At 48.6% G+C, this 288,358-nt stretch overlaps 2 protein-coding genes across 10 annotated transcripts; one reads left to right on the top strand and one right to left on the bottom strand.

The window, feature by feature from the left end:
• The first annotated feature begins 47,889 nt into the window (after positions 1 to 47,889).
• Positions 47,890 to 135,474, top strand: Sulf2 (sulfatase 2). Of its 5 annotated transcripts, none has more exons than XM_028868540.2 (21): positions 47,890 to 48,066; positions 70,292 to 70,558; positions 90,413 to 90,652; positions 113,764 to 113,915; positions 115,037 to 115,206; positions 119,364 to 119,514; positions 121,350 to 121,525; positions 122,637 to 122,765; positions 123,452 to 123,508; positions 124,112 to 124,241; positions 125,286 to 125,499; positions 126,387 to 126,615; positions 126,699 to 126,795; positions 127,215 to 127,309; positions 128,312 to 128,371; positions 128,737 to 128,906; positions 129,657 to 129,799; positions 130,838 to 130,961; positions 133,360 to 133,393; positions 133,546 to 133,599; positions 134,598 to 135,474. In XM_028868540.2, exons 2-21 carry the CDS (start codon positions 70,384 to 70,386, stop codon positions 134,626 to 134,628), a joined length of 2,631 nt encoding a protein of 876 aa, XP_028724373.1. In that variant the 5' UTR covers positions 47,890 to 48,066; positions 70,292 to 70,383; the 3' UTR covers positions 134,629 to 135,474. The 5 variants fall into 5 exon arrangements, with proteins under 5 accessions (XP_028724373.1, XP_028724374.1, XP_028724372.1 ...); XM_028868541.2 differs by lacking the exon at positions 47,890 to 48,066 and adding an exon at positions 48,173 to 48,489; XM_028868539.2 differs by lacking the exon at positions 47,890 to 48,066 and adding an exon at positions 48,284 to 48,620.
• A 456-nt stretch (positions 135,475 to 135,930) lies between these two features.
• On the bottom strand, positions 135,931 to 228,872 carry Ncoa3 (nuclear receptor coactivator 3). Of its 5 annotated transcripts, none has more exons than XM_028868533.2 (23): positions 228,790 to 228,872; positions 180,432 to 180,511; positions 164,227 to 164,331; positions 163,634 to 163,806; positions 163,167 to 163,267; positions 161,373 to 161,547; positions 159,962 to 160,147; positions 159,748 to 159,849; positions 159,385 to 159,525; positions 158,983 to 159,130; positions 157,741 to 158,120; positions 156,733 to 157,610; positions 155,174 to 155,309; positions 153,351 to 153,545; positions 152,743 to 153,003; positions 152,520 to 152,646; positions 151,585 to 151,756; positions 143,820 to 144,113; positions 141,749 to 141,838; positions 140,850 to 141,084; positions 139,966 to 140,140; positions 139,363 to 139,507; positions 135,931 to 139,098 (listed from the first exon to the last, which is right to left on the bottom strand). In XM_028868533.2, exons 3-23 carry the CDS (start codon positions 164,310 to 164,312, stop codon positions 139,087 to 139,089), a joined length of 4,212 nt encoding a protein of 1,403 aa, XP_028724366.1. In that variant the 5' UTR covers positions 164,313 to 164,331; positions 180,432 to 180,511; positions 228,790 to 228,872; the 3' UTR covers positions 135,931 to 139,086. The 5 variants fall into 5 exon arrangements, with proteins under 5 accessions (XP_028724366.1, XP_028724367.1, XP_028724368.1 ...); XM_028868534.2 differs by having other exon boundaries at positions 140,850 to 141,081; XM_028868535.2 differs by having other exon boundaries at positions 152,743 to 153,000.
• Positions 228,873 to 288,358: the final 59,486 nt, after the last annotated feature.

Raw genomic sequence — 288,358 nt, 5'->3', positions numbered from 1 at the left:
AGCACAGGGAATCTCAGAGCCAAGCTTGGCCCCTGACCAGAAGGAAGGTCAAGGGACCGTTCTGAAAGGTTTGCTTGTATTTGTTCACACTTCTTACATGACCCGCTGCCTGGAGATGAGATGTGAGGCAGACTACAGTGTCCACCCTCTGTCTTCTCAGATCACCTGCTCTGCGTTAGGGTACACACCCTCTAGCTACCCAGACATCAGACCACACACACTGTCTCTTCCACCGTCCCCTGTCCCTGAAGCCCTCTCTGGACAGAGCCTGCTGTAGCCTTGCGGTAGTCTCCTTTCCATTTGAGACTGCAATCCTGGCTCCTTCCCACCCCATCCTCACCTCCATACCCCGGCCTAAGACAGTCTTGAATTACATTTTTCTGGTGCTTTCCTGCTTTGTGACCCCTGCCATGAAGGCTAAGTCACATGGTGTGAGACTAACTTCCTAAATAAATAAATAAGCAAGCGATTTCTTCTTCTCTGAGCTGACAGCAGGATTCCCATCATGCTATCTGTGTTGGCTACCACTCCTAATGAGGCTCATTTCCAGACCTAAAGTTTCACTCTCCCTCTTCAGGGCCCCATCGTGACCGTCTGTGGCCATGATGCCCTAAACTCCCCTAATGAAGTCCTTCTGGGGCTGATTTGTATCTGCTTCCTTTCTACTGAATCATTGTGTGCTGTTTATCTCTCTCATAACTGCAGCAGCTTTTATTATTTATAACACTTTGTAAATAAAGCTCAACTTACAGATTCAATCCTGGCATTGATGGTGACAGCCAAGGCGGGCTCCCGTATCCCAGTTACAAAACTCTTGGGGCTGTAGAGCGGCTTCCCCAGTTTCCAGTCCGAAAGGACTGTGCAAAGGACCTGAGGTTCACTCCGCTTCACTGAGGCCAGGCTCCCTGACTACCCAAGCTGATGACAGTTGGGAGTTTATCTGCCTGTGTAAGGTAATTTAACATATTGCTCACTTAAAACTAAAAACTAAAAATGGATGTGCAGGTTGCTTAAAACCAAAAGAGGTGAAGGACTTCACACTCTTGAGAGCTTTGTGCCAAGTGAAAGAGGCCAGACACAGAAGGCATGCAGGTGTGCACTTCTGTGCCTGTGACCCCTCCCAAATAGCCAAGTCCACAGGAACAGGAAATAAGTTGGTGATGGTGCAGGACAGCTGTGTGAAGGTAAACAGTCCTGGTGGGCACAGGGCGACACTTGTTCTGGAATTAGAAAAGTGGTGATGAACTTCCAGCCTTGTAAATGTTAAAGAGCACGCAGTGCCGGGTGTGGTGCTGCACACCTACAATCCCAGCACTCAAGAGGCATTGGCAAGCGGATCTCTGTGAGTTCAAGGCCAGCCTGGTCTACAGAGTGAGTCTAAGACAGCCAGGACTACATGGTGAGACCCTATCTCAAAAAAAATCAATGACTTCAATTATATTCCTTTATAGAGTGGATTTTATATTAATTTTATCTCAATACATTTTTAAATGTTTTCTAATTCTTTTATTTTTATATATGTATTGGCATTTTGCCTGCAGGTATGTCTGTGTACCACATGCTTGCCTGATGCTGGAGGAGATCAGAAGAGGGAGTCAGATCCCCTACAAGTGGAATTACAGACAGTTGTGAGTGATCGTGTGCATGCTGGGAATCAAACTCCAGTCCTCTGGAAGGGCAGCAAGTGCTCTTAACCACTAAGCCATCTCTTGTAGCTAGAGTTTTCCTGCCTTGCCCACAGTCAGGACAAATCTCTGTCACCCACCAGTCCCACAGCCGCTCAGACCCAACCAAGTAAACACAGAGACTTATCTTGCTTACAAACTGTATGGCTGTGGCAGGCTTCTTGCTAACTGTTCTTATAGCTTAAATTAATCCATTCCCATAAATCTATACCTTGCCACATGGCTCGTGGCTTACCAGCATCTTCACATGCTGCTTGTCATGGTAGCGGCTGGCAGTGACTCTTTCTGCCTTCCTGTTCTTTCTTTTCTCCTTTCTGTTAATCCCGCCTATACTTCCTGCCTAGCCACTGGCCAATCAGTGTTTTATTTATTGGCCAATCAGAGTAATTTGACATACAGACCATCCCACAGCAATCTCTCCAGTGGCTAGAGTCATGATTTTAAAGTTTTAAAGAGACTAAGAAAATTAAAGATTTGGTCTGGTCTAGAAAAGTCAGGCTAGTTAGTGGGCCCTTTTTATCTGTATCTCCTGCCCTGCCTCAGCAGCAAGAATCCAGGGCTCACACACTCTAGGCTGGGGTTCCACCACTCAGCCACGGCAGGCTCTGTGGGTCCTCTTTCTCTATGTTATACTGTTCACACATTCTACAATTGTCCAAAAGAGTGTAAAGTGCCCAGGGACATGTCACTGGCCAACAGATGGGCTGAGGTTGCAGTCAAGGTCCTCAGTCACCTAGACAATGTGTGAGAGTAGGCTCTTCTCAAAGCAGTTGAATGTGGGGATACCATGTTGGAAACACAAGAGCCATGGTGGCCAGGGTGCAGCACTTCCCATCCTAAGCTGGGATCCTGGGATGGGATGCATCCCCTGGAGGACTGCCACCCTCTTGTATGCCCTCCTTTTCTTCGTTCACTCAAAGACTCAGGGTTCCAGGAAAGAGCATGTGACAGACCAGTTCTACACCAATGCTCTTGCCTTAGGAAGCCAGGGGGTCAGTGCCACTGGGGACCACTCCCGAGACTCCTGCACTTGGAGGGAGAAACACAAAAGACATCTTCAGTGTCATAGAGGAGAAGTGGATCGTGGCAGAGGGGATCCGTCTCTGCCCCACAGTGAGCTTTGAATGCCAGGCTCAGTTTCCCTCTAGTGTGACTGAGGCAGGACACAGAAGGACCTTTGTACAGAAGAGGCAGGTCCCCCAGGCCATCTCTAAGACTAAATTCCAGCGGAAAGCTCATAAGGTGATACGTTGGAATTCTTGGGTTTCGTAACTGATAACTAGCTCTTTCATGATGAAATCTCTTTTACTAGAAAATTAAAAAACTACGGGTTCTGAGAGCCACTAACTGGAGACACGGTTGAAGAGCACACACCACTACTGTCATCAGATCACCTTTGGTCCTCACTGCGTCTCCAGCATGGGGCTCCACGACCAGAACAACGGGTCCCATGGAAACAGCTGCTCCAGTGCCCACCAGGGCTCTCGTTCCGCTGCAGCCACCCTGAAACCGCTGCAAGGTAAAAAGAAGTCAAGCCCAGGCCACCGGCAGGCAGCCTTTGCTTGTGTGGACACCAAGAGGAGCGAGAATGAGTGTGCAGAGGTGGGAACAGAAGCACTGGGACGTCCTGAGCCTCCTCACTGGTGCAAGAGCCAGGCCAGGGCCACAGGCGCCATCAAGAGAGCCTGTCCAGGCTCATCAGCCCGTCAGGTGAATTCGGAACCCAGTGTGAACTGACCAAGGTGTCCTCGCAGGAGGCAGGACCAGCCCAGAGTCTGTTCGGGGTCTTCTCTGCTCCATCCTCCTCACAGCTCTGTCAGGAACCAACCTCCCTCCCTCTCTTCAAAAGATAGCATTGATTAGCATGCTGTATGTACACACATACACACATGCACGCACGCACGCGCACACACAAGCATGCTCATGCAGTCATCTTACCACCCACCTGGTTTGGGGAAATGGTCTCACTCTTCAGATTTCTGTTCTCTCTGCTGGGTCCTCTCCCCTCCAGGCCTGTGGGGCCCTGGGCTAGGCAAGGCTTCTTCAACTTCATTCACACCCTTCCTTGACCCAGGAAGTACTCTGCGACTCACTGCCCATACCCCTCCCCCGGCAGGAAGCCCCGGGTGGGCATGAGTAGAGGCTCTGGGAGACATGCTGGGGCCTTTCCCAACCAGAGAAACATTCTTGGGTTCCAGAATAGTAGATGGAGAGGGGGAGGTAGTTCCAGGAGCTCTTGGCTCTGTTTCACCTGAAGAACTTTCTAGATGGTCTGCTCATGCTCCAGGGCTTTTTGTGTCTTAAGCTACCCTGTTGTCTGTGCTAAGGACCCCAACTTCCTGGTCCTGGCCAGAGCCCATAGAGGCAGACGGAAAGGATCGTGGGGCCTGTCAGCCCCCAGCTGTCTTACTTGCTTTCATAGTTGCTGGCCAAAGGCCAACAGAGATCCTGCGTGTCACATCTGGGACGGAGTTGACTAGACAGTATCTCACTGTTTTCTGTTCTGCAAAGAGAGAAAACATGTGGACAGTTCAATTGGAAGGGTGGGGTATGAATTCCTGGCACCTGACAAAGTGCCCAGATGTTACAACCTGGAGGCCAGGGGAAATGACTCTGGGAAGTGACCAAGCCAGTGAGGGACAGGAGACCAGAGAGCCTAGTAACAGTGGCCTCCCCTGGCCATCCTCCTGTGCAGTATCCTGTGTGGTGTGTCCCATGAAGCCTGGATGTCCACACTCACTTCTCATGCTGAGTCTCCGTTCTCCCAGGGTGAGTCTCAGATGCACCAGGATCCTACTTCTCCCACAAGGGCCACGACATCATGAGGTGTCACCAGGACTGTGAAGTTAACATTAAGGGTCAGACCAGTTCTCAGAGCAGGTGTAGGCCACAAAAAGAACAGGAGACAGACACACCACTCCCACACTGACCTGAGACCCATTCCCTGGGGACAGAATGGGTGGTGTGGGGGCAGAATCTGTAGGCTGTGCCTGGATGACCTTCATCTTCTGACAGAAGTCTCGGACCCAAATTCCCAGGCCCCTCACCCAGCTCTCTTGGCCAACACTGGTCTTGTGGGTCCCTGGGCAGGACTCCTACTGGCAACACAGAATGCCCTGTTGGGAAGGAGGGACCGGACCTTTGACACCATTCTGCACTCTGCCTCTGTGGTGCTGATCTGGTGACATGGGCTCTGCCATGTCACAGCCCCAAAGTTCCACAGAAGCCCAGTCAAAGTTAAACACAGAGGAGGGGCAGCCCTGCTTGCCTGACACTCTCAAGTGGCTCCTTATTCACAGGGACACAGATCAGAACCTGGCACCTGCAGACAGGCTCATACATCACCCGCTCCTTCCCGAGCGGCACCAAGCTCCGATTTTCCTGATGGGCAGGAGGGAGAGGATGTCTGTGAATGTGAAATTGTGCTGCTTACCTGCCAGGGACCTTGAACTTGAGAGCGTCCTTCCCCGCAGTGGGGCAGGTGGCCAGCATGACAGGGACACAGTCAAGTTACACTCATGGGCATCGGGAGAGCGAGCTGGGGAAGGCGAGGAGACGACGCCAGGCCAAGAGGCCTCTCAGGACTTCAGGGTCACCGGGAGAGAAGACGTCAACAGTACAGCTCCAGAGGAGACAGACAGGAAGGGCCACACCGGGGACAGAGGTCGTTAGCACAGGCAATGGGCTGGCTCTAGACTCTGCAGGAGGGAAGCCCGTCCTGGCAGGAAACAGCATGTTTTGTTCTGTCTCAGGAGCCATGATTTTCAGATGATGCCCCAGGATGGATCCTTCAAGGACGATGGATGACCTGAGGAGGCTCAGGTGACAGTTCCCCCTCGGGGAGAAGAGGGAAGGCGGTGACGATGATCCAACTCTTCTGCGCAGAAAAGCATTGTTCGGAGACGGTATCACCCAGTTCGTGAGAAGGAAGGCCGAGGAAACAGACATAAACTTTAATTAAGGGAATCTTCAGCAGGGCTTGCCGTGCAGCCCAGGGAAGGTGACAGGCTGAGGAATGAGCCTCCTTGAAATGCGGCCACCACTTGTCACCCCTTAATTATTCAGTGTCCCTGTTGCTGATTTTCCTACTTTTTGTAATCCTCCCGAGTGTACACACACACACACACACACACACACACACACACACACACACACGCATGCACGCACGCGCGCATGCACGCACGCGCGCATGCACGCACGCGCGCACACACACGTTTGGACACCTGTGTGACTTGTGTTATGTAAGGAAATAGTTAACTCTCCTCTTCACACAGCTGTGGCCAGGAAGACTGTTTGTCCCACACACACACACACACACACACACAACAACTTTAATAATTTCAGCACCATGCAGGGACACAATCATGGCCAGGAAGTCACTTGCAGGGACAGGCTAAGAATCTCTGGGTCCGTCCCCACAGAAACATACAACTGGAAATCCCTAGGCCAGGAACCTCCTTGTCACCCTGGGGGCCCCTTCAGCAGCCCTGTGTCCCCTCACATCCTGGTGGCCTGCATCCAAGCCCTAGAACAAGACCCACTTCCTGTCACTACTCCATCACGGCACTTCCAGAGTCCCCTCTGCTTGGACAGAGCAGGCTCTACAACACCCAGGACCTTTGCACATGCTGTTCCCTCCCCAACCTGACCTTTCCCTCAGGTTCCTCCAGGAATCTGGTTTCCTGTCAGGTCTCAGGTGAGTTTTGCCTCCTCAGAGATCTGTCCTTTTCCCCCATACTCCTCAAACTCCAGGCCCTGGGTCGGGTCAGGTTCACCCAGTGCTCCTCCTATGACAAGCTGCCTTTCCATTCCAGCAAACACCCCTTCATGTAATGACCCAGCAAAGGTCACTGGGGGAGTAAACACAATGAAATCAGGGGCAGGGTCCCCAACAAAAGCCTCTGGCCTTGGCAAGGGCAGAAAGCAACCTTAATTACTGAGGCGTCTCTGCAGCCACAGACCATCAGCAGGCTTTTGACATTTGGGGAGGGGGAGTAGCTGGAGATTTCTCCAGTCCCCGTGGGGCCCACAGTCAAGACAAATCTCTCTCACCCGCCAGTCCTGCAGTCGCTCAGACCCAAATAAACACACATAGGCTAGTATTATTTAAAACTGCTCGGTCATTAGCTCAGGCCTACCACTGACTAGCTCTTACACTTAAACTCAGACCATTTCTGTTATGTCTTTCTGTATGCTGTGAATGTGTTGCTCTGATAGATTGATAAATAATATGCTGATTGGCCAGTAGCCAGGTAGGAAGTATAGTATAGGCAGGATAAGAGACAAGGAGAATTCTGGAAAGTGGAAGGCTGAGTCAGGAGACGCTGCCAGACGCTGCCGCCATGAGAAGTAAGATGTACAGATACTGGTAAGCCATGAGCCACATGGCAAGGTATAGATTTATAGATATGGGTTAATTTAAGATATAAGAACTAGATAGCAAGAAGCCTGCCATGGCCATACAGTTATAAGTAATATAAGTCTCTGTGTGTTTACTTGGGTCCAAGTGGTCGCAGGACTGGCGGGTGAGAGAGATTTGTCCTGACCACAGGCCAGGTGGGACACAGGAAAACCTCAGCTACAGGGGGGTTGGTTAAGGTTTGAAGGTTGTCCCTCAGCTATGGGCAGTTTCAAAAGACACTTTTCTTGAGTGCAAATACCCCACCCATACCTTTAATCTGTCTGCTGACAGGGAGCAGGTTTAACCCCGTCCGGAGCAACCAAGTGACCCTCAAATCTGTCACTATCAGCTTGGGGCCTCATAGTCAGATCTGGGCTTTGTGGTGAGGCTGAGGGCCTGTGGGTGCTGGAGCTGTGGAGAAAAAAATGAGGATGGAGTTGATACATAAAAATATAAACCATCTCTCTGCTCTGGCAGGAGGCAGACCTAAACAAAATGTTTCCCTAAGTAGAACTGGGCAGGGTCTGGTTCAAAGGTTCAAGCACCAGAGGCAGTCAACACAGCATAAAGACAGAGGTGCTCAGCCTTTTGTCCCATTTCAGCTGCCCATCAGATCTTACAGCTATGGTGCTTCAAGCAAAATTAACCTTCAGCTGTCTGTAAAGTAACCAGGCAACTATTACCAGTCAGAGACACCATCTGTAAGGCAGCTGCTGAGGGTCATGACATGCTGCTCTATGTATCCTCTACAATGGGTGAGACTTAGGTTAGCTAAGCACAGGCAAAATAAGGGCTTTTGTAGGTTTTGCTCAGTAGCAGTCCCCCAATCCTTGCTGGTCATGTGCATAGCATATTGACACTTAGCAATTGAGCTTGCATTAGTTAGTTAGAAAAGACTTACAGAAAGCATTCTGGCCCGTGATGCTCTCCAGTTGGTTTTGTTTTAGGTTGGTTTTTCATGACAGGATTCCTCTGTGTAGCAGCCCTAACTGTCCTGGAACTCACTTTGTAGACCAGGTTGGCCTTGAACTCACAGAGATCTGCCTGCCTCTGCCTCCTAAGTGCTGGTATTAAAGGCTTGTGCCACCATAAACCAGCCTCTCTCCTGTTTTTTGACAATGCTATTGAAAGCATGCTTTAGCAGGCAACAGGTAAAGGACCCAGAGTTTATTTATCTCTTGTCCACTTAAAGTGGTCCCCAACTGTCTCAGGGTGAAGAACTTCCACAGGACAAAGAGTCAAAGGCTTGTCCTTTGTCACAATATCTGTTCCCCGTCTGAGTTATCTGATTTGATTTCCCCCCACAGCTTTTAGTATGAAAGAATGTCAAAGCTACAGAAAACATTAAAGAATGCTAGAGTGGGCTAGAGAGATGGCTCAGAGGTTAAGAGCACTGGCTGCTCTTCCAGAGGTTCTGAGTTCAATTCCCAGCAACTGCATGGTGGCTCACAACCATCTATAATGAGATCTAGTGTCCTCTTCTGGTGTGCAGGCAGAACACTGTATACATAATAAATAAGTCTTAAAAAAGAATGCTAGAGTAGGGGCTAGAGAGATGGCCCAGCAGTTAGGAGCATACCCTACCCTTGCAGAAGACCCAAGTTTAGTTCCCAGCACACATATCAGGCAGTTCACAACTGCCTGGAATTCCAGCTTCAGGGGAATCTAATGCCCTCTTCTGGCCTCTTTGGCAACTGCACACATACTCACACATAGACACACAGTAATGCACATTAAAAATAAGAAATTAAATAAATAATATATTTATATAAATAAAAATAATTAATTAAAAATAAGAAATACTAAACTGAGAAGAACAGATACTATACTTCATCTTAGCCAAAAGGGTGAGTGCTAGCATGAACATCCATTGCATGAAAGAAAGAGAGATTCCCTTGTTGTGGGATATTTGAACACATGTGTGAAGATATGTTGCTGTCATTGGTTTACTAGAGAGCTGAATGGCCAATCACTAGGCAGGACATATAGACAGGACTTCTAGGTGGAGAGAGGAGGAGAAATTTGGGGTCAGGGGAAGAAAGAAAAAGAGATTCAGGGAGACATCAATGGGCCAGCCAGATGGACATGGAGGAATCAGGAGAGCAGGACATACAGAATAGAAGAAAGATAAAAAGCCCCAAGGCAAGCATAGATGAATAGAGACAGGTCAAATTAAGTTAAAAGGGCTAGTGGGACAAGCCTAAGCTAAGGCCGAGCATTCATAATTAATAATAAGTCTCCATGTCTTTATTTGGGAGCTGGTTGGCGGCCCAAAGAAAATTCCAATTACATTCCCTTTCTTGCTAATCCACTTGACAATATGGTACAATGTCATGTGACAGGAAGAAGGTCTCAGGATCATGTCATTGTTGATTTCATCTGTGAACCAATACTACAGTATGCACATGCACAGATCTCAGAGATACAGTCTGCTACACAGGCTGAAGTCCCATAACAACAGGAGACAGTACCCTTGCCCAGGTCCAGCTGGCACCCAGGGACAGCATGAATGGGTGTTCCGAGCCTCTACCTGCAGCCACCCTGACAACAATCCCAGGCCTGAATCTAATCAGGGATACTGTGGCCATCCTGCAGGCCAGAGAGCCTGGCTCCCTCCTTCCCTCTCTAGGCAACTGGCAGCTAATATCTTGCCCACAGCAGAGCTCTGTTGAAAGCCAGCTGCCCTGTAGGCTCTGGAGACAGGGACCTGGAAGGAACTCTTGCCTTCAGGGATGGAGAGAGTGCTCAGGGGCCCCAGTCCTTGGGGCCTCAGACATTCAGGTAATTTTCAAAACCTCTCCAGCAGAGGAAGGAACAAAGATACAGGTGTCTGTCGGTTTCCTTCTCCTGATCGGCAGGCTGAGCCAGCGATATGCAATGCCTGCTTGTGGTCGGTGGGCTTCCCATGTTTGTAGGATTATGTGACTACAGTAGAGAAAGAGAGGGAGAGGAAAGAGCCCAGAAGGTATCTTCAGAGTGAACAACTTCCACATGACTCCCTGTTTTCAAATATACAGCCATGTCTGGACAAGAGGGGACTCATTCCTGAGACCACTCGGCCTCCCATACCGGGGAAGGGAGACTCTGACGTCATCAGTCTGAGACTGAGACAGGAAGCAAGTCATGAGTGACAGGGGCCTCTGAGCCAGTCTCAGAGGGTAACATGACAAGGATGGCAGCAATTGAGGATGGCATGAAGTCCCGGTGCAGGAGGCCGGCTGAGCAGAGGACGGCATGCAGGAAACTTTTACAGGGCCTTGTCCATCCTAAGAGAAGATTGAAAGCCGGAGTGACGGGCTGCACTCTACAGAGGACCCTAAGACTTCTCCCCCTCCTATGGAGGTGGGACTTGTGCCTAGAGTAGGATTTAAATCCCATGATTTGATCACGTGATGGGGCAAAGGTAAAGGGATTTTTGAGGATGTAATTAAGGTTCTTCAAACAGTTGGCCCTGAGTTAATTAATGGGGAGATTAAGTTGTGTGTACTTAGCCTAATCAGGTGGATCCTTAAAAGAGAATCCAAGACTTCACCTGAAGGGTGTCTTGAAGCCAGAGATTTCTTCCCCACACCCACTCCTACACACCCCCACATATCTACCCATCCCCCAAACACACACACACACACACACACACACAGTGGCTGCTAAGAGTTCTGCAGTTGCAGGAGAGAAATCCTTCAACAGCTCCGGCAGTGTGGAAAAGGACCACACCACATCTTGCCTGCAATCTTTGCACATGGTTTGTGCAAGTGTGTGCACATGTGAGCGGGTGTGTTCACCTACACATGTACACATGAAGGCCAGAGGTCTGAGCGTCTTCCTCTATCACTACCCATCTTATTGAGACAGGGTCTCTTCGCTGAACCTGAGGTTACTGCTTTGGTAGATGATCCTGTCAGTGAGGCCCCGGGATCTGTCTATCTCTGCCTCCCCAGCACCGGGGTCACAGGTTCATATTGTCAAGTCCGGCTTTTACCAAGCTCAGGTCCACACGCTCACACAGCACACACTTTACCCCTGAGCCACCTCCCCAGCCTCTGACTGAAGCCCTTGAGACTCTGATCGAGGCCCTAGCTAAGTCAGACCTTGGGTTCTGATCCACATGCCAAGTTCAGGGTAATTTATTGTGCAGCCAAGGAAAACTGAAGCAGCTTGCCAGGTGACAGGTCCTTCTGTGGGTTCTGGGGAAACCGCACCAGGCAGTCTGTCTGGACCTGTCTGCCGCTAGCCTGCTGGGGCCTCCGATCAGTCGGAGAGAGGGGACAGGAGCACACAGGAAGTTCTCTTAGCTACCAAACTACTTATTCAAATGCCTTGAGAAGAATGAGCTGCTGCTGAGTCCAAGGGCAGCTGCACTACAAAATGGGGGGGGGGGTTGACCCCGAAGGGTAAGGAGGCATTGGCCAAGCAAATATCTGAAGGAAAAGCAATCCCAGCCAGGGGAACAGTATGTGGAACATCCTGGAGACACAAAGCACTCATCAGCCTTTGCGTGGACCACAGATGAGATCACGTCTTGCTAAATACAGCCCTGGTTGTCAGCGGGCATAGGCTAGCATGCTCACATCGCCACAGCTTCCCCACACCAGACTGATGCTACACTGACTCAAAATGTCTTCCTCCCTATGGTCGCCAGCAGCTCGGGTGGTCTATGGCGCAGTGGGAAGGCTCTGCAGATGTGACCCCCAGCTGGAATCTGAGTGCTCACAAAGACAGACTCGACTAGGGGGCACAGGCATGCACAACAGCTGGGCTGTCTGTTTTCTTTTCTGACCCTTTTAAAATGTATGTATTTGTTTTCACAGTTGTGGGCTGTTTTGGCAGTGAGCAGTGATTTGCCATTAATGTTAGTGACATAAAGCTGCTTTTAAAAATAAGCTTTATGGGAGTTTAATTGCAGACAGTGAAAGTCAGCGACTTTAAGTGAATGTTTTTGATGAGTTTTGACAAGTGTAGGAACCTCATAACCACCATGACTGTCACCATCTAAAAGACACCGTCACCCGGGAAAACACAATCCCCTCCTGCCCTCTTCCTAGCCCCTGGAAACCACTATCTGTTGTCACTTTAGTCTTGAATGTTCTAGAATTGCATTCAAGTGAAATGGTACGTGGTACCTGGCCTCTTCCTTTAGCATAATACTCTTGGGATCCGTCCACACTGATTTCGTCAGCAGCCTTTTCTTTCTGTTACAGTTGGCAGCCTCGTCTTTCACTGTGTTTACCCACTCTCGGGTTGATGGGCATTGTTGTGGGTCGAGTTGAGCCTATTGTGAAGGAAGATGTTCTGTTCTTCTGAAAGTCACTGGGTCAAACAGTAGGTTTGGGTTAGCTGTCTCCCATCCAAGTACTGACCAGGTCGACCCTGCTTAGCTTTTGAGCTCACGTGCAAGCTGGAGCGTCTGGGGTGGTGTAGCTATAGACTAAGGGATGAGCTTTCTGAGACACTGTGAAACTTTGCTCATTGTGACAGTACCTCCTGACGTACCACCATGATGCGAGGTGTCATCAGATGTCCTGAAGACCTCTGATAGTTGCCCCTGTCGTCTGCTTTCATAGGTACGCTGTCACGTGGTGGTCCTACTTGAGCCTCTGTGCCTGTGCTTTGTGGCCACACAGATCTCCAGAATTTCTATTCCGATCTCTCAACCTTTACCGGTTGAGTTATCTCCTCACCGTTGTACAGGTCCCTTGAAGCTCTGCCACCCGATGTGATTCCCATGATTACTCAACCTGGGACAAGGGGCTTCACAGATGTAACTGAGATTGCCAAGCAGCTAGCTCTCACACGGCGTCCGTCAGTCCCGCCATCCCACAAGCCCTTGCGAGCATAAGGAGGAATGCAGAGAGACTTGAAGTGTGAGGAGAGCCACACACGTGGAAAGCTAGAAGACAGAGAACACACGGGAAGCATGGGGAGGCGGGTTCTGCCCTCAGTCAGGGAAGTCAGAGATAGCTGGAGTAAGCTGCACACTCCCTGTCTCAAAACAAGACAGTAAGGGCGTTTTTTAAACTATCAGTCAATAAGACATATACAAGTCCAGTCAAGAGCTGGAGAGACGGCTCAACAGTTAAGAGCGCCTACTGCTCTATCAGGAGACAGGAGTCCAGGTTTCCAGCACCCACATCAAGTGGCTCACCAAAGCATATAACTCCAGCTTCAAGGGCTCTGACACTCACTTCTGACCTCACATGTGCGCACACACACACACACACACACACACACACTAAAATAAACAGTTCATTCAAGAGTTCCATAGAGTGTGGGAGCTCTCGGTAGGTGGCTCAACATTTAAAAGTGATTGCATGTCAAGAACCAAGACCAGAGTCCTGATCCCCAGAAACCCAGGTAAATGTCTGGTGGGAAAGGCAGCCTTCCATAATTGCAGCCTCTGAAGGCAGAGAAGGGGGATCCCCAGAGCAAGCAAACTAGCAAGAAACAGCTGTATCAGTGAGTTCTGGGTTTGATTGAGGGTCCCTGCCTCACTGAACAAAGTAGGAGAGCCATGGGAGTGGATTCCCAGCCTCAGGCCTCCAAATCCATGTGCATCTGTACACATACATGTATGTGTACATGCACGCACACACATATACATGCACATGAGATAAAAATAGAAAAAGAAAGTGACAAGTTCCTTAAGTTCCAAGGACAGTTGGCAACATGCCAACTCCTCAGAGTGATGAAATACTTATCTGAGCATAACTGTGAGATAAAAATGCACTTGGATCGAGAAGCACAATGGCCTCCTTCACTTGCATGCGTCTCCCACCTGGACCCAGAGCCATTGAACTGGTCATTCTAGTTTCCAAAAATTCTGGGAATCCCTGAACACTCCTCCAAGTCCCCCACAGCGAGAGCAGGAGTCTCTGGCCTCCATTCACAGGACTTCCTGCTCACATTTTTCCAGTGACATCATCCCAGCCGTGGCCAAGTCTCTATTTGGAGGTGTTTTCTTCCATCCTTTGTGTTTTCTTTTTAATTTCCTTAGAGCCAGGAACCAATCCAAGCAATGTTTGCTTCCCGCCATGTTAACACCGAGCGGCCCCTTTCCGAGCAGAGACGCACGCGCTGCCTTAATTACGCGGTTGCTATTGAAACACAGAGTGAGAGACAAAGCCCTTCATTTGGGAGGAAAATTAATTGTACACAAACAAGAACACATTTCATCGTGAATTAGATTCTTCAGCACTCCCCTGGCGGAGAACTTTCTGGCTGCTTCTTTTCTGTCAGGCGTTCAGCTTTCTCCCCATCTTCTCTGGGAGATTTTCTTGGCAAATGGACCAGGTGTGGAGGTCCCTAAGGGCTGCGCTGACCGATTCCCTTTACAGCCCCTTCCCTTACACCGAAGCTGCCATTGCTCCAGCCCACCTCGGGCTGTGACCCTGCCGGCAGACAGTCCCTTCTCCTCAGCCTCTGAGGAGTGACAGCCCTTCAGTCCCCAGGCCTCTGCTCCCCCGCAGCCCCCAGCTTCAGAGGTAAAGGAAAGATTAAGCGTGATGAATCACAGGACAGGGGAGCTAGCATGGGGAAAGAGGCTGCTTCCACCGCAACTGTGAGATTTATTGCCGAGTGCCGCCAGTAATGAAACCATCCATCTCCCACGGGCTGGAAAAGGAACCGGCGGCGCAAGTCTGAAAAGGGCAGTGAGGAAGTCGGCCTTGTTGGAACAGTAGGTGGCCAGGATGCTCTGTGATCTCGCTGCCCCAGGGACGTGCCGCAAGCAGCCTGACTGGCCCCTTGCGACTGTCCTGACAGGAGAGAAGATATTTTAGAAAGAGACACTGTGGCCCTCTCTCTGGCTATTGGATATTGAGATGACAGACCCCCATGAAATTGAAACCTCCCCAGGAGGTGAAGGGTGAAGGAAAAGACTTCAGCCCGATCCTGGCCAGAGGAACTTGCCTTTGAGAAAGATTCCAAACCCTGCTGACGGCTCAGGACGGACCTGAGGGCCAGGAGCTGAGACACTGGTGGGCAGCGATGGGCAGGATCATGCTTTGACCAGGACTGCTGAGCTGTGCAGACCTCTTGTCCTCTGTTTAAACCCAAAGGTGGAGTTGGGGTGTCACTGTACCTCCTTATTTGCTCATCTTCCTGATGTGGCCACACTGAACACATCTCGTTTCTCCGCTTTTCAATGTGACCTGCCCCCATTGACTGGCATATTAGGGATGTATGGCCAAGTCTAGTGTGACAGGGCTGTCAGGGCCCAGGCTCAGACCCAACAACCCTGGTTACACCCTAATATCTGCTCTGAGGGAAGAGGGCATCATTATCACCTGACCTGCCAGCTGAGGGGCTGTCCTTGACCCCAAAACTCACTTATAACTCAGGTGCTCATAGAATGTTCTGGTTTGTGGGTCGTCACAAGAGCCCTGCCCCTGGCCCTGGGCCATAGTACATTTCAAAGCTCCCGAGTTCTGAACATATGTTCCCCCTGTCCCATTGTTCTCAACCTTAGCACACACGTCAACCTTATCCCAACAGGAAGCAGAGTACCAGTTTACTCAGTTCACCCGGGTAAACTGAGGGTCATTTAATAAAGAAACAGCTGGAAGGGGCTGGCCAACAAGGGAACATAAACAGAATGGGGATGTCACTGAGCCTTGGCCTGCGAGTTCACTATGACAAGACAGTGAGGTCCTGGACACAGCCAAGCTGTCCTGCTTGGCCCAAGCAGCCAGGCGACCTCTTAGGGGATATCTGTGACTTGGCCATTGACCGGACAAAGCTGAGTCAGAGGGCAAAGGGCCTGGATGGTGGCACCTAGGAGCCAGCTCCTTGGGTGTGGAGCAGAGAACAAAAGGTAGCTGTGTTGGACTCCTGCTGCTGCTGTGCTAATGTATTTAAACAGCATGATCTTAGCTCAGAGAATTCTGATGTTCAGGACTGATTTATGGGGCTCTATTTATGGGAGTTACCAAGGAGAGTCCAGCTGCTGACCTCTTGAAACCTCTGGGGGTCATCCCCATGCCACAGGAATATGTATATCTCTATTGGACCTCTCTCTCTCTCTCTCTCTCTCTCTCTCTCTCTCTCTCTCTCTCTCTCTCTCTCTCTCCCTGTCTTAAGTCTTAGTGTCTTTCCTGTTGCTGTGATGAAATACCCAGACAAGAGGAACTGAAGGGAGACATGGTTTCCGCTCACAGTTCAAGGGACAGTCCATCACGATGGGGAAGTCATGGCAGTAGGCGCTTGGACAAGAACCAGAGAGCAGTGAATGTTTGCACTCAGATCTCTCCTTTTCATCCAACCCAGAGCCCGGTCTATGAAATGGTGCTGCCCACACACAGGGCAGGTCTTCCTACCACAGTTAACTCCAAGAAAACCTCTCACCAATCACGCCCAATCTAATCGAGACAATTTCCTGCTGAGATGCTCTTCTCAGGTAATTCCAGATCCTGCCAAGTGAATGATTGAAATCAAACTGCCACAGTCTCTCTTTCTAGTGCTATCTCCCCCTGCCTCCCCCGCCCCCTGCCCTAGCCCTCACCCTCACTCTGCCCCCTCCTCTGTCCTAACCCAAGCCTCTGTTCCCATCAGGTGGCTCCTCTCGCTTTGAGACACTGTGACCCTCTGAGGACCCTGTGATGTCGTGGACTCGTCTGATAAGCCAGGGTCACCACTCATCTCCAGATCCATGATTAACTATGGCCACAAAGCCACAGACTCACAGCCTTTGGGAACTCTGCTGTGGACGTCCTAGGGACTGTCTCTCCGCTAGCGACAGGAGCCGAGGAAGGACTCGCTGGCAGGAACTGTCATACCCAAGCATACTGCATGCATTTAGAGACAAGATTCCTATCAGGCAGGAGGCACTGGGGGCAGGTCCAGCTGTACTAGAGTTCTCTCCAAATGCTGGAGAGAGACATTTAATTCGTCTAGACCTCGGTATGACTAGTCCACTGAGTGGGCAGCCTTCTGCGGCCTCAGCCAGCCCCAGGGACATCCCTCCCTCTGACTCCCACTTCTTTGTCCAGACTTCTCCCCACCTCCAACTGGAGCCAGAAGCCCTGACAGTCCATCCTCCTGCCCACCTGTGCTCCAGGCTGCAAGGCCAAGCAAGGTAACCGCCTCAGTCTGGAAGACACCCGGCCAGAACCAGTTCTCTCCACCCAGGGATAGCCATCCCTTCTCCTTCTCCTCTGTTCTCCAGCCTCTTAGGAAAGCCCAAGCCCCACAGCGGCCACCAAGTCCCCACCTCGGCCTCATCTCCTCTCTGATCGCCCCTCCAGTCTAGCTCCCCCACCCCTATTCGCCATCTCAGCCATCAGGACCTGGGGCAGAGGTCAGGCTGCAAACCCACCGTGTCGGAGGGCTACCCCCAAGTCTACTCCTTGTCTTCTGATTAATCCTTAAACTTTTTAAGAAGGTCTTCCTCAACCACAGTTCCTGTCCTAACCCCCAAAGCCAGCCATATACCCTGCCTCATCCCCGTGTGTGTGTGTGTGTGTGTGTGTGTGTGTGTGTGTGTCCCTATTGCTACCTGTCTGTTAAAACTGCAAGTCTAAGGACACAGCCCAGAGGTAGAGTAATTGCCCAGCATGCACAAGGCCCTGGGTTCTTTCCCCAGTACTACAGAAAAGAAATAAGTTGCTCTTTGCTGTATTCTGTGTCTAGAATGTGCTTGACACCCAATATTTGCTGAAGGAGCCAAGAGCATAATAGTACCTAACTTCAATTCCAGCACTTGGGAGGCAGAGCTGGGTAGCCATCTGCTCACCAATCTTGTCTCCATCTCTCCCCCTACAGGCCACTTTCCAAAAGGCAGACACAGGCTCCTGTTAAAGCCTCCTGACTTCCTACCTGTATGGCATGGCGTCTCACTTCCCACTTGCCCAGCCTGACTTCCTGCCTGTATGGCATGGCGTCTCACTTCCCACTTGCCCAGACTGTTTTGCAAAACTTCTGCACACTACACAGGCTCACACTCAAGGTCCACCCTGGAAGGAAAACTGTCCCCTTGATGTCCTTACAGCTTACTCAGCCATGACCTCAACGAATGACCTTTCCTGACCATTATCACTGTGAGCACAATGTGCCAGTTGTCATTGAATAACAATACATTCACAAGGTTTAGCCATTTCAAGGGCAGCAGTTTGTCGTATAATCCACCTACCTTGGTAACCTGGTGAGGCAAATGTAGATTCCTTTGTTCTGGTTTTAATGACTAACATTACCTCTCATATTACACAGGATGAGGCACATAAGAGATATGTCTGTGTCTATCTGCATCTTTACAAAAAGAATCCAGTTAAAGAGGCTATAGCAGAGTTCAAAACACTTTAGAAGTGGCCTGAGAGTTTATATTGATAAGATACCACGGGCTGGAGAGATAACTCAGCAGTTAAGAGCACTAGCTGCTTTTTCAGAGTTCAATTCCCAGCACCCACATGGTGGCTCACAACCACCTATAATGGAATCCAATGCCCTCTTCTGGGCATGCCCATTTATATGCAGGTAGATCATAAATAGGTAGGTAGATAGATGGATGGATGGATAGATGATAGATAGATAGATAGATAGATAGATAGATAGATAGATAGATAGATAGATGATAGATGGATAAATGATAGATAGATGATAGATAGATAGATAGATAGATAGATAGATAGATAGATGATAGATGGATAGATGATAGATAGATAGATAGATGATAGATAGATAGATAGATAATAGATGGATAGATGATAGATAGATAGATAGATAGATAGATAGATAGATAGATAGATAGATGATAGATAGATAGATAGATAGATAGATAGATAGATAGATAGATAGATAGATATCACACCACACCAGTGCTGGGACAGGGCTGTCACCGCCACTGCTGAAGTCAGGGTTTGAGAGTGAAGCTGTCCAGCTGTGAGATGAAAGAGCAGACCTAGATCCAGAGAAGGAAATGTCAAGTTCAGGTCCAGATGGGAGACAGGTGGACAGGCAGGCGGTCAGTGGGCTGCATCAGGATCAGGGGACCAATCAGGGAGTCCTCTACTTGTTGGTCCTTGAGGCACACACCAGGTATGGACGATAGATTGGGATGGGGCCACATCATTGCACTGTAAAGTAACAGCACTATGGCATCCAGAGGAGCCATATTTCCCTTGGTCTGGTGTGTCTGATGAGCTCTCAGGCTTCCCTGATAGGATCTCAATACACCCTACGCCCATGTGCCCCCTACAGTCTCAATTCACCCTAACAAACTTGTAACATGGAATAAGTCATTTATCAGTCTGTGCTGGAAGGATGGTACCTAGCAGATGGCGCAGCTCCAGGGTCCACCCAGAAGCCTCGTCATCCACCCTCCTCAAGATGGAGTCCAAAGCTGTGTGTAGAATGGAGTCTCCTAGGGCAAGGCCCACTGTGTTATACAATATGTAGTAACAGCACAGGGCACAGCCCACTCAACAGACATCCTCCTTGTCCAGGAAGGTGAGCCCTGGAGACTTCCTCCCTCAGCCCCCAGGGACCTCGACAGGCTCTCCAATCATGGGAACCCGACTGAAGAGTCACTTCACCTGTCCCTTGGTGCTGGGCCACAGGGTGGAGGCAGCAGCAGTCCCCAGCACTCAGAGCGGCTGCCGGGTGCCTCCTCTACTGAAGTTCGGCCAGGTCGCCATATGCCGCTGGCCTCTCTAAGCCTCACTGCTGGGGTGGCGACTCCACCCTGTTTGGCTGCAAACACAGCCTCCCCAGTGATCTAAGGTCTCTTTTCTGCTTCGCTGCATCATGTTAATGAGGCTTTGTCTCCTACCCTGAAGAGAGGAAAATGAAAAACAACAGCAAATGCATGTCAGGGGGCGCCAACCCAAGCTCGCAGGGACGTTCAAGACCGGGAAACATACATCTCAAAACCACTTCTTCATGTCCTCTGTCCCATCTCCTTAGACATCAGCCTCGGAAATGCAGTCCACCTCCTTTGAGACAGGGTCTCTCATTGGAGCTCACCAGTTAGACGAGACTGGCTGACCAGTGAGCTTTGGGGATCCTCCTGTTTCCACATCCCGGCACTGGGGTTACAAATGTGTGCCACCAGACCCACTTCTTTATGTGGGTTCTGGAACTCAAGTCCTCAGGTTTTACTGATGATCTTCTCAGGCCCTCTAAATACCTTTTTAATAAAAGAAAGATACCAGGCCAGCTGTTGGCAGCTGGCCTCCAGGGATCCCCTGCCTTGGACTCCATATCCCTTCCCATACAATGTAAATTTGATGTGCATGGGGTGGGGAGGCACATGTGGTGACGAAGAGAATGTGGGACCAGTAGCCATACGAGCAAGTCCAGAGTCCGCCCTTCTCCACCCTTGTAAGGACACCCTCAAGGCCTGCAGCTGTACCCCACTGCCAGCCTGCCATGGATCTGGAGCCTGAGCCATCCAACACGTGCCCAGAAGTCCAACCTTCAGACACTGGAGACAGCAAAGGCATGTTTAAGCCACTAACTTTTGAACGGTAGGGAACTTTGCTACACAGCAGAAGCTGACTGGCACAGAGCCCATGCCCAGTGAACACTCCTACGTCTTAGAACCATACCCCTGGCATGACCCATGGTCCAGCCCCACCACCTTCCAGTAGCATCGCTACCCTGAGACACGCACGACCGAACGTCTCTGCCCACAACGATCCTTCAGAACAGCCCCCATCTTCTCCCCAGCCTGGGCACCAGCCAGAAGAAGAAGGCTTTCTAAAGGTTGACCCCATGATTCCGTGAGCTCCACCTGCCTATCACCCCAGCAGGCCGACTCTCCCACAGACCCAGATACGCTGGGGTCATGAACTCAGGAGGCAAGGGATGTATGTCCATGGAGTGCTTAGTAGCAGTCTAAGATGCAACAAGATCCAGCCTGTGGAGTGTTTTTTTTTTTTAATAGAGATTTTCTTTTTTTCAACCTGAGAGGCTAGCTTCTGTCTTTGTTTAAATTTCCCGACTGCTAAGGGGATATGAAAGTCTCACGGCTGCCCACTTCCTCGTGGGGGCCAGGATGGAGAGGTGAAAGGGCTTTTCAGGACTCTTTCTTGCTTGTTCTTTTAGGGGGACAAGTGTTTGTGCCCTTTATTCAGACTGCATAGGCACAGAACGCCACCTCTCCCTGCAACCAGCCCAGCCTATCCCAGCAAACACCAACTATTGACAGGGACGAGAGGAACCCATCTCCATGTCGTCTGTAAAAATCCGAACAGCCTGGCCTGGTACAGTCCCTTTCGGTAGGAACAGAAACCATGGAAACGGAGTGAGCACACCCCACAGGGCATCAGAAAGGGGTGCAGAAGAGGGGCTTTCTGGCTAGAGCAGGGGTGGGGCTGGCGAGGGAGGAGTTTGGAGCTCGGCACCACCAAATGGAAACTGAAAAGCTGCCAACAGAACTGTAGTAGAGAGAGCCAGAAGGCACACGGGACGTTTGCTGAGGAATGGAAGGACTGAGGCATCATTAAACTAACTTGCCTGGGCTTCCAAGAGACAATGGGATTCATTTAATGAGTGAGGCCCCAACACTGCAAAAACCTAAATTAATTCTTTGCTCGGCAGTTCATGGGGGGGAGGGGGGAGCGGTGGATGAGAAAGAAGTTGTCTTCAGAAATCAAAACACTTCTTTTTTTCCCCCCCTCCAAGACAAAAATCAGAGGGAAAAGAGGAAGGGGTAGAAAGAAGAAGAAACCAGAGTGACGGGAAATGGTGTTTTTATTATGGTGTGGGAGTGAGAATTTCTCAGGCACAAACAAACTTTCAAAATCAGTCCAGCCCTGTGCTTCGAGCCCTGGCTGGCTGCTCCCCCAGGATTCGTCCAGAGGTCTCTGGGGAAAGCTGCTCCTGGGACCCCTGAGACTTCTATCGCCTGTGGCTGGCCTCATCCCCCAAACTCAGTTCAGCTGGCCAACTCCCTGGCTGGGTTTTCTCCTGGTGATTGAAAACACACACATCAATCTTTTCCAGATGCCTGCTGTTGCTGTCCTGTGATTTGGGGCTTCTGTTACCAGGCAGAATAGAATCAAGATGAAATTGAGGCCTGCCAGCACAGGCAGGTCCCCTTTCAAAGAGCCCGACTCATAAAAAAACGGGTGCAAGAAATACTCAAGACAGCTGGCACGGGCTTCTGGGGGTGTCGGTTCCTGGGTGTTAGAGAAGAGGGTGGGCCTGTCCTGCGGGGATCCTGATGGTCTCTGTTTGCCATGATGTGCCTCCTCAGAGGGGTGGGTTCTGGTGCACACACCTAGGGATGGCTCCAGCACACCCATGAGCTGCGTGCTTCTATTAAGTGGGTTTGTACACAACCCTTGCTACCCACAGTGCAATTTTGACTGAAGACAGGAAAGACATTTTCCAAAAGCGAGCCACCAGTCCGCAAGGGTACTGACGCCAGTCCTCCATCTCCTGGCTTCCTGCCTGGCCCTGGCCTATCCGGAGCTTCCAAAGACAGCGGCTAGGCTGGTCCCTCCCACTCCCACTCCCTCCTCTCCCCTCCCCCCTCCCCCAAATTGTTGCTCTGGGCAACATCTTCCCAGGCAGGCCTGCCTCTCTTGACCTCTGTACTCTTCATCCCCCCAGATGGCCTCCAAGGGAACGCAGAGCTCAGATTTCTTCAGTTACAATAGGACTTCAGACATAAATCCACTCTTCTGAAATTTCATTTCGGCTCTGCATAACCTAGAGGCAAAGCGGCTACACATAACCACTAAGAAATACATGTGTAGCTCAGCTGGTAAAGCATTTGCCTGGCATTTACAAAACCTCCTTCAGCATAACCCAGGCACGGTGGCACACGCCTGTCACTCAGCACTGGAGAGGTGCACGCAGCAGCATCAGGAGTTCAAGGTCATCCTCAGCAACTTGGCAAGCTTGAATCCAGCCTTTAGAGACCTAAGAATCTGTGTCAAAAGAAAGAAAGAGGGGAAAAAAGGAATGAGGGAGGAGAAAGGGAGGGAGGGAGAGGAAGAGGAGGGAGGGGAGGGGAGGAGGGAGAGGAGAGATTTAAAGTTCAGGAAGGGTGGGAACAGCGGTAGATTCTAACTCCTCGGGAAGTGTCTACGGTCTGCTGCCTCAGGCCGCCTTCCACCTGCCTCCTGAGCTGCCCCCAGCCCTGCTCCACCTCTGTCTGACTCCCCTGCTCCCATACCTTCCAGCTCCAGAAATAGAAAGCCTCACTTCTGAAGAGATCACGAAATCCCTATTGGTTGCGGACACTGAGCGCGCACCGGGCGGGGCTCTTACCTTTATGCACCCCATCATCTCTCTGGTTTCATCGCTCCACTTCTGGTTTTGGGCTGCTCACCTTCGCCATTGTCCTTTTCAACCTCTGGAGTCGTTTAAAACCCTAAAAGTTCTTCTGAATTCACTGTGGCTTTGGCCACAGCCCCTGGGCTTGTTCTCCCATGTGTGGCTCTCTAGAAACTTCCTTCTTTTAGCTATGCCGTCCAGGACTGACCATCGACCCTTTGGATGACCCAACCCTTAGATCAAAAGTGAGAAAATGACTTCTGGCCAGGGATGGTGACATGTGCCCGAAGATCCTGCCCTTGGCAAAGTCAAGGTAGTCAAGAGGATGATGAGTTTGAAGCATGGCTAGGAGTGGTGGCTCCTACCTGTCATCCCAACATGAGGAAGTTGAGGCAGAAGAGTTGCCATGAGTTCAAAGTCACCCTGAGCTACAGAGTAAGAGAGACTCTATCTTTAAAAAAAAAAAAAAAAAAAAAAAAAAAAAAAAGCAGGCTGAGAATGGGGCTCACTTGGTAGACAATTACCTAGCATGCACAAGGCCCTGGGTTCAGTTCCTAGCACTACATAGAACTAGGTGTTTGGTGTACTCCCATAATCCCGGCTGAAGGCAGGAGGACCAGAAGTTCAAGGTCGTTGTCATCTTACATAGCAAGTTTGAGGCTAGGTTGGGCTCCATGAGACCTGGACTGTTCAGAGAAACAAATAACAACAAAACCAAAACCACAGCAGACGCTGTCTCCGAACAAGCCTGTCTCTGCACTGAACACACGGAGACTTTGTCCTCTATGTGACAGCCACCACGTTGGGTCAGGGGTCATAACGGAGGGGAGCTGGAGTGCAGGGGAGGACGTGCGGGTCACACGCAAGCACGACACCGTGCACACAGCAGCAGACTTGAGCACTGGGTCTACAACCCATTCCCCAGGCACACCAAGGCTCTGCCTGGGACCCTTCCAATAAAACCAGGGCCCGGCTCACTGAGTTGTTACAAATGTGTCCACCTGGACACAACCACGCCTCTGGAGACACAGAGCCCTTCCTGGGGGGCCGCTTTTCATTGCTCATCTTTAAGCTAAGTGATTATGATCAGCACACAGCCTGCACACATAATTTTAAAGTCGTGAAGGTTTCCTTTGAACTCAAAAGAATACCCACCCAAAAGAACTCTGTTTGTCTTTTGTTTGGTTGGTTTGGTTTTTAAGGAAGAAGGGGTTGGGTTGGCCAGCTGGCTCAGTGGGCAAAGGTACTTGCAGTCAATCCAGATAACCCAAGTTCAACCCCCAGGACCTACATGGTAGAAAGAGGAAATCAACTCCCAAAAGTTATCCTCTGGTCTCCACACATGTGTCATAGTGTGCATGTTTGAGGGGGGAATACACACACACAAACACACACACACAAGCACATACACACACAATTAAATAATAAAGAAAGAAACTTACCCCCCCAGGGGGAGGGGTGCTGGGGAGATGGCTCATCATATCTGAGTTTGGGTCCCCAGGGCTCATAAGAAGCTAGCATGTAGTATAGGCAGAGTTTCTCTGTCCCACCAGTTGCTCCCCAAATAACCATACAGAAACTTATTATTAATTATAAATGCTCAGCCAATAGCTTAGGCTCATTTTTTAGCTAGTTCTTATAACTTAAATTAACCCATTTCTATTCATCTATGTGCTTCCCATCCTGCTTGCTCTGTCTCATGGTGTCTCCTCGGACTCCACCCTTCTTCTTCCCAGCATCCTCCTAGTCTGGCTCTCCCTCCCAGTCTCTTCCTGCCCAGCTATGGGCCTGTCAGCTCTTCATTAGCCAATGAGAGTAACATATATTTACAGTGTACAAAGATTTTTTCCACAGCATGGTAGCATATGCCAGTAATCCCAGTACCAGAGAGCCGGAGAGAAGAGGACCCCTGGGGCCTGCTCGCTAGCTAGTCTAAAGGAATCTATGAACCCCAGGTTCAGTGAGAGACCCTGCCTCAAAATCTAAGTTGAAGAGCAAAAGGAACACACCTCATTTTAAGCTCCGATCTCCACATATGCATGTATCCCAACACACATGTGCATATACACGTGAACACGCATCCCACAGACACACATACACACACACACACACACACACACACACACACAGCACCCCAGGTGACTTTCTTTAACCCACCACTGACCACACCTCCAACTCTGATTGGGCTGCCATGTTGTCAGGTATTTCTGTGCCTGCCCCCAACACACGGTCAGTTTGTGGCAGAGAGGGCCATCCTCTTGTTCTCGGCGTCCTGGGGTGGACAGTCCTCAATGTGGTAACACTGCCCTTTTCTTCTTGCTGACTCCAGGCAAATGGTGGGCTCTCCCTCCTTGGGCCCTAGGAGCCCACAGGGATGGACGCATGATTTAAGGTCCTTTGTCCTCAGGCTCCTCTCTGCAGGGGTGCAGTTCAAAGAAAGATGTGTTAAGTTGTCCTTCAAGCCCCCCCCCTCCTCCCAACACCTATTGACCTTTCTGTTGTGGGCTTGAAATATGCAAATTGCTGTCACCAGGAAAGGAGAGGAGAGACAGGAAGTCGATGGGTCCAGTCAGGGCAGCAGGCATGGATGTAAGGAGACCTGGGGCAGAGTGGCGCTGCACTTCTTCGGGCTGACAAGGGCTCTGAAATCCAATCAGGGCCCTTCCCAGGGGACAGAGGCTGCAGTCACAGTCACGTTGCCTCTTTGTCACTGAGCTGGCCAGCAGTCCCTGCTGAGGGGTGGACAGGTAGGTGTAACACACAGATAGATACTCTGAGCCTCCTCATATCCCGTAAGCTCGGCCTTGGAGGATGCACAAGGCACCTGCTAGGAAGGAGGACCAGATGCTGCAGCACGGTCCACGGGAGAAAACCCTGTCCTGCCCAGCTGGGTGCCGCCACGCTTTCTCCAGCACTGGAGGGCCGTTCTTCCAGGGCCCCTTGCGATAGGACTGGGTGTGACTGGGCCCTGCAGGAGACAGTCCCTCTCGGCCACCTCCACCACCCTTCCTCCCAGGACGCTGGCTTCTCTCTGCTTGTGTGGGCCAGGCCTTCCCCGCCCCTCTCCTCCCCCCATGTGCTCCTGCTCCCCCGTTCTCCGGCCCCTCCCCCCACCTTGCTCCAGTCACTGGGAATAACATCAAACTTGAGAAGACCTGATAGAGCCCATGAGCACCACGTAACTCTCCTCTAATTCTTCCTTTTGCCTCAAAGGAAACGCCTCAGTTTGATACTAAAGTACATTTCATACCCGTCAAGCCAAGCTCCTCACCCTCTTAAAGAGGGCAGGACAGGCCCCGGCTTCTTGCAGGCGCAGCCCCTCTGTTCAGGCCAACTGTTTTCATTTCTATGGTTACCTCAGAGCTACAGGCCGCTGGCTTCCTATTTGCCCTGGTGATGGGGTTTTCCTTTCAATTGGAATGGCTTGGCGAGGGCAAACACAAGCTTATTTAAAGAAAAAAAAAATAGCCAACAAACCATCATCCGAGGGGTGAGTAAATACAGGGGAAGAAGAGATGAGGCCAGGGAGTATGTTCAATTGGCAAACGGTGAGCTGTGCTCGGAAGTGTGGACCCCAGGTGCGACCCAAAGGCTGCCAGGCCCCCTCTGACCACCAGGCCCTGTCTCCTGACTGAGCCCCAGCTGTCTTGGCTATGAAGTGAGAAGGCGAACCCCTCTCGTGGGCTCCCAGGCAGATTGATGAGGTGGTGTGTGCAAGGCTCGGCATAGAACCACCAGCCAAGAAGTGTCCTCAGGACCACCACGGAGCAGGTAGGAAGAACGCCCCCTTAGACAACGGGATGGGGGCGGCGGCGGCGGCGGCGGCGGCGGCGGCGGCGGGGACAGGACTGCTCACAGTCTAGGGACGTGAGCCTATGAAGCACTGGGCTTGGAACACGTGGTCTTAGGTTGAAATAAGCCGGGGTGCTTTGAGAGCTGGGAGGAGGAGGTGAGGTTTACAGAGGGAGGGAAGACGGGATGGGGTTGCTAAGCAACACATCCAGAAGCTGGAGTTGGCAGACCGGTCTGGGAACCAGGACATCTGTAAAATCACACCCCCTGTGTTGCTCCATTATCACCAGTAAGGGAGCCGCTCTGGGCCCCTGGGACTTGGAATTTGGGAAGGTTGAAAAAGCAGCGAAGGGAGCTGGCTTGGGTGGATGAATCTTGCCAGGAAAGGACCATGCAGCGTGCAGGAGGAAGTTCGGAACCGCCTTCCTTCAGACTAGCACCTCGCTTGGTCTTGACTATGGGCCAGGCTTTCTTACACACATATTTCCAGTTCTCAGAGCCAGTAATTCTACCTCCGCCTTAGACCACTGGTTTTGAATTTTCTACACTTTAGCACACAAAAGAATCCCAGCTTCCTGAAACCAGAGCATGTGGGCCTAATTATGCTCCTGTTTAAGATAGGGAAACCGGGGTCCCAACTCCGGCTATTTTGTACTCTGAGTTTTGATGCTGTTGCCTTCTTTCTCCCAGATACCGAGTCCTTGCTCCCTCCCAGCCAATGAAAACGTAAAAAGAGACCATGCTTGTACTCAATTGGCTACATTTCAACTACCAGGCCGACTGGGAAATGTAGTCTAATAATGTAACCTAGTAGAGGCTTCTGGGCTCCCCGCCACTATAACACATGAATGAGGGACACCGAGGGCACCTAGAAGTGCTAAGAACCTCAGCCACACCAATGTGCCAAGACGTGCCTACCACACTGACCCGGCTGGCCAGGTCCTTCCTTAGGAGGGCAGAGCCTGGCTCTGGTGGGATCAAGCGCTCTGCAATGTCCAGGTGAAATGGGTTTGGGCCACAAGTAGCCGTGGGGTCAACATCTACTGGAGCCCCTTTCTGGGACATCCAGGGAAACTGAGGTCTTCCTCGGTGCAGCTGGCCCCTGCCGTCCTGGGCACCTGAGGGTAGTGCTGACCTGAGGAGACACTGGGCATCCACCCTGGGTGTGACTGGAGGCTCCAACCTCTGCACACCATGCCATTGGCCACCTGCTAAAAATACACCTCTCCTCCATCCACGGGTGCAGCCATCAGGGCCCCGGGCTGGTTTGAGCACTGGGCAAGCAGGAGACAACTGACTTGTAGATTCACAACCTGTCTGACTACGCGGGAACTTGTTTCCAGGAGGGCCACACATGGACAGCAGCAGGTCTATCAGAGGAGGTGCTATAGCCCACGGGCTGAAAGGGGCCCTTGCCAGATGGCCCAAGATGCTCAGAGACATTTGTCATGCAGGCAGAAGGGGCTGTGACAGCAGCCGTGGGGAAGGCATGAGACAAATCCACCTGAGGGGCCAAGAAACAGATGAGAGGAAGAAGAAGGGATGGCGGGTCCTGGAGACAGCGGGGAGGCACTCACGAGCCCTCAGAGATTTCATTTGTTCATTCATTCATTCAGCATATATTTACTGAGCCCTACTATGTGCCAAGGCGGGGTGTCAAAGGCAAGCACAATCTGCCCTCGTCCACATGTCGGCAGGAAATTCAGGAAACACGCTGAGCTAGCACCTGCCTTGGGCACAGGACACCACAGGAGCGTCCCTCCTTCCTTTCTGGAGCTGAGACTGGAATGAGGGGCCTCAATAACACTCTCCAAGAGCAGGTGGGCAAAGAAATAAGGCAGGAGTTGAGGGAATGGAGACCTCCCTCTCCCTCAGGCTCCAAGCCTGCCTTTAGGGCAGGAGAAGCGGCCTGGTGCTAAGCTGCGGGGACCAAGATGCCGAGACTGAACAGGCAGTTCTGAGGTGGCACCAACTAGAGTGTCGAGCAGTCGAGGAGAGACAAGTGGTCAGAGCAGGTGGCGGGGAAGTGGCTCAAGAGAAGAATCTGGTGTTTGGAACTGAATGCGGTGCGTGGCAGAAGCCAGCAGAAACAAATGATGCACACCTTAGGAGTCAAATCAGCAGCTTGGTTCTATTAGGAAAGGCCTGGCCCCCTGGAATTGGGTCCGTTTGTGCCCCTGGATTTTGGCACCAGATGTATTCGAGGGGGCATGGTAAGGAAACTGCCAGCATGACTGCTCCATGGCATGGTTAAGGGAGAGGTTTTATTGTGCCTAAGAGAAAATATCCAGAGGCATCTGGAAGAGTCCAGACCAGAGAGAAAAGAACGCAAACTGGCCAGGCCTTGGTGGCTCACGCCTTTAATCCCAGCACTTGGGAGGCAGAGGCAGGAGGATCTCTATGAATTTGAGGCCAACCTGGTCTACAGAGCGAGTTCCAGGACAGCCAAAGCTGTACAGAGAAACCCTGTCTTGGGAAAAAGAAAAAAGAAAAAAAGAAAGAAAGAGAGAGAGAGAGAGAGAGAGAGAGAGAGAGAGAGAGAGAAAGAAAGAAAGAAAGAAAGAAAGAAAGAAAGAAAGAAAGAAAGAAAGAAAGAAAGAAAGAAAGAAAGAAAGAAAGAAAGAAAGAAAGAAAGAGAAAGCAAATTGGACACAGCCAGGGCTATCTGCAAGGGAGGGAGGTAGCAGAAGGGAGAGAGAGAGAGGACATTGTAGAGAGCTAGAAGATAAAAGGAAGGGAAAAGATTAGCAGGGCAAGCTTTGCCTTTATAAGGAGAACAAATGGTACCTGAAGGAGGGAAGCCTGGGGAGGCTAGCGTGGACTTTGAAATGTACACCGAGGACTTGTGAGTAGGGACAGAGGGAGCCTGGAGGGCCGCGTGGGCTTTGATCTGCAACCACAGGTATATGTGAATGGAGCCATATGTCCCTTCTGTCAGAGATAAGGGAAGTGACTCATTTGCAGATGGGAACTGGTTCCAACATTCCTGAGGCATGCTGCCTTTTATCTGACACAGAAATCCTCCTGTAGTCCAGTCGGAGCCCATCTCTAGACATGGACAGCCTGTGAGACCTAAAGTGACTTTCTTATGTGGCAACGTTTTCCTGCCCCCTCAAAGCTTAGGACAAACACGGTTATTTGTGTAGCTGCAGCCTTGTTGTAAGCTTGAAAACAGGGAAGCGTGGGGCCTTCAGCTTTGTTCTTCTTTTTAAGGTTGGTTGGGGGGGCGGGGTTCATGAGATTCTGTATGAATTTTGTTTTTCATTTCTGGAAAATGCATTGTGGGTTTTTGGTGGGGCATGTGCTGAATCTGTCACCTAATTTGGGAAGTGTGACCTTTGTCAGGCTATGTCCTCCCACACCAGAGAGACCGTGACTGTCCTTGTGTTTGGTGTGTCCTCTTTAGCCTCTCTTGGGACATTTTTTGTTTTTAGTGCATAAGCCTGTCCCTCCTTAGAAATTTTCCGTCAGTGTTTTATTCTTGTGGGCGGTTTTATAAACAGAATTATTTTCTTCATTTCCTTTGTGAGCTGTTAATGCTTGGTTATAAAATTCGGTGTGTGTGTGTGTGTGTGTGTGTTGATTCTGTGTTCTGCAGTTTTACTGAATTTGTTTCTTAGCTATAATGGGTTTGTTTGTTTTAATAAATGGAATAAAGGTTTTCTGTCAATAAGATCCTATCATCTAAGAACAGACAATACCTCACTTCTTCCTCCAATTTGCATGCCATTTATTCTTTTTTCTTGCCTAATTGCTTAGGCGAGGGTGTCCAGGATTGTACTGAATAAAAGTAGATTCGCACTAGTTTCTTTCTTGGTAGATTCCTTCTCTTCACTCAAATCTCAAATAAAACACGGTCTCTGCAGAAGGCCACCTCTCCAACCCCAATCTGTCTCCCTTCGCTGGTCCATCACTGCGCTTCATTTCACACTTCAGATGAGCTGACTTTTGTCGTTTATGTAATTGCTCACTTCCTGACTCTGCCTCCTGAAAGTGGACTCCACGCACACATCATCTGTTGTTCTTCCAGGCTCAGTTCCTTGATACATGCTAATTGAATAAATTGGCCAAGAGTGAGACTGAGCACTGGCAGATGGAGGCTCCCAGGCCCCTGGCAATACTTCCTGCTCTCTAGACTTGCTTTTCTGCTCACAAAAGGCCTTCTCCAACCAAGCTGGTCCCTCACCATGTCTTGCAATAGTGCAGCATGATGAAGTTAGCCATCTGAGGACTGTGGCACTGCGGCTGGGACACATCAGAATAGTGTTGTCATTGTCCTGTCTGCCACCTGCCTCGCAGGAATGAAATAGCATTGGCCCCAAAGAGGGAGATAAACAGCAGGATGGGAGAGAAGGGGGAAGGAGAGATTGCAGAGGAATGAGGGCTAGCCTCTGCCAACAGAGCAAGGGCTGGTGCTGCTTCTGGGCCTGGGGATCAAAGAGAAGACACTGCACAAATATGGCAGTCTGTCCCCAGACACACTGCCCACAGCAGTGTCAGGAAGCAGTAGGCTACACTCTTGATGAAAATCCAGTGGGAAGAGAAGGATTGGCAGGTCTGACCTGGGATTTGCAGCAGTCATCCTCTGAGGCTGGCCACTGGCAGTACCGTCAAATGGACACATCACAGGGGAGGTGGGGAATGCCCTTGCCCCACAGCACTCTCCACTCCCTTTAGGGATAACTGGCGTTTGGCAGCCTGTCTCTTGAGAGCGATTAGAAGAAGCAAAGCTACTGAGCACAAAGCCACATCTCCAAGGACCTGCAGAATCTCTCTTCCTTAGGCTCAAGGGTGACTCCGCAGCTGCCTGTTGGTGGGCCCCTGACACTTGCCGTGTGCTGGGACTGCAGCCCCAAGGCTCCAGGCATGCTGACTCTCCCCCTCCTCATTCAGATGAGGACAGATGGACTGCTGGGAACCCCAGCTCCCAGGTGAGCTGGGTTGGACTGAGTAGGATTAGCTTATTGGAACAACAACTTCAGGACAGCGAGCTGGGGCCCCAGGCCGCCAGTGGTAGGCTGTTGATCACTGACTGTGCTCTGTCCTTCGGTGGTTGGAAGAGGAACACAGCAACATCTCAGACAAGAAGACGGGACACTGCTCCTCTCAGCTAATGGATGCAGGGACAGTGAACCAGACTGGTCCAGGGAGCTCAGGGTTTTATCTGAAACACCACAGCAGGGGGAGCAAAACCTTTGTATTCAGTATGGAAACAAACAGGGACTGGAGAGATTGCCCAGTGGTTAGGAACACTGCACTTCCAGAGGACCCAGAGTCGAATCCCAGAATCCACATGGCAGCTCACAACCAGTTCTAAGCGGTCTGATACCTTCTTCTGGCCTCCATGGGCACCGGGCATGCATGAATTTGGTACCCAGACACATCAGGCAACACCCCCTGTGTGGAAATAGCACTACCCAGTAAAAAGGCAATGCCAACCAAGCTCATGCACCTTTACATTTCTTAACAGCACTCAGGCACAATGATGCATGCCTTTCACCCTAGCACTGGGGAAGCAGAGGCAGGCGGGATCTCTGTGAGTTAGAGGCCCTAACTACTATACAGCTAGTACCAGGCCAGCCAAGGCTACATAGTGAAACCCTGTCTTAAAAAGAAAATCAATTTGCCAATAAACACAATGTGGGCATTTTATTTTTTAACCCAAGACACCTCTAAAATATCACTTCCACATTTAGTAAATATAAAAGTTAGGGTGTCTTGCTTTTTAAAAGGTCTCCAATACTTAGTGAGAAGTTTGTAGCCCTCGCCTGTCTCTGTGATCACCAGATGTGATCTGACTCCTCGCTGCTGTGGTTACTGGTGCTGAAGGTAGAACCCAGGTCTAGCCCATGCTCTACCTCTAGGCAAGCGCTCCACCGATCACACGCTCTGCATTCAGACCTCAGAAATTGCCAGGTGAAAATGTAGACCCACACAAAGAATGGGTCAGACTCATCTGAAAGTTCTCCGGTGGCTGAACCATGTGCCCCCTTTTGATCACTCCATGAAAACTGAGCAAATCTGAAAGTCACTCTCCACCAACAGCTGCACCTGACGCGCCATCACTGCCTGTGCCCTGTGGTGACAATATTGGACTGTGTTGTTCCAGATGTTTATGCCCTGTCAAATCTTTCTCAATGATCTGGCTTGTCATAAACGCAGCCGCTTCTCTGTCATCAAGCTGTAGTCATCCCCAGGCTCGCTCCTTTGTGAGGTGGTTGCCATTCTGAGCACAACTGGAACAGACAGGTTTGGCAGAAAACTGACTCAGGAGCAGGCCACGCCCTGCTGAGCTCAGAGGCAAGCCCCGCTGCCCTACCCGGCAAGCTGTGGCTCCTGGTGGCTATGTGCTCCCAGGATGGCTTAGTCTCATGCTCAGGACCTGAGTTCAGAGGAGGGGGTTTGCCCTGGACACCCACTCTGCACCAGATCTCTCGGGGCAGAGTACTCCAGGCACAACGGCTCTCTCTGTCTCCTCTGTTTGTCTAAAGACATACTGGCACCTCACAGCCCTGCCCAAGAGACTGCCTGCTGTGTGCCTTCTGGCTCAACAGAAGCCTAACCAGGTCCTTGTCCCCACGTCTGTGCAGCCCCGTGGTTCAGGGGACACCATCAAGGTCCCCAGCCCCAAGCCATCTTGACGACTTTGTCATTCATGTCTAGATATCCCCTGGCTGTTGTAAGTGGTCCGGGCATGGACACAGGACCTAAGGAAACTAACCGTCCCAAAGAGAAAGCTGCATGTTGCTTCCATTGCGGCAGGCAGTCATGTGACTGAGAGGGAAAGGGACTTAAGAATGAGGCCTCAGCAGCTGACGCAGGGATGGCAAAACAGGCAGCTGGGCTGTGGAGCGCGGAGTTAAGTCACCCTCAAGCCCCCTCCCCCCTGGTCTGTCCCGGGAAAAACAAAGTCTCTTTCCCTGTGAACCACACTCTCTGGGGACTTATTATATCCTAAAGCAAACTAGTTCACACAGGAACCATCCCAGGAGCCCTCTCTACCACATGCCCTGGAACCCCTCCCTCGACCCCCAGGGCTAATGTCTGTGTGTTCCTCCCCAACAGCCACAGGCCTCCTGAGAGAGGAGTCTCACCCATCCTTCTCCTGCTTGTCAAATATCACGGGGGTGCGGATGGGGGCAGGGATGGCTCAGCAGAGGGCCTGTTGTGGGACCCAAGACTGCCTTTCTCATGAGCTGCATGGGGATCCTGAAGCTGCAGGTCCAGGGGCAGCATTTAGAAACACAAACAGCCAGGAGCCACCCACCCTGAGCTGGCCACAGACACCCGAAAAAAACTCAGGTTTCACCCAGCAAGCAGGGGAGGAGAAAATGAGTGAGGGTTCCCATCACCGACTCTCAGCATCTTTTTACCTACTAGACTTTGGGCCTATGAGCAGGGGTTGGGAAAGTCACCCTTTCAAGCTCCGGAGTCTGAAGCCTACCCTGGGACTCCATACTCACTCACGAGAGATCTGTCAAACGAATAAATGTCTTATCAAAGCTGTCGTCCACAGCTGCTGCCTGCCCTGGCCACCTGATCAAAGCCCTTTCCAAAAGCTCCACAGGCAGGCAGCCTCTGGGCACTGGACAGCCCCTCCCTTCCTGACTTCCGGCTCTAAAGTAACACTGGGGGATCAGCGCAGTCTGTGGGTCACCCAGGAACAATGCTTGCTTAGAGGTCTTTGCTGCTGTCTCCACGCTGGTTGAAGCAGACAGTCTGTGGCCACTGATCTTCACAGTATCTGCTAATGGCCCGCCACAGGTGGCCTCTGTTGAAGGCCAGAGCCAGCTCTCAATCCACTAACTGCCTAAAGAGTCGGCGCCAACTGGGAAAGCCAGAGCCGGAGCTTCGGCATCCTTATGAACCCTACAGGCATGCAGCTGCCAGCAAATCGCATGCATTCTCTCTTCCTTTGCCACGGGGAACCTTTAGAAAGCTGCCGATGTGGAATCTGATGGATGAAGGGGAGGCCACCCCTGCCAGCATGGCTGATCCTTCTGTGGTATGCGACAGGCCTATTTGGTCTGCTGGACAATCAGTCCCAGAGGTAACCAAGGAAGGGGTGATGTTGGTAGCCATGGAGCAATGGAGGAGAAACAACGGAGGGCCAAAGTCACAAAGCTGGAAGATGGAGCAGAACCACCCGTGGATCCCCCAGCCATGGATGGCACAGATCAGCTTCACTAGCTGGGCACGCTGCTCCCTGCTTCAGTGGGAAGGTCAGCATGGGACTTGATCTTGCAGGCACAAAGCCGGCACAGGCTATGGCAATACACCACTGCCGCCATGTTTGTGAGGGTGAGCTTGGATGTTAGTTAGGGCTCACTCTGCTGCCCTGGCCATGTGAGTTCACTTGAGATTGAAGCCCAGCCCCGCATTAGGGCCCCCAGGGGGCAGAGACTGGGGAGGGAGGTCTGTGCCACTTTCTACGCAGTACTACTGCCTTTGGAAGGTCAAAAACTATTCTAGCACCTCCAGCAAGTCCCTTGCCCACTCTATTCTTCAGTTCCCTAAACATAAACAGGCCCAGGGATAGGGGTGCAGTGAGTGTTCCGTCCAGGACTTACGCAGTTGTGGGGGGTTTGAAAGCAGTCGTTATTTTTTCTTGTGACCACCCATTACCCTCATTATACATTGTTCTTCTCTCCAGGACAGTCCCTACCTTCCCAGGCCAATTGCCGAAGTTCAAATTCCCAGAATTCCTCTGTGGATGGTTGTGGTCACCTGCCCTAGATCCTTCCATAGAAGATGGGAATGTGGAACCTTGAGGTGGTGGCTGAGCAAAGGCTTGGGTTCCTCCAGGGCAGCAGAGTGACATGGTGGACACGGTGGCCCTGGTGTATTGTCAGGGGTCCTCAAAATGTAGCTGCAGGCTTTGCATCTACACAGCTAAGCCAGACCCTGATCCTCTCACAGATGGGAACTGCTCAGGGTCTCTGAACAAAGCCCCATCCTGCTTTAACCAGCCATGGCCAGTTTACTGTTGGCAGCGACTTCCTCAGCACCTGCAGTGACTGAGCGGCATCATTCTCACCCTCGCACCGCTTTCTCCGAGGTGACGAGGACTGAGTGGGCTGAGTCTGGCTTGTCCCAGGGGCCTCTGATTCAATCTTGGTTGGCTGCCCAGCCCTTGTGGGCACCAGTGCCAGACAGAGCCACTGCCAACCAAAAGTAAGCCCAAATGATGAGTCATCATTGATACTCACAGGGCCAGGGTGGACGTGAGTACAAGGTACCCTCACAGGCCAGACCCATGTGGTGAGGTCCTGCTCCAAGGAGGACAAAGGAAGAAAGTGGGGGATCCTGTCAGGTCAGCCCTAGGTGGTGAGTGGATCTCTGGGGCTGTAGCCTTGGTCCACAGCATCCAGAGCTTAGGGACTGCACGGCTCCAAAAGAGCCGGCCACGGGGTCTGCTCAGCCCTGCTCAACACTCTCAGAGTTCCTGCTCTAGCAAGGGACCTCTATGTGTTGGTTCTGGACCTACACAGGCCTCATGCTGAGTCCCCTCAACAGCCTCTGATACCCCAGCACTAACCCCAGTCACCCTCCGGGGCAGAAAGGCTACATACATACTCACACAGACTTCCCTTGCAGAAGGGAGTGTGAATCATGTCCCACCCCACCCTCACTCCAGTCCCTCAGACTCATCCACAGCCAGAAGGGTCAGGAGTGAACTTAGACTTCCAGCAGCCAGCTCCTGATCCCAGAAGCCAGCCCCCTGCCTCACCTCCCACGGCGGACAGAGACAAGCCACACCACTGCTGCAGCGATTTTAAGTGACCCGGGAGAGCTGCTCAGCTCCAGACCCTGACGTCCTTCTCCTTTCTTAGAGCAGTCAGAGCGTGGCAGACTCAGCCCAAGTTCCAATACCATCTGCGTCCATAAGTGCGAGCGAGCTCACCTGGGCAATGACAAGTCCTAAGTACCAGAATCTATGGCTTTGAGTTCTGGTTAAGATCTTTGCTCAGATATTAAGTGGAGAGGAGAGGAGGTGGGGTGGGAGTTGGGGGGCGGTGCTGAACACAACCATGGCAATGGGAAGGGTTCTTTCCACATCACCATTTGCCAGAAGGGAAGAGACTAGGCCCCACTGTGGGCCTGTCTAGTTCCTGGAGAGGAGAGGTGTGGCCACTGGGAGCTTGTCTGTTTCCTAGGACTTCAGAAACGATGACCACAAGCAGCTGGCTTGTCTATCTCCTCTCACTGTTTTAGGGACCAGAGTCCCCAGAGAAGCTGTGCTGTGGTCAGCACCAGGCCCTCTGAGGGCTTCAGGAAGGAGCCTTCCTACCTCTTCCCACCCCCGAGGTCTGCAGGAGTCCTGGGCTCCTTGGTTGTAACTGCATGGCTCTACCATCTATCTTCATCTTCACACAGCCTTTTTCCTGGTCTCTCCAGGCCCCCGCTTCCTCCTCCTATGAGAACACCGGTAATGGGATCAGGGCCTACACTAACTCCAAGCTCACTTTAATTATTTACATCAAAGATGATTCCCAAGTAAGAAGGCATTGCCAGGTTCTGGGCTGGCATAAACCTGGGGCTGTGCAGTCCTGCCAGCACAGTGGGATGGGGGATGGAGCTGAGCCCATCTTGCCTCACTGTGCTCTGTCGGCTCCCAGGTGAGATCCCATCTCCTTCATGGTGCCACTATGAGGGACCAAGGACTCTGCAGGGGTGAGTGACAGGAAGCCCTGCTCCATTGTCTGCATTAGGTGTCAGCTGCCACAAGAGCCATTCTAGAGCCAGAGGTTTGGAGAAGCCCAGAGATCCGGTGCTATGATGCCACCCAGCAGACGCAGGAGACTGTCTCTCCTGGCTGTGAGTCTGCAAGGTGGGAAGGAGACTGTTTAATGACCACACCAAGAGCAACTGGAAGCCTCGTCTCTGGCCAAACATGCCCACAACATTGCAAGTCAGTTCATTTGCTCTCATAATTGCCTCGAGGAACCCCCTTTCCACATAGGAAATGTACCCGAAGTCCTTGCTCAGAATCTCAGATGATCAGGGCCAGAGCTGAGGTTCAAGAACAAGAATTTGCCTCCAGTCTGTGTTCCAAGACAGAGTGAGCCACCTGCAGCCCACGGGCCGGATCTAGCTTCCTGTGGCGCAGAAACCAAGAATGGCATCGCTATTTTTAAGTAGGTATAGAACAGAAAAGGGGGGTATACAAAGGCCCTCTACGGCTTGCAACACGTAACTATTTACACTTAGTCCTTTGTGGGAAATGGGTGTCAGTCTACCTCCCGTAACCACACACTCTAGCCACTCGGGCCCTGAAGCCCCCAAGAGAGGTTCTGGAAAGAGCCCAGAGGCAGTAGACAGACTGTGGCCGTAGACAGGCTGCTGTGTAGGACGTCTGACTTATGAGTCACACTACACACAGCTCACAGCTCAGTCCTGGGACAGAGAGGATCTTAGGCTCAGTGAGTAACTGCATAGATCAGCCATGGGAAATAGGTCCATCCATGGATGCAGTCCTGGAATCTGCCAAGAAACAAGGCTTAAAAGGGGTCTGTGGGTAAAAGCCCTCGGGAACAAGTCTGATGGTCTGAGTTCAAATCCAAGATCACAAGGTAGAAGGAGAGAATGCCTTCTGCTGTGGAATATTCCTTCACACTGTGTGAAGATGTGTCACTGTGATTGGTTTACCAAAAAGCTGAATGGCCAATAACTAGGCAGGATTTCTGGGCAGAGAGAGAACTCTGGGAAGAAGAAGCAGAGTCTCCAGCCAGACATGGGATAACCAGGACGGGCATAATGGAGATGAGGTAATGAGCGGGTGGGAGAATGTAGACTAAAAATACGGGTTAATGTAAATTATAAGAGCTAGTGGGACAAGCCTAAGCTATAGGCTGAGCTTTTGTAATTAATTATAAGTTTCCGTGTTGTTCTTGTGAGCTGGAGGCCCAAGTAAAAGTCCAACTACAGCCTACAAACTGTCCTCTGGCCTCCATGTACCTAGCACCCTATGTACACCGCACACACAATAATAATAATTAATTAATTAATACATTTTAAAGGAAACATGGTTAAAAGAGAAGAAGAAAAGGAAGAAGAGAGTTTTAAAGGCTGAAATAACTGAAAGTCCACGTGTGACAAGACTCGCCTCAGGTGCAGCTGAGTGAGCCAGGTGCTCACACCCACATTCACTCCCTAGCACTCATGAGCTACCACACTCCGTATAAACCAACGCCATTTGTTTCTCCACGGTTTCCAGGGGCCAGGAGTCTGGCTATGGGCTTCCTGGCCCTCTGCTCAGTGTCACAGCATCTCAGTGTCACAGGGGGTCTGGGGTGACGGTGGACAAGGCTCAGATGGTAGCTCCTCAGAACTCGTCTCCTTGTGGCTGCAGGCCTTCGATTTCTAGGAGGGCTTTCCTTTTTGAGAGAGTCTCATCTACCTCATGCTAACTCCAAACAATCTTGAACTCTGGATTCTCCTGCCTTCTCCTCCCCAATGCCAGAATTACGGGTGCGCACCGTAACTCCTGACTGTACTGTGCTGGGATCGAAGCCCGGGGTTTCATGCACCCGAGGCAACCACTCCACCAACCAGGCCACAGCCCAGCACAGGATTCTGGGATTTTGTTGTCAGGCAGGGCAATCTGCACCATGTGGCCTCCAGAAGATGACAATTTACCCCTCCCTTTAAGGCCAGCTAGAGAACATTATTCTAGAAAGAACCCAACCCCCTTGAGGCTTTTGCCGGATTAACAGGGCCCAAGCAGGGCAATCTCCTTTCCATTAAATTCTATTAACTGACTTGGGAGATTAATCCCATCTGCAAAATCCCTTTGCCTCAGCGTCATCCTGGGGTGGAACTGTTATGCTCACAGTCCTGCCCACACTCAGGGGGACAGTGGGATTAGGAATCTTGGGGACCACCTTGGAATCCTACCTCCCCATCCACAGGGGCCTGTTTCCATTCCCTGCCCATCGTGGCCTCCAGCAGCTCCCTAGTCATCAGTAGAAGCTGCCCTCCCTCAAGAGAGCAAAAGAAAATCCCTGAACTGTTCCCATTGGTCCACCAAAGGATCATGTGCTCATATCTGACCAATCACTGGTCAGGACGCAGACCTCGTGAATCAGCCAGCCCTGAGTCAGATGTGGGAAACTGGAGCATGGGGTCCCAGTTGGCGGTTCATGACTGTGACAAAAGAGCAGAGAGCTCAGCTTTAGAGAGTCGGGTTTCTTTGGGGTCACTGTTCCAGAAAGGGGACTCCATCGTCAGACAAGGTCTGCTCACCTCATGGCAGCCAGGGAGGAGGAGAGCGGGAGAGATGAGGGAGAGGGAGAGGGAGAATGTGCCTGTGGCTCTAAGCTCCACCCCAACGCCCCACCCCACCAGTGGCAAAGAGTTTATTTCAACTCACAGTTCATCAAGGCAGGGATGTCAAGGACACAGGAGCTGCCCGCGTCCCATGCACCGTCGGGACACAGAGAGGGACAGACAACCAAGTCCTTTCCCATCTCACTCTATCCAGGTCTGCAGACTATGGGACGGAGCCACAGCGGGCCGGGGACTCCCTCCCTCCCTAGCTGCTCATCTCCGGGAAGGTCCTCAGGACACACCGAGGGTGCTTCGCTAACCGCAACACCACCGTTCGGCATGTCAAAGCTATCCATCCCACCTGAGGCGCCAGGCTTGGAAGTCAGAGAGAGACCCCCAAAGAAAAGTGGGGGGCTTTCTCCACCACTGGTTAAGTGGCCCCTGGAAAGACCCCTCTCCTCTTCAGACCCCGCAAACAAACACCCACCTCACACATGTATCTCCCAGCTATTTTCATGTCTGAACTTCCAAAGCTGTTCTTGCCTCTACTAATTCGTTTTCCTTGTTCTATGTGTGTGTGTATGTGGTGTACATGCAGGGGTGTGTGTGTGTGTGTGTGTGTGTGTGTGTGTGTGATATGTATGGTGTGTGCAGATGTGTGCTGATGATGTACATGCAGGTGTGTGTGTGTGTGTGTGTGATATGTATGGTGTGTGCAGATGTGTGCTGATGGTGTACATGCAAGTCTGTGTGTGTGTGTGTGTGTGTTATGTATGGTGTGTGCAGATGTGTGCTGATGGTGTACATGCAAGTCTGTGTGTGTGTGTGTGTGTGTGTGTGTGTGTGTGTTATGTATGGTGTGTGCAGATGTGTGCTGATGGTGTACATGCAGGTGTGTGTGTGAGTGTGTGTTATGTATGGTGTGTGCAGATGTGTGCTGATGCACACACCCAGGCGCACACAGAGGCCAGAGGAGGATGTCGGATGTCCTGAACCATCACTGCACTTTATTCCCTTGAGAATGGATCTGTTTGTCACTGAACCAGGAGCTCGGCTGGCAGCCAGCAAGCCCAGCATCCTCCAGTCTCCACCCTCACAGCCCTGGGGTTACAGCCACACCCAGCTTCCTGCAGGGGTGCTGAGGTCCTTGTGCTTGCACAGTAAGGGGTCTCACCCACAGAGCCACCACCCCCCCAACTTCCGGGGAAACCTAAGTTCCTGACAACGGAAGCCGAAACCCCTCTATGTTCCTGCCTAGGAGCAGCCTGTGTCAAACACCCGTTGTTTAGCGGCCAGGCAAAATTCATGCCAGATCTATGGGACAGCTGAGTCCCACTGCTGGGTTCCCCTGTCCCCCTGGGAGAGAGGTCTCTGTCCCCTCCTTGGCAGGCTGCCAGGTCTCAGCTCTGTGGGAACCTCCAAACTATAGCCTCAAGGCTGAGAATCAAAATACTTAACCACAGGCTCTGGCCCATGGCTCTAGATGCCAGTTGTAAGCCAGCGAAGCCTTCTCTGGGCCAGAGGTGAAGCTGGCTGGCTGGTCACTTGGCAGCATGTAACCAGCAGTGTGGCATCATCCATGCCGTCAAGTTTTCCCCGGAGGGTGCCGCCGGGAGGCAAGTCAGTGTGAGCCAGTGAGCAGCCAGGTGGGCTTCGTATCAGGGGCCCTGACTAACCCATTACATGTTCACCGAAAGAGCTGGGGGCCAGGGACATGGGTCTCCCAGATCAAGGCACTTGCCGCCAACCCTGACAATCCGAGTTTGATCCCTGAGACCCACATGGGGGGAGGAGAAAACAGGCTTTTGAAAGTTGCCCTCTGACCACACACAAATAAACAAGTAAATAATGTTTTAAGTCGGAGGGAGGCCGCCAGACACCACTCAGTGTACAGACACCATTCAGTGTACAGACACCATTCAGTGTACAGACACCATTCAGTGCATGGTGGTGACAGACACCATCCTCGTTAGCAGGAAAGTGGGGTCCATGGTGACTCACAGCTGCTGAGTGGCAGCTGTGGTACTGGAGCTTTGGGTACTGTCCCTAGATCCAGGGATCTAGATCATTTTTACCACCTCTTCTGTTGGAAGTGTGAGCTACAGGATAGTCATTCATTTTCTGAGCATCTAGGGGTGTTGCTGTGTGGTAGCTGATAGTCTGGACACTAAACTATGATGCTGACAGACACAGCCTCTGCCTTGCACTGCTGGTGTCAGGTGGGACTTGGGGAAGGGCACAAAATAAAAATGGAATCTCAGCCAGGTGTGGTAGCATGTGCCTTTAAATCCCAGCACTCATGAGGCAGAGGCAAGCGGAGCTCTGTGAGTTCAAGGCCAGCCTGGTCTATGTAGAGAGTTTCAGGCCAGCCAAGGGAGAAGAAAAAGAATATCAGATGGCAGCATTTTATAGGAAGATGATAACGTGGGGAGGTGGGTGAAGAGTGGCCAGGAAGCGTCTTTAGGTAAAATGTACAGGGAAGAGTCTTGGGGAAGTGACATCCGAGCTGAAGCCTGTGACGACACAGAACTGGTAGACTGAAACTTGCTGAGTCTTCTAGGGAGAGGGCAGAGCAAGTGTAAAGGCCCTGAGGCAGGAAAGGGCTTGGGAAACAAAGAAAAAAAACTTCTGTGGCTCTGTTAATGGGAGCAAGCTGGGAGCGATTACAGAATTACTGTTAATTTCCTTAGATGCCATAATGATGGGAAGGCCATCTGGGAAAGCAGCGTACTCCTCGGAGATGCCCGCTCCAGTCCTGAGGGGTAATGGCGTCACCATGTCTGCAGCCTCCTGCCAAGGGACCCAGCAACATATCAAGCCCACGTGATCAACATCATCTACTGTGGCCTCAGGTGGAGGGTTCAAATGCCTCCACGTATTGTCCTTCCAGTGTTTGTATCTGACTGAGCGGCATTGGGGAGACAGCTCCGCTGCTGAAGAATTCACCACACAGCACGTGTACCTGAGTTCAGATCCCCGGCCGACCTTGCAAAATCAGTGATTTCGGGGTTCAGTGAGAGACTCTGTCTCAAAAAATTAAGTGGCCAATACTAGATGAAGACAGAGGCCAGAGATTAATGCCAAGTGTCCTCCCTGATCACCCTCCCCCTCTCCCCACCCACATCTAAGCACTGGAATTACAGGTATGCAGCCACACCTGGCCTTCCACATAGATTCTGGGGGTTGCACTCAGGTCCCCATGCTTCCAAAGAAGGCATTTTCCCAACCAAGCCACCCCCATAGCCCCATAGTCTCTATTCTTAAATGAGAAAACTGAGTAGCGGGTGGAGGGGATCAGTCAGCAAAGGAACCACCTGCTAGTCAGTGGCAGGTTGTTAGGATCTTGGACTGGAAAAGCATGGAGTCATTAGCCCACCATCCATAATCACAATCTACAAACTATAATCAAAGCTCAGAAGTGATTTTTCTGGAACTCAATCATAAAACTAGATATACTGTCCTAGAGAAAGCCCTAGATCGAATAGCACTTATGAAGAAATGGATTGTGCATTTCCCCTCAAGAAAACAAAGATCCCAGGGCTGGAGAGATGACCCAGAAATTAAGAACACATGCTACCTTTGCAGAAGATCAAAGCTGGGTTCCCAGCACCCATGTCAGGTTGCTTATAACTGCTTAGAACTCCAGCTCTAGGAGACCTGATGCCCTGTTCAGGGGGATCTGACGCCCTCTTCAGGCTGCTGATGGCATTGCACACACATGCACATACCCACACACAGACACACTTGTAGATAATTAAAACTTGAAAAGAAAAACCCCTTTGTTCCACCTTGTCTGCAGAGAGGCCTCTCTCTGCCCAGGGCCTCATGGCTGTTCTTATTATCAGCTCCACCTGTCCTCACACTGTTGGTTCACCCTCGTTTACCAGGGCCACACAGGGGACACAGAGGCATGCATTTAAACTTTTTGGCCTGTTTCTCCGAAAACGACCAATGGTATAACATCAAACAATGAGTCCATTGTTTGTCTCCATGACCTGTGGCCTTTGAAGAGTGTCTTAACTGGGGACTGTCCCACGCTTCCCTGGTAAGAACTCACAGTAAACACCATCACTCTTCGAGACTGCTCGCGGCAATTATAGTGGTTTATAATTCTCCTCCCTCTCAAACTAGCCCTTGATTCCTAAATGTGCACTTTTAGGCGTCAGGCGTTAGAATAAATTAGACTCTACAATTACATGTAATTAAAGGGGGAAACGGCTGTGGCGATGCAAAGATAGCTGTGTTTTGCTGAAGTAAAGCCTGTCTGTGACCGTGCGCTGCCCAGGGAGACCACATGAAATACAATTAGTGTTCTGTTTTAATGGGGACTTGTGGAGCTGCTCTCACTATCACCATATCTGAAGATATATATAAACAGATTCACGCTAATACCAGGGTATTTCTCCTGACAAGACAACTTGCGTTCTAACTAAGATTTCAGCAGAACTAACCACAAATTCATGCTGTTTTGCAAGACACTCAAATTCGTATTTTAAAAGCCCTGCAAAGCCCATCTCCACTCAGGAGCTGGGGAGATTGATCTCTACCCTGGGAGGGGACTCAGGCTTCTCTTGGAGGGGCGAGTCCCAGTCAAACTTGCATGCATTATTAAAGCCACCTGTGCCCCAGAGCATGGGGCCTCAGCCGGGGCCTCCAGTCTGCAGCCATGTTCCTCCGTTAGTGTTTCTCCTTTACACGCCAATTTGTTTCAGACATGTTAAAAGGTTGTCTTTTATAACCCTCGTAAACTACCATCGACTCTGGCCCAGATGGCCAGAAAAGTTTAAACAATCTGACTGGGTTTCAACCTGTGTGCTGGGATGCAGAGAGGTTCAGAAAGAGGCATGTGGGTTCCCACCGTCGCCAGAGTCAAGGAAGTAAGACCAGGAAGGACCCGTAGGGTGGGTAGGACCCACAATGTCCTGTATAGCAAGGGAGTCCCAGAGGGGGAAAGCAAGGCTCGGGGCATCAGAACAAAGTTTGTCAAAGTTAAGCCAGCAATGGAGTGGGGGCAGCCTGAGGAACTTACAAGGCTCCACAGTTGTCCAGCTGGGGCATTTGTAGTGATGACCGTCATCAGGGGCACAGGGAACACAATAGAAAACTGGCCTTAGACCACACGCTTAGAAAGGCAGGGACAGGAGACTCAGGACACCCTGAAGGTCCTGAGGACTCTGTTTAGCCCACCCTGGCCAGAGTCAATCGTGGAAGAGACCACGACTCCCCAGGCTGGGGGACATCTGACACTGAAGCCCCTCACGTCTTCAGACAGACACAGGAATTCTTGAGTGGCGCCAGAAGTCCTCAGCCACCTGGAAGGCGCGGGCCACGTGCTGAGGCCCAGACCAGGGTTAGGAGTTCACTAAGAATTAGGAGAAGACATGTGACCGGAGAGACTTTGCAGACCCTCTGGGTGTCTTAGCTGATGAGAGTCCCATGCATACAGGCTTGTCCTTAAACTCTGTCCTCTCCTCAGTAAAGAATGAGCTGGGGTCAGGTGCTGATGTCGCCGTCACTGGCTTAGATCTTTCAATTGCAACAGCAGAAAGAAAACAGAAGAGAAATCATGTGATATCATCTTCCTCCAGTGCCCAGTCCCAACTGGGTGCCTTCAAGCCTCCTTCTTTCCTGGAATTTTTGGTGGACACACCCATCTGCAGAGAGAACCACTGTCTGAAGGACAAGGGTGTGGTCATTCTTGAACTGTTTTGTGGTGTAAATCACCAACTTCTAGAACATTCTCCAGAACCTCACAGCAAATGGGACACAGGTTTCAGCCCTGACCCTTTCCTTTCCTGCCCTGATGGGACACTGGGGTCTGGCTAGAAAACCACTGCTGCAGTGAGGTACCTGGTTCAAAGCCAGGCACAGCCTCGGCAGTAGGGCAGAAGGGGACAGGGAGCTGAAAGTCACCTGCCCATCCACTGTGAGCAAGTGGACTGTGGCCAAGACCCTAACCTCGCTGAGCATCCACGTTCTCCAAAGTTTGGGAGTGAAAATGTGATGACCAGGTGCAAATGCTCTTCAGATGGCCACAGAACCTGCTGGAACGGTGGTGCTTCCTGGGAGGAGGAGCCCACGGCACGTGGGGCCCAAAGTGAGCAGTGCTGTAAATATAAAATTACGTTACAGAGAAAGAAAAGAATACAAAAAGATCGCATTTATACTTGTCTGTTGTTCTTCTGAGTGCCTCTGACACGGTCTCACTATATAACCTGGTTTGACTTTGGGCAATCCTCCTGCCTCAGCCTGCCTAGTGCTGGGATCACAGGTGTGAGCCACAATAATACTGTTTCAGTTGGCTGTACAAAGACATGACGTCAAAACTAATTACACCTGCTTTGCTACCTGTTTGCTTATTTATTTTTGTTTTCTAAGATTTTTCTTCTTTTTTTTTTAAAAAAAAAAATGGGTCTCCTGGATCTCCAGCTGGTCTCAGACTCACTAGTAGAAGAAGGTGACCTTGAATTTCTGATCCTCCTGCCTCAGCCTTCCTAGTGCTGGGATAGCAGGCATTCACCACCACACTTTCTAGTGCCAGTTCTCAGCAGCTCTCAGTCACAGGAGTGGCCTGACACGTGCATTCTCTGAACAGTGGTACAGGGAGTGTAGTGTGGCCCTTCCGGACATGAACATCCACTGAACGGTGCTCCAGGGAATGTGGCCCTTCCTGACATGAGCATCAACTGAACGGTGCTCCAGGGAATGTGGCCCTTCCTGACATGAGCATCCAGTGAACGGTGGTACAGGGAGTGTAGTGTGGCCCTTCTGGACATGAGCATCCACTGAACGGTGCTCCAGAGAACAGGACCCTTCTTATGCAGCAATGAGGTTCGAAGAAATGGGGGGGGGGATGCCAATTTTTTTAGTTCATGAAAGCAAATACTTGGACCTTCTGTATCCAGCCACAACTGTACAACTGACTGGCCAAAGGTGGAACCCACCCCTGGCTTAGAAAGGCAAGTTCAAGATTAGTACAAAGAGGAGTCTAGAGCCCTCCACCCAGTCAAAACAATGCATTTGAACTTTAGCTAAACAGCAAAGATTTTTTTTCTAATCTCCTTGGGTGCCTTGTTATTTTTACTTATTAAACTTGACAACACTATCCATCAGGAAACTAGAAAAATCCCACCAGGGAACGGAGGATTTGGAAAATAAGTACAGCCTGGGGTTTCAGATACAACGCCAGAGCTCAGCTTCTTGGGTTCAGATCCTGATCCATTGCTTGTAACTGTCTGACCTTGGGCCAATAACTTGGAACTGCTCTGGGTCTTGGTTTCAGTGTCTATAAATGGATAGAACACCATGGAGGATTTTCAGGGTTACATTTCCACTCGAGGCCAGCGCTCTTCCCCCGAAGGGTCAGTTCCCCCCAGCTCGTCAGCTTTGCTTTCGGCAGCCCTGGTGGACTCTGTGGCCTCTCTCCACCCACCCCAGGCAGCCAGTGCCCCTCAGGCCTCTGTGGCTGGGGGACGGCAGAAACCGCGCAGACAGCACCACCTGGAGTCGAGTTTTCCCTTTACCGAGGGAGCCTGCCTCCCCCTTTCTTTCCTACTCCCGGCCCATGTCTGGGCAACGCTTCTGCTTTCGCTTGAGCTCAAGTTAATTTCTCAGAGAGCTTCGGAGGCGCGTGGGAAGGTCCCGGGCGCGTGGGCAGTTCCTCCCGCGATCTAGCTTGGGGATCAGCCCGAGCCGGCGTCTCCAATGGCAAGTGTGTGCGTGTGTGTTTAGAGGCGAGCGCTGGGCTTTCAGCAAAGGCAGCCGGGTGTTTGCAAACCAGGGCGAGCTCCTGTGAAAGCGGATAAAAGAAAACATTTATTAACGTGTCATTACGAGGGGCAGCGCCGGGCCGGGGCTGTCGCACGCCTCAGGGAACACTTGGCTCCTCGCGGCTAGGAGGGAGGAGGACGAGAAAGCGGAAAGAGGCTGGATTCTCTGCGCGCCAGCCCCGGGGCCTGATCCATGGCCCTCGCGACTTCGCGCCAGTGTCTGGTGGACTAAGATGCGCCCCCGGTCCGAGTGGCACACACGCGCGCACACACGCACGCGCGGTCCCGGCTCGCCGGCAGCTTGCTGCTCAGCGCACATCGGCTTCAACTCCGCGCCCAGGGCGAGCGGGAGCGGGTGCGGGTGAGTGCGCCCGGGGCCCGCGAGGGTGCGCGCTCGGCGGCGGGAGCGCGGCCGGCCACCGGCTCGGCAGGCAGCAGGCCGGGAGCCGCTGGGACATCGGGCCGGGGCGCGGGGCGACCGCGGAGCCGGAGGTGAGGCGCGATGGCTGGGTCGCAGGGTCCCCGGCGGGCGGGAGGCGGCCGGGTCTCGGGTCCTGGCGCGCGCGGAACCCGGGGAGGGCGGGCGGGCGGGGCGGAGCAGAAGCCGGGATGCGGCGGCGGCGGCCGGAGCAGCGGCAGCGCGGAGTCCCCTACGCCCCGCGGCCCGGCCCGGCTGCGGCAGAGGCGCGGTGAGGCCGCGGGAGCCGCGCGGTGAGTGGGGCGCGGGACCTGGGTCGGGCCCGGATCACGGATTCCGGGGCGAGCACGGCTCAGGTGAGCCCACCGGGTCCCCGCCGCCCGGCTCCGGGAGGGTGGCACCAGGAGGCTTCGGCGCCGGCTGGCCACAGGGGGCTGACCGGTTTGACCCCGTCTGTGAGGCTGGGCGGCTGGGGGAGGACTTCTCGCCGCGCCCCGGTGATCCCCAGGGTAGGGCGCCTGGACCCGAGGGCTGCAGGAGCATGGTCGGGTTGACCCCTTGGGGTTTAAGACTCAGAAGGCCAGCTAGATGCCAGGCCACGTGCAGCTTGTCTGGGCAGGACCGGAGCAAGCAGGGACTAGGAACTCGCGGAACCGAGGACAAATGAAATCGAAAAACTTCTCCCGCGCCAGGTCAGACCCATCGCCCTGCAGACCTGCGTCCGCCGCGAGCTCCAGAAGCCCAAAGGGGACGCTGCAGCGGGGACTGCGAGTTCATTTAGAGTAGTTCATTCATTCATTCGACAAGCATTTATGGAGCTTTGAGCGTGCCAGGCACGAGGTGTTACCCAGGGAAGTGTGGATGGCAGTGTTAGTCCCTGCGAGGGCGGCTGGTGGCGAGCGGAGAGACTCAAAGTGGGCAGATGAAGGGAGCCACCCGCGGTTGGTGGCCTCTGACTGGCGGGGCTCCTGAGAGCCTGTCTCCCCACACAGTAGGAATGGTCTGCAGAGTGTGGTTATGGTGACCCCCACCTCTCCCCACTTCCTGAAAGTTCTGAGCGGCCCCACCCCTTCTGAATTGGCTCTCTTGCAGCTTGTTTTAATCACTTTTTGAGTTAAAAGTCAATATTTAATTAACCAAGTAATTACATTCAGCTTACGTTTGATTCTAGATATTTGCTGTGTCTGTGGGGACGGCTGCCCTCTCCATCTGTCCCTGCCTCTTTCCCACGGTACACCCCCAGGCTACTCTGGAGGTGAGTGACAGAGAGCAGGTGACACCGGCTTTCCCTAGGGACACCTCGGATTTTCTCTCTCTCCGAAATTGTTCATCTTGCAGCTTGTGGTGACCCGTGACAGGGTCCAGCCCGTTGCCCAAAGGTGATCAACTAAGATACAACCATTGATTAAAAGGGGGTGGGAGACCTGGAGACCCCTCCCCCTAAGATGCTCCACCCAGCCTGGCTAGTCCTCAGGGAAATCAAAACAACCTGTTTCTACTTGGTTTAGTGTTGAAATCAGCAGTTTGTTGATGACGGTGTTGGCTTGGCCGATGGCATGCTGGACCCGCCGTCCCTGCCCTGGCTGAGAGGCAGTGTGGCTTTGGACTTTGTGCAACCCTCTTGAGGTTTTTGTTTTATTTGAATTTATGGCTTTTTCTGAAACCTTAATAGCATGTTAGGTTTTCAGAGTTAAGGGTGGAAGGGTAAGTAGGTTTGCTGAGACAAGGCTGGCCCGAAGAAGGAGCTGAGTGCACCCATGTGCAGTCTGTGTGCCCCTGAGTGCCTCTCTGCCCCCCTGGCCCACTCGGGCATCATTCAAGGACCCCAACCCATGTGCAATTTCACACTGGATGTTCGAAATGCCTTTTGACTGGGGAATTGAGTATCTCTCCTGTGTCTGGCCTCCGTGGCTTCTGGCCCCTGGGTCAGCGGGAGATTATCACTCAGCCGTTATCTTTTCTTAGACTCTGCCCTCTCTGAAGACCTGAGGCCCTTCCTGCCTACTTTCTGACCAGTTCAAAGAAGTTTCCCTTTCACCCTAAAGATAGCAGACAGGAAGTGTTTAGGCCCTCAGCCATAGGTCACGCATCCACACATAGTCCTCCGAGAGCTGGGACTTGAATGTGGTGCTCATTGGTACATTCCTCAGGCTCCAGGTCCGCTTTGATCCACTAGGGGCTTAGGTATTTTCTAAATGCAGGGGGCAAGAAAAGACCTGACCAGTGAAACAGTAAAGCTGAGGAAGTTAGAAACCCTTCCAAATCCTTTCTCTTCTCTAAGAACCTCCAACGTTTTGGAAGCGGGGAGCAGGGAGGTGTCCTGGTTTGTATTTTTGTTGTGGTTTTCCTTAGGTTGTTTTTTTTTTGCCTCTTTTCTTCCCCAGCTTGTCTCCCTCCCCTGATCTAGATGCAAAGGCTCTCGCAAATGTGGCCAATGAGAAGCACGCTGCGATGAGGCTTTTCAGCTCTTGGGCAGCACAGGGAAAGAGGCAGGACACTGTAGGAGTGGGACCCTCTTGTGGCTGCTGGCGGAGTGGCCTCAGAGGGGGTCCCAGGCACTTGGTTTCAGTCTGGGCTCTGTGTGTCAGTGGATAAGGAAGTGGGTCTCTCCATGGTGACCTGCAGGCCACGACAGTCAGGCTATGGCCAGCCCCCTGGGCTGGCCTAGTGAGGACCCCGGCAGATGCCCATGATCCAGCCGGCTTCAAGGCGCTATCTAATTGGGAGATCATTAAGATCATTATAATTAATTGGCATCCTGATAAATGGCGTGATTGCCTAATTGGGGCGGTTGCTAGGGAACTAGACCTCACTTGGAGCCTAGAGGGGAAGAGGCAGTGGCTGGCTGCAATTGGGCACTGGGGTTACAGACCCTGCAGTTCATGGGCGGGAAGCCAGAACCGTATCACCCCCATCGGCTGGCAGCTGCTGAGTGTGGTTGCAGATGTAATGGGGGCCGCAATCAGGACCCTTTCTCTTGCACGCCATTGAAAGGGGGGCTCTGAAATCACTTGGAGGCAAAAGACAAACGTCTGATGCCTCTCGCGGGCCCCCGAATCCTAAAGCAGCCCTGGCCTCAGGCACTGCTGAATCGGGGCTCGGCATTTGCCATAGACGCCGCCGTTCTTCCATCTCCGCTCTGCCCTCTGCCTCGCTCTGTGCCTTCTTCGGCACTGACACTGCAGTCTCTGGCCGCCCCAGGCTGGGTGTTTAAGACAGCCAGTCTGTCTGGCCACCTGCCCAGCCATGACATGGGGGCGTGTGACTCAGTCGTTCTGTGCCTCCGTGTTCTTATCCAACAAGTGAGTAAGTCCTCACACCCTTCCCTGAGTCTGTGGACCAGGGTGAGGTCATCCACACCGAGTGCTTAGCGTCTGTCCCAGGTAAACCTTGACCGTCACCATACTGGAGATGCCCGGATGATGCCACTGACTGTCCTCTCACCTCTGTCGTCACCGCCCAGTAGAAGCAAGTCTCTTTGCAGCGACAGTCCCCTGGGCCCCCAGATACCCTCCCATGAGACCGTTAACGTGTGCACTGGCTGAGATAGTAAGTTACCTGTGCCTCAGACCACAGTCTGGACGGGAGGTGTGGGGGAGGTGGCTGCTGGATCTCACAAACTGGGGGGTCCCCTGGAAAAGGGAAGTCTGGCCATTTGGGAAGCTAGGAGCCCCCTGTATGGGCAGCCATGGTCAGAGGAGCCTGTCTGTCAGCATCCTGGCTAAAGTGAGAACCACAGGGACATGACCACCCTTCCCTGTCCACAGGGTGCTCGGGAACCTAGTTTAGCGGCTTCAGTAGAGACAGCTGCAGCCTGGCTTTGATCCAGGGCTTTCTGGGGGCTGAGTTTGCCTGGCCCTCCTCCGTGAAAATCATCTTGAAGTGTTTGTTTAAAAGATGTGAAGTCCTAGGAGGGAACAGGACACCCTGCATACGTTCGAGTCGGCAAAGGCTTGGAAGAGGGCCTGGTCGACCTGTGGGGGTAGCAGTGTACGTGGAGTGCTCTGGATGAGAACAGGGAGATAGAGGTGTCCAAATGCACGCCTGCCTTGAACGTGACAACCTTCTTCGTATTGTACAGGTCCTATTACTACATGATCCCACTACCACACAGGCCCCAGTACCACAAGGGCTCAAGTATCCCATGGTTCCCAGTACCTTATGAGTCCCAGTACCACAGGTCCAGTACCTCATGGGGCTCAGTACCTCATAGGTCTCAGGACCTTATGGGTCCCACTACATCATGAGTTCTATAGTACTTCATGGGTCCCAGTACATCATGGGTCTTAGTACCTTATGAGTCCCAGTACCTCATGGGTCCCAGTACCTCATGGGTCTCAGGACCTTATGGGTCCCACTACACCATGGGTTCTGTAGTGCCTCATGGGTCCCAGTCCCGCGTGAATCCCACTACCTCATGGGTTGCAGTACCTTATAAGTCCCAATAGCTCATGGATCTCAGTATCTCATGGGTCCCAGTACCACAGGTCAGATAAACTCCTGTCACTAGTAAGCACCTGACAAGAGCTGGGTGCTGCCTGAAGACCTAGCCCAGCAAGAGAGAACCCAGTCCTCCAGAGGGGAAGGCCCCAAGAGCAAGCAGGAAAAAAGGCCACTGTCAGGGCCGTTCGTAACAGGCTCCAAAAACCAGCAATGAAATCCAAGGCAGCCTCACAAGCATGGAGCACAATGAGGCAACTTCAGGAGATGATCCAGAGAGGCCTTCCTAAAGAGGAGACCTCTGAGCCGTGGCCTGAAGTGTAGGAAGAGCATTTGAGGTGGTAGGGACAGCCTGTGCGAAGGCCCTCAGGTAGAGAGGACGCGGACACCCAGCGGAGTAGGGAGCCATGAGTGAGTTGTGGAGGGGAGGGCAAAAGTATGACATCCAGACTTTATTTTAAACAACATGGAAAACCATAGGAAGTTTTCCCATGGGAGCCAACCTGTGTTTCAAAAAGCTTTGGCTAACATAAGCGGCAGGCTTGATTCTAAGAAGTGGGGACGCGGGCCAGGCGGTGGTGGCACACGCCTTTAATCCCATCACTCGGGAGGCAGAGCCAGGTGGATCTCTGTGAGTTCGAGGCCAGCCTGAGCTACCAAGTGAGTCCCAGGAAAGGTGCAAAGCTACACAGAAACCCTGTCTCGAAAAACCAAAAAAAAAAAAAAAAAAAAGAAGTGGGGACGCAAGGCCCAGGGCCATCAGCAGCTATGGGGGAACCAAGAGTGGCCACAGGACAGAATCACGGTGATGGTTTGGGTTGGTGCAGTGGAGAGAGATTTGGGGTGTGGAGCCAGCAGGACTTGAGTGGGTCCAGGGTCCAGAATGAGGAAGAGCCATTGGTTTCCAATCAAGGGTGCTCTTGCTGGCCAGGGAACATACAGTGATTGGTGGAGACAGTTGTGAGTGTCACAAATATGACGTCTAGTGGATGCTTCTCAGCATCTTCCCCTGCTCCAGAGGTCCCCACCGCGAAGAGTGACCACAGCGCTGAGTGTGGTGACCCTAGTGCAGTGACCAGGTGGCCTGGGACAGGGTGGTCCCTAAGCAGTGTGAGGAGGGGCAGGAGGGAAGGTTCCCTCTCCAGTCCCTGCACACGTCTCAAGTCTTGGACATGCGGGACTGTAGTCTGCTGAGGTTGGCGACCTGAATTTTGGGGCCACTGTGCTTTCCAGGTATTTTCAGCCGCGTGGCTAGACAGGCTTACGAGGGAGAAGTCCTATTTGATTCCCTGGTGTGGCCCCCTGTCCCCAGGGCCTGTCACACACCTATTTGGTGAATATTTCTGGGCACCCCACTGGCTCCCCTCTGACATTCCTGGGAGAGCTAAAAAGCGCTGGCTGAGCTTCACATGACTAATTCCTCACTGCTGGGTGATTGGCAGAGGCCTTCTGGGAATGGCCTGGCGTGGCGGGGCATCTCCACCCTGGCGGGTGGCACAATGCCTCCTGAATAGAGTCTCCAGTCTCAAGAGGATTGCCAAACGCACATGGGCTCAGTGGCAGGGGGCCCCAGACTCATAGCTCCATGTTATGAAAAACGTGGCCCCCTGCTTTCCACACTGGGCCCCACTGGAGACAGCCCTCCATTCCAGCCCAGACTAAAATCCTCAAGCTAAGCAGTCTGTGGGGCCAGGGGGTGGGGAAGGCTGAGGCCATACGCTGGGGACCTCAAGCAGGGACATAAGATGTGTTTGGCCAGGTGGATGCCAGATGTGGCTGCAAAGTGTGTTGCTGACAGCTCTTCTTATTGGCTCACAGCCCAGACCCCAGCAGGAGTCTGACCTACCTTGGTAGCCAGAGAGGTGGGGATCTGAGCGGATAGCCTAGGGAAATTCAGGAGTCTGTGCTTGGTGAACACTGCCTATCGCCACTCTGGAGACCCATGCTGTCTGCAGACTTCTGAAGGCCAGCCACTAAGTTGGATGTCTCAGAGAACAGGGAAGCCGACCAAGATCGTTATGATAGCTCAGAGTCTAATTGAACGTGGGCTCATGATGCTTTACAGTAAAATGGGATTCCTGGCTTAGTGTTCTGGGCAATTGAAGTTTCTATTTCTCACATAACAAAAAGTTTCAAGCAGGGGAGAGTCCAAGTCTTGTCTTTTTGATAATATCTTCGTAATGTCTGTCCTTAGTATGTCTTTCACCTTCTCGCCTCTTGGTTTCACTGTGGCTGCCACAGCTCCAGTCATCAAATCTCCCTTCAAAGTAGGGATATAAGACAGTACTACTTGCTCTTTTTTTTCCCAAAGAGCAAAATCCTTCTGAAAACACCCTGCAGCAGGCTTCGCTCTGTGTCTCTTCGGCCCCTGCCCGCCTGTTGTACTGGATTTGAAACCAAACACCGCGAAGGATAAATGGGACTCTGCTGATGGTCTTAGCTCAATGCTTCCCAAACCAGCAGATCAAACAACTTCTGTTTTCAGCAAGTGCTTTGAGGCTAGGGTTATGTGGAAGGAATTCACAGATAACATATCTACACAGTCATCAGTGAAATACCCTGATTGCAAGGGAAAGGAAAAACAAAGGCAGGGTGGCTGATAATTAAACCTGGTGAACACACACACGCAGCCCGGACACCTGAGCAGGACACCGGGGTGGAACACCAGGGCGGGACACCAGGGGCAGGTTACAGCCAGGGAGGCAGAATCAGGAGGATCCCTGAAGCTTGCTGGCCAGCTAGTCTAGCCAAGTTGTTGAGCTCCAGGTTCCATGAGAGGCCCCGTCCCCAAAAGTAAGATTAAAGGAGACAACTGATGTCACACATAGCCACATACCCATAAAACCATGCAACTTTATAAAATGGTGGACAGTTGGCCAAATTTCCCAAGTGAAATAGATTTTGGTCTTCCCTTGGTTTATTTGGGTGTAGGGTAAGAAGCATGCTGAAGTAGTCTTGTTTGTGGGCAACAGTTCTTTTCTTGGCTCTGGCAGCTGCCAGGGGCTTCTTTTCTTTTATTCTCCTCCTTTTTTTTTTTTTTTTTTTTTTTTTTTTTCCTTTTTGGTTTTTTGAGACAGGATTTCTTTGTATAGCCTTGGCTTTCCTAGAACTCACTTGGTAGCCCAGGCTGGCCTGGAACTCACGGAGATCTATCTGCCTCCCGAGTGCTGGGGTTAAAGGTGTGCGCCACCACCGCCCAGCACCAGCGGCTTTCTCGTCTGCAACACTGTCAGGCAGAAGTTAGGAAGTTATACTGGAACTTGGGTCTCTCGGTGCATGCTTGTAATCCGAGCACTCCAAAAGCTGAGGCAGGAGGATCATACATAGGGAGTTCAAGGCCAAGTCCAAGATACATGAGATTCTATCCCCCCAAATCAAAACACCCTTCCCTTAAAGTTGTGTTAAAATGAGTGGCAGCCGTTCCTGGGTGTGTGTCATAAACAGCCCAATAGTCCTGCACCTCGTCAGCACCCCAGTCAGTCATGTGGTGACTCAGATGTCCTCACACATTCCCCGGGTGCCCTCTCGGACAAAGGGAACCCCCCCCCCGCCCCGCCCTGTGAACATGGGCTTACAGCAGTGCCCATTTGGAGGGGGTCTTCGAGCCAAAGGCATCTACCCCAAAAATGCCTGTAGCCCCTCTTCCCACACCACCCTTCTGTGACAGTGCAGCCAGCAAGACAAGTCCAGCCTTTGCCAGACAGGGCCACATGATCTACAGTTGGTCTTGGGATCATTGGCTCCTCCCCAGGATGAGCTGGAGCAGGGTAGAAGAGACTCCGTCCCAAGTGGTCACAGTGTCAATGAAAGACAACAGCTCTAATCAGAATGCCTTGCCCAGCTGGGCCTCTCAAGAGCTGTATGCAGATGGGCGAGTCACTCTGCCTCACTGAGTCTCTGTCACCAGTCCTGGAAACTGGAACTGTTGTAGCAACCTGTTCCCCAAGTAGCTGTAGGGACCTCGATCAAGGCCTGGGCTTGGCGGCCTCGGGACAGAAAAGCTGGCTTCCATTGATCGCTGCCTATTCCTGCTCTTCTCTGAGAATCCTTCCTCAGCTTTTGGAGTAAGGTTGGCTGTGTCTTTGGGGCACTGGCTCTAGGGAAGGCCATTTGCCTCCTGGTGACAGGTGAGCACAGTTCAGTGGGTCCCCCAAAAAAGGCATCATGGGACGGACTGCTCCTCTATGCCATGTCTGCTGGAGCCCCACCTGCCTCTTCCAGGCCCCATGGACACCAGCCCAGGGAAAAAAAACTGAGCTCAGGGCCTGGAGCCCAACCTGAGAACTCGGGGGGGGGGGCACCTCTCACCGTGAGCACAGGCAGATGGTTGGGAAAGGGAGGTCCTCACTGTCTCCAGAGGACCCAGAATCTCCCAGGGCCCTGGCCACACCCTGAATGGTTAAGCAAGCGCTGTTAGAATCACAGTCCAGGCCTCGAGGTGCTTAGCAGCTGCCCAGGAAATGCCAGTGTTCTGTACCGTTGAGAACCACAAGAGCAGGAGAGAAGGCTCAGGTGTGCTGCCCTCTGCCACGTCCCAAAGGGGCTCCTGGAGGTGGCATGTATCCTGAAGCAGCCTATGCCAGGGCCTGCCATTCCTGTAATAAAATAAAATCCAAGCTCGGTCCACCCTGCCCTGTCTGCCTCCGCCCCAATTACCTCTAAGCCTGTTACCTGCCTCTTTGCATCCCCATATACTGGCCACCTCTCTGTCCTCAGATGCTGGAAGCTGTCTCCAGCCCTAGGGCCTTGGCACTTGGGCAGTCCCCACTCTGACCTGCTTTTCCTCCATAACTTCACTTCAGGCTCCTTCGGGCTCAGCTGCGATGTTACTCTAGAACGATAGTATTTCCTTTGAAATTCTCCGCACTTATTTGTCGTCGTCCGTCCCGTGTGTGTGTGTGTGTGTGTGTCTGTGTGTGTGTGTGTGTGTGTGTGTGTGTCCCACCCATTCACCCCCAGCTAAAAGTAAGCCCCGAGTAGTTAGCACTTGTTAGAGCTAGGCCCAGCCCTGCAGGTGCCCAGGAAGACCTGTGGGTCATGGCTGAAAGGAATGCAGCCTTCGTCCTTGCTGCAAGGTGACTGACTTGCTCCTGGTCTGGAAGTCCAAACCTGTTTGTCACCGGCAGAGAGCAAGCTTGAGGCGGAGCTGGTTGGACATGCCCACGGGGCCGGTGGAAGAGAGCTTATTCCCCTGGTGCCCCAGCAGGGACAGTAGGTCCCACACAAGAGCTGGTCATTCTTGGGCCGCTGGCAAGTGAAAGTTCACCTTTAAGGCAGGTGGTGTGGCCGTGAAGGTCACATTACCTCCCCTCCTAGCATCTAAGCCCATCCCAGGATGAGCTCTGGCTGGGCTTCTGTGGACCCAGGATGTTTCAGGACTGGAGCAGTGTCCTGCTTCATGTATGGGGGCTTGTGCCTGCAGACCCAGCATTCGGGAGGACTGAGAGTTCCGGGCCCTGTCTAAAAGTACAAGAAGTGGGGTGAGTGGGGAGGGGGGCATCCCAGGCTGCCTATCAGGGCCTGTGTTTGGCTCATGGACACTTTGGCTTTTATTTTCTTCATCTGTGTGTCACTTTGAACCTTTTTGAAAAATCAGTTAATAGATTGTTGCAGGGTGGAGGTGGAGCATGACAAGGTCTTGCTATGTAGCCCAGGCTGACCCAGGACTCAGAATCCTCCTGCCTCTGTCAGCCTTCCAAGTGCTAGAATTACATGCATATTTTTAAAGTTAGAGTTTTCGGCTTCTTCTGAAACTTGAGGGCTGGGGGACAGTGTGGGCCCTCTCAGGCCACCTGAGTGCCTCTGGTTGGTTTTCCCAGTGGGGCAGGCCTTGGTTCTCACACCCACCGGAAACAAAGCTTGAGGGGGGACCAGGAGCGGTGGCCCGTGTCAGACCCCCTCCTCCCAATTATAAGGCCTGCACAGATGTTAGCACCTGCTGCAACACACTTCCAGGGGCAACACACAAGTGTGTTTGTGGTGGCATTAAATCTTACACCTAGCAGGTAGCACACACCTGTAATCCCAGCACCCAGGATGTGGAGGCAGTAGGATCAGGAGTTCAAGGTCATCCTTGGCTAAATATCAAGCTCAAAACTTAGTCTGGGCTACATGAGACCTACTCTCAAAAAAAAAAAAAAAAAGAAATTAATTAAATTAAATCAAATCTGCCCTCTACTTATTGCTTGACACTTAGTCATCCCACAAATCTTCATAAGCAGGAAGTTGATCGTCTCTCTCTAGTAAGGGGGGAAACTGAGGCACTATATGGACAGCTGGTGCATGGGTAGTTCACTGAGCTTGGTCATCTTTCCATCTCCATTGCTGGGCTTCGAAGCATTTGCGTGGACATGGTAGCAGCTCTCTTGTGTTCTGGGGGTGCTATGGGTTGCCAGTGGTCTGCTTTGGGTGACCCTAGCTGGGAAGTCCAAACTGGCTGTGCCCAGCTGGCCCACACCCAGTGCTGGTCATAGCATGCATTCCTCAGCCATGCTGAATCCCACATGTCTGTGTGGCCTGGGCAGCCTCATGGCGTGGTGTTCTCTGTGAAGTCTGGCTTCAGAAGGTGCAGAAATGAGAGCTTCGGAGTCCTAAGCCTTACACTGGTCCTGCGTCACATTGTCCATTTTCTCTAGGTCAGAACAGGGTGAAGAGCCACACGGTTTCCTGGGGTGGAGACTGTACAAGGGTGTGGCTGCTGGGCAGAGTCTGCGGAAGTAACAGCTCTCCCGCCCCAGTGCCTGCCTCAGAAACCGGATTCATCAGAGGGAACTGGAAGTCTCAGGGGTTCGTAGGAGGGCTGGGCTTAGGAGAGGGCAGGACACGGTCTGGAAGACTCTGAGGGAAAAGCAGGAGTTGCTAGCCTTCTGGAGTGGGGGAATTCAGGAGGACCACTCACACACACACACACACCCCGGGGGGGGGGGGGGGTCCTTGCCCTAAGCACTATCTGGGAGGCCTGAGCTCAGGAAGAGTCTCATTGGCTGGCCCTGGCCACAGGGCCACCCTTGGTCGGGGAGTATATCCTCTAGAGAAAATTGGGGTACTGTTTTCCAAAGACGGAAGGGGAGCAGATGCTTCTTATACAGAAAAAAAACGAAGTCTTCGTGGCCCTTGCCAAGGTGGAGCAGCTCTGTCTCAAAGGATGGGATTTTTTTTTTTTTAAAGGCCAACAGGTCCACAGCAACCTTTCTTGTTCCCAGGGCCTCTGCTGAGGTACCATTGAGGTCTGGAAGCCCCTCTCCATAGCGCAAAGTCAACTCCCCTCATCCTGCTGCACCTCAGTGTTCTTGTCTGGAAAATGAAGATGTTGGTCGTGGGCCCTCCCAGCACCCTGGATGCTAGACACGCCCCAGTCCCCCTTTGGACCTGGGATGCTCACCTGTCTTTCTTCCAATCCCAGAATGGACCTACTTGCAGACACCCCAGTTGATGCCTCCCAGTCCATGGGCAACTGCCCCAGCTCATGGGACCCACAGCCTCCTGCCTGATGGCCCTCCTCTCACATAGCCATTAGTCCACGAGGCACCCGGGGCAGGACGTGGGGCCCACATGTTCTCTATCCATCCCACCCCTAGCTGGTTATTTGGTCAAAGGGACTTCAGGCGGCTGTCCCACCTGTGTGTCCCAGCCTCTGGAATGACCAGGAGCACTGGGCTGTTTATATTGGCTCAGGATGGGATGCTCAGCCAGGCGTCAGGCAGAAGGAAAGAAATGACTGGGCGATTAATCCCGGCAGTCAGAACGCCCCACCGTTGCTGGATGGTCTTCCTGAAGACCACAGCGGCACCCACAGCCAGAACCCCCTGTGCTGTGTGTAGGGCATGCACGGGCCAGGGGAAGAGTGGGACTGAGATGGGGCGAGAGGCCGGGACGGTCAGTCCCACTGAACGCCAGCCCGCAATTAGGCGTGAATAACGACTCTGTTCTTGGGCTTTATTGCTTTTGGCTCGGGGCCTTTTTCAGAAATAACTGTAACTCCTGCCAAGGAAGCTTTTGTCCTCAGCTGAGAGGCGAGAACAAAGAACAGAGGTGGGAATGTCCTATCTGATTCTAGTTCCCCGAAACACCCAGGAAGGACAGCAGGCGTGGCCGCCACAGGCACGGGCTAGGGTACAGCTGTGTCCACCCTCAGCCGTGGCAGCCAGCCACTCTCCTGCATGCTTCTGCCACGCAAGATTTTTGTGCTTAATCCAATCACGAGGCCTTTGCCTTTATTAGCGTTCTTGTGCTTGGTGTGGCTCGGGAACGGGTACCACAGGGCGCGTGCCAAAGTCGGGTGACAGCTTTGTGGAGCTGGGTCGCCTACCTCCGTGTGGGTTCCAGGATCGGAACCCAGGTTAACCAGCTTTTGTACTCAGTGTCTTTGCCACTGAGCCGCCCCACCGGCTCTTTCACGTACCTTTCCTTTGCTTAGGAGGTATTTCAAGAGCATCGCCTGGGACATCCAAGGCCCGAGGGTCCATTAATCCCCAGCACATAGAGGAAGGGAAGGAGGGAGGGCAACATTTCAGCTATAACCAGCTTCTCCACGCCTTCGAGTCTCAGCTCAATGGCACCTCCTCCCAGAGGCCTCCTCGGATTGACTCTCCAGCATCACCCTGACAGCTTCCTTCAGAGCTCTCGGGAGACTCTGAAGTTCCTCTTCATTGGTTCATCCTCTGTTGCCCTCACTGGAACACCAGCCCCGCCTCGTATACCCTGCAGTACCCATGTGTGATGGCTAGCACGTACATGCAGGTGCTTAGGAAACAACCAATGGCCTTGAAGATTCACTCGCAGCTGCCCAGCCAGCTGCAGAGGGGCCTCGTGGTCTGTGGGTTTAGAACCAACCAGCTATTCCCTGTGCCCCGTCTCCTAAATCTAGGTCCTTTGTCTTTTTTTTTTTTTTTAATATTTATTTAACTTTTAGTTATGTGTATGTGTGTAGGGGTTGTGTATGTGAATGCAGTACCTGCAGAGGCCTAAGGCATAAGAGCCTTTATGAGCAGCTAAATGTAGGTGCTGGGAACCGAACTCAGGTCCTCTGGAAGAGTAGTATGTGCTCTAAACCACAGAGCCATCTCTCCAGCCCCTAGGTCTTTCACTCCACTCCAGTTTCCACGTTGCCCCTGGGGCATCTGTGCCCATGTCCTCAACTGTAGACAAAGGCCACTGCATACAGGTGTCCCCTAGACTCTTTTTGCAAGGCAGCCCCCACCCCAGGGTCACATCCCACCCTGTGGGAGGTTGTCTCGTCTCTTACAAATGAGAAGGAGTTTAGAACCAAAGCCGTGGAAAGAAATCGATGTTTTCTTGAACTTTAGATAGGGAAGATAGTTCCATCTTTCCCAGATGTCACTAGGAGGGTGTGTCAGGAGAGCCCGGCAAGACAGCCTGTCACCGTAGCAGACCTGTGACGGAGGCAGGCAGGTCACACAGTGAGATCTCTCTCCCTCTGAAAACCAGAAGCAAGGTCTGGGGATGCAGCTTGGTTGGTGGAGTCCTGTCCGACATGCACGGAGCCCTGGGGTCCAGCGCTGCACACACAGAGTGTGGTGCGTGTGTCTGTAACCCTAGCACCCGGGAGGTGGGAACAGGATGGTCAGAAACATCAGGGTTACCGTTGGCTACTTGGTGACTTCCAGTGAGACTTTACCCTTAAAAACACGAAGTAAACAGGTTGTCAGGGTCACTCACACCTGGTGTCGGCCTTTCCTGCCCTCTGGACCCTGGCATCACGGCGTTCACCCTACTGGGTCATACAAAAGAGAGAGAGCTGGGGGCCTCCTGGTCACCCAGACTTCCTGAGGCTCTGAGGAATCTATAGGATGGGCATGGGACAAATTTTATGCCCATGACAGGCAGCTCACTGTAGGGGAGGGACACTGAGGTATGGCCTGTGGGCCCTTGTGTTATGTGTTTTTGAGAAGGACCACAGAGCCTTCTCTATAGTGTTCGTCTATACTGTGACCGCTAGACTCTTCCATGGAGAGGCCTGAGATCAGGCCAGCTACATCACACACGTCAAGAGAATGAATGCATGTCAAGAGAATGAATGACTGAAGTGCAGAGCCATGGAAGGGAACAGGCAGCTCCCCCGGGTGCTCGATACCGGCTGTGGAGCCCTCACTCGGCCCCTCCCAGAACCCACCAGGCCAGACACTGGCCACATGCAGGCTTGCTCAGCAGCCAACACATAACCCAGGCACCGCTCTGGAGCCTGGCCAACCATGACCACCAACAGAGCAGAGAGCAGCCATTCTTCACGAGTCTCTGAAAATAAGTGAATTTGACTCATGTCCAGAACCGTTGGGAGGAAGCTGACCTTAAAAAAAAAGAGAAAGCGGCCCACGGCTGAAGGAGCGGGGAATCTATTGACCCTGAGAGACCTAGAAGCCAGCCTTCTTCCCTCAGCCTTAGCTGGAGCCAGGCTTCTAATGTCACCGAGTTCATACCACTTCCCAGAACTGGCCTCTTCCTGTGGTAGCTTCCTTCTTCACGCTGCAGGTATCAAGATGGTGACAGGATCCCCCCCCCCCCCCATTTTTGTAGATCCCAAAGCGCCTACATTCTGATTAGCGGGTCACTGAGGCAGGGGGATTGAAAAGCTTTACTTGGCTCAGGTCTTAATCTCATGGTCTAACCTTAGACCTCTGTGGCTGGGCCTAAACATTATGGACCAAATGCAGGGAGGAAATGATGCTCAAATGAAAACTGGGTGCTGTTGCTGGGTGGCCCGAAGCCAGCAAATGAGACTTGCCAACATTGATTGGGCACTTGCTGAATACCGATCTACTTCTAAAGGCCATTAGCCATTCTGTCCTCTCAGCTCTGTGTAGTGAATGCACTTGTTCCTCCCACTTTATAGATAAAGACACTGAGGCCGTAAGAAATTACATACCGCCCAGCATCCAGTGGGCAGCAGAGCTGGTCCAAAGCTGGGCAGCCAGTTCTGGATCACAGTCCACCGCACTCGGTCCCCCCTGCTGCCTCCTCCCACCAGCGTGGACTGCCCTGTTTGCCAACTGTCCTCTGCCTGCTCGGTGGGAGCAGAGATTTGGGGTACAGTTGTTTTCACTGGGCAGGGAACGGTCCTGGCACACAGCAGATGTGCGGGTGTGTGAGTGCTGGGTCCCGAGGCCTGTCAGCCATCCGCTTTTTTAGTATGTGGACGATCTGGACACTCTGCTCCTGGGACATAGCACGTGCTGCTTCTAACCTCTCTCTGAGCGCCAGCTGGGACCACGGTCTCGACACCACCCCATCCTGTCAGTTGCTCTTTTCACCCTCCTGGAGACTCGCCGGCTCATTAGAATGTCCGTGGCATGAGGACAGGGACTCTGTTTCCCTGTAGTTCATAGTACCAAGATCTGTGCCCGGCACACAAGCCTTCCCGAATGTTCTGTGGCCTCGATGGCGTTGCACCTGGCTGCCATCCCGCTGGAGCTTCTGGCCCACTTTGTCCTGTTTTCTTCACCCCTTAGTAACCTGTCCATATCGCTGAGCCTTGGATGAAGATGGGGTCCTCAAACCCCAACTCCTCAGAAGGGTCTTTTTGTCCCTGTCCTGTTTGAGGGCTGGCTTGGTTCTCATTTCATTATCACCAAAAATACACCACACACACACACACACACACACACACTCACACACATTCACACACACACACACTCACACACATTCACACACACACACACACACACACTCACACTCACACACATTCACACACACACACACACACACACACTCACACTCACACACATTCACACACACACACACACACACACACACACACACACTCACACACACCATTCAGAGCAGGGCTTCTGCAGGCTCCCAGGCTCCCACTCTCTCATTGGTCAGTCCTGTGTCACATGACCACCTCTGGGCCAGTCACTGGAGCCAGAGAGAGGAGATGCTCACTGGCTCCACCCAGGTCAGCGGCCCTTGCTGCAGCAGCCACACTGAGCCACAGTGGCCTCAGGGCACAGTGGAGGGGTTACCAGGAGGCAGGTGGGAGGACATTCTGTGCTGTCAGGAAACAACAACATGAGCACTTCTGGTGTTGGGGACACAGAAATGGATGACTATGACTGACAGAGATCTGTGCCGTCTGGGAGGTGACATTCTGTAGGGAGATTGGCTTAGTGGCCGAAGTGGCCAGTGCTTGGATTTCAGTATGCGAAGGCGGAATGCGAGCAAAGAGCAGGAGGAAGGAAGGAAGGGACCGGGGAGATGCCTGAATGAACAGCCAGTGCAAAGGTCCTGGGGTGGAGACATGGCAGATATGCACAGAGCCCGTGTGGCTGGAGCCACATGTAGGAGGGAGAAAAGATAGAAAGATAGAAAGAAAGAACGGCAGGGGCAAAGGTCAGATTGTGTAGGGGCTTGGTGGCCTTTGGGGACTTTAGGGTTTTACCTGGGTGGGGTAGAGCCCTTGGAGGCTCTTCAGAAAGAATAGGCTCTGGGTTTTGTTTAGTGGAATTCTGACCGCTTGGTGAGGAAAGCAAGGAGTAGAACCCGCCACTGAGAGATTGAGTCGCTGTCTTGGTGGGGCTCCTCTGCCGTGGAACACCCGACTTCATATCCAGGAGGTCCCAGGTTTGTGGCAGGGCTCTGCTCAGGGCTGTGTCTCTGTGTACCCCGCACTTCCTTTCTTCTGCTTCCTGGGGGCGTGTCCCGCAGACTGGTCCCTCCCCCACCCCGACCCTTCCTCTCCCACCCATCAGCTGTGTGGTCCTTCCTGCGTGTCTCTACCTTTCTTGTAGGACTTGGAGACCCACCGAGGAAAACAGCCCATCTAGACCTTTCTAGGTCTCCTGAGTGAGCCTTGGGGATTCCCCACAGCTGTCCCCGGTGGGCCAGGCGCCTGCAGCCACACCGAGAGAGATCTGCTCCCGTGTAGAACGGCACGCGGATCTGGAAGTGTCGTGGTGTCTCCACTCTCTTGGGACCCTAGGTGCCTCCAGAGATATTTGGCTGAGCTGGGGAGCCTTTGCCAAGGACGTCAAGAAGACCCAGGGAGGAGAGACAGGGCTGGGCAGGCTTGGCATGAGCTGATGGGCGAGATGATGCTCAGTGACAGGAGGGATCTCTGAGGAGACAGAACGGGATTCAGAGGCGTTCTGGGCCCCTCTGTTGAATCTCCTTACCAAGGAGGGGGAGGCGGAATCTCTTGTGTCATTGTTAATTGATTTCTTCTGTGTCCAGAGAGAGCTGGCCCAGGGCCAGGAGAAGCCATCGGGATGGGGGTGGGGAGGATTCATCAAAAATCGACCCGCAGATGGCTCGGCTGATAGATAATTAGCCCCTCTCATGCCACAGCTCTGGGTTGCGGAACTCAAGACTCCATCCGGAGGGAGGAAGGGCTCCTTGAGGCCAGCATGCAGAGCCCGAGCTGGGACTGGAGCCCAGCGGATGACATCTGCCTCCACCCCCCACCACACCGAGAGCTTTCAAAGGCCCTGGGAGGATACCTGCCCACCCTTCGGGCAGAAGATACTAAGGTTGGGAGTCGCTTAGGACCCCGCTTATAAACCTGCTTCCAGGAGGTTCCATCACACTGACCAAGTCCAGCCTGGGTGTGAACACTTGTTCGTCCGGAACCTGCAGTCTGGGGAAAGTGATTTTAGCATTCTGTGTTTTCCTTTCCTCATCCGCGGAGTGGGTATGACGTCACGGGGCAGTTCTGCACGGTAGATGGGCTGGCAGCTGTGATGTGCTCAGAGTGGAGGTGCCCCAGGCATGACAAGCGGGGAATCTCAGGGGTGTTTGCTCATGTGAGTCCTGGCTGGAAAGCTGCCACTGGAGGCAGGCAACCCGTGGGGATTCCCTCGGGACAGTCTCACTTCCTGGTGACCAGGTAGCTGTAGAAGCATGCAGGTATATTTCTGGAACTTTCTGTGTACCTACAAGGCAGTAGTTCGGGAGCCAGCACCATGATGAGGAGTCCTCTTCTGTTCATGTGCAGCCTCCTGTTCCCTCCAGACGGGGTGGCGAAGTGTGTTGGCTTCTTCCGGCACCAGCTGGTATCCTCACGCAGGAGAACAGAGTGTTCGAGGGGGCCCTGGTGGGGAAGCAGGGCCCTGGGCCACCGTCAGCTTTCTTCAGCTCCCCGTGGGCCGCTCCGCGGGGAAGGGATGGCTGCTTTCAATCACACTTGGAGAAAGAGCTTTCCGTTTCAGAAATGTGTGTTTGTTTATTTTTTGTGATGGCAGAAACTGTGGCTCAAACAGGCCCCAAGCTGTGATCCTCCTGCCTCAGCCTCCTGAGTGCTGAGGTGACAGGCATGCAGCACCTCACCTGTCTTGTAGGTGTCTTTTAAAATGAGGCTGTTTGAAGATGTCGTGGATTGGGGGGCAGCCCAGTTTTGAGCTTGTGTAGTACATGCGCACCTGGGTTTGATCCCCGCCCGGCACAGCATAAACCAGGGTGGTACAACCCTGGAATCCCAGCACTCAGGAAATTGAGTCAGGAACTTTAGGAGTTCAAGGTCATTCTCAGCTACATGGCAAGTTCAAGGTCATACTGAGACCCTGTCTCCAGAACACCAGAAAACCAGCAGCTGATTAGCAAGAACTAGTTGGACGGCAACAGGAATGGGACTGTGGCACTGGATGGAAGAAGTTGTGGGGTGACAGCTTTGGGGTGAGGTGGGGTACCAGGCAGTCAGAGGGCAAGGTTCAGGTGTCCTCTGCTGTCCATTCTGGGTACCTGTGGGGACAGTGAGTCTGTCATCTTGAATGTTGTTGGGGGTCGTGGAAGGGCTGAGAACCCCCTGCAGGGTGGTGACCACTGCCCGGAGATGGCTCACACTGCAGTGTGAGCGCTCTGCTTCTGCCTCTGGGTGACCTGCTGCTTCTCTCACTCCCAGTTGTCTGATAGGGAAACTGAGGCACAGCAGTGTTAAGTGACTAGAGAGGGAACTAGAAAGTCCGTGCTCTTAACTGTCACTGAGGGTGGCGCAGAGAGGCCACTGCATTGGCTTTCTCTGGTGGCAGATGAGGTTTTAGCGTGGCAGGGAGACAGGGTAGCCAGTGTCTGCCCTCTGGGGTGCCACCCTCGGTGACCTTGCCAGGCTCCCTTCATACAGTGTCCTCGGTGGCCTGGTGCCGTGACGCTCTCTCCCCAGCTCTCTGTGGCACTTGTTTTACAGCCAGCCCAGGGCTTGGGGCAGGTAGTATGAGCCCCTCACAGTCCTGTCCTGCCCACCTCCCTACCCCATCCTTCACCCCCCACCCCGCCACTACCACCGAGGGGGGAGGCAAATGCTCAAGGAGACATTGTCCCTGCCAGCCTATGGAGGCACCTGGGCTGGAACCAGGTACTCAGAGCACAGGGGGAGGGGTGACCACAGATGGTTGTTGAGAGGTCAGGAGGGCTCCCCCAGCAGCCCATGGGGCTCTCAGCAGGGAGGGCCCATAGCTACCCTGGACCGAGAGACAGGAGGGAGTACCTCATGGGACCCCAGCAGAACTGTGGTCACAGATGGGGAGCCACTGCGCTGGAGGCGGGGAGTGGGGACAGAAAGAGGAAGAGTAACTAAGCTCCCAGCTGGTGCTCCCAGAGGTGGAAGCAGGCATGGCTCCTTGTGGAGAGATGGGAAGGCTGAACAGCATCCACCGGGCTCCCTCCCTGGGGCCTCTCCAGTGATGGCACCATCCAGAGAACCAGCATGGCAGGTTCCTCCTTGGGGAGCTCGGGAGTGTCTGGAGAAGCATGTGGGTGCCCTAGGCTTCTGAGTTGGATAGACCCAGGCTGTGGCATGGCCCTCTAGAGCCTGGCATCCCTCACTCTGCAGAATTCAGTTTCTCAGAATCTCCACTCTCGTAGTCACCAGACACTGCCTAAGGTACAGGGGACCCAGGCGTAACCAACAGACGCCCCATCTCTGCCCTCATGGGGCCGTCCCTCCTGTGGGGGGGCGGGGACGAGATGTGAGTGGATGGGTTCAGGGAATAAGATCATTTCAAGATGTGGTGGTGATTGATTGACAGAAATCAAACAGGTGATAAAACGGGGGCCAGGGTGGGCCTGTCTGAGGAGGTGGCATTGGTTAGTGCCTAGACTGGACGGAGCAGAAGGAGCCTGTCAGGCAGAGACAAAACTCTTACAGTGAGCACAAAAAAGTCATGGGGTAGAAATGACCCCGTCTTGTCTGCCTACAGAAGGAAGCCAGCAAGGGTGGAGAGTGTTGGGGTTGGAGAGAGGTGAGGGAGAGTTGGTGCGGAAGGAGGACATTTGGGCGAGGGCTGAGACCGGCCAGGGCCTGGAGCTGGCATGACCAGAGCGGGTGCCCCCTCCCCCACTTCAGGTCCTACATCTGAGTCGCTGTCCCCACACGCAGGGCGCTGCTGAGTCAGGGGATCTGCTGGCCATTTTAGGAAGTTCCCTCCAGCTGCCCTGACGCGTGGAACACCCCTGGGCGCTCCTTCAGCCCTAGGCAGGCGAGACGATGGTGATGTAGACAGCACAACCCTGTGGGGCCAGAGGACCCACTGAGGGCCCTGGCTAGGACTCTGGGGTGGTTGCTGGGTCCCCCTTCCCCTGCCTCCACGGCCAACAGGACAGACTCCTCCAAGGTCACAGCTGTGGTGACTGTCCTGACTTCAGGTCTTCCCTTCTCTTCCCCTCGGCAGAGTGGGTGCTCAGGCCGCTCTGTGGGGCTGCCGTTCCGATCTCCCTCACCCACCTTTGCCGGAGATACCGTCCGCCTGAGGTTACGGATGACTTGAGACTTGGGGGGGGGGGGGGGAAGCGCTAATTCCTCTCCTTCAGCTCTGTCTGGAGTCATTGCGTTTACCGGGCAAGTTCAACCCGGGAGGAACACTTTCAACCTTGCACGCATGGTCCTGTCGGGTTGAGTACTCAGCTTGGCCATGAGGAAGCTGGAGTTTCTCTGTGTGTGGGACAGCCCCAGAGAGGTGGGTCCGATACAGGAACCTATGACCACACAGCCCAAAGCATCCCAGTGACCCAAGCCACCTGCTGCTGGGACCTGAAGGGATGTGCCTTCAGGCGGAGGTGTTAGTGGCCTGTCCCCTTCTGTGCCTGAGTAGGAAGGTGAGCCAGAGCCAGGCTCTTTTCTGTGACAGGTTCTTCACTACCCACCAGGGGAGTCCCTGTGGACAGTCCTGCTGCTGATCTGTCCCCGAGCCAACTGTAAGCACTTCTCTGGCTTAGCCGGCACCGCATTCACACTGGTCTAGAACGTGGACGAGTCTGTCCTGGCCCACACCGGCCCTTCCTTGCGCGAGGCAGCATGCAAGCCCAGCCCGGGCCCCTGTGATGCCGGCACTGACTCCCGTCTATCCCTCTCATCCTTCAGATCCTGAGGGAAGAGGGGAAGGAACCCCATCCACAAGACGCCACCTCGGCCTCTGCATCCAGGAGGAAGCAACGGACCAGCAAGCCACGCCAATGGCACCCCCTGGCCTGCCGCTATGGCTGCTCTCCACGGCTCTCCTGTCCCTGCTGGCCGGGAGCTCAGCCTTCCTGTCCCATCCCCGCCTGAAAGGCCGCTTCCAGAGGGACCGCAGGAACATCCGGCCCAACATCATCTTGGTGCTCACGGACGACCAGGACGTGGAGCTGGGTAAGTGGCCGAACGGGCCAGGACACCTGGGGCTCTGGAGGTGCCATGTCCCACAGCCCCACGGAAGCCCCAGATGCCAGGCAGTTGTATAGCGTTCGCTTCTGAGCGGGTGTGAGCCAGCTCTTGCTTGGGTGCCTTGAGAATGTGGGTTCTTAGTGACCCTCAGGAATGGGGATCCCCAACTTCTAATACAGAGTGACTCCCCACTTCCTACAACATAAGGAGTAGAGCGACTGAGATAATTTCGCTCTTGTCGACAGCCTTGCTCTGCCAAGCTACTGGGCCATGGCCTTGGCTGACAGCTAAGGCACCCCAGTCCCCTCCCTTCTGAGCAGCATGACAGACTTTTTTTTTTGTTAGCACCAGTAGGAGACCCCAAAACTGAGGCCACCAGAAGAGCTCTCCAGAGTCAATCTAGATCTGTTCTCGCTCATCCGTGGGGCATCTCCCAGAGGACCCCACTTCTCCCTCCCTGGGTCTTCTCACCTTGAAGTCACTGTATGGGTTCCTCCCCAGCTGAACCCAAGTCCATGCTCTCCCGTAGGCACACTCAGCCCTCTGTATCCTCAGTTCTGCATTTACAGATTCACCCAAACACAGATCAAAAAACACTGGAAAATGTACTAACATTTTCCCCCCTCATTATTCCCTGAGCGGTATGATACAACAGCGGTACCCAGCACCCAGTGTCGCAGGTCATCCAGGTGAAGAAAGGGGGTACAGGTTATTAGCAAAGAGCACAGCAGTTAACACAAGGGCCTGAGTACCATCAGAGCCTGGTCCCCAGCACTAAGAAACAACTGTATAACATGAGCCACAAATGCAAGTGGCTGGGGATGTGGCTCAGCCCGAAGAGTGCTTGCCTGACGTGTGCAGAGTCCTGGTTCCGTCACCAGCACTGCATACAGCAGGTGTGGTGACACTGAATTGTAATCCCAACACTAGGGAGGTGGAGACAAAATGACGAAAAGTTCAAGGTCATTATTGAATATATATAGCTAGTGGGAGGCTAGCCTGAGACTCAGAAACTAAAAGGATAGGTGGATGGATGGATGGATGGATGGATGGATGGATGGATGGATGGATGGATGGATGGATGGATGGATGATGGATGGAAACTAGTGAAATCAATTGCAGTAACATTTTGTTTAACCCAATATGCAAACTGTCACCTGAAGTGTGATCAATGGAGCTTTGTGTTCCTTTACCTTGCCCTCAACGCCTGGCATGTGTGTGTGTATCTTGGTTAGCACTGGCCACCTCTCAGGCGCTCCACAGCCACATGTAGCTTGCAACCTTCATATGCACAGCATGTGCACTCAAATGTGATCCCCTTCCCCTGCGCGTTCGGTGCCCCTCTTCATCATCTGTAGTACGGAGCATTGTGGAAATCCAAAGGCAAGTGTCCTAGGTAGGGGAAACAGCATGTCCAAAGGCCCTGGGGCACGATCAAGGAAGTAGATATGGCCAGAACCTGGAAAGGGAGGTAACACGGGAGACTGGCAGAGGCTAGGGTCGTGGTAAGGACTGCCTGTTGTTGACCAGGTGAAGGGTGGGTCCTTTCTTCTGTCTGCTGTCCAAGGACAACAGAATATAGTTGGTGGCAGTGAAGGGAATGACTTACAGGGTGGCTCTTCACAACCCACACTTGTGTTTCAACTACCTGAAAAGGCCACTTGCATAAACCCGAGCCAGCCTTGGCACAGTGGGTGCTGAGGACCCCAAGCATGGTGTCGTGTCTGGGAGTTACCAGTGCAGAACAGCCCGGAAGCAGTCCAGAGTTCAGAGCTTTATCGACAGCTTGACACACGGGGCACTGGTCACTGGGAAGGAGCTCTGCAGCATGAGGCCGTGGATGGGAGACGATTTGCATGCCGTGGCACGTGGGCTTCTTCCTGTGGCCCTCCAGCTGTTGGCACTAATGTCAGGGCACCTGAGGCACCCCACATGGCCACCCAGTCAGGCAGTGTTGCTGGAGGGCTTCTCTCCAGGTTCCCCAAGCCCCGCAGTCCTACAATCCACTTATAAAATAATCACTCAGACGCTTATATCACTTATAAACTGTATGGCCGTGGCAGGCTTCTCGCTAACTGTTCTTTTATCTTAAATTAACCCATTTTTATAAATCTATACCTTGCCACGTGGCTGGTGGCTTACCAGAGTCTCTACATGTTGCTTGTCCTGGCCGTGGCTGCAGTGTCTCTCTTCCTTCTTCCTGTTTCCCCAATTCTCCTCTCTCTTTGTCCCGCCTATACTTCCTGCCTGGTCACTGGCCATCAGTGTTTTATTTATATAGAGTGATATCCACAGCACTTCCCCTTTCTTCTTTTTTTAAAAAGGAAGGTTTTAACTTTAACATGGTAAAATTACATATAACATAACAATTACCGAGCAAGAATTATAGTTACAATATTAAAGAAGATGTCCTATCTATCTTATATTTGTGAGTTTAAGGTTTTATAGCTAACTTATCTTTTATCATAACTGAGGAAATTATGACTATCTAGTCTTCAACCACATCAAAGACCTGAGAAGGAACATAATGGTACCTGAGAAATGGTAGACGGATGCAAGCAACTTTCGGGAATCTTGCAAGAGTAGACCAAGACAGCTGGCAGCCTGGACAGTCACCTAATAATGTTTCTCAGCATTGTTGATGCATTCAAATTGGCTACAGGCCTAGAGTATATGACAGACCATTTTTAGAAGCAGGATTTCTGAAAGACCATCTTACCCTGTCTTGGCAGAGTACAGTGGTCGCCTTCCTTGTATCCCGCTTGTCCAGAAAGGACAGCATTGCATTTGTACTGTCAGCCATCAAGGCAAGGGCAGTTCTTTGCCCAGTAGGCCATTTTGTGCCAAAAGACAAACTTCCAAATGGAAATGTCTTAGAAGCCCAACATTCTCTCGGGATCAATTGGTGCAGCCAGGAGCAATTGTGTCTCATGTCAACAGAATTCTAAGTTATTTAAATGCCATATTCTCTAGGTCTATGAAGTGTTTGAAGATTACCTATCTATCTGAAATATATCTATGTATACCTAGAAGACTTAACTAACATGGCTACAAATATGATTATCATAGATGACTAATTATTAATCTATTTTTAATTATCCATTACAATTTTAAATGAGTTATATAAACATAATACCTCAAACAAGAATAGAAATATATATATATATATACAGTATAACAAAATTAACTTCAAGTTTGTATCAATAAACTAAAATTTATACCAATGTAAAACATTTTAAACATAAACTAAAATCTATACCAATGTAAAACATTTTAAACAAGTTGTTCTTTAAAAGTAGGTTCATTAATCTACCCTTTATCTTATCATCTCCATATCCTCTTATATATCTATATAATATCCCATTTTCTTTTTTAGAAAGAGATCATATTTATAATTAACCTGTTTTAAATAAAAATATTGGTTTTTCTCTGTCCCACACCAGAGGGCTCTTCTGATTTGGGACACAAGAATCTCTTAACCATTTTTTTTTTTTAAAGCAATATGTCTGGGTTTAGAGGGGGAGTGAGCCAATTCCACCTCTAAAGCCAGCTTGGTGTATTTGGGAATTTGGGCATAGCATCTCTTACTACTTCCTGCTGGAGGGGGGCGCTGTATCTTATGGGGATGCAAAGAAAATTTTAGGCCTATGGGGTAGTCCGTGAGGCTGTATTGTGGGAGACAGTTGCCTTGAAGCCGTTCTGGATGTTGGATCATCTGGGCCATGGTGTCATCGGAGACCTTTCAGGGGGTCTTGGCTGGTGAAACCTGATGTATCTTAATCTGGAACAAATCCACAGCCTCTGGATTTCTGTGAAAACAAAAGCAGAACCTCTTTTCCAAAGCAACATAACCTTAAATCCAAATTTTGAAGTCAAGGTACCTTTAAAATATACATTTTGGCGTAAATCAACAGCTTTTGCAATCAAATGTTTTTCTTCAGTTACAAATATCAAAGACAACATAATCCAGATTCTCTGTGTGGTAGCCATCTTTACGTGGCTTATTTTTTATATTACCTTGAGCGTATTGCTTTAAACTGCACCATTCTAAGACTGAAAAGGTGCTGTGGCTGCTGGCTTTGCCCACTTCAGCTTCCCAACATGGCAGTGGTACGTTTTCTGCCAGCTCTGGGAGTCATCAAGTCTCAGAAATAGTGGGTCTAAGCTTTTACCAAAGCAGCGTGTAGCCCAGAAACCTCTTTTTTTTTTTTTTTTTAAATACTAGTAAAGACTAAATCTACCACACAGCGTACTGTGCCGCTGGCAGACGCCTCATTTCCGCCATACTGCCGGTCAAACGCACCCGCCAGGAACCCGCCAGTGTTCAAACCTGCGTTTTGTGGCGTCTAGCTGCCCGTATGAGACAAGAAGCAGGAACCTGGTTTTGGCTCTGTTTAGAATTGGTTATTAAATATTCTCAGGTTTAAGGTGGAAACTCGAGCCGTTGGGCGCCATTTGTTGCTGGAGGGCTTCTCTCCAGGTTCCCCAAGCCCCGCAGTCCCACAATCCACTTATAAAATAATCACTCAGACGCTTATATCACTTATAAACTGTATGGCCGTGGCAGGCTTCTTGCTAACTGTTCTTTTATCTTAAATTAACCCATTTTTATAAATCTATACCTTGCCACGTGGCTGGTGGCTTACCAGAGTCTCTACATGTTGCTTGTCCTGGCCATGGCTGCAGTGTCCCTCCTCCTTCTTCCTGTTTCCCCAATTCTCCTCTCTCTTTGTCCCGCCTATACTTCCTGCCTGGTCACTGGCCATCAGTGTTTTATTTATATAGAGTGATATCCACAGCAAGGCAGCATGGGTTTAACAAAAGGAGCAGGTGTGTTGTTCTGAGAGGTGCTGGGGGCTGGAGGAGGGGGGCTGTGCAACAGGACATATTGAGGCAAAGCAGGGTGGGGCCACTGGGACCAGACCCATGGAGCATGTGACCACGTGACCACAGTGAGGGAACAGAGGGATACTGGGTATTCTTTTGAGACAAAGCCTAGCTATGGAGCCCAGGTTGGCCTGGAGCTCAGATCCTCGAGGTTGCCTCAGCCTCCGGAGTGTTGGGACAGGCATGAGCCACCACACCAGCTTGAGTGTCATTCTTAGGGAAACAGGTGGGAGGGACTGTGACCTCACATGCGTTCCCACAGGAATCCTCTGCTCTTCTGATGACATCGGGGGCCAGAGCAGGGCCAAGGGCTCCTACAGGCCCTCCAGGAGCGAGCTGGGTGAGCGTGAAGGCTCAGAGTCGGGTGGGCCTGAGCTAGCAGCGACTGAAAGATGACTGTCGGGACAATACCCTTGTTCCCAGCTGGGTGACCCGCTAAGCCAGAATCACATCACAACCTTGAATCTGACTCTTATCAAACCAATATAAACAAACAAGTCAGAGGTCCATGGATGAGATGAAGTGGAGAGAAAACTGAGCCATGGCTGACTAGAAATAGATACCCATCCCCCTCCATCTTACCAGTGGAGAAAGGGAAGCTCAGAGACAGCAAGCCACATGTCTGGGTTGCACAGCTAAAATGTGGTGGAACAGGATTTTGAACCTAGGACCCGTGGCATTTGTTTGTTCATCCAGTTTCCGGAATGGGTGATGGGCTGTCTAGATAGAGAGTGTCCGTGTTGATGCTCAACTGTGGCAAGCACCTTCCTGGGCAGAATCATCTGCAGATCTGCATCTTTGCTCACCAGATGAGTGTTCTGAAAGGGAAACACAGGGCCTCACGCATTCTGTGCTGTGACAGCTCCCACTGGCAGCCCTAGATGACAGAGATTGGTGCCCCCCGACCGTCACCTCCCCACACACAGTGTCCCGAGCAAACCAAACTGAGTCTCTGTGAGGAATGTGAGGCGGGAAGTAGGTAGTTGGGGGGCCGATGGGCTTTTTATAAACCAGACAGACCCAGATCAATAATGCATGCTCCCCAAAAGCCCAGCACATTATCTCACAGTTGGCCACCACTGGCAAAGCCGAAGGTGGTCCTGAAAAATTCATCAGCTGCTATTTTCTGCTTGTCTGTGAGGCCGCTCCAGAGGGCTTCTGGCTGGAGGCCTCTCGGCAGCACTGATCTCGGGTGGGGACAGCTGTCCAGTCTCATCAGGACCCAGTGAGAAGAAGGGCTCATTCTGTCTCGTGGTTGCTGTTTGTGCTTACCCTGCTTTTCTGTCATGCCCCCGTCCCCCGGTTGTCACCTGGGAGTGCTGGGTGCTGGGGACCCAGAGCATTAGTGAGCGAGAGCCTGGGTTGTCTGCGTGTCTGCAGAGCACTGAGGACGTGGGGACATCAGCAGGACAGGGGGTTGGAGTTTTACGTGACAGCACAGTCCTGTCACGGGCTGTGCTGTGCCCAGGGAGGCCATGGAAATGCTGGCTTCTGCCAGCACGGGCCAGGTGAATCGGATGCAGGCCAATTTCAGGACAGCTCCAGGGGGAGTCACACATAGCCTGGACCCAAGCTGTTAGACACAGTTGCCATCGTCGGTGGCAAAGGTCAGCCGCATGGTGCTGTTAGAGGGGTCCCTAAGGGGCTGTAAGGACGGGTGTCTCATCAGATATGGCAGCTCATGAAGGAAGCCAGGTGTGGTAGTATACGCCTGTCACCCCAACACTCAGGGGGTGGTGGCAGGAGGATCCCAAGTTCTAGGCCAACCTGGGCTACATAGTGAGACTGTGTCCCAAACACAAAACAAACTCAGACAGGCACAGCCCCAGCCCATTGGTCTTGACTCTTCCAGTTACAAGTGACTTCCTGGGACTCAACCCACCAGTGTTGGGAAAGCCGGAACCAGCAACTTACTTTGGTAGGGAAGTAAAAAGTTCAAGCGTACTTGGAGCTTCTGGTGCATTCAGATCCAGGCGTGTCCCTCCAGATGTCACCAATCTCTCTGTGACATCCTACTTTCCTCCAAGCTGCGTCTGTCCAGACCAGCTCACTGAGCAGACATTAGCATTTCCCATAATGCCCAGCGTGGCTAGCAGCTGGACTGGGATCGAGAGGAGCTGGGGAGGTTTTCCTAAAGGGAACGTGGGCATTGGCTCTGGAGGAGGTGAGCAAATCAGGCTTCCCCCATCCATGTCTCTGCAGCAGGATGAGCCATGTGGACCACACGCCCTCCTTGTATCATCATTGACTGAGCATCCTTAGTAGACAAAGAGTGTCGAGCAACAAACAAAATAGACAGAATCTTGACTGACCCAGGGCACAGCACGGATGCGTGTCAATAACCAAGACACGACACACAGCATAGGACATGGGACAGTGGTGAGACGCAAGCAAGAGAGAAGCCGAGCGAAGAGGGAAAGAGGACCCTCCACCTCCATCCAGGGTGATCTCCTCGATGATGGGGACATTGGATCAAGAAAGGTCAGGGAACCTGTCAAGGTGACTCCTAGGAAGAGCATCCAAGCGGCAGTAACAGTTGGTGCGAGGGCCCTGAGGCAGAGGCATTCACAGCAGGCAGGCAGAGTGGCAGAGCAGCCTGAACCAGGGCACAGGAAGTGAGAAGTCTGAGGGTGGGGATGGTGGCATGGGTCATGCTAGGGCATGAGGCTCTGAACCAGGGAGAGGACTTGGGCTTCAGAGTAGGTGGACACCAGTGGACGACGCTGAGCAGGGAAGAGAAGCAGTCTGATTTGCATTTCAATCTGTGGAGAAGAGACGGGAAAATATAACGAGGCAGGTGTCCAGCAAGGAGTCTGCTGCTGTCCAGACACAGGAGGAGCCCAGCGACGCCTCTGCTGCAGTGGTGGGGGGTGCTGGGCTCAGACACAAAGCTAATGGGTCATGAGCGAGACCAGTGGAGAGCGACCCCCGGATCTGGGACTGCAAAGCGGTCAGGATAAGTTGATGGGGACACTCAGTGACCATGAAAAGTAGCAAGAAAGCAGCCATTCCATGAACACAGCCATGGTGCAGTCTGAAGTTGAAGGCAAGGCTTGGTTTCTGGGGTTCAGGCGTGGGAGTGGGGAGGATGAGACACAGTATAACTTCTAGGCTTGTTTGCGCCTCAGTGAGATGCTGAGCCCTTCAGGTCTCCAGCTCTGGCATCCACTTTGTGTGCAAAGCAAGCCTGGTAAAGAAAGGGCCTGGCCGCCCTATTCCATCTGGAGAATGAGGAAAATACACCACATGCTGCTGACTGATAACCAAGAGATGGATTGGGAACCCTGGGTTCTCACGGGGGCCAGATGGCAGGCAGCCCAGGACAACGCACCCAGATTCCAGGCAGCAGTTCAGGGCAACTTTATCCACCACCGACATCCATTCCCAACATTCCCGCTGCCTCTCACCGGAGGAAGGAAGGCATGTGGGTGCAGGTTATCTCAGGAATGGCCCGCCCTGAGTTCAAACTGCCAAGTGCATTCCTGTGAGATTTTTTTAGTTCTGCTCGTCAACATGGGGTGTTGAGGGGCATGAGATGGGACTGGTTCACTTGCACTCTAGAAAGAAAGCATATGAGAATTGGGCTTGCCTGCTTGGAGAAGAAAATGAAACTTAGCAGCGTCTCTTCATCGCATAAAAATGTCTGGAGGTTGGTGGTCCAGAACTGGTGTGGTGACATCAAGGATGTCTCATAACCTCTAGCTTCCCACTCTACTGTCCCTACTGTATAACATCTGTCTTCAAGGCCACCTGGGCTTCAGAACAGCTGCTGGCGCTCCAGCTGTCCCAGGCACGCGCCTGGCAACAGGAAGCCAAGGGCAGAAAGGATAAAACTGAGAGCTAAGTCCCGTCTTTGGGGGCCACACCCAGCACAAGGGGTGTCTCATGGGACATGGACATTCTTACATAGTCACGTGGGCGCTGTTTGAATTCAGGTGTGAGGAAAGCTCCAGGGTCGGTGCTGTGCCCTCAGGGTAGTTACTGGAATCCAGAGGCAGAGCCCCCCAACACTGCCATACCCACACAACCCTGCCCACACCACAGGGAGGAAGGAGGAGGAATCCAGATTCCAAGCCTCGATTTCCTTCTCTGATCTCCTGCCAAGACCTCCCGTGAGTTAAAAACCAGTGGGTTTGGGAGTTCATTGGTGCTGGCCACTCTCTGAGGACAAAGGATGCCGGGGTCAAAGGTGATTTCTAACTGCAGACTGGTCACAAGCGAGACCATTGTGGACTCGGCGCACTGTGAGACAGAGGTGGACCCACTGAGAAGGAAAAAGAGGAAGCAGGTGGTGACGGGCCACTAGGGTCTGAGCCACAACAGGACAAAGGCGGGGTCCAGTGGGGACAGCACCTCCAGCTGTGAGTGGTGAGCTGCGGTCTGTACAGTGCGGAGTGGTTGCCCAAACACACAGCTCCAGCAAGAGCACTGTGGGCAGGGTGGCAGGCGCAGAGCCCGTGGCAGGCACAGCCTCACCAGGGTCTTGGAGACTGCTGCCCAGGCTGGGGAGTGAAGGCAGAGGAGATGTGTGGCCCCAGGCGAGCTGTGCATGAGGGTCAAGATCTTGGCCTGAGGCTGATGGAAGATGGAGAACATGCCCTGAGCAGGTCAGATACCAGGGGTCCTGTTCGCAGAGGTTCTGACTGTGGGTAGGGAGGGGCCGGCTTGAGGATGAGAATGTGAAGGAGGGAGGCCGGCCAGGGGTGGGGTGGTCAGTTAGGGTGCTGGGGGAGGACAGCAGTGGACCCCGGTTCTGCTTCCAGGTAGGCAGTGCACTGTGCTAGGCAGGGGTGTTGCGGCAGGCAGGTGGTACAGAGGGGAGGGTTTCTAAGAGTGCCTGAATCAGGCCAATCATGGCGCCTTATGCAGACACAGGGCTTCTCTTGCCGTGCTAATAAAACACTGTGACCAAAATCAACTTGGGGAGGAAAGAGTTTATTTCATCTTACAGGTCGTAGTCCACCACCCCAGGAAGTCAGGGCAGGAACTCAGGCAGGGACTGAAGCAGAAGTCATAGAGGAATGCCGCTTACTGGCTTGTTCCCATGGCTTGTTCCTGTGGCTCACTCAGCCTGCAGCCCTATAGGAACCAGGACCACTACCTAGGGATGGCACCACCCACAGTGGGCTGGGTCCTCCCACATCATTCACCAACCAATAAAATGCTCCATGGGCTTGCCCATAGGCCAGTCTGGTGGGAGCATTTTCTCAATTGATGTTTCCTCTTCCCAAATGGCTCTAGCCTGTGTTAAGTTGACAGAAAACTAGCCAGCCACAGATAGAATGAAGGCTTCCCACAGACAAACTGCTTTGCAGGTGTTGCTTTCAGTGACTGAGTAACTGGCTCTGTGACACACACACACACCCGCAAACTTGGGGCACAGCTCCAAGCATGCACTGTGTCCTTAAGTACTTACCTGGTGTGGCAAGCTTCCTGTGCCTGAACGTTTCCGGGTGAGCAGGCTCTCTGCAGAGTTTCTGCATTCACACCCTGCCACATTCCTCGTGGGGGTCTCTCACTCCTCCTCCTCCCCTGAGAGACCCCCATTGGGGTTTTCTCCTTGAAGCCCCCATAGCAGAGCTGCAGAGGATGAAGGGGAAATTGCCAGCATGACTCTGGAATTTCATCGCAGCCGAGTTCAGTGTGGCTTCCTCGGCATCTGACTGATTGATTTGGGGATTTGGAGCACCAGCTTGATTTTACAGTTCCCCAGAGTCCAGGATTCCCCTTGACACTGTCACCCAGGAAACCATGTCTAAGATACCGTTCCTGGGATCCTGTGCCATCCCTGTGGCTCCTGACCGAGAGCCTGGAGCTGACGGCATCTGGTGCACCGTGAGCCTCCGCGCCCCTCTGCCCAGATGTTGCCTCTGGGTGAAGTGGCTCTTAAACAGGTGTTTCTGGGGCCAGGTGGCCGAAAAGGAGTCTCTCAGCAATATAGACATTCCAGAGACACTTAAAGCTAGGTGAGGGCTGTCACATGAGCTCTGTGACCTCAGGATGGGCCAGGACACAGGTGCTCCGTGGCCCTTGGCCTGCACTAGAGCCTTTTGCCACCATCTGCGCTCTGGGGTCTGGGAGAGCAACAGGATGGTCCCTTCCACATCTGCTTAGTGGCACCTCCAACAGGAATGAGCCAGTCAGGTAGTGGGTGCAAGCTGTGGTATTTGTAGCCACAGCCAGCCCATTCCAGGCCATCGCTAAATAGGAAATGTCAGGGGGGGGGGTGGTCCTGAAGGGGTCCATCAAGTAGGGTAGCCATCAACTCAATTCTCTCAGTATTCCAGTGGTGTCTCCCAGTTCGTGTGATGCTGGAGTTTGAACCTGGGACTCTGTGTGTGCTGGCGCAGTGCTCTACCCCTGACCCACATCCCAGCTCTGCTTTGTTTGGTTAGTTTAGAAACAGGGGCTCTCACATAACCCAGGCAGGCCTCCAACTTGCCATGCAGCTAAGGATGACTTGGAACTCCTGATCCTCCAACCTCCACCACCACAACCACCACAACCACCACACACACACACACACACACACACACACACACACACCACTCACATACACACCACTCACACACACACACACACATACACACATACACACACACATACACACCACTCACACACACACACACATAGACACACACACACATACACACATACACACACATACACACACATACACACTCACACACACACACATACACACACATACACACCACACACACACACACACACACACACACACACACACACACACACAACTGCTGGGATTACAGGCACATACGGCCAATATGGCTTTTTTTATGTGGTGGTGGGACTGGAACTCAGGTCCTCCTTGTGCTTGCATGGCTGGCACTTTACCACCTTACCCACAGCGGCCCCTGGGACCATGACCATGATTTCACTGTAGTAAAAGGTCCTTGTGGTCAGAAGGAAGTGTTTGGACTGAGAATATTAGCATCTTCACCTTCATTCCAACATGGCCTCCAAGCCACAGTGTTTAGTTTTTGTTACAGAGGAAAGAGCTCACAGTGTGAGAAAGTCAAGTACCCTAGAAGCCTCCATGATATCCCAGAAAAACATCCTGGCTTTCGAAATGCAGATGGGGAGCCACGGTCTGCCGATACTGAGATGTGACCAAGTACTCCCGCAGTGTGGCTGTGGCCTTCAACTGGGACTGCTTCAGTGTTAGTCACAGGCACAGTGGTCTCCACAGAGAGGGGGATCCTTGCCTGAAGGCTCCTACTGGAACATTCTGTGCTGGGGTTATCTACGGCTAAGATTAAAAGCAGAGTAGAAAGGCATGGGCATAGACGCTCAGCCACTGTCAGCCTGTGTGCTCAGTCCCTGATCTAGCCCTTGGAAACTTTGAAACCACTCAGAACAAAGGTAACTCTTCCTCCCGAGTCAGCGGAGGATGCAGCCATCTGAGGCCCACCCGGCAGGAGCCTCTAAAGAGGCTCCATTTGAAGAAACTTGAATATAATGGGGCTTGGATCTGTGGCAGCACAGGTCCTGAGACACGTGCTTCCTACTGTGACAAGAAGGGCAAAGTAGCCGGCCTGAGGAGAAGGTGGGCTTATCAGGACAGTGACTTCCCAGGTCCTTTGTGGTTCTGTCGGCCAAAGGTGGACTTTGCCCTTTACTGTGACTGAGGCAGGTATCTGCGGGAGAGTGCCTGAAGGAACGCGATGATATTGCTTAATCTGTTAGCAATTGCTCTCCCGCTGCTGAGGGGAGAACACAGTGCAGATGACTTAAGCGTCTCCTGCAATAGTCCAGACATGAGCTCCTTTGCTCACATGCAGATTAGCGTCAAGACTCTGTGGTTGCGGACTCCAGTTGTGTTTTTCCCCCATCCCAGTCTGCCTCCCACCACTTTCCCAAGGAGACCCCGCCCTCCAAGACTCTGTTTACCCACGAGGTAAAACAAGCAAGCATAGGTCGGCATCATCTCCTTAAATACCATCCAAAGAGCCTCAGGAGGTTATCGCATGGGGTGGTATGCACTCCACCCCACCCCAGGATGGTAGTTCTCTGTCAAAGGGACGGACGGGAACCTCTTCAGCGCCAGGAATGGCAGAAGTTGACTCGTGTTTTCAATCCTGAAAGTCCCTGGCTCAGTCATTAAAAGTGCTTGTCACACAAGCATGAAGTCCCAAGTTCCATCCCCAGCATCACATAAAAGCCAGGCAGCGCTGGAGAGGCAGAGACAGAGAATCCTTGAGGTTCACTGACCTGCTAGTCTACCACATTGGCAAGCGCCAGGTTCAAAAACACCCTGTCTCAAAAACAGCTGATGGCACTCAGTGTTGACCTCTGACCTCCACATACAGGTATGTCCACTGCACACATGTCCACACACATACAAAGGGGAAGGAAGAAGTTCTTGGTACCTGCTAAATCCCCATGGATAACCCTTGCTCTGACTCAAGTCTTTACAAGAGGTAATGAGGCTGGGGCTCGGTGCAGATGTCTTGTCTAGAACCTTCAAAGGCCTGGGTTCCATCATCAGCACTAACAATAAATACAAGCTGATTCAGCATGCTCTGACACTGGTGGCGCCAGATATGACCAATTTCATGTGCTAGATCAACAAACACTGACGTGTGTGTGTGCGCGTGCGTGCGTGCGTGCGTGCGTGCGTGTGTGTGTGTGTGTGTGTGTGTGTAGGCGAACTTGCTTCGTACTGAGGGTGGCCTCTGATCCTCCTGCCTCCACCTCTCAAATGCTGAAGTTACAGGTAGATGCCACCGTGCCTGGAGATGGAACAGGACTTAGTGATCCACCAACTGACCTCCAGCCCAGTAACCCTTGACTCCGCTGCTTGTAAACGCATACAGTGCATCCAAAATAGGCAGCTAGGGTGTTCGTCCGTAAGTTCAGTTCTGTGGATCAGAGGTTGAAGGGTTTCATCAAATAAAGAGCCAGACAGAGAGCCGGGGGATGGCTGTTGGTAAAGTGTCTGCCGCACAAGCATGTAACCCCCCAGAACCCATGTGAAAAAGGCCAGTGTGGCACACGTAGGCCCATCTGTGACCCCGGTGCAGGAAGAGGGAGATGGGGTGGGTGGTGGAGTAGAGACAGGAGACTCATTGCTTGATGGCCATCAATTTTAGCCAGTGAGCTTTGGGTTCAGTGAGAGGCCCTGTCTGAAAAGATAAGGTGGGGAGCAATTGAGGGAGACCCCAGTCATTCACCTCGGGCTTCCACGTGCCTAAGTGCCCGTGTGTGCATACACACACACACACACACACACACACACACACACACACGATACGCTAGGCACCCCTACACAACATCCCCAAGAAGGTTGCACAGTTGTGGTTCTGGGGATATCTGGCAGTTAGGGTTTAGGGGCCCCCTAAGTTTTAAGTCCTGCTGTGGGAGAGGGGAGACTCACACCAAGAGATGTTAGGATAACCTCGCCCTGGCCCTGTGTGGTGGGAAGGTTTGATCACAGAAAGAAACGATTGCCTGTTTTCATCTGTATGTCCCCAGGTTTACATTGGACAGACTGAGTTTGGGTTGGCTGGCCGCTTCCCATGAAGCATGAAAGTCACCCCCTTTTCCTGTATGTGGCTGCGTTTTCCCAGCCAAGGACTGTCAGCCCTCTCAGCCATTAGGTCACGTGTTTTCCCATTTCAGAAGTGGGTTTTATAGCTCGACACTGGGGCGCTTTCAATAAAGCAGGTCACTGTCTGCAGGGAGGCATGGTGTGTGTGCTTTTCTGCACAGACCCCTGTGTCATTTTGGCCCCAAGAATTCCACTCTTGTCACTAACTGCCCCAGCTCTTCCCCGACGGCAGCTGCCAGGTAGGGTGAGGGCATGCTGCTCCCAAGGGACGGAGGGAAGCCAAGCCTGGGCCTTCAGCTCTAAAACGTAAGAGGTGGCCCCAAAGCCTGCTGGCTTCATGTTAATACAGCTTTTGGGGTACTTTCCTGAGTCTCCAGAGGGGATCTGATGGGTTGAGAAGCCAGCTTGGGTCCCCAAAGGCTGAGACGCTGAGTGCCTGCCGTCAGAGGTTCTGTTCTCTCTTGGGAGGTCTGTGAACCAGGGAGGGTCCATTCCACCCACAGCACAGGGATTCGTGGAAGAGAAATAATGCAGGAGCGACTGTGAGGCGGGACAGCCTGGGCCCCGGGCCAGTGGAACTGTGGACCAGATGCAGGTGGATGGATGAAAGAAGGAAGGGGACAGACAGCAGCATGGGGCCGTGAGCCCAAACCAAGGGGAGGTGTGAAACAGTGGGCCAGGGAAGAGAGAGCACACAGCCAGGGTGCTGCCACTGGGAACCTTGAGGAAGCTGGTGTCTCTGTGTGTGTGTGTGTGTGTGTGTGTGTCTGTCTGTCTGTCTGTCTGTCTCTCATCTCTCTAGCTCTCTCTGTGTATGTGTCTGTGTGTGTCTGTGCCTGTCTGTCTGTCTGTGTCTGTCTCTCTCATCTCTCTAGCTCTGTGTATGTGTGCACACATGCAAACGTCTGTATATGTGTGTGTCTCTCTGTCTCTCTCTCTGTGTATGTGTGTGTGTCTGTCATGTCTCTATGTATGTTTGCATGTGTGTGCTTGTCTGTGTGTGTGTATGTCTGTCTCTGTGTATGTGTCAGTGTCTATCTCTCTCGTCTGTCTGTCTCTGTGTCTGTGTGTGTGTGTGTGTACATGCATGTGTGTGTATGTGTGTGTCTCCGTCTCTGTCTATGTGTATGTGTCTGTCTGTCTGTCTTGTCTCTCTGTCTCGTCTCTGTGTGTGTGTGTGTGTGCGTGTGCGTGTGCGTGTGCGTGTGCGTGTGCGTGCGTGTGTGCGTGTGTATCTATGTGTCTACGTACAACTGCATGGGTGTTGGGAACCGTAGTCTACACCGAGGACAGAGCAGGGGTCCTGTGGCTGCAGACCGGTGAGAAGGGGTTAAAGTGGAAGGGTGCTGGCTCCGCCCTGGGGGCTCCCCCAGGTGGGAAACAGTGGTCCTAGTCCTGGGGAAAGGGGCTCTGCCTGGCGAGTCCAGGGGTGGGTATAAGCTCCAGACAGCAGAGGGCTGGCTCGCCAGATGATACGGCATTCAAATGCTGGCCCCGGGAGCAGCCGGATGTCACCTGAGTAGCTGGAGGCAGGGGGGGGCTTGCAGAGCTTGACCGGATGTGGCCCACCGGGTGTCAGTGGACAAGCAGGTGACATCAGGAGTGGAAGTGGCTGACTTGTACCATGATGTTTGCCAGACTCTAGGCTCTGTCCCCTCCCCAGTTCTAATCAGAACTGCACCACTGACAGCACCGGGCAGAACCATGTTATCAAGAACAGGCTCTTGCTGCCCCAGGAGAAGTTGACACTTGCTTCAAGTAGAAGAAGCCAGTTAGGGCAGCCTGCCTGTCACAGCTCCACTCCCTGTCCCTGCGTGTGAACAACACATTACCCTGGAGCCACCCCAAGTGTATCTCTGGGGGTTGGGGATAAGCCTTGTGGCATCCCCATCAATGCCATGAAAAGAGACCACTTCTGTCCCCAAGAGTCAGTCAAAAGTGCGAGGACTCTGCACTTCCCCAGAACACCATCACCAGGCCTTGGAGAAGGTGACATTCACCCCTGCTTCTGCCATGGACAAGCCTGGATCTGAGCTGTCATCTCCCACCTTGCCCACTGTGTGGCCCCACCGGTCACCAAGGGCCCCAGCTTCACTTCCTGTTCAGAAAAGGACACTTTGAAAAATAACTTTGCATATCATGTGTGCAGAGCAATAGACACCCAGCCCAAGACAGCGCCCCATGTGTTAGGAATTACAATCATGGACACTGCTCTCCACCCCAGGGACAGGCCAGCAGGGACAAAGCTCAGATCAATTAGCAAGCTGTTACAGAGACTTCCAGGGCCTGTTGGATACAAGTGATCTAGGAAATGAGGCTGACGTCCATTGCAGAGTGTGCTCTGGAGTGTGGCAAACCCCAGAGCTCCTGATGTGTTCAAGCTAAAAGTCAGCTTTTAAAACCCCACTGCACCTGGCATAGTGGCGCACGCCTTTGATCCCGGCACTTAGGAGGCAGAGGCAGGGGGATCTCTGAGTTCGAGGCCAGCCTGGTCTACAGAGCGAGATCCAGGACAGCCAGAGCCACACAGGTGGGGTTGTAACTCAGGTGGCAACGTTTACCTAGAGTAACAAGACTGGGTTTCATCCACAGTGCAGTATAAATTAGGCATAGTGATGGAGGCCTGTAATCCTAGCACTCAGGACATAGAGGCAAGAGGATCAAAATCATCCTTGGCCATAGCAGGTTTGAACCTGGGCTTTGTGGTGTGAGCTGGTTAGTAATACAGCCCAGAACAGTGAGACCCTCTTGTCACTGAGTCCATGTGCCCTCCTGGAGATCCTCCAGGGTCCTTACTGTAACAAGGCTTCCGCTGGAGTGAAGGCTTCCTCTGCAGGGACTGCCCTAGCCAGCTGGTGCCAGCCTGGCAGACCAGTAAAGGGAGGTGCCGGGTCAGGGTCAGAGCCAGGCACACCTCACCAGCCTCCCTCAGCTCTGCTGGGTGTCAAAGGAGCTCATGTCACAAGGCCGCAGAGAGACCTCCTACAGGTACCAACCCTGTGACTGCCTACAGCCGGCATCCCCAGAACACAGACATTCCAGAAGAGCTGAATGGTGGGGTAAGAACTGAGCCTGGTGAGGCCTCCATGAGCTCAGAAGGTCAGCCAGGCGTGCTGAGGAAGGACCCATGACAGGCTTTGCCCACAAAGCAGTCTCAGAGAGCCCTGGAAAAGGTAGTGGCGTGTGCAAGGGTCCTGGGGCAGGAATGAGCTTGGAGTATTTACAAAACCACAAGGAAGCCTGGGAAGATGGCTCTGTTAATAAAGCATTTGCCCCAAAAGTATAAAAACCAGAGCACAGACCCCTAGAACCCATGTGAAAAGCCAGCACAATCATACATTGTCATCCCAGCGGTGACGGGACGGGAAGCAGAGACAGACAGACCCCTGTAGGCTCGGGCCAGCTCTCCTACCCCATGTGTAAAGTTCCAGGCCAATGAGAGACCCTGTCTCAAACAAAAGGTGTGTATGTGTACCCACACTCACACACACATACACACACAAAAGAAACTGAAGAGGCCACTGCGAGGAAAGGAGAGAAAGGAAGAGGAGAGGAGAGGAGAGGAGAGGAGAGGAGAGGAGAGGAGAGGAGAGGAGAAAGAAGAGGAGAGATGGCTGGAGGGGGATGGGCAGGGAAATGGATGGACATAGGAGGGTTCCAGGTCTCAGTAAGGAAAAGGACCTAACTGCCGGTGCAGGACAAAGTCGCTGTCAGTTTGGGAAAGCAGAGCCATGATCTGTGCCCCGGGAGCTCTGGAGTCTCCTTCCGTGTGGCAGAGACCCAGTAGACAGAATGGACAGACAGCAAATACATCCTTCTGCGCTCAGCCCTGCAGGGCTCATTGGGCTGTCCTGTCTCTAGTGAGTTGCTGGGTGACAAGGTCAGCTCTGAGGTGGGACTCTTCACCTGCATGGCCAACCCTGTGTGGGCTTCTGCCCAGGTCCCTGACGTTTCTGTAAACCCCTGAAACAACAGAATGTTCTTTCAAGGTTCCCCAGCCCAGAAATCCAAACTGAAGGGGTCAGTGGGACGGTGCCTGTGTCCTTGTGGTTTCTTCTGTCTTCCATGTGGACATTCGTGGATTTAGAACTCACCTGGGTAAGCCATTTAAGTGTAGGAGGTGAGGCAGGAGAAGAACCATGGTGATGGTGAATTTGAGGCCAGCCTGGGCTACAGTGAAACCCTGTTTCAAAAGGGATATGAGGGGTGGCAGCAAGATGGCTCCTTGGGTGCTTATTGCCAAGCCTGACAACTTGAGTTTGATTCCCACGACCCGCTTGGTGGAAGGAGAGAACCAGCCCCTTCAAGTTACCTTTTGATCTCCACATACATGCCATGGCATGCAGGAATTCACATACACACGCACGTACATGCATGCACACATCCATGCACACCTGCATGATAAATAAATAAATGTAAAAAAAAATTAGCTGGACATGGTGGTACTTGGGAGACAAAGGCAGGTGGTTCTCTGTGAGTTCCAGGCCATCCTGGGCTACAGAGTGAGATCCTGCACAAAAGAATTCCAAGGAAGAGGGGAAACTGAGGCTGGTCGTAGAAGGAAGAGGGCAAGTCATGCCTGGAACTCCACCAGATCTCAGCGTTTAGCTTCCGACCTCAGTGTGCAGATTGGCATCCGTTCCCCACACTGGCATAGCGTGCTTGCTGTGTGCTACCAGCAGGGGCCCAGCCCTGCACAGCGGGCCTCCACACATGCTCACCTCCTCGCCTCCTGAGTGTCCTCCTCTGCTCTCACCTTTGCTGAGCAACAAGAACAGCCAGGGATGAACCCTAGCTGCCTGGCGGGTCATCAAGGGCCAGTCACACTTGTTTAGGGGGATCAGAGACCGAGAAGCTGGAGGGAGGCCCCAGGAACTCTCCAGAAATGATGAGGCTAGACAGATAGGTTAGCTTCGAGGGGAGGCGGGGAATGGGCTCCACATGGACTACGGAGGCAGCGCAGCTGAGGCCACACATGTCAGGGAGACTGGCTGGGGGTTGGCTGGGGACGAGACTTCAGTACGAGTGGATCCTTCTTGGGAAACCTCCAGACAAAACAAAGCCTAATCCTGTGTACATTTGTGGCCGCTTAAAAAAAAATTCTGTGTATATTAGCACGCTACAGAAAGACACTCTATTTATGTACAAAACAGGGTTTGCATCTAGAATCAAGGTACTTAAAACCAGGTTTTTACCCAGCGTGAGTGTCCAGTGGGACTGAGGCCAGGGCCTTCCTGGTTGGGTTGGGGGGGTGGAGGATCTGGCCCATGCAGCCCATGGATTTCCTAAGCCTGCCTGCAGCTCTGCTCAGGCTTGGGGGCCCCCTACGTTGGTTCCCCCAGCAGGCCACGTGACTCACCAGTGCCCTTTGCTCACAGGCTCCATGCAAGTGATGAACAAGACGAGGCGCATCATGGAGCAAGGCGGGGCACACTTCATCAACGCCTTCGTGACCACACCCATGTGCTGCCCTTCTCGATCCTCCATCCTCACCGGCAAGTACGTCCACAACCACAACACCTACACCAACAACGAGAATTGCTCCTCCCCCTCCTGGCAGGCCCAGCACGAGAGCCGCACCTTCGCCGTGTACCTCAACAGCACAGGCTACCGGACAGGTAAGGACGGGGCAGGGAGGGCCTCCTCAAGGGACAGGTGGCCTCTTGTGCCCTCAGGGAGCTTCTCTGGGTGCGATGCCCATACTGCACTGGTACCCAAGATAAGTCTGGGTCATGCGCCCATTCATCTCCCATTGAAGGTCCGAGTCCATCTCCATGCACACAAAGTAGATGTGTCTCCAGTAGGTTCAGAAAGCGACCTTTTCAAAGAAACTGGAGTTTTGAAAAATGAAGAGTCCAGGGAGACTGTGAATTCTCTGGCAGGGAGGCCACAAGATAATCCCTGCATGAGTTTGAGGTTTGTTTCTAAAGCTGTTCAGAACCGTTTTCTTGACTGAGACCATCTGCGTGAAAGAAGGTTCCAGAATACTGAGGTTGGAGTTAGAGAGAAGGAGACTTGGGGACTCACTGACCCGTTGTGGGAGTAACCAGGATGATGACGGGGTTGCCATGGTGAGAGACCTTTGACCACACTGATATGTCTGTCAGAGGTGGGATGACCTGTATGCCTACTTGACGGAGTTACTGTGGCGAGTTCGAAAGGCCATTCACTAGGACAGTGCCTGAGGTCACGCTGTACTCCCAGCCCAGCCACCTCACCCTTGCCAAATTCTCCAGACTCAACTCACTGAACTTGCTTGAATTTAAAAAAACCAAACAAACACTCCCCCACCTTGGCCAGCAGCCTAGGCAGTTGTGAAACCAGATAATGTGGCTCAGATGTTGCAAGCCCCGGGAATTGCCTCCGAGTGACGTGACATTGTTTTGAGTGGGAGTGAGGAGGGGCCAGGCACCTCCTGTAGCTGACCTGCAGCCCCTCGGATGTCCAGTGGGAGTGGGTGGGGCTGTTTACTCCCTACAGGCCACGCCCCTCCCACCATCAGAACCAGCAGGGTCAGCTGTAGGAACTGGCTTCTCCACATGGGCGAGTCAGCACACACGTGGGCATAGGGCGCAGCCTGTGATGGTTTGGGGTCTCTACAGAGAGCATGTGTTAGAGGTCACTGTGGGCCAGTGCTTTAGATGGTTGGGAGGCGGGAACATAGCAGGGCGGCGCCTTCCATTGGAGGGTGCACCTGCCATTCAGGACTAGAAATGATAACCCACACTAGCCCCAAGTTAAAACCCTCAAATATCTCTACATTTGAATTTTTTTGATTGTAATCTCTCAATGTTTAGAAACTCATTTTTTTTTTAACAACTGAATGCTGTGAGCCAGAGAAGGTGTATCTGTGGACTCACACACCCTGAACAGCTCTGGCTGAAATGTAAATATGGAAAACATATGAATAGTAAGGCCCCCAAAAGTGTTCATCAGCCTGGTCACCTGGTAGGCAGCAAGACCACACCCCCGACAAAGGGTTCTGGGAGAGTCGTGAAATGAGAAGTTTGTGGCATAGTTAAAACAGAAACGGAACGGAGGCCATGGGATACTCAGAGGTGTGGGACAGCCTGACAAACAGAACGGGAAGCACTAGGGGGATTTATGATGGAAACAGAGAAAAGGAATCTGCTGCTTATGGCTCTCAGTCTAAATCCTTTGCTGCCGTGGTGGCCTTGATCCATGATCTGGTCCACAGATCAAGCCCTTATTTCTCCTTACTTCCATTGATGAGAAACAAGATACGTGGGCTCACGTGCCTACAAAGGAGCCTGGGAAATGTAGTCTTTACTCTAGGTAGGTCTTTGCGCTGCTGAAAACAGATCCTGAGTGGGGAGGGACTCTCAATCACAGCCACAGTCCTTAATCATTTGTGTTAGTGACGCCCTTGAATCCAGAAGGTCAGCTGAGCGGAGGAAGACAGATGCCAGTGTTCACAGTGCAGAGGGCTGCTAATGGAGCCGACCGAAAAGAAGCTACAGTTGGGCTTGGTGATGCAAGCCTGTAATCCCAGCACCCAGATGGATGTCAGAGGATCGGGAGTTCTAGGGCAGCCTCTGCTGCATATTGAGTTTGAGGCTAGCCAGGAAGAGATAAGGAAGGGAGGGATGGGCGAGGAGGCAGGAGGGGAAAGAAGAGAAAGCAAGCTGTCTATACTGCATACCTGCAACCTCCCAACACTAAGGGGTTCAAGGACAGCCTGGCTGTAGCAGAATCTATTTTAAAAAACCCAAAACTGGGGACTGGAGAGATGGCTCACCAGGTAGGAGCAGTGGCTGTTCTAGAAGACCAAGGTTCAGTTCCCAGCACCCACATAATGGCTCACCACCATTTGTAACCCCAGTTCCAAGGCATCTAATACGCTCTTCTGACCTCCATGAGCACCAGGCATACCGATGGGACACGTGCATGCATGCAAGCAAAACCCTCATGTACATAAAATAAAATTAGTTACTTTTAAAAGAAAAAGACACTTTTTGAAAATAACTTATTTTCTGAGACAGAGTCTTGCACGGCCTCCCCCAAATCATTGTTTCCAGGACTGACCTTGAACTTTTGATCTCTCTGCCTCCACCTCCCAAACGCTGGGGTGACAGGTGTGAGCCCCCACCCCCGGCTGATGCAGTGCCTTGTGCGTGCAGGACAGGCTTCCTGCACGCAAGGCGAGCACGCTCTAGCTGAGCCGCCCCAGCCCGCCGTGTGTAGCAAAGGTTTGGTCCTAACTGCAACGGCTGAGGTTTGAAGCACACAATGTGTCTCTGTCGGGAAAAGGGTCATTTGTGCCACAAGGACAGGTGTCGTGACATGAGGTCCTCACCTCCTCGCCTCAACAAGTTTTTCCGGGGATCTGGGGACCCCCGGGTCTTTCTGAGAAGCCCTCCGGCCCCGGTTGACAGTGGAGTCTCCCCCAGGCTGTGTGTGCTACCGTGAGGTTCTCTGAGACAGACGTGGCTCACTGAGCCCAGACACCAGCCTATTGTCTGTCACTGGCCTGGTGGTCTTCTGGCGCCGCTTCAATTAACTTCACATCCCGCCTCTCGTAAAAAGATCAGCAGGCTCACCGTCCAGTCCTCTCACCCTGCGTCTGCGTCGCCCATGCTTGTGAGAGACAGACAAGGGTTGACGCCAGAGGTGCTGGATTTCAGCAGAATAAATATCCACTAGTTAATGGAAGTTTCTGGATATGGCTCCCATTGAATCAGAGACTTGGATAACCCGTAAGCACCCGCAGCCTGTTCATTGTTTTCCCGTGTTGCTGGCCCCCTTGACCCAGGTGACCACCAGCAGCCCTGGTTGTGCCGATGGACATAAGCACAAGCATGTCCCCAGCATGAGTCCCTGACAAGACCCCGTGGGCTGTGGGGGAGGTGGCGAGATTGCAATGCCGATCTCAGATTTCCAGACACTGCTGTGGGGGATAAAGAGCCTTTTCCAGCACTTTCTACCAGCCAGGTGCCAGCTAAGGCCTTCTCTCTGCATACAGCCATCCGAGTCCAGCAGCTCCCACGTGGTTCCATGCCTGCTAGACTTCAGTGCACGCTCTGCACCCCTCCACACATGTTCTAGAATGTTCCTGGGGAGCCTGGAGTGGGCCATTCATTAGAAGCTTGGGCTCGGTCGGGCTCCCCTTGGGGTGCTGTCTCAGTTAGGGTTTCTATTGCTGTGAAGAGACACCATGACCACGGCAACTCTTATAAAGGAAAACGTTCAATTGAGCTGGCAGCTTATAGTTCAGAGGTTCAGTCCATTATCATCATGGTGGGGAGCATGGAGGCATGCAGGTAGATGTGATGCTGGCTACATCATGATCAGAAGGCAACAGGTAGTCAACTGTGACCCTGGGAGTATCTCGAGCATAGAACTCAAAGCCCACCCCCACAGTGACACACTTCCTCCATCAACACCACACCTCCTAATAGTGCCGCTCCCTGTGATCTTACGGGGGCCAATTTCATTCAGACGACCCGGGTGCTGTTTTCAGATTGTGCTGTGCCCCCCAGTTCTCTCCACTCCTCTCACACAGCATTGGGGAAGGACTCTGGCTGAGAACTTAGATTCCATCACTCACTGTGGGTGGCCTTGGTGCCCTGATACCTGCCGAGGTCCTCACATGGGCGCCCTGGCACCCGAGCATCCCGACAGCCACCGCTATGTGAAGGCAGGCATGTGTGTGTGCACGTGTGCACATGGCCCTGAAGGGGCTTCGAGTCAGGACACCCACTGTTACTTTCCCGCTGTGACTGCCCCTCTCTCCTACCCCCTCGTCCTGCTGTGAGGCCGTCAGACTGGGTCCGGCTGCCCGCTGACATCTCTCTTAGGGTCCCCATGTGACAAACCTGCCATGCCCAGCATGACCCCCCGTTCGCTGCTCCCCTCCCAGGGGCTGCTCACAGGCTCTCCCCGGGCACCTCAAACCTCCGTTCGCTCAGGCCAAGTCCTCAGAGCCGTGCTTGATTTCCCGTCCTTCCTATCACAGTCGCCCCCCCCCCACTCTTCCTAAAATGTACCCCGAGTCCCTCCACTGTCTTCCCACCCCCTCTTCTCAGGCTGCTCTGTTCCGGTCCTTGTCCGCAAGGTCTGTCTTTCCTGGCTGCTCACCATCCTCTGCCCAGCAAGCAGGGCAGTCCATCAGGACCCTGTGGCTCCTCTGCACAGACCCCCACCTGCTAAGGATGGAGACCCCTACAGCTGCCCCGGGGTCCCTAGGAACTGCCCTCCTGGCCAGCTTCTCTTGGCCTCCCCCCTCCCTGTCAGTAAAGAGCTCCACGGGAGTTCTTTCCTGCTGCTCGGTCACGGATTGGCACACCTCGGGGCCTTTATACTTCTGTTCCTCCACAACAGTGGTTGTGACCCCTTTGGGAGTCAAATGACCCTTTCACAGGGGTCGCCCAAGACCATCAGAAAATGCAGATATTTACATTACAGTTCATAACAGTAGCAAAATTACAGTTATGAAGTAGCAACAAAAATAATTTTGTGGTTGGGGGTCACCACTACATGAGGAACTGTAGGAAGGTTGAGACACTAGAGAATCTTCGAAACTCTCTCATGGTTGAGTTTATTTCCCTTGGATCTGTGGTCCAATGTTCTCTCCTCAGAGGACCCTTCTGTGAACACCCCAGTCCCTATCTCCTTACTCAGTTCCTTCTCCTTCGGAGGCCAGACACCGCCCAGCAGGGATCTGCTAATGCTGCCTTCCCCGGTGTTCACACACACACACACCACCCCTGTGCTCCCTGCCCTGGTTCTTGCTTCCTCTAACCCTGGTCCCGGCCCTTTCTCCCACATGGCTTGCTGACTGTATGGTGAGCTCCCTCCTGTCTCCCGGGCCACAGTGGGTGCGCAGATGGGTTCCCGTGCCCCTTCTGTAACCACAGCCCACCCCATCACTTCCTCTCCTCCCGTCTAGACCGCGTCTCCTCTCTCATCTTCCTGCACACACAGGGGAGACTGCTGCTGCCCTGGACGCCTCTCTGGGCCCTGCTGCAGCTGTTTTACCCTTCACAATGGCAGCCTTTTCTGCCGTTGGCCCTCCTCCTGCCTGTCTGCGGCTGGCTTCCTCTCCCGGGCGCGACGAGCACACAGGGACACACTCAAGGGCGCGTGTGCACACACACAACGCCCTTCTTCCCTCGTCCAGCTGCATATCACCCTTGTGCCTGTCCTGTGACAGCGGAGTCCCCATCTGCCCCCTGGAGTCTGGGCTCTTCCAGCAGTAGAGACCTCCCCGAGGGACTTGCCTCTCAGCATGGGGGTCTGGGCCTTGTCTGGGTCCAGACTGTCCCAACTTCCTCAAGAGACATGAGGCTGCCCCTGGCACGTCTGCCTCTTGTATTGAGCTCAATGTCTTTAACGAGTTACGCGTGGTGGTACACCTGTAACCTCAGCCCATAGGAGGTGGAGGCAGGAGGATCAGGAGTTCAAGCGCTTCCTTGTCTATGTCGTAAGTCTGAGGCTAGCCTGGGCTATGTGAGACCATCTAAAACAACAGAAACGGGCTGGAGAGACGGCTCAGCAGTTAAGAGCACTTATTACTCTTGCAGAAGACCCAGATTTGGTTCCCAGCACTCACATGGCAGCTCGCAACCATCTGTACCTCCAGTTCCAGGGGATCTGACGCCCTCTTCTGGCCTCCATTTGCACCAGGCATATATGCAGTGCACATACACACATGCAGATATTCACACATACACATAAAACCAATCTTTTTAATCCCCAAATTCCCTTAAACCCCAAGTGTCTGGTCCTTTCTTCAACACCTTTAAGATCTATATAAGTGAGGCACCAGGCCCCAGCTCTAACATTACTTGTGACTAAGCTTCCCCGGAGCCTCAGTTTCCCCTTCTGTACAGCAGTGTTGTGACATGGGTAAGTCACCCAGTGCCCATGATGTGCACCACCCCAAGGATGGTGTGACCAGGTCCCACAAACTCAGGAGAAAGTTCGTGGGAGGGGGAAGACATGGGGCCTGGGGTGTGGTTGTTCTTTAGGAAAGCGCTTGCCACTGAAGCCTGAGGACCTGAGTTTCATCCCTGGGTCCCATCTAAAAAGCCAGGCGTGGAGCATGTGCCTCTCATGAGCCCTGGAGAGGCGGATGGGAGAATCCTTGGGGCTCACTGGCCAGCTGGCCTAGCCATTGGGGGCTTCAGGCTCTGTGAGGGAGGTGAGCGAGGTGCCTCAGTCAGTGAAGGTGCTTGCTGCCAAGCTGGCTGTGGTGACCCGAGTTTGATCCCCAGGACCCACCCCGGGGGAGAGAACCAACTCCCATAAGTTGTCCTCTGGTCTTCACGCATATGTGTGTGCCATGGCACTCACGGATAAATAAATATTAAAAAAAAAAAAATGTTACCAACAGTTGGAGGGGAAAGCTGGATGATTGAGGGAAAAGTAGAGGATGCAGGTGTGACTGTCCTCAGTTCCCTGAGCGCTAGGTGTGTGGTGGAGGTGGTCGAGGTAGTGGAGGTGGTTGAGGTGTCCGCCTGAGCCCTGACCGGGTCCCTCAGCCATGCCAAGGTGTCCTAGCATTGTAGAGAAGAAGTGTCACAGCCCAGGAGATTAAAACAAGAGATGTTTCTCCTCTGATTGTTCTGGAAGCCAGATGTCCCAGATCAAGTGTCCCCAGGATCAGGCTCTGACGCTCCAAGGGATTTCTGTTCGCACCTCCTCTGCTCTCCATATCCCAGAGCTTTGGGGCTGGTGAGAACATCTCTCCAGTCTCTGTCCCTGTCTTCTCATGGCTCTCAGCTTCAGGTGTCCGTGTCCGGATTCCCCAGTTGAAGGGCACTCACCTGGAGTGTGGGGTTCAGATAAGGTCACTGTGCAGGTACTGGGGTTAAGAGTGGGTACCAGGGATGAGAGCAGGTACCAGGGATGAGAGCGGGTACCAGGGATGAGAACAGGTATCAGGGATGAGAGCGGGTACCAGTGATAAAAAGGGGTACCAGGGATGAGAGGGGATATTAGGGATGAAAGTGGGTACCAGGGTGAGAGCAGGTATCTGGAGAGACAGTATGGCTCACATGCAGGCTGCTGGCCTCCCTTCCGGAGCCACCCTCAGGCCTGACTTCAGTAGAGGTGGGACAGAAGAAGAAAGGCTTCAGTGCCCAACGCCGACTCCCTCTACATTTTGTTTGGTGTTTGAGACAAGGTCTTACGTAGCCTTGAACTTGCAATGTGCCTACTACTACCTCCCAGTACTGGGATCATAGCTGTGTGTCTCCATGCCTGCCCACTGGGTTTTAACTCTGCAAACACAAGGCTAACTTAAACCAAGCACACCCGGGGGAGAGATTAGGCCACAGGCCATCTATTTGCGAGTCTTTTTCTCAAGGAAGCACAGCACCCCCTATGGGTCAAATGCATAAAAGCGTTTCTGGCAGTGATGAAGGACGCTGGCTTTGTCCTGCAGGGGAATTTAACAGCTGTTCTGCAGTCCACATGGCTCCTACACTTCTCAACAAGTCATTCATCTGCATGGATTATTTTATGCTTATTGTTCTGATTCTTGAACCTGAGTCTATTTTGTACATGAATAAGAAAGAGTTGATTTTTTTTTTTGGCAGCTTTTTAATATGCTCCAGGTTTCCCAGTGTTAGATGTGACAGGATAGGATGTTATAATTGAATGCAAAACTTTTCCAAGAGTTATTCCTTATTTCTGAAAATCCTGTCCCTGATGGCAGTGGCAGCCAGTATTTGAATTGCAAATGCCACGCACCCACCAGCCTGCACTGGGAATCTGTCTCTACGGTGGCACCTGACTGCCGCCCTGTGTCTCCTTGACGGATGTGCTGGAGAAGTTCCTTATTGAAACCTCCCTTTGTTATCAATCTCCCAGCTTTATTTTTCTCGAAGATTGCTGTTGTCGTGTTCTTTCAGTCTTGGGAGGTGACTGGCATAGGAAATTTTTCAGCTGTGCATTCTTTGGGGGAGCTTACAAACTGGTTATTACAGGAAAGGACCATTGGTGAGATGCCCCTGAGGGCAGCTTTGAGGGGTCCAGTTAGTGTCACAGTCCTGAGGCGATGTGAATTGCCTGGAGTTGACGGACCCTCCAGTCTTGCTCTAAAGGCTCCTGTGGATTCTCTACCCTCCTCTGTCCCATCCTTCTGCACAAATCTGCACGTGAGAGGGCAGAGGCTGAGGAAGACCTGGTGGTGAAAGCATCTGCTTTGCAAACAGGACAAGGGTCAGATCCCCAACACCTTGGTAAAAGTCAGGAATCGGGAGCCACCTGTAGATGAGATATCAAGAGGAGAAAATGAGATCTGTGGGGCGAGCTGGTAGAATTGGTGAATTCTGGGTCCATGTGAGAGACACTACCTCGGTATGTAAGGTGAAGAGTGATCAAGGAAGACGTTTGACATCACCTATGCTCACACACACATACATCCCACGGGAATGCACACACACACACACACACACACACACACACACACGCGCGCATACACACACACACACACACACACACACACACACACACCACACAGGCATGCATACACACACACACACACACACCACAGGAATGCATACACACACACACACACACACACACACACACGCATACACACACACACACACACACCACACAGGCACGCATACACACATTAAAAGGAAAGGAACTGAAAAGGACTGACAACTCCTTTGGGAAAGTACTCACCTTGCATGCAGGAAGCCCTGGGTTCGATCCCCAGCACTGCATAAAGCTGTGGTGGTACACACCATCACCCCCACACTGTGTAAAGCTGTGGTACACACCATCACCCCCCCGCACTGTGTAAAGCTGAGGTGGTACACATCATCCCCGCACTTAGAAAGCTGAGGCGGGATTGAGAGGTCAAGGCCAGTTTCTCCTGATCATGACTCAGCAGGCCAGAGCCTCTCCCCGATGCTAGGAACCTCCCTCCCAGCTAACTGGGTTTGTGGGCAATGAATGGGCCCTGTCATTTGCTCCAGCTGCCTGAGTCCTGCACGGGAAGCTGAAGCCTGCATTCAGTCAGAAACAAGCAACCCCCTTTAGGTCCCACACCTCAGTCCAGCCTTGGCCTGATGCCCCGGGGTCATCCACAACCCACCCTGTCTCCATAGCAACAGCCCCAAACTAGGCAGAAGCAGGTAGGAAAAAAGGAGCCCAGGAGGTGAGCTCAGCCCTGGTAAACTGCCTGGCCCCTCTTTCCCCTGGTGATTAGCCAAGTACCCCTGCTCCCCAAAGAGGGCAACAGAGGATGCCTTGAAAAATGGCATGCTGATTAAACCCTCCCCCGGCTGTTCTGACTTCTTCAGATAAACTCCCAGCTCCTTCTCTGGTGGGCCTGCCTGTTCACCTCTCCTGCCTCTCACTCTAAAATCCTGATCATGCTTAGCTCCCCACCCCACTCCCACCCTAGCCCTCTCGGCTGGTTTTCAAGCATGCTAGGGTCATCCCTGCCCTGGGACCTTTGCCCCTGAGCCCCTGTCTAAAGCACAGTTCACACACCTGGCCGTTGAGAACTTTCCAGATCCACCCACTCTCCTCAGGGGAGTCGTCAGCACTCGCTGCCCAGTCCCAGTGTACGAAGATGAATGCTTGAATGCGTGCCGGGCAGGGAAAGAAAACAGACGTCCACCACAGAAACCTAGCGATGGTCTGGGCTTGAGGATGGGGCTCAGTCAGGAGCTGTGTAGAAGGCTCTGGATTCAGCCCTCAGCACCACATAAACCAGGCATGCTGGCACATGCCTATAATCCCAGCATTCAGAAGGTAGGGGTGGGAGGATCAGGAGTTCCAGGTCATTCTTATGTACATAGCTATTTCCACGCCAGACTGGCTTACCAGGGACCCCGTGTCAAAAGGAGGCGGGGAGGGAGGCAGCAGAGGCCTCTCTTAAAGCGGGGAGTGATTTCTGCATCCTCCACCCTCACTCCCGTACCCACTGCTCCTTGGAACAGAATCGTCCCCCATCTTTCTTGGCCTCCACTCATCTCTCATTTCGGAATGCTCCCGTGTTGGCATCCGGAACGTAACCAAGTTGATTTAAGTTGATTTACCCTGCACTCTGGCAGCTCACCATCCAAACACAGAGGGAGCCACACAGTAACCTTAGAGCAGCAGCCTTGAGTGAAGGAAAGCGGGTTGTGATTCTCAGACAAGCTGGGCCCAGCCTGAGACTGTGGGGCTGGGGTTTATTTAACATACTTCCATCTCTGCCTTCGCAGCCCAGATAGTTTGTTTGCCAAAAACCTGAAGACTTCAGGCCTGTGGCAAGTCACGTGTGATAGTTACAGCAGCCTGGACTTTGTCAAAGGCCGCCTTCTCTTTTAGCTGTTCCCAGGGACCCCAGGGACCCCAGCTCCCCCAGCTTGGTGGGATTGTCTCTGCTGCTCAGACCAGAAGCCCCACCCCCCCAAAACCCAGTGACAGCAGGTCAAAATTGCCCACCTCAGGTGCCAGGGGTGAGACCCGAACTCCTGGACCTGCTCACCTTATTTTGAGAGAAAAGAAACCCTCCACCTGCCTGCGATGTCACTCACTGGTAACCTCTTGGGAGGCTAAAAGAGGAGTATTTGAGTTTGGAGTTCACCTGGGCTGTATAGTAAGTCTTGTCTCACAGAAAAGAACTCTCCTTAGAATAATATCAAACCCATGGCCAACACATGCCACTAGACTGCTTAGCGGCTGCAGACCCCCCTCCACCCCTTTCTTTCCCCTGAACCCGGTCCCTGTGTCGCGCCCGCCTCATGTCCAGGATGACCAGCACCTCTGCATTGCCATGCCTGGCCTCCTTACGTGCCCCTGCCCAGGCCTGCTCCTGCCACAGTGCCCCGTTAGATTCAGCGACCACACCACACGATCAAGGCAAAAGGCAGGCCAGAAGCCCCCGCAGGCCTCCAGGCTGGCGTCTATGGAGTCTCTCGCTGACTCTGCTGCCCAGGCCCACACCCAGAGGTTTGTTGAGGGCTTGCTCACAGGGTTGTCGTCTAGACACAGGATGCAGAAGAGAAAACAAGAGCCTGACTCTTGAGCTGACTCTGAGATCAGTCACAAAAACAAAAACAAAAAGATTTGTCAATTGCTGCTGACAATACTGTAGCCTTAAGTTTTCTCAGGTCCCGCCCAGCCCTGAGGTCCCGAGTTCTTCCGGTCCGTAGTCCCTCAGCCGCTTGTAAAATAATCAGTCAGAGGCTTATATTAATTACCAATTGTATAGCCTGTGGCAGGCTTCTTGCTAGCTAGCTCTTACAACAACCCATTTCTATTCATCTGTAAGTTGCCACGTGGCTGTGGTGTTACCGGTCTGCTGGCATCTTGGTGCTCCTTCTGCAGCAGCTGGTGGCTCCTCTTACACAATACCATAGAGGAACTGAGTCGGGAAGGAGAGGCCACTCGGGCATGGCCAGCAAACTTCTGGCAAAGATGAAGAAGCGTCCCAAAGTATCTACGGTAGAGAAGGTCTTCCCGAGGGAAACGCCAGGGCGAAGGTCCTGGGGCAGGATAGGGCACTGCTAGGCTGGAGCATGCCTGTCTGAGGGAAGAACTGGGGAGACGAGATGGGTAGCAGGTAGGGGACAGCCACATGGGGATTTGCAGGGCTGTCAAGGTTTTCACAGCGTGGTGGAACTGGGTTGGTGGCTCTGTGGCCACCATGGAGGAGAGACTGTGGGTTGGAGGGAGGAGGGCTAAGGAGGGGACACCAGCCACCTCCAGACAGAGAAGCTGATGATGGGGTGGCAAGGAGGGTTCCAGCCTGGACCTGTGCCGTAGACAGAGCTGCCAGGCTTCGGGGACATGGGGACATTGAGCTCCAAGGTCTGGCCCTTCTGACCACAGCGCTGGGTGAGTGACTGGATGGGGACAGATGGGAAGCCGTACTGAGACACCTGCTTAGTGTCAAATGAGCAGATTTGGAGGGAAGTGAGTGTGCATCAGGCCAGAGGGTCTGTAAAACCAGCGAGGCATGCGCAGAGGCGGTGACAGCTGGAGCCAGAAGCTGCTGTGTGGGGTGACAGCCACATTCTGCTCCCCAGGGTCCTTGCGTGCGAGCAGTTTGGTTTGGGCAGGCTGGACTTTTCCTTGTTCCACCTCATCTGTCGCTGACCTTCCCAATTCCCCAGGGGAGTGTTGTTTATTGTCATTGGCCGGGCTCCTCCATCACCGGTCTCTGCTCACAGATGTGTGTCTCTCTCTGGGCAGGCGGCCCAACAGTCCTTCCCTGTCCCGGCTGTCTCTAGGCAGAGACCAGTCACATCTAGTTTCAGACAAACGTTTTCAGTCATTCGGAGGGAAGTGTTCAGGCCCTCCTTACAGAAGAGTTGGGACCCTGATTTCCCCGGTGCCCTTCCCACGAGCTGACTGGTCACACTGGTGACTGTCCCATTGTGTAGGTGCCGTTGCCAAGGCTGACCGGAGAGCTCTTGCCTGAGGCTAGCTGGGCCTCCACGCTCTGAGTGGAGACTGCGCCCTCCAGACTCTCGGGCCACACCACTCTTGACTGTGGGTCGGAGGATGGATGTGTTTGTTGTCCCCTAGCCTCTGGTACCAATGCCAGGAGCATGTGTGACAAACAAAACGTCAGCGGTGTCCCCAGAGAGGTCGAGTCCCCCCTACTAGCCCTCCATACTCTACACACAGACTGCACTGGACGGACGGGTCCACCCACCCCACCCCGGCTCTCTGCACCCAACCCTGTCCTGTAGCACTCTTACAGATGTTAGTGTCCATTTTAATTACACTGGGTTGTGTGTGTCACAGCATGTGGGTGGAGGCCAGGGGACCCGTCAGTTCCCTCCTTCTGGAGGTTGAACTCAGGTCATCAGCGTTGAGCCATCCTGCCAGCCCACAGAAGGAGGAGTAAGACATGCCGGTGGCTGCCCTTGCCCAGGGGGGATGTGCAGCGTGGCCACCTCAGTCAGGTCCATCTTGTCAGCTGCTGGCTCATCACGTACACAGTCTTGGCAGGTGCTGGACTGGGGGCCACAGGGTCCAGACAGGCTTGTGCCCTCTGGGCCCTCCATCCTTGGTGGCGGGGAGAGACAAAACGGAAAGCTAGTGTTTCCACAGGTGGTCTGAGAACACTCTGAGAGGAAGTGACCAGGGAGGGCAGAGGGGAAGGGACAGGCAGGGGCATCTCAGATGTCACACTGAGAAGGGGCTGGTCCATGAGAGGACAGAGGAGGTGAGTGGCCAAGCAGAGAGAGGAGCATTGCAAATGTCTTAGGGTGTTTAGGGAGCTAGAGGCCTGGGGCGTCTGAACCCCATGAGCCAAGCACAAGTCAGTGAAATGGAGTTGACGGTCCTGAGTTTAGAGGCTCCTCCTGGCTGTCTGCGGACAGACGATTCTAAGAGGAGACAGAAATAGAGGGTGAAGTCGGGATGGGCAGGTGAAGGGGGTAAGTGTTATGTGTTCTCTGTCTCCCTCCCCCTCCCCCTCCTCCCTCCCTGCCTCTCCTCCCCCCACTCCCTGTCGGGGTCCCCCATGCATTTGAAACAAGTGCTCCAGCAGTGAGCTCCATCCCTAGTCCCTAAACTTCTCCCCTTTTTTGTTCTTTCTTGGCCAGCGCGCTCACCCACTTTGTGGGCTCTGGACATAGGCTCCAAAGAGCCACCAGCAGGGCTCTGGGCACTTGGGTACAGCTCTTGAACGACGGTCTCCCGGCGGGTTCTTAGGACCTCACACCCTCTTCTGCCTTTATGTCTCTGACCTCAAGGTGTGGGCCCTGGGGCACATGTGTGTCCCTGGGGCACGGGAGACTCACTGACTGACAATAGGAACCTTGGTGGCCGAGGGGCTGAAGTTGGTGGCTGTGGCTCTCCCAGGGTCTTAGAAGGGAGGGAAGAAACGGGAAAGAGTGTGGGAATGTGGGTGTGTATTGGCCTCACATTACGGAAGGGAACTGCCACACGAAAATAAGTAGTTAATGAAATGTCAGCCGTGCATGGTGTGATTCAGCGGGTCGGCTCCAGAACATTTCAGCTCCTCGGTGGTTATTTATCAGTTCTGTTGATGTTCAGTGTGGGTGGAGGTGGTGTAGGATGAGCCTGTGCCAAAATTGCTGCCGTCCTTGAAACAGCCCTGTTGACGGCTCTACCCAGATGGCCAGGGACCAGGGAGGGAGGAACGGGCTGTACGCGGCGGTGGCGGTGGCGGGCTGAGCGAGCCCTCCAGCCAGCCCTGCAGCAGACCGCGGCATGGACCAGCACCTTTCACACGTGCTGGCCTCCTGCACAGCAGTGAACCCTAGCGTTGAGCCCCCCCCCCCACCAAACAAAACAGAGGGGTGATACCCTCCGCGTGGTGTTCCACCAGGAGCTGGCAGGTCCAAGGTGCAGATGTAGTCACTCTGCAGGCTTGCGCTCACCCACGTGTGCCCTGGGCTGAAGAGATGCTCAGAAGGGAAAGTGCTTGCTCTCTGAACATGAGGACCTGGGTTCGAATCCCTAGCACCCACAGAAAAAGCGAGGTGGGATAGCACACACTGGTAATCCTAGCACTTGGAAGCAGGGGCAGGAGGATCCTGGGAGCATGGTGGCCAGCTGGGCTAACCAGTGGTGATCACAGTGAGCCAGTCTAGGTCCACTGAAAACCCTGTCTCAAAGGATAAGAAGGAGAGAGCTAGGGGAATAAACTCCATGTCAGCCCCTGACATCCATGTGCACACACACCCCTACACATACATGTGCACATCCATCCATACACCACACACAACAACAGCAACAAAACGTGTCCTCTGAGAGTCCCGTTTGTTTCCTCCATTACCCGAATACCCACAGCAATGCCTCCTGTGCCCTCCAGTGCCAGGCTTCCAGCCAGCTCGTCTCGATCCCTGGTCGCTGCAAGACACAGCTTTTCCAGACCACAAATGCATTGTTAGGAGGCAATTTGAGTTTGTTTCAGGGCTGGGAGAGATAACAGAAGGGCTTGTGCCTCCCATCAGTCGGGGAATGGCTCCCCAGCAACCCTTAACTCAGACAAGTGGAGCGAGGCAGCCAGGCGGGGAGGCACATGCCAGCTGAGCTGCCTGCTCCAAATGGTGAGCACTGGGCAGGGCAGGGCAGAGCAGGGAAGGACTCGGGGGCTGATCCCTCACATAGGAAGGTGAGCACACCCGTGATTTCCCACATCTGGCATCAATTAGACAAGGTACTAACAGGCAAGAAGCCGGTAGGCTGAGGACCAGATGTTTGCTGTGATGAACGATTTTAGTGGCTCTTTAGGAACTTGTGTCGTGTGGATTTTAATCAATATCCATGAACAGTCAGCCCCCACCACCACCACCACCACCATGCCATCTCTGCAGATTCTACCTCTGTGCGCTCAACCACCAAGGATCAGAAGTGTTCGGCACCAAGTGTGTCTCTGCTGGGCATGCCTAGAATTGTTTTCTTGTCGTTATATCCCAGACTAGAGAGTGTAACAACCGTCCATGTAGCATTATGTCAAATTAAGTGGTATAAGGAACCCGGGGACAGGCTGAAGTGTCCTGGACTCTGTGTGGGTCTGTGGTCTGGAAAAGCTGTGTCTCGTATCCACAGGGGCCTGGAACCACCCGAAGTCCTGAGGAACCCAGATAACCACTTATCTCCATTATAGACGGAGAGGCTGAGGTGTCCAGAGAAAGAGCCAGGCACACTGGCCCAGACCTGTAATCCTAGCACTCAGGAGGCTGAGACAGGAGGATCAAGTGTTCTAAGCCAGCCTAGGCTACGTAGCAAGACCCTATTTCAGGAAATAAGAAAGAATAAAAAATTTGCCAAGGGCACACCGTCTTCAATGCTGTGGGATTTCTTCGGAGTTCCTTTCATGTGAGGATTTGGGAGGTGATGGGTTTGAAGTCACTGCATTTTTGTTTAACATTAGTGTGTGTGTGGGGGGGGGGGGGGTGTCAGAGGACAACTTTCAAGAGTCTTTTCTCTCCTACCACATGGGTCCCAAAGATTGGTCTCAGGTTGTCTGACTTGGGGACTAGGGCTCTTCCTCTTCCCCACTGAGATATCTCACCTGTCCTGTTTAGAGTAGGTAACGCCACTTCCTTCGGGAAGAGGTACAGTGTTTGCGCCCCCGCCCCCCGCCGACCCCTATAATCTGTAAGCTCCCCTGGGCTCCTGTGTCCCGCAGGTTCGTTCGTTATTTTTGTCACGCCCACTTTTCTTCACTGATGGCCTTCAGCTAAGTTCCTCCAGCTACCAGTGGCATCTCAGGGACAGTGGCACTGCCCGTGTGTCTCTTGTGTGGGACTGCTCTGTCACCAGGTGTGGGAAACACCACCACTGCTCACCCTGCTGTCCACTCAGGAACGGAATGGCTTTGGTGGCAATGTGTCAGCTGCAGACCACGCAGGAAGGGACGCACTTGACCCTTGACCCTGATGTCCTGGCCACACAGTTTATCCTTTGCACAATCAGTTTATGCATTGTGGTGACAGGCTGCACCGTGTAGCAGAGGGCATTTGTACATAAACCATGGCAGCTGAAGCCTGTGCTCTGTCTCCAGGACTTCTAGACCACAGTCAGGACAGGGCACGCAAATCACTTCTCCACTGTAGGCGTAGAACCTGGACCTGGCTCACAGGACCAGTCGGCTACACATCCTATCGGGGGATGTCAATCCAGCCCTGCTTCCTGGGGACTAGCATTGGCTTGTACATTGTCTCTGGCCTTTCTTGACCTGCCATAGTCTTAATCTGCTGCCACATTGTTGTGTCCCAGCCCCAGCCCCCAGCCCCCAGCCCCCTCCCTCGGGTACCATCCCAGCCACTACCACTCTGAGAGTACAAGTTTCCCGGCCCCAGCTCCGATCTGGGCTGCAATCCTCCTCTTGGCTCGCGCTCCAGCTCTCTCTCTTGGCTGCGACTCCCAGCCCCCGGCCCACGCTAATCTGCTTCTCCCACCTCTACTGGTGCCGGAATAACCATTTTAAAAACGGCCCTGGGGAAATCTAATCAAATGAGAGCGAAATCTAATTTGGCACTAAAAGCCTCCGACTGAAGCCCTGATTTCTGGAGCTTCATGGAGCCTGGATAATAAGGTCTTTCTGGGTTTCGCAAGGGTCCAGGACTGGAAAGAAGGAAGGGTGAGAGGATAATGATAGGAACTGTGATGTTCCTGGTACAGAGGATGGACAGGGAAGAGCACGGCCCCCTCATCCCACTCGCCTGGCCAAGCCCCGGTGGCTGTGAGCATTTGGAGCACACCAGCATCACAAAGACCTTGGCCTTCATCTTTGGGGATCCCCAAGCCGGGAGAGCTGGGGGGAAAGCAGTGCCGCTGTGGGATTCAGCCACCTTTCTCTGGTTCTCACTCATCTGCCCAGTCAGGAGCTGTTTCCTACTTCCTGAGCAAGCCGTGGTCCTGAGGTCTTTGGGGGGCATGGCAATGCTGTCAATGTGTCCCAGGACACCATCCATGAAATACAACATCTGGCAGGTATGGATGCTGGAAGGCTCTGGCCACTTTGCTGGTCACTGTAGCTTCCAGGAGCCAGCAAATCGAGCCCCTTTTCCCTCCCACTCTTCTACCTTGGGTTCCCCAAATGTCCCGAGCTTGCTCCTATCACAGGACTTTGTACCTTGCAGTTCCCCCTGCCTGGCACAGTGTCTCTTAGCTTGCCACACTGCAAGTGGATAATCCTGTCAAGCCTCCACACACACACACACACCCGTGGTCCGCTTGCCTAGCTAGGCTACACGACCCTATAGTTACACAACTTTCCAAAACAGCGACACCTGCTGGGAGTGTTCAAACACATGAGCCTGCGGGGCACATTTTAGACTCTAACCATACCACCACCTCAGGAAGCGCAGGCTGTAGGTGACCAACCAGTCCTTTACATGACAAAAGGTTGTTGAATGAATCTGAAGCCATACGTGCCCTGGGGCTGTTACCCCAAATTCACCAATTCTGTTTGCTGTCATTGTGGTTTTGATTGATAACTGGCTCTCTTTCTTTCTTTTTTTTTTTTTTTTTCACTCTTTGCACTTCAGTGGCTTCCAGAGGAAACTTTTCCATCCCTGTACATATATACTTTTTTCATTTTATTTTTATTTGTAATATATTTCTAAATTTTATTTACATATATAATATGTGTTTGTGGGAGTGGGTGCCACATGTGTGCAATTGCCCTCCATGGCCAGAAGAGGGCACCAGATATCCTGGAGCTGAAGTTAACATGCAGTTGTGAGCTTGGGGACTGGAGACTAAACCTGGGTCTTCTGGAAGAGGAGCACGCTCTCACTACCTAGCATCTCTCCACACATACCCCAGTGTTCCAGGACTGGGGTGGGGTGGGGGTAGGAGGCTATCTTACCTTCTTCATTGTTGAAGTTCTGAGCCAGTACAGGAAGAACCGTAACTGATGGGAGCCAACCTGGGTCTGGTAAAGGTAACGTGGAAAGTCTTCTTCCTGATGACATTTGAGCTTCCAAGCCTTGTTCCAAGCTCCAGCTGAAGTACCTCCCAACCCCCGCACGCACATGCTAAAAAATGCCTTCTTAAAACAGCACCCACCCACAGCTTTCTCTATCTCAAGGATAAGCCAGAAAAAGGGTTGGGCTCCCGAGTTCCCAATTTATCCCTTCAAACCCTCAAGTTGTCTGGGCTAGTGGTCAGCAAACTATGGTCCATGGACTATATCCGGCCCTCCATCTGTTCTTATAAATAAAAGTTTATTGGGACACAGCCACATCCATTTGCTGATGTCTTTTCTGCCCCTGTTTTCTACAAGGGTACCTGCCACAGAGGTGGTCTAGCCTGGGGATGGACCCTCTGGGCCCTACTGTATGTGGATTCTCAAGCAGGAGGGGCAATGGGGAGCAAAGAGGTAGGCGTGTTGTGGAGTAGATCATGAAGGCAGAATCAGCTGCATCGAGGAGTGAGGACCCTGGAACACTGAGGACGTTGATTAGATCTGGCCTGAGGCAGCCCTGATCTCCTCGGGCCTTTTCAGCTCTCAGAGTATGGTTCCAAAGGACCCAGAGATGCTCCAGGGCTGCTGGGTGATGGTGGAGTTTTTAAATAAGGTCACAGTTTCTCCTCTTGGGCACCACTGACATTTTGTTCTGGAAGGTTCTTTGTGGCCAGGAGGCTGCCCTGGGTGTTGGAGGGGGGTAGCCATCTAGCAGCCCCTAGAGTCATCCATCATAACACTAGAAGTACCACCCTCTGAGCTACCAGGACCATCTGGGAGACACGGGCAGCCTGGATGGAAGGTCCACTTGGAGAACTAAGCATGCACAACAGGGCGTCCTGACCTTCATCCTGGACCACTCTAGCAGGACCTTGCCGTGCTCCGTGGGAAGGGAAAGACTGGCTTCTTGTTCTTTCAGAGAGCTGTGGGATCTGCTTGCCCCTGAGGACCTGGTCACTCCAGTCACCCAGCCAGAAACACCACACACACACACACACACACACACACACACACACACACACGCACACACACACACACACTCATACACACACTCATACACACACACCCTAACCAGGTTCTGTCTGATCATCTCTCTGCCTTCCCATGGAAGGATTCTTCTTCCTGTTTTCCCTTATCTCTGGTGCCTCGATTCTTGCAAGCAGTATTTCCTCTGCATCTCTCAGGAGCAGCCGCCCCTGGCCCTGCACTACTGAGGAGTCCTCGGCAGATACATCTCCTTTGTCCTGTACCTGAGGAACTCTAGAATCCCAAGCTCCAAGGACATGGTTCTCTCCACCAGCCCCCTGCCAGGTCTCCAAGGATCCCACTTTGTCGCAGCTGCTATCTCCTGAGGCAGCAGGCTGCCCCCGCTCTGTTCTCAAAGGTCCACCATGGAGGCCCCACACTGTCCTCTGGACCCACAGGAGCCCAGCCCCTCCTGCCTTCTCCGATAAGCATCCCTTCCATACCTCCCTCATCCTGAGTGTTACACCGGCACCCACAGGCACGCCCTGCCACGGGGCGTGTCCCCTATCAGTGTGCTCTTGAGTTCTCCTCCCTTCCCACCTCAGACAGTCAAGGTCCTGTGCTGGCCTCAGTCATGGCGGAGTGACTCGGGACCTCAGGGTCCCTGTCTGGAAATAGGGGACTCGGGTGTGACCTCTGTGCCAAACAGTCTGTCCCCTCGTCCTCGGGGAGAAGCTCCGCATCTCCCCGCTTCCTGATGAAGTTCGGAGCAGTGTGCTTTTGTTAACCACAGGCATCGTTGTTGACAAGTGTGACAGAGAACTACACAGTGGCCAGATGGCCACACCACAAAAGCCACCAGTGGGCCTCTGTGTGTCTGCAAGAAATAAAGTGGGACCGTGGTGCTAAACACCCCCAGGCCGCCCCCCAACCTCCTCCCCTCCCTGCACCCAGCACTGACCAGCACTGCGGATTTCTGCTGCCCAGATTTTGAATTTCATTAAATCACATCTTTTTTTAATTTATTTATTTTTATTTTATGTGCATTGATGTTTTGCCTGCATGCATGTCTGTGTGAGGATGCCAGAGACCCTGGAACTAGAGTTACAGACAGTTGTGAGCTGCCATGTGGGTGCTGGGAATTGAACCCAGATCCTTTGGAAGAACAGCCAATGCCCTTAACCACTGAGCCATCTCTCCATCTCTCCAGCCCCTAAATTACATCTTTTAAAAAATATCACTGGAGCTGGGTGATGGTGGTGCACGCCTTTAATCCCAGCACTCGGGAGGCAGAGGCAGACGGATCTCTGTGAGTTCGAGGCCAGCCTGGTCTGCAGAGCAAGATCCAGGACAGGCACCAAAACTACACAGAGAAACCTGTCTCGAAAACACACCCCCCCCAAAAAAAATCACTGGAATTGGTATTTTTAATTTTATTTTTTAAATTGTGTGGAGGGGGGGTGAATGATTGAGATTCCTGTACTGGAAGATGGCATTGGGTCCCTGCAGCTTCAGTTTCCCAACCATTGCCCAGTGTAGATGATAGGAACCAAACTTGGCTTCTCTGCAAGAACAGTATGTGCCCTTAACCTCTGAGCCGTCTCCAGCCCTGTGAAGATTCTCCCAATGGATTTCCACCTGGTCTGTCTCTCATACTGTTAGCATGTGCCCACACTCTTGGATGTAGGGCAAGCCTGTGCCATTTTCTATTACATGCATTCCAGAGTTTCATGACACATCTTCCCCCTAGTGAACTTTTTGTTTCTGTTTGCCTTCTGAGTGTGCTGCTGTCACCATATCCTGGGTGGCTCTTGATGAATATGGGCATGCTTTGCTATGGCGTAAATATTCAGATTGCTGGGTCAGAGCCCACGTTCAAGTTCGGCAGACAGTGCCAAAGAGATTCCAAAGTGTTGGGCCAGTTGGCACACCCCAGCTATCTGCAAGAACGCCAGTTGGTCCCCACCCCCACCAAAGTTTGGGGTACTGTCACCTTTTCTGGGACCATGGAAGATGGACTCCAGAACATCCATAGGCCTGAACAAGGGGTACCTAGTCACTGTTGTACCGCTGTGAGGAGACACCATGACCAAGGCAGCTCTTACAAAGGAAAGCATTTAATTAGGGGCCCCCGTACAGTGTCAGAGGAGAGTCCATTATCATCATGGTGGGGAGCATGGCGGCAGGCAGGCAGGCATGGTGCTGGAGGAGGAGCTGAGAGTCCTACATCCTGATTCAGCGGCAGCAGGCAGACAGGGTGAGACGAGGTCTAGCGTGGGCTTTTGAAAGCTCAAAGCCCCCTTCCAGCGACACACCTCCTCCAACCAGGGCACACCTCCTCCAACCAGGGCACACCTCCTCCAACCAGGGCACACCTCCTCCAACCAGGGCACACCTCTCCCAACAAGGACACACCTTCTAATCTTTGCAAACAGTTCACCAACTGGGAGACCAAACATGCAAATATGAGAGCCTGTGGCAGCCATCTCTCGTAAACCACCACAGAGGAGACGAGACTCGTACTTCTCACTGACCTGCAGCAGAAACGACCTGTTTGCTCCCACCATGCTCACAGGCCACAAACCAGAATCCAGGACTTTGTCTTCCATAGAAATCACTGACATTTTAAGCAGGATGTGGTGGTTCGTAGCTGTAATCCTAGTCCTCAAGAGGTTGAGGCAGGAGGATTGCCATGAGTTTGAAGCTGGTGTGGTCTACATAGTTCCAGGATAGCTTGGGCCACAGTATTAGTCCTTGTCAGGAGAAAAGGAGGTGAGGGTGGGCAGGGGAAGGAGGGGCCACTGCCATCTGAGCCCTGCTACAGTCGTTACAGAGATCACAGAACCAAATACTTCCACTCACCACTACTTAGAAATTATCACTCCTCGGCAAGTTTTTGCTTTTGATATATTTCGTGTTTTTTATTATTTTTACTTAAAAATTATTTTAAAGTGTGTAAGTGCGTGTGTGTGTGTGTGTGTGTGTGTGTGTGTGTAGCATTACAGGCAATTGTAAGTCACCTGACATGGGTGCTGGACTTGAACTCGGATCTCAGGGAAAGCAGTGCATATTCTTAACCCGAGCCACCCCTCCATCCCCCTGCTCTTGATCCCTTATTTTTAAAGGACGTGTCATCTACTGTACATTATTTTAGTACTTCTATAGCCATACTTCAAAAGGCCTTGACTTTTCCCTGTAATCCTGCTATCCGTTTTACCTTGTACATGCAAATCTCTGTGAGAAGGGGCGCTGGGCCCCCCCTCTTGCCAAAGGGCAGGGGCCGTATTGGTCTCTGGCTGTGAGCAGTCATGTTTGTCAACTTCGTTCCGTGATGCCGAGGCCAAGTCTGGCTGCTCCCTCACGCCTCTGATCCCTGTTCCCTTCCAGCTTTCTTCGGAAAATACCTCAATGAGTACAACGGGTCCTACGTGCCTCCGGGCTGGAAGGAGTGGGTCGGACTGCTTAAAAACTCCCGATTTTATAATTACACGCTCTGCCGGAACGGCGTGAAGGAGAAGCACGGCTCCGACTATTCCACGGTAAGCTGTGCCCTCCCCAGGCCCGGCCGGGAGAGCCCTGCCCTTCGCTTGCCTCCTGGGGTTGGCGCGCGGGTTTTCCGTCTCTCTCAAATGCCACCTCCTCCGAGAGGCCCCATCACTGTTCCAGCCCGGTTTCTGGAGTCCGGGCTCCAACACTCAGGTGTGACATCAACAGCTCACTTCTCTGTGCCTCCATTTCTGCGTGGGGATTGTGACCGTGCCCACTCTCCGCAGTTACATGAGTAAACACAGACCCGTTCTTGGCGGGCTGTAAACACTCGCTGTGTTATCGTTATCTTTTCTGTCTGTCATGGAGGGGCACCAGTTGCTGCCCCGCCTGCCATGTTCCCTCCCCTCTCCTGCTCTAGTGTCCTCCGCCAAGTTCCATCTCTTAGTTTCCTTTCTGTTGCTGTGAAGAGACACCATGACCATGGCAACTCTTATAAAGGAAACATTTAATTGGGGTAACTTACAGTTTCAGAGGTTCAGTCCATTATCATCATGGTGTGACATGGTGGCCTGCAGGCAGACATGGTGCTGGAGAAGGAGCTGAGAGTCCTACATCTTGATCCACAGGCAACAGGAAGTGACTGAGACACTGGGCATGGCTTGAGCATTTATGAGACCTCAAAGCCTACTCCCACGGTGACACACTTCCTCCAACAAAGCCACACCTCCTATTAGTGCCACTCTGTATGAGCTTAAAGGAGCCAGTTACATTCAGACTACCACACTTGACGAAAGCAATGACCACATGCTGCTACTCATTTCCCCTCTCCACCTGCATGGTCCAGGATCCCAGCCAGGGGCTGGTGCCACCCACAGTGGGCCGGTTTTCCCACCTCCTGTAAAGCAATGGAGATAATCCCCTGCACGGACATGCTCAGGTCTGCCTCCCTGCTGATCCTAGATTCTATCAAAGTGATAATAAACACAACTGTCATATTCTGTGTATGGTCCTTGCTTATCCAATGTCCACCCTGCCATCAGCTCCACGAGGACAGTGATCAAGGCAGGTTCATAGCTCTGTGCCTGATGCCTAGCATGGTGTGTGGCACATAAGGAGCACCCAGTCTAAAATCCCCCAGTCCTCACCATTCTCTTGCCTCTCCCTCCCCCAGGATTACCTCACGGACCTCATCACCAACGACAGCGTGAGCTTCTTCCGCACATCCAAGAAGATGTACCCACACAGGCCCGTGCTCATGGTCATCAGCCACGCAGCTCCCCACGGCCCCGAGGACTCAGCCCCTCAGTACTCACGCCTCTTCCCCAATGCATCCCAGCACATGTAAGCCTCAGCCCCAGCGTGGCAGAAGTCACTGGGAAGTATGGGAGTGGGTGGGTCAGGGCTCAGCAATGGGACACCTGTGACGTAGCTAAGCCTTTCCTATAACTGTCCTGGTGAAAGAACCCAGACACTGCCACGGCAGCACTTGAGGGGCAGAAACAGGGTCAAGAGTGCAAGGCCAGCCTCAGCTACATAGACAGTGAGGCTAGGCTGGACCGCATGAGACCCTGTCTCAAAAAAAAAAAAAAAAAACAAAAATTAATAATAACAATAATAATAATAACCAAGAGCAGGGAATGGGGGAGCTGGGGAGATGGCTCAGTCAGTCGCCAGGACACACAAAGATCTCGGGGGTCCAGCTGTTTACCAGGTGTGGCTCTAAGGACACAGACCAGCCAGCCTGGCTCAGCCCAGGATGGTTTCTGGACTGGGAACCGTGTCCTCACACACATCCTCATACTCGCTGGATCTGCACCCCCAAGGCTCCCGTTGTGAGGCTCTGTGTTTATATCCTATCCTTCAGCCTGTCCGCTTCCTTCATGTGTCAAGTCACCTGACAGAAGGGGCTTGGGGAAGGAAGGATTTACTTCCGTCCCCAGTTTGAGGGTCCAGGCCGTCACATCGGGGAGCACCTGGCGGGCAGAGCAGGAGGCATCTGCAGTCGGGACAGAGATGAACTCTGGGGCTCAGCTTGCTTTCTCCTTTGTATTCAGTCCAGGACCCCAGGTTAAGGGATGGTGTTTCCCACATTCGGGAAGGTTCCTACCTCTTCAATTAAATCTCTCTGCAAAAAATTAACCACCCTCCCAGTTCCTAGGGACTCTCAACCCAGCCTAGGTGCCAACCGATACTTAGATCACAGTGTCCACAGTTCCACCAGCTGCTGGCCGTGGGTGGGCCTTTGATCTTCATGGTGACCCTGGTGTATCCGTCCTCTGTTGCCGTGTGACGGATGACTCCAGAGTTTAACCCGATTGAACAGCAGGCTCACAACACCCCATAGCCCGTCAGCGCGCTGAGGCCCGACCAGCTGCCTGGTTCTGGCTGTGTAGGCCTCTCTATAAGGCGGGTACAGGAAGCCAAAGAGAGGTCAGGAAGGAAGTCACCATCCTTTCTACCCGGACAGGGGACACATACCACCACGGTGCTGTCGGGGAAGCCTGCAGAGGCGTGTGAACACCACGAGGAGGGGCCGTTAGGGCCGCCTCTGATGCTGTCACACTTACTGTCCCCATTTTACAGACGAGGAAACACAAAACGGTAATGGGCACCTGAGGTCACCCAGCCACCACTGTGCGTCCCGTCTCAGCCCACCCCGCAACGTCCTCCCTCCAACTGGCTAGTACAGCTTTCTAGAAAGCTCTCTGGCTTTACTCTGCCTTAAGCTACCTCAGGCTCAGCAGTGACACCCAGCAGCCCTTGCTGTGACATTCTAGGGCAGCAAGGACAGGACAATTGGGCCTCCACCTGAATATCCAGGGTGTTTAATTTTCATTACAGTCAGAATGCACCAACCCTCCCCCTCCCCCGGCTCAGCTCTGGTGACTGACAGTGTGACGCACTCAGAGGAAAGACAGGGCTGCAGGGAGGAGCTGACAGGAGATAATGAGCTGCATTTGGGGGACAGCGGCTGCATTTGGGGGGGACAGCGGCTGCATTTGGGGGACAGCAGGCCTGAGTGCACGGTACAGCCGCTGTATAAATCTGCCTGCCTGCTCAGCCCCCTGCGCCCACTGCCCTCTTCCCTGGGTGGTGGTGGGGGAGGGGGCGACAGCACTCTCTCCTGGGCCGGCTGCCTGCCAGCCAGGGTGTGTGATGTTTGACATTGCCTGCTCCTGGACTGTCCCTTTGAAGTGAGATGACAGACTCTGACAATGGGTGGCAGCCCCCAGCTGCTTGCCTAGAACAGCACTCACTCCACCTCGGTGGCTCTGGGAGGCTCTTGTCCCTGGAAGACAGTGGCTCCCAAACAGCTTCTCAGGAGGGTGTTTGTAATGGGAACGGAGCGGCGAGGAGAGGGCAGGGTTCTGCATGGGTGGCAGGAGTGTAGAGCCTCCAAGTGGGCATCCCCCCACTCAGCAAGCCTGCCCATCCCTGCTCCCGGAGCAGACCTTTGGGTCTGTGACAGGCATCCCTGAGCCAGTGCCGGCTCCTGGTCACTCCTCTCCACACCCCTCAGGGCCCCACTCTCCCACTGTGCCACACACCTGCAGACACTGCAATATAGACACTGAGGAACGCGGGCCACACGGAACATGCATGCAGGCGCACATGCATGTTCAGACACATGCATGGACATACACAGATACATGCACACAAGTACACAGAGACTCACCATACACATGCAGACACACACAACAGGCACAAAAGAACTCACACAGAGACAACCATGGGTAAACACATTCAGATACACACCACACACACACACACACATTCACATTTGCACAGGCACATACACGCAAACACACACACACACACACACACACGACTAGGTGAACACACAGGTACATAAGCTCCCAGACCTGCACAGACACCTGTCAGCCCTCGGCATGTCTTCTAACATGTGACATCTGAGGACAAGCCCCGGTGCCGAGCCTCCCTTCCCAAGACCTGTGAAGACGGGGTCTATGCTGACAGACTGGAGTGGCAGGGTCACAGTCTGCTGACTCCATACAGCCTCCCAAAGTGAAAGTGTGATGGAAGGCACTCCCCGGCTCCCAGTGGCCACCTGCACCACCCTCCAGGCAAGACGGTCCCAGATAGGACAGATGCCAACCTGACAGGGACAGCCACTGTGTCCTGGAGTCTAAGCCTGGGTGGCAGGGAGTGACTTCTGCACACTCTGGCTGACAGTGTGGCTCTGCCACTGCCCCGGCAGCCCCTTCTGGCTCCCTGAGACGAGGAGGTTTGTTTCCAAGAATGTTCTACATGGAGGTCATGCCCTGGACCAGCCGTGTGGGACACGGGCATTTCTCATAATCAGAGAACGCGTGGGCTGGGAAGGATTTAGCGGCGGGAGGCTGGGGGGGGGGGGGGGGCGGCTGGGGGCCTAGCTTCCTCGGAGGCACATAGTAGCATCCCATCTGCTGCAAGCTACCATGGTGCCATCTCGTAGAAGACCCTTTGATGTGTGACGGAGGGCTGGGGTCCCCAGGCGGGGGCCAGCCCTGTGCCAGGGAGAGAGAGCATTGGCTGTTCTGACAAGACCTGCCCCTCCCTCCTCCTCACATCCCCACCCCCACCCCTCTCTGAGAAGCCTGTCTCAAGCAAGGAGACAGCTCTCAGCCATGTATTTTCAGCTTGCTAGGGTAGGGATGGGATCTGAGGGGACCAGTTGCTCATGTTTTGAGACCCAGAGGACAGTAGAGTGAAGCCCTCTTCCTGTGGGGTTAGCTTTTGGTTTTACAGTTGTTTGTGGGTTTTTTGTTTGTTTGTTTGTTTGTTTTGTTTGGGTTTTTTTGTTTGTTTGTTTGTTTGTTTCCCAGAGAGGGTCTTACTATGTCCAAGCAAGCCTTGAACTCATGATCTTCCTGGCTTAGTTTAAAGGCAACTCAAACCTCAACTGGAAGGATAATCGTGACAAAGAATCAAAAGTATGGTATGTCTCACGTACCATCTGTGGACTTACAGGCGACATCCTCGGAGTGTGGACCCCGCACGCGTAACTGTGACGTGCTGGATTTTTACATCTGTTTCTTGCCGCTTTCTCACACCAAGGTCGAATGTGAAAGGCTCCCATATCTGTGGCCCTCCCTTCACTAGTCTGGTAGCCATTTGTGTTCCCCGGGGCTAAGAAATAAGCTCCACGTGCCATGCAGGGATGGGAACTTAGCATCAAGTTCTGGGCCTGAGAAGGCTCTGAACTGGAGCCTCTTTTAAAGGGTTGATGAATGAATTCTAGAAAGTTCTTAAAGAAGGGCTCATGCCAAGCTGAGAGGTGACAGACTGGCTTGGGGACTTAAGTTGATTGACTGCCCCGCCACCCCTAAAGGTTGTCTCCCTCCCGTTCACTCCTTACGTCAGGAGGAGTTCCCGGTGCTGTTTAGTGGGCTCCCGGGTGCCAGTGACCACCTGCCCCTGACTGGAGCAAACTGCCCAGGGCACAGGGTCGCCCCTGCTCCGAGGCACTTACCTTGACTGCCTGTGTTTGCCACCAGCACCCCGAGTTACAACTACGCCCCCAACCCAGACAAGCACTGGATCATGCGCTACACGGGACCCATGAAGCCCATTCACATGGAATTCACCAACATGTTACAGCGTAAACGCCTGCAAACCCTCATGTCTGTGGACGACTCCATGGAGACGGTAGGCCCTGCCCCGCGGCCCGCCCTGCCCCTCGGCCCGACCCCCCAACCGGCCTCTGCCCTAACCTGAAAACCTAAATCAGAGGTTTTGACTGGGCCTGGGAAAGGGAAAGCAATCCAGAGGGAGGCCTCTGCCTCCTGAAATCTTCCCATGGGCCTGTGCTGCGTGATGGAACCGCGTGTAGCCTACTGCTTTTATTTATTTGTTTGTTTGTTTGTTTGTTTGTTTGTTTATTGGAATAGGGTCTCATTCTGTATAGCCAGGCTGGCCTAAAACTCAATAAGCAGCTAAACTGGTCTCTAACCCATGGTAAGCCTCCTGAGTTCTGGAATTACAAACAGAAGCCGCCGTGCCCGGCTGCTACAGTTTCTTTAAAAAAAAAGAAAGAAAGGAAAACAAAACACTTACATTTTCAGTAGCTTTACTGAGCTATAACTCACACACCATGCAGTTCCCCCAGCTGAAGTGCACAGCGCAATGGGTATTTCATTTTGCTTGGTTTTTAAGACAGAGTCTCATGTAGTCCAGAATGGCCTGGCACTCACCATATAACTGAGGATGACCTTGAACTCCTGACCCTCCTGTCTCTGCCTCCCAAGCGCTGGGATTGCAGGTGTGAACTGCCTGGTTCATGTGCTGCTGGGGACTGAACTCAGAGCCTGTGCATGCCAGCCAAGCGCTCTATCCAACTGAGCCATGTCCACAGCCCTCCCGGATTTACACCGAGTTGTAGAACCATGACCACTGTCAATCTTGAACAGTTTCATCATCTTCTACCTCAGGGGGAATCAGCCTTCGCTTAGCCATCACCCCCAAGTCTCAGCAGGCACTAAGCTCTCTGTTACTCTGGATGCAAATGGATCATACAAAATACAACCTTTATTGAACCTTTATTGGCGGGCAGGGGGTGCACACATTTAATCCCAGAACTCAGGAAGCAGAGGCAGGAGGATCTCTGAGTTCAAGGGCAGCCTGGTCTACAGAGCAAGTTCCAGGACAGCCAAGGATACACAGAGAAACCCTGTCTCGAAAAACAAACAAACAAATATATATATCCCATCCATCCATCCTTTAGGGACTGGCTTTTTGTCCCCAAGGCTTACCCATAGTGAAGCATGTGTCAGAATCCCCAGGACCCACAGAATAGAGAGTTCTGACTCTCAAAAGTTCTCCTTTGACTTCCACACACACACTAGAATGTGCTTGTACACATCCACTCACACACATCACACACACACACCTTTTTTTGTATTGAATCATGCTCCATTGTGTGGGTTAACAGCTCACACACTAGGGATCCAGAGCTATCTAAATTTAAATTAACTAAAATACTGTAAAATTTAGATACCATTCCTTGGTCACACCAGACATAGTTCATGTACTCCATAGCCACACTGGGCAGCACAGACCTTCACACGGCCACCATCACTGAAAGTTCTGTGCAACAGCTCTGTTTCGGGTCACAAACTCCTGCCCTGGTCACATCTAGCCTCATTCACTCACTCATTCATTCATTCATTCATTCATTCATTCATCCAGTGTCATTTATTGAGGCTCAGTGCAAGTGGGACCCAGCTGCCAGGGAACAAACTAGCAAGACCCCATGTACAGCAAGTCTTCCACCCTGGGGCGCTTCCTTTGTAGTGTGAGGGCAGTCCACAGAGGAGGGGACATGGATAAGTGTGAGAAACAGTCCCGGGGCCCTGCAGAGAAGTAGATTTGCCCCAAGGCGTGGAGGGAGACTAGGAGGTGGGGGGACGGTAAGACTGGAGGCCTCCAGTCCTCCCCCCCCCCCAGCACTGGGCCAGACGCCTCACCTCTAGCCTCTGCTGCAGATTTATGACATGCTGGTGGAGACCGGCGAGTTGGATAACACTTACATCGTGTACACCGCTGACCATGGCTACCACATTGGCCAGTTTGGCCTGGTGAAGGGCAAGTCCATGCCCTATGAGTTCGACATCAGGGTCCCGTTCTATGTGAGGGGCCCCAACGTGGAGGCTGGTTCTCTGTAAGTACGTCACTTACACCCATATCCCGGTCCCAGGCTCACAGGGAGACCTTGGGTTCTGCTTGGCTCCGAAGCTCAGCCCAAGTCCAAGCCACATACCCCCAGGCTCACAGCTCACCCTGTCACTGTGGTCACCCAGAGTGGACTCCAGGGAGTTTTATAACCTTCTTCTGAGGCAGAAGCCAGGAGCGATGAGCTCCTGTGAAAAACAGCAAGGTGGGGTTTTGTGCAGGAAATACCGGAGGCTGGGGGTTGCGTGGGAAATCGCTTTGATCTTCACCCCAGCTGGGCAGTCACTGCTCTGGGGAGAAACCTCGGACTTGAGCAGAGAACCATGATCAGGTGACATCGGCTGAGCCTGTCCCCAGAGAGCAAGCGATCTGCCTCCTGCCCTTTCCTTTCCTCAAGGACCACCTGGGCCACAGGCCTCAGCCATGGTCCTTGCCTTCACCTTGGAGGTGGCAACCTGAAGCAGAAATGCCAGCGGGGGCAGAGATGAAGGAAGGGTTGGAGATCATGGTGGCCTTGTCCCTGTAGCAGCTGAGGTATGGGGGGACATCAAGGCTCAACCAGGATATGCAAAGGCCTGGAGCCCGCACAACAGACCTCAGCACACCTTCAAAGCCAGCCAGGAGACACAAAAGAAAACTCCAGGACGACAGGGCAGAGCATCTGTCCTCACACCAGCGGAGTGTCAAACCCCGCTAGCTAGCCATGGGCTGGGCAATCACTAAGATGTGATCCCAGGAATGAGGTCCCCTTGCTAAGAGCTAAAAGTGGAGATCAGTGTCACTCGGCTGTCTGGAGGAAGATCACTCTGGGTAAAGGATGGCAAGGGCTTAGGCGCCAGACTTGGCACGCCCAGCCAGCAAGAATCCACAAGAGGGTGGACATTTACCCTAGCGGCACAGGGGGTTAGCCTTAGGGCAGAAAACCTTGTCAGCTCAGCACCTTGGTAAACAAAGGTGGATCCAGCTGAAACCGGCCTCCATGATGGCAGGATGGGAGCTTTCCTCCCCTGCAGATGTTCCTCCCTCTTATCTCCAGCTGCCTCTGACCCACGCTAAGCTATCATCCAGGTGGCCAAGTTTCCACTCCCCCTGTCCCCCAGGAACCCTCACATCGTCCTCAACATTGACCTGGCCCCCACCATCCTGGATATCGCTGGACTGGACATCCCTGCAGACATGGATGGGAAGTCCATCCTCAAGCTACTGGACTCAGAGCGGCCAGTGAACCGGTGAGAAGGGAGCAGAACAGACCCAGGGAAGGAGGGCTCCCTAGGGAACTGGGAAGGCCACTAGCATCAGGAACTAAGGATCTAGGTGTCCCACGCTAACCCACGAGATAACAAAGGACCCACCCTCTCTGGAATTCTAGCCTCCCACCCGGGACTGAGGACCCTTCCAAAGCTAAAATGGTGGAAAGCCTGAAGTAACAGTAGCAACAGAGTATCACGGGGGCAGGGGGGCTGTGTTGGGTGCCGGGGGCTTCCAGCATGGTCCCCAGCAAAGGGGACTTACATTATCTGAGTCCTAGAGAGGTAAGATGATAACCAAGAATTCAGACTGTTGGTCACGATGGCTTTCATGGCCCTGGTGATGGGTGGTGTGACTGACACATTCCAGGTGTCCTGAGCAGCAGAAGGGAGCAGCAGAGAACAGGAAATTAGGTGGGAGGGAAGATGGGTTGCCATAGGGACCAGAAAGGCAGGAGCGACCTCTGGTGGTCAATACTGAAACTTCCCACTGGCTAACAGGTCTCCATGCTTAGGGTCATCCTGGGGAATGCTGTCTCTTACACACACACACACACACACACACACACACACACACACTTCCAGTGTCCCACTGGTACTCACAATGACTGCCACCACCCTGGGGTCTGGGGCACCTGTGGACAGGACTGGAGCAGCTTGTTTTCTAGGTTCCACTTGAAAAAGAAGCTGAGGGTCTGGCGAGACTCGTTCCTGGTGGAGAGAGGGTGAGTGCCGGGCAGGGAGGCCCCTGCTGGGAGCTCCTGCAGCCACCAGGCTGAAGGAGGCTGTGCTGGTGACTAGGTGACTTGGGCTATGTGTCCAAAGCCCCAGTGATGATTGGGTGACTGATGCAGAATTCTAATCTGAAGGCCACATGTCCCCCTTGAACATATTTAGCAGAGGCTGCACAGTGTATTCATTGCTTGTTGATTCCAACTCAAGCCATCTGGAATGAAGAGCGCCTACAGACTTCCCATTAAAACCTAGGTGTGTGGCTGGAGAGGTGGCTCAGCCGTTCAGAATGCTGGCTGCTCTTCCAGAGGTCCTGGGTTCAATTCCCAGCAACCACATGGTGGCTCACAACCATCCGTAATAGAATCTGATGCCCTCTTCTGGCCTGCAGGTATACATGCAGAGCACTCATACAGAAAATATAAATAAATAAATAAATAAATAAATAAATAAATAAATAAATAAATAAATAAAAACCTTAAAGCCCAGGTGCTCTCCAGTAGGTCTCCACACAGCTGAGTGGGGGCCGCAGCCTAGGCAAGCATCAGTCATCCCAGGGATTCCCCCTAGTTAAATTAGCGCCCCATCTCCCTCAGCAAACTGCTCCACAAGAGGGAGGGTGACAGAGTGGATGCCCAGGAGGAGAACTTCCTGCCCAAGTACCAGCGCGTGAAGGACCTGTGTCAGCGCGCCGAGTACCAGACAGCATGCGAGCAGCTGGGCCAGGTGAGGAGGTGGCCCGCAGCCTCCGGGGTGCGCTCCCTTGGTTACATGGGAGGCTTTGGTCCCTGTCAGAGTCACGGTGTCCTCTGGGTGTGTGGCCTTGCGCTCCTCATGAGGGAAAGCACCAGTAGGCAGGCTCAGGTGGCGAACAGCGTTGCCTGACTTCTATGGTGTCCTCTGCGTGGCTCCTTCCATTTACAGGGAATTAGGTAATAGCTTTCAAGATGTCTTTTTTTAAAGAACATTGATTGCGAGAGAAACACTAAGAAAACGTGTAATCCATGTGGTATCCAGGAAAAGCAAGGCCTGGTGTCCAGAGAGCCCAGAGGAGGCTTTTCCCAGGTGGGCTGTGGGGAGGGGACAGTTCCCTGGGCCTCAGAGGGTAAGGAGACAGAAAGGAAGGAGTGAGGAGAGGGGCTGTGGGCCTGTAGATCGAGCAGAAGCGGGGCTCCCCCGGCCCACCTCAAGGGGTGTGAGGACAGCGGGGAGCTGTGACATGGTTGACCCTGGCTGCAAGTGAGCAGATTGGTGGGGAGAGGACAGGGTGAGCAAGACCTTGAGAGCCGTCCAGGTCACGGGGCTGAGTATCACAGTGCCGGTCCCCTCCCCCCAGCTGTGTGACCTGGGGCAAGGATCCCTACCTCTCTGTGCTTTCTCTGGAAGTGGAGCTCCTGACACACCTCCACGCTGTAGTTTGGGTTTCACTGAAGCGAGTACACACGGGGACTGGAAGAAAGCGTGAGGCTACGGGAGAGCCAAGTACTATCTTGGGTCCTAAAGATCAGGCCTCGGGAGGTTTGAAGTAGGAGTAAGATGACCCTGACAGAGGGCCGCTCGGCCACCATCGCTTTAGGGAGACACCAGGACTGTCGTCTTGCTGGCTGATCCAGCTCTGTGCGGACAGGAGAGAGGAGCAGGCACTGAGACGTGGCAAGGATATGGCCTTTGCCAGACTGAGCAAGGGCAGGAGGCGGGGAGGGAGGTGTGGCAAGCTAGAGGGCAGGAGCCCCGGTGCCTGACGCCCGGCCGGCCGTGTGTGTCCCCCAGAAGTGGCAGTGTGTGGAAGACGCTTCGGGGACGCTGAAGCTGCACAAGTGCAAGGGCCCCGTGCGGTTTGGTGGCGGCGGTGGCAGAGCCCTCTCCAACCTGGTGCCCAAGTACTACGGGCAGAGCGGCGAGGCCTGCAGCTGTGACGGCGGCGGCGGTGGCGGCGGGGACTACAAACTGGGCCTGGCCGGACGCCGCAAACTCTTTAAGAAAAGTAAGTATCACAGGCCTGGCCAAACTAGGCAGGCGGAGCAGGCAGGGCCCAGGCCGTGTGAACTTTCAAACAATTCCACAGACACTTGTCTCCAGGCCTACGTGTGTCCTAGGAACACAGCCAGACCTCTCAGGAGCCACCATTCAAGAGGGTGGTGGTGACAGGATGGGCCACGAGGAGGCCAGAAGTGTAGACAGGGACCAAGGCCACGCGCGCGCGCATGTGGGGCCAGCCCGACACTCTAGGCCTGGTGTCTCCTTCCGGATGGAACCCTGTGGTCTGGAGAGGGCAGAGATAAGGAGGTCAACTTAATGTTCTGAAGTCTCCCTCAAATGCCCATTCCAAAGGGGACAGAAGCAGACGGACAGTTGTGGCCCGACAAGAAGCCAGGTGCATGGACAGGCCTTAGCGTCAGAGGAGGCAGTGGTCAGGTCTGAGTGTGACGTGAGGGACAAGCCATCAGAACCATGCTGACAGTCTGCTTTCGGAGTCCACACCGGCAGACTCACCTGCTCCCCAAATCCACCTGTGATCCACAGGAGGAGGTTGGGGGACATCTTGCAGGAGTTCATTTTCTCCTTTTACCACTTGGGCTGAGGGGATGAAACTCAGATGTCGGCCCCAGGTGAAAGTATCTTGACCCGAAAAGCCATCTCACCAGCTCTCCTGAAACTGTCCAGTCACTGTTGCTCAGGCTGCCTGGTGTAACTACCTCCCCAGGACCCGGGCCCTACTTCCAGAGATAGATCTCCCAAGCCCACGCGTCAGGCAACACTGAGACTCATGCTTGGGGTCTCATCCCTGTCTCAGTTGAAGACCCATGGCCAGGAATACCTGGCGAGGCCCTCCCGGCCTCTCTAACCCGTCATCCCCTCTGCCGCCCACAGAGTACAAGGCCAGCTATGCCCGGAACCGTTCCGTTCGTTCTGTGGCCATCGAGGTGGACGGTGAGGTCTACCACGTAGGCTTGGATAACGTGCCCCAACCCCGGAACCTTACCAAGCGGCACTGGCCAGGGGCCCCAGAAGACCAGGACGACAAGGATGGTGGCAGCTTCAGTGGTACCGGGGGTCTTCCGGACTATTCCGCCCCCAATCCCATCAAAGTGACCCATCGGTGAGAGTCCAGGTGGGGGCAAAGGGGCAGGCCGGGCCCCTCTTCACCCCTCAGGGCCACTCACGACCCCTCCTTTTGAGCAGGTGCTACATCCTGGAGAACGACACGGTCCAGTGTGACTTGGACCTGTACAAGTCTCTGCAGGCTTGGAAAGACCACAAACTGCACATTGACCATGAGGTTCGGCCACTTGGGGGCAGCACAGTCTGGTGCCACAGGCTCTGGGGCAGCATCCATCAGGAGGGCAGGGAGACTGGCCGGGGGGAGAAGAGTGGTCCCCATCCCAGAACCCATGACCCCAGAACAGGAATCTGAGTCCTAGAACCTGACAGGTTGAACCCAGAGTCAGCTGGCTGAGGACAACAGTCTATTGTACTTTAGACACACAAGATGCTTCTGATGGAGTTCGCCCTCTCTAGCCTTGGAGGGCTCTGCTGGCTGTCCCTTGGGACAGTAGGACTCTGGTCCTTCAGGGGATCCTAGCTGAGGGAAAAGGGAAGCCCTCTTCCATGGGCAGAACCACAAATGTAGGCATGGCTGTGGACCCTTGCCATCCACCACTGTCCTGTGTTTCTAGCTCCTTCTGTCCCCTCCCTCAGATTGAAACCCTACAGAACAAAATTAAGAACCTGCGGGAAGTCAGAGGTCACCTGAAGAAGAAGCGGCCAGAAGAATGTGACTGCCATAAAATCAGGTGTGTGGGGAGGGGACCTGGGGGGGGAGAGCGGGAGGGGGGGGGGCAGAGCACAGGACCCACTCCATCCCTGCAGACCAGTCCTACAGACACACACTCCCCTCCCATTACTGGCCCCGTTCCTTGCTTTTGAATTGCATCTCCGCTTGTCAGGATGAAGGAGTCAGTGAGAACCCTCCCCATCTCCCCGTGGCTCACGGGCCGCCCCTCAGGTGGCCGGGCTCAGCTGCCATTGCAGCTCGACCAGGAGGCAGGGCCTTCCTCGCAAAGCCGGCTCAGGCAGGGACCCGCGCTGCTTACTGCTCCATCAGGGAACTGCTGGGCTGAGGGACTCGGGGTCCGTGCTAGTTCCGGCTGCCCCCGAGAACTTCCCCCATGGAAAGAAATGGATCCCTTCTGTAGTCACTGTTCAGTGTGGCAGTCAAGTAACACATATGACTGTGGAACAGGATGCCAGAATTGTGCTTTATTTATTTTTGGTTTTTCAAGATAGGGTTTCTCTGTGTAGCCCTAGCTGTCCTGGAACTCGCTCTGTAGATCAGGCTGGCCTCGAACTCGGCAATCTGCCTGCCTCGGACTCCAGAACGCTGGGATTAAAGGCGTGTGCCACCTCTGCCATCACCCACCCCCAGCAATTTTTTTTTTTTGAGAATTTTGCTTGATTTAAACTGGAGTAGGCACATGGTTCTGAACCTTAGCTGACTTAGACCTTGGAAAACTCAGGTTCCTGAGGTCCTCTTCTCAGCATTCAGTATGGGACAGGAGAGGCAGCAACCTCCTGAGGTCAAGGCTGAGAGACCTCCTGAGGCCAGGCCCAGCTTCCGGTCTACCTGGACCACGCATGGAGCTGGCATCCAGGAGAGTGTAGTCTCGTTACACAAGAGAATAGTGACAACATCAGTGACATGGGAGCCCAGGAACCCAGTGCATACCTGCCAGGGTGTCCTGCAAGGCTCTCACTCCTGGGTTGTTTGTTTGTTTGTTTGGGGGGGTGTGTTGCAGTTACCACACCCAACACAAAGGCCGCCTCAAGCACAAAGGCTCCAGTCTGCACCCCTTCAGGTAAGGGTCGGGATAAGCCACTGGGATATGGTGCGTGCGTGGCTCCCAAAGATGGCTACCTGCCTGTAGCTAAAACCAACAAGGAAAAGAAAGATGACCGGCCGGCTGGCCGGGCGGGTTTCCCCCGGGGAGGTGACATCTGTGCAGTCTTAGGAAGACCTCTGGAGTCCCCACTGTGGCTGGAGGCTGGCTATGGTGTTGTAGCCACACTAAGCCCTGGGAAGGAGGACACAGGCTGTGAGCAGGGACCCTAACCTTACTTTGCCCTTCCTGCTGCAGGGGCCTGAAGGAGGGCTCTGTGGCGCGACCACCAGGGTGGGCCACAGAGCTGGGTCCGAAGTGTGTGTGGTCCTCTGTGCCCCCAGGAAGGGTCTGCAGGAGAAGGACAAGGTATGGCTGTTGCGGGAGCAGAAACGCAAGAAGAAACTTCGAAAGCTGCTCAAGCGGCTGCAGAACAACGACACGTGCAGCATGCCGGGCCTCACGTGCTTTACCCACGACAACCACCACTGGCAGACCGCGCCTCTCTGGACGCGTGAGCGAGCGAGGGGGGGGGCAGGCAGGGAGCGGGTGGGGCGGCCGTGCATGAGCGAGCGGGGGGGGGGGGGGGGCAGGGAGCGGGGGGGGGGCGGCTGTGCATGAGCGAGCGGGGGGGGGGGAGGGCAGGCAGGGAGGGTGGGGCGGCTGTGCATGAGCGAGCGAGGGGGGGCAGGGAGCGGGGGGGGCGGCTGTGCATGAGCGAGCGGGGGGGGCCAGGTAGGGAGGGGGGACGGCTGTGCATGAGCGAGCGGGGAGGGGCAGGCAGGGAGGGGGCACGGGTGTGCATGAGCGAGCGGGGGGGGGGGGGTGTGCATGAGCGAGCGGGGGGGGGGGCAGGGAGGGAGGGGGGACGGCTGTGCATGAGCGAGGGGGGGGCAGGCAGGGAGGGGGGGACGGCTGTGCATGAGCGAGCGGGGGGGGGCAGGGAGGGAGGGGTGCGGCTGTGCATGAGCAGGGGGGCAGGGAGTGGGGGGTGGCGGCTGTGCATGAGCGAGCGGTGGGGGCAGGCAGGAAGGGGGGACGAGTGTGCATGAGCGAGCGGGGGCAGGCAGGGCGTGGGGGGCCTGTATACGGCCACCTACCTTCCCCAGGCTTCAGGGGGCCAAACTGCTGGACCCTGGAGGTGTCTTAGAAACCCGTGCCCGGTAGAAGCCTGTCACTTGGCATGTGAGAGGCTGGCTCAGGGACGCCGTCTGACAGACTCACTTCCCCGCGGGCACACTCAGGACGTACTTCCTTCTCACAGTGGGGCCCTTCTGTGCCTGCACCAGCGCCAACAACAACACATACTGGTGCTTGAGGACCATCAACGAGACCCACAACTTCCTCTTCTGTGAATTCGCAACCGGCTTCATAGAATACTTTGACCTCAGTACAGACCCTTACCAGGTATGGGTCCCACCAGAGAGATGGGGAGACGGAGTGTAGGGCACACAGGCACCACCAGATAGATATCCACACACACTTCTGCAGAAGGGCAGATACGTCCCACCAGGTCCCTAGGACGGGAAGAGTGAGTTCCAAGGCCACTTGGAGTCTGGGTAGTCAACATGTGTCTCCCTCCATTCCCTGTCTGTCTGATCTACGGTACAGCTTTTCCCTCTCAGGCACACACAAGGTTCAGCAGGCACTTCTGTGAACCGTTAGGGCAGTGGAGCCACAGGATCAGGCCATGTTCTGGACACGCTAGGCCGCACGGACAGTGCAGACCAGCAACACCAACACCTGGCCTGCACCCGAGGCAAGCTCTGTGCACTGTTTCCTTATTGTAAACAACCTCAACACAGATAGGATTGAAATGGCTCAGAGCCACACGAGATAAGCACAAGCCACAGGGCACCTGGGAACCAGAACTTTGCGCCTTAGCTGTTCCGGAGGGTGACCTCTGTAAGGTCTAACCATTCAACCACATTCAAAAAGCCTGAAGTGGCTTTGTGCATGCGATGTGACTTCAGTAGCCACACTGATAGGTTCAGCCCCTATTTTACCAACGAGAGTGGCAATGTCAGTCAGTGGTCATCAGTAGCTGCCACACTAGGCAAGGTCTCAACGCCCCTGAGCCACCTCTGTACCAAGTGGCCGCTTTCTCGTCAAGGGGAACAAAAGACACGAGGCTTAGAAGGTTCTTTCCCAGCTGTGCCAGACACCTCGTGGGCAGCTCCACAAGTTCAAGGTTAAGTACACGGGCATAGCTTGTCTTCGCCCGACTTTCTAGCCCCACTAAGCAGACCTGACAGGGAGGATCTGACCCGTCACCTAAGCACTCCACACTGTGGCCCACGCACAAAGTGGGGCTTGGGTATAGACAGTACCCTCTAGCACCTCCACTCCCAGCCCCCCCCCCCGAGTTCAGTGCCGTGGTTTGAAGAGGTGATGGAGGCAGGGGTCCCAGGACATTCCCTGTGAACAGCTACCGTTCCCCACCAGCTGATGAATGCAGTGAACACACTGGACAGGGACGTCCTCAACCAGCTGCATGTGCAGCTCATGGAGCTGAGAAGCTGTAAAGGATACAAGCAGTGCAACCCCCGGACCCGAAACATGGACCTGGGTGAGTAGGGGTCCCATTGCGGAACCTGCAGAGAAGAGCTTAGATCATGTCAGCCCCAAAAGTGAACCCAGAGTCACAGGGAAGGGTCCAATCAAGACAAATGATGGGGAAGGCTATAAACGCCTCTGGCTTTCACAGGACTGTGCTTCCCAAGAGCCTTTACAATCGATACAGAACACAAACTTCTTTCACACCCCTCTGTAGCTGGAGAGTTTTCCTGCCTTGCCCACTATCAGGACAAATCTCTGCCACCCGCCAGCCCCACAGCCGCTCAGACCCAACCAAGTAAACACAGAGACTTATTTTGCTTTCAAACTGTATGGCCGTGGCAGGCTTCTTGCTAACTGTTCCTTTATCTTAAATTAATCCATTTCTACAAATCTATACCTCGCCACGTGGCTGGTGGCTTATCGGCGTCTTCACAGGCTGCTGGTCATGGCGGCGGCTGCAGTGTCTCTGGTCATGGCAGCGGCTACAGCATCTCTGGTCATTGCGGCGGCTGCAGCAGTCCTTCTGCCCTCCTGTCCTTTTTATTTCTCCTCTCTGTTAGTCCCGCCTATCTTTCCTGCCTAGCCACAGCCGATCAGGTTTTATTTATTAACCAATCAGAACAACTTGACATACAGACCATCCCCCAGCACAGCCAAGTGCAGACCATCTCAAACACCTGCACTCAGGCCCATGGTCCTAATCATCCTCTATACGGACCTGCTGGGTAACGCCACAAGGAACCCAAGAAGGGCTCCCACAGGACATACAGATCATCCCACAGCACCCCTCCCCCACTTTGTTCATTATTTCCACAGAACGTAACCCTGTGAGTTAGGGAAGCAAACGTATGAGGTGGCATCCTGTTCAGAGCAAGGGTCCATACAGGGAAGCCTCTGGCTTCAATGGAGTGAGACAGGATCATGGGGGCTCTGTGACAGATCAGGGGTGAGCACTGTGAGGAAGCAGCAATCAACTGCTGAACGACCTCGGGCAGCTGTAGTGGGTGGAGCATAGACAAGCGTGTGGCTGGAGTGATGTGTGACGGGCAGGGTCAGCCAGCCAGCCATCCTATACAGGCCCTGTAGGCCACAGAGAAAAAAATTAGACTCTCATTGAGATGGTTTGGGGAGCCGATGGAAGCATTTAAGTTTGGGCAGTGAAAGTCAACATTTTTATATCAATGTAGAAGATGCGGCTGTAATTTCACTTTCACGTTTTACTAGTGCTACTTGCATGGAGCTTCTGATTTTTTTTTTTTTTTTTTTTTTTTTTTTTTGGTTTTGGTTTTTTTCGAGACAGGGTTTCTTTGTGTAGCTTTGCGCCTTTCCTGGGACTCACTTGGTAGACCAGGCTGGCCTTGAACTCACAGAGATCCACCTGGCTCTGCCTCCCGAGTGCTGGGATTAAAGGCGTGTGCCACCACCGCCCAGAAAGTCAACATTTTTAAAAAGACAGCGATTACCAAGTAGAGGGTGAAGCTGGATCTGGTAGACAGTGGCACATAAGTTATCCGTGAAGACTGAGAGATAATAAGGGACTTGAGGCGCAGCACTGAAGCCCTTACAACATGGTGGTGCTGAGGGGGAGGTAACAGAAAAGGAGGTGGCATAGGCTACTCCTGGGTTTGGGGGGGAAATCAGGATAAACCCAGCAGTTCTAAGTTCAAGGCACCAGCTGAATGTTCTAAGATGGAAACCACTAAGAAGATGTCTTGTGCTTGTGAGCCACAACCAAGTGTAGAGGGAACAGCCTCGGGACTCTTGGTCACCTGTTTGTCCTAAGATGCCTAGAGTTCCCATCGGACAAGTGGAGGAGACAGACCCATGGGGGCAGTCTGCTCTATGATGGGGGAGGGCCAGAGTGGCTCAGAGGAGTAACAGGAAACACCTGACTACTCTGTGATGGTGGTGCAATGTCATCTAAGTACTGTGCCAAGCACTGTGCCAAGTGATATGTGGGAACTCTCACAGCAGCCAATGAGGTGATGCTCTCCCCAGCTTAGAAGCGAGGAAGGCGAACCCACTGGCTGACTCCATGCTCATGCATTTAGTCACATCCCATATCCTCAGGAATTCAGAGTGCAACCATAGGGAGGCCTTCACCGACCCACAGCCAGTGATTTTGTGTGGCACTAGTACCCACCCTGTGCCTGCTTCCCCACAAAGGCCATTGTGAGTGAAGGCTCATGCATGCATACTATGGCTAACTGGGGTCAGCAGGGGTGGGGGAAATCTATAAGGTCATCTAGCATACCAAAGAGGTCATCATCGTTCACCCACTCTATGTGAGCAAGAAACACTGCAGACAGCTTGGCCATGGCACTATGACAAGCCAAAGGTGTTTAGCGGTCACAAAGCTTGTACCATTTCACCTCAAACTGTTCCTGTTCTGTTCATCTCTCACTTAGGACTTAAAGATGGAGGAAGCTATGAGCAATACAGGTATTTGGTTTTGTTACTTCAGTTCGGGCTAAGTTCCCCCATCTTGACCTCAGACACCATCTTTGCACAGTTCCTGGGGGAGTTGGGAGGAGACAACACAATCTCTTGGTGATGGTTAACACACACATCTTCCTTTTGGCACATCCCTTTAGGCAGTTTCAGCGTCGAAAATGGCCAGAAATGAAGAGACCTTCTTCCAAATCACTGTGAGTTGAAGAACCAGTTTGCAGACAAGTAGAGCTGGTTCTCTCTTGCCAATTTCAGGTTTTGCTGCTTGTTGTTGTCTTTTTTTTTCCCTCCAGTACCAGGGGTTGAAGCCAGCAATCATTCATGCTAGGCAAAAGTTCTCCCACCAAGCCTTGTTTCCTCTGGGGCTGTTCCCATGCTGAGAGGGGAGCAAAGTAATAGCTGTTTTTTCTATAATACATTTCGTAACTTCAAATTAATAGCTAACCCTAATTGATTGCTGTTCTCTAATAATCCGTGAGCTTGAGCTATGGCAGTGTTGAGGATTGGGGTAAGGACTGCAGTCGACAGGCACCTTGAAGGCTGTGGCTGCAATGTATATCCTTCTCAGCAGAATGGCTGTCACAGGCCATGTGGAGACTGCAGCAGCCCACAGTTCACCTTGAGTCTAGAGGCAGCCAGTTTGTTCCCTAAGGGGTACAATACAGCTTGCCGGATTCTGTCAAAAATGCAAATGTGTGCAAATTCACCTTAAAACTGACAGTTCAAGCCGGGCGGTGGTGGCGCACGCCTTTAATCCCAGCACTCGGGAGGCAGAGGCAGGCGGATCTCTGTGAGTTCGAGGCCAGCCTGGTCTACAAAGCGAGTTCCAGGAAAGGCGCAAAGCTACACAGAGAAACTGTCTTGAAAAACCAAAACAAAACTGACAGTTCATCTGTCCACTCCCCTCTCTGTAGTGACCCACCCTGGCCACCATCCCTCTTCATGCATGTGAATTCTGTGGCTTTTTGAGGACAGTAATGGGCCAGCTTTCAGAACATGCATCTCAGATCCTTAGGCACAATTCTACCTAGACCCTTAAAAGGGGCCACTGAGTCGATAAATGAGCGATTATGAGACAACTGGGTGGAGCAATTCTCCCCCTCATGGCCTAATGCTCATCAGCCACACCCTTAAACCAAAGCTTTGCAGTGTAGGGCTGATTTAAAAGTCTGAATAGCACTGTTTTATTCTGCAGGGGACAGCTTTGGGAAGGCTGGGAAGGTTAAGCGGCCCTGGAGAGGACCCTCCAAAACCAGAGGCCGTGTGTGGCTGCCCAGGCCATGCAAAAACCACGATTCCCAGTGCTGGAACTGGGAGGCCTGACAGGAGGCAGGGCCTGCTCTTGGGACACGAAATCCTTGAGGACAGCACCCAGACTTCCCCGGGCCCATTTTTTGCCCCGCTTTGCTTTGGATCGGAACCTCACCAGCTGCACAGAACGACTTCTCACCCCTGGAGTCTCTGCCAGCCCGCTGAGGTTCAGAAGGACCAACAGAACTGATTTCCATGGATTTCTTCCAGGGATGGAAGTTGCTGGGATTTTGTTTGTTTAAGTCATATAGGGAAACAAGCTTTTAACCTTCTTATTCTTTGGAGAAAGCACGGACATGGGCAACTCCCAAGTGCTACCGACAAGGCGGTCCGGCCATGAGTCAATAGCACAAAAGTGGTACCATTCACGTGGCCGGATGAGCCACTGCCTCTGAAGCTGCCTTCACTGTACATATGTGACCGCTCATGTGTAACCAACACAGGGACTTTTAGAGGAATTTCACTAATACAAAATCCCATTATCAAGAGTCGTGGTGTCAATAAACGCTCTGTGGCCAGTGTCAGCGAAAATCCCTTGAGCTTGTGGACATTTCTGTTCCCGCCCAGGATTCATTCCTTTGTTATCCATCCCAGAATTGATGTTTTCTAAGGTAATGAACACCCAAGTTGATGTGTGTCCTGTGTTTAATGACAATGTATTTGTAAAGGAATTTTGTAGTGTAAGTACCATCTCACAGTGTTCATACCCCCAGCCAATGACTAGCTATTGGTATGAAAAAAATCTTTGAATTTTTATAAAAGGCTATGGTGGGACTTTTTTTTTTTTTTTTTTTTTTTTTTTAAACCTTTTCTTTAAGCATTCAAGATATTTCCAGTGCCTTTGGAAAGGGTTCACCTTCAGCTGAGAGGGGGTCTGGAGAAGCAGAGGGTTGTACATTAATATTAAACCTACCATGCTTCAAGGGGCCTCACAGGTAAGTCTCACCAGCTCTGGGGCATCTGGAAGTCTGTTTCTCAACAGCAAGGCGAATGCAGCCCTTTGTTAAACCAAGTAGGGTGGCCCGGTCTATGTGACTGCCAGAAAGCAGGTAGAGGCGGAAAGGTCAACCCAACTCATGTCAGCAGAGGGCACTGTAGTTTTCAAAGGCCTTGAACAGGCCCCGGCTTCTCAGACACAGGAGTGTCATCATTCCATACTCCTTAGCCCTTTCACCCCAGACCTGGGCGGGTGGAGGAGAGGAAAAGCATGCTTAGGCTGAGGTTTAAATAGAAATCTTTATTTACAAGAGCATCCAGACAGTCAGCAAGTCATTCAAAGCTCACCCCAACTGAGCCACCCACGTGGGTTCGATTCCTTGCAAGGTAAAGAAAGAATGACTCCATTTTAGGTGACACTTAATATAAACTTGATTAAACCCAAACGTATCCTCAGTGGTGTCGGTTCCTGAGAATTTGCGCTCTCAGAATGACATTTCATCTTTTTCAAAACTCCACATATTCAAAGAGAAGAGAAAGGGGGGCAAGAACAAAAACTAATGCCCTGCTTTTTAAACCATCTGGACTGGAGATTTTTAAACCATCCACACTGCAATGACCCCTGGTGCTTCAAGGCAGGATCAGTTTCAGCTAGCCTAGAGGCTTGCTCCTGTGAACACCCCACTTGGAACAGAACTCACGACCTCCCTCTGCAGATCAAAAGGGACTGAACTGGCCTGTGGGCAACTGGCAATCCTCTGGATGGTCCAGCTGCATCTGCCTCTGAATCAAGAAACTTTTGGCTGTCAAGCCATTACCTTCTGCAGTACCCACTGCTGCATACCCCCAACTCATCTCAGCATTTAATCCTGAAGAACAGCTGTTAACGACAGGGCACAGTTCAGAGAGAGAGAGAGAGCATGCTAATACCAACAGCAAACAGTACAGCTTCACTTATTTTTGAAGAAATGTTTCCTTAATATCATTTGATCTTCATAAAATATATTTTTATTTATATATCTTTGGATTCAGCAAAAAAGTAGGTACTGGAAATGTCCCACATCATCAAAGCAGATGTTAAGATTAAACTGTTCGCCCAAAAGACACCTAGGTTGAAAAAGGGGCGAGGGAGGAGGGGGAGGCGAGGTAGGCAACAGGAGTACAAAGAGAATGTTCCAAAAAAGACTAAAGGGCAAGTCAGGTAAAAACAACAAATTATCCCAAAGACTGTTCAAAGAAAATCAGAATTCTGAATTTGCACCAATAAAAATAAGTAGAAAATATAAAAACATAATGTACTTCATTTTCCCCCATACAAAAGGGGTGCCAACCAGTTAGCCTGGCATTGGGGTGCTGAGGAAAGAATCACAAAGTTGGGTTGTAAATGTCTTTAAAAGAGGCAGGAGCACCACTGTGGGCTACACACGGTCTAAGCATGGATGTCTCGGCCACGCCCAGCTGGACTCAGCCAGAGGTGTCACCTGCAAAGCATAGCGACACAATGGAAGCGTGTGGATTTACAATCTGAGACAGTAGGTCAGTCACAGGGGGAGCCCATCATGACCTAAACACGTTGGAAAGTCAAGTCCATACTTGAGGTGGCTCTGGAAGCAAGCTTCACTTATTCACAGACAGAAGAATGGAGTGATGTCCCTTCAGGGACAAGGAGAACAAGCGGCTAAATGTGTGACTTTGAAAAGTTAACTGGCTCTCAGAAATGCCAAGGCTGGCAGGGATCTCTGAAAGCTACCGATAGTCTAGCAATCCAATTCCACTTAATTGTCTGAACCTAAGAAAACCCAACTAAAGGGCATTAAATCTGATTTTCTCCTACTCCAAACTGCCGAGAACAGGTGCCAAGAGGAGGCAAGAGCAGTGGCGGGGAGGGGCTAGCGAGTGACAAGGCCTCCCTCTGAGCCGCAGCAGTGGCAGGCCTGGTTCGGATTTAGCATCCTGATGCAGAGAGGTAGTGAGAGACCCCATGAGCAGAACAACAGGAGAGCTGAGCAGACAGCAGACCACACAGCAAAGCCCCAGTGCCTTCCAGCTAAACCTGGGGCTCAGGTCCTAGCAACCAAAATCACTCCTAAAAGGATGAATGGGCTATATACTATTATCATTGAATTTATGGATTGCTTAAAAAATGCAAAGAAAGATTCTTTTTGAAATCAATTTGATTTTTTTTCTTTTTTAAATTCTTGGGTGGTTTTTTAAAAGCTCATTTCCCCGTATCTATTCCTTCACCCAAATTAACAAAGTGCGTAGTTCTCTGGTAAATAAATTTTTAAAATTTTAAAATGACTACATCTAAACAAATGATTACTTTAAAAAGGTTAGGGTTGGGAGACTCAAGAGGGAGGGAGGGAGGGAGGCCTCTAAGGTGAGGTGGGAAGGCTGCAGGCTGCTCTTCCTCCCCAGGCTCTGGCATTCCGGATGTCTCCTGCTTGTAGCCTCACTGCATGGAGTTTACAGAAATTGACAATGTTAAATATTTAGCTTCACAAACTCTGTAAAAATGAGCTGCTGTGACCTACAAAAAAAAAAAAGGTATGTACATATTTTTACATAATACAATATCTTAAAAGATCGTATTTACAAAAAGGAAATCTATTCACAGAAACACTGCGAGCTTCTGATTCAGAGTGCAGTACCTGGCCTTGGGTTTCACAAGTTTATTTCAAAGCATTATTGCTCTACCATATAGGCAAAGGGTGACGCCAGTACTTGAAAGAAAACAAACAAACAAACAACAATCATGTTCTTGTCCTAACAGATTAGTGCAGACAAAAACCAGGAACGTGGCTCACCATTCCTCACGCCCTCGGGAATATTGCATTTCTCCGCGATTTCCTAAGTAAAGTGCACTTGGCTGCACATCAGCATGGGAAAAGTCAGTATTGTCATCTCATTTTCCCTTCTGCAAAGCCATTTAACATCAATGACAAATCCTTGAGAATCACAGGGTATTGGGACCTCATCAGGAGAAAACCTAAGACAACAGACTCTGGGGACTACACCTGTAAAGGACAAGAGCGCAGAAACACTGGTTCCACCGGACAGAAGAGCGACACAGAACTACTTGGTGACAAACACTTGAAGACAGACAGTGCTCCTCGACCAGTGCTACAAGACAGAAACCCTAGCCACCTAGACTTATGTGAAGACTTTGGCTGGCGAGGCAGAAGGAAGTGACCCGGGAGAGTGGTGACTATGCAATTCCTATCTCCAGAATCACATCCCCATGAGGCAGAACACCATGCCACACAGAGGCAGGGCATCAGGTAGACAGTGCGCTTCAGCTTGAGACCCAGTCCCACTCAAATGACAGCATTGGAGCACCCTGGTGGTCAAGCTGGTCCTTGGTTAACCTCCCGATGGTCCTGTGCATTGAGTGTCATTTGTACAGTGATTTCCGTATCGGTCCCACTAGGGAGATGTCAGCAGTATTTCTGTTAACAAAACAAAACAGTCAGCATGGCAGAAAACCATCCCACATCTGCACACCCTGCCAGGCACGGCTGGCTGGTTCTGACTCTTTAGAATCTACTTCCACACAAACACCTAATAGCCCAGGACCTTCAAACCAAATGCTCTTCAGAACTATTTTATGTAAGTTATATATCTGAGTTAAAGTCTACAGACCACCTTGACAGGGTTCTGGGTCTAACCAGAAGGAAAACCCTTTTTAGAGAGTTAAGAATAGATACCCATACCTGATCAGGACCCATGGGCATGCCAGACATGGGCATGGGGGCCATGTTCATCTGTCCCAAGTGCCCAGCAGCACTGTTGTTCATGTGGACCATGCTATATGCTGCAGGGTTCCCCTGGGGAGCAAACTGCTGCTGGGGAAAGGAGCTGCAAAGAAAGAATAATGTTGCTTCCACATCAATTCAGACTACAGGGCGCACCAACTGTCACAGTTGTGCCTAAGCAGAAGACACCAGAGAAAGAACGGAAGTCTTATTTTGTTGTTGTTGTTGTTGCTTGAGACAGGATCTCACTATGTACCTCTGGCTATCCTGGAGCTCCCTGTGTAGACCAAGCTGACCTCAAACTCACAAGAGATCCTCCTGCCTCTGCCTCCTGATTAAAGGCTAGCCACCACCCCTGGTCTGAGGAAAAGAGCCTGCCTGCCTGCCTGCCTTCTGTTTTTCACATCAGGACTCAGCATGCTAACAGATAGGGACATGGTACAAAGCACCCCCGCCCAAGTAAGCCAAACGCCTTAGCTCATGGTCTCTCCCTCCTAAGTGTGACTGAGAAACAGTCCATGCCTCCAGCACTAGGACATAAAGATAAGTCAGATGCCTTACCTGCTTCTGGCCAGGTTCCCTGATGGCCACCCCTTCATTTCTGAGGACTGATACATAGGTGCAGTCTGAGGATGCTGCACCATGGCATTCTGGGAAGGCCCCATTCTTGATGACATCATTGCATTGGGAGGACTGGATACTCGCCCAAAGGCTGGATCTGGTGGTTGTCCCATCCCTTGAAGAAATAAACAAGAACCAATGTTCCAATGCTGCGCCCTTGGATCTCAGCATCCTAGAACCACCGGGGGTGGTAGAGAATGGTGAAGAAAGGACGTAGAGGGCCACAGGTAGCTGCTCTGAGTGATTCTCACTAAGATGACAAAGTTGTGAGTTTAGTAAGAAAGATACCATCTAGACCCACTGGGGAGGCAGCTGCCTCATGCCCTTCTGTGAGAGACTCCTCCTTCCCAGGGAGCAGGGCGGCGTGCAGGAACTGGCACTCTCCCAACAAGACACCTTCATCCCAGTTTATCCCAGAACCTCCCAAAGGCAGGACTGAAGCACAGAGTACTTAGCATAATCACAGTGGGCACTTAGGTCACTGAGAAAAGAGACTCAAGCCCACACCTGGGATCTGTCCCCTTGGCTAGAGTGTCCAGAGGTGACACAGCATTCTTCACCACTGGGACATGAACAATGGGCAAAGGAAGGCTTATGTAACTTTTTTTTACCCAAACGCGAGGGGTCCTGGGGTTGAAAAAGCTCCACTGAGAACATTCCCACCCTCTCCCCATTACTGCACACACTGCTCTCGACCTGTCAGCTTTCTTCACCAGCAAGATGGAGTGAATGGGATTTTGTTTTCCAAATACAGCAGACCTAGTGAAGCTTGTGACCTCAGTAACAAAGATGACTTTGGGAAAGGCACAATATGCCAGGTTTACCATAGTTTGTTGGATATGGAAACTGCTGCGGGGGGGCTTGTGGCATTGCTGGTCCTGACAAAAGCCCATCCATGCTAGGAGAAGCGGTGACATTGGGGGGTGGGCTGAAGGCCTGAGGCTGCGGCTGTGACATCATCATCGCCATTCTTTGTTGCTGCTGCTGCTGCTGCTGCAGGTGATGGTTTATCAGCTCTCGCTTTTGCTGGGCAGTCATCTGAGCATTAAAGAAAGCCTGCTGATAGCCAATACAAAAGACCCAGTCAGTGTCACACAGTGCTGCACACCACAGGAGCTATCATAGAGAAGACACACTCAGTGTCTTGTCTGTAATCGAAGGAAAAAGAAAATTATCAACAGTGTTGCTTTATGCCTATGATTTCTAAGTGCTTCCCAGTAAGCACGTGTCCTCACTATCTAGGATCCGAAGCATTTACACATTCCTAAAAAGCTCAGTGCTTATCTTACATATAGCAACTTATCACAGAGGGACTCAATCTGGGAGATTTTACTGGTAGTTTTAATGAAGGAATCCCTCCTCCCAACCCCTCACTACTAACAAAGGAGAGTAAGATTGAAAGACTAAGTACGGGGGCTGGAGAGATGGCTTAGAAGAGCATTGGCTGCTCTTCCAAGGACCTAGGTTCAATTCCCAGCACCTACATGGCAGCTCACAACCACCTGTAACTCTAGTCCCAGAAGATCTCACTTCCTCTTCTGACCTCCAAGGTCATGCACAGACAGCCATGGAAGTAACACACTCATAAACATAAAACAACTTTTTCTCAAGAAAGTGAGTGTGATGGGACCAATTCTTACAAGAACTTTAGAATTATTCTCATTTAAGAAAGCCAAGCCCTGTGCTGGAATGTGGAGAGGTCCATCCTCTGCTACCAACTTACCTGGGGCTGCATCATGGGCCTCATCACAGCAGCACCACCAGTAGGGTTTTCCATTTTCATTTCAAGTGCCTGCCGGCTCTGATTTAAAAACTGAACAGAGAGAAGTTAGTAGGGTCAAGTGAAACGTGTTGATGAGCCCCAATCAGCTTTACAAACTTTTAGCACCACCCAGTGAGATGATCTCTCCAAACCCATTGAGCTGGGAAGCCAGCCACATCTAAATAAACTGAATTGGTTTTGTTCTCACTCCGCAGAAGAGACGACTCAGCAGCTGAGAGCATGCACTGTTCATCCAGAGGACCTGGATCCTTTCACAGCACCTACATGGTGGCTCAGTCACTGCTACCTCCAGCACCAGGGAATCTCACAACTCTGGACTCTGCAGGCACATGTACATTTTCACACACACACACACACACACACACACACACACACACACACCCCTATTAAAAAATAAAGTAAATCTTAAAAAAAAAAAAAAAATAGAAGAGAAATGCTTCCAAGTCCTTGCCTGTGTGTAAAGCTTGTTTGTAAAGCTTGGCACTGGGTAAAAGCCAGAGAGCAACTGTGCAGCTTGAACAGCATTGTAACAGGAGCTCAACAGACTCACAGTGTCGGGTTTCTCCAGAGCTTGTTCAGACAATCAAAGTAACAACTTAACTTGATCAGATAACAGTGAGCATTTAGTAGAAAGAAATAATAAAACACAAACAGTACCATGAGCATAGGCACACAGCTTCCCCAGTTCTAAACCCACTTCAGGAACAACCATACCCTGGCTCCAGCCCACTGGACTCAGCTCAGCCACTTGGTACTCAAATGATCTAGCACCACCAAATGTAACGAACACATCTGTCGGCACTTACAATCTGTGCAGCCAATTATGTTTTGAAGCAATTATGTTTTAAAACTGGGAATCAAGGAAACATCAGGAAGAAATGGAAGTTCTATTTGGAATATTAATTCTTTTTAAATATTTATTCTTATTTTAAGTGTGTCTGTCTGTATGTGGGTTTATGTGCATGAGTGAGATTTTTCAGAGGTTGGAGGAGGATGTGGATCCCTAACTGGAGTTAGACTGTAAGGTCCCCAATGTGAGTGTGCCAGGAACCAAACACAGGTCCTCTGCAAAAGCAACACATGTTCTCAACTGCTGAGCACGTCCCAGCCCCAAAGTACTAAAAGCTTTAAAAATATCAACACAGTTTCCATGAAAATGCTGAACTCAACAGGGGTGGTCACACATGCCTACAATCCCAGCATGAGAGGTTGAGGCAGGAGGATTACAAGTTCACAGCCTGTCTGGGCTCCAAGAGTTGTGTTCAAAGCCTGCTTTGGATTAGCAAGATCCTGTCTTTAAACTGAAAAGCTAAAATATCAAGGTTTAAGTATTTGGTCATCATATTAAGAAAACACCTTCTGCCAGGCCGGTGGTGGCACACTCCTTTTATCCCAGCACTCGGGAAGCAGAGGCAGGCAATCTCTGTGAGTTCGAGGCCAGCCTGGGCTACAGAGTGAGTTCCAGGAGAGGCACAAAGCTACAAAGAGAAACCCTGTCTCAAAAAACCAAAAAAAGAAAATACCTTCCAAGGACTGTTAAGACATGCTGCCTTCAGGGGAAATCATTTCTGATGTTCTAACCTGTTCTGTTTGAGACATGGCTCACTGGGTAGCCCTGGCTGGCCTGATACTCACTGTGTAAACCAGGCTGGCCTAGGGAACTCACAGAGATGCCCCTGCTTCTTTCTGCCTCCCAAGTGCTAGATTAAAGGTGTGCATTAAGCAGGGCGTGACTCTAAGGACTGAACTAGGTTGTCTGGATTGCATGGGAAGCACTTTTACCACTGAGCCATTTTGCCACTGCTAATGTTATATATACCATAGAATATACTTACAGATACCCAATTTTAACTCCTCAACAAGGAACCACCCGCACAAATAAAATCTCAAACGGAAGTGAAAGCAAGAGGAATTCCTTTAGTTAGCAAGGAGTGGAGCGCCAGTGGCAAGAGCTCTGAAGAACACAGCCTGAAAGCCTCGACAAGCCTGGGCAAGCACACCACTGGCTTACCTGCTGACCCTGCAGCCTCTGCTGAAGCTGCATTCTCAGCTGCTTTGGGGTGTTTGTCCGTGGTCTCACAATGCTGGCTCTGGGATGCATCCCTTGGAGAGGAAAGCTGCCTTGCTGGCTAATCTGATTCATCATGGAGTTAAAAGATGGCGACTGTCCCTGAAGGTTAAAGCCTCCTTGCATTGGAGGACCCTGGGCTGGGAACGTCTGTCCATATAGTGCTGCCTTCTGGTCCATCATCACTGCTGCTTCTTGGCCTTGAAAAATGTCTTGTTTGGCCTCCAAAGCTTGCCCCTGAAACATCAAACACAAATGAATGGTGAGGTAAATCTGAGAAAGCAACCAAAAGCAAATATCCCAAACAAGGTAAAAATAAAGAAATAAAAGTAAAGTCAATACATGTGAACAGTAGTAATGGCTCAGAATCCAGAAGCAAATCAAGGTTCATACCCCTCGCTGTTGGCAGCTGAGTCCTAGCACAGAACAGGCTTGCACACTCCACCTTTTCAGTAGCTACAATGTAGTCAATATCTGAAGAAGCACCATTTGCCCAAGACCAGTAACAACCCAACACCTCTCAAACCAGGCAGACAATAAACCAACATCACAGTGGGCAGCACCTTCTCATGCTAACTCATTTCATCACCACTTGTTGGGTCCAGGGCTTTTGTAGTCCAGGGTTCAGGACTACAAAACTTGCTTGCCTTTTTTTTTTTTTTTTTTTTTTTTTTTTTTGAGACAGGGTTTCTGTGTTGCCCTGGCTGTCCTGGAACTCACTCTGTTGGATAGTCTGGCCTCAAACTCTTGAGATCTGCCTGCTTCTGCCTCCTAAGAGCTGGTATGTGTCACCATGCCAGGCCTAGGACCACACAACTTTTTCTGGGCTACTTTGGAACAAGTCTTTGAGGCAAAGAGCCTATCATAAGTGGTTAGCATCCAACCTTCCCCAAATCTTTTCAGTTATCCTAAGAAACCCCATCCACATACTAAAGATTGAGTATGTTCACATCCAAAAACATGAATTAAAGACCTTCACACCTTTGCTCTTATTCTTAGTACCAAGCTTCCTTCCTAGTACAAGGACCTTCTGGGAGAGCAGAGATGGCTTTCCCTGTGTGTAGAAAAGAACAGGTATAGACATACACTGTCCGCTGAGAGAGCAGCAGACAATGCAACAGAGTGAGAAGATCTGCCACACGTGATCAGAGAGAAGCAAGACCTGTGTATGTTCCACTAGGGAATCATTCTGACCAGAGTCTGTTCAGCTGTCCTTCTCACACTGTTCTTTCTTACTGGCAATGATGAGTAAGTCAATGATGTCCTAACTCTGCTAGAACAAACTAGCTAATGAATTCTGTAATGTCCTTTTCCTCTTGCCTTTTTTGTGGGGTAAAGGAGAGGGTTGAGGGACTCCCTCCTGCCTTCTCAACAATAGTCTATAGGGAATCTGTGTGGTGTACATGTTTAGAAATGACTTCAATATACGTTTACTCTTTGGCTTGGCTCGAAGCACCAGTAAGTCTTGTGTACTCCTCTGTGGGTCATAACTCAACTCTGCAGCTTGAGGTAACATGACTGGAAGAGATGGAATAAAATGCAGGAAATATGGTTGAAATGTAATAACAAGTGCAGGTGATTAGATTTCCTGGTTTTCAAACATTTTCAATAAAAGGAAATCAGTGTATTATCTTAATTTTTTGTAGCAACAACTCTGTATTTAAGAACTGATTAAATAATTAGGGGCTGTCCAGGTGGTTCAACAAGTAAAGGTGCCTGCTGCCAAACCTGTTCAAACCCTGGCTCCCATACAATGGAAGAACAGACTCCGGGTTGTCCTCTGGCCTCCACATGCATGGCATGGCAGAAGTACATGAACACACGCACAAAAATGTTTTTAAACTTTTTAGGGCTAGTGGAATGGCTGAGTGGTAAAGGCCTCTGTCACAAATTCTCACAACCCAAGTTTGATTTCCAAAACCTACATGATGGAAGGATAGGCCTGACTCCCACAAACTTCTCTGACTTCCACGTGTGCAATTTGGTGTGCATATGCATGGACAGACACACAGACATAGACACACACACAATAAAATGTAATAAACTTTACAAATCTGTTCTTCTAATTTGAATAAACTTTTACATAATTCGTGAAGCAAGAGATAATTTGGGTAACAATAGGTAAACTAGAGGGAAAAGCACTTCTCATCTTCGAAAGCACTCCTAGTTAAAAGCTAAAGGTCACCAGGTGGTGGTGGCGCACACCTTTAATCCCAGCACTCAGCAGGCAGAGAGAGGCAGGTGGATTGCTGAGTTCGAGGATAGCCTGGTTTACAAAGTGAGTTCCAGGAACACCAGGGCTCCATAGAGAACCTGTCTTGCAGGGTTGGGGGTAAGGCTAAAGGTGTCAGCCATCACTAATCCTCAAGCAGTCAGTGTTAAACCAAGCATCAACTCTCTACATGCAATGATGAGAACAAACTAAATGCATGTTCTGAAGGAGGAGATAAGATTGTCGGGTGCACTACGTGTGCACCTTTGCCTTCTCCTGGCTCGTCCTGGACCTCTGCTGTGCCTCCCACGCCTACTCCAGCCTCTCCGTGCTTGGATGAGACTCAAGAGGACACTGGGGTTAGTCTCGGGGTTTCCTCTCCTCTTGCCGTATTTCCTGACCGGTACTCTCAGACACGTGGGATAACTAGCTATTGAATTGTGCTTTCTACTCCAACCATCTCTGAACTCATTTGACTTATGCAAATAAATCATTACCACCTTTCTTTATCTGGGTGTCCCCAGCAAACTTAGTATGCAGAAACAGAAATCAAGCTTTTTGTAACTCATGCACTTCCCCACAAGAAGTCACTTTTCTCAAGTCTCCCCTGTATCACGTGCACTGCTCCCCAGAACCCCTTTGTTTCAAGTGTGTATAATGGTACATACATTCACCCACTCTTCCCAGGGCTCCTCCTTGCTGTTTAAATCCTTCCATTCTCTGCATTTCATTCCCATGACCCTTCCCAAGACTCCTAAGGATTCCTGCAGCAACAGGCATCCATGCTTCTACTGTCCTGTCTGTAACTCCAACCCCGCTCACTCCAGACACAGATTATCTTTCTGTTTGTTTTTCAAGACAGGGTTTTACTGTATTAACATCCCTGGCTTGTCCTGAAATTTCTTTTGTAGATCAGTCTGGCCTCTAACTCAGAGATCCACCTGCCTCTGCTTCTCAAGTACTGGGACAAAAGGTGTGCACCACCACCCAGTTTACATCAGACATATTTAATAAGGCAGCTATTTGTTACCACACTGACTATTCATTAACCTTCTTTCTCTTGCCCATTCTACTAAATGAATGTAAAGAATTTAGAAGGTTCTGAGAACCTACCGAACCCACTGATAAATACAGAATAAGCAGGAATTAGCTGGCCATTCAAGACTCCACTGTCCAGTGGCCACTCTATTAAGGACTATCTGTAAATGGAGGTTTTTCTCTGTCCTGCCCTGTCCCGCAGCCACTTCCCAAATTATCACACAGAGGCTTATATTAATTATAAATGTTTGGCCGTTAGTTTAGGCTTGTTACTAACTCTTACACTTAAATTAACCCATAATTCTTATCTATGTTTAGCCAAGTGGCTCATGGCTTATTATCCCATTTTCTACATGTCCTGCTTGCTCAGTGGCTGGCATCTCCCTGGCTCTACCCTCCTTCTTCCCATCATTCTCAGTCTGGCTTTCCCACTTAACTCCCTGCCCAGCTACCAGCCTAGCAGCTTCTTATTCACAGGTAATGCATATTCACAGGATAGAAAGGATTGTTCCATAGCAGCCACCTTTACTTCTAGACTGTTTCTCCATTCCTGAAGGTATTTATTCGTTTTCTACATTTCATGTTTGGACCCTATCTCTCCCTGATCACAGACATCATACTGTAAATACCTATTATCTTGACTATTTACATAACACTTTCACTTTAACTTTTATTATTGTTGTGTGTGCAAGATGTGTGTATGTACCATGGTGCACATGTAGAGGTCAGAGGACAGCTTTGGGAAGTTGGTTCTCTCCTTCCATTTTACATGAGTTCCAGGAATCTAACTCTCAGGTTGCCAGCTTAAGCCAGTATTCTATTGACTATCTAATCTTCTTGTCACTTACCATCTATGGCTACTTTTATAGATGGATTAGATATCATTTAAATCCTTCCTGATTAACAACTTAGATCCTGGAATTTCCTATAAATTACTGTGGGCATTAAACAATTTGAAGAATTTAATGTTGGTGTTTTGTTTGCTTGTTTTTTGGGGGGGTGTTTGTTTTTGTTTGTTTGTTTATTTTTTTTTTATTTTTTTTTTTTTTTTTTGGTTTTTTGAGACAGGGTTTCGCTGCGTAGCTTTGCGCCTTTCCTGGAGCTCACTTGGTAGCCCAGGCTGGCCTCGAACTCACAGAGATCTTGTTTGTTTATTTTAAGACAGGATTTCTCTGTGGAGTCCTGGATGTCCTAGAACTTTGTAGACCAGGCTAGCCCGGAACTCCCTTGACCTCCTCAAGTATTAGGTAGGATTAAAGGTGTGCACGCCACCATGCCCAGTAACATTTTTAAACTGAAAATAAGGCCAGCTGTCCTTGTTGGTGGCACACACTTCTAATTCTAGCACTCGGGAGGCAGAGCAGGTGGATCTCTGTGAGTTTGAGGCCAGCCTGGTCTACAGAGCAAAATCCAGGACAGGCACCAAAACTACACAGAGAAACCCTGTCTCGGAAATCAAACAAAAAATTAAAAACAAAACAAAAAAGAAAAAAACCCTGAAAACAAAACTAAAACTAGGCCACCACAAAAAAGGAGTGACAAACTGCTGACAACATTTGCTGCCCAGCACTTAGGAGTGTCACACTGCAAATGGGCACGGTCTGCGCCTCCATGAAATCAAACAGCTCAGCCTGAGCCAGGCCATTTAAACCCCATTAGAAAACTACAAAAACAGGGGCTGGAGAGATGGCTCAGAGGTTAAGAGCACTGGCAGCTCTTCCAAAGGTCCTGAGTTCAGTTCCCAGCAACCACATGGTGGCTCACAACCATCTGTAATGAGATCTGGTGCCCTCTTCTAGCATGCAGGTGTGCATGCAGACAGAACACTACATAATGAATTTAAAAAAAAAAAAAAAAAAAAGACAGAAAGACAGACAAAAACAGCTGGGAAATGGTGGCACATACCCTTAATCCCAGTACTTGGGAGGCAGAGGCAGGTGATTTATGTGAGTTTGAGGCCAGCCTAGTCTACAGATTGAGTTCCAGGACAGCCAGGGCTACACAGAAAAACTGTCTTGAAAAATAAAACAAAACGAACAAACAAAAAATGGGCGTTAACAGTTTAGATGCAAGATTGTAAAACATCGGTAGGGAACTTCTGCCCTCTGGGGCAGAAGTTCTGGGGGTTCTCCCATTGTGCTGTAAGCCTGTATTTAAGACCTCCTCCCTCCTTCAATAAACGGCATTCGGCAAAAAATAAAATTAAAAAAAAAAAAACAAAAAAAAAAACCCACAAAACTCTGCCCCACCTGAGCTCAGGGCTCTCTGCTCTCACTACTGCATCAGACAGACAGAGATCAAGCTCAGAACTTGAAGAGAATAAAGGTTCTTTGCTTTTCCATGGGGGAGGGGGAAGAGAAAGAAAGAAAACTACAAAAACAGATAAATGGTGAACAAATATGACAAGATATTTGAGCTTGCAAAGAAATAGTGAGAAGCAGTATTTTTTTGTCTATCATATTAGTATCTTTCACCTATTATATTAGTAAATATTCTTTTAAAATAATCACACCTTGTCATTTGTGGTCATCTGCCTAAGCCACACAACACAGTGGAGCTGAGAGAAAATAACAGCAACCACTCATCTGGAAAAGCACTACCACCATCTTCCTTTCTGAGTCCAGGATATGAAGAATCATCCTGACTCCATTTTGAGATTAGATGTCTTATTACAAGGTCAAAATAAGTTCACTCCTGTTTTCTGTAAAATTTGGGTTTGACCATGTCTTGATCTATTTCCTGGAATGTCACGTTCCACACCCTATACCCTAACCTCCAAATTAATGTTTTGCCAAATTAATTTTGAAATGTTCTGCTAAGTTCTTATATAACCAAAAATCCTTGAAAACCCCCTAGCCCTGCAGTTTGGGGACTAATATAATAAACCCCATCTATGTTTCTCCTATGCTCAATGCAGTTTTCTGAAACCTCACTTTAGGGAGCTGACCCTATCTGACAGAAAATAAAGCTTGCTTAATCTGACCACAGAATTTGGGTGCTAGTCTTTACTCTTGTTTTGTGGGAATAACTCCTGGAATCATGGGATTTTCTTAACTTAGTTTCCAGAGCAGCTTTTACACCACACTACCACCTGGGTTACTCGAAGTTTCTTATGGACACACACTCTCTAAACTCTTCACTTTTTTCTTATGATGGAAAGGAATCAGCTGAGTGCTCGATAACATCCACTGTGACATGAGATCACATCTACAGATGACACGAAGGCTGAAGAGTGGCCTGACATGCACAGTGAAGACCACAGCAAGACCTCTGATAACTGACAATGATGGTGAGGTTTGCGGACACCCTTGTAAGGGTCTGGAGAGATGGCTCCACAGTTAAGAGCACTGGTGGCTCTTCTAAAGGAACTAAGTTCAATTCCCAGGATCCATATCAAGCAGCTTACAACTGCCTATAAATCTAGCTTTAGAGGAGATCCAATGCCCTCTTTTGGCTTCCATGGGTACCTGCATGCACGTAGCAGACACAAATACACATTCCCATACAATGTATGTCTATCTCCCTACCATCAACTAAGAATTCCCACTCTTCATTTACTGTTTAACAAAGACCTGGACATTGCCCCACATAATTTAAACATAAGCAACTACTACAAAAAAATTTCAAAATATTTGTGATTTTGGGCATGGTGGCCTATGCCTTTAATCCCAGCCCTGGGGAGACAGAGGCAAGTGAATCTGAGTTCAAGGCTAGCCTGGTCTACAGAGTACTAGGACAGCCAGAGGGCTGCACAGAGAAATCCTGTCTTGAAAATCAAAAAATAAAATTGTGAAAGTGTCTTTTCATGAGACTGGTATATAACCAGAAGAGCTGATGGTTTAAACCAGCCCAAGCAAAGACACAGCCTGCCTCCCTGGCACACCTCCCCTGTTCTACGTACTAAAGAGAAGAGTTATAAAAGTAAATTATATTTGGTGGGACTAGAGAGAGGGCTCGGGGCATTGCTGCTCTTGAAGAGGACCCAGGTTCAGTTTATTTGTTTGTTTGTTTGTTTACAGAGATCCACCTGCCTCTACCTCCCAAGTGCTGGAAGCAGTTAAGAGAGTTGGCTCTTCTTCTAGAAGATCAGGGTTTGTTCCCAGCACCCTGCCATGTTGGCTCACAACTGTCTGAAACAGTTCCAAGGAATACAAAACCCTTTTCTGGCCTCTGTGTGTACCAGGCATGCACATGGTGCACAGATATACATGCAAGCAAAACCCTCATAAAATACTATTTAGTTTTAAATACTAAGAAATGTAAGCAGCATCTTAAAAACAGTTGTGATTTCATTAGATCTTTTCTTTGGCTGTAGTAAAGATACAAATATGCACACTTTCTCATGAGTGATACAAAGGAACAAAAGTCCTGTTTTAAGATGTGTCTGTCTTCATGACTATGCAAATACAAACACACTTATTGGAACACTCTTCCATTTCCACATTAACTGCAGCTCACCTGATTCACAAGCTCAGGAATGCCCAAGGCCCTGTCGATTTCCTCCAGGCCTGTGGCATCTGTGTTGCTCAGGAGTGTGTGCAGCTGATCCAGCAAAGCTCTTTCATCACTCTGGCCTTCTGGGTTAGAAGGCGGACCAAGCAGATCATCCAGAGAATTTCTAAGAAGAGGCCTAGAAAGAGAGTCAGCTTTAATGCTACCTGACTGGGGTTGATGAGAACCTGCATTCCACATGCAGGACCCAAAAAAAAAAAAAAAAAAGCCAAAGTTTTAACAGAGCTCTTTTGTTACTGTTGTTTTTGTTTAGGCTTACGTTTTCTGAGCGTTTTTTATGAGTTCATTCTCTGTTTATTTTTAATTTGTTTAATAAACTACCACTAAAGCAACATCCCTTGCCCACATCTTAAGAAAATTGTGTATGTCAGTCCAGTCTCGAAAAAACAAAACAAACAAAAACAACTGGAGAGATGGCTCAGCAGTTATGGGTTCAGTTCCCAGCACTCAAATGGATGCTCACAACAATGTGTAACTCCAGTTGCAGAGGATTATGTCCTCTTCTGGCCTCCATGTATACTGCATACACAGGATGCATAGACACACATGGAGGCAAAACACCCATATACATTTTAAAATTAATTTTCAGAAAAACTGAGACGCAGGAGAACACCACTTATAAAGCAGTGAGAACATGTCTTTCTTTACCAACTGCTGCTAATGTATACCTCTCCTTGGGATATTATTGTTACAAAAGGCATCCCCACACAGAAAGGCCCTTTGGAAGGCTTGAAGCCTAAACTATAGTTTCTGTCTACTCCTCCCCTCCCAGATAGCAAACTGTCAACTATAACATTTCCAACATACTCTTTCCGAATTGTTCCTGATCAGATTCTTAAATCCAATGCAAACATTTCCCACATCACAAAATGAAGCCCTACCTATTTTGAGTCCCATGAGGACCTTGTTCCATAGACAGCATGCCCTCTGGCCAGGAGCCTGGTTGATTAGATGGTGCTGCTTGGCCATAGGGGTTGACGCCCATTCCCATAGGAATCTCACCACTTCCTGGAGGATCAAAACCAGAGCATGAATTTTCAAAGTAGCCAATAGCAAAAATTACCATAAAACATGCAATTTTCATTTACTGAAATGACAGCTTACTCATTTGAAGCAGCTGTTGTTGTTGTTGTTGCTGCTGCTGCTGCTGCAATGCTGGTCTTGCACCTGGTATTCTATTAGAACGAAGAGGCAACGTGGGCATTGAGCCCCCCATGGCAGGTCTTGGCAAAGTGGCACTGTAGTCTCCTGCTCTTCCCACAGGACTCGATCCCATGGGTTCCATTCTGCTGGCCTTTGAGTTCACTAAGCCCCACTCTCCTGAGGAAGAGGTCTGATTCACAGCAACATTTCTGTTTGGTCCTCCTAAAAGAGGTAGAACTTCTCAGGTCTTACCCTCCATGTACAGGGAGAGCCATTATATCTAACAGTGGCTAGGATGGAGCACTGTCTGTCATCCTTAGAGCAGGGCTGGCCAAAAACAAAGACAGTGTCTAGACGCCACTACTCCCATACATTCAGTACAGATTAGAGAAGTCCTGAATCAATGGAATATTCAAGAGTTTAAATAACCAAGACAAAGGAAAGACACCCATGAAAGGAACATTATATTAGTAATAACATTTTAACAATATTACTTGATTCCAATGTTTAAATGTTTTCTGTATTTTAAATGTACTTCAAGGAAATGGCTACACTTAGAAATAACCTACCTATACTGGCACCGTAATTCTCCTGACTATCCATCATTCTTGGATTCCCAGCCAGCGTGGGCTGTTTTGGTAACACAGGGAAAGCACTGCCATTCTTCGCTGGAGGACCTGAGCCAACAGAAACAGGGCTATCTAGAGACAAGGCTCTGTTATATGGAGGACGAACGGGCTGCAAAGGCTGTGGACTTCGCAAACCTGTTGAGAACACAGAAGCTTACCACATTAATATCCCTTGCTGACTCAATATTTAAATAATCAAGTGCAAGAAACAAACACCACTAAGCCCCCCCCCACAAGTCTTTCTCATAAAAGCAAACACTACCATCTTTTACAAAATAAGTTATGCCAAAAAGAAATAAATTAAAAAAAAAAAAAAGCCCGAATTCCAAATAAAGTACAAACAATAATCTGCATGCTGGCTGACGTGCCAGCACTCAGCTGTAGCCTAATATGGTCATGCACGATGTTCCTGCTGGAGTACCAAGTCACAAGCTGAGAAGTGTGGTTCAGTGGCCATGTTCAGTGGCCATGTTTAGCGTGCACGAAGCCCTGTGTATAGATCCCCAGTAATACAAAGCAAGGAAGAAGATGGAGAGAGAAACGTGCATCCATGTTTTTAATTCCTAGAGATTATTCCCCATGTGTATTTATGATGTATATTCTCTACTCACAGTTTTACAACAAACAGTTACGCTGCCTTCCAATCAGATAGGAAATAAATGGAAAATTTCCTCCCAACCTTTTTCTTTTTTCAACCTCTTTGACTGCCAGATTATCTATTTCAGTTTAAGACACAGTACTCTGTGGGGGAGGGGATAGGGGTGTGGGTATGGATAGGGGTGTGGGTGTTGGGTGGGGAGGCAACTTCTAGTTGTGGTAGCCAGGCCTTTGGCCCCAGCATTTGAGCAGCAGGGAAGATGGATCTCTGATTTCAAGGCCAGGGCTACACACACAGATACCCTTTTCTCAAAGACAGGAAGAGGAGAGGAGGAGGGAAAAGAAAGGAATAAACAAACACAGGGGAGGGAGGAAGAGGAGGGTAGAAAGAACTACCATGAGATGGCTATATATTATTCCTTTTTAGCTAATCCAACACACCCTTAACAAAAGAAGGAGTTAACATACAATAGGGAAGAATTCCTGTAAAGGCCAGAGAGAGAGAGAGACAGAGACAGAGAGACAGAGACAGAGTCCAAGCTCTCATGGTTAAATAACAAGATTCTTTGAGCACCAAAATGACAAGTATTTAATCCAGTTTTAATCTTTTAACCCAATTCTCTATGTATAAGAACATCATCTGCCCCAGGAGATGGCCACTGGTATATTGATTAGAAGGGGAAAGATGAAGGGGGGACCCGTGAGACAGCTAGCAGCCAAGACACCTGCTGCCAAGCCTAATGCTAGGTTCCACCCCACCCCCCAGGACCCACACAGTGGAAGGGGAAAACGAGCTTCCACAACCTGACCTTTCTTTGACCACATATATGCTGTAGTATGAGCACGTACACAAAATGAAATTAGGTGTAATTTTTACAAAGGAAGAGGGGGCAGGAACATAACTAATACAACAACAGCAGTGAGTGCAAGAACCCAGAAAGGCAGAAGTTGTGTTCTGAAGTTCCAAGCGCTGGTGATCCCTGCTCTTGGTGTAAGAACATGCAACTGTGCTGAGAAGTTTCTAGACAAAATCTAACAGGGTATTCAGGGACATGGCTGCATCAAGAGCATAAATCCTTGTCCAGGCTAGGTTTCTCAGAAAGACCACGTCACAACCCCTCCACCCAACTTCACCCCTCAAAAAAGAAAAACTGGTTCTTCCTTACCCAGAGAACTTGGTCCTGCAAACATCTGCTGTTTGGTCCCTGGATGACTGCCATTTGTAGATACAGGATTGTTGTAAAACTCAGAACTAGTCAAATCACCAAGAATAGCATCTAGATTATCCAGGTCTCCAGATACCTGAAAATGAACCTTTTCAAGTTACCCTGCATGGAATACCAGATGCAGCTACTGAGGCATCAGCAAAAGAAACACCCACAAACAGGAACCCAGTGAAATACGGCAGTGACATCGGGCATGTGGTTCACACTTTTAATCCCAGCACTTCAGCTCCAGGATATGTACAGGGTGCTATAGATCCTCAGAATCTGATCTTAGAATCCCTAAGAAACAAACCTACAGCATAAAGTGCCTCACTCTGAGCCTGAGATAATACTTCAAAAATCACATCCATTAACAACAGCTTCTGCTGAAAAAGATTCTGTTGAAAAAGAGAAGGGTTCCGGGGTAACAGCCAGGACAGGCAGTGAAGTGAGACCCTCTCTCTTTCCCCCTCTCAAAACAAACAACTACTCACAGTGGATATCTGACTAACACTGCTCAGATCAAGGGCTGCTTTCCCATGACCTCACCCATCTCTATCTCCGCTGCACAGTTTAGCCACTACAATAAATCACTGGGCACTGCGCTGCTCATCAAAACAGCACGTTTTGCTCTGACACTGTTCTGCTACCACAGGTCGCTGAGGAAGGGTTGAGAGCTGCCAGAAACCTCCATCTCCACATAACTTTGTAAAATGGCACTGGTAAGTGGTATTTGACAAGGCATTCCCAGGCACACAGATGTGAAGGAGGGAGGCATTGCCCTACGAAACTCTAGTCTTTTCCATTCTCCCTAGAAGGGACTTTCTCAAAGTCACAAGAGGCTCACATACAATGTGTTCACATACACAAACTGATTCAAGGGGGAAAACTATGATGCTAAATCCAACTTTCCTAATAATGTCCACTGTGTCCTCAACAACCCCAGCTTCCCGCTCCAACACAACCACTTCCACAAAAAAAACTGGCTTCTCCAGACTTATTTATGTGACCGGGAAGATGGCTCAGCAGGTGAAGGAGCTGGTCTGCACACCTGACACCCTGAGTTCAGTCCCCAGGCCCACACTGGAAGACAAAGAACAGATTCCTTCTAAAGACTCCTCTGACTGCCACAGGCATGCTGTGCACGCTGCACCAACCCTCATGCACACATATGCATGCACACTCACACATTCACTCAGACACACACTCATACTCTCATCCTCACGCTCACAGACTCACTCACAGTCTTATAGTCACAGACACTCAAACCCTCTCCCTCACAGATACTCACACCCTCCCTTTCACTCTCCCCTCCTTCTCTCACACACACATCCTCTCTCCCTCACACTCACACCCTCCCTATAATAAATGAAAGTTATATAATAAATGCTACCTGACAACCTATAATAAATGTAGGCTTAAGGTTGTCCTTAAATTTAAAACTAACAGTAGCTGGTGTTGCCACATTCTGTCTATAACACGGAAAAGAAACAAGACACAGAGCTGAGCAGAGCCCTCACCTCCTCCCTCGTCTCCGTCTTAACTTTGGAGTCTTTGTCTTGGCTGGAGCTGGGATTGGTGGGGCTGCTGCACTGACTCAGCCTACTGTCGCCACCGCCACCGCCGTCTGCTTGGGGCTGCAGCTCTTTGGCAAGAGCGTCGCTAGGGTCGTCCCTGTCCAGCAGGTATCTGAGAAGGGCATTATTCTCCTTCTTCTTGGGACTCAGCTGCTCCTGCCTCACACTCCCTTCTCCACAGGAAGCAGAACTGCTAGTGTCTTTTCCAGTGGCTTCTGCCGTGATCTTGGCGACTTCCGCTGGTGAGTTGCCATTCTGCAGCAGCTTGTGCAAAATCCGATGCTTCTCTTGCAGCAGAGAGCCATGCACGTTGGAGGTGGAGGACACTGCTCCTGAGGAGGAGGAGGACACTCCAGAGGGGCTGGTGACACTAATGGAAGCGTCTTTGCAATTTGAATCCAGGGGGGAGTTGGTCAAGGAGGAACGGCCTCGGTCATCAGAGGAGCAGGTGAGCAGCTGCAGCAGTTTCTTGTGGCCTTTGCTTTCCAGGGGACCCCTCTGAGTCTCCGGCCCCTCCCCACTGCTCTCCTTGCTCTCTTTGTCACCGGGGTGCTCTCTGCTGTTTGACTGACACACTGAACTCTCCACTGCATTCTGTTCACAGTACAAGCCTAGGGGACTCTTAGAGTCCTGCCTGCTCACTTTACTTGGCTGATTTACAGTCATGTTGGGAGAGTTGTCCAGTTTGGGGCCTGGGGAAGACAGAGTGGATAAGAGAGAAGTGCCCACACCCTCGCTGATGGCTTGCAAGGCACTGAGGGAGCTGCTGGAAAAGCTGTGACTCCCTGCAGTGCCAGCAGATCCCATGGGAGAGTGCACACCTGCATGTGGAGAAAGACCAGGAGAGAGATAGTCAGACATGCTAAGAAAACAACTTCAAAGCTCCTAGTACAAAGAACAACAGTGGAATGGGAAGAAAGCCCAAGCAAAAGAAAATGCTGCTGTGGATACCTGCAACAGGAGAAAACTGGTGTGAGGCCATCTTTGGGCTCCCGCGATTCCGAGGAGAAATCATGATGTTTTGTTGGCTGGGGCCAAGACCAGGACTGCCGTGCGGGGGGCTGCTCATGTTGAGCCCATAGCTGCTATTCTGGTAGGAAGACGGTGACTGCAGGCTTGGTCCTGGGGTCAGTGAGGCTATGCTGCTACTGGAAGGCCCATACCTAGCTCCACCCATCTGCCCCGAGTTGCTGGGGTCCGCCACACTGTAGGTCCTGCTGCCCAGTGTTTGGACACTCTGATTGGGAGACATGTTCACGCCACACCCTGCTGCAGGAGGTCGGATGCCTTGTCCTACAGAATTTGGGTTCGGTCTATACCCATTCTGTTCTCTGCAAAGACACACATAGGTTTTTACTTGAAAACTTGCAGCAATGCAAGGAAAGGAACAAAGGGAAGGAAGATAGAGGGAGAGAACTGCCCAGGAGCACACACTAGGTGTCACTCCAATACCAATTTGGTGCTCATCACCATGGCAAGCCAGCAATACTTCGCCGTGCTTTTGTAGTTTTTAGGTTTATTTAATTTTATGTGTACTGGTATTTTGTGTGCATATGTGCAATTTCACCATATGCATGCCTGGGGCTTGTGGAGGTCAGAAGGCATTAGTCCCCCGGAACTAGAGTTACACATAGTTGTGAGCCACCATATGGGTGCTAAGAATCTGATCCTCTGTAAGAATAAGTGGTCTTAATAACTGAGCCATCTCTCTAGCCCCTACTTGTCCTGTTTGTTTGTTTTTTTCCCCAAAATCCACTTATTATTTTGAGACAGGATCTCACTAAGTTACCCAGGTTGGCCTTGAAAGCATTCATTAACTCAGTCAGAACTTGAGATCCTGTTGCCTCCTTCGGCCTCCCATGAAGCTAGGATTACAAGTCTATACCACCAGGCCTGAGTCTGGGGGTTGTTTGGGGTTCTTCTTGTTGTTTTGTTTGTTTTGAAGTGGGTCTCATGCAGCCAAGGGTAGCTTTGATTTCACTATGCAGCCAAAGCTTTCCTTAAACTTCTCTTCCCGCCTCCACCCACAAGTGCTAGGAATCACAGATTTAAAAAAAAAAAAAATACAACCTTAAAGAAAACATCTGAGAATCTAAATAAACTTCACCAAATCCAACAACTTTCCTGACTTTTCTCCCTTTGCGTATCAACAGCAAAGCATCCTGAGGACGTAGGTGCACTTAGTGTCATCACCTCTGAAGAAAGTGGGTCGAGACGAAGCCGTGACGATCATTCGTTACAGAATTTCGCAAGAGTTTGCTTTTCGTCTGTGCACTCACAATAGTTCCATCCGCCAATGAGAAGCGATACACTGGGGTCTCTGCATGGCCATGAATATAAGCTATTGGGGAAAAGCATATCGTTACTGGCATCTGAGACCAGACCAAAGCATACAGAGACAGACAGGAGAGAATGGTGCTTCAATTACCAAGTTTAATAAGCCACGTGGACATGTTTGTATACAGTATAAATCAGCTATGCTCAGAAACCATTCCCTCTCCCACAACCACCAGATATCAGGACAAGTGCTGTCCACACAGTGAGTGCTTTACAGCATCAAACACCAGCACCAAGATCAACTCCAAATGCCTTTACCTTCTTGATAGTGGCGCTTCTGGGACCATGACTGCCCATCATTCATACTGAAGAATTTCTGGATACATCTTCGGATGGTATCTTCAAAGCCAGGCCTCATGGAAGATCTAAGTGAGTTTGTATCTATATTGACAACCTTTCCTATTAAAGATAAAACCAACAGATATCAACCTGCCCACAAGTACCTACTGCTGCTTAGCTCTGGCTAGCACTTGAGAGTAAGATAAAGGAGTTGAATCTCAACTCTGCCTTCCATCCTTAAAGCACAGCAGGAAGCTGATTGCAGTGTGCATGTCCCGCTATGGAACCTACAGGAATAGTTTCAGAACAGTTTCCAAGGGAAGGCACACAAGGCTGATTTACCTGAAAGGTCATGCCTGGTGATAAAGCTCTCAGGACTCGATGGGAATGCCCTTTCCCCCGTAGTCACTCGGCGTGCCACACAGATCATACAGCACTGCAAGTCTACAAGGAGCAAAGGGTCGAATTACACTCACTTTCACACGTTCAACAGGAGAGCGAGGACACGCCATCAGTAAGAAGAGTTGGGACAGACACAGTGGTCCTTGACTCCTACCTTCCCCTTCTTCCAGCATAGCTCGGGGCTGGGACAGGGCGAAGCACTGCATTGTTTCATATCTCTGGCGAGTTTCAGGACTGGCATTCATGTCTTCCAAAATATCATGTGTTTTCATCAACATACGACAATTAAATGTATGGCTTTTTTGTCTCTGGGTCTCGTTAGTCCAAGAAACTCCATTAACTTTTTGGGGGAAAAAAATTAAAATTTGAAAACAAATTGAAATTATTTCTTACAAGCCAGGTAAAACTCAGTCAAAATTATCAAGAATCCAAGCTGAGGCTGAGGCTGGAGAGATGGCTTAGCAGTTAAGAGCATCTGTTCTTCTTTGCAGAGGACCTGGGTTTAGTTTCCAGCACTACATGGTGGCACACAGTCACCCATAACTCCAAATCCAAGGGATCTGATGCCCTCTTCTACGCATATAATGCACATATATGTGCACAGTCAAAACACTCATCAGACACACAAATTTTTTAAAAATTCAAGCTAGGGACTAGAGGGATGGCTCACTGGTTAAGAATAGTTGTTGTTCTTCCTGAGGACCAGAGTCTGGTTCCCAGCACCCATATCAGGCAGCTCCCAAGAACCATTAACTCCAGTTCCCTCTATTGGAGTCCAGCCACACTGCAGTCACACATGGCATACATTCACATAGACACATACACATTAAGTTCTTTGGGGTTTTTTTTTGTTTGTTTGTTTGTTTTAAATCTTTAAGACTGGGTGGTGGTGGCACACTCCTTTAATCCCAGTACTTAGGAGGCAGAGGCAGGTGGATCTCAGAGCCAGGATTGTTACATAGAGAAACCCTGTCTCGAAAAACCAAAATAAAATATAAAGTAAATAAATAGAAAAGGAAAAAAACAAAACAAAAACAAAAACCAAGGCTCTAAGCTATAAACCCAGTGTGTAGGGCATGCTGCTGGCCCAGCTTCTAAGAAGGCTGAAACAAGAGACCCTATGTAGACAACAGAGGACAGAATCCAGCTATGTTTTATCACCACACAAACTCCCAAGTGCTGTCACCTACATACTGACATTTCAGAGCAACAATAAAGATATCTGAGTAAGCTCAGCCTCACCAGAAGCCCCAATGGACATTTGGGCCCCAGGAAAAACTGAGTCTGCTGAGGCCATACTGAAAATGCTGCTGGCAATCACTTCAAGTCTCAGCTCCTAGCTTCCTAAAAAGCATATTCAATTTCTTAAGAAATAAGTAAGAAAAAAATTAAACGTATTTCGAAAACATATTTCTATGCAATACCTGTAGCCAGATATGGCAGCACACATCTATAATACAGCACATGAGAGGAAAACAGGAAGATCATTAGTTCAAGGCTAGCCTGGAACACACAGTGAGACCCTGTCTCTCTCTCTCAAACAAAATACAAAACAAAGAGCCCACCTGTGGATTTGGGCAAGTGTTTAAGGAAGTCCTTCCGGTCCTGCTCATGTAAGATGCTGTAGACACTTGTGTTAACCAGGTCTTCCTGCTTGTACTGCAGATACTGTGTGACATTTTCTGACACAAATACAATGTTGCCATCTCGATTCACCACAAACAGAAAACCATCCAGTGCCTGCAGTGGGATGTGTAAATACAGACTACTATGAAAATTGTATCCCTGTGCCCCCAAAACATTAAAGCCCTTCCCCTCTTTTTGCAAGGGTCAGGGTTACACTGAGTCTTTAAGGATAAGTCAGTAAGTATTAAAGACCACCCAACTCAACCTAACTGGTGTCTTCTCAAGACAGATAACAGGACACCAGGGATGCATACTCAGAGAAAAGTCCATTTTAAGGCACGGTAACAAGCCAAGGAGGACTCAGGAGAAGCCAACCTTGCCAACACCCTGATTCTTAAAACTGAAGAAATAAGCTCCTGTTGTCTGAGAGACACTCTGGATTATCATGTCACTGCAGCCTTAGCAGACCAAGACTACGACCTTCTTTGTAAATAGAACTTGAAGGGGGAAAAAACGATGCTAGCCTAATAATTAAAGTTAACTACAAACTATCGCTTCTATTAACATTGGTATGATTATTTAAAAAGAATTTTAAAAGAGAACGAAGCCAGGCGGTGGTGGCGCATGCCTTTGATCCCAGCACTCGGGAGGCAGAACCAGGCGGATCTCTGAGTTCAAGGCCAGCCTAGTCTACAGAGCGAGATCCAGGACAAGCACCAAAACTACACAGAGAAACCCTGTCTTTGGAAAAAAAAAAGGGGGGGGGGAGAGCAGGACATGACAGAGCATACCTTTAACCCCAACATTCAGGAAGTAAAGGAAGAAGGTACAGAAAGGAGTTGAGGTCACCCTAGGCTATCAAAGCAAATTCAAAGACAGCCTGGGCTAACATTATATCCTGTCCAAAAAAAAAAAAAAAAAAGTCTAGGTGTTTTGAGACCCTCAGTGCTCCCCAGTTAAACTAAAGGAATTACCATGCTGTTCCTGAAACAAGCGTGTAAAGAACTTAAAATGAATGAACACAGAAGTAGTTGAAATGACTCACTGAAAGAAAGACCAGTTGTCAAGTAAACTTGCTGAAGCGCTCGCCGGCCTGAAGTAGCACTGCGCCATGGTTAATCAGCTCTTCTCAAGGCAATTACTTTAAAAACATGCACATGTTTAATGTTTGAAATTGCCTCACAAGCTGGGTGCAGCTCCATCATAGAGCACTTGCCTAGCATGCATGAGGCCCTGGGCTCCCTCCCCAGCACCATGAATAAAATTCTTCAAGAATACAGAGCTGAGGGCTGAGGGTGTCCCTTGATGGTAATATGCTTGCTTGCCTGCTGTGGTCACCTAGCATGTGAGACCCTTGGTTCAATCTCAAATACGAAAAAGAAAAAGTAAAACTATAGTGTTCTGTGCAAGCATCATGGGAAAATCCACAAAAGGGTCTGAACTAAAATACACCAAGTAGAACCTCTGGATGCTGGTGACCTGTAAGCTACTCTTCCTCAGGAGCGTGTGTGTGTGTGTGTGTGTGTGTGTGTGTGTGTTATTTTCAGAACTATATAGTATCATCAAGGGTATTTTGTTATTATTGCTTATATTGCTATAAGAATAAAAAGCTATTTTGTTATCTCCAACACCCTCTATAGCAACCACATATATATACACATATATGTATGTATGTCACATGGTGAAACAACCAAGCACAACATGCTTTGGACAGCTACAATTTTCACACCTACCTGTAGTAAAAGTGGTCCTAAAGAATCCTTATCAATGACCCCCTGTCCTGTAGAAGACACATCAGCTTTCTGAACATCATCATCACTGGAAATAGTTTTTCCTGAAGACACAGAAGGAAGCATTGTGGTGAGCAGCACCTACCTACACACACACACACACACACACACACACACACACACACACACGGATAGGTAGCATACACATGCCGAACACATACCGCCTGATAAGAGAATACCACAACATAAAACTATTAAGCTTCCGGTTTCCCTTTCTGATCAAGTGCTTGTCTTTCAGCCCCAGCTCTCCTCCCACCAGCATCTGACATGGTGAGGACCACTGGCCATCTACCAATTCCCTGTTAATTGTTTCCTAAAAAGCAAAGCTGGTCAACGCCTGGGACTTAACACAAGTGAGGCCCTACTCAATCCCCTGACCCAACATGGGGGGTGGTGGGGGTGACTATTACCTTGTTCTTTTATTTGACGTATCTGTCTCACTGTTTCCTTTAAAATCGCACATTTATCTGGTTTGACATTGAAAGTGTCAATATCGCTAAGATTTGCAGATATCAGCTCAGCCAATTCTTCTATGTATTTGCTCTCCTGCTCCCGTCTCCACTTTTCACCACTGTAGGCAAGACTGGAAAGGAGAAAAGCCACAACTCACACCTCTCAAGAAAGCTTCAAGCAGAATCTGCCCATATAACACCATTAGCTCTATGTGGAAACAAACTCAACTCAGCCACCAAGAACCGTCAAGATGAGGCAGTATGCTGGGCATTGGTGGCACACACCTTTAATCCCAGCACTCGGAAGGCAGAGGCAGGCGGATCTCTGTGAGTTCAAGGCCAGCCTGGGCTACAAAGAGTTCCAGGACAGGCTCCAAAGCTACACAGAGAAACCCTGTCTCGAAGAATCAAAAAAGGAGGCAGTACAAAAGCATGCATAGTAGAAATTCCTGCAGCTTTGTTCAGTGCCACCTCTGATTAGCCACTGGCCTTGAGAAAAAAAAAATTCAACCCCAGTTCCTCCATCTGGAAAATGGAGACAAATCACCTACCCCTGTCCTGGAGCATCACAAGGCAATTTGCGTTTTCGAGACTCAGTGGTCAGTGGATCCAAGGAGCTTTCACCTAGTCCACTCATCTTGAACACAGACCAGCAACTAAGAAAGAAGACATAAAGAGATAAGCACTAAAGCATGCATTTTCTATGAAGGTGTCATGTGAAAGAATGGCTGCACTCTGTGGTCCCAAAGTCCTTTCTCGGTGTACTTGTTATGGATGAATATGCTCACACAAGCTCAGAGCTCAGCTGCATTGTAATCATGCTGGGCATGGCGTGAAAACCTGGAAGCCCAGCACTCAGAAGGCTGGGACAGGAAGATTAAGGGTTCGGGTCAAGCCTGGTGTGATAGTTAAGAAACCTAAACTAAGACACCTGAAGTCAGTCTGGACCACAGAGTAAGACCCTCTGTCAACATAGATATCACAAAATAAACTGTATTTAATAAGAGACTATCAAGATGCCAATCTTGACAAAATTCTAAATTTTATTTATATCCAAGCAGAACATAGATAAAAGCTTATCCTGTGGTTTGGTAAGAACTCTTCAAACTGGGTGGTGGTTGTCACATGCCTTTAGTCCCAGCACGCAGGAGGCAGAAGCAGGTGAGTCTCTGTGAGCCTGGTCTACAGAGTGAATTCCAAGACAGCCACATCTACACAGAGAAACCCTGTCTCAAAAAACCAAAAACTCTTCAAGTACTGAGCCCAGACTAGGCTACACAGAATTTTTTTAAAATATTTATTTTTATTTTCTGTGTATGAGTGCTTTGCCTGTGTACATACACATGCACCATGTGTATGCAGTGCCCACTGAGGCCAAAAGAGGGTGTCAATCTTCTGGAGGTGGAGCTAAGAGGCAGTTATGATCTACCATATGGGTGTGCTGGGAACAGAACCTGGGTCTTCTGACCAAGCAGTCAACGCTCCTAACCACTGACCCATCCTCCAATCCACAGGCTCTCTTTCTAGGTAGAATTTCTGTCCAGTGGATTATTTCTCTAATATTTATCAATTAATATTCTTCTTCTAAGTCCAAATAAGCCTAGGCTATATAAACATTACAGTAAAACTCCCATACATTCTACTTAAAGCATGGGTATAAATCCAGACAAACTCTTACATGACAAGAGTTGCCATAAGCCATACAGCAACCATTATTTACATACTGAGTGGTGGGAAAAATAATATATCTTGGTTAAATTTCAAGCACTAAGAAGATTAAACACGGGGTATTTCTTTTTGAGCTTCTAATGTAAGGTTCTATTAAGTCTCATTTATTAAGCTTTCATGTGTAATAAACTCTTGCTTGAACAGGACAATCACTAGTCTTTAATGTTAAAATTCGTCTAGCATTTCAGCCAGCCAGTCTGCAGGACATACATCCACTAGGTGGCACAATACTACCAGAAAGGCTAATTAACCCCACCCCCACCCCCCACCACACACACAAACGGTCAAACTTAAAATATGTAGGTCATATTTGTTTTGAGACAGGGCCTCGTCGTAGACTGGCCTGGAACCCACTATGTAGTTCCTGCTGGTCCTGAACGCCTGGTCCTCCTGCCTCTACCTCACTCTGAGACTACAAGCACGAGCCCTCACACCCACAGTCATACACCTCTGAATCCTCACATGGTTTAATCAGGAATCTCAGACTACAGCATCATGTTGATGGGCAAACACCAGTGGGAAACAGCGGAAAGTCTGGTTCTGTCAAAGACGGAACTACAGCAAATCTAGCTGCATTACAGACCTGGCTTCTCAGGTACTTCGTCCAAAGAGCATTTTTAGATTGAGCAGCAAACTATACACTGAGCATTAACATACTTGTTTTCATTTAACTTAACCCATATTCTGTGTAGTGTTTTCTTGCCCTGGGTTAACCATGGGCTGAAGCTACACACCTGCATGGAGAACTGCCAGTGAAAAGCAGTACTTCAACTGGAAGACGAGGTTTAATCTGTATTCAGCACACTAGGTCCAACCTTGCTAAGAAATACAAACTGGTGCATAGCACATAATGGAGAGAGTTCATAAATGCCACAGATAGCAGAAAAGCAACTTAGAACGCCTTCCTGTGCTGTCAAAATCCAATCTATGTCTGTGTCAAAATTCAAACTAAACAAGAAACTGAACCAGGCAGTGGTGACCCACACCTTTTATCCCAGCATTCAGGAGGCAGAGGCATGTCGATCCCAATGAGTTTGAGTTCCAGGATAGCCAGAACTGTTACACACAGAATCCCTGTCTTGAAAAACAAAACAAAACAAAACAAAACAAAAAAGAATCTGAAAGAGACTACAAAAACGGATGCAAACACAGCCTACTTTTTAGAGGTTGCAGCCAAACTTGGCACCCGCTGCAGCGCATGCATCCACCAAGTACACAGGAGGAAATGAACATCAGTGGAATCATGCCAAACACAAGTGCTAACATTACAGTTTTGGTGTGTGGCTTAACATTAACCAACTTCCTTTTTTGTTATCTCAGGGTTCAGACAAGAGAAAGGGCTTGTAAATTAGCTAGAAGAACAAGGGCCCAGAAGCACTCCTTGACCAACAGGAGCAGGGTGAGGGCTCAGAGGGCATACATAGGCTCATGCCTCTGTCCCTAGCAACCTGACGGTGTCTTCTGCACTCCATTCGTGCACTGAGGCACGTGTGCACGTACAGTCACACGAATGTTAATAAAACATCAAGTTATTTGGGGGCCTAAGCAAAACCTTTGGCCAAAATGCTAAGCTAAGCTAGCACTTTCCTGTGTCAGAGGCGGAGAAGGGATGACAGAGCAGGATGGAATTGAACTTCTCACATATATTCATGACATCTCCCCGGCCCATGCATACAATCAATTGTTTTACAGAGAGGAAATGGCTAAATAGCTTGCCACTAGCATCACCACTAGATCCTGCAGGGAAGACCTATAACTGACTCTATAACCAACAAAAGTCATCAAATGTTTCTTATCCCCTTCACCCCATTTTATCCCCCACGATCACAAACAAAACCATGTATGCGTAAATCACACCACCTCCAACCAGTCAACAGAGCTGCTCAGCTTACTACTACGATCATAAACACTTCAGTTTAGGGGCATGAGGTAAGTGCCTGGGAGTAAGGGGTTACCTCCACAGCTATTATGCCTCACCCCTACCCACTACTCCCCAAGACACCAGATAAACCATACTCCGGCCTAATATTACCCTTACTTCCACATTGAGATGTTCAGAGTGGCTAACACAGTAAGGAAATCTGAGGTGAGAAAAGCAAAAGCTCTCTAAAACAGCCTCAAGTGTCTATTCTGGGTGTGCTATGTTTAAACACTGGGCCAAGACCTGGCAATCTCAGCTGTGACTCAACTTCTCCATCAGGCTTGTGTGCCAGGGCTATACAAGGTATGATTAAGTACACTAATTATGAGGGTCTTTGCAGTGTCTCTTGAGAACCACAGAAACTTAAGAAAATGTTGAAACAAAAGCTGTGGGTTTTAATTGATTTGCTGAGAACTGCTTAAAGCACTAAGCAAAAGCTGGGGCTGCTCATTCTAATGGGGAGGACGACTTCAGAAGAATTTACAAGACATCAAGAGGCATTCATACATAAAGGTTTTGCCTAAAACACAAGTCGCAAATTGATACACCTACTCAATTTAGTGGCTTGACACCACCAACTAATCTAAATAATATATAATTAAAAGTCTTTTTCGGGGTTGGGGATTTAGCTCAGTGGTAGAGCAAGCCCTGGGTTTGGTCCTCAGCTGGGGGGGGAGCCCCTACCCCCCCAAAAAAAATAATAATAATGTTTTTTTTTTCTAGCCACATGCCTTTAAGCCCAGCACTCTGAGTTAGAGGCCAGCCTGGTCTATAGAACAAGTTCCAAGACAGCCAGGACCACACAGAGAAACCCTGTCTCAAAAAAAAAAAAAAAGAAAAGAAAAAAATCTATCTTCATTACTGATAACCTTTTGTTTAGGGGACAACATACAAACACCTAACAGAATCCATGTTTTACTTCAGTTCCACCCTAGCTCCAAAGCTAGCTAGCGTGCACACAACATCTCAAGGCTGAGTGTGGCAACACCAGTGCTAGACCGCTCAGCCCACCAGGAGAGGAAACCAGATGACCATCATAACCTAAGTTAGCCAGCCATAATACACCAACCCACCTAAACTCTTGTTTGCTTTTTGTTTTGATCCACCTGGTCTGCCGTTGTTGGCTTATTTGTTTCGAGCCAGGGTCTCACTATTGTAGCTCTGACTGTCGTGGAACTCCCTACATAGACCAGGCTGGCCTCCAACTTGGAGGTTCTCCTGCCTCTCTGCCTCCCTAGTGCTGGGATTAAAGGTGTGTGCCATCACACTTGGCATTTAACCCAGCACATCTTGAAAGAAAAAATTACCTTGACTCCTCCGATTTAATTATCAGAACCTTCCAGCCTACAGATCAAAATCTGGCCTTTATAATTGACTTCAGCTCCATTTCAACCTCTTACTCTCAAAAAAAAAAAAAACGTAGTATTTCTTCCTGCTCCCCAGCGCTGCTATGGGGGTGAGAAAGGTGGCCTCTGGTGCATGTCCTATCATTCCTTCTGTCTTCAGCACATCTACTCTTCTAACCAAACCCCCAACACCTCTACTGGAGCTACTCTCAACCCACACGTCATAAACCTTTACCTGGATGTACTTTACATACCTTTGGCTTTCAGACAAAAAATCTCCCTATATACACCCTAGGCTGGCCTCAAAGTCATCCTCCTGCCTCAGTTCCACAAGTGCTACAATTAAGAACTTGCCAGCGTGTTTTCATACTTTCTTGCAAACATTCTATAATACCCTCTGTTTCTGGTTGTTCCTCTGGTCTCCTGCTCCAGACTTTGCAGGCTGCAGCAACAGCTAGGCCTGGCAGCACACGCAACTACTTGGGAGGCGGCAGCAGAATGCGCTCCAGGCCAGCGGCAGACAACTATTTTCAATATTGTCACTACCACCCAAGTCCTTCTGCAACTCCAGTCCTCGTACTCCATCCTCCCAGCTATGCAGATTCTGATAAGCTTCCTAATCTTCAAAAGCAGTGTTTGTGGAAAGGAGAGCAGCTGAATCATTAGAAATTCCTCCTTTCTAATGTGCAGTCATTTTTCTTCACTCAGGTATCCCGTTGCAAACACCACGGCTTCAGGATGGCATCAAATAGGCCCCAAGGATTGGACCTCTCCAGGAACTTCCACAATACAAAAAGGAGATGCCAAGGCTTTGCTACGATCTAGTTTGAGAGCTGAATCCTGAGTTTATCACTTCACTAAAAAGATCTGCTTCGGTCTTCTGTAAAAGCCCCCAGTGAACACTAGGAAAGTCACACCTTCCACAATCATGTTTATTAAAACACAGAGGTTGGTGACACAGCGATGCAGGGAAATCACTGGCAGTGAGCCTCACTGCCTACATTTTATACACGAAAGAAGAGATAACCAACTAGGCAGTGGGGGTGTACGCTTTGATCCCAGCTCTCAGGAGGCAGAGGCGGGCGGATCTCTGAGTCCCAGAGCAGTCTGGTCTACAGAGAGAGATCCAGGACAGCCAGGGCTGCACAGAGAAACTGAGTGAGAAACAAAAAAAAAAAGGGGGGGGGACCCAACTCCCCATGGTCCACACATGCACACTAAACTTTAATAAAACTTTTTGTTTTTTCTTTTTTGTTTTTCCAGACAGGGTTTCTCTGTGTAGTTTTGGTGCCTGTCCTGGATCTCACTCTGTAGACCAGGCTGGACACAAACTCACAGAGATCGCCTGGCTCTGTCTCCCAGTGCTGGGATTTTAAAGGCGTGTGCCACCACCGCCTGGCTAATAAAATTTTTAAAATGAAACACCTTGCCAGGTGTGCACTGTAATCCCAGTACTTGAAAACAGGGGAATCTGAAAGGTGATCTTGCCTACCAAGGGACTTTGAGTCCAGCCTCGGCAACACAGCAAACCTTGTCTCAACAAAACAAGTATGAAAGCTAATTCTATTGTCAGAGACCAACAAAAAACCAAGTACAGAATCATAATTTATATTAGGTGCTATATTAAGTCTTGCTGTAAATCAGTGACTGGTGTGATCCAAAGGCAGAAAGAGCTAAGTACTACTGTGCACACACCAACAGCTCACTTGCACATCACATGTGTGGATTTCCCTTAGAAAAAGGGAATACCTGTTTACAGAGCTTCTGCTATGTTTGTTCAAGAGACACATTTTCCAGATGGCATGTTCTGGTTTCCTGCAGTTGACAATCAGACCTGAATCCCATTCAAGGACCTTCCATACTGCGGTGAAATGCATGTTTTTCATGTATGATTTTGCAGTGCCAAGCACTAGGTGAAGCTGACATTTCAAATATATTTACTTTCTAAAAGAATGTAAATGTGTAATTTCATTATACGGCCTTTTAAAATCTAAATTCCTATCACAAATCATCAGAAAAGTCATTCTGTAATGAAAGGTACTCATGGTCAAGTTCATCAACATTATGGTTTCAGGTGAAAGCTCAAATTTTATCATTGACAATTAATACCATCAGATTTTGTCCCTAAAGAGCTATGCTTAACTAACTCACTTTCTGAAAACCCATAGATTGTCATGTCAGTCACTGTTTCAATTAAAAAGTATTTCAGGGGCTGGAGAGATGGCTCAGTTGTTAAAAGCACTGGCTGCTCTGCCAGAGGACCTGGGTTTAATTCCTAAAACCCACATGGCAGCTCACAACTCCAGTTCCAGGGGATCTGACACCCTCTTCTGACCTCATGTGCAAGCAAAACATCCACAAAGCAAAATTTAGTAAATCTTTTTTTTTTTTAAGTATATCAATGCTGAGCAGATGGCTCAGCCAGTAAAATGCTTGCCTGAATTCAATACCCAATCCACATGAAAGCCAGGGGCAGTAATGTGCATTTGTAATTCCCCCATGTGGGAAGAGGGAGAAATGGGACAGACAGACAGACAGACAGACACACACACACACACACACACACACACACACACACACACACACAGTGGGGGTCAGATAGACAAATAGACACCTGGGGCTCACTGGACAGAACAACTCAAAGTGGAGGGAGGGGCCGCAGTGGCGGTAAGATGGCAGAAATGGGTAAAAGCACCTGCTACCAAGCCTGTTGACTTGAGCCCCACCTCCAGAACTGTTGTTCCCCACCAATATGGAGATTGTAGGTGACAATTTCAAACAGTATTTTAAAACTGAATTAAGATGGCCAAGAAATTCAAGAATATAAAACATTCAATACCCATATAATAAAATCTTCTAATCAAGTTAGAAATAAATACCCAGAATTAATGAGAAGAATTGATATCCAGGGAAGACCAAACACATACATGCTCACACACAGAAGCAGAGAATATGAAAATAATTATAAATCTTCATAATTACAAAGAGTAAGAAAAGACAATCACATCACCCATTATCTGAGTACCACATAATCAAACTCAAAATAGATCTGGTTAGCATGGAGTACTGTCTGAAGCCAAAGTCTAACAGGGCAGATTCCCACACTGAGCAGAGCACACACACTGACTCAGGCAAACTAAAGCAGAGAAGAAAGAGAGCTTCAGATCCATCTCAGGGTTGACTCCAACACCAACAGGATCTACCAAAATTACATCTCTGAATTTCAGCTGCCTTTTCTTCTTGAGACAAGGTTTCTCTGTGTAGCCCTGGCTGTCCTGGAACTCACTCTACCATCTAGGCTAGCCCCTGAGTGCTGGGATTAAAGGCATGCACCACCACCAGAGGCTCAACTGCATTTTCTATCAATGGAAACCCACCATTTTCACAAGGTTCAAGTGATTAAAAATCCTATTTCCAAAAGCAAAAATTAACTCATTGTTTAGCAGATGCAGGCTCTTGCATATTACCTCACCAACAACACTGTCACCTATTAGTGTTGTTTTAAGAAACAAGCAGGCGGTGGTGACACACGCCTTCAACCCCAGCACTTAAGAGGCAGAGGCAGAGGCAGTTGGATCTCTGAGAGGCCATCCTGGTCTACACAGCGAGTTCTAGAACAGCAAGAACTGTTAAAGAAACCCTGTCTCAAAAAACAAAAAATAAAAAACAGATCTTTGAAGCCACAATATTGGCACATGATTTTAATCCTAGTATCCAGGAGGTAGAGGCAAGCAAAGTCTAGCAAGTGCCACTAAGTGAGATCCTTTCTACAAACAAAACAAAACAACCATGTTAATGTTCATAGTCGATTCTTCTTCTTTTTTGTTAATGTGTATGGTTGTTTAGTCTACATATGTCTGTGTACTGTACGCATGCAGTGCCTAAGGAGGGACTGTAGTTACAAATGGCTTGCCAGTCACCATTTATGTATATGTGTAGGCAGGTGGAACTCTGAGTTCAAAGCCAGCCTGGTCTACAGAGTGAGTCCAGGACAGCCATGGTTATACAGAGAGACCCTGACTAAAAAATTTTAAAAATTTGAGTAAAGCTGGGCGGTGGTGGCCCACGCCTTTAATCCCAGCACTTGGGAGGCAGAGCCAGGCAGATCTCTGTGAGTTCGAGGCCAGCCTGGTCTATGGGATCGAGATCCAGGGCAGGCACCAAAACTACAGAGAAACCCTGGGGGGTGAGGTGGGGGAATCTGAGTAAAGATATTGGCAATTGAACCTAATTGGCAAATGACAGTCTCTTTCACTATACAGCATCCATAGAAAGATGGTTTCCTTATTGATGCCAAGAGACTCAGGATTCTTACATGTTGTCATAAAACAACTTGTCAAAACCCAAATAAAAACTCATACACATAAATAATTCATCTTTACCTTCCTTCCATGACCTAAGAAGCGAAGCCTGCAGAGCCGTGTCTACAAATGCGGCAGGAGAATTGCATCTGTGTGGGACCATCTTCTGAGTCAGAGCATGCTCCTGCAGCAAGCCAGTGCCATCCGCACACAGTGGGACTAGAATCTGACGGGTCCGGGTACTTGAGGCCTGTGCCAACCAGAGGGCTCCTTTCCGTAACAAGTCTGCCAACACACTATGGACTGACTCCGTGCTTCATTCTAAAACCCCTTTCAGCTATCATCACAATCAGATTTTAAAAAGCTAAGCTAAGCAACAAAATGAGAAGTTATTTCAATTCTACTCATGCCATCTGTCAGAACACCTTTCCACAGCTGACCTGCAGGGATTCACTCCTCTAATTCCCTCTTTCTTCTACATTCTGGTCACATTCCAGGGTATGTACGGACATTAAAGAAGGGCTGGCACACGGTGACACTGCAAGACCACTAGGTGAAGATGCTGCATTTTGACTAATGTCTAAAACTGGACCAAATAATCAGAAATGTCACAGAAATGAATCAAACATCCTGCACCATTCATCTTCAGATGCTTGTGTATTCACAATGTGTTTAATATACAAAACCCACCAAGAACTTTTAGTTTCTCAGATTAATAAGTAATGCATTTTATTTAAAGCTTAGAAACATGTGTTAAGCATGTGTGCATATGAAAAGCTTTAAAAGTTGTTTGAAAATGTGCAAACGCATAAGACTCTTGTTCCCCGATCAATGTCAGCTGCCATGCGGCCCTGTCTGATGCACACTACCTCACAAAGACAATGTGGAATCTACCGGCTGCAGCACCGGTTACACACAGCAAATTCTACCCAAGTCAGAAGTGTAGGTTTCCAGCATCAGCTTCTAAATAGCACTGTACCTTTGTGTTTTCTTTTGAGACTGGGTCTGTGTACCACTGCATGTCCTAGAGCTTGCTATGTAGACCAGGTTAGCCTCACAGAGATCTACATGCCTTTACTACCCGAGTGTGGGATTAACAGAGTGTTTGACCACACCCTGACTATCTATCGTTCTTTTGAAAATAGACTTAGAAACAAAGAATCCTAAGAAAATAAGTACAAGTGTGGCCTTACAAGCTACAATTACTTAGAACACTGGTATAAAGTAGACTGTTTGCATTAGTTCTCTCTTCAAATTGTTAGGCTGGTATTTAGACCAAATATATTTCCTAATTTTCAAAATTAGGTACTATAAGAGGTACATTATCACCAACCTGAAGGCTTGTTTTGTTCTCTGTTTATTGTGCATGTGCGTGCATGCGTGTGTGTTGAACTCGGAGTCCCATGCATACATGAAGGCAAGCATTCTACCATCTGAGCTACAACCCTGTCCTTGATCCAATTTTTTTGTGTATTTGTCCATGTTGAATGAAACTCTCTTTCATGAGCAAAAACAAAAATGTGATCCAGTTCTACAAAAAGAAACGGTGACTGTTATTAACTAAAGATGAATTCGGGAATTAACAACTAAAGAGATGTTCAGTGGTTGAAAGCACTTACTGCTCTTGCCAAGGACCTGGGTTCATTTCCCAGCACCCACATGGTGGCTCACAGCCATCTGTAAGCCCAGTTCTAGAGGATCCAACAGACGCACGTGTGGTGCATATATACACATGTGGGCAAAACATTCATAATCATAAAATAAGTAAGTCTTTTATTGTGCATGCCAAGAGTGGTGCCACACTTGAATACAGAGATAAAAACACTGAGTTTGAGGACAATATGAGCTATTATAGAAAGACTCTATCAAAAATGTATGTGTGTGTGTGTGTGTATATACGCACATGAATTCTAAAGTATTCATTATACATTCCAAGAGTATCATACTTAAAGGAAACTACCTCAGCTGCTGATCTGACTTCAATAATCAAACAACTCTTGACAGGAATTTTCTTTTTAAAGCATCTTATACAGTGTGTGATCTGTGCTCAGTCAGCAATGGCAGTGTACACTTACTTGTACTCCCAGCACTTGGGAAACCCAGGCAGGAGGACTGCTCCCAGTTCTAGAGGCCAGTATGAACTACAGAGCAAGTACCAGACTAGCCAGGGCATCATAGCCAAAATTGCATCTCAAAAAGCTTACAGATAGCTGTTAATAAAGATGCTATGAGTAAATGGATTTTGTGGCTAAGGGCTTGGAACACATGCCACAGCAGGTGCCCCAGCACTCCACAGCACCCACTTTGTTCAGTAAGGCAGTAGTGTCTCCTCTCTACTTGTGCATCTAGCTGGACCCGGAGCCTCAGGGGGCTTCTCCTGGTCTCCACCTTCCACCTCACCTCAGGAGTGCTGAGTGAATTACAGATGTAGGCCGTTGCTCCTGGCTTTTCCTGGGGGTTATGAAAATGACACTCAGGTTGTCAGGCTCATGGAGCTAGGGTCTTCCCCCACTGAGCCAACATCTGGGCCCAATGTCAACATTATATTCAAAATACTGAAACTTAAAATAACAAATGTATCAATACTCTTGCTTTAACAACTTCATACTACATTCCAAATATATACATCAATATCAGTAGTCTACGTCTCACGAAAGACTATCTTTGAGAACTACTGAATATGGTAGCTCACGCAAACAACCCCAGCACACAGACTCAGGCAGGATAGTCAAGAATTCCAGTCAAGCTTGACACACACCTTTAATCCAGAGGCAGGCAGATATCTGTGAGTTCAAGGCCAGCCTGTCTAAGGTCTATTTCCAGTACAGCCAGGAACGACTCAGAGAGACCCTGTCTTAAAAAAACCAAAATTTCATGCCAGCCTGGGCTATATAGTGAGTTACATGCTATACTAAAATGTGAGACAGACCCTGTCTAATACTACTACTACTACTAATAATAATAATAGTAGTAATAATAATAATAATAATAATAATAGTGAAATAAACTAAAAAGACAAGGGAGTTGTAAGGGGGCACATTGGGGGCTCTAAGGGGAAGTTAGAGTTGTTGAGGAGATACATAATCAAAAATATTGCATGCATGTATGACATTCTCAAAAAAGAAATTTAAAAAATTTTTTTAAAGGTTTTAAAAGAGAGAGGGAAAAAAAGTCACATCATTCCAAGTAAAATAGCTGTGGCTTTTCCATTTATAACAAAACCACTTGACTGGCCTTAAATAGAAGGAAGATTCACCAAAAATTACAGTGCAAGTTTTAAATTGTAGTTATAAGCTTGAGTGTAAAAACTGGTTTTAAAGGTTTTGAAAAACTAAAGTGAGCTATGTGTAATGACACACACCTATAACCCCAACACTTGAGGGAGGATGATCAAAAGTTCAAGGTCATCCGAGCTATATAACTAGGCTGAATTTTCAATATGAACCATGACACCTTCTGTTGAAAGAAGAAAAAAAAAATGAGGTAAAGTCTGGAGGTATAGCTCAGCAGTCGAGTGCTTGTTCAGTAAAGCTTGATCCTCAGAACTGCAGGGCTGAGCACAAAATATGCCGCTACATCAGCAGCAGGTAGAGCTTTACCAACCTCAGATCTGAATATAAATCCTAATGAAGCCAAAGAGAGAGAGATTGAGAAAAATTAATTATGAAAAAATACAATTTAATCTTATAAGCCATCATTAAATTTAAAAGGTAAGTATATTAGAACCATTATTTTATTGTTGTTGTTGTTGTTGTTGTTGTTGTTGTTATGCTAAACAAGGAGCTGGCTAAACAGCCAGCACTGGCTGGTCTTGCAGAGAGAACCAGGATTCAATTCCCTACACCGACATGGCAGCTCACAACGGTCTGTAACTCCAGGACTTCTGACGCCCTCTTCTGGCCTCTGCAGGAACTGCATGCACATGGTGAACAGACATGCAAGCAGGCAAACACCAATACACATTAGATAAATCAGAGCACACAACATACACAATAATGCTCAATTTAGTGTCTTAAATTTTAAAACACGTGGGCTGGGAAGATGGCTCAGAGGCTAAGAGCACTGGCTGCCCTTCCAGATGTCCTGAGTTCAATTCCCAGCAACCACCTGGTGCCCTCTTCTGGTCTGCAGGTGTACATGCAGGCAGAACAGTGTATACATAATAAATCTTTTAAAAAAGCTTAAAACACATGATTGTGAACATGATTGTTCATCTGACATGGTGCAGATACCTGTAATAAATACATACTATTTATTACTCCCATTTAATCTTACAGAACAGTGAAATAGAAGCAAGAACTGTAACAGAGAGAAAACAAACTCACTCCAACTGGTGAAGTTCAGTACTTCATCAGTACAACACAAGAAAACAACTACTGGCACCTGAGCCACAATATCAGAAATTTCATTCTTCCTCACAGACTTTCCCTCCTGATAAGCAAGCCAGTTAATGCAAGAACTACCATTAGAACCAGAGAGATTTTGTCTTTGTTCTGGTTTTCTTTTTAAAAGAGAGAAAGAATATGGGGGGGTGGGTAGAGGGAAAGATCTGACCAAAATATATTTAAAAAAAGGAAAAGAACTTTCTTGGGGCTCAGTGGTGGTTGTGCACACCTTTAATCCCAGCACTTGGGAGGCAGAGGCAGGAGGATCTCCGAGTTTGAGGCCAGCCTGGTCTACAGAGCAAGCTCCAGGACAGCCATGGTTACATAGAGAAACCCTGTCTCTAAAAAATAAACTTTCATTTTTGTTAACTTGGAGAGGCCCGAGAGCCCCAGTAATAACCCTAACCACACCTACTAAAACTTCATCCTACCACCAGTGGGGTAAAGGATAGACTTTAGCAATCACCAATAACAAGCAGAAGACTGTGTACTCTATTTGTTTAGGTTTAGGATAGGAGGTGTTTAGGTTTGGCTTTTGCAGTTAAGGTCTGTGGTTCCTGGCTGCGCTGGCACTCACAATAGAAACTGGGTTCAGCCTCCCATTGCTGGGGTTACAGGCATGTGCTGAAATCACAAATGACCATTCAGCATACTTGACTTATCCCCACAAACACCTCCTGTAAAAGGGAATGCACAATCGCTGTGCTCGAAGGGCTGTAGGAAGGGCATCATTGAATTCAAAGTCAGCTTGGGCTGCAAAGTGAGGCCCTGGTATCTTCTGCAGCCTAGGCTAAATAGTGAGACCCTTAACTGTGAATCTCTCATCTCACTAGCGATCTTGTGCTTCAGTGAGCAAGGGAGAATCTCTACATGAAGAACCAGAGCTGTCAACCACAAAAACTTACAGTTGGAAAGAACCTGAGATCTGTAAAGTGTACAAATTGATCATTTTGAAAACTTACAGAAAGACCACAGCTTTTCTACTACAAAACTGGCCACCTGTGCTTCCTGGCTTTATGCTGAATTACTCTCTCTAGGCAGGCAACTGACAAGATGAAATGATCCATATACCTCAAACAAAACAGGCTGAAAACAGTAAGATAGCATACAATCAAAGCAATGTTTTTCAAACTAAAATAAAGGGCCAGGATAAATATACCTGTTACAACCTAGTTAGTAGTCATTCCTGCGCCAGTGATATTTTTTTTTTTTTTTTTTTTTTTTTGGTTTTTTTTTTTGGTTTTTTTTGAGACAGGGTTTCTCTGAGTAGCTTTGCGCCTTTCCTGGGACTCACTTGGTAGCCCAGGCTGGTCTCGAACTCACAGAGATCCACCTGGCTCTGCCTCCCGAGTGCTGGGATTAAAGGTGTGCGCCACCACCGCCCGGCCAGTGATATTTTTGTTCACATTGATTCACTACAACCAGAACTTTTAATGATATTTTGCATGGAGAAAGGGAACATAATATATGTGTAGGTAAAGGACAACTTGGGGACACCTCCTCCGAGCATATGGATCTCAGATCAAACTCAGGTTGTCAGGCTTGGCCGCAGATGCCTTTACCAGCTGAGCCTTCTCACTAACCCATTAGGAGAACTTTTAGAAGGAGAAATTTAATTAAAAAAAAAAAAAAAAAACTATTCCGTCTACAATGTGGTTTTTTGTTTTGTTTTAAATTAATTTACTTACTTTTATTTCATTTGCATTGGTATTTCGCCTGCATGTATGCCTGTGGAGGATGTTAGAGACAGTTGTTAGCTGCCATGTGGGTGCTGGGACTTGAACCCAAGTCCTCTGGAAGAACAGTCAGTGCTCTTAACCAATGAGCCATCTCTCCAGCCCTACAATGTGTTTCTGTATTCACTACATTGTGAGGGTTCATCTTGACTGCAAGCTTGATTGGACTGAGCCACTGGTGCCTAGGGTTTTAATGGACACAGCACACTTCTGGGTGCGTCTGTGAACTCTATTCCAGAGCTGGCACATGAGCAGCAAAGGACATGGTAAAGGCCTGTCCTGACTGTAGGTGGCACCATCCAATAGGCCAAAGGACCTGACAGAATGAAAGTGAGGAAGTGAGGAAGGTGCCTACAAGAGCAAGGACAAGCTCTGGATCAATACACAGTATAAACAATACAAAAGGAAATCAAGATGGGTCCCTAACTAATCCTGGGGTTAGACTAAAGGCTTATTAAACACATGAAGCCTTGAGCATTCTCGTCAGGTGACTGGAACGCTGAGCGGCACCCCAGGCACCGCTGCTTTTTCTGTAAACAGGAAAAGGAACAGAAGAAAATCTTGTAGCAAAACTACAAATTGGTAGAAGTAGCAGATAAGGAAGCAACAAGGGGACATGAGTAAAGGCAAATGTGAAATTGCTACTAGTTTCAAAGTTACTAGCTCTTGACCTAGAGAAGGCTAAAATTAGAAACAGAAAGTGGGACAAAAAAAAGTAAAAGACAGAAAACTAGCAAACTAGATAAAGCCTGTTTGTAAATGTATCCAAGGAGGTTGGGATTCCAAGACCCAGATCTCAGGACTAACTAAGCAAGAACTGGCAGGATAATGCCAACTTGACTTAGCTGAGCAAAGCACAGCACTTTCTGAGCGGTCTGCAGGCTTTTCTATTTCATCACTGTTCTGATGTAATAATAAAGGTTAAGAACGGAGTCTGGGGAAAATAAACAGCAAACATGGGTTGGGGCTGATTCCAATTTGTTTTTTTTTTTTAGACAGGGCTCACCTTGTAGCCCTGGCTGGCCTGCCTTTGTAAGGACTAAAGCATGCACCGCCGTGCTATGCAGATGCCAATTTTCACCAAAAACCTTACACTATCCACACAGAGATGCAGGCGGGGCTGCTTTCCCTCCTGTCCCCATATGTATCTTTGTCTGTATACTGTAGACGAACATACACCTATGTGTTCACTCAGCCCAAGTCCACTTGCTCAACCATCGTCAGGAGAAGCGCATTAAGCACAAAGCAAGTTGAAGCCACAAAGCAGAAGGCAAAGCCTTCAGGCACTTCAAGTAAAAGAAAATTACAGCGATCAAGTCAAGGAGACTGCATGAATTACCTGGCGCCCAGTCAGTGAGGTTCAGGTAGGAGCTTATTTTTACCGATCTCTGAGTCCGCTGTTCAGCAAATCTTTTGATCCTGAGGGCAAAAAAAAAAAGGGGGGGAGGAGTGAATTTTATTGTCTTGTCTTCAAATTAAGCATTAGTATTAGCCCTTCATAATTATTCCCATCTCCCCCTTCAGCATGAGAAAACCATCATGCGCACAGCCTCCTCTGGGACTTGGAGTAGATGACTTTTTTGCCACATGAATATTTGTATTTTTTTATTAAAAGAAAAAAGTTAAGCACAGCATTCACATGATCTTCACAGAAGACAGCAGGGTTTATACTGTATACTTCCACTCACGCTGGTGCACATGAGAAAGGATCAGTCTGACTTTTACTATACCAAACCATTTGCTATACTCATTTCATGCATTATAAACATGTTTAGTCCTAGGCAAAGCCAACCTGGAAACCTGAAAGATACAATGAAAGCAACAGCCTTGGCTTCCCAAAACAGCCCTTTGAAAAAAAGACCAGTTTCAGCCGGGCAGCCGTGGTACATGCCTTTAATACCAGCACTCGGGAGGCAGAGCCAGACGGATCTCTGTGAGTTCGAGGTCAGCCTGGTCTACAGATGAAGATCCAGGACAGGAACCAAAACTACACAGAGAAACCCTGTCTCGAAAAACTTAAAAAAAAAAAAAAGAAAAAAGAAAAGAAAAAGAAAAAAGAAAAGAAAAAGAAAAAGGCCAGGTTCCTTCCTGCTACCAGTACCAAAAGCCGTGGTACGTGCCTTTAATGCCAGCACTCTTGTTCTGCCTGCTCTCCTGCCCAAGAACACTCTAGGGAAGGGGGACTGGGGTGCAGCATGCTGGTTACCAACCACCCCACACCAGCGAAGATGGGGTCTTGCCCCTTGTATGCTGCAGGGGGGGCACCACTTCGATGGGGAAAGGGTACAGTACCACCTTCTCCCTTTGTTCTGTGGTGGAGGGGTAGCCAGTATCTGTCCCAGCCTGGGGATCCCCCTCTGGTTTCCTATGTGCAGTGACTTGAATAAAAAAAAAACAGCCTTTTCTGGAGAAAAAGAGACAGGCTTGGTGTGTGTCTGTCTACTGGATGCCAGGACTGTGCCAGTAAACGACAATATAAAGAACTCATGGGTCAGGTGTGGCAGCACACGCCTTTAGTCCCTGTTCTTGGGAGGCAGAGGCAGACAGATGGCTATGAGTTTTGAGGCCAGCCTGGTCTACAGAGGGAATTCCAGGACAGCAAGAAATACAAAAAAGGAGGAGGAGGGAGAAGGGGAGGGAGGGGGGGAGGGGAGGGGAGGGAGGGAGGGAGGGAGGAAGGAGGGAAGGAGGGAAGGAGGGAAGGAAAAGGAGAAAGAAAACCCACAGGAGGCTGGAGCGATAGCTCAGTGGTTAAGAGCATACACTACTCTTGCAGAGAACCAAAGTTAGTTTCCCAATACCCTTTGCAGGCCACTCACAGCAACCTGTAACTCTTAGCTTATATCTCTGGCCTTGGGTAGTACTGCACTCACATTCAGATACACACAAATAATTAAAATAATAAAATAAGCCGGGCGGTCGGTGGTGGCGCATGCCTTTAATCCCAGCACTTGGGAGGCAGAGGCAGGTGAATCTCTGTGAGTTCCAGGCCAGCCTGGGCTACAGAGTGAGTTCCAGGTAAGGTGCAAGGCTACACAGAGAAACTCTGTCTCAAAAATATAATAATAATAATAATAATAATAATAATAATAATAATAAATACTATAAAAATGAAAGCATGGTGCCACCATTAGTTGGGGGGAGCAAAAGCAGGCACAAAAGTGCCTGAAACAAATGTGATGTCCATGAAATAAGCATTTGATGAGCACCAATGCCTGTGCTATAGGCAGGGAAGAGTAAAAGTGGGGGATATTAGATCCACAAAATGGAGTAACTCCAAAGCACTATTAAGATGTGAAATTAGGCAATCTCTGCAAATATTACCTGGATTTATAAATGCCTTAATTCTTCACACTAAACAGCAGAAGAGACTAGCACAACCACATGCATCTGCAGTCCCAGAACTGGAAAGGCTATGGCAGGAAGATGGCTAATTCCGGACCAGCCTAGGCTATACACTAGCCAAATTCTCTCTCAAAAACAAAACAGAGTTGGGGAAATAGTTCACTGTGAGGGTTTGTTAGCATTCACAGAGCCCAGATTCAATTCCAGGACCACTACCCCCAAAAGGCAAAGGGGATAAAAACACACTTTAAAGGATATTTTTATTATTCATGCATGCATGTGTATGTGTGTGCGTTCCTGTGCCCCATTACAGAAATGTGAATGTCAGAGAACAACTTGCAGAAATCTATTCTCTCCTCCACCATGGGCCCAAGCTCAGCTCAGTCAAACCTTTACCCAATGGGCCATCCTGCCAATTCCAATAACACTTTATATAATACTGGCCATTTGCAGCTGGGCAGTTGTCACTCACACACACACACACACACACACACACACTCGCCTTTAATCCCAGCACTAGAGCTACAAAGGGAAATCTGAGAGGCAGGGGGAAGGGGGTGGTACACGCCTTTAATCCCAGCACTGGGGAGGCAGTATGGGAGTTCAAGGCCAGCCTTCTCTACAGGGAGAGTTCCAGGACAGGCTGCAAAGCTACACAGAGAAACCCTGTCTCAAAAATAAAATAAAATAAAAAATAAAGGGAGAGAATAGTGGCCATTTGTCTAAAAACTATATGGAAGACAGGCTACATAAATGAAATGCAGCAAGGTGATTGAAAGTGAAAGTTTCCATATAGCCCAGCACATCCAGGAAGCAATGCCAGGCATTCTGCTCAAACACAGACTCCAGCCTCCGGGTGCAGGGGATGGGAGGATGGCAGTAGGGGAAGATGGTGGTTAGAGCCAAGTACATGGCACACATGCATGAAAATGCCGTAACAAAACCCAGTACTGTGCATGCTAACCTAACATAAAATTTTAAAAAATGCATTTTTTAAAAAATGTTGGGTGTGGTGGCAGACACACTAAATTCCAGCATCAGGCTAGCCAGTTGCACAGTGAGATCTTATCTCAAAACCTAAAAGTCGTGGAGGCACACTATTCTGCTTTTAAATGCCCAGAGACTAAAGAGACTACAAAATCCTGGCGGCAGAGCGTCTGTGAAGCGGCCTCACACCTTTGGCTGAGCCCAAGTTAGTAAGGACCTAGCTAGCTAGAAGGGAAGCAGCGCGTCAGCAAGCTGCTTGCAGCTGCTTGCTCCGCCGCTCTCCCCTCTCTGCCTCTCCCTCCGTTTGTTTCACCCACCCTCTTCTGAAAAGCAGTGGAGAAGAGTCTGGCCGGATCACACTAAATAAATACAGCAGAGGGGTGGGGGTGGGCGGTGAGCAGGCTCCACCCCTGGAAGGCTTTCCACAGGAACTGCTACAAGGTCAAAAGTTTACAGTGGTTTCAATTTCACCTTTTAGCAGCCAATCAGCAAACAGACTGCGCTGACCCTCGGGCTGCAGCAGCATTAACTCCCTGGCTACCACCGCTGCTGCTGTTCCTCGGAGGCCTTCTCTTAAGAAGCAGAAAAGGTTAAAAAAAAAAAAGGGTGGGGGGCGCATCGAACACCCTAAGGTCAGGTGACAACTTTATTTTAAACAGGGGTTTGAGAAGAAATATGATTTGATAATTATCCTCTTTCTCCTTCAAGTCAGGATTTCTTTATCTTAAGAGAATCCAATAAACTGATCGATAATGCTAGTAAAGACAAAGAATTAATAATCAGAGAAGGTTAAGATTTTCCTCCATGAGGCTTCAATCTACCAACAATGTACAATGACAGAAGATGATGCTGGTTTGGTTCCCTGGAAATGCTTTAAAGAGAAAACTCGATAATGAAGCCCATTAATTATAGTGCTTAGGCTCCCATTCCCTCAGGTCACTGATGCAAACTGCAGTGTACCGTCCTTTTCACAAGGGGAGGCTACAGCTAGAGCTTCTAGGGGCCCATTTGTTCCCTGTCCTTTCTCACTAGACCCTCCAGGACCCACCATTGGCTCCTAAAATGACCCCATATAAGATAGTAGGTTTTATCCAAACCAAGAATATCAGATATTAGTTATTTCTGAAACACCAGCAGTGAATACACAAAGTGCCTCACTTATTGCACAACTGCCTACGGCCTAGAGCACCGCAGACTGTCCTCACCGCACAGAAAAGCCACAGAGCAACTGGACTACAAGGTTCAGCCCTGACTACATCAATGATGATGCACATCTTTTCTCAACTTGGAATTCTAACAAGTAATCTCCAATAACTTCCAAACACCCCCCCCCCCGTGATATAAACTTATGACTGATTTTAAAATACATCTAGTGCACTCTTTAACACAGCTTGCAGAAGCGCGTGCACTATGTGTATGCAGGCATTTAATTTGTTTTCTTTTTACAGGATGGCCTCATTTTGAGGGAAAATGGATGCGACAAATTTTTACATCAAGTCAGCATGTTAGCCAGAAGCTTTTTTGTGTTCTGAATTTGATTAATACAAGCCAAGGTCACTTCCTGAATGATGCCTACCACTGCAGCTGCGGGCAAAGAAAGACTAGCATGAGGCTGGGGTGATGGCATTTACTAACACTCAGATATATATTCCATTTCCACACAGTTATCTTGGCAAGATCCTGGTGTCCTGGTTTATAAAGATGAAAAATATTTCTATTCCGCGATATTTAAACACAGAAATGTAATTCAATATGCACAGCATTCGTGTCAAAATTGTATCTAAAATGTCCTTCTTGACAATGTGGGAAAAAAACATTTTAACTATGTAAAACTATACAAATAATATCAGACACCAAACTGAACTAACTAGAACTACAAGATGACCTGAACCTAGGGTGCAAATGCCTGAAGGAAGAAGATCTACGCCCTTACAGAGAACAGAATTAGACCTACAGTTCCTTCACCCAAAACCAACAAAGGCCCAAGTCATAGCAAAAATCTAAAACTTTTATTAGAAAATAATTCATGAAATTTTATTCTGACATGCAATTGAATTTTTACCTGTTAGCATTATGCAAACATTATTGTGTCTTTAAAATTCTCAGAGTATACACGAACAGCAACCAGAGTAAACCCTACTTCAGCAACAGGAACGTGTCAGTGTCGGCTGGCATAGCTAACGACCTAAGTGCACTCCACACCCTGCCTAACCCTGTGTCCTGCACAGCTCAGACCTGCAGAGCAGAGCAGGCAGAGTCAGGAAGCCTGCACCTTCCTGCAATTGTCTATAAGGGCCTCTTAGAAAAGGACTGTGTGTCCCATCTTACTTTTCAAATAACAAACTATCATGTTCCAGACACCTATAATCAGCAAAACACCCCATGTGGGTTTCTTGGTTACTCTATTTCCTCATTAGTTTATTTATTTGTTTGTTCACTTACTTATTTAAGTTTTCTGAGACAAGGTTTCTCTGTGTAATATAATAGCCCCAGCTGTTCTGGAACTCACTCTGTTCCTCAAATTCAAAGAATCCACCTGCTTCTGCTTCGAGTGCTAGGATTAAAGTTGTGCACCACCACCGCCTAGCCATTTTTTTTTTTAATTTTTATATACATTGGTGTTTGACCTGCATGTCTTTGTGAGGGAGTTAGGTCCACTGGAACTTGAGTTACAGACAGTTGTGAGCTGCCATGTGGGTGCTGGGAATTGAACCCAGGTCCTCTGGAAGAGCTATTATCACCATCTCTCCAGCCCTTATTTTTAATATTTTATACTTTATATTGTTATACTTTATATATTTATGAAATATATAAAATATTTTATATTTTAATACAAATACAATATTTTGACCATATTTTTCCCTCCTCCAGCTCCTTCTGGGTCCTCTCCACTTCCCTATGGTTTTAGATTTTGAGATTTCGTCTTCCAGGCTAGCTTCAAAATGGAAACCCCCTGCCTTGAGGCTCCTAGCTTCTAGAATCTGGTGTGCACCCCTGGGCCCAGTTTGAATGTGTCTTGTTTTGTTTTTCATTATGGGGGTGGAGCTTTACAACAGTTCTGTCTCCAAGCTGCATTCCCAGCCCAGTGATTCTATTGTCTTGTGTTTCTTTTATGTAGAATAAGATGGCACTATAAAACCCACGAGGTCCTTAACAAGCCCTGTTGGCCTCGACCTCATGATATTCCTGCCTTAGCCTCCTGTCTACCACTACATTCAAGTTGTATTTAAGATAGTTGTGTAATTAACACAAAAGCTCCTATTTAAAAAAAAAAAAAAAAAATTGGAGCCTGGGCAGTGGTGGCGCATGCCTTTAATCCCAGCACTCAGGAGGCAGAGACAGGTGGATCTCTGAGTTATAGGCCAGCCTGGTCTACAAAGCTATTTCCAGAACAGCCAGGGCTACTCAGAGAACCTGTCTTCAAAAAAACAAATGAAATATATATATATTGAATTTTTAAATATATATGCCAAAAGCAGAAGCACTTTAAAAACAGGCAAGGAGTTTGCAGTAAGTTCAAGGCCAGCCTGGGCTACATAGCAAGAGACACTTGAGACAAAACAAAACAAAAATCTTGTCAATATACAGAAGCACATTACTTTTATTTTGTGCATAAATTGAGACTACAACTCTGTCTATCTTTTCGGCTGGCTGTCCCTGTGCTTTTTCTGACAACTTAGCTGCATAATCAACAAAAGGGCTTTCTCCGTCGTCGTGTTAGGAAAAGGAAGTCACCTGTGTCTGCGCGGGGAGGAGGCTCTGGATTCAGAGGGCCATCAGTGGCTGTGGCTGAGAAAGCAGCTCCAAAGAACTAAGACCTAACACACTGCCCCAGGGCTTTGTGGTTGCTCCTTTTCCGAGACACTAGAGACTGAACCCGGACTGAGCAACAGGCCTGAGCCCTGCAGTTGGTGTGGTGTGTGAGTCCTTACCAATCTATGTGACAGCTCAGTCCCCAGTGTCCTGCCACCAGATGTGGTGAAACTCTAAGGGCCCTGATCAGAAAGTCTTTAGCCTCTTCCTCTATAGCAAGATGAGCCGTTTGCCCACCATGCGTTCCTACCGGGATGTGTTGCCTAGGCAAACCAACTAAGGGAGGGTTGCTAATTGGTAACTGCCATCTCCTCCAAATTCGCTGGAGAAGCATTTTCTAGTTACAATCCCAAGACCATATCCTGACTTTGTTGTTTGTTTTGAGATGAGGTTATGCCAGGTTTTCCTAAATTTCCTATAAAATGTACCATCTGTCTCTCTCCAGCCCTACGTATTGGGATTTAATTTTCTTATTGTTATTTTATTATTTTATGTATGGGTGGGTGTTTTACCTTCATGTATGTCTGTGCACATGTGAACAGTGTCCATGGAGGCAAGAAGAGGGTATCGGATCCTCTGGAACTATAATGACAGACTTTTGTAAGCTACCATGTGGGTGTTAAAGATTGAACCCAGGTCCTCCGAAAGAACAGCCAGTTCTCTTAACCACTGAACCAATGCTCTGGTGCAAAAGAATGTGCTCTTAATTATTTCTTTTGGTGTTTTGAAAGATGTCTCACTATGTAGCCCTCCATGGTCTAGAACTCACTATGTACATCAAACTGAACTTGAACTCAGAGATCTGCCACGCCAATGGTAAGATTAAAGTATGCACCACCACAGTAGGCATCATGTATTGGTTTTACATGTGGGTCTTTTATTGATTTTGTTCAGCCTATGTTTAAAATGAGACACATTAGTTGGGTGGTGGTGGTACACGCCTTTAATCCCAGCACTCGGTAGGCAGAGGCAGGGGAATTTCTAGGAGTTCGAGGCCAGCCTGGTCTACAGAGCAAGATCCAGGACAGACATCAAAACACAGAGAAACCTGTCTTGAAAAAAACAAAAATAAATAAAATAAACCCCCAGCACCCATGTAATAAGCCAAGCACAAGCCTATAATCCCAGAGCACTGAAAGGTGGGGACGACAATTGGATTCCTGGTGTGGCTGTACAGCTAGTCTAGCTGAATCCACAAACTCCAGGTTCAATGACAGTACCTGCCACAAAAATAAAAATAAAAAGAGAAAGCAATTCAAGACACCCAATGTCAACCTCTAGTATGTGCGTACACACACACACACACACACACACACACACACACACACACACAGAGGAATCTACAATAAGCATAGAACAAATGAATACAGAAAAGCTCTTCCTTGAAGTGGAGAGGCAAACAGTAAGTAGAGAAGGATTGAAGGAGCTAAAAGATCAGCATTCAGCGAAAAATCTCAATGACTAATTTAGGAAGTGAACCCAAGGAAGCTAAAGAGACTGGGTGAAAGTTGAAGGAGGGCTGGGCCATCTACAAATCATTCACTGAACACCCACAGACAGAACAAGACAACATCTCCTCTTAAGTAACCATGCACTGGAAAACACAGCTAGTGCCCAACAACCAAAGTTAACATAACCAGAATGTGCAGGGGGGTGGCATAAAGCAATAGAGCAGGTGGACTGGCTACATCCCACGTTAGAGTCTCATCTGAGAAAGCCTGTGTCTCACATTCTCTTCATGTAGCTGCCCAGTCCATGAAGCAGTCCACATCTGGGAATCAACCCTGGTTAGACTAAACCAGGGGATGGTGCTGTCACTGCATGTTTACATACGGGACCAGACAGTCCTTGTGCAGGCTGTGAGTCCTATGGCTATCTCTTAATATCACCCTGATAATTAAAGTATTTTAAAGGGTTAAGGGTCAAGCTCAGACGTAGCATGCTTGCTTATCACATGCAAGGCCCTGAGTTCAATTCCCAGAACTGGAAGGAAAAATAAAATAGGAGAAAAATATTTGCAAAACATCTGTCTGGGACTGAGAAGCCAGTTCCATTAGTAAATGATTGCTGTGCCAGCCCAAGGACTGAGTTAGACTCCCAGCACCATAAAGGCAGACACAGGAGCACACACTATAAATCATAGCACTGGGAAGGCTGAGACAGGGTGCAGCCCTGGGGAATGCTAGCCAGCCAATCTAGCTAAATCAGCAAGCTTAGGATTCAGTGAGAGTCCCTGTCTCAAAAAATAAGGTGAAGAGGCACACTGGAAAACATCCAAACCTTCGTGCACATACACAACTGTCCAACACATGTGCCAAGCACACAAGTACACACATATACAATTCACTCCCAAAAAGTATCTGAAAAATAATACATGCAAAATATATAAAGAACTAAATTATAAGGAAAAATAATCAAAAAGAAAATGAAAACCTCAGTTTTAAAGTATGCCAAAAACAAGGCCGGGAGTAATGGCTCAACAACAGGCCTGCCTCATAGGTACAAGGATCTGATGCCCGGCACCCAGGTAAAACAAACAAACAAACAAACAAAAACATTGTGAGTTTGGTGAGACATTCTTGTAATCCCAGCACTGGGAACGCGAAGACAAGATGATCTCTGAGGGCTCAGCCAGTCTAGCCTAACAGTTAAGTCCCAGCACGCGCACACACACACACACACACACACACACACACACACACACACACACGCGGGGGGGGGGGGGGGGGGGGGGTTGGGTGCGGGCCGAAAGGGCTGGCAACATGGATAAAGGGATTGCTGTCACGGCTAACGCCCTAAGTTTGATCCCCTAAAGCTCACATAGTAGGACCTAAGTTGTCTTCAGACTGCCACACACAGGCAAACATGTGAAAAGATACTAAACCAAACACCTAACTGCAAATCTCCATGATGAAATCCTAACACACTGAATAGACTGAAACAATGCCAAATGCTGAGGAAAATGCAAAGCAATGGGGCTTCAGTGTACTGATTAAAATAACGTAGGAAGGAAAAGGAAAGAGTATTTAGAACTTAAATTCTCCATCATATGGCAATAACACAATGTTTACAAAACTATAAAATTACAGTAGTAACACATTAACTTATTAGGAAGGAATCTCCTGTCAGCTCTAGTAGCTGATGAAGCATTCTGACGAAGCCTTTCTCAGATATGCTAAAATTCCATCTGTCTTTGTGGCATAGCTCAACAAGGGTATTCTAAGCAGATGTAAACCAGTCTGGCTATGCAGCTAATTAGAGCCAAAATCTACTCACATTTTTCAAGTCAATTCTCTAAGTCCTGTCATAACATCCTAAACCAATAAAAACAGTCAATGAAAGCTACCATCATTGGGACTGGAGAGGGAGGGGACTAGCACTTGCTGCTCTTTCAGAGGACCCAGGCTTGATTCCCAGCACCAACGTGGCAGCTCACAACTTTCTGGAACTCCTGCTCCACATCATCTAATGCCCTCTTGTGACCTCAGTGGGCCCTGCCCACGCATGGCACACGAACATACGTGCAGACATAATATTCATACCCACACACATAAAATGTAAGAAACTTTCTCATCAGGATGTTTAACCATGTCCAGGAATAACAGCAGTAAAGCGTGTTTTCCCACAAGGTGTTCCAACTGTCCTGGAACTGAGTAAGGGTGTACAAGCTGGCTCCCTTATGCTCCCTCTGCCTCAGCCTCTGGAGTGCTGTGATTAAGCAGGCATCCAGGCTTCCCCGAACCTCTCTACAAGTCTCTGCTGTCTCTACTCCTTCCTCTAACCCTTTGCACTGGCTACAGAGCTATCACAGGAAGCACACAATATTGTATTAATTAAATGGGAGGAGGAACCACATGGTGAATATCCAGAGCTGTGGGTTCTACTCCCCAACACTGCCCCCCTAAAAATTAGGGGCATGTGAGATGGCTCAGTGGGGAAAGGCACGTGCCACCAAACCTGACAACTCAGTTAAGTCTGGGTCCAACCATCATGGAAAGACAGAACCAACTCCAAAAGTGGTCCCCTGGCCTTCACATGTACCATGTACCCTGGAGTTTCTATGGACTCTCATACACAAAAAGGGATAGAGAGAAATTTGATTTTACATTTTTTTTTTCTTAAGAAGAAAAAAAAAGCTGGTTGGTAGTGGTACACACCTTTAATTTCAGCACTTAGGAGGCAGACAGTTGGATCTCTGAGTTTGAGGCCAGCCTAGTGGTCAGTCTACAGAGTGAGTTCCAGGACAGCCAGGACTCCATAGTGAAAAACTCTTTGGGGGTGGGAGGGATGAAGAGAATGAAAAAGCAGAAAAGAATTAGGGGCTGGAGAGATGGCTGGGAGATTCAGAGCGCTGCCTGCTCTTAGGACTTAGATTCTAGCACCCAAATGGTATCTCAAACCATCTGTAACTGCATTCCCAGGGGATCCGACACCCTCTTCTGACTGCTGAGGGCACTGAATGCTTATGGTCCACATATATACATCCAAAACACAAATATAAATTTGGGGGGAATCCTTGGGAAAGATGTTAATAAGCACACAATGATCCTATTAAAAAATTATCATTTTTAATTAGAAATTATAATTTAAAAAATTAACAATGCATAGATACAGGTTAAGAAAGCCAGGCATGGGAAAATGCAAGTAGTAACAGTTCTCTGAGAGGTTAAGGCAAGATTATTGAGTTTGAGGCTGGTCTGAGCTCAAGTTCAAGGTCACCCTGGAAAACCTTATAATTGATACATAATAACGTATACATACTATGGGAAGTATAATTATAAAATGGCTTTTTCCTTTTTATCCTTTATTTTATGATAGGGTTTCATCTATACTAAAAGGCCTCAAACTAAGCTTACTACCTAGACAAGGATGACCTTGAACTTCTAAATCCTCCCACCTCCACTTTCTGAGTCCTAGCATTAAAGGTGTGTGCCAATACTCCTGGCTTTAATTTCTTATTCAATAGCTTCTAGACCAGCAAGACCACTCAACAGGGAAGGCATTTATTTTACTACATGAATGTCATGGCCTCACAGATGAGCATACAGACACCCACACAAATGTACATGCATAGATACCCACACATAGGTTAGAGCTTAAGACATACAGATTCTATTTCTATAGTTAATTCTAATCTTCTGAAATTGATCACAAAATACTTTCCAAACTGTTAATTTAGCCAAGCATGGTAAAGCAACTGCCTCTAATTCAAGGCCAGCTTGGGCCACATAGTCAGTCTTAAAAGTCCAAAGGAAAAAGCCCTGCTATTTGCTACATGGCCAGGCACACTCAGATTTTTCTTGCTCTTCCTAAATGCACCTAGAAAACAAAACCTAAGACCACAAAGAACACAAAGTAAGTTGTCAGACAAAAATGAGACAAATTAGCTTGGAAGACTTAGCGCTCTATATTGTTTATAAGGCAGTTCTCTGCCACTGAAGATAATCCAAATGTAACTATACAAACCAATGATCCTGCAAAGTCACAATGGGCATGAAGGCCACCTTGCTTTATAGAGAAGGAAATGAAGCACAGTGACCTGAGCAGGTTCCCACAGCAAGGGACAGATGAAGGATCAGTATAAGGTAGTCAGTCTTTCTTCTAGATCATATTGCCTCATACCACAATTTACCTGGTTTTGTTTGGTTTGTTTTAATTCCACTATTTATTATTTGTTTAGTATTTGGGAGGCATGTATATGGAGGCCAAGACAACCATAAGAGTCAGTTTTCTCCTATCATGTGGGTCCCAGAGATCAAACTCAGGTATAGTCATGCTTAGCAACAAATGCCTTGACCCAATTAGCCATCACTGCCCTAATAGTTTAGATGGATTTAAATCCATTCCACTTTTCTAATTTAGCAAAATAATTGTATGAGGACACACTGCTTCATAAATATGAGAAAGGAGACACTCATTAGCAGGTAGGTATTCCCTGGAATATTTATAACTCTATCTATAAATTACTGGGCATACACTGTAATATCTTGAGCAGGTGCTGCACAGGAGTCAGCTCTGCAAACACAAAGATGACATAACACTGCCCTGTCTTTGAGAACGAATCAGTCTAATTCTGAAAGAAAGCACAGCAAGCAATCAGATAGAGTGTAATGAGCTAAATCTAGTCAGATGTGTTTAGAGCATGTACTATTTGTTTCCTTTGTAAAGGAAGCTTCCCGGCTCTGATCTCAAAGTCACCTTCGAGCACTAATGGAAGCACATGGCCCAGAACAAGACTCACCAGAATAATGTAAAGAGCAGTTCTCCTCACATTTCCCTTCACCGAGAAACGGCTTTATAAACAATACATAACATGATGTCCGTATTTAACTCAAAGGTTACAATTTAGAAATCAGGTACAAGAAAAATTAACAGGAGCACGAGACAAACAGTACATGATACGGAAGCCAAGTGGACAACAGGGCTCTGAAATTGAGTTTGGAAAAAACATGGACAATCACCCAGTTCTCGTATGAAAACCAAATTGCAACTCAGAGCTCATTTTACCAAAGAAAAGAAACACCAGAGGCATCTTTGCTGTCACATGTGAATGAAAAATGCCAAAGGAAGTATGTATGTTCAGCTGCTTTAAATGCAATCAAGTTGTGTATTTTTTTAAAAACAAGGTATTATAATCTACGGTTACTTTACAGATTTGCCACTAACCTGCTAATCTGGAAGGTTAAAATTCAACATTTCAAAGTACTGGTTATGCTTTCTAGAAGTGCTTCAGCAAGTCGACATAATAATTAACATTATTTGATCTACAAAATCTGAGTATTCAGTGCTAAGAGTGATGAGTGACCTTGAGGCAACACTTGGAAGGCAGTTGCCATGGCAACACTTCCACAAAAGTGCCTCATCCTCAGCAAAAGGACCAAGCTAGAGCATAAGGATTTTTAACAGAAAACCTCGACCCATGCCCAGTGAGGGAGGGGGACATGCTTCTTTTACAAAGTCTCTACATGAACCTTCCTGTTTATTCTTCAGCGAAGACACAAATTATCTTCACATGAATACATCAGATCTGGCAAAAATTATTTTGATTACTTTTTATTTGCTGAATGGGCAAAGTAAGAATTTTATTTCATTTTGATTGAAAGATACAAGTTTAATTTTTTTTTCAACACAATCAGTGCTGTTTTACTGTTCTGTTCTTTACATCAGTCAGGAATGGCCGCAGCACTGAGAAGCCTGAGGCAGGATGTCGGACAGTAGGGTGCTGGCCCCTGGGATACGTACTGCATCAAAGGTGAGAAGGAAGGGCCACACGGGGGCAGACACTGGAGTGTGGAGGAGACATTCTCTTGCAGCGTGCACTTAATGAAGAAAAGGCAAAGAGGCTGACTCCAGACCAAACATCAAAGTGCACTCAGGACTGCTTACACACACCGAGCCCCACTACACTTAGTGTTCTGACGACACTGTGTCTGCAGGTCCCTCCAGGGGTGCTTCCTGAAAGCCCAGGAGTCATTTTATTATCACAACAGTCAGCAGGAATTCAACACTAACCAGATACTAACTAAACAGCTGCACAATTTTTTTAATCGTTACCAAAATATTCCTGAAAACCTAAATGCCTGATGTTTTTCATCAGCCTAACTACAAAACAGTCACTTTGTTACCACGTATTTACATCTTCAATAAACTGAACATCACTGGTACACATTCAAAGGATTGTTTGTTATCCATGTCTAACTCAGAAATTTTACAGTAAAAAAAATTTTACAACTGCCTTTTCTCTTGAAGTACAAATTCCTGTCCCTTCTCTAACAGGATCTGCTCTCTGAAGGAGACTGCGGCAGGAGCACTCCTGGGAGTTTGAAGCCAGCCTGAGCTACAGTGTGAGTCCCAGCCTATCTTGGACTTCAATGTGAGACTGTCCCAAAACACAAAAGAAAATACCATTTTATGCTTGAAAATATCCTCCTGATCTACCCTAATCTGAGGGCATAAGCTGAAATCACTACATTCCATTTGCTCATAGGCCGAGTGCTGAAAAACTACAGCAGTTACTACTCAAAATTCTTATACATGTTGATAAAAAATGAAAAGTACATTTTTTCCATTTATCATTAGTTGGCGAAGCTATAAGGACTGAGGATATGACTGCATGGGTGAGGCATTTGCCACCAAAACTTGCCCACCTGGGTTTAAAGCCCATGAAAGAAGAGAACTCCCCATGGCTGCGACATGCATGTCATAGCACACACACATGCACACACATTTATGCTTGTCTACATATTAGGTTGCTGGCCAATCAGCCTCATAACAAGATACTACACAGACTTTTGTAGTTGTTTGAGACATGGTCGTCTCTCTTATAACCCTAGCTTCCTGGAACTCACTATGTAGCCCATACTGACTTCAAGCTCACAGAGATGTAAAGTGGCCTCTGCCTCAGAGTGCTGGGACTCAAGGCATGGGCCACTATGGTGGTATTTTATTTGTACTGAAATGTGATTTTAATTGTATGTTAATAAAGTTGCCCAGGGGTCAGAGCTATTAGCAAGCCATAGGAAAGCAGGGCAGTAGTGGCCTACGCCTTTAATCCCAGCACTTGGTAGACAGAGCTAGGTAGACCTGTGTGTTCAAGGATATAGCCAGCATTGGAGACACACGCCTTTAAGACCTGGAGGGCTGTACTTACAGGCAGTGACGAGACAGTCACGTGTTTGGGTTTACAACCAATGAGAAGGCAGAACAGAAAGACTATATAAAGACAAACACAGAGGAAGTAGCTCTCTTTCGGAGAGGTAGGACCACCGCAGGAGGAAGGGTAAGGTTTTAGCTCTGAGCTCTGACCTCTTGGCTTTCTCTTTTACATTGGTTCTGTGTTTCTTATTTAATAAGATGATTGGTTACATCTACAGGCCACCACACCTGACAAAAAAAATACTAAGAAAAAAGGATAGCAATGTTATATTACCAAAGTAATTACAAAATTAAGTAATAATACTCCCATACCATGAAATACTATAGTTTCTAAAATATTCATAACATATCTCTTTTTATAGGTGCTATATATATATGGCTGTATATATGGCATTTGGACATAAAAAGTCTGAAGCCAAGCGCAGAAGCTGCACTTCCACACTGGAAGATAGAGGGAAGATAACTGCATAGTGAGAACATGCACTTAAAAGACTAAAAAGCACATACTAAAATCATATTCCCTCATTTTTCTTTAACACTTTCTATTATCTATTGAGAACACACATTAACTTTATAATAAAAGTCTTTATACTTCTGAAGTTTTTTTTTTTAAGAGGCACTTTTTTAAAAAAAGATTTATTTATTATGTATACAGTTCTGCCTGCATGTGTACCTGCAGATCAGAAGAGGGCATAAGATCTCATTGTAGCCGGGCGGTGGTGGCGCACGCCTTTAATCCCAGCACTCGGGAGGCAGAGCCAGGCGGATCTCTGTGAGTTCGAGGCCAGCCTGGGCTACCAAGAGAGTTCCAGGAAAGGCGCAAAGCTACACAGAGAAACCCTGTCTCGAAAAACCAAAAAAGATCTCATTGTAGATGGTTATGAACCACCATGTGGTTGCTGGGAATTGAACTCGGTACCTTTGGAAGACCAGCCAGTGCTCTTAACCTCTGAGCCATCTCTCCAGCACCTTTGAAGTTTTTGTGCATTACATATAACCCCTAGAAAATTAACACTAATTTAGTAAGCATTCTCAAATAACTTTAAAAAAAAAAAAAAAAAAGACAGGGTTGCCGGCAGTGGTGGCACACACCTTTAATCCCAGCACTCAGGAGGCAGAGGCAGGCAGATCTCTGTGAGTTCCAGGCCAGCCTGGGCTACAGGCGAGTTCCAGGACAAGCTCTAAAGCTACACAGAGAAACCCTGTCTCGAAAAACCAAAAAAAAAAAAAAACAGGGTCTCACTATGTATCCCTGGCTGCCTGGAACTAGCTATGTAGCTCAGGATAACCTAACACTCACAGAGATCTGACTGCTTCTATCTATCAGATATCCTGCATATCAGATATTTACATAACAATTCATAATTAGAAAGAATTCAAAATTAGAGTTATGAAGTAGCAACAAAATAATATTATGGTTGGAGGTCAGCACATGAAGAACTGTATTAAAGGGCTGAAGCTTTAGGGAGGTTGAGAACCCCTGGCTTAGAGGTTAAAAGCACTGGCTACTCTTCCAGGACCCAGGTTTAAGCCCCAACATCCATGTACTTGCTTACAACTATCTAAATTCCAGCATTCTTCTGTCCTCCTAGAGTACCAGGCACACATGTAGTGCACCGACAGAAATAAAGACAAAACACCCAAACATATAAACTAAATTTCTAAGAAATAAGAAATTCCATCTCTTAGGGAGGCTCCACACTGTGAGTCAAATAGCATGCTGCACAGAGCCCAGAGTGCAGGCTTAAATCATGCAGACTCCTCTGCGACTTCTCTGTTAGCCATAATTTTGTACAATAACGCCTCTCTTACCAAGCCTCTGTTCCTCCTCTCCAATAGAGCACTCATGACATCCCAATCTCCAAGAGCCTTAAAATCCCTCCATCAACATTAAACTTAGGGGAATTATCAGGCATCTCTATATATCCTTCTCAATAGGCCATCTCTTGACAAACACTTCAAGCAATGAATCAAACTTGGCTCTTTTTTTTTTTTTTAAATTTATTAATTTATTATGTATGCAGTATTTTCCCTGCATGTGTCCCTGCAGGCCAAAAGAGGGCACCAGATCTCATTGCAAGTGGTTTTGAGCCACCATGTGGTTGCTGGGAATTGAACTCAAGAGCACTGACTGCTCTTCCACTGAGCCATCTCTTCAGCCCTTTTCTTTTTTTTAAGGCAAGGTCTCACTATTTAGTTCTGGCTGGCCTGGAACTCAGATCCACCAGCCTCTGCCTACCAAGCACTGGGGTTAAAGATGTGGCCACTGTGCCCAGCTGCAAACCTTTCTGAATCATTGCAACTGAAAGCCTAGTACCCACATGTCCAGGGGATCTGACATCCTCTTCTGGTCTTCTTGGGCACCAGTAAAACATGTGGTACACAGATATACACCCAGGCAAAACACTCATATATATAAAAAATAAATACATATATTGTTAAAGTACAAGAAGGGTGTCGCGAGGCAGCGCACACCTTTAATCCCAGCACTCGGGAGGCAGAGCAGGTGCATCTCTGTAAGTTCAAGGCCAGGTTGGTCTACAGAGCAAGTTCCAGGACAGGCACCAAAACTACACAGAGAAACCCTGTCTCGAAAAAAGCAAAAAGAAGGGTGTCTTGAACCGCTACAGATGTCAGCAAGGAAAGGCATGACCAGGTCTTGGAAGAAGCACCCACACCACCATTAGTGTGGCTAAGTGGCACCTGGAAATTGAATCAATTCCCAGCACCACATAGTGGCTTAAAACATCCTTAACTCCAGTTCCGGGGATCTGACCCCTCTTCTGACCTCTGAGGGCACCAGGTATGCACCTGGTGCACATACATACATGCAGGCAATACCACTCCTGCCTTAGGGTGTACCTTCTAAGGAATGCTCTATTCGTGTTTATGATTAAACTTTATTTTTAAATATTTATGTGTATGTGTTGATTTACTGAAGCCCTCATGTGTGCTCCTAATCTACTTTCACCTCCAGAGTTAGTGAAAACAAGGAGAATAAGAACCTGGAACAGGGATGCCTTTAAACCCAGCACCCACGGAAGGAGCCATCTCCATGAGATGTGACCAGAACGGACGTGAGCACTCAGTCTGAGGCCAACCCAGGGCCCAGCTGCCGATCCTGCGAAACCCAACAACTTGGAAGAAAATACAGAGTCATGAAAAACTAAAAGAAAACAAAGGGTTTTTTTTTTTGGAGGGGGAGGGTTAGTGGGGTTTTTTGTTTGTTTGTTTGTTTGTTTTTTTGGTTTTTCAAAACAGTTTCTCTGTGTAGCTTTGCGCCTTTCCTGGAACTCACTCTGTAGCCCAGGCTGGCCTTAAACTCAGAGATCCACTGCCTCTGCCTCCCAAGTGCTGGGATTAAAGGCATGCGCTGCCGCCGCTGCCACCACCTGGTGAAAACAAAGTTTTTTAAAAGACACACAAGAATAAAATGCTAGGCTGGGAATACAGTTCTGAAGAGTACTTGCCTAGCATGCACAGAGCTGTGGGTTTAGCCTCTCATGATAGAAAAGACACAAAGTGAGAAGGATAGGAGAAACATTTAGGGCCGTACCACCTAAGGGTGTCAAGCAAAAGGCCAGTGATCACTGTTTCTCTAATACCTAAAGCAATGAGGAGTGGTAAGGATGCTGTGGATATCGCTCTATATAAATAAAACACTGATGGCCAGTGACCTGACAGGAAGTATAGGTGGGACAAGGAGAGAGGAGAATTGGGGAAACAGGAAGAAGGAAGAGAGACACTGCAGCCACGGCCAGGACAAGCAACATGTAAAGACGTCAGTAAGCCACAAGCGACATGGCAAGGTATAGATTTATAGAAATGGGTTAATTTAAGATAAAAGAACAGTTAACAAAAAGCTTGCCACAGCCATACAGTTTATAGGTAATATAAGCGTCTGAGTGATTATTTTATACGTGGATTGTGGGACTGCGGGGTTTGGTGGAACCTGGAGAGAAGCCCTCCAGCAACAAATGGCGCCCAACAGCTCAAGTTTCCACCTTAAACCTGAGAATATTTAATATCCAATTCTAAACAGAGCCAAAACCAGGTTCCTGCTTCTTGTCTCATACGGCAGCTAGACACCGCAAAACGCAGTTTTGAACGCTGGCGGGTTCCTGGCGTGTGCGTTTGACCGGCAATATGGTGGGAATGAGGCGTCTGCCAGCGGCACAGTACGCTGTGTGGTAGATTTAGTCTTTACTAGTATAAAAAATAAAAAAGGTTTCTGGGCAACACGCTGCTTTGATAAAAGCTTAGACCCACTATTTCTGGAACTTGATGACTCACAGAACGGGCGGAAAACGCCATGTTGGTAAGCTAAAATGGGCGGAGCCAGCAGCCACAGCGCCGTTTCAGTCTTAGAATACTGCAGTTTAAAACAATAGATTCACAACACATAGGCTTGAAAAAGACAAAAAAAGATAAATTAATATAAAAAAAGCCACGTAAAAATGAATATTACACAGACAATCTGGATTGTGTTGTCTTTGGGATTTTTAACTACAAAAAATTTGATCGAAAAAGATGTTGAATTAAACCAATATGTATATTTTAAAGGTACCTTGACTTCAAAATTTGGATTTAAGGATATGTTGCTTTGGAAAAGAGGTTCTGCTTTTGTTTCCACAGAAAGCCAGAGGCTGTGGATTTGTTCCAGATTAAAATACATCAGGTTTCACCAGCCAAGACCCCCTGAAAGGACTCCGATGACACCATGGCCCAGATGATCAGTTTCAAGACAACTGGTTCACACAATACAGCCTCACGGACTACCCCATAGGCCTAAAATTTTCTTTGCGACCCCATAAGATACAGCGCCCCCCTCCAGCAGGAAGTAGTAAGAGATGTGACGCCCAAATTCCCAAATATACCAAGCTGGCTTTAGAGGTGGAATTGGCTCACACCCGCTCTAAACCCAGACGTATTGCTTAAAAAAAAAAAAAAAATGGTTAAGAGATTCTTCTGTCCCAAATCAGAAGAGCCCTCTGGTGTGGGACAGAAAAAAAAAAAAAAAAAAAACAATATTTTTATTTAAAACAGGTTGATTATAAATGTGATCTCTTGCCGGGCGGTGGTGGCGCACGCCTTTAATCCCAGCACTTGGGAGGCAGAGGCAGGCGGATCGCTGTGAGTTCGAGGCCAGCCTGGGCTACCAAGTGAGTTCCAGGAAAGGCGCAAAGCTACACAGAGAAACCCTGTCTCGAAAAACCAAAAAAAAAAAAAAAATAAAAAAAAAAAATAAATGTGATCTCTTTCTAAAAAGGGGGATATGATATAGATATATAGGATATAGAGATGATAAGATAAAAGGGTAAATTAATAAACCTACTTTTAAAGAACTTGGCAAGGTATAGATTTATAGAAATGGGTTAATTTAAGATATAAGAACAGTTAGCAAGAAGCCTGCCACGGCCATACAGTTTATAGGTAATAAGCGTCTGAGTGATTATTTTATACTTAGATTGTGGGACTGCGGGGCTTGGTGGAACCTGGAGAGAAGCCCTCCAGCAACATAAGGAGGTCAAGGTCTCTAAAGTCTAAGAACCTCCCTCCATGAGGGTCCTCACCCAGGAACTGCCCAATGTGCTTATTTGGTCTATTTGTCTGGAAATGACGCTGTGGTATCTACGCTCCAGGTTTCAAGACTGTGAAAGAGGCTGGAAAGATGGCTCAGAATGTAAGAGCACTGGCTGCTCTTTCAGAGGACCCAGGTTTGGTTCTCAGAACCCAGCTGGTGGCTCACAACCACCCATACCTCCAGTCCAACACTCTTTTCTGACCTCTGCAGGCAGAGACACAAGCGGTGCACAGACACACATGCAGGCATACACATAAAATAAATTTGTTTAGATTGTTTGTTTGTTTGTTTGTTTATATGAGTGCTCTGTCTGCATGTATGTCTACGTGCCAGAAGAGAGTCATCAGATTCCATTATAAATGGCTGTGATCCACCATGTGGTTGCTGGGAATTGAACTCAGGACCTCTGAAGAGCAGGTGGTGCTCTTAACCACTGAGCCATCTCTCCAGTCCATATAAAATAAATCTTAAAAGAAATTTTTACAAATTTAAGATTTTTTATATGAGACTTAGTGTTCAGAAATTCTTGGGTATTTTCCTGTATTTGAAATCATATTGTAGTATATTAGCGACAGTGTTTCAAAGTTTAATTCACTAGCCATTTTTCATTTGCATTCCTAGCAATACATACAATACATAAAACAGTCATGTTTTATAAATTATGGCATTTGTTAAGACGGGATCTGTGTTGGCCAGGCTGGCTTCAAACTCACTATGTAGCCCAAGCTAGCCTCAAAGGCACAGCAGATTACAGGTGTGTACCTTACCCAAAGGCCCAGCTGATGGTTTTTTGTTTGTTTTTTTGTCTTTTTTTTGTTTTTGTTTTTGTTTTTGTTTGTTTTTTTTAGAAAAAGGCACTGTGTAGCCCCTGCCTGGCCTGAAACTCAAGAGATCCCCCGCTTCTGCTGCAACTAAAGGAGCATGGCTGGCTGCTGATGGCATCTTAAGCTTGATGAAAATGAGAAAATAGCTAAACAGCATCCCCAACAAATGCTGGCTTCTTCTCCCACATTCACTAGCATCTAGACAGGACTATTGTTGAGCTGTAGGACACAAATCTTACAAGTTCACTGCAAGTTCTCAGACTCTGCCATACAACAGACGTCAATAAGTAAGAGCTGTTGCTGCTCAGAACCTCACACTATTCTGAGCACAGAAGACACTGCAGCAAGCAAAAAACCGCCTGCCTGCCTGCCTTTCTTTCCTTCCTTCCTTCCTTTCCTTCCTTCCTTCCTTCCTTCCCAAGTTTATGTTCTACTACTGCCACAGGCAAAAATCACCACTCACAACTGAGGCTCAGAGGGACAGTTCAGTGCCAGCTAGGGCAGCCTGCTGTAAATGCAAGAGATCAGAAGTTCCCGTGGCTGCCAGGCCTATAAGGCCAACATTTCCAGGTGGAGACAAGCAGACCCTAGGTACTCTCTTGATAGGCAGCCTAGCTTGAACAGACAGCTTCAAGTTCAGTGAGAGATGTCTCAAGGGAATTATCCAGGGAATAAGGAACAATACAGAAGACCACTTGCTCTGGTCTCCTCACAGGTATGCACGAGCATGAGTGCACACACTTGTGTCATACACAACAATAACAATAATAATCATAATAACCTAGGGTATATGTATAACTCCCTCTTCTGACTGCCCCAGACACAAGGCAGTTGGTGCTCATACGTACGTGCAGATAAAACACTCATACACAAAAATAAGAAGTCTTAAAAAAATTCTTAGCTCACAACTGAATCAATGCATAGCCTCAAGAGTTGAAAAAGTGGTTTTAATAAACAAAGCTAAACTAAACCAGAGCTGAGAATGTTAACTGAGTGGCAAAATGCTTTCCTACCATTGAAGGAAGTCCTTGCACATATGATGCCCAGTACAGTGGCACCATCTGTAATCTATCTCTCAGCAGGTAGAGGGAAGAAGATGAGAAGTCTAAGGCTGGACCAGCCAGACAGCTCAGCAGGTGAAAGTCACTTGCCACAAGTTAAACCACCTGAGTTCACTCCCCAGGACCCACACAGTAGAGAAAGAGAACCAACTCCTACAAACTGTTCTCTGGCCTCCACACAGACAGGTTTTGTTTTTTTTAAGATCAAGGTCATCCTCAGTTACACACAGCAAGCTTCAGGCCACAAAAGATCTTCTAAGAAAAAATCCCCTCATCAAAAAATGTAAGGTAAGAAACCTAACAATAAAGTTAAAAACACAGCAACCGAGGAGGCAACAGAGAAAAATCTTGCCAACAGGCAAGTTTAGAAACGTGAACCAGCCAGAGCCAGTGCTCAAAAAGAAAGAGGCCGGTGCATTAGCATCTCTAGTTTCTAAAAACATAACTCACCTAGAGCCACTGGAAAGAGAAAAACAATGCTATGTATGAAATAAAAACCTCTCTCAGACAGAGGAAATGATGTATCTTTAAAGTCATTTTACAATGTGACCCGTAATCATTTTCCAAGGCCTTGTAACTGTAGTTTTAGAGGCCTGACAGTCAAGCCTTGAACACAACACTGCAAAACTCAGATCCACCACTACTCTCCAATCCAAATGATTTAATATTACATATTTGTAAAATATTATACATCTAAACATATGCCTAAAAATCAGATTGCCTGACGTGGTACTCAACACCCTTAATCCCAGCACCTGTGAGTTTGAGACCAACCTCGTCTACAGAGCAAGTTCCAGGACAGCAAGGACACAGAAAACCTGCCTTTAAAAAAAAAAGGCATTCCCAGACCTAAAGACATGTCAAATCAACTAAAATTCACCTAAATAAGGCATTTCAATCCTTTTTTTTTTTAAATAAATAAAATTTGTTGGAATTGCTGGAACATCTTGAAAATATGCACAAGCTAATTCTGTAATGTCCCATGGCCCCCAGTGCTGTGGCCCAAACCTAGGGCCTTGGACATGTAGACAAATGTTCTAACTGTGCTTCATCCTCAGCTCTGTCTGTATTTTTCCAAAGAACACTACTCCATTACCCACACGTACAAGAACAAGCACACACATAAATATAACACACCAAAAATGTTTTAAGTGAAGAGCTAAGCAAATTTAAAAGTCTGAGGAAAGCACATGCTCCTATGACATAAAAATATAAAAAATAAAAAAATAAATGTAGCTTATGGGCAAGAAAAGGAAATTTTTAAAAGAATATTGAGCCTGATGTGGTGGCACACACCTTTGATCCCAGGCAGATCTCTTGAGTTTCAAAGCCAGCATAGTCTACAAAGTCAGTTGCAGGAAGCCAGGGCTACATAGAGAAATTTGGTCTCAAAATAAAAATAAAATAATAATAAATACTGACAGAAAACAAGACTCAAAAAGACTGTTGCAAATAGCTGGGGTGGGGGTAGAGGCACACAGCATGCTTAATAATTCCAAGTGGCTAAGAACTACTCTACAAAGCAGCAACCCAGGAGGGTGGTAGTGTATCCAGTAGCCCAGCACTTTTCAGCCAGCCTGAATATGATCTATACATAAATTCCAGCCCAGCTAGAACTACATGAGACATCATCAATGAGACAGTTAAGCATGGTGGCATGTATCTATAATCTGAGCACCCAGGAGGTGGGAGCAGGAAGACCCAGAGTTCAGGCTAGCCTTACAAGCTATTTTATCACACAAATATTCAACCCATTGACATCATTTAACAGACACAGAATTCCTTTAATCTCCATAATACCAAACACCTAAGAATAATGTTTTCATTATGTCATACTATCATTATATATTCATGAAGCAGACAGATATTTGAATATGTGCTGCACTGTCTATAATGAATAACAAATTCTTCTGTGACCACAGGCCTCTACTCAATCAAGTCAAATATAAATAAACCAGATTAAAAGAAAATCAACATTCATTATTTAAAAACCAGCCTTTGTGCTACTGTAGACATCAAGGAACCAATAGTATTTTATTGAAATGAGAAGCATTTGGCCTGGAGAGACAGCCAGGTAATTAAAGGGTTTGTCAGCAACCTGGCACCTGAATTAAATCCAGGAACTTATGGCAGAGAAAAGACTCCCACAAGTTATCTTCTAACTTTCATAACCATGCTATGTGGCAGGCATATATGCATATGTGTGAGAGCATGCGCTGAGAGCGCATGCACCCCCCCCCACACACACACACACACACCCTTCAGTTCATCTGAGTTACAGGCAGTTGTGAGCCACTTGATATAAGCAAAAGTAGTAAATGCTTAAAAAAAAAAAAAAAAAAAAAAGACAGGGTCTTCCTGTGTAGCCCTAGTGGTCCTGAATGATCTATGTAAAGCAGGCCAGCCTCAAAATCACAGAGGTCTGCCTGAAAGCCGGGAATAAAGTGTGTACCACTTCCCCTTGCTGCAGTGAGTGCCCATAACCACTGAGCAAGCTCTCCAGCCTCAGAGAACAATTTTAATTATACAGGAAGTTATTGCTAATCCTTATTTTCTTCTTCATATTTCTATTTTCCACGGGAACATGAATTAATCACTTTTGTAATTTAAAAAAAGAAATGCTTGAGAGGGAAATAAAATCAAGGTCTTTTTATAAAATAACCAAAATATGATTTAAAATCTTTAGAGTTCCCCATTTTGTTCAAAATGAAAGCAGAAGTCTTGCTGGGTGGGTGAGGCAGGTCAGATACCAGAGCTTGGAAGCCAGAGATAAGAAGCTAGGAAGTTTGAAGCCAGCCTGGGAAGGCCATAAGGAAGTCCATTAGGCCATCATGGGAAGACCATCTCAAAATCAAGTGCTGGAGACCTAACAGGGCTAGAATGCTTGTCTGGCATGTGCAAAGCCTGTGCTTCAAACCCCTCCACTTACCCAGACACAGAAATGTTTCCACCCAAAGGCCTTTGGAGTGGCTTTCTTCACACAAAATGCTTCCCCTTTCCAATCCTTCCTCCTACTTCCTCCCTTAACTCTGTTCACATGCTACCTTCTCAGTGAAATTTAACCTAACTACCCAACTAAAACGTAAACTCAAGTGTTAGAGATCTAACTCATTGGCAGGACCCTTGCCTAGCATGCACAAAGCCCAAACACACAAACCCATACTCAGACCTTTGCACGGTGTTTTTCTATCAATCATTCAAGTCACTGGTATGTCCCTGCTATCTAGACAAAAACATTCAACAAATCTTTGTATTATATATTTAAAAATGGAACCAGACCAGGAGAGTGTGGCACACCTTATATATTTAAAAATGGAACCAGACCAGGACAGTGGTGGTGCACACCTTTGATCGCAGCACTCAGGAGGCAGAAGGCAGGCTCTATAGAGTGAGTTCCAGGACAGCCAGGGCTGTGTAGAGAAATCTTGACTCAAAAAAAAGAGGGGGGGGAAAATGGGGCCAGGAGCCAGGTGTGGTGGCTCATAACTGCACAGTCAGCACTTAGGAAGCTGATGCAGGAGCATTAACATTAGTTTGCTGTGAGTTCCATTCTAGCATAGGCTGCATGGGCTATAAGGAGACCCTGCTTCAATTTTTTTTTTTGGGGGGGGAGGAGTCAAGACAGGGTTTCTCTGTAGCTTTGGAGCCTGTCCTGGAACTCACTCTGTAGACCAGGCTGGTCTTGAACTCACAGAGATCCACCTGTCTCTGCCTCCTGAGTGCTGGGATTAAAGACATGCACCACCACCACCACCCAGCCAAATGTTTTTAATTATGTGTGTGTGTGTATGCATTTCCCCAGAGCCTAGAGTCATTAGAGCTCCTGGAACTGGAGTTCCAGGAGGCTGGGAGGCATCTGACATGGGTATTGGGAACTGAACTCAGGTCCTCTGAAAGAGCAGATTGTGTTTTTTTTTTTTCTTTAATATTTATTTATTATATATACAATGTTCTGCCTGCATGTATGCCTGCATGCAAGAAGAGGGCACCAGATCTCATTATGGATGGTTATGAGCCACCATGTGGTTGCTGGGAATTGAACTCAGGACCTCTGGAAGAGCAGCCAGTGCCCTTAACCACTGAGCCATCTCTCCAACCCCGCAGATTGTGTTCTTAAATGTTGAAACCAAGGTTTAGCTTTTGTTGTTGTTTTTGAATTTGTAATTAGAGACCCTGTCTTGGGAGGGCGGGTGTCCTAAGTGTGATGTATACAGCTTGTGAAGTCCTAGGGAAGCAGAGGCAAGAGGATCAGACATTCAAGGCTACCCTGGTTTTCAAGGTAGCCCTGAGTCACCAAGAAGGAAAAAAAAGTGAGTTAGAGTTGAAGGGATGTGGAGGTTACTGAGATCAGTCAGTTTGAGGACAGACTAAAAAGAAAATCATAAGCCAGGAGCAGGACTTTCAAAGGTAAGGCAGTTAAGAGTGAGCAGCCAGAGGCAAGGCTGGAAGGCTGACAGGAAGGCTACAGGCCAGAAGGGAATTAGGGTGAGAAAAAAAGAGATAAATAGCTGAAAATTTAGAAGGCTTAAAGGGAAGTCATGAAGAGGTCAGAAATCCACAGAAGCCAAGAGAAAGGATGAGACTGAGCAGGAAGAAGCACATGACTAACAAAAGAGGCTAGGACCCTGTTCCAGCACACTCTTATTCCAGCCCAGAAAAAAAAGGCACTTGTGCATTATTAATATGGTTTTACTTCTAAACTAGAAGTAAGCCCAGAGTGGTAAAGCACATCTGCCACCACTCTGACCCTCAAATTCTTCACTGGAGAAGTACACGGTTTTAAGGTTTAGTTTGCAGGACAGGTTTTTTAATTGTTGTTTTGGTTTTGTATTCTGTTTTTTGTAAAGAGACTAGTTCCTTACTGTGTAGCACTCTATGTCCTGGAACATACTAGGTAAACTAGTTGGCCTCAAACTAATGTTAATCCTCCTGCCTCAGCATCCCAAGTTTTGAGGATTACAGGTTTGAGTCACTACTTCCAAGCTCCATTTTTAAATATACAGTACAAAGATTTGTTAAACAAAGTTCTCTAAACAGCAGCCCAGAGGCATCCCCCTTTAATCCCAATACAGGCAGAGGCAGGTGAGTTGAGGCCAAGCTGGTATACATATATAACAATTCCTAAGCCAGCTAGAAAGTGAAATTGCCCCCCCCAAAAAAAACAAAAACAAAAAAAGAAAAGAAAGGAAGTAAGGGGGGAGAAAGAAAGGAAGGAAAAAGATATTTTTAAAAGTTTAGCTCTTTATTTTATATGCATTGGTGTGAAGGCGTCAGATCTCCTGGAACTGGAGTTACAGACAGTTGTGAGCTGCCATGTGGGTGCTGGGAATTGAACTCAGGTCCTCTGGAGGAGCAGCCAGTGCTCCTAACTGCTCAGCCCATCCGATCTGTTGTTCTTTAATCCACTCTAAAAGGTAAGACATGAAGCCGGCTTGGGTTACAGTGTATCTGTGATCTGCTCTTCCAAACTCATCTTTGCCAAGTTACAGAACCAAGCAACCTGGGCAAATGAGATACTCAGTGCACCTGAGTCTGAAGAATGGTTAAATTCATCATGAATCCTGAAGATCTAACGGTCTAGCAGGGAGAGACCTGAACAAGTAAGTTAACACCTGACTAGCTCCTGAATTGCACCAAATGAAAACTTCTTTACCAAATAAAACCCTATAAACTTACACAAAATTATTTTTAAGAATGTATCAGATGCATTATAAATCCACTGTAATTAAAATCATTTGGAAGCATAAGATTTATAAATAATTTCCAAGCTCAGCATTACAATGAGCCTTCCCTGCAGCCATACAGCAAGCACAGTCCCTAGACTGGACAGCTTCAAACTGCCCATGCAAGTGGCAGATGTCACTTTCTCACTAACAGGGGCTTCAAATTCCAGTCAGGCAACTGCAGTCACACTGAATCAGGAGTATAAGTGTGCCTGCATGTTATTATGGGAAATAGTGGAAAATTTCACAGGCTGACATCCAGAACGTCTGCGGTTCCTTTTCATATTTCTTTCTTCTTGCAAAGCAGTTATTAGACAGTCGAATTTTTTCAAAGCTGGAAATTTCCACTGTTTTTTTTTAAACTACCCTTTTTAAATGCAAATTGAAAAATGTTCCAAAACTCCAATATAAAATGATTCAGATGGAAAAGAATTAAAATACAAATGTTAGCCGGGCGGTGGTGGCGCACGCCTTTAATCCCAGCACTCGGGAGGCAGAGGCAGGCGGATCTCTGTGAGTTCGAGGCCAGCCTGGGCTACCAAGTGAGTTCCAGGAAAAGGCGCAAAGCTACACAGAGAAACCCTGTCTCGAAAAACCAAAAAAAAAAAAAAATAAAATACAAATGTTTAAATTAAGTGAAGACAAATAGTAAATAAACTGGGGTCCCCATCACCTTTGAGGGATGAGGAAACATCCAGTGAGACAGGTAGGATGCTTAAGGGCACAATAACTTAATATAAATACTACAGCACTACAAACGTTGAGATGCTGGCTTTCTCATTAGCATACGCTGAAAGCATTCAAATCTGACCTAAATCAACAGACAGTGAAGCCAGAAACCCTGAGTCAAGACAAACAGATGCTCTAGAGGCTCCTGTAGGCGACAACATCAGGACTATCATGGACAGCAAGATCTTAATGAAGGACGGCTCACGGTAAAGGAACGGTCTCGAATGTGCCAAGGGTTTTGATTCCTAGAACTGAAGTGGGAGACAGTTCCCAGTGTTAAAAAGGAAACAATGCAGCTGGGGAGGCAGCACCCTCAGCAGAGTGCTAGGCAAGCATGACCTGGGGTTGGATCCCTGGCACCACACATCCAGGCATGGTCGCCTGTAATCCTCCAGGCAGAAGACTGCTGGAGTTTAAGGCCAGCCTATGTTACATGAGACCTTGTCTCTGAGGAGAGTGTTGTGTTGTGTTGTTGTTTTGTTTCTTTTCTTTATTTATTTATTTTGGCTTTTTGAGACAGGGTTTCTCTGTGTAGCCCTGGCTGTCCTGAATCTCTGTAGACCAGGCTGGCCTAGAACTCAGATCCACCTGGGATTAAAGGTATGTGCCACCACCCAGCTTAATTTTTTTCCCTTAATTTTAAGGAACAATACAAAAACTCACAGGCAAGACACAGTGTTGCTGTGGTAGAGGCAGGTCCAGGGTTTCCCTCCTCAGAGGTATACTCAAGAGGCAGCATTTCTAGACAGGTTCTCAGCACTTTTCATTGAGATCACACTAGAACATATGTAATGCTTTACATTTTAATTTATACTAAGTGAGAAAATAGACAAAGACTATTTTCCCCCTTTTCAAACAGTGGCTCATGTAGCCCAGGCTAGTCTCAAATTCTCTCACTATGTACTGAGGATGACCTTGAACTTCTAATTAATTGTCCTGACTCTACCTCCCAGAGCCTGGAATTAAAGCCTGTACCACCAAGCCCTGTTTATTCGATGCTGTGATCAATCCCAGGACTTCCTGCTAGCTAGGCAAGAACTCTAACTGGGCTAAACCCTGAGCCAAGGACTTACTGATTCATTTTATTAAAAGGATAAAAAGATTAAGTTCTAGACCATTCAAAAAAAATCAAATGACTGATCAGTCAAATGCAGCAAGAAATAATTTATGCTGAAGATCTCACATGGGCTGGGGAAATAAGTAGGGAAAAGCATCTGCCATACAAGTATGAGGACCTAAATTCAAACCCTCAGCATCTACCTAGAAGCCAATTATGTAGCTCAAGTGTATGTAATCCAGCATTCCAACATGGAAGACAGTGACAGGACAATCTCCAGAAGCTAGAAACAGCTGTCAGGCTTGCACAGTGGAAAAGAACAAAGAACTCTGCTTGAAACACAGTGAAAAGCAACTGATAACCAAGGTTGTCCTCTAACCTCCACAGACAAGTTACATGGGCTTGAACACACATGCACATAAATTTAAAAAAATTTTAACACTGTCTCAGGGCACGATGGTGCACACCTTGAATCCCAGTATTAGGGAGGCAGATGTAAGTGGATCTCTTTGGGTTTGAGGCCAGCTTGGTCTATACAGCATGTTCCAAGCCAGCCAAGGCTGCAAAATGAGACACTGTCTGGGGGATGGGGGTGAGGAGGAATCACTTTGGACATGGTGGTATGCCTCTGGTTATAGCACAGAGGATGCTGAGGCAAATGGATCATGGTAAGTTCAAGGCCAGCCTATACTACTACATACTGAGATCTTGTCTAAAAATAAAAAATAAAATAAAATAAAAAAGTCAATACAATGCTTGTATAATTTTTTTAAAGATTTTAATGACTTATTTAATTTCATGAGATTGGATTTTGCTTGCCTGTATGTCTGTATGAGGGTGTCAGATCCACTGGAACTAAAGTTACTGACAGTTGGGAGCTGCCATGTGGTGCTGAGAATTGAACCTGGCTGGGTACTCTGGAGGAGCAGCCAATGCTCCCAATCAGTGAGCTAGCCTCACTTGTATAACTTTTACTCAACCACTAACATACTTATTTTTCCTGCCATCCACACATGACCCAGAACTTGAACATAGTGCACACATCACTGACCATCAGTTAAGAGCTAGCCCACCACTGACTCAAAACACCCAGCCGCTCACTTCATGGGTACAAAAGCAGTTAGTTATTCTATGATAGCAGGGAGCAACTGACACTCAGTTTAAGTTTGAGGGGTTTGTTGTTGTTTTCTTTTGTTTGAAAAAGGGTCTCACTATGTAGTCCTAGCTGCCCTGGAATTCACTATGTAGACCAGGCTGGCCTCAAACTCGGAGATCTGCCTGACCCTGCCTCCCATGTGCTGGGATTAAAGGTGTGCACCACAACACCCAGCTTGTCAACTATATTATGAAAAGACTCAAGGTCAAAATCTGAGATGAGTGCTAAATTTTACAACTTTATTTTTTGTTTTCAGGCCATGGAAGGGTTAGAACAATTTTCTAAGGGAAACCCTATGTCAACCTTCAAGTGTTCCTGTGGCATAAGGTCTTCAATTTTCACAGAACATTCTTTCTTAAGTTTCATTCTTTATTGTTTTTTTTTTCTTTTTTGAGATCTGTTCTATATGTATGAAGGTTTTACTCACATGTATGTCTGTGTACTATGTGCATGCCTAGTAATGCAGAGGTTGAGGGATCTGTTACAAATGTGGGTGCTGAGAATTGTTCTCTACAAGAACAAATGCTTTAGCCAGGCAATGGTGGTACACGCTTTTTTAATCTCAGCACTCAGGAGGCAGAGGTAGGTGGATCTCTGTGAGTTCGAGGCCAGCCTGGGCTACAGAGGGAGTTCCAGGACAGGCTCCAAAGCAACACAGAGAAACCCTGTCTCGAAAAACAAACAAACAAACAAAAAACCCTTAACTGCTGAGCTATCTCTCCAACCTAAGTTTTATTTACTTTATATTTGTTTATCTGTGTTTAATATGTACATATTCATGCAGATACCTGAGAAGGTCAAAAAGGGGTATCAATGTCCTCTGGAGCTGGATGGAGTTAAAGGCAATATGGGTGCTGGGAGCCAAAGTTGATCCTCAGCAAGAGCAGCAAGGACTCAACCTTTGAGCCACCTCTGGGGCCTCTTCACAAAACATTCTTAATCCCAAAGTCTGATCAGTTAATTTTTCATTGCCATGTAATTTTCAGCCAGCCCCAGAGTCTGTCTTATTGGTCTAAGGCCTGTGGGTCAGTCTCTGCTCAGTTCTGATCTATCTAACCTGGGTTGGGGGAAAGCAGGTGACAATACAGCCTACTTCAAGATGTAGACTGAAATACTAACTCGGATTTCTTAGATAGTCTGCTGTTAATTTCATGGATCCTGGCAGATTATCAGAAAGCCTTCGCTCTGACCACCTAAAATGCAGTTTCTATTTACCTGTAAATGGGACAGAAAATATAGATAGGTCTGAAAGTTATTTGGGAATAATAAAATAGTAAGGAATGGGGGGCTGGATAGGTGGCTCAGGGGTTAAGAGCATCTATTGTTCTTACAGAGGACCTGGGTTGTTTCCCAGCACCCACTTGGTACCTCACAACTATCTGTAATTCCAGTTCCAGGAAATCTGCCCTGGTTTCTTCTAGCCTCTGCTGGCACCACACACACATGGTACACAGACACACGTGGGCAGAACACCCACACACATAAAAAAATAAATGAATAAACCAGATGGATGGTTCCCAAGGAACAGCACCCAAGGTTAAACTCTGGCCTCCATACACATGCACAAACAAGCATGTGCCACTGCCTGTATGTACAGTGTTTGGTGTGTGTGGTGTGTAGTGTGTGTGGTGTGTGTGGTGTGTGTGGTTGGTGTGTGTGGTGTGTGTGGTGTGTGTGGTGTGTGTGGTGTGTGTGGTGTGTGTGGTGTGTGTGGTGTGTGTGGTGTGTGTGGTGTGTGTGGTGTGTGTGGTGTGTGTGTGGTGTGTGTGTGGTGTGTGTGTGGTGTGTGTGTGGTGTGTGTGTGGTGTGTGTGTGGTGTGTGTAGTGTGTAGTGTGTAGTGTGTGTAGTGTGTGTAGTGTGTGTAGTGTGTGTAGTGTGTGTAGTGTGTGTAGTGTGTGTAGTGTGTGTAGTGTGTGTAGTGTGTGTAGTGTGTGTGCATGTGTGTTCACACATATACAAAGACAAAGAGAAGGAAGAGTGGCGGAAGAAGAAAAAAACAAAAATTTAAACAGACATTTCACTTGGAGGTAAAAGGAATTCTAAATTCCAACTGCAATGAGATTCTCACTACACATTCACCAGAATGGCTACGGCTTAAACAAATATTAGTATCAAGTGTTGGTGAGGATGTGCAATGAAACAGGCTACATAATGGCACAGCCACTTCTGTAAACAGTTTCAAAGTTCCTTAAATAGCTAAACATAAAAATGCCATAAGATCAATAATCCTACCTCCCAAAAAATGAAGCCCACTCAAACTTGTACTCAAATGGTTACAGTAGCACTAATTCATGACAGGTGGATACAATAAAAAGGTGCTTGAATGGTAAACAGGCAACAGACAGAACTGGTCTATGCAACAGTATGAATCTCACAGAGCTGGGCTCTGTAGACTGACAACTTGGGCTAAGAATGCTAGTTGGAGGCCAAGCACTTGCCTGCACAGCGTCCTGTGTTCAATTCCCACCAGCACCCCCACCACAAAGAGAGGCATTCTGAAGGGGCAAAGCTGTAGTGAGCAAAGCAATCAGCCAGGGAGCACACCTGTAATCCAAGCACTTAGAGACCAAAGCAGGGGGATCTGGAATTCAAATGCAGTCTAGTTACACAGTTCTAGCCCAGTCTGAAATACACAGCAAGGTCCTATCTCAATCTCACTTGGGGTTGGGAGGGCTGATGAGAAATGACAAGATATCGTGTACAATCCTAAACAAACTAGGTAAAAGCAACCAGGATGAACGAGTTTAATAGGATCATGAAGTATTTGATAAATACACACACACACACACACACACACACACACAAACTATTGCATTTCTATACATTAGCAACAAATTACTTGAAACTGGAATTTTATTAAATAGGCCAGGTGTGGATACCACCCAGTGTCTCAGTTCACTTCCTGTTGCCTGCAGGATGTAGGACTCTCAGCTATTCCCCCAGCACCACACCTGCCTGCATGCTGCCATGCTCCCCACGTGATAATGGACTGAACCTCTGAAACTGTAAGCGAGCCACCCAATTAAATGTTTTCTTTCTAAAAGTTGCTGTGGTCATGGTGTCTCTTCACAGCACTAGAAACCCTAAGACACGAGATGGTGGCTCATACCTATAATACAGCAGTCAGGAGATTAAGACAAGAGCACCTCCATTTCCAGGCCAGCTTAGATGATACAGTGTTCCAGGGCTACTTTATCTTAGGATAGATGGATGAATGGACAGACAGACAAAACAATACTATTTGTAATCACTGTTTGTTGTCTGTTTGGGTTTAGTTTTGGGGAGGGTATTGTGAGATAGAAGGTCTCACACAGCCTGGGGTGGTCTCAAACTTGCTATACAGGCATGGATAACCTTGAACTCCTTGATCCTCCTGCCTAACAGCTGAGACACAGGTTTCCATCACCACCTAGCAGTTGTTTATAATTACATTTTTAAAAATAAAGAACAGAACAAGCCACCAGCCCCAGCGGCACCAGTGACCACTGGAGCCATATGCCCAACTTGCATTGATTGGGAACAGAGCCTTCATCCAGTAACTGGTGGAAGCAGATGTAGAAATCCACAGCCAAGCACCAGGCCAAGCTCTGGGAGTCCAGTTGAAGAGAGGCAAGGGGGATTATATGAGCAACCAATGGGAGTCAAGATCATAATGGGGAAATCTACAGAGAGAACTGAACTAAGCTCATAGAAACTCACGAACATTAGACAGATAGCTCTGGATATGGGAGTAGTTGTGTAGCTTGGTCTGTTTGAAGGGCCCCGGCAATGAGTACAGGATATATCCCTGGTGCATGAGCTGGCTTTCTGGAGCCCATTATCTATGGTGGGATGCCTTGCTCAGCCTTGATGCAGAGGGGAGGGACTTGGTCCTCCCTCAACTCAATGTGCCAGGCTGACTCCCCATACGAGGCCTTACCCTTTTGGAGGAGGGGATGGAAGGTGGGAAAGGAGGCTGGGAAGGAGTGGGAGGAAGGATGAAAGGGAGATCTATGGTTGATATGTAAAATGAATAAAAATCTTTTTAATTAAAAAAAAATATGAATTGGAAAAGAAAAAGGGTAAGGGTGATAGAAGTCTTTAATCCCAGCACTAGGGAGATAGAGGGTGGGGGGAGGGATCTCCGAGTTCAAGGGCAGCCTGGTCTACCGAGTTCCAGGACAGTCAGGGCTACACAGAGAAACCCTGTCTCAAAAAACAAAACAAAAAGTTCAAGACCAACCTGGTCTTCATGAGTGATTCCAGGTCAATCAGTTCTACATATTGAACATATTGAGACCCTGTCTCAAAAAAAAAAAAAAAAAAAAAAAAAAAAAAAAAAAAAAAAAATTAAAAAAAGGAACTTGGAAACTGGAGTGCAACTCAATAGTAGAGTAATTGTCTGGTATGGTTTGAGGTTCTGTGTTCAATTCTCAGCACCATAAGCATTAAATGATTAACTGTGCTATACACACAAATAAAGTTCATAGAAGGGAAGGTACAGTATCCGACATACCTTTGCCTGTAAAATAGGAATCTGTGTAGCCCAGGCATAGATCTAAAACTATGTATCCAAGGATGATCTTGAACTTCTGAACCTCTTGCCCCCACCTCCCAAACACTAGAATTACAGTGCCACTATAATCTGTTTGGTACTGGGAACTGAACTCAGGTATGCTAGGCAAACACCCTACCAACTGAGCTGTATCCCAATCCCATTCTAAAAATTATATGAACTGAATGCAAACAATCAAAGGGGGAAAAAAACAGTACATTGAAAGAATACAGGTGGAAGGTTTATACTTTCTGATTTCAGGACATCACTAATTTCGACTGTGCAGGGCTGAGATGAAGACATACAGAGAGAACAAACACAGAAGAATGCCTAAAAGGAGATCTACATAGGGTCAGGCACATTAGCACACACAGGATCTGAAGCATGGGGGTCTCCAGTTCAAGGCCAGTTTGGTCTACATGACAAGTTCCACGGCAGCCAGGGCTATTCTACAGAAAGACAGTCTCAAAATATCACATGCATATGAATGTATGCATAAAATTTAAAAATGATAAATTAATCTAATCTCCCATAACATTAAGAATTATAGACCTTCAAAAAATTATTTTATAAGACGGGCCATAGACACCAATAAACTGGGCTGGAGAGATACTCAGCTGTTAAGAACACTGGCTGCTAGGCCCCAGGATCAGTCCCAGAACCTATGTGGCAGCTCACAATTGTTTTTAACTCCAGTTCCAGGTAATCTGATGCTCTCTTCTGGCCTCTGTGGGCACCAGGCACGTACATGGTGTGCATACATGCAGATAAATATACTGCTAAATTTTTTTAACTGAGACTACTTGAAACTGTATCTATAAAAGTGGAGCCGGGCGGTGGTGACACATGCCTTTAATCCCAGCACTCGGGAGGCAGAGGCAGGCGGATCTCTGTGAGTTCGAGGCCAGCCTGGGCTACAAAGTGAGTTCCAGGAAAGGTGCAAAACTACACAGAGAAACCCTGTCTCGAAAAACCAAAAAAAAAAAAAAAAAAAAAAAAAAAGTGGAGACCTTTTTAAATTTGGCAGTAGGGTAGGAGTATTGGGGTTCAAACTCAAGACCTTGAGATAGGCAAGTATACCAACACTAAGCTGAACCTAGTTTAGTTTTGTTCCAAGCAGGGTCTTTTCTTTCTTTATTTGAGAAAGACAGATGGACACCACTGCAGGTAAGCAGAGGTCAAAGGATAGCTTGCGGACGTCAGTCCTCCCTTCTGCCCCGTGGATCAGCAGGCTCGGCAGCTAGCATCAAGTACACTGAACCACCTCACCAGGCCCTCAAACAGGATTTGAATTAAAAGACTCCCAGGCTGGCCTTGAACTAAAGAGCCTCCTGCCTCTGTCTTTCCCGTTTGCTCGTTTAGTTTATTGTATCTAACTTGTTTTTCTTTTTTTTTTTTCCCCGTTTTTTCAAGACAGGGTTTCTCTGTGTAGCTTTATGGCCTGTCCTGAAACTCACTCTGTAGCCCAGGCTGGCCTCGAACTCAGAGATCCACCTGTCTCTGCTTCCAGAGTGCTGGAATTAAAGGCTTGCGCCACCACCGCCTAGCCTAACTTGTTTTTCTTAATGTGTATGTGTCTGTGTATGTTCACGTAGGTGAGTACTCACTCATAAAGAAAGAGTACAGAGAGTAAAAAGATGCACAGAAGATCCTTGGGGCTGGAGTTATAGGTAGTTGTCAGCACCAGGAGCAGGTGCTGAGAATCCTCAGGTCCTAAGAAGCAGGCACTCTCCAGCCCTGGGCTTTAACCTACACTACTCAGGTCACAGGCACTCTGCTAAGTTTCCTTTTGTCTTGGAGGGTTACTTTTTTGTTAGATTTGTTTTCTGGTTTGTTTGTTGTTGTTGTTGTTGTTGTTGTTTTCCTGTTTGTCAAGACAAGATTTTAATCTACTGCCTATGCTGGCCTCAAATTTTGATGATCCTCCTGCCTCAACCTCTCAAGTACAAGATTTACAGGCATGGACCATCTACCACACCAGACCTAGGAAGCTACTTCCCAACTTTACAGCCACATCTACAATGGCAAAGTCTCTAAGCACACAGACCCTAAGTTCCATCTTAGCAATTTCTAATGAAATGGGTTTGTCAACTTAACACTGATATTCTGGCCCTGTCATAGGAAGAGAACAACACTAACCCTCCAATGTAGGCAAGATGTAGGTAGCTGCTGTCCTCTCCAGTGGAAGCAGACTTACCTAGACGCTCTCAGACTCAGGTTCCAACAGCAGAGAACTTCCACAGGAGCTGTGCCATTAAAACACACCACCAGCAGGGTGTGGCGGCACAGGCGGGCCAATCAGGACCAGTCTGATCTAGACTTCCAGGACTACATAGATCATATCAAAAGAAAAAGGAGGAGGGAGGGAGGAAGAGAGAGAAGGAAAGAAAGAGAAAGAAAGAACGAACAAACCACCACTAGTCAAGTAAAGAGAGGAGACACCAGCAGTGGCCCATGCTTATAAACCCAGCACTGGGAAGTGGACAGGAGGATCAGGGGTCAAGGTCGTTCTCTGCTACACAGCAACAGAATCCAGACTTGGCTACCAGAGATCCTATCAAAAAAAAAAAAAAAAAAAAAAAAAAAAGAAAGCCAGATGGTGGTACACGCCTTTAATCCCAGCACTCTGAAGGCAGAGACCGGCAGAACTGAGGAGTTTGAGGCCAGAGAAATCTCTAGAAAGAAAAAAAGAGAAACTCTTATGGGGTGGGGTGGGGGGACCAATGACTCATTACAATGAACAACAACGGACATTTGCCAGCAAAGCCGTCTGAGCAAAAGCGTATCCTGGGCAACACACCCTGACACTACAGCTTCGAGACGCTGTGTCTGTCTTATTTTGTGTTTTTATTCTTCTGTTTTCTTTTGGGGGAAGGTTGCAAGGGTGGAGGGCAGATAAGAAGGGATAGGGAGATGAGAGGAATTGAGATGCATGATATGAAACTCAAAGACTTAAAAAAGAGAGAAACGAACTTGGAACAGAAGACGTGTAAAGACAATTCAGAAAATACTACTAGCTAGATTCTTAAACATTTCCAAATCAAATTGCTAGTTTTAACCAGGAAGCAGAATCAAGTACCTAGGCTGCTTCAGGCGTCAACTTTAATTCAGTAATTGTCTCGGGTGTTACAACCTGTCTCCCCTCACATCTCCATCTCCCCCACTGGACAGCACACACCACTGAAGTCCACAGCTTGTTAGGAAATCTTCATAATTCGTCAGTACCGAAAGCTGTGGCTATGCTTACCATCCTCTGGCAGGAAGAACTGAAGCTGAAAGAAGTTGGTGGTGTGCACATGGAATCCCTGCATTTGTGGGACAGAGGCAGGAGGATCACAAGATCTATATAGCAAGAGCCAGGCCTTAGCAAGATCCTGTCTCAAATATTAAAAAAACAAAACAAACCAGAGAGCCTAGCAGGGTGTCCTCCTATGCCATGTCATAGGGGAGGCTCGGGCACAGGATTTGAATTCCAAGCTGTGTCCTCTACACAGAAAGCCAGGTCTCAAACAAAAATAAAAACAGCTCTACAGCAAGGCATGCCCAAAGCTTACAAAGTATTGAACTCTCCTCAAAGTAACAAGCAATCCTGCCCAGACTGCAGAAGAGGGGGAAACACTTCCAGGCTTCTGACATGTATCCTTTCTTTCAGTTGTTTTGAAACACTAAAGGATCCTGCTGCTCTTCCAATAGCAGTTAACTTGCATTATAAAAATGTCAGTTTGGGGCAGATTGTGAGAAACAATTGCTCTTAGGTAAAATAATCTTGTCTTGGACTTCAGTGAAACAGTCTTCACCCTGAAAGCACCCCTTTCCTAGTGATGCCTCTCTCCCTCCCCAGGCTTTCTCCTCCTTTGTACTCAAGGTCTCAGAGGCCAGAGAGAGAGGAACAATGGTACACCACAGCTGCAGGCTTCCTGCCTGCCCGCCAGGCATTATTCTCAAGACCAGAGCACTTCCAAACACTGCTTGGGTTGCTTTGAAATTCCCTCTTTCAGATTCCCCTCCTTCATGGACCATCTACTGAAAAGAATGGCTTCCAAAATGTCTTGCTGCACCAATCAAAACTCTAAGAAAACTGAAAGTCGCTAGCTTTGGGTATGGTGAGCTAAGCTACAAATGGCTTGAGTTTGGTAAAAAGCCAGTAAAAATGAACATAACTAGAGGGAATGTGTACTTGTGACTATGCACAGGATTGACTTTTTCTCATGGATAAAGGAAACCTGTTTCTGAAAAATCCTAAATTTATTCAAAATTGCCAACATTAAAGAATGAAATATAACCATCATTTAAAAAGTAGGTGGAACCTACTCTATTGAAACCTAAGTGTCTCACTCAATCTATGAAAAGGGCCAAGATGTACCTTCTCAAAGATGTTTTACACCAGAATGAAGTACATTTACATATGTTAACAGAATAGATCACCAGAATCACCTGACAACCTAGAGTCTCACTTCCTCAGATCACATTTTAAATGTGGAACACTCAATAAAAATCTTACTAGATTGCTGAGCTAGCCCAAAGAAGAAACTCAAAACAGGTGGTTAATTATCTATCTCCCCAGAGGGGTTCTTTGCCCTTTGTCCAAAAACATTAAAAATTGAAGGTTCATGAGTAACAACTTGTCAAACTGGTACAATAAACAGAAATTTTCCAAGATCTTATTATACTTCTAGCAAAACAAAAGGACCAATTTAACAATACTTGATAAAGCCTTACTCTAGTACAACAAAATAATGTAACCAATCCCTAGAATTCAGTGCAATGTGATTCAACTTATACAATTAACATTCAAGCAACCACCCGGTGGTCTATCTCTGAGTTTAAGGCCAGCCTGGTCTACAGAGTGAGTTCCAGGATAGTCAGAGTTCCACGGAGAAACCCTGTCTCAAACAACAACAACAAAAACCATTCAACCAACCACCAGGCTCATCTACCTGAGGATGAAGACTTCTGCAGCCCTTCCCATCCATCATCCACCCACTACTCCAGCTGAGGGCAGTTGTGCAGCCCAGGCCAGGATTCCCTTCCCACCATCCTGTAAGTAACCAAGAATTCGTGCAGTATTAGTAAAGCTTTGTCCCTCACAGCAGCTCTAACCAAGGAGATCAGAGCTTTCAACCGAACAGCAGTACAGAACAGTCCACCAAAACCACACATCTTCCTGACTCCATCAACACAAACATTAGCAGAGAAGGAAAAACAGGACAGGTGTTCCTAACAAATTTGGGGGGAACCTCTAGCCCATTTGCTCTGAGAACATTTCAAGATATGTTGTCAGTCAAGTGAGACGCCTTCCCTTGCCTCTAGGCCACGTGACTATGGTATGGTTAGTTAAATATGCCTTTATTGCTGGCCCACTTATAAACTGACCTAGACAGCAATTCCTACCAAGCTAAATGAGCACTAACAAGCTGCCATTTGCATTTGCTAAAATAATCCAGTGTGTGTGAACTGGCCTCACTCCTGCTGAGCATCTTCTGGCCACTTTCCTGTTCCTTTAACAACTTTCCAACAGAGCTAGGAAAAGGAAAGGTGATTAAATCAAGTCAATTCCATCATTTGTTGGAGGACTGAACATAGGTTAACTGTGGATAAAGTGTATCCTTAGCCCTGGATCCTCTCAGAAAACAATGGATATATATTTACCTAACAATCATTAAGGATCAGCTTCAGGTCCATGGGACCCCTCTTCCACACTACTGCTGAATGTCCCCTTCCAATCCCTAGAATGCACTCAGTGAGAGCCACATTTAGCTGCAGCACTCACCTCAAAACTCCCTGCAAATTAACAGTCACCTCCTTTCAACTTACTGTGAGAAAAGCGAACATTCCGATCCAGTGCCGGTTTGGCTCCCAGAGCTCTGGCCAGTCAATACAGCAAAGAGAATATGCCACGCTGCTGTGTATATGGAGCAGCGCAAACGCAGCTGGTGCACCAATCCCTGGCTCAATGGACAGGAGGCAACAAGAACAACTATTGCTTTTCCAATCCCAGGAAGCATTAGAGTGAGGAGGGTATTAAAGTGTAGCCAATCTGCTATGTGGACAAACTGCCACTGGAGGCAATAGTCATTCTAAACTCACCACAAACTCAAAGTTCCAAAAGCACATCCTCTGAATTAGAATTAAAATTGGAGTTTTAAAATGCAAAAAGAAACTCCAAAGCCATTTACATCAGCAATCAATTAGGGACAGGACCACAGCAATTGGGGTTTGTTGTTGTTTCATCCAACCCTATTACTCAAACTGAAAGATACTTTAAAATTCTCAAACAGTTTTCAACTTAATAGGAACTATTTCAGAATCATGCAGCTACAGCACAAGACTAGATGATGCGTTGTGCGTGCAGGTGTCTGCTCCATCAATGAGATGCAGGGACCGAACTCAGGCTGTCAGGCTACCCAAGCACCTCTACCCACTGAGCCATCTCTCTAGCCCAAGACGGGATTTTGTAAGCTGGGATTTTGTAAGCTACTTTTTTTCGTTAGTAGACTGTCCCTGACATAGCAAGGAACCTTATTTCAATGGGTCAAAATGGGCTTTCCTGGAACATACACGTGATGAACATGAACCCACGGGGACACACAAACCATAAATAAGTTGTTGAGGGCTGGAGAGTTAGTTCAGTGGTTAAGAGCACTTACTGCTCTTGCAGAAGACCTAGGTTCAATTCCCAGCACCTACAAGGTAGCTCACAACCATGTAACTAACTCCAGTTCCAGGGGATCAAACATCCTCTTCTGACCTCAGCAGGCATTGTGGTACATATACATGCATGAAGACAAAACATTCATACACATTAAGTAATAAAATAATTTAGAAATAAATAAGTTGTTATTTCACTCCATTTCTTGGAAAGGCACTTCTGGTCTATGCCAGTCTGGTCTACACAGTGAGTTACAGAACAGCTAGAACTATGCAGTAAGACTCAGTCTCCAAAAAAAAAAAAAAAAAAAAAAAAAAAGCAAATAAAAAGATGGATCAAGAAGGCATTAGCGCTGGACCATGGTAGGTGCACACCCACACACATAAAAGGAAAGGGTCCACAGGTCTGAGTTGGGAGCTACTCTGGCCTATTGTAATGGGGAAAAAAGAGAGAGAGAAGGCATTAATGGACTGGGGAGGCAGTTGAGGGGCGGAGAACTTGCCTAGCATGCATGAGGTTCAATCCCAGCACCCAAAAAGAAAAACAAGATATTACTAAGCAATCATCTCAAAAGTGTATTTTGTTCACACGCATCTCCCAGAAAGAGGATCCAGGTCCCCACAGTACATACACTCCCTCCTTACTAAATGAGTTCCTATTTACTAAGAGGGTGGAGGGTGGAAATGCCCTACAGAAATTTTTATACCAGGGAAAATGCACCCTAAAATCACTTACAAAGTATAATGAAATTAGCTAGGGATGTAGACCAGTGGTAGAGCATGCAGTTGGCCCAGAACTCAAAAAAATATAAACACGGAGCTGGAGAGCTGTCTCAGGGGTTAAGAGCACTGGCTGCTCTTGCAGAGGATTCACAAATCCAAGTAACCAACCACATGGCAACTAACAACTGCCTACAACTCCAGTCACAGGGATCAGAAGTTTACTCAGGCACCAACACACACATGGTACATAGACATATATACAGGCATATATACAGGCAAAACACCTATACACATAAAATTAAATACATTTAAGTTTTATTTTAAAAAGTCAGAAGTGATTTCATACAATCCCTAATAACCTAGCTCTACTATCTTTCTGGTTTTTTTCTAAGTTTTTTCCTAATGTGTGTGTGCCTGCATGAGTTTATGTGCACCACATGCAGGCAAGAGCCCATGGAGGCCAGAAGGGAGCATCAGATTCTCTGAACTTGAATTAGAGATGTGACAAAAACACAAGTGCTCTGGAAAAGAAGTAAGTTCTCTTAATCACTAAGTCACCTCTCAGGCCCCCATTCAATTATTTTAATTATTTTAATGAACTGTTAGTAAACTTTTGTTGGTTTGTTGTTTTTTTTTTTTTTGGGGGGGGGGGTTTGGGGTTTTTTTTGGTTTTTCGAGACAGGGTTTCTCTGCGTAGTTTTGCGCCTTTCCTGGAGCTCACTTGGTAGCCCAGGCTGGCCTTGAATTCACAGCGATCCGCCTGGCTCTGCCTCTGAGTGCTGAGATTAAAGGCGTGGGCCGGTTTGTTGTTTTTTTTAAGAAGGTTTCTCTGTGTAACCCTAACTGTCCTGCAACTGGCTTTGGTAAACCAGGCTGGCCTCTAACTCAGAGATCTGCCTCCCCAGTGCTGAGATTAAAGGCATATAGCGCGCGCACACACATACATACACACACATACATACATACACACACACACACACACACACACACACACCAGCAGACTGTTACTATTTTTTTTTATTATGTATATGACTGTTTGCCTATGTGTATGTATATTCAGGAGCCAAGGGAAGGCAGATAAGAGTACTGGATGCCATGGAGCTGAAGTTACAATAGGTTGTACTGAGAACCAAACCTGGGTCCTCTAAAAAAAAAGCAGCAAGTACTCTTCTTAAGCACTGAGCCATCTCTCCAACTGCCCTGTGCTAATGTTTAAAAACATTCTAGCAAACAAAGTGGAACACTCCTATAATCCCATTTGAGAAGCTAAAGCAGGAGGCAGAGCTCAATCAATCAGGGCCAACCTAGGTTATAGATCTAAATGCTATCCTAAATTAATGATTCAGAGTCTTCTAAAAAGTGATCATCCTAGCTGAATGAGGTGTCATATCTCTAATCCCAGAACCAGGAAGCTGAGGCATGCAGATCATGAGTTCAAAACCAAACTGAATTACAAGCTCCAGGTTCCACAACAGCCTGAGCAATGAGACCTTCTCAAAACACAAAGACAGGGGCTGGAGAGATGCTTACTGGTTAAAGGCACTTGCTACATACACTTACAGAGGACCAGGCTTCAAACCCCAGCATCTACATGGCAGCTCACCATTAGAAACTCCAGTTCCAAAGAACCTAACGCCCTATTCTGACCTCAGAGGACACAGGCACAGATGTGGTATACCAACACAAGCAGGCAAAACAGCCATACATATCAATTTGGGGGAGGGCTGGAGAAATGGTTCACTGGTTAAGAGCACTGGCTGTAGCCGGGCAGTAGTGGCACAAGCCTTTAAATCCCAGCACTCAGGAGGCAGAGCCAGTTGAATCTCTGTGAGGCCAGCCTGATCTACAAAGTGAGTTCCAGGACAGGCTCCAGAGCTACACAGAGAAACCCTGTCTCAAACAACAAAAAAGAGTTCCTACAGGACAACCAGGTTTGAATCCCAACACCCTCGTGATGGCTCACAAACATTTTTGTGTTTTGTTTTGGGTTTTCTTTTTTTTTTTTTTTTTTTTTTTTAATCAAAAACAGGGTTGCTCTGTGTAGCCCTGGCTGTCCTCAAACTCAGAGATCCATCTGCCTCTGCCTCCTGAGTGCTGGGATTTGGGATTAAAGGAGTATGCCACCATGCCCAGCTCATAAACATCCTTAAATCCAGTTTGAGGGGAACTGACACCCTCTTCTGACCATTTCAGGAAATAAACATGCACATGGTACACAGACATGCAAGCAAAATACACACATAAAATGATCTTTAAAAAAAAAAAGACCGGGGATGGAGGGATAGCTCAGAGGTTAAGAGCACTGACTGCTCTTCCAGAGGTCCTGAGTTCAATTCCCAGCAACCACATGATGGCTCACAACCATCAATAATGGGACCTGGTGCCCTCTTTAAAAAAAAAGGACCATCTTGTTGATTATATGCTGAAGTCTGTGTTTTGAAGACCTCTTTAGTTAAGGGATGTTTTCTGATAGAAACTGCTTACAGTTAAACCCACCTAGTCCACAATTTTCCAACTACAAAATGTACTTCTTTCTATATGCCAAAAGCTGGCATGTGCCTTTTTATTTAATGCTGATTGGACAATTAAGTCTTTCCTATCAACATACAAACTACCCTATAATTTAAGATCACAGGTAGTTTAGATTACTGCTCATTTAAATTCAGAACCTGGGGCAACTTCCAGTGACACAGGAGCTACTGTGTTGATATCATTTTACACATTACCAACAGGCTTCATCTTACAATGAGCCCTCGGGGTTCTTCACGCCACAAGTTATTATTTCTTTAAGGGTTTTACACCGAGCAACAGAAGCAATAATTCAAAAGAGCCTTTCTAGCAGCTATCAAGATTTTTTTTTTTTTAATGTATGTCCATGCACCAGGAGGGTGCCTGGTGCTCACAGAGGCCAGAAGAGGGCGACTGATCCCCTGGAACTGGAGCTACAGACAATTGCTGGACACCGGGAATCAGTTCTGGGTCCTCAGGAAGTATAGCCCATGCCTTTTGTTTGTTTGTTTGTTGTTTGTCTTTTCTGAGACAGGGTTTCTGCGTAGTTTTTGGTGCCTTGTCCTGGAGCTCCGCTCTATAGACCAGGCTGGCCTCAAACACACAGAGAGATCCACCTGGCTCTGCCTCCTGAGTGCTGGGATTAAATAAAGATGTGTGCCGCCACCATCCTGCTCTTAACCACTGAGCCATCCCTCCAGTACCTCCAGGTTTTAAAAGAGCAAAAAAGAAAACACGATTCCCATCCCATTTCTCCCTGTTCCTGCTTTTAGTATATACCAGCTGGTCTTTGGTCCCAAAGCCAAACATACACCATGAAATGCTAGTAGTCACTGCCTCAGGGAGGGTTTGGAGTGAAGAGCTTCCTTTTTCAGTGTTTTTAATGTCTTTTCAGTTGGGTGTCATGTGTGAAAAAACCTATTCTAAATAAGCTGACAGCCATTTGATTTTTTAAAAGAACAAACAGTTCACGAACTCAGAGGTTTACACTACCATTCCCACAGCATATTTGCTGAAGATCTGGAATCCACACTCCTCCCCTGGCTCCAGCATCTCGTCTATTCAACAACCTGCAGAAACAAATACTAAGGCTTCCGTGCAGCAGCACAGATCGGCCAGCCGATCCGAAGGCTGCCTTTTAAATCTCCGGCCACCGCAAGCCTGAAACAGACGCTCTCATCTCAGTCAATCCACTCGGCTCTGCAGCAGACAGGGGACTGATTCGCCTTCCTGGTTTTTTACCACACAAGCTTAATTACAAAAACAAGTTGGCTTTGAAGCGCTACTCAGAAACTGCAAAAAAGGAAGTCTTTGCACTTGGGAGGGGGGAAAGTTACTCGACTTCAAGACGGTCTCCAATCTTCCGTGTCATACAGTATGGAGTCCTGGGCTCCTGGACCGTGGGCCTGAGATGCTCTGGCCTCTCTCAGCTGCTCTATTGGTTAACTTTTCCACCCTGGGCGCCCTCAAACTGCCTAGGAAGTAGCATTGCCTCCCACTTCTCTCACAGGCTGTGTGTGAGGCTCGGTTCATTTAAACTATTGCAAACAGAATCAATGAACGAATCAAGATTGGGAATTTCGGAAGGTGAAAGTGATCGCGGTGATAGGTGATACCAAAAGGCAGAGCCGACATCGACGCCGCACAGAGGGCAGACCCCACACTCATCCCCGAATCCACGCTACACACACCTCCAACTCCTCATCCGCAAAGCATCCACCCTATACACATCGCGGACCCCGCTTCCGCCCCGTACTCGCCCCACACAGACCTCAGACCCTGCACTCATCCCTCACACCTCCACTTACCCCGCACACACCTCGAACAGCGCACACTCATCTTACACGCCATGCATGCACCCTGCAGACCCCACACTCACCCTGCATCCACCCCACACACCTTGTAGACACCGGATCCACACCACACACCTGGCGCATCGCGCGGACCCCACGTCCAGCCCACACACCCCGCACACACCACAGACCCTGCTCTCACCACGCACACGCCCCGCACTCACCCCGCGCGCACCGCACACTCCGCGTCCGCCGCGCCCGCTCGCAGCGGAGCCGCAGCCTCTGCCCGAAGAGCCCGAGTCCGCCCCGCCGGGCGGCGCCGGCGGGAAGAGGAGGCTGCGCTGCGCTTCCCCAACCCGGGACTCGGCGGGGGGAGCTCAAGCAGCAGAGGCCGCGGCCGCGAACTCCTCGCGACCCTGCGCGGGCCCCGGAGACCAGCGCCGCCCGCCCGATCCCTGTCGCCTGCGCCGCGCGTTGCCGGCGACCCCGAGACCCCCGCCCGGGGCCATGCCGCTGGCCTCACCCGCCTCCCGCCGCCGCCTTTCTCTCCACTCACCGCTCGCCGCCATCTTCCCCAGCGCTGCTCTCAATCGGAAACTCACAGCTCAGCCCCGGCCGCCGACACCGACTCCGCCGAGGCCGCCGCCGGCGATCTGAGGAGCTGAGGCGACCGCCGCTGAAGCCGCGGCGCGGGGGCCGCCGGGATTTGTAGTCCTGCGGCCACGCCCAGCACTACGGGTCCCAGGGGGCCGTGCGCGCGGTAGGGGGCGTGGCCAGGCGGTCTAGGTGACTCCGGGTATTGCGTTAGTTTTCCCGCGTGCTCATCTCCATCCTGGAATTCCTGACATCTATGGAGTGTCCATTGTGCGCCAAGCACCGGTCCTCAAGACTAACATTTGAGGGGGCGTCATTCTTACTTTTCGGACGCCCTGCTATGTCACTGGCCGGGGGGGGGGGGGGGGGTCACTGAGGCTCACAAGGTATTCGGTCCCCAGGTGTGGTCTCTCAAGTCTCATGATTTACACCAGAGAACAGCTTGCATTAGAGTGGGAAGAACTGAGAGGCACTACCTTAACCAAGGGCGGCTTGAACTTAGTGTCACCAGGAGTGGCTCCAACTGTCACCACATGTCTCCTGATAGGATGCGATGCAGAGCAGAAGGCTACCTCGGTAGAGTTCTTGAAAAAAAATAAGAAAAACTCAAAATGTGCAGCATTCTACAGAACGAGCTTGTACACCAAGATAACAAACCATTAACAAGTGAAGCCAATCCTAGTGACCCATGCCTCGGGAGGTGGAGGCAGGAGAAAGGAAGATTCAAAGTCAACCTCCAAAAACAAGTTTAAGGTCAGCCTGGACTAAGAAAATAAAAAGGTGTCTGACCAAAATAAATAAAAGTCAAATGCAATAAATCATAGTCTTGTTTTCTTTCTTTCCTTCTTTTTAGATTTTCAAGACAGTTTCTCTATGTAGCCCTTGCTGTCCTAGAACTTGTTCTGTAGACCAGGCTGGCCTCCAGCTCAAAGATCCACCTGCCTTAAAGGTTTATGCTACCAACCCTGGCTTGAGGATAGCTTTTATGTAAAAAGAACTTGGAAAGAAATTTGGAATTGGGTTAGTGAAATAAAATAGACATTGTCAGACATATATATGGGGGGGGGGCATTGTCTTGGGACACAAACCATATAAAATGTCTTCAGTGTGAATAAAATAAAACAATAAAACCTACCCTAGCTCTGCTGTCACCTCCAGGATTTCCTACCTGCACTGTGGCAGTCAGTCCCTGCTTTAAAGTTCCACAAGTACCCACCCTTCACTCCAGGAGTCTATTCACACAAAAGCCAAGTCTAAACCTGGCTTGGTAGTGGCGCACCCTTCACCCCAGGGCTCAGGAAGCAGAAACAGGCAGATCTCTGTGAGTTCCAGGGCAGCCAGGGCTATAGAGGGAAACCCTATCTTAAAATTAATAATGGTAATAATGATATTTTTAAATGTAATGAAAGAACATCAAAAGGAATAATTATTGATTCAAGTGCAGTACATATACTGATAATGTATATCCAGTCATATACATATCATACACATGTATATGTTCAGAGAATAACTGATATGAACAGTGAAAAATACATATTCAAGGATGTCAGGAAAAAGATCCAACAGGAAGCCAGATATGCTGCTTCGGGTGAGATTTGTAGGTGGCCCTGCACTGAGTAACATCAGCGGGCAGGCACTAGAGTCAAAGCTGAACCCAGCTGAGTGACAAACGCAGGGAGAAAATCAGCAAAGACGCCTGCCTTCATCCTTCGCTCTCAGTTTGCACAGACCACTCCCCCATGAAAGACTTGACTTATGTCCTGATCTTTGACTTAGGGTTGGCTCTAAGACTGCTCCCCTAAGGAAACACAAGTAACGTGGTGAAGCCCTCAAGCCTAGGGCTTAAATAGCTGACAGCTTCTACTTCCTCCTACCTGGCGCCAACTCTCCCACTATGAGTATCCACAAAAAGGGAATTGAAGCACCAGTTGACAGAGGCTGAGGTCCCAGGCAAGAGCCAACACCAGCTGCCAGCCCTTCTTGTGCCTTCCATATACTCAACACGCAAGCCCTAATGGTCAACAAGATTGGCAGCAGAGCCAGACCTAGTAGGACACACTTAAAATCCTTGCATTTAGGAGGTAAAGGGAAGATTAAGAGTTCAAGGTTATCCTCTGCTATGTCTTAAATTCCAAGCAAACCAGGCAGTAGTGGCGCACGCCTTTAATCCCAGCACTCGGGAGGCAGAGGCAGGCGGATCTCTGTGAGTTCGAGGCCAGCCTGGGCTACAGAGTGAATTCCAGGACAGGTTCCAAAGCTACCAAGAGAAACCCTGTCTCGAGAGGGGAAAAAAAAAATAAGTTGGGTGCTCTAGACCTCAAGTCAGAAAGGGAGGAAGGTACCCCCAGAACTCAGAGAGCACTTCTATGTTCCAAGTACTTTGGGTGCTTTAGTTTGTTGTCATCAGTTTTGTGGGGGTTTGGTTTGGTTTTGTTTGAGACAGGGTCTTATGCTGCAGCCCAAGCTGGTCTCAAATTCACAGCAGTCTTCCTGGGATCCAAAGGGCAACAGCATACCCAGCTTTTCAGGCACTTTTTGTAGTTTTTCAACACCCACCCCACCCTACCCCACCCCACCCCACTCCTCCAACCCCCATCCCTGCCCCTAGTTCATTTAATCATTGCAAGAATGCTAATTATTCCCATTTCAGAGATAAGTGAATGGAGGCTTCAAACAAGTCAGTCACTTGACCAAGGATATAAACCTGACTCTTCCACTTTGCCTTACTTCCTCTTCACCAAGGTACAAGCAACAAAAACTTTTATTTTTTTTGAGACAGGGTTTTTCTGTGTAGTGTTGAAGCCTGTCCTGGAACTCTCTCTGTAGCCCAGACTGGCCTCGAACTCACAGAGATCCGCCTGCCTCTGCCTCCTGAATGCTGGGGTTAAAGGTGTGCGCTGCCGCCGCCGCCGCTGCCGCCGCCACCTGGCGCAACAAAAACATTTACCAGTTTTCTGGAATATTCCTGAGGTAGCTCAGTTCTTGGCCATTTGGCTAAGATCAAGAGTAGCAACTGGAGCAGGGGAGACGGCTCAGCAGTTACGAGCACCTGTTCTTGCAGAGGACCCAGGCTTGGTTCCCAGCACCCATGTGGCCCATAAACCACCTGTAACTCCAGCTCCAGGAGATCTGACCCCCATTGGTATCAGGCACATATGAGGTACACTCACACATAGAATAAAACAAGTCTTTTTTAAAAAGCTGGCCGGGTGGTAGTGGCGCACGCCTTTAATCCCAGCACTCAGGAGGCAGCACCAGGTGAATCTCTGTGAGTTCGAGGTCTACAGTGTGAGTTCCAGGACAGAAACCAAAACTATGCAAAGAAACTCTGTCTCGGAAAAGCAAACAAACAAAGAAAAAAGCTGAGCAACAATTCTACAGCAGATTGCTGTTCATACAGCACGAGATGTTCGGGTACTCCTCTCCCATGAGCGTATTGTTCTGTCCGTCGCCTATAGCCTCAGGGTCACCAGGTGCTGGCTGTCCAAGCTGAAGCATCCATCCTATCAGCTCAGCATTGGAATCCGTAAGTGTCAGGGGCAATATTACACCCGCACGTACACTTTTTCTCTCAATAGCCTACTTTCCCTAGCTTAAGCAAATGCCCCCCCCCACCCCACCTTCATATTTCGTTATACCGGGGGCCTGGGCCACATGGCTATTCTAGATGCAACAGGATTCGGGAGTGCATTCTGCTTGGGCTTCAAGTGAACAGGTGAGTGAGTGTCCCTGGGTTGCGTGGTCTAGCCCAGGGCTCTTCTTCCTTTCTTTGATGATTACAGGGTCTCCCATTTTAGCACAGATGGCCAGGAATTCGCTAGGTAAGCCAGGCTGGACAGAATCCCACAGTGCTCCTGTCGGCTCTGCCTCCCTATGCTAGGCTTATGAGGAAGGGTGAGCCTCTACGTCTGGTTCCCAAAGACTGCTTCCGTTTCACTACTTTCCCTGTCCCCTGAAGTCAGCCTCTCTTTTACTGTGTTACTACGGGCTGAGAGTGTAGCTCAGTGATTAGGGCATATGCCTAGCATTCACAAAGCCATGGATTTCATCACCAACACTGAGGGAAAGAGAAAGGGAAAAAAAAGGCAGTGCTAGATAATCCCAGTACTTAGGAGGCCGAGGCAGGAAGATCACAAAGCCCAACCCCGGCACCTTGGGGCAACTTAGCAAAATCTTTTCTCAACCTTTCAAAAAAAAAAAAGGTGGGGGAGAGGGGTTGGGGGTGTAGCTCAGTGAGGCTGTAGCATGTGTAGCATGGAGTCCTAAATTCCGTCCTCAGTGTCACTAATTAATTAAATAAATGAATAAATAACTAACGAGTTTTAGCACTTAATCATCTCAACAGGTTAAGCCTGTTCTGCGACTCGCAGAGCTGGGCGGTAATGGCTGATTTCTTGAACTTTCCGAGCCTCACCTGAGAACACTGGTAACAGCAGCAACAGCTGGCGGACCGGTTCAATGGAAACCCGAGAACCGCATCAAGCCAAGAGTGCGCTGACTGAGTTAGCTACCACCACAAGTGCCGGTTCGGGCATGGGGCTAGCACCACCACCAAGAGGGAGTAACAGTCTCCCCGATTTTCCTCCCATCTTGCCTCACTGTAGTCGTGACAGTCTGAAGTTTCCCTGCAAATGAAAATAAGATGACTCGGGCCTGAGCACTGCGCATGTCTAAAACCCTGCTTGGAAAGACCAGATCTGAAAGTGAACTGGCACCAGACCACCTCACCCCAGGCTGTTGTCTGAACCGCTTCACACCCATGCAGGGCGCTGGGCTTAGAAGGAACGAGACAGGGACAGACAGATGAGATCTAGGGCCGGGGGAGACTCTGAGTTTGTTTTACAGTGGGGGAAAAACGCTTCTGAGACGACTAGCGCTTCCGCACTCAAAGCAGTCTGAGCGCCTCCACCCAGACTGGCCGCTCGCGTCTTTAAAATCGGCTCTGGCGACCTGTGATCTTTTTTTGTGCCATGGATGGCCTGGCAGCCAATTGCTTCTGGCCCTGGAGCTGGCTGCAGCCAACTTGCCCTGCCTGTGACCTGCAAGTGGCTCTCCCTGGCTGGATGAATTGGAAAGCCAACTCACTTCTGGTTAGTTGTTTTTCTCTTCTCTAACTTTTTGCTTTTCTTGTTGTTTGTTCAGTTTTTTGTTGTTGTCGTTTTAAGACAGTTTCTCCTGCCGGGTGGGCGTTGGTGGCGCATGCCTTTAATTCCCAGCACTCAGGAAGCAGAGCCAGGCGGACCTCTGAGTTCCAAGCCAGCCTGGTCTACAGAGCGAGATCCAGGACAAGCACCAAAACTACACAGAGAAGCCTTGTCTCAAAAAAACAAAAACAAACAAAAAAAGATAGTTTTTCCTATAGACCAGGCCTGCCTAGAATTTTCTACATAGCTGAAAATGACCTTGAACTCCTAATTATTCTGACTCAACCTTCTAAGTGCTGGGAATACTGTCAAATTGACAATTAACATTAGCCTTGGGAGAAAGGCACAGGCAGATCTCTGTGATTTTGAAGTCAGTCTAGTCTACATAGTGTGAGTCCCAGACCACCACCACCCATAGCTACCTAGTAGGACACTGTCCCAAAAAAACAAAACAAAGCAAATAAAAAACAAAACACCAATCCATCACGGGTACTTTTAAAACATTTCATAGAGCAGGGCAGTGATAGCACACACCTTTAATCCAAGCATTCAGGAGGCAGAGGCAAGTGGATATTTGAGTTCCAGGCCAGCCTAGTCTACAAAGTGAGTTCTAGAACAGCCAGGGCTACACAGAGAAACCCTGTCTCAAAAACAAAAACAAAAAACCCACAAACCAAACAAACAAACAAAACATTTCACAGAAAGTGATTTTCTCCTCCCTCCAAATAACATTTAATATAGTTTGGGAAAGCTGGATGAATTGGTTTATTTCTGCAATCCCAACACTTGAAAAACTGAGGCAGGAGACTTGCCATGAGTCTAAGGCCAGTTTGGGCTATATATTGTTAAATTCTAGTTCAGTTTGGCTACATAGAGAAACCTTGTCTCATTTAAGAAAAAAAAAAAAGCCAGGCATGGTGGCCCACTCCTTTGATTCCAACACTCAGGAGGCAGAGGTGGCAGGCAGATCTGAGTTTGAGGCCAGCCTGGTCTACCAAGAAAGTTCCAGGACAGCCAGGGATACACAGAGAAACTCTGTCTCCACAAAAAAAATAAAAACAAACAAGCAAAAAACCCACAAGTGTTTATAGGCAGCTGAAAACATGGACCTCTGATGCATTACTGGTGGAACTGTAAAAGGCTGCATGCAGCAAATGTCTGAGCTATACTTTGGATGGTAAACATAGAGTTGCCATATGGCCCAGCAACTCCAATCCTAGTTATATACTCAAGGGACCTAGAAAAGTGTCTGGGCCAGGCCAGGATCATGCACATGCATAATCCTAGCATTCAGGAAATGGAAGCAGGAGATGGTCAGGTCATCCTCAGTTATGTAGAGAGTTCAAGACCAGACTAGGCAATATGCAAGATCAGGGATGGGAGAGGGAAGGGGAGGGGAAGAGAGGGAGAAATGGCTCTGTAAGGAAAGTGCTTGCCTGCTGGGCGGTGGTGGCGCACACCTTTAATCCCAGCACTCGGGAGGCAGAGGCAGGCGGATCTCTGTGAGTTCGAGGCCAGCCTGGTCTACCAAGTGAGTTCCAGGAAAGGCGCAAAGCTACACAAAGAAACCCTGTCTCAAAAAACCAAAAAAAAAAAAAAAAAAAAAAAAAAGGAAAGTGCTTGCCATACAAATATGCAGACCTCAATTCAAACCCCAGCACCCACAGAAAAGAGTGCAGCGCCCACCTGTAATCCCAGCGCTAGAGAGGCAGAGGCAGGAAGACCTGAGGATGACCGGCTGGCCAGTCTAGCTCCATCAGTGAGCTTCTGGTTCAGTGAAAACCATTTCAAAAAATAAAGCGGAGAACCTGGAGTGGTAACACATGCCTTTAATCCCACCACTAAAGAAGTATGCAGGTCGGGGGCTGGAGAGATGGCTCAGAGGTTAAGAGCACTGACTGCTCTTCCAGAGGTCCTGAGTTCAATTCCCAGCAACCACATGGTGGATCACATCCATCTGTAATGAGATCTGGTGCCCTCTTCCCGCCTGCAGACACACATGCAGGCAGAACATTGTATACATAATAAACAAATAAATCTTTAAAAAAAATAAAAGAAAAGAAGTAAGCAGGCAGATCTCTTAAATTTCAGGCCAGCCTGGTCTACATAGTGAGACCAGCCAGTTAGAGCTACATGGTAAGAGCCAGTTAGAGCTACATGGTAAGATCTTGTGTCAAAAAACAAACAACCACCAAAAGGTGGAGAACACCGGAGAAAGGCCTACAGCCTCAACCTCTGTATCCTCAAGCACAGAAGCATCCACATACACATTCTCCTGAGTGCACACTAATCTGAAAAAAGGAAAATTAAAGTAGGCACAGGCCTTTGATCTCAGCACTCTGGAGGCTGAGCTAGGAGGCTCCAGAGTTTGAGGCCATCCTGGGAACCATGATGAGGTCAAGTCTAGCCTATGCTACATAGTAAGGGAAAAGGATAAAAGAAGAAACTGTTTCTTTCTTTCTTTCTTTCTTTATTTTGGTTTTTCGAGACAGGGTTTCTCTGCGTAGTTTTGCGCCTTTCATGGAGCTCACTTGGTAGCCCAGGCTGGCCTCGAACTCACAGAGATCCGCCTGCCTCTGCCTCCCGAGTGCTGGGATTAAAGGTGTGCGCCACCACCACCTGGCTATTTATTTTATTTTATTTGCATTTCTGTAAAGGTGTCAAATCTCCTGGAATGGGAGTCACAGACAGTTGTGAGCTGTCATGTGGGTGCTAGGAATTGAACCCGGGTCCTCTGGAAGAGCAGCCAGTGCTCCTAACCCCTGAGCCATCTCTCCAGCCGGAAACTGTTTCTTTTGGCTCACAGATTCTGAGGCTCAATCCTTGGTTCCTTGGCTGGTCTGTTTTTGGGCCTGTGGTCAAGCGGGTCAAGACAGAAACACAGGACAGAGCAGACTGCCCCACCTCATAGCAACTGGAAAGCAGAAAGGAAAGGAGGCTGAGGTCCCCTTTGAATCCCGTTCACTGGCATGTTCCCAGTGACCAGGCCTCCTTCCACTAGACCCTACCTCCTAATGGTCCCACACCGCCTCCCAATAGCACCAGGAACTGGCAACCCTTGAGGCCAACACTGTGACAGAAATCAGAAGCAAATTTGACAAAGGAGTGTTAGCCTGAAATGATGCCACTTGCTTATAATCCTAGCATTTGAGAGGTAGGTAGAGGCAGGAGGATCCGGAGATCAAAGCCAGACTCTGTTACATGGTGAGTTAGAGGCCAGCCTGGGCACCATCAGACCCTGTGTCAAAACAAAGGAACGATGGCAGCGGGGTAGCCTGGTGGTAGAGCTTAGTACACATGAGGACCTGGCTTCAATTCCCAACATCTGAAGAAGAACAGAAAAAATGGGAGAAACTCGAAGATATAAAAGAGGAAGGGAGCCGGGTGGCTGCGGTGGTGGCGGCGGCGGCGGCGGCGGCGGCGGCGGCAGCGGCGGCGCATGCCTTTGATCCCAGCACTCGGGAGGCAGAGGCAGGCGGATCTCTGTGAGCTCGAGGCCAGCCTGGTCTCCAGAGTGAGATCCAGGAAAGGCGCAAAGCTACACAGAGGAAACCCTGTCTCGAAAAACCAAAAAAAAAAAAAAAAAAAAAGAGGAAGGGAGCGGTGGCAATCACCTCCCACCCCATTCCTACATCTTTCTGTCTCCAGGGATACCACAATCACTGTCCTCCTGTTTTTCAGATATACTCCATATCTATACAGCCTGCCTCTGTGTGTGTGTGTGCATTCACACTCACAGCACCCATAAGCAGCTTTGTATACAAGTGCATACTACTCACAGTGTTCTGTGTCTTGCTTCCTCATTTAATAAAGTGCAGATTGTTCAGGCTAGTTTTCATTTCAACTTGACACTGTCTAGAATCATGTGGAAAGAGAGTCTCAATCAGAAATTGTCTAGATTAGGTTAGACTCTGTGTTTGCCTTTAGAGATTTTTTTTGAGACAGTGTCTTGGGACTCAAGCGACGGCTCAGCAGTTGAGCGCATTGTCTGCTCTTCCAGAGGATCTGGGTTCAATTCCCAGCACCCACATGGCAGCTCAAAATTGTCTGTAACTCCAGTTGCAGGGGATCTGACACCCTCACACAGACATACATGCAGGCAAAATACCAATGCATGTGAAAGAAAAATAAATAAAATTTAAAAAACAGAGACGGAATTTCACTATGTACCTGGATGTCTGGGAACTCACCATGTAGACCAGGCTGGCCTAGAACTCCCAGAGATCTGCATGCCTCTGCCGGGTGAGTGCTGAGATTAAAGTCATGAACCACCAAGCTTGGCCCATAGCTAAGAAAAACTTTATTGCTAGTGCTTTAGCACAACAGGAAGGAAACCAGGAGGGCCTCTTGGCGGGTACCTGGGAAAGCCAGGCTGGCTTTTGGAGCAGCAGTTTCCATGTTGTGAGTACATGGCGGCTGCATCCTGACGTCCTCCTTTTCGGCCACCCAGAGTGCTCTCCTTTCTTCCCATTACATGGGATTTCCTTGTTCCTTTCTCCTAAAAGCCATTTTCTTTGTGGTTGTTTGTTGTTTGTTTGAGATAGACTGGCAAGTAGCCCAGGTTGGCCTCCATCTTGATAAGTAGCTGAGGCTATCCTTAAACTTCTACATTCTGATTCTGGGATTAAAAGCATTGATTGTATGTTGTGTGTGTGTGTAGGTGCACATGCACATGGAGGTCAGAGATCAAGGTCTATGACTCCTTTTAATCACCCTCAACCTTTATTTTACAAGACCTGCTCTTGCTGAATATCAAGTGCATAGATTCAGCTAGGCTGGCCCACCAGTGAGCTCCCAGAATCCACCTGTCTCTGCTCCTCCCTTCCCCCAGTGCTGGATTGCAGAAGCTGAAAGCCAACTCCCACCCAGTTTATTATTTTTTTGGGGGGGGGGGTTTTCGAGACAGCTTTGGTTTCTCTGTAGCTTTGGAGCCTGTCCTGGACTAGCTCTGTAGACCAGGCTGGCCGCGAACTCACAGAGATCCACCTGCCTCTGCCTCCCAAGTGCTGAGATTACAGATGTACGCCACCACCGCCTGGCCCATCCAGTTTTTTATGTGACTGCTGAAGATCTGAACCCAGGGCTTCATGTTAATGTATGCAAGAAATGTTTGTTTGTTTGTTTGTTTGTTTGTTTGTTTTTCCTATTAGAGGCGGCTAGGCCACCAAGGGTCAAGATTCCATAAATCTCTTCCACTTTGTAAAATGTTTATGCAAATCTTTTAATCTCCCTCACCCGGGAGACTATTTACACAAAGCCCCTTTCTCAGAACTTGAAGACCCAGGGTTGCTGCCAGATGACCCCTCTCCTTCTCCTTTATTTCCTTTGCATTGGTTATAAATTAATCACTGGAGCCAACTGTAAGAGGGGATGAAACACACAGTTCCACCTGCCTTCAGATAAAAACTAAGTGAACTTCCTGCCCCGCAAGCCTGCTATCCTGGATTGGATCCTGGTACACCCTTTCTACCAAAAGAAATTGCTTTGAGGTGTTACTTTTGATTTGTTCACATGCTTCTATGTGTGACATCTAGACTGTTCTCATCAACATACCACAGGCATTTTACCATTAAGTCATCTCTTCTGTCTGTTTGTGTTTGACAAGGTCATTCATACTGGATCCCAGACAGGCTGGAACTCACTATGTAGCCCACCCATGCTAGCCTTGAAGTTGTGGTGAATATTAGTTCTTATGCACACCTCCATAGTCCTAGCTCTCAGTTGGCTGAAGCAAGAGGTTAGTCTCAGGTTTGAGCCTAGCCTGAGTTACATATACCTAGTTCCAAACCAGCCAAGTCTGCTAGTAAGACCTTGTCTCAAACACACACACACACACACACACACACACACACACACACACACACACACATACACATATGAGTAGAGTTGTTGAGGCTATAAAAATGGCTTAGTGGTTAAGAATACTTACTGATCTTGGAGAGGACCAGGGTTTGATTCCCTTCATCCACATGGCACCTCACTGTAACTCCAGTCCCAGGGGATTCTGATGTCCTCTGGCCTCTTCTGGCCTCTGCAGCCATCAGGCACACACATATGGTACACAGACTTCTGTCTTAGTTACTGTTGTGGAATAGAATGTTTGTTTAGGTAAGTAAAGATGAGTTATATTTGTTTGTGTTGCAGAATAATTGTTTAACTATGTAAAGATGTGTTGCTGTTTTACCTTGCCTTCCTAAGGCACCTGATTGATCTAATAAAAAGCTGAATGGACAATAGCTAGACAGAGGAGGGATAGGCAGGGCTGGAAGAAAAGGGGAAAGAGAAAAGGGGAGCCAGCCAGCTTGGAGGGAGCGGGTACAGCTAGCCAGACACAAGGAAACAGGAAAGCAGGATGGACAGTACATAGATGAGATAAACAAGCCTCAGGGAAGCACACAAATTAATAGAAATGGGTTAATTTAAGCTAAAAAGAACTAGCTAGAAACAAGCCTAAGCTAAGACTGAGCATTTACAATTAATAATAAGTTTCCATTTCATGATTTGTGGGCTGACGGTCCAGGAAAGCCTGCTACAAGTTGCTTTCCTGTTGCTGTGACAAGACACCATGACCAATGCAACTGATAAAGTGTTAAATGGGCCATGATTTCAGAGGGCTAGAGTCTATGATGTAGAGCAAGGGAACAGCCGATAGCTCACATCTTGATCCACAATCGTAAGCCAGAGCAATGGGCATACCAAGAGTCTTTTAAAACCTCAGAGCAGGACACAAGTGACACACCTCCTCCATCAAGGCCACATCTACTGTTCCTTCTAAAGAGTTCTACCAACCGGGGACCAAGTATTCAGAAATACATGAACCTATGGCAGCCATTTTCAATTTTAATCACCATGATATCCATACAGAGAAAATATTCATACACATAAGAATAAATAGATTAAAAGTGAAAGTATCATGGTCAAAAAAATAGAGCTAAATATGTGCCACTTTCACACCATGGTAAAGCCCAAATATTATCAATCGAGTCATTGTGAATCACAGACCACATGGATTTACAAATGAACATACATTTATCATTTCCTTCATTTGTTTGGTGAGATAGATCCTCATGTGTCCCAAAATTGGCCTCGAACTAGCTTATGTAGCTGAGACTGTCCTTGAACTTCTGATCCTCCTGCCTTCACCTACCAAGTGCTAAGATTATGGGTGCACGACCCCCATCCCGCATGTGAATTTCTGTACCTCAAGTGTCATCCTCCACACACTGCTCTGCCCTTGGTGTCTTCCGGCCATGAGGAGCTTCTCACAGGCATTCAGGCCACTGTGGCTTCTGGAGTCCTGACTTTCCATCAGCAGAGCTCCACCTTTTAAAGGTTTGCTGAACCCAGCCCTAGAATCACACCGTTCCTTTTAAAAAGTAACAAAAAATGGTGTTGAAAGTTGAGTTTTTAAAGTGATGACAGTGAGATTATTTCAGAGGATAAATCCTTTTCCCATTATTTACTAATTACAGAGCGGGAGCACCGGGAGGATGTGTTGAGACAAGCAGACAATGTCAATGCCAGGGGTGAACGCAGAAGACAAGTTACGACTTTAGCTGGGGCAAAAAAATCTACCCCCCTCTGGCTGTTGTCAATCAAGCGTTTTGTGGAGCCTTTTCGTGTAAGTGTCTGGGGCCAGACTCGCCCACACCCCCTTCCACAGGAAGGGCAGAAGTCACTGTCTCCGGAATCACATGACTGCCTACTTCAGCCCAGACTGCTGATGATTGGGTCAGGCATGGGTGTCACCCCCGGGGCAGCCAATGCACCCGCTAGCCAGTGATTTATAAGAGAACTGGGCCCAAAAATATCTGACCAAACAGGAACCAGGTTGACTCCTCTGATTTCCAATTTGAGATGAATCAGCTGGTTCCTTAAAGGACCCGAAGCTGAGGGGATGCAAGCATTAGGACAAGAGAACTGGAGTCACCTGGGGAGAAGAACCTGACACTCTCCAGAGATACCAGGTGGAGCAAAGAGCCCCCCAAAAAGCCTGGTCCTGAAAGCCTTGGCAGTCATTTCCAGCAACACCCCAGGGTAGAGGACCCCAAGCACTCTGCCCCCACGCAGACAAGTGGAAATTCTAGGTAAAAGACAATAAATATTCTTTCAAATGAATAATTGAGTTCACAAGAAAATAAGGGAAATCCCCAGCAGTCAAAAGAAAAAAAGAAAAAAAAAAAAAATGGAACTGAGAACCAAGCCTGTTTGTATGAAGAGACAGTGAGACTCCCAGAAAGGGAGGAGCCGGGCTCTGGAAGGCTGGCGCTGGGATGGTTATGCAAACCCCAGCCCAGGAAGAGAGAGAGAGGCCTTGGGCTCACACTAAAGGAAATCACAGGCCTGCTTGTGCGCCCTGACAGAAGGTGGGGTGAGACTTAGCTTTCAGACGCTCATGTTTGGCTGAAAGCCATTTAAGAGATGGGGTGCAGGTCCCTGATGGACACTTTCGCATGTGTGGTTTGCATATGGTCCTGGGTTCCACTGCTAGTTCAGGGTGAGGGGAAGTCCTTAACTTCAAGTGCTAACGCTGTGACCTCCAACCTACAAAGGTTTTCGTTGCTTCTTCCTAACTGTAAATTTGCTGCTGTTACGAATCTTGTGTTTCCTGGTGGTCGTGTGTAAGGAACCCCTGTGAAAGGGTCATTTGAGACCAAGGGGGTCGTGACCCACAGGTTGAGAACCACGGATGTAGCAAGTGGAGCTCTGTCTCAGCTCCATCAGAAGTGGGGACAGACATTCCAACGAGAACAAAAGAGCAAAGGCCAGGAGAGTGGCCCTGTAAAGGCACTTCCAAAGGTTTAGTTCAAGGCCAGGGAAGCCTAGTCTCAAAACCACAAACAAAGCAGGGTGTGGTGACAGCAGTCTGTAATCCCAGCCCTCTCCGGGGTGCCGAGGCAGGAAGAAGGTCTAGAATTCAAGGCCAATTAACCTACAAGTGAGTACTGAGGCAGGCTAGCTTGCACAAGGATCTGTCTTCAAAAAAAAAAAAGTGAGAGGAAGGACGTGATGGAGCATGGTAAGTCTTTGCACCCTGAAGGCCTCTTCACCAATGCAGCAATCCAGATTAAACCAAATCAGACCAAATTGGAAAAGCCCAGGTTTAATGGGTAAAGCGCTCTCAGGTGATTCCCCTGCACCTTAGAGAGGAGACCTGGACGACCTGGAGACCATGTTTTCTGGGATGCAGCTTATACACCCTGTCTTGAGCCTCTCTGCGGGAGGAGCTGTGTTTGGCGGGCTTTAAAGGGGTGGGTTTGGGGGAAGAGATAGGGGAGGGGAGTGGAGGTGCATCTTCCACCAGAACATTCCAGACTCTTTGGGTATAGGGATGCCAGGGTGCCAGGGGTTGAGGTGGAGCTCCAACCCAAACAGTGCACACCTCTATTTCCTACACTTGGGAGGCAGAGGCAGGTGGATCTCTGTGAGTGAGCCAGGCCAGCCAGGACTACATAGTGAAACCCTGTCTTAAAAAGGAAAAAACAAGTCGGAGGGTGTGACTCTGTTGGTAGAGTCTAGCATTCAAGAAAGCCTGAGTTCAGTGATGGGCAGTGGTGGTGCACGCCTTTAATCTCAGCACTCAGGAGGCAGAGGCAGGCAGTCTCTGTGAGTTCAAGGCCAGCCTGGGCTACAGAGTTCCAGGCTTCAAAGCTACACAGAGAAACCCTGTCTCAAAAAACCAAAAAGAAAAAAAAGAAAAAAAAAGCCTGAGTTCAACAAATCGAACCAGATACACAGGGTATGGTGGTTCATGCCTAACACTCTAGCTTTCAGAAGGGGGAAGCAGGAGAATTAGGAGTTCAAGGTCACCTTGAACAAAGCAAGTTTGAGGCAAACCTGGGGCAGGGAGGGGAATCCTAAAACTCCTAAAGGGGGAAAAAAAAAGAGTCCTAAGGAAATGTGCCCTTTCTTAAGCAGGTCCCTGAGCCACCATTTCTTGTTAGCATATGCCCAGAAACACCAGAGAAGAGAAGACATTATGAGAGGCTGTGGAAAGTGTAGGCTTTTTGGGAAACCACCAAGCACCTCCCAAAGAGGTGCCAGAAAAAAAAAAAAAAAGCCACAGAACCAAGATGCACGGACCCCAGGGACCAGGACCTTCAGGTATTCACATAGGTCTACTGCATGTTCCTGGCAATGCTCTCCCATGACTGGACCACGCTCTTCATTTCTCAGTTCTTAAAAAAGGAATGAAGGGGAGTTGGAGAAGCGGCTGAGTGCTCCAGCTGCTACTGCAAAAGAGTGGGGTTCAGTCCCCAGCACTTATGTCAGGCGGCTCACACGTGTCACGTGGTTCTCACCAACATGGAACTCCAGCTCCAAGGGTTCTAGGCCCTCTTCTGGCCTGTCAGGGTGCAGGCACACACATTCACATGTGCACACAAGTGTATATGAACGCACAATAAAATCTTTTAAGAACCAAAAAGAAGATGATTTGGTGGGTGACGATGCTTGCTGCCAAGCTTGAGGACCTGGGTAGTCACATCTCCAGAATCCACATGGTAGAAAGAGGGTGTTCACTCGGGAAAAGATGTCCTCTGACCTCCACATGCATAATATGGCTCCAGCAGGAGCCATCTCACACAGGAGGAGGTGGCTCATCCATCTGCTTAGGAAAGGACTGGTTTCCTTAGGCCTTTTTTTTTTTTTTTTTTACTGATCTTGTCACCCAGGCTGCCCTCAAACATATGCACACACACAAAAGAAAAGAAAGGCACTATAGACTTACAGTGGCTTATGTCTGTAGTCTCTGAACTTGAGATGCTGAGGCAGGAGGATGGCTGTGAGTTGAAACTAGTCTGGGCTACAGGAGACCCTCTATGTCTGGAAAAAAAAAAAAGTGAAGTAGCCATTAATGAATTCCTAGAGATTCCAAGCCAGCAAACAGGCCTAGGGCTCAAATACATGTATTTCAGTCCCCCTGGAGGGTTATCACACATTCCTTTGCACCCTGTCCCTAGTCATTCAACAGCTATTTTTCTAGCTTTTAGAACCTGGGCTAGACCCAGGGCTCTCTGGGTCATGTTCGGGTAAACCAAAGAGAGGGGCCTCTTGTTCTCAGGGAGTTTGTGATGGAGCCCTCAGGAGAGGGAGGGCAGCCCAGAAAAGTTAGCTGGGCAGCAAAAGGGAGCTAATTACTGCCTCTGAAGAAAGCAACCTACGGAGTCAGGGAGGACGGCTGCTTACCTAAAATAGGCTGGGTCCCCTGTGTTGACTTCTCTTTGCCTCTGGTGGGTCAAGAGTCAAAAGGAATGAAAGGCTAAGGTAAAAACTTTTCTTCCACTCCCTGTATCCATCTGCAGTTTCCCTTCTTGGAGGCAAGAGGTTCCATTTTGTGGGAATTCTTTCCAAGAGCTTCTCATTGAATCTGAGTAAAGACCCTCTGTCTATTTTCTCTTAAATGAAGACATACCTGCCCCATACTTCCTCATCCTGTACCTTTCACCTGACTTCTCATCTCCAGGGTAGCTCCGTGCACACTTTCGATCTGAGCCCAGAGCCCAGGGTAGGGTGAGGGACAGTCAGGGGGAGCCTGCAGTGGGGGCGGCAGAGCTGAGGAGGAGGAGGAGGCAGGGCCAGGCTTGCAGGTTCTTGCAGGGTCTCTTGTAAATGCTGCTTCTAATTTACCCTAAGCAAAGGCCACTGAGTGTGTTTGGGGGAGACTGTCATGATGTGACTTGCGGTTTTCAATGATCAGTTTCAAAAACTGCAGTGGGGACAGGAGGGGAGACACCAGGTGGGCAGTGGCGGATGAACGTGGCCAAGGATGGTATAAAACAAGAAAGGACGGCACCAGAAAGCTCTGGCTCGTGGCTATAACCCCAGTCAAGGCGACAAGTGAGACACTAGGGGTTGGTTTAGTCAGTACAGTGCCCGCCACACAAGCGTGAGGACCTGAGTTTAGATCCCCGGAACCCTTGTAAAAAATCAAGAGTGAGCCGGGCGGTGGTGGCGCATGCCTTTAATCCCAGCATTTGGGAGGCAGAGCCAGGCGGATCTCTGTGAGTTCGAGGCCAGCCTGGGCTACCAAGTGAGTTCCAGGAAAGGCACAAAGCTACATAGAGAAACCCTGTCTCAAAAAACAAACAAACAAACAAAAAAATCAAAAGTGGGAGCACACACTGTAACTCCAGCACTGGAGACAGAGAAACAGACGCTCACTGGTCAGCCAGTCTAGCCCAATTGGTGAGAGCCCCTGACTCAAAAGATAAAGCAGAGAGAGTGTCTGAGGGAGACACCTGACGTCAACTCAGCAACTCCTGGCTTCCACATGCTTGTACACGTGCACCCGCACATGACCTAAATCTCTCTCTCATACACACACACCCCCTTCAGGTCATCTCTCTAACAGTCTATAAATGCTGACTGTAGCCTGTGATTACCAAAGTATGGTCCACAGACCCGCAAACCGATTGGGAACAGGTTAGTTCCTGGTTCTAGAGTCAGAAAAATTCCGGAACTTTGGAGGAGGGCCTCAGGATAAGTGGGGCCTGCCACTTCGGGATGAGTGGGTCAAGCTTCAGCCATAACGTGGGGGATGGTGGCTCACTAGCTACAAAGTTGTCCTGCACAGTGCATAGATACTTAACCAGCTCCGAACAGAAATGGCAATGCTGGCCCGAGACCCAGAGACAGGTAAGAGTTGGAGGGTCTCAGAGATGGAGCCTTATCAGAGCAGACGAACAGTACTGGGCTTGCCGGGATCAGCGTCTTGTAGGCGTGGCTCCTGGAGCCCAGGGGGAAGAAAACAGGCCTTATCTTGAAGAGAGGAAGTTTGAAACAAACAATAGGTTCAGGCCCTGAAGTAGGGAACTAACTGAGGGTGAGTGAAAGCAATAAGGAAGGGGCTGTTTTTCTTCTTGCACTTGCTTATTTATTGAATGAGTATATGTGTGCCTCACTTGCGGAGGTCAGAGAGCAACTTGTGGTCATTGGTTTCCTCCTTTTACCTGATGGGTCCCAGGTTTGAACTTAGGTCCTCCAGCTTGCCAGCCACCAGAGTCCAGAAGGGTTGTTTTTCTTTTTCTTTTTTTTTTTTTTTTTTTTGGTTTTTTGAGACAGGGTTTCTCTGTGTAGCTTTGTGCCTTTCCTAGAACTCGCTCTGTAGCCCAGGCTGGCCTCGAACTCACAAAGATCCCCCTGCCTCTGCCTCCCGAGTGCTGGGATTAAAGGCCGCCGCCACCGCCTCCCCCCGGCTGAAGAGTTGTTTTTCAAAGCTGAGTTTTGACTACCACCACTACTACTACTACCACCACCGTGTGGAGTATGTATGTGTGTGTGTGGTGGCTCCTAGGAGGTAGAGCATGTTTAAAGGAGAGAGTTCTGAGACCAGCCTAGGGGAGATAGAGAGGCAAAGTGCATGGGGAGCTCCAGTCACCATGGCACACTCCTGACAGAGAAACTAAGACCACACCCAATGACTGGGACCCACACAGTCCCTTGCAGAACTGGCACTTTCCATCATATACCTGATGCCATGACACATTTGAAAACCCCAAATAAGGGCAGGAAAGGAACTGCTAGTACATTAATGCATGCCTATAATCCAGGCCACTGAGAAGGATTGTCTTAAACTCAAACCCCACCCCAAAAGGCTGGTGGTAAAGAGTTTGCATAGCATGCAGAAGGTCCTATGTGCATTTCCTGGTACAGTTCCTTCCTTCCATTAAAGTGAGCCCTTAAGACAAGAACTGGGCCGGGCGGTGGTGGCGCACGCCTTTAATCCCAGCACTCCGGAGGCAGAGCCAGGTGGATCTCTTTGAGTTCGAGGCCAGCCTGGGCTACCAAGTGAGTCCCAGGAAAAACTAGCATGCAGGAAACTCACTTGGTAGAGTGCCTAACTAGCATGCAGGAAACTCACTTGGTAGAGTGCCTAACTAGCATGCAGGAAACTCACTTGGTAGAGCACCTAACTAGCATGTGGGAAGCTCATAGGGTCCAGCCATATCCCAGAGACTGGTTGTGCACTGCTCTGGAGGTGGAGGCAGGGGCTGGGTGCAAAGGCCTCTCTGGGGTACTATGAAAACCTGTCTCAGAATGTTTTTCAATTCAAAACAAACTGGTTGGTTACTGGAGTTATAGTTCAGCTGAGTCCCTGGGTTCAATGTCCAGTCATACACATAATATACATACTCTGGCCATGAGCTGTGTTTGACTTAGTCAAATCCAGGATAGACATAGGCCCCGTCTGGCTCATAAATATGTGATCTGTCTCTGTCTGTCTCTCATTCCCCCCCCCCCTTCTTTCCCCCTCTCCTCTTCATCTTAGCACTGGGAACAGAATCCAGGGGCTCGTTCTTTGAGACAAACAACTTACTACCACAGCTGCAGCTGGAGCTGCAGGTGCTGAGTAAGCTCCAGCCCAGCAGCCTACCTTCAGGACTCTTTTTACTTTTGAGACAAGGTCCCCCCCCCCCCAGACAGGTTTTCTCTGTGTAGTTTTGGTGCCTGTCCTACATCTCACTCTGTAGACCAGGCTGTCCTTGAATTCACAGATAACCGGCTGGCTCTGCCTCCCGAGTGCTGAGATTAAAGATGTGTGTCACCACTGCCCAGAGAGACAAGGTTTCATTATATAGCCCTGCTAGCCTGGAGCTTACTATGTAAGGCTTGCCGGGTGGTGGTGGCGCAAGCCTTTAATCCCATCACTAGGGAGGCAGAAGCAGGTGGATCTCTGTGAGTTCAAGGCCAGCCTGGTCTACAAAGTGAGATCCAGGACAGGCACCAAAATACCACAGAGAAACCCTGTGTTGAAAAAAAAAAAAAAAAAAATATCCGGGCGATGGTGGTGCACGCCTTTAATCCCAGCACTCGGGAGGCAGAGCCAGGCAGATCTCTGTGAGTTCGAGGCCAGCCTGGTCTACAGAGCGAGATCCAGGACAGGCACCAAAACGACACAGAGAAACCCTGTCTCGAAAAACCAAAAAACAAAAAAAAACAAAAAAAAGAAAGAAAGAAAGAAAAAAGAAAAACCAAAAAAAATAAATAAAATAAAATAAAATAAAAATAATAAACCAGGCTGGCCAGAAACTCATACAGATCTACATGCCTCTGCCTCCCAAGCACTGGGATTAAAGGCATGCACCAACACTCACTGCTGTGCTTTTAGGATTTTTGATTGTTAATTTTTTATTTTATTTTATTTTATTTTATTTTATTTTGGTTTTTCGAGACAGGGTTTCTCTGTGTAGCTTTGCACCTTTCCTGGGACTTACTTGGTAGCCCAGGCTGGCCTTGAACTCACAGAGATCTGCCTAGCTCTGCCTCCCGAGAGCCACCACCACCCGGCTTGATAGTTACTTTTTATCTAATCTTTTTTCTAGGTGGATGTCATAGCCCACACCTTTAATCCTAGCACTCCAAGAGTTTGAGGCCAGCCTGGTCTACAGAGCGAGTTCCATGACAGCCAAAGCTACACAGAGAAACCCTGTCTGGAAAAATAAAAATAAATAAATGAAATAAAAAAGAAAGAAGGAGGAGGTGACTGGGTGTGGTGGTACAAAAAGTTGGATCTCTGTGGGTTCAAGACCACCTTGGTCTATATACCAGATTCCAGGTTGATCAGGGCTTCATAGAGAGACCTGTCTTGGGAGAAAAGAAAAAAAGAAGACCTGAGCCTGTCTTCTTACTCAATCATAGTTTCCCTGGAGGCTGAGACAATGTCCGGAAGCCCTCTGACCTCTTGCTGCCCAGAGGCAAGCCTGGAAATGCACATAGACCTTCCTGAAGCCAGACTCTGCATTTTACAAGATCCTACTGGGTGACTCATAAGAATCTGCATTTTACAAAGATCCTCCTGGGTGACTCATAGGCAAGTTGGCTCTCTCTGAAGCAGGAGCATAAGACAAATGCAGAGAGCATGTGTCACTCTTCTACAGGAGTCAATGATGGAACCAAAGGAGGCCCAAGGACTCTTCTGTCCAGCTGCAAAGCATGCTGGGACTGGCAGGTGCCATCTGGTCACTCAGAATCCAAGCTGGTGACATTGTAGTACACATACACCACCATCTCCCCACACATAACCACCACCACCACCACCACCCACACAATCCTCTTTCCCTCAACTTTATTTATTTTGTGCCTGTACTCAAGAGGATGTCCATATGAGTGCCTTGATGTACATGTGCAGGTAGGGGAAAAGCTCCAAGCATCAGTTCTGTCCTTCAATCTTGTAGGTCCCAAGGATAGAACTCAGGTTGTTAGGGTGAGTGACAAGTGCCTTTACCCACTGAGACATCTTGCTGGTCTTCCCCCACATACTTCTTTTCTCCCTTCCTTCCTTCCTTCCTTCCTTCCTTCCTTCCTTCCTTCCTTCCTTCCTTCCTTCCTCTTTCTTTCTTCAGATCTATTTCTTTTACCCTGTGTTTTGCCTGCATGTGTGTGTACATGCCGGGTACCATCAGAGGTCATCAGCTCCCCTGGAACTGGAGTCAGAGACATCGTGGGTATCTGGAATTGAACCTAGGTCTTCTGCAAGAGTCAGGCGTGGTCTTAGTCACTGAGCTATCAGCCCCTCATCTACATTCTTAATCTGTTTGGATCAGAAACTAACCTCACTTTTGGGTTCTAAGGGTCAAGACTGAGCTTCAGCCTTGGCCAACCAAGAGTTTTACACTCCTTTTTTGGCATAGTGATTGTTCCAGAGATGGGCTTGTGATCCACATCAAGTGTTGTTGCTGTCTTGGTTTGGTTTGAGATAAGGTTTTGTGTATACCACTCTGTCCTCAAACTTCATGTACACCTGAGGGTGACTTTGAACTTCCGACCTTCCTGCATCTACTCCCAGTAATGGGTTTATGCACGTGCACCCCCACACCCAGTTTACTCAGTGCTTGAACTCAAGGCTTCATGCTTGTTAGGCAGGCACTCTACCAACCCAGCTACCTCACAGGGCCCCAAGTGAGAGTTTGAGGCTCCACTCTCTTTGTTTTTTGCCTGAGACCGTCTCAGCCAGGAGTTACTTTGAACTCAGTATTGCCTCCTCTCGAGCCCTGAGATTACAATTGTCCACCAGCCGGCCAACCGGGAAGTTCTCAGTTAAGCATATGAATACATTTCTCCTGAACAGCACTTTGCTTTTTGTCTTTCTGTTACCCACAAGTGGATGGTGTAACATTTATACAAATATGGATAAATCGAGGGATGTAACGCTAACTGTTTTCAAGGCCAGCCAGATGGCATAGAGGAAAAAAGTGATTGCCCAGCAGCCTGACCACTCGGGATTGACCTGAGGGTTCCACAGTGCCAAGAGGGGCCTGACCCCTTAACACTGTCTGACTTCATGTGTATGCTGTGTGGTGAGCATGCCTGCACACACACACACACACACACACACACTAATAATAATAAATACAATTTAATTTAAAATTTAAAAACACATTGTTTCAGTTGGTGATACACACCTATAGGTACATGTCTTTAATCTGAGCACTTGGAAAGCTGAGACAGGAGGATTGTTGAAAGTTCAAGAAAAGAGAAAGTAGGGATAGGAATGCAGCTCAATTAGGAGCCTATCAGGTACCACGCCCTGGAGCTAGGTGTGCGGAGAAAGCCTATATTCCTAGCTCTAGGGAGGTGGAGCCAAGGAGGTCAGGGATTTAAGGTCGTTCTCTGCTGCTTGACTGGTTTAAGGCCAACCTTGAGATCCTAGTCAAGAAAGAAAGGAAGGAAAGAAGGGAGGGAGGGGGGAGGGAGGGAGGAAGGAAGGAAGGGAGGGAGGGAAGGAGATAGAGGAAGTGAGGGAGGGAGAGAAAAGGGAAGTTGAAAGAAAAGGAGCCAGTGAGATGTCTCAGCAGAGGAGGGTCCCTGTTACCAAGCCTGAGAATCCCATCTCAGGAACCATCTCGGGAACCACATGGTGTCAGGCAGGACCTAGTTTCTCAAAAGTTGTTTTTGTTCTTTTGTTCTTTGGCCACACAAATACACGTGTGCATGTGAGCTCACACACACACACACACACACACACACACACACACACACACATTTAAAGGAATAAATACAGATGTCAGAGAGAGAGTTTCCCTCTTGGAGCTCCAGCTAATAGCTGACATGCTGTGACTCTAACCCTGAGGCTAAGGAAATACTGTCCACTGATGAGTCAGTTAACTGGAAGCCAAATTTTGGAGTGCTTGGTCAGTTTAGTTCTACTTTAAGACCCATGGGTCGAAGGCTCTATCCCCAACACAACACACACACACACAAACCTCACACACCCCACAGACACACCTCACACACCCCACAGACACACAGACACCCCTCACACACCCCACAGACACACACCTCACACACCCCACAGACACACAGACACACCTCACACACCCCACAGACACACAGACACCCCTCACACACCCCACAGACACACACACCTCACACACCCCACAGACACACACACACGCACACGCACACATGCACGCACACAAAATGATTTAGAAGTTGGAGATTTATTTTGTTCTATGAATGAGGCTTGAACTGATTACAAATAATATGAGCTCTCTCCTGAACCAGGAAGCCATGTGACTTTTGCTGAATGAAAGAAAAGTAATATGGGTGGCAGGCTGCAGGGTTCAGCTTTTGTTAGGGCATGAAAGGCCCTGAGTTCCAACTCCAGCACTGTAAACAGATATGAGCTGGGTGTGGTGCTGTAGGCCTTTAATCCCAACACTAGGGAGCCACAGGCAAGAGGATGGATGTCTATCCGTTCCAGGTTAGCCTGGTCTACATAAATTCCAGGCCAGCCAGGGCTAGAGAGACCCTGTGTCAAAAACAAAAGAAAGGAGACAGATGTTTGACAAGTGATATGACTGGCCCTTGGTAGATGACCTTGGGAGAAGTGATTTCTCCCCATCCCCTCTCCCTCCTCCCCCTCCCTGTCCCCGCCCCTCCTGTGTTGAGCATTCAATTAGACCCTCTGGCAGGCAGTGAAGCCCACACTTCAGCCTTTGCATAATAGGCATTTCTCTCTTGCTCTAGTTGCTAGCCAGCCAGCAGCCAGTTGATTGACAGCCCTCCTCTGTCCCTGGGGACCTCTGGGTTGTTGTTTGCTTAGAGCGGTGGCAGAGGAGGAGAAAGGAGGAGGCAGGAGGCCCACAGACTTCTCATCTGGCACACACACCAAAGAGGCTTTTGTTTAGAAGGGCAAGACACTGGGCAGTGTCTCCTTGAGGATGCCATAGACCTCCCTCCAGAGTCTCCAAATTCCCTGACATGAAAAGGGATTTCTTTTCTTTTTTAATTAGTTAGTGACAGGGTCTCAGTGCAGCCCAGGCTGGCCTCCCAAAGCTCAGCTTTGAGTTCAACTTTTTTTTCTTCTTTTAAGTCAAGATCTCCTTATATAGTCCAGGCTGGCCTTGAACTTGCAGCAATCCAGCCTCCTAAATGCTGGGGTTTCAAGCAGGAGCCACCATGTTCATTGTGATGGCTTCTTGATTCTCTGAAGACTTGGGTGAAGTGAACACCAACAGCTTTCACAAGTGTTCTCAGAATCTGAAGAGGAGGTTTGTGTTCTCTCTCTCTCTTTCTCTCACACACACTCTCCATCTGTCTCTCTCACTCACTCACTCATGCTAAGAATGGAACCCAGGGGCTGTGGAGACACCTCAACACTTAAGAGCACTGCTACTGTTAATCCCATCCATCGAGAATGAGACAACTATCACAGTTTAAAGCCTAACTTGAAGCAAGCCTTAACGAACTACTGGCCAGGTGGATGGTTGTAGCGGTAACACCCGAGCTACCACCACCCGTTCACCTCATCCGAGAGAGGGGCTGTGGATCGAAAAACAGAGACAACAGACAGCGGGTCATTTGCCTCAGCAGAATGCCAAATGCCATTTATTGAAAGAGGGAGGAAACCTTAAATACAGGCTTACAGCACAATGGGAGAACCCCAGAGGGCAGAAGTTTGCTACAGATGTTTTACATACTTGCATCTAAACTGTTAACACCCAATATGCAGGATACACAAACAAGGAACTTCCCTTAAGCATTCAGGAGGATGGAAACCGGTAGGGAATCAGCATAGGGAGGATATCTGGTCAAGGCCAGCAAGCAAGGCAATAGCTACCCAAAACGGGCGCCAGGATCCTACAGATGGTCTCTGGCCAGATCCATACCCAGGTTCCTAGGAAAATGGCCCAGAATCACCATTTGCCATGACTTAAGATGGAAAACCCATAATTCATTCCATTTCCCATCAGGTCCAATTGGGGCAAGCATACATCCTGTTATACTTCCAGCCTGTGAACCTCCCGCCCACAAGTAATCAAGCACTTGGGTGCAGATGGGTCAAACAAACTTGTTTAGGAGAAAGGAAAACAAGTGACTTGTTGTCTCCCATAAATAATAGCCTCCAGCATTTCAGGAATTATCTGTCCTTGGGCAAGGGGCTTGTAGATCAGAGGTGGGTTTTTTGTTTGTTTGTTTGTTTGTTTTATGGATCTCTAAAACAGAAATTAAAACTTATAATGTAACTTTGCCTCTCATAGAGGACCTGGGTTTGATTCTTAACACCCACATGTAGTTCACAACTATCTTTAATTTCAGTTCTGGGTGATCTGTGTGCCCTCTTCTGGCCTCTTTAGGCACCAGGCACACATGTGGTACATCTACATACATACAGGCAAAACATTATTTATTATTTTTGGGTTTTTTTTGGGACAGTGTTTCTGTATAGCCCTGGCTGTCCTGAGACTTGATCCATAGACCAGGCTAGCCTCAATTTCCCAGAAAGCCACCTGCCTCTGAGCCCCAGTGCTGAGATTAAAGGTGTGGGCTACCTACCAAGTGCAGCCTTGCTCAGCTGATATTTCCTCCCACTTGTCTGTTTGTTTAATGATTTGTTGAGTCTGGGTCTGGCTCCCTAGCCTAGGCTGGCCCCCAAACTGAAATTCTCCTTTCCCTGTCTTCTGAGTCCTGAGAGTATAAGGATGTATCATCAGAGCTGGCTTTCTATGCCCTCCTTGTTTTTCTGGTAAGGTGACTGGTTTTGGATAGAGGGGACTTGGGGGTAGGGTAGCAAGAACATTGAAGATCAATGCTCATTCTGTGGCAATCTGGCACCCTAAAAAAATGACAGTATGAATTACGTACGACTCGGTAAAAGCTGTACAGTTAACCTCCAGGGATAAATCCACATGACGCTGGGACTTGGGCTCAGCTGAAGTAAGTTCTTGCCCAGCATGCTCGGGATCCTGGGTTCCATCCCCATCCTAGCATCCAGGTGGGTGATGTGCACACCTGTTCACGCCTGCAATCATAGCCCTTGAGAAGTGGAGGCAGGAAGATCACAAGGTCAGGTATAGTCTTGGCTACACATAGAGTTCAGGTCAGGCTGGGGGACAAGAACTTTGTCTCAAAAATGACAAGAAACTTAAGAAATCCAGTGCAGCAAAGGCCCAGGATGCCATGTAACCACAGCATAGAATTAACCCAGTCTTGAGAAGGCACGGGATCACACAGCAAACAGAACATGAGTTGTGTTCACAGGCCAACTTCCAGTCAAGCCTAACTTCAGTCATGTGCTGTGTGACCTAAGGTGAGTCCTGTCTTTCTCTGAGCCTCATCTTTAACATGTGGGTCACCAAACTTCCCCTGTAAATGTGAAATCAGCAATAAGTGAGATGGGACGTATAGATACTAGATTGCAATAGGTATCTAATAAATGATGGACATTTCGCTTTTATTTTGAGACAGGTTCTTACTCTGGAATTCCCTCTGTAGGCATGGAATTCTCTATATAGTCCAGACTGGTCTCCAACTTGTGACAAGCTTCCTGGCCAAGCCTTCCAAGTGTTGGGATTGAAGGCATGAAACACTACATCTAGCTCACACTTCCCACTGCCTCCATTAAATCTCAGTAGAGTCTCCTCTTTGGGTTGGGGGTGGTAATGGGGGTGGGAAGTCTGCTTTATCCTAAATTGCAGAGATTTTCGACTTCGTTGTTTTGCTGTGTCGTTGTTTGCTAATTCCGAGCTGGTGTTGAACAGTTGACAGGAGCCGTAGGGTTTGAAAGCCGGCTTTGTTTTTCCTGGCATGTTAAGAAAGACCATAAAAAGGGGAAAAAGCATTTCATCACTCTCATGGTTTAGGAAGAAAAGACGAAATGAGTCCATTAGCTTGTGAGGAGGCTCCAGGCATGTGGCGAAGGCTCTCCTGCCGGGGCAATCGCTTTCAGAGGCGCTGCCGCGGAGTCAATAGCGGGCGGGCACTTTCACCTGCTCCCCTGCTCCCTGTCACAATGTTTAGATACACATTACAGTGTGCAAACAGTCCTTTCTCTCTCTGCCACTCATCTGAACCTGGAGCTCAATTCCAGCAGCGTAATTCCAGCAGCGTAAGCTTGCAAAGGAGCTTTAACACAGAGCTGAGCTGGAAACCGACACCTTCCCTGGGCAGGGCAGGTCCTCAGCCAGTCTGCCCTGGACTTTGTCCTGCTCCAACCCCTTCCCGCTAGCGTGTAGCATCTCAAACAGTTCCCCTGTCAGGAAAACACAAGACTGGCCTCAGGGCCGGGGATGGAACTTGATTTTTCTATTTTCTTAGACAAAGTCAGGGTCTCACTATGTAGCCCTGGCTGGCCTTGAACTCACAGAGCTCCGTCTACTTCTGGCTCCCAAGTCCTTGGGTTAGAAGCATGACTAGCTAGACTCAGCAAGTTCCGGTTTTATGTGAGAGACCCTGACTTAATACATGAGAGGAAGACTATGCAGAAAAGATGCTTGTCATCACCCTCTGGCCTCCATACACCTGCACAAGCACCTACCCACACCCATGACACATACTGACACCCACCCACGTGCACCATAAATACACATGCAAAAAGTTAAGACATAAAAAAAAAAAAAGTTAAGACATAAAAATAAAACACAGAGGTGGAGAGATGGCTCTACAATTGAGAGCACTGGCTGCTCTTCCCTAGGACCCAGGTTCAAGTCCCAGCACCCACATGTCGGATGACATCTGTCTGTAACTGCTGTTCCAGGGCTTCGTTCAACACCCTCACACAGACACACAGGCAGGCAAAACACCAATGCACATAAGATAAAAGTACATTGTTTCACCAGGCGGTGGTGGCGCACACCTTTAATCCCAGCACTCGGGGAGCAGAGGCAGGTAAATCTTGGTGAGTTCGAGTCTAGCCTAGTCTGCAAAGTGAGCTCCAGGACAGGCTCCAAAGCTACACAGAGAAACCCTGTCTTGAAAAAAAAAAAACCAAAAAAAAAAAAATTATTTTTTCATGATTTATTTATTGATTGACTTGAGTTCAAGTCCTGGAACCCACACAATGGAAGGAGAGGACCTAGGACCAATTCCCAAAAGCTGTTCTCTGACCTCCACACATGCCTTCTCCCTCTCCCTTTCTCATACACACATAAGAAATAAATAAAAGTTTTTGTTTTGTTCTTTTTTTTTAAAGATTTAATTTTATTTTATGTGCATTGGTGTTTTGTCTGCATTCATGTCTGCGTGAAGGTGTCAGATCCTCTGGAACTGGAGTTACAGACAGTTGTGAGCTGCCATGTGGGTTTTGGGACTTGAACTCAGGTCCTCTGGAAGAGCAGCCATTGCTCTTAACCACTGAGTCATCTCTCCAGCCCTTGTTCTTGTTTTTTGTTTGTTTGTTTGTTTGTTTTTCGAGACAGGGTTTCTCTGTGTAATTTTGTGCCTTTCCTGGAACTCACTTTGTAGACCAGGCTGGCCTCAAACTCACAGAGATTCTCCTGCCTCTGCCTCCTGAGATTAAAGGCGTATGTCACCACCACCTGTCTTGGTTTTTTTGTTTTTTTGTTTTTTGGTGAGATAAGGTTTCTCTGTGTAGCTCTGGCTGTCTAGGAAATAAACAATAAAAAATTAATTAATTAATTAATTTTAGGGGCTGGAGAGATGGCTCAGCCGTTAAAGGCTAGGCTCACAACCAAAAAATAATTAATTTTAGTTTTTTGAGACAGGGTTTTTCTGTGTAACTTTGAAGCCTGTCCTGGAACTTGTTCTGTAGACCAGGCTGGCCTCGAACTCCCAGAAATCCGCCAGGCTCTGCTTCTCGAGTGCTGGGATTAAAGGAGTGTGCCATCACTGCCTGGCAATAAATAAATGTTTAATATATAAAATGCCAGGCACACATCTTTAATCTCAGCACTTGGGAGTCAGAAATAGGTAGATCTCCGTGAGTTCAAGACTACCCTGAACTTCAAAGTGAGTTCCATGTCAGCCAGGGCTACATAGTGAGAACCTGTCTCAAAAAAAAAGGTATAAAATGGTAGTCTTGTAGGACTACCTATGGTCTCAAGTTCATTTGAGTCCAACACAGGGTACATATTGAGTTCCAGGTCAAAGTGAGCTACATAGAAAGATTGTATGAATGTAAAGGTCCCAGGCTTTCGACCCTTCCTGCTCAGGCTATGGTCTGTGACCAAGTACAGGGACCTGAGAAGCTAGGAAGATCATGCTGAAGGTCTCTCGATATTTTACAAGGAAGGAACCACTGTCATGGTCACTTAAACCTGTCCTGTTCTTGTCTTCTTGAAAGAGATGAAGACACAAGAAGAGGTGATTAAGATTATCAATGGTTCCGGGGCTCTTGGTATGCTCAGAGCCTACACTTTGCCCTGTGTGACACTCCTGAAGGCTTCCGAGGCTCCCTACTACAGAATCTTTTCTTTCTGGTTTCTCACATGAAGTTTGCAGTCAGCATTCACCAAATAAATTTACCATGTAAACCGGGCAGTTGGTGGCACAGGCCTTTTTAATCCCAGCACTTGGGAGGCAGAGCCAGGTGGATCTCTGTGAGTCTGAGGCCAGCCTGGTCTACAGAGCCAGATCCAGGACAGCCACCAAAGCTACACAGAGAAACCCTGTCTCAAAACAAAACAAAAACAAAAACAAAAAAAAAAACAACAAAACAACAACAACAAAAAAATGGGGGGCATATGTCTGTGTTGTGAGTTCGAGACCAGTCTGATCTACACATTGAGTTCTAGGCCATCCAGGGCTACATAGTGAAACCCTATGTGAGAAAGACAACAAATCACAAAAACACTTCAAAAGTACCCGCAGACTAAAACTTGGGACAAAAGAGGTTTTGTTTCATTGCTCACATTAAAAAGCTGCAAAATGAAAAATAAATAAATAAAAAGTTGGTTGTGTTGGTTTGAAAAGTCTATGTGAAAATAATTGACTAGTGGTTGGCACCCCCTCCCTGGAACAAAGACACAGTCTCCAGATTGACGCACACAGTTTGGGGTCCAGCTTTTCAAGCAGCCGCCAGGGCGGCTCTCAGCATGGTACTTTCCCACTGTTGCTAGTCAAGGTCAGAGTCAGCCAAGCACTCCGGTAGCCTGGGGGTTGTGGCGAGTCACACTGCCCTAGCTTCTTCTGATTCTCCAGAAATTGCAAGGGTTTAGGAGGATTAGGGATATTCTAACTAGGCATGTGTAATTTGATTTTAGAGCTGTGGAACTTTTGAGGTCTTTTAAACCTGCACAGAAAAAAAACTTAAGCCTTTGAAAATGAATGGACTTATCCAGTGAGTTATTACTCATACAAGTCCCTCCAGCATTGAGCACTGGTCTGGGACATATCAGATGCCCAATAAATTAATAAAGTTGTTGACTTGAATGAGAGTCAATTAGACTCCTAAAAGAATGGATTTCTCAGTCTTTCCACAAAGCCCATCTCTTTGATCACATCAAGGCCTCTGGCTACTGCTCGGTCTGAATCCAAGAATTTGATTCCCCTTTTGCTTACAGTAGTCACCCCCATTGACTCAGTCTCCCAGTGTCCATTCTTTGGAAACAAGCGCTTCTCCTCCTCCTTCTCCTCTCCTCCTTTTCTTCTTCATCTTTCTTCTCTTTTGAGATGGGGTCTCACTATGCAACTCTGACAGGCCTGGACCCCTATGTAGACCAGGCTGGTCTTGGATTCACAAAGACCTTCCTGCCTCTGCCCCCTGAGTCCTGGCTGGGACTAAAGGTGTGGACCACCATGCGTGGCACTTTTCTTTTTAGGATCTAACCCCTCCCACTCCCACTCCAAGTGTGAAGTACCAGTTCTACTCCTGGCCCTAATCACTGTGCTCACTTCTCCTTTTCACATTTGCAGAGTGACAGGGCCCAAACCTATCGGATCCCACCCCATCCCTTCTACTTCTACTAAACTAGTCTCTTTCCCTCTCTCTCTCTCCCTCTCTCTCAACCTCATCCTCCTTCCCTTTTCCCCCCTCTGTAGTGTGTGTGTGTGTGTGTGTGTGTGTGTGTGTGTGTGTGTGTGTGTGTGTGAAGGGTTTCTCACTCAACCTGGAGCTCACTGATTAGTCTAGACTGCCTGGCCCATAAACCCCCAGAACCTTCCTGTGCTTGCTTTCCCAGGGCTGGGATTACAGATGTACTCTGCTGCACCAAGTTTTTTCCCCATGGTTACAGTGATCTGAGCTCGAGTCTTCATGTTACCAGGGCAATCTGGGATCCTTTCGTAAGTTCTTAGTTTCATTGATAAAATCATTTCCATTTTTTATTTTTTTTCTTTTCTTTCTTTCTTTCTTTTTTTTTTTTTTTTCAAGACAGGGTTTCTCTGTGTAGCTTTGTGCCTTTCCTGGATCTCACTCTGTAGGCCAGGCTGGCCTCGAACTCACAAAGATCCACCTGCCTCTGCCTCCCGAGTACTGGGATTAAAGGCGTGCACCACCACCGCCCAGCAATCATTTCCATTTTTTAAAGCCCTTGAAAGGACTCAAGGAGCAGTTTATTAGAGCCTGGGAGAGTTTGGAGGGCAGGTAAACTGTAAATCTTGGCAGCTGCCAGGAGGAGGCAGGTAGAAAAGAAGAGAGGAAGCCACATCTTTTCAATTAGAGTCGAAGAAAGCTGGCAGGTTCAGCAATAAAGGTCAGCAAGCAGCCACAGGGTCTTCAGAAAAGAGTGAAAATGCCCAGAGCATCAAGAAAAGAGACACTTGATTAAGAATGGGAAAGTAGCTGGTTGTGGTAGCAAACGCCTTTAATCACATCACTTGGGAGGAGGCTGAAGCAGATGGATCTCTGTGAGTTTGAGGCCAGCCTGATCTATAGAGTGAGTTCCAGGACAACCAAAGCTGTACAGAGAAACCCTGTCTCAGGTGGGGGAGGCTGGGGGTGGGTAATGGGAAAGTAGCCTAGTATGGTGGTATACACTTTTGATCCCAACACTCAGGAGGCAGGGGCAAGTGGACCTCTATGATTTATGATTTTAAAGCCAACCTGGTCTACACAGACCCTGTGGCCTAGAATATCTGCTCTTCTTGCTTCTGGCTCTGCAGTGCTAGGATCCTGGGTATGTGCTACCAAACCTTCTTTACCTCCTCCTCCTCCTTTTTTCCATACATGGTCTGGCTATGTAGCTCAGACTGGCTTGGAACTCACTATGTAGCCCAGGCTAGACTTGATTCTGCTGCAAACTTTCTGCCTCAGCTGCTCAATGTAATCCCAGAATGATTTCAAATTAGGGATCCTCCTGCCTCTGCCTCTAGATGCTGGGATTACAGGTATATGTTAGCAGGTTCCATGGACGCTCATTTTTTTCATATGTTGGACAAATCCTTGAAGCAGAATTTTTTCAGGTCAGAAGGAAATTTCATTTGTCATTTTGATAGAATTTGTCATATCAACTCCACAACGATTACATCAATTTACATATCTTCCTGCCAGCAAAGAAAGAAAGCCCCACGCTTCTCAGAACACTGGCTGGCTGGCTGCTATCAGATCTTTTGATCTTTGTCAAACTGGTTAAGATAATATGTCGCTGTAATTTTCATTTTCCTCTCTCTCACTGTGAGTGGATTGGTTCCCTAGAGCTTAGATGACAGATGACCTCAAACCCGATGGCTTTAAACTACAGAAATGTGTCCTTTTGCAGTTCTGGAGACAAAAGACAGATTTCAAGGTGTCTACAGGACTATACTACTTTGAGGGCTCAGGGGAGGGATTCTAGGGAACATCTCTGTCCCTTGTGTTTGCTGGAAATGCTGGTAGACTGTAGGTGTTGATGCCTCACCCCAGGCTTGGCCTCTTTCTGTCTCCCCTAGTCTTCTCTCCTGGGTGTCTAGGACTTTGCATATTTTATTTTATTGAGACAGAATCTTACTTTGCAGCCCAAGGTAGTCTTGAACTAGCTATCCTCCTGCCTCAGCTTCCTGAATGCTGAGGTGACAGGGCTGCACCCCCAAGCCCGATATCTGTGCTCTTGATTCTTTTTATTTAATTATAATTTATTTTTATTTTATGTATATTAGTGTTTTGCCTGCATGTGTGTCTGTGTGAGGGTGTCAGATCCCCTGGAACTGGAGTTGCAGACAGTTATGAGCTTCCATGTGGGTGCTGGGAATTGAACAGGGTCCTCTGGGAGAGCAGCCAGTACCCTTAACCTCTGAGTCATCTCTCCAAACCCCCCCCCCCTTTTTTTTTTTTTGCTATTTTCAGACAGGATTTCTTGGTGTAGCTCTGGCTGTCTTGGAACTAGCTTGTAGTGGGTAGCTGTTCTAGCCATGGCCTTGAAGCACCACCCCTAGTGAGGTAGCAGGTGACTGTTACACCTGCCTATGACCTTGAAGTACATGCCCCTGGGGTGTGGCCATTTGTGACCATTAAGACCTAGGATGCTCGTACAAGGCTCTCTCTTTGCCTCCTCGTGGTATTGGATGCTGAGATCTTGGACCAAGCAGATCAGTGTGGGACATAACTCAGCTTTCCCAGACTCTACTATAAATCTCCCATGGTAGGGAGTTAACCCCCAAATAAATTCCTTTATTCATTAAATAGACTCTGTGGATTTCTCGAACTGCTAGCTCTGTAGACAAGGCTGGCCTCAAACTCACGAAGATCCTCCTGCCTCTGCCTCCTGAGTGCTAGGATCAAAGGCATGCACCATCACTGCCTGGCTTTTTTTATTTTGTTTTGTTTTGTTTTATTTTCTTTCAAGACAGGGGTTCTCTTTGTAGCCCTAGCTGTCCTGGAATTCACTCTGTAGACCAGGCTAGCCTCTAAATCACAGAGATCAGCTTGCCTCTGCTTCCTGAGTGCTGGATTAAAGGCGAGGGCCGCCGCCGCCGCCACCACCACCGCCTGGCTCTTTCTTTTCTTTTTTTTTTTAAGGCAGGTTGCCACATAGTTGAGGCTGGCCTCAAACTCTGAGCTGCTGAGGGTGACCTTGAATTTCTGATCCTCCTGCTTCAAACCTCCCTACTGCTGGGACTGCAGGTGTGTACCACCAGCTTAGTTTCTGTATCTCTAGAGATCAAACTCACTGCCTTGTACATTCAAGGTGAGCACTCACCATCTGAGCTCCATACCCAGCTCCTGAATGTCCCTCTTTTTGTAAAGTTATCTGTCTCAAAAAAAGAAAGACACTGTTGCAGGATAGTGGCGGCTCATGCCTTTAATCCCAGCACTCGGGAGGCAGAGGTCAGGGATCTCTGTGAGTTCGAGGCCAGCCTGGTCTACAGAGTAAGCTCCAGGACAGCCAGAGCTACACAGAGAAGTTTTGTCTTTAAAAAAAAAAAGAAGAAGAAGAAGAAGAGGAGGAGGAGGAAGAGGAAGAAACTGAGGCATGAGGTTCTCAAGCTAGGAAGTGCCTAGAGCTGGATGGTCACACATCAGGCCACTACACTAGGCATTGTAAGTAAGCCTAAGAAAAAAGACAGAGTTTTTGTTTGTTCGAGTTGAGCAGAGCAAACTTAAAAAGGGGGGAAAAGATCCCCAAGAGTAGGAGGGCCTCCAAGAGGGAACTGGTTTCATGTCATTTAGGAGTGTATGTGTGTGCTTGTGTACATTTGGTATATGTGTGTATGGCTCTGTGTTGGGGAGGAGCTCTGGGGGGGGGGAAGGCTGTGTGTGTGTGTGTGTGTGTGTGTGTGTGTGTGTGTGTGTGTGTCTCTGTGTGGGGTTGTGTATATGAGTGCAGTGCTCTCTGAGGTCAGGTATCAGAACCCCCAGAGCTAGAGTTACAGGCAGTTGTGAACCACCCAATGTGGCTGTTGAGCTCACAGAGACCTGCCTGCCTCTGATTTTTCTGCAATATCATTACAGGCATGAGCCACAGAACAGCCAAACACCTCTGATTCTAGCATTTGGGAGTGAAGGCAGGAGGATCGGGAGTTAAAGACCTTCCTCCGCTGTATATTGAGAGTTTAAGACCAATCTAGGCTACATGAGACTCTTGTCTCAAAACACATGGAAAATATTTTTCTTATTCCCCCCCTCATTCTCCGTTTTAAAAAATTAGGCATTGGACCAGGAAGGTGGTTAAGTGTGTAAAGACGCTTGCTGCTGCCAAACCTGACCGACTGAATTCAGTCCCTGGGACCCACATGATAGAAAGGAGAACAGAAGTCCACAAGTTGTTTTCTGACCTCTACATGCACACTGTAGTGTGCCCGCGTGCCCAAGCACATGCACACAAATGGATAAATTATTGAGACTATAAGCATTAAATATAATATACCACCCAGTCTGCAATTGAAACGGCTTATCTAGACAGTTGCCGCCCCGCCCGCGCCTGCTTCTTCTCTCCGCGCTCCACTTCCGCACCCCTCCAACTTCAACCCGGGTCACTGTCTCGGAGCCGGAAGATCAAGTAGCCATAAATAACTTTTCTGTGAATTCTTCCACAGGAAGTTCAGCCTGATCTGATCCTGCTTGTCAGCGATGAAGTGAAAACAAAATACTAGGAGGCCCACACCAGGGTTTCTCGGACAGAGGGTTGACAAGGCAGTGACAGCTCTGTGGACCCGTCAGCACTACCGGAAAAATAAAACGTGAAGGCTCAGAGGCTGAGCAATGTACCTACCAGTTAGAAGAGAGGTTCTGGTTTTGATACGAGAGAGCACATTAAAATTTCTACTCTGGGGCAGCAAAACGGCTCAGTGGATACAGATGCCGCTTCACAACCCTGCTGACCCGAGTTCGATCCCAGAGTCCCTAATGGTGGAGGGCGATGTGACTTCAAGTTATTTTTTGACCTCCATACACATGCTGTGCCTATTAAACCCCACCCCCCACAACACACGCATGCTCTATATATTTTTCAGCTTTTAAATATAAGTCTTTCTTTTCTTTTCTCAATTTTTTTGAGACAGGATCTGGCTTTGTACCTCATGCTGGCCTGAAACTCACTATGTAGAACACTGGAATACACTGGTCTCAAACTTGTGGCAATCCTCCTGCTTCATCTTCCTGAGTGTCGGGATTGCAAGTGATTTCCATCATTCTTGGCTATAAATTCTTTAATTGAACCTGGTTCATTGGCTTAAGCAGACCATTTAGGACAAAAGCCATTCTTTTTTTTTTTTTTTTTTTTTTCCTTTTTAAAACAAAGTCTCGCCGGGCGTTGGTGGCGCACGCCTTTAATCCCAGCACTCGGGAGGCAAAGCCAGGCGGATCTCTGTGAGTTCGAGGCCAACCTGGGCTACCAAGTGAGCTCCAGGAAAGGCGAAAAGCTACACAGAGAAACCCTGTCTCAAAAAACCAAAAAAAAAAAAAAACAAAAAAAACAAAGTCTCACTATGTAGCCCAGGCTAGATTTAAATTTACTATGTAACTGAGGCTGGCATGTCGATCCTTCTGCCTCCACCTCCAGAGTACTGGGATTATAATCAATCAGTTTGGGATTTTGTACTGTGTTGTTAGGAAGGAGGAAATGACAGAGGGAAACAGACAGTTGTTTCCAGAATCAATCTATCAGGGTGAAGCCACAGCTCCCAAAAACCAAGGAGTTATGCAGACAAAATCAACTGCTACTTAATAATCGTGTGGAAAAAAAAATATTAGTCTGGGGACTCTATTAGTACCATGCTTCACCACACTGAGCTAGCTGGCCAGACTCAGTGACTCTAAGTAACTTACTAAACTTCTTTGTGCCTCAGATTTCTCATCAGTAAGTGGGACAATAATAATACTGACATCATCATCATAACAACAACAGATACATTATATATAATAAACATCATACATGGAGTCCATATGTCATATGTAATATGACAGTTGTTAGAATTCCTAGCCACTCCCCCAGCTACATGCGCTGTCCGAAGTCAGGCAAGATGCTTGGTCATCCTAGGGCCTTATGTCCTACATATTCTGTACACTGCGTGATCACATAATCTATGCACACGGGTGGCACAGCTGTGTAAGCTCATATGCACATGTGGGGGGCCAGGGGGACCTATAGAAGAGGGTTCCACCTATTCCTCCTCTCTCTTCCTGCTCGATCATTCCGTAGGCCTGTGCACACCCTTTCTATTCCATTTCCTTAATAAACTCTCTTTTTTTTCTTCTTTTGAGACAGGGTTTCTCTGTGTAGCTTTGCGCCTTTCCTGGAACTCACTTCGTAGTCCAGGCTGGCCTCGAACTCACAGAGATTCCTTAATAAACTCTTATAGTGGGTTTTGTTGTGCCTTGTGGTTTCTCTCACACAGTAAACATCGCCGCTTATTAAGTTTAATAAATAGCAACAGTAGGTAGAAATGTGTAGTATATGCATGTACTGTATACATATATGCACATAATAAATCATATATTATATATAATATCTAGGTGTGGTGGCTCATGCCTGTAATCACAGTTCTTAGGAGGCTGAGGCAGAAGGATTGTCATGAATTCTAGGCTAGCCTGGTTTGCATAGTGAGTGCTAGGCCAGCCTCTTCTGTTGGAACTCTGCCCTCCCTCCAGCTGCATGACCACACGTGCGAGTTCAGGAGTTAAGCAAAGGGTCTTGTGTCTTCCATCATCAGTGTGTGCTGGAGACTACGTGCTCGCTGTGGTCACACAATCAGTGCATGCGTGGTATAGCTCTGTAGGCCCACCTGCGCCTTAAAGAGCCGTGACTCAGACCCCACCCTCTCTCTCTGTTCTGACTCTTCCCTCACCATCTTTCTCTGCAAGGTCTCCTGCCCCAGACCTGGGTCTTTTGTCTCCCCCCTACCCTTCCTTTTAATAAAGCTCTGAAACTGATACTGGGTTCTGTCGTGACCATAACCTTTCCATGTGGTAACCAGCGCCAGTAACTAGCGCCACATATCATTTCATCTTCTACATGACATCTTGTGTAATACTAATATAATAGATAATAGATAAATGTGCATATATAAAATGTATTCTGTCACATATGTTATGAACACAGCCTCCATGGAAATGTAATCAGAGCTCTCCTGGATCAAAGGCGACTAAACCACTAAACTGAAGGCTGCCAGTTTGGAAGCCCTGGTAGCTAAGAATGTACAGCCACTGGTCCTGCTGAGGACAAGGGAATGCTAACTCCAAGAGACACTGGTTTGAACACGAAGAGACTAAACCAGGTCTGTCTGTGTGTGTGTGTGTGTGTGTGTGTGTGTGTGTGTCCAATACCCACCATCTTCCTTTACTATGTTGCACTTTACTTTTTTGATACAGAGTCTCTTGGTGAACTGAAACCAGGAGTTCACCAATTTGGCTACACTAGCTGGCCAGTAAACTGCAGGTCTCCACCTCCCACCCTGAGGTTCCAAACACACACCACCATGCCCAGTCTCTTCCAAGGTGGGAAGCCAACTCAGGTCCTCATGGTTATATGCAGCTAGCACGTTACTGACTGAGCCCTCTTCCCAACCTGCTCTCTGTGTTTTTCACAATTCACATTCATTTATTTATTGAGATGTGTCACACACATGCTTTCATGAACATGTGAAGGTAAAGGACAACTTTTAGGACTCATTTCTTTCCTTTCACCATGTAGGTCCCAGGAATTGAACTCGGGTCATCAGACTTGACAGCAAGCTCTTCACCTGCTGAGCCATCTCTCAGGCCTTCTGTATATGCTTCCCCCCACCCCCCCAGAGCTGAGGACCAAACCCAGGGCCTTGCACTTACTAGGCAAGTGCTCTACCACTGAGCTAAATCCCCAAACCCCTCTCTATGCTTTCATAAAAGTATTTCTATGCTTTCATAAAGGTATTTTATATGGTGTATGTGTGGTATGTAGTATGACCTTGTGCTATCTGGCATATGTGTGCTCCCATGTATGCAGATGTGTGCACACGTGTAGAGGCCAGAAGGGCCTCTCATTATTTCTCTTTCTCTATTTTATTATATATATATATATATGTATATATATATATATATATATATATAGTTGTTGTTGTTTGTGTGTTGGCAAGTGTGTATGTGTGTGTGTATCTCTGTCTCTGTACCACAACACACACATGGAGGTCAGAGGCTAATTTTTTTATGTGCATTTGTGTTTTTCCTGCATTTTATGTCTGTATAAAGGTGTCAGATTCACTGGAACTGGAGTTACAGACAGGTGTGAGCTACCATGTGGGTGCCAGGAGTTGAACCTGGGTCCTCTGGAAGAGCAGCCAGTGCTCTTAACCACTGAGTCATCTCTCCAGTTTCAATCTTTTCTCTTTTTTTGTTTTTTTGAAACAGGTTTTCTTTGTGTATAGCCCTGGCTGTCCTGGATCTCACTCTGTAGACCAAGCTGGCTTCAAACTCACAGAGATCCACCTGCCTCTGCCTCCTGAGTGCTGGGATTAAAGGTGTGTGCCACCACCCAGCCAGAGGACAATTTTGTGGCATCAGCTTTGTCTTTCCATCTCTAATGGGTTCTGGGGAACCAGGCTTTTGAGGTGAGCAATCTGGAAGCCAGGGCTTTATATTAAACTGGGAGTGGTAATCATGTGTGTAGTCTCAGCCCTGGAGAATGGATGCCATAGACAGTAAGTACAGGGTCATCCTGAGCTAAGTGGTGAATTCAGTGCTAGCCTGAGTTACATGAAAAGCCGTCTCAAACCAAAACCAAAACCAAACACCAAACACAGGAATTACAGGAGAGAAACACAGGCCCAGCGTCTCAGAAAGGCTTGTTTGTGGGCATGGCTGGAGCCGGGCAGAAGCAGTGGTCTTCAATGCTTACATCAACCACCACCAGTCAGTTCTCTGCCCGCCAGGCTTAAGCAGGCGGGGGCTTCCAGCACCCCATGGCAGAAGACTGACCGCATGCCTGCAGACACAGTGGACATTTCGAAAACTTGTCAGACTTTCTGCAAGAGTGGCAAGCACAACCCCACAAAAGGCAGGCACAGGGCTACTGTGGGTACACCAAGGCTATTTTTGGCAAAAAGGTTAAGATTATAAAGGTTTTGTCAAAGCTTCAGGGTGTTGAGCTCAACTATAGCAGATCCAAGAGGATTCTGGCTATGAGGAGATGTGCATTGGGTCTGGAGAGATGACTCAGTGGTTAAGAGCACTGGCTGCTCTTCCGGAGGACCCAAGTTCAATTCCCAGGACCCACAGGGCAGCCCACAACGGTCAATAACTACACTTTGAGGGGATTCGATGCCTTCTTCTGGTGTCCAAGGGCACCAGGCACACATGTGGTGCACATACATATATGCATATAAAACACTCATACGTAAGAGGTGGGGGGAGGGAGAAGGAGAAAGAGAGAGATTGCTATTGATACAGTATGGAGCCAATTTTGTTATAAAGACAATAAAATCCTGAGGGGTTTTTCTGTTTTTATGGTTCTTTTTAATTTTTATTTAATTTTATTTTATGTGCATTGGTGTTTTGCGATGGGTGTCAGATTCCCTGGAACTGGAGTTACAGACAGTTGGGAGTTGTCATGTGGGTGCTGAGAATTGAACCCAGGTACTTTGGAAGAACAGCCAGTGCTCTTAACCACTGAGTCATCTCTCCAGCCCCAATCCTGAGGTTTTTTACACACACACACACACACACACACACACACACACATCTGAACACGGTGTCAGCCAAAGGTCTAGGGGTTAATGTATGTACCTGTAATTCTCTCTCTTTTTTTAAAAAAAAATAACTTATTTATTCTTATTTTGTGTACATTGGTATTTTTCCTGTGTAAGGGTGTCAGATCTTGAAGTTACAGACAGTTATGAGCTGCCATGTAGGTGCTGGGTCCTCTAGAAGAGCAGTCAGTGCTCTTAACCACTGAGCCATCTCTCTAGCCCCACACCTGTAATTCTCTACCCGAGGATATTCTCAAACATAGACTTACAGACTTTGCCAAGCACAACATGATGTGGGGCCCATTCTTCCCCACCCCTCTCTCTCTGTCTCTCTCTGTCTGTCTCTCTGTCTCTCTGTCTGTCTCTGTCTCTCTCTCTGTCTCTGTCTCTCTCTCTGTCTCTCTCTCTCTCTCTCTCTCTCTCTCTCTCTCTCTCTCTCTCTCTCTCTCTCTCTCTCTGTTTTTTTGAGACAGGATTTCTCTGTATAGCTCTCGCTGTCCTGGAATTCACTCTGTAGACCAGGCTGGCCTTGAACTCAGAGATCTGCCTACCTCTGCCTCTGCTGGGACCAAAGACCTGTGGCACCACCACCCAGCCTTCAGGCCTATAACAACTGCTGAACCATCTCACAAGCCCATGGCTCCCGTTCTCAAGGCCGGGCTCCACCTGCCTCAGACTCTCCCCATAGCTCTGTCTTAGGGGTCCCTCTCTTTCTCACACCTGTGATGACTTCCTCATCTCCCCCACCAGGCCTCTCAGGGTCATTCTTCAATTGAGTGTCTGCTCAGAAATCTTTAGGAAGAAGCCAACCCAAGAGCCCAGCATCCCTCAGGCCCCACCTCTGTGTCCGCTGCTGACTGAAGGTGGAGCAAAGCCTGTTGATGAAATTCTAAACGGTCTTATTAAATAAGAAACACAGAGCCAACTACAGAGTTAAAAGCCCAAGAGATCTGAGCACTAGTGAAGAGCCAAGACTCTCTTATCTTACCACTCAGTGCTGTCCTTCCCCTGAGAGAGAGAGAGAGAGACCTTCTTCCTGTGTCCTGTCTTTTTATTGTTTTCCTGTTCTGCCTTCTCATTGGCTCTAAGCCCAGCCACATGACTTCCTCCTCACTGCCTGTTTATACAGACCTCCTGGACTCTATGGTTGGTATTAGGATTAAAGACTGGAGTCACCACATTTGGCTGCATCCTTGACCACACAGAGACTCTGCCTGCCATGTGATCGGAATAAGGGTGTGGGCTACCACTACCAGACTTCTGCTAAATGGCTCGCTTTTACCTCTGATCTCCAGGCAACTTTATTGAATAACATACAAATAAAATCACATTTCAGCACAAATAAAATATCACCATATTCCCCCTTTCTATTCTAAATAAAAGAAAAGAAAGTTATAACTAATATAAGAAAAACTATATACAATAAGTACAATAACTATATACAATATATACAAGCAATAAATACATAAACAATGTCTAGTCCATTTGCATTTAACAAACTCAGAAAAAATATTCCATTATTGATCCTATTTTGGTAAGTCCAAATGTATCTGATTAACTTTCTATCTTAACTTGTATTACTAACAGAGAACTATCTTATAATGTCTTTTAAATTTATACATTTACACCTCTTTAGTGAGTTTCTTTTTTGAAATTCTTTTTCTAAAATATATTTTATTTTATTTTTATGTGCATTTGTGTTTTTGCCATTGGTGTTGGGGTCCCCTGAAACTGGAGTTACAGACAGGTGTGAGCTGCTATGTGGGTGCTGGGAATTGAACTTGGGTCCTCTGGAAGTGCAGTTGGTGCTCTTAACACCTGAGCCATCTCTCTAGCCCTCTTTTTTGAAATTCTTAACAAGGAAAACTATAACTACCAATTTTTCAACTAACTATAACTATAACCATAATTATCTAATCTTCAACTTCCTCAGAGACCCAAGAAGGAAATAATATTACCTAATAAAACAGGAAGTGCAAGCAAGCGACTTTCAAAAAAAATGTGAGTTGACAGAAACAGCCAGCTGCCTGGACACTCACCTGAGGTTTCTCCACAACATTGGAGCATCATCTTTAGCCTACAGACTTGGCATTTCTGACAGATTCATTTGTAAAGTAAGATGTACACAAGGCCTACAGTTCAATAGCCATTTGGGCAAGAAACTGTTCTTGCCTGGGATGCTTGATCAACTGGACATGCAGGACCCATAGGAAAGTGACCACTGAACTTTGCTAGGAGAGATGGTCCTTCAGGTTCCTGCTTCGCATAAAAAACTGCCAGACACTGTACAGGACACAAAGACAAGCAACTGAGAGACTCTAATCCTGTGGGCTAAAGACAGATGCCCCAACTTTACAGAGGAACTTTGGATGACTGTCCAGGCTGCCAGCTGTCTCTGTCTACTCTCACAAGACTCCCGAAAGTTGCTTGCATCCTTCTCCCATTTTTCAGTTTATATTATATCCTTCTGAGGTCTTTGATATAGTTTAAGAATAGATAGTTATAGCCAGGTGGTGGTGGCGCACACCTTTAATCCCAGCACTTGGGAGGCAGAGCCAGGCGGATCTCTGTGAGTTTGAGGCCAGCCTGGTCTACACAGCGAGATCCAGGAAAGGTGCAAAGCTACATAGAGAAACCCTGTCTCAAAACAACAACAACAACAACAAAAAAGTAAAGACTAGATAGTTATAATTTCCTTAGTCATGCTAAAAGATAAGTTAGATATGAAACCTTAGACTCACAAATATAGGATAGATAGAATATCTTCTTTAATTTTGCCAAATAAAATAGACTAGATATTATAAATAGCTTGGATATTGTAACTGTAATTCTTGCCTGATAATCGTTCTGTTATATGTAATTTTACTGTGTTAAATTTAAAACCTTCCCTTTTGAAAAAAAAAAGGGGGGAAGTGCTGGGAATGCTGTAAATGTATTGCTCTGATTGATTGATAAATAAAACGCTGATTGGCCAGTAGCCAGGCAGGAAGTATAGTGTAGGTGGGATAAGGAGAGAGAAGAATTCTCGGAAGTGGAAGGCTGAGTCAGGAGACACTTCCAGCCACTGCCATGAGAAGCAAGATGTAAGGTACCAGTAAGCCATAAGCCATGTGGCAACTTATAGATTAATAGAAATGGGTTAATTTAACATATAAGAACTCGGGACTGAAGCCGGGCAGTGGTGGTGCACGCCTTTAATCCCTGCACTCAGGAGGCAGAGGCAGGTGGATCTCTGTGAGTTCGAGGCCAGCCTGGGCTACCAAGTGAGTTCCAGGAAAAGGCGCAAAGCTACACAAGAAACCCTGTCTCGAAAAGCCAAAGGGGGGAAAAAAAAGAACTAGGGACTGGAAAGATGACTCAGTGATTAAGAGCACTGACTGCTCTTCCAGAGGTCATGAGTTCAATTCCCAGCACCCACATGGCAGCTAACATCTGTCTGTAACTACAAGATCTGACACCCTCACACAGACATGCATACAGGCAGAACACCAATGCACATAAAATAAAAATAAATAAATAATTTTAAAAAATATATATAAGAACTAGGTAACAAGAAGCCTGAGCCATTAAGACAGTTTAAATAATGTAAGCATCTGTGTGTTTATGAGGGTCTGAGTGGTTGTGGGTCTGAGTGGGACTGGAGAAAACCCCAGCTACAAAAGCCCCTCCCAGCTGAGACACATGCTGGGGCTCTCAAGGCCCTGGAGTGGTCAAGCCACTTCCAGTTTCTGTAGTTCCTACTTTATGAAAAGGAAAGAAAAAAGAAAGGGTCCCCTAGTGTCAGCACTGTGCACTAGAGCTCAGTCATCAGTCACAGTGAGGTGCCAGGCAGTCTCAGCCAAGGGGTGAGCCAAGGGGCTTCCAACTCTCCATGTAGCTGAGGCTGACCTTGAACCCCTGATGTTTCTTTCTTTTTTTTTTTTTTTAAATTTTATTTTATAATACCATTCAGTTCTACATATCAGCCTCGGGTTCCCCTATTCTCCCCCCTCCCACCCCCTCCCCTTACCTCCAGCCCACCCCCCATTCCCACCTCCTCCAGGACAAGTCCTCCCCGAGGACTGCGATCAACCTGGTGGACTCAGTCCAGGCAGGTCCAGTCCCCTCCTCCCAGACTGAGCCAAGCGTCCCTGCATAAGCTCCAGGTTCCAAACAGCCAACTCATGCAATGAGCACAGGACTTGGTCCCACTGCCTAGTTGCCTCCCAAACTGATCAAGCCAATCAACTGTCACACCTATTCAGAGGGCCTGATCCAGCTGGGGGCCCCCCAGCCTTTGGTTCATAGTTCATGTGTTTCCATTCATTTGGCTATTTTTTTTCAATAATTGAGTAAAACCGAAATTTATTATAAGCCACAGTCGTCCTAGGGACCTCCATGCTATATATATAGCCTCCATGGGTCTATGGGTTGTGGTCTGATTGTTCTTTATTTTATATCTAGAATCCACTTATGAGTGAGTACATACCATGACTGTCTTTCTGGGTTTGGGTTACCTCACTCAGGATGATTTTTTCTAGTTCCATCCATTTGCCTGCAAATTTCATGCTTTCATTGTTTTTCTCTGCTGAGTAGTACTCCATTGTGTATATGTACCACATTTTTTTCAACCCCTGATGTTTCTTTATGTACCACTGAAGGGCTGAGGGTACAGGCCTGCAGCTCTAGGCCTGGTTAAGTGTTAGAGCTTACATCTCTGACTGGCAGGTCAGGTCAGGAAAAGGCTGCTCCTGACCCGAACAAATGTTGGAATCCAGCCCCTTGAGCTAAGTTCATCAGACATAGTCCAAAGAGCTCTTCGAACTGCATGTAAGCTTCAAGTGATCACCATGGGGCTGACATCATGGCCCGCCAGCTGGGGTCCTTCGCCCTGCAGAAGCAGGCATGGCCAGGAAATGCTCACTGTGTCATGGTTGGTCCTCACCCTGGGCTGCAGACTACAGCCACCTGAAGCGTGGAAAGCTGTGATACAAGAACGCACTCTGGAGCAGTAAAGTCACAAGGGCTGAGAGAACAGGCTCGTACTCGTGAGTATACCTGCAGGTGTGCGTGCATGTGTGCACTCCAAAAGTCAACTCAACACTGGGTGTCTTCTTCAATTGCTTACCATCTTATTTTTCTAACAGTGGCTTCCACTGAGTCTGGATCTTATTGATTCACTAGCCAGCAAGTGAGCTCTGGAGGTCCATCTGCTGGTGTTCCCCACCTTCCCAACTTGGGTCTATGTATGCACTACTGTGCCTGACTGTAGCGATAACACCCGCGCTACCACCACCCCTTCACCTTGTCCGAGTGAGGGGCTGTGGATCGAAAAACAGAGACAAAAGACAGCGGGTCATTCGTCTCAGCAGAATGCCGAATGCTGTTTATTGAAAGAGGGAGGAAATCTTAAATACAGGCTTACAGCACAATGGGAGAACCCCAGAGGGCAGAAGTTCGCTACAGAACATTCTACATTCTTGCATCTACGCTGTTAACGCCCAATATGCAGGATACACAAACAAGGAACTTCCCTTAAGCATTCAGAAGGGTGGATACCGGCAGGGAATCAGCATAGGGAGGACATCTTGTCAAGGTCGGCAAGCAGGCAACGGCTTTACTCAATGTGGGAGGAGACCAGGGCCCTACACCTGACTTCTGTGTGAGTGCTGGGGATCATTCTCAGGTCCTCAAACTTACATAGCAAATACTTTTCAGGCTGTACCAACCCCTAAAACCTTTCTTTCTTTCTTTCCTTTCTTTTTTAGGAAGGGTCTCACCATATATCCTTGGCCAGCCTTGAAATCTCTGAGTTCTGACTAGGCTAGAATAAGACCAGAAAGGGCTTAGTGGAGTTTGAGGAAGTGAAAGAGGCCTGGCACCCAGGAAGAAGAGGGGCCCCCCCAAAAAGGTTAAGGGCTGTCAGAAACCACAGGATCTCTGAAACAGAGGGGATTATTGAACTGTTGAAAAATCTAGTCAGAAAAGGTCTGGGGCCGGCAGAGGTTTCTACGACTTCTTCACCTGAGCTAGGTAGCAAGAGAAAATATGGCCCTGGACTGGAGTTTCCACACTGGGGAACCTGAGGTAGAGAATCTTCTGGAATTTCAGGCTAGCCCCACTTCACAGTGGGACCCTGTCTCAAGAACAAACCAAATGAATGAAGTCAGGTGTGATGGCACACGACTTCATCCCAGCTTTTGGGAGGAGGAAGCAAGAGTGGGAGGCTAGCCTGAGTTACACTACCCTGTCTCACAAAAATCAAAAGAGGACGAAGAAAACTTGTCTGCCAACCAGCCCCTCATCCTTATTTTTATTTTTTTTTATTTATTTGTTTATTTATTTACTTTTGGTTTTTCTAGACAGGGTTTCTCTGTGTAGCTTTTGAAGCCTGCCCTGGATCTCACTCTGTAGACCAGGTTGTCTTTGAACTCACAGAGATCCCCAAGTGCAGGGATTAAAGGCGTGCGCCACCACCTCCCGTCTCATCCTTATTTTTAGAGACAAGGTCTCTCTCACTGAGCCTAGAGGTCATGGGTTGGCTAGACTGGATGGCCAGAAAGCCCCAGGATCCTTTCTCTGCTTCCCAATGTGCTTAGCTCTTTACATACAGAGTGCTGGGGATTAGATCTCACGTCCTCAAACTTGTGCGGTAAACATTTTACCAACTGAGCCAACCCTTTCGTTTGGAGAATCTGACTTAGGCTGTAACACAGGCTAGCCTAGAACTCATGATCCTCTTGCCTGAGCTTCCTGAGCACTAGGATTACAGGCGTGTGCCATCACACTGAGTCAAGGCGTGCGAGGAAGCCTTTTGCTGGTCTGAGCCATCAGTTAACTGGCTGTTAAGTGACTTCTGTCCTTTATCTGTCCCTTCATCTCCGGTCCCTCCTCATAGTTAAATTTAGGACAAGCCAGAGTGTCCTTATCAGGCAGGGCCAGGTCCTGAGGGACCTCAGGAGCTACCATGAGTATTTTGGTCTTTACCTCAGTGGCCTGAGAGGTCACTGAGTCATCTGAAGCACGACAGTCATTTAAAGGTGGCTTCTTCGGGGCCTCGTAGCATCCACACAGGCGTAAAGTGCACCAGCGGCCAGGATTTTGTATCCAAACACCTGCATTATCTTACTTATTTAGTATGAGCCAGAAAGAAGACAGAATAATACAAAATATCTAGGGCTGGAGAGATAGCTCAGTCGTTAGAGTGTTTGCTCTGAAAGCAGAGAACCCACAGGTAAGAAGCCAAGTACTGGCGTGTGTATCTAAGCCCGGTGGCCGGAGATGGGGGGTAGGAATGGAGGAGACTGGACAAGAGCCCACTGGCCAGTCAGCCCGCCAGCCTAGCCAATCAGCATGCTCCACTGAAGGACCCTCTCTCCAGAAAGATCGACAGGGCCGTGAGATGGCTCAGCAGGGCAAAGGTACTTGCTTCCAAGCCTCAAGAGCCGAGGTAATTCCGTGGGACGCACACTGTGCAAGGAGAGGAAGAAAATGGTTTTACGGCAGCTAAGGAAGCCATCTGATGATCCGTGGTCTCCAAACACAGGCACACACAAAAGCGAGCAAGGAAATAGATTGATTGTCTTCTCAAAAAAATTTTTTTCTTTATTTTAATTTACTTGCTATTACCGTATGGTGTTCATGTGAGCCAGATGTGTGCCTGTGGCCACGTGCCGCAGTGAGTATGTGGAGGTCAGAGGACAACTCCCGGGGATTTAGCTTGCTCCTTCAACCTTTGCGTGGGGCTTCAGGGGTCCTTCAGGTCGGCTGACTTACACGCTGAGTGCCTCTACCTGCTGCTGTTATACAGAGAAACCCTATCTCGGGGGAAAACAAACAAACAAAAAACCGAAACACCAAGTGAAAAGAATAAAATAAATAAATATATATATAAATAAATATACAAATAAATAAATAAATAGCAGGAGTGAGGGGCTGGAGAGATGGCTCAGAGGTTAAGAATACTGGTTCAATTCCCAGCACCCACATGGCAGTTCACAACTACCTGTAACTCCAATTCCAGGGGATCTGACACCCTCACATAGACATATATGCAGGTAAAACACCAATGCACATAAAATAAAATAAACAAATCATTTAGAATACACGGCAGAGAGGGGTGGGGCAAGATCGAGTGTTAGAACGTTGTGGAAGATCAGCATGTCCCTGGCAGGTGAAGGCCCTGGCCTGAATCCTCAGCCCCAGTTTGATAATCCCAGGTCTCTGGAGTCTGAGGCGGGAAGATCTGCAGGCAAGGATAGCCTGAGCTACCTAGAACGATTCAAAAAATCCCTAACACCTAGAAGATTAAATGAAGGAAGTGTGTGCCCGCGTTGACTGTACTTATTAGAGCGACAGAACCCTGGTGGCTGCAGCACAGGGACATCGTTCTTTGCTGCTCTGTCTCTGTCTCTCGACACTGGCTCACTGTGGAGCCGAGGCTGGCATCAGCTTAAGAGCATCCTGTGTTAGTAGCCAAGGCGCTGGGATTATAGGCTTAGGCCACCACACTCTACCTTTTTATTTATTTTTAATAATTTTTTTCAGGGACTTGGTGTTACTTCTAAAGTGACTGTCACTGAGCCAAAATAATTTGTATTTATGCTTTGAAAATTTCATACATGTATCCATTGTATTTTAATCATATCCATCTACCACTGCCTCCCTCCCAGTCCCCAACCATATTCAATTTATAAACTTTTTTTGTTTTGTTTTTTCGAGACAGGGTTTCTCTATGTAGCTTTGGAGCCTTTCCTGGAACTTGCTTTCTAGACCAGGCTGGCCTCGAACTCACAGAGATCCACCTGCCTCTGCCTCCTGAGTGCTGGGGTTAAAGGGGTGCTCTACCACTGCCCAGCTTATAAACATTTTTTTAAAAATATTTTTTTAGCCGGGCGTTGGTGGCGCACGCCTTTAATCCCAGCACTCGGGAGGCAGAGCCAGGCGGATCTCTGTGAGTTCGAGGCCAGCCTGGGCTACCAAGTGAGCTCCAGGAAAGGCGCAAAGCTACACAGAGAAACCCTGTCTCGAAAAACCAAAAAAAAAAAAAAAAAATATTTTTTTATAGGGCTAGAGAGGTGGCTTATCAGTTAAAAGCACTGACTGCTCTTCCAGAGGACCCAGGTTCAATTCCCAGCACCCACATGACAGCTCACAACTGTCTGTAACTCCAGTTCCAGAGGATCCAAAACCTTGACACAGACATACATACATGCAGGCAAAACACAAATGTGCATGAAATAAAAATAAATAAATAAATAAATTATTTTTTAGAAATATTTTTTACATTTATTTTATTTTGTGTGTGTGAGTGTTTTGCCTGCATACATGTCTGTGTACCCCATACATGCCTGTTGCCCAAAGAAGTGGTGTACCTCTGTGCAGGTACTGGGAACAAAATGCCTGTTCTTTGCAAGAACAAGTGCTCTTAACCACTGAGCCAACCTTCCAGCCCTCAGTTTACAGCTTTTAACATTAATAAAAACATTAGTATATGAACTGTTGACAAAGGGTTAGGTCACTTTTTTTCTGTTAAATTTTTATTTATTGCGGGGCAGTTGTGGCACACGCCTTTAATCTCACCACTCTGGAGGCAGAGCCAGGCAGATCTCTGGGAGTTCGAGACCAGCCTGGTCTACAGATCGAGATCCAGGACAGGCACCAAAACTACACAGAGAAACCCTGTCTTGAACCACCCCCCCAAAAAAAAATTATTTTTGAGGTTATAACTTAATTAGAACATTTCTTCCTTGTTCCCTCCCTTCAAATCCTCCCATATACTCCCATATACCCTCCCTGCTCTCCTTCAGTTCATGGCCTTTTTTTTCATTAATTGTTATTGGAAGCATATGTTTATTTGTATATACATACATTCCTAAATACAGCTTGTTGAGTCCCTGTACTGTTATTTCAGGGCTGACTGTCTGACCCTGGACAACCAATGGGTGTGCTCTTCTCTGGGGAAGCCCCTCCCCGGCTCCCAGCTTCCTTCAGCTGTGGCTCTTTCTGGAGGCTTGATGTACATTTTTTGTTGGTGTTCCTTTCTCTTTTTTGTTTGTTTGTTTGTTTGTTTGTTTGTTTTTCTGTTTTTCGAGACAGAAAAACTAACAAACAAACTTTTTTTGCGCCTTTCCTGGAACTCACTTTGGAGACCAGGCTGGCCTCGAACTCACAGAGATCCGCCTGCCTCTGCCTCCCGAGTGCTGGGATTGCACATCATGCACCCCAACTCCCCTCACCTCCCTATCCCTCCTTATCTGCCCTCCACCCTTGAAACCTCCCTCCAAAAGAAAACAAAAAAAATAAATAAAAATACAAAATAAATAAGACAAACAAACAAAACATCTCATTGGTTTTTTATCTTTTTTGTTTGTTTGTTTGTTCTGTTTTTCAAGACAGGGTTTCTCTGTGGATCTCTGGCTGTCCTGGAACTCTATAGACCAGGCTGGCCTGGAACTCATAGAGATCTGCCTGCCTCTGCCTCCTGAGTGCTGGGATTAAAGGCACGTGCCACCCACCACTGCTCAGCTTTTGTTTCTTTTTTTTTTTTTAATATTTATTTACTTATGTATTTTCTGTATATGAGAGCTTTATGTATGCCTGCATGGCAGAAGAGGGCACCAGATCCCACTATATATGGTTGTGAGTCACCATGTAGTTGCTGGGAACTGAACTCAGGACCTCTGGAAGAGAAGTGCTGAGCCATCTATCCAGCTCATTTTTAGTTTTTTCAAGACAGGGTCTTCTTACCTTATAACTCTGACTGTCCTACACCTTAGGTTGGCCTTGAACTCACAGAGATCCACCTGTCTCTGACTCCCAAGTGTTGGGATTAAGAGCACCCAGCTAAGGTAATTTTTTTGTTTAATTTTTAATGTGTATGGATGTTTTGCCTCCATGAATGTCTCTGTACTACATGTGTATCTGGTGCCCATGGATGCCAAAAGAGAGCACTAGATGCCCTGGAACTAGAGTTACAGGTGGTTTGTAAACCACCATGTGAGTGCAGGGAATCTAACCCAGGTCCTCTGGAAGAGCAGCTAATGCTTTCAACCATTGAGCAACCTCTCCAACCCCTTCGCCCCCATTAAATTTTTAAAAACATATCCTTTTCTTCTTATCAGGCATGGTCACTCACCTTTGATCCCTCCAAAAGAAAACAAAAAAAAAAAAATACAAAATAAATAAGACAAACAAACAGAGGAGAGGCAGAGGCAAGCCAATCACCCGGGACTGCATAGTGAGTTCCAAGTTAGACAGAGCTACATAGTAAGACCTTGTCTCAAAAAAAAAAAAAAAACAAAAAACAAAAAACAAAAACAAGGGGCTGGAGAGATGGCTCAGCAGTTAAGAGCACTGGCTGCTCTAGAGGACCTGGGTTCAATTCCCAGCACCCACATGGCAACTCACAACTGTCTGTAACTCCAGTTCCAAGGGATCCAACATCCTCACACAGACATACATGCAGTTAAAATACCAATGTAAAAGAAGTTTTTTTTAAAAAAAAAAAAAAAAAAAAAACAGAAAACAAAAAACATGATGGCGTTTCCAGGGTAGGAAGCAGAGGTTAACAAACTCTGTCTCTGAAGGGCTAGATGGCCCACAGTGTAGTCTTGTGGACCACTGGGTTTCTGCGTCCATGACTCAGCTCTTCTGGGATAGCATGAAAGCAACCACTGATCTTATGCAAATGTGTGAGTTTGGCTGAGTTTCAATATAACTTTATTTATAGTAATTTGTACTTGCTGGGTTTGGTCTATGAGCTGATCCTTAAGATATAGAAATGAGAATATATATAGGAACATATATATTAGGATGTCTATTCCAGATTTTTTTTTAATTTCTGAGACAGTATCATGTAGCCCAAGCTGACTCAAACTCCATATGTAGCTGAGAGTGAGCTTAAACTTCTGATCGCCCTGCCTCCTCCTTCTAAGTGCTAGGATTACAGGCATGTGCCACTACATCCAGTTTATATGAGGCTGGGGATCGAACCCAGGACTCTGTTCCTGCTTGGAAAGCATTCCACCACCCAGCTACATCTCCAACCCCAGAATTATTAAAAAATAAATATATAAGAAAGACCTGATACCTGATATAACACAAACATCCATCCTTCCCATCTTTAGCTAAGTCATGGGATGGAATGATCTAAGAACTGTGGTGTGTTCATACTGAAGAATTGTATGCAAGTGCTCAAAAGAAGGGTGGGGCTGAGGAGACCGCTCAGTGGGCATTGCTGCACAGGCTGAGGATCTGAGTTCAATCCCCAGGACCCAATGGTGGAAGGAAGAACCCAATCCCAAAGTTGTCCTCCAGCCTCTATATGCATGCCGTGACATATGCATCCACAATAACTAAATAAAGTGCAATAAAAACTTTTTTTTAAAGGACAGATTAAACCTACCTCTACTGACTTGGAGGAGTATCTACAGGGCATTAGGTAAACAAAGATTTTCAGAATATCATCAACAATGTATGTAGTGGTTTTTCATCAAACTTGTGAATGCCAAGTACCTCCCCTGGGCTCCAGCTGTGGAAGGAATGTGCTGTGCCTCCCATCCATGTTGAGCTTGGCTGTGTGACTTGCTTTGGCCTATTCGATATTAACAAATGTCCTGTGAGCAGAGCCTGCCCTGGGCTCCCAGAGTTCCTGATGTTCGTTTGTTTTGGCTTTGGGATTTTTTGATGCTGGGCATCGTCCCAGGGCCTTGCACATGCAAGTGTTCAACCACTGAGATCCGCCCCCAGTGCCTGCTTACATAATTTGACTTTGTTACTGGAGTTTCCACAGTCACCTTCAGAAGGACATACCCCAGGTAGCCACTAGCACAAGAAGGATTAGGAATGTTCAGGTCAGCCCAGATCACCTGCAGAGCTGCCCAGCCTGCATCTGCAGATCAGATCCAGGAACATGAGAATAAAGACTCATTGTCCTAACACATTAAGGTGACTCCCCACTTTGGACCATTTTGGCTCTATAGCAGAATACCAGGAGCAGGGGGATTTAAAGAAAACAAGCTGGCCAGGGCTACAGTATGTGCGTGCGTGTGTGTGTGTGTGTGTGTGTGTGTGTGTGTGTGTGTGTGTGTGTATAAACACATTTATTTTCTATGGTTCTGGAGGCTGGGAAGACCCACATCAAAATGCAGACATCTGGATGGGGAGAACCCTCTTGCTATATTTCTCTCTCTCTCTCTCTCTCTCTCTCTCTCTCTCTCTCTCTCTCTCTCTCTCTCTCTCTCTCTCACACACACACACACACACACACACACCACATCCCAAAATTTATTTGTTTTTAAAATTTTATCCAAATTTTTTTTTTCCAAAACTGAGGACCGAACCCAGAGCCTTGTGCTTGCTAGGCAAGCACTCTACCACTGAGCTAAATCCCCAACCCCCAAAATTTATTTTTTAACTGATGCTCAGTTTCTTTAAAAAAGTTAAAAAAAAAAAAGTTTATTTTTATGTGTGGATGTTGTGCCTGCCTGTATTACTGTACCCCATATATGCGCAGTGGCTACAGAGGAGAATGTTGGATCCTCTAGAACTGAAGTTACAGATGGTTGTGAACCACCATGTGGGTGCTGGGAATTGAACCCAGGTCCTTGGGAAGAGCAGTCAGCGTTCTTTTTTTTTTTTTTTTTGTCTTTGTTTTTCAAGACAGGGTTTCTCTGTGTAGCTTTGCGCCTTTCCTGGATCTCGCTCTGTAGACCAGGCTGGCCTCGAACTCACAGAGATCTGCCTGGCTCTGCCTCCTGAGTGCTGAGATTAAAGGCGTGTGCCACCACCTAACTGCTGAGCTATCTCTCCAGCCTGACACCAAAATTTATTAAGAGAGAAAATAAACGTTCAGCCTCTGTCCATTTTACAGTTGTACAGTTGGCACAGGTCCATTCGAAAGGACAGAGCCTTGGTGACCTGAACACTGCCATCATGCCTGTGCTCTCAGCACTGCACTGAGGACTGTTTCCTGGGTTTGCTTGTAGGGGAACATGATCTACCCATTGCACCCCTTCTTTGGGATTCCTTTAGTAAATGGGAGGCGGCAGTGTGATGGACAGACATACCCTGTCTTCACCATGGCCCTGTGCTGATACAATTCCTGTCCCGATTTTCCATTGAGAAATGGCTTCCTCCAGACTCAGCCTGAGTGGAATGTATGAGGTGGAATCCCAGCCCTTGAGCCAGAGATGTGACATTTTGGGGCATTTTGAAATGATTTGATATGACATAATTAATTTGAAATTGGCCGTGATGGGAATTTGGAGACCACAGAAGTCACCAAGTGCTGCAAATCAAAACTGCCACTGTTAGAGATGTGTTGGCATGTGAATAAGTCAGGTCTGGTCAAGGACAGGGCTACAGCGTCCCAGCCATGACTCTGTGAGGGTCAGTGGGAGTGCAAGGACGTAGGTATTGTGTTCTGAATTGTTGAGCTTGAGCTCAGGGTAAAGGTCCTGAGGATCCTTGATCCCACACTGTCTGAAGCTAGAATTTCCCCTGCACCTCCAGTTCCACAAATCAATTTTTTTGCTTGTTTGTTTTGAGACCGGCTCTCACACAGCTCTGGCTAAAATCTGTATGTAGCTAAGGCTGGCTTTGAACTCCTGATTCTCCTGCCTTCATTTCCCAAGTGCTAGGATTACAGACAAGTGCTGTCAGGCCTGCCCAGTGATAGTGTGTGTTTATGTGTATGAATGTTGGTCTGAATGTGTATCTGTACACACGTGCCTATAGTGCCCACCCACAGAGGCTAGAAGAGGGCGTCAGATTGCCTAGGACTGCAGTGACAGCTGGCTGTGAGCTGCCATGTGGGTGCTAGGAATTCAGCCTGGGTTCTCTGGAAGAACAGCCTATGCCCTTAACCTCTCAGCCATCTCTGCAGTCCCTGGTTTGGGCTTTTAAAAACAGAATCTCACTATGTTGCTTAGCCTGGCCTCAAAACCAGGGTGATCCCTGCCTCAGACTCCTAAATGCTGGAATTACGGGAGTGTGATGATTGTCCTGTTGAAACTAAACATCTGTGTCCCACAATCCTGGTGCATCACCTAAGAACTGTCCCACCTGGAAAGAGCACTCAGTGTGGATGCTATGCCCAGGGCAAATTCTGGCTGAAAATAGCAAACTAAAGTTAGCCTGGCTGAGCAGGGCCGCTGTGTCTTGGGCTCGTTGGGAACATCCTGTCCAGAGGAAAGGGTATTTAAGGAGAACGGAAGCAGTTCAAGTTCAGCTCAGCCCAGCAGAGGAAGAACATCCCAAAAGCAAAGTGTGGCTGGGGTCTGATCCAAGAAGAGGTTGGGAAGGACAAACAGCCCAGAATAGCTACTGCCTGCCGACTGCATGAAGCTCTCTTCTCTAATCTTCCTCTTTGGGCTTCAAATGCCGTTTTTCTCTGCATCCATCCTCCTCTCCCCTTTCTTCTTTTTTCTTCCTTCCTTCCTTCCTTCCTTCCTTCCTTTCTTTCTTTCTTTCTTTCTTTCTTTCTTTCTTTCTTTCCTTTTCTCTTCTTCTTCTTCTTCTCCTCCTCCTCCTCCTCCTCCTCCTCCTCCTCCTTCTTCTTTTTAACTATTTGAGACAGTCTTTTATGGTATAGCCCCGGCTGACCTGGAACTATTTAGTCCAGGCTGGCCTTGAATTTCGTGATCTACCCTCCTCAGCCTCTTGAGTGCCAGGATTGCAGACCATCATGCTGAGCTGCACTCTAAAGTAAGCATTAGCCTTCTCATCCCAAAACTAGACTCACAGGATTTGACCAAGAGGAACCAGGCAGAGGTAGAAATTTAACCCAAGCATCTTCCTTCCATGTTGACAGGCACATGGTTAGTGCAAATACATGTATATATTCACAAATACAGAAATTCAAATTTGTTGATGAAGACTGTTATTTACGTGATTATAAGGCTCCGATCAGGTCTTTCTGTATAGCCCAAGCTGGCCTCAAGTGCTGGGACTACACATGTGCAAGCTTGCCTTTCTATAAGGCTTTATTTTCTTAGACAGGGTCTTACTATGTAATCTTGGCTGACCTAGAACTCACTATATAGACCAGGCTAGCTTTGAACTCAGAGATCCACCTGCCTCGGCTTCCTAAATGCTAGTATTACAGGTGCTTGACCCTGAACTGATCCTCCTGCCTCTACCTCCCCAGGCTGCACCACCATGTTCATGCAGTGCTGGGGGCATCGAATCTAGGGCTTCCTGCATGCTAGGTAAGCCCTCAACTGAGCTTCATCCCCAGCCTCTATAATAAAACTGCTTCACCATCGCAATGAACTCTCTTTCACTCCTGCCCACTGAGTCTGGGTGCAGAGCAATGGCAGAGTGCTTGCCTAGCATGTCTGAGTCCCTGGCATCGATTGTGAATTCCCCAGCACTGAGCAAAAAAGAAAAAAGAAAACCCCGTGTGTTTTCCCTCTCGGGAGGCAGAGGCAGACAGATCTCTGTGAGTTCGAGGCCAGCCTGGGCTACAGAGTGAGTTCCAGGAAAGGTACAAAGCTACACAGAGAAACCCTGTCTCGGAAAAAAAAAATATATATTTGGGGAGGGGAGTGCTGGAGAGATGGTTCATTGGTTAAGATCACTATAGCAGGCTTTCTTGGACCGCCAGCCTTCAAGTCATGACATGGTGACTCATTAATTATGAATGCTCGGCCTTAGCTTAGGCTTGTTTCTAGCTAGCATTTTTTTTTTTTTTTGGTTTTTTCCAAATGGGGTTTCTCTGTGTAGTTCTGGTGCCTGTCCTGGATCTTGCTCTGTAGACCAGGCTGGCCTCGAACTCACAGAGATCTGCCTGGCTCTGCCTCCCACGTGCTGGGATTAAAGGCATACGCCCCTACTGCCCGGCCCTAGCTAGCATTTTTAACTTAATCCACTTCTATTAATCTATGTGCTGCTGTTTACCTCATCTACTTTCGTCCATCCTGCTTTCCTGCTTCTTCCTGTCCGACTGGCTGGCTACCCACCCCCACTGGCTGCCACTCCTCCCTTGCTGGGCCCCCTTTTCTCTCTGCTTGACAACCCCGCCCATCCCTCCTCTGCCTAGCTATTGGCTGTTCAGCTCTTTATTAGACCAATCAGGTGCCTTAGGCAGACAAGGTAAAACAGCAACACACATCTTTACATAGTTAAACAAATGCAACATCTTTACATAGTTAACTATTCTGCAACACTAACAAGTGCAACACATCTTTGCATAGTCATATTCCGTTCCACAACAAAGCGGCTGCTCTTCCAGAGGTCCTGAGTTCAATTCCCAATACCCAAATGGTGGCTCATAACCATCTAAAGTGGGACCTGATGCTCTCTTCTGGCATAAAGTTGTACATGCAGATAGATCACTTATATACATAAAATAAATAATCTTTTTTTTTTTTTTGGTTTTTCGAGACAGGGTTTCTCTGTGTAGCTTTGCGCCTTTCCTAGAACTCGCTTTGGAGACCAGGCTGACCTCGAACTCACAGAGATCCGCCTGGCTCTGCCTCCCGAGTGCTGGGATTAAAGGCGTGCGCCACCACCGCCCGGTAAAATAAATAATCTTTAAAAGAATATTTAATCCAGCTATACTGAAAGTCAGGTACTTGGTCTACACTCAGATTACAGTGGGAAGCCAGGATCCTGGGTTTATTTTCTCACTAGTCAGCGGCAGGCTTCCTCCTACCTTCAGCCAGATAGAGACTAGGTGATCAATTATCCAATTTTGGGACTTGAGTGTCCTAGGTTGCCACAGATGGTAAATAGTGGCACTGTAATTTGAATCTGCTTCTCTTTGGATCCAAAGGCCTGAGTCCAGGCTATCAATCACTCAGCCATAACAAAAGAATTAAGCAGACCGGTCATTTCTTGGAAGCATGGTTGGGCAGAGCATTTTTGCTACAAAATTTTATGTTCCTTTGCAAGAAATCTAAGGTAGATTAAACAAAATGGTTTGGGCCATTGAGATAGCTTGGTGGCTAAAGACGCTTGCGGACAAGCCTGACAACCAGAGTTCAATCCCCAGGATCCGCAAACTTCTGCAAGTTGTCCTCTGATTCCACGTGCACTTGCGCCCCTGCTCCACAACATTTTATTTTTGTAAAAAAGGCTCTACAAGGCCTAGCCGAACCAGAGACTTTCAGGTCTCTATTTTTCCCTACTTGACTTCTGTTCTGCAGCTCTCTCTACAAACTGGTTCGGGGACTCCTTTTCCAGTAACCAACAGAGAAAAAAATGCCTCAGCCAATAGCAGCTCCAAGAATTATCTGGGCAGGCTCCTATTGGCTCAGCTGAGTCTCTCCCGTGCTCCAACTGGACTCCAAGGGGCTAGAAGAAGAGGGGTGGAGGGGGCGTGGCTAGCTCTTAGGATTCTGTTCAGAAGGGAGGGGGCAGCAGATTCTGGGCAGGCCAGAAAAACAAAGATTTGGTGTTTCACCTGGAGGCTCATGAAGAACTGCCACCGTTCCCAAACACGGTGTTAGGAAGAACCACTCAGAGCCCTGAGTACTGAACCTGCTAGTGTATGCTTGTCCAGCAGAGGGATCTGTGGAGTTCAAGCTCCCACCAAGAGCGCTCGCACCGAAGCCACTGCGGGGAGGGGGGAGAGAGGAGGGGGGAGAGAGGAGGGGGAGGGAGGAGGGCGGGGTGGGGCGGAAGAAGACAACAGTTCTCTACCCTCTG

The sequence above is a fragment of the Peromyscus leucopus genome, chromosome 4 (assembly GCF_004664715.2).
Source record: "Peromyscus leucopus breed LL Stock chromosome 4, UCI_PerLeu_2.1, whole genome shotgun sequence".
Lineage (NCBI taxonomy): Eukaryota > Metazoa > Chordata > Mammalia > Rodentia > Cricetidae > Peromyscus > Peromyscus leucopus.
The sequence above is the reverse complement of the archived record's forward strand: the minus strand, read 5'-3'. Positions and strand labels throughout refer to the sequence as shown.

Excerpts from the sequence above, each read along its gene's own strand:
- Sulf2 (XM_028868540.2), top strand. The coding sequence starts at position 70,384 with ATGGCACCCCCTGGCCTGCCGCTATGGCTGCTCTCCACGGCTCTCCTG. Across the intron at positions 121,526-122,636 it reads AACGTGGAGGCTGGTTCTCT|GAACCCTCACATCGTCCTCA; the intron begins GTAAGTACGTCA and ends CCTGTCCCCCAG. Across the intron at positions 133,600-134,597 it reads AGACCTTCTTCCAAATCACT|GGGACAGCTTTGGGAAGGCT; the intron begins GTGAGTTGAAGA and ends TTTATTCTGCAG.
- Ncoa3 (XM_028868533.2), bottom strand. The coding sequence starts at position 164,312 with ATGAGTGGACTAGGTGAAAGCTCCTTGGATCCACTGACCACTGAGTCT. Across the intron at positions 155,310-156,732 it reads AGACGGAGACGAGGGAGGAG|GTATCTGGAGACCTGGATAA; the intron begins GTGAGGGCTCTG and ends GTTCATTTTCAG. Across the intron at positions 140,141-140,849 it reads TCCATATCCAACAAACTATG|GGATGGGACAACCACCAGAT; the intron begins GTAAACCTGGCA and ends TATTTCTTCAAG.